The 288358-nt window shown below is 40.0% G+C and overlaps 4 protein-coding genes, 1 non-coding gene and 1 pseudogene across 10 annotated transcripts in view; 4 read left to right on the top strand and 2 right to left on the bottom strand.

The window, feature by feature from the left end:
* The window catches only part of ATRX (ATRX chromatin remodeler), a 281996-nt gene extending 269381 nt beyond the window's left edge, over positions 1 to 12615 (bottom strand). The window contains 1 exon segment of the mRNA XM_031660872.1: positions 12333 to 12615. Within this exon segment, the coding sequence (XP_031516732.1) occupies positions 12333 to 12352 (20 nt within the window). The 5' untranslated portion in view covers positions 12353 to 12615.
* Positions 12616 to 53105: 40490 nt separating this feature from the next.
* MAGT1 (magnesium transporter 1) lies at positions 53106 to 115649 on the bottom strand. Its single transcript, XM_003917909.5, has 10 exons — positions 115370 to 115649; positions 99604 to 99773; positions 94949 to 95066; positions 80688 to 80828; positions 80067 to 80207; positions 78833 to 78922; positions 77221 to 77284; positions 67501 to 67575; positions 57831 to 57921; positions 53106 to 55987 (listed from the first exon to the last, which is right to left on the bottom strand). The coding sequence occupies exons 1-10, from the start codon at positions 115565 to 115567 to the stop codon at positions 55972 to 55974; spliced, it is 1104 nt and encodes a 367-aa protein (XP_003917958.1). The 5' UTR covers positions 115568 to 115649; the 3' UTR covers positions 53106 to 55971.
* LOC116272175 lies at positions 63515 to 63617 on the top strand. The gene has a single exon (XR_004180905.1). It is a non-coding gene; the product is annotated as a U6 spliceosomal RNA (small nuclear RNA).
* Positions 115650 to 119675: 4026 nt separating the features above from the next.
* On the top strand, positions 119676 to 125604 carry LOC101013709 (cytochrome c oxidase subunit 7B, mitochondrial). Its single transcript, XM_009197838.1, has 3 exons — positions 119676 to 119832; positions 122894 to 123018; positions 125403 to 125604. Exons 1-3 carry the CDS (start codon positions 119793 to 119795, stop codon positions 125478 to 125480), a joined length of 243 nt encoding a protein of 80 aa, XP_009196102.1. The 5' UTR covers positions 119676 to 119792; the 3' UTR covers positions 125481 to 125604.
* Positions 125605 to 131287: 5683 nt separating this feature from the next.
* On the top strand, positions 131288 to 276581 carry ATP7A (ATPase copper transporting alpha). Of its 6 annotated transcripts, XM_031660422.1 has the most exons (24): positions 131288 to 131467; positions 156907 to 157059; positions 195931 to 196071; positions 213175 to 213664; positions 214175 to 214900; positions 223639 to 223845; positions 228888 to 229051; positions 235237 to 235398; positions 237272 to 237348; positions 237552 to 237777; positions 238958 to 239191; positions 240727 to 240818; positions 241825 to 241952; positions 245978 to 246132; positions 246669 to 246803; positions 255014 to 255208; positions 257187 to 257369; positions 259418 to 259634; positions 264620 to 264766; positions 266479 to 266621; positions 268473 to 268676; positions 269200 to 269317; positions 271667 to 271769; positions 272497 to 273097. In XM_031660422.1, exons 3-24 carry the CDS (start codon positions 195952 to 195954, stop codon positions 272771 to 272773), a joined length of 4503 nt encoding a protein of 1500 aa, XP_031516282.1. In that variant the 5' UTR covers positions 131288 to 131467; positions 156907 to 157059; positions 195931 to 195951; the 3' UTR covers positions 272774 to 273097. The 6 variants fall into 6 exon arrangements, with proteins under 6 accessions (XP_031516282.1, XP_031516281.1, XP_031516285.1 ...); XM_031660421.1 differs by lacking the exon at positions 156907 to 157059 and having other exon boundaries at positions 272497 to 276134; XM_031660425.1 differs by lacking the exons at positions 156907 to 157059; positions 238958 to 239191 and having other exon boundaries at positions 272497 to 276581.
* Positions 188170 to 189638, top strand: LOC103880778 (annotated as a pseudogene).
* Positions 276582 to 288358: the final 11777 nt, after the last annotated feature.

The raw sequence follows: 288358 nt of genomic DNA, 5'->3' as shown, positions 1-288358 counted from the left end.
CGGATCACGAGGTCAGGATATTGAGACCATCCTGACCAACACGGTGAAACCCCGTCTCTACTAAAAATACAAAAATTAGAGGCGGAGGCTGCAGTGAGCCAAGATCGCGCCTCTGCACACCAGACTGGGCGACAGAGCAAGACTCTGACTCAGGGCGACAGAGCAAGAACAATGCAAAATCATTCTAAAACACAGTAAAAGCAAAAGCATTATGCACCTCCTGATAAAATGTGCTGTGAAGGACAAAACATCACTTCATAGAATTCCTACCAAAATATATAATCACGGGGAAACATCAGACAAATTCAAATCAACTGACCTGTGTTCTTTTAAAAATGGAGAAGAGGCCAGGGGCGGTGGCTCACATCTGTAATCCCATCATTTTGGGAGGCTGAGGCGGGCAGATCACCTGAAGTCCGGAGTTCAAGACCAGCCTGACCAATATGGTGAAATCCCATCTCTACTAAAAGTAGAAAATTAGCAGCATGTGGTGGGGCATGTCTGTAGTCCCAGCTCCTGAGGCAGGAGAATTGCCTGAACCCAGGAGGTGGAGGTTGCAGTGAGCCAAGACTATGCCATTGCACTCCAGCCTGGGCAACAAGAGCGAAACTGTCTCAAAAAAAAAAAAAAAAAAAAAAAAGGAGAAAAAAATGGCAAGGTGAGGTGTTCCAGATGACAATGAAATACAATGAGTGTTCTAGAATTAGATGGTAGATCAGAAAACAAGAACTTTTTGTCTTTCATCATGAAGGATGTCATGAAGCAATTGGTAAAATGTGAATAAAGTCTGTAGATTAAAAATGGTATTGTATCAGCCAGGCGCGGTGGCTCACGCCTGTAATCCCAGCACTGTGGGAGGCCGAGGCAGGCAGATCATGAGGTCAGGAGATTGAGACCATCCTGGCTAACACGGTGAAAACCCGTCTCAACTGAAAATACAAAAAATTAGCCGGGCGTGGGAGCGGGCGCCTGTAGTCCCAGCTACTCGGGAGGCTGAGGCAGGAAAATGGTGTGAACCCAGGAGGCGGAGCTTGCAGTGAGCCGAGATCGTGCCATTGCACTCCAGCCTGGATGACAGTGTGAGACTCTGTCTCAAAAAAAAAAAAAATCGGTATTGTATCAATGCTAATCTCTCTTTTATTTTAAGAGATGGGGGTCTCACTCTGTCATTCACACTAGACTGCAGTGGCATGATCATAGTCCACGGCAGCCTGAAACTTCTGGGCTCAAGTGATCCTCCTGCCTCTAGCTTCCTGTATAGCTGGGACTCCACGCATGCTCCACACCGGGCTAATTTAGTGTGGTTTTTTTTGTTTGTTTTGGTTCCTTTTTTTTGTAGAGACAGGGTCTCACTATGTTGGAAAGACTGGTCTGGCCTCAAACAATCCTCCTGCCTCAGCCTCCCAAAGTGCCGGGATAACAGGTGTGGGAGGCCACACCCAGCCTTAATGCTAATTTCTAATTTTGCTGACTATACTGGGATCATTTAAGAGAATATTCCTAGTTTCGAGAAATACATATTAAAGTATTTAGGAGTAAAGGGACATCATGTCTGCAATTTACTCTGAAACAATTCAGAAAAATAATAATAGAGGATGATAAAGTAAACATGGGAAAATATTACCACTTGCTGCAGCTGGATGAAGCACATCTGAGAATCTCTGTGCTATTTTTACAAATTTTCTACAAGTCTGAAATTATGTTTTTTAACCTTTTATACAGTAAAAAAACGAAGGGATGATAATTCTTTATCTCCCTAAAGATAGATCGGATTCATCTCCTGAGGTTACAGTTACAAAAAAACAATCATGTGGCCAGGTGTGGTGGCTCATGCCTGTAATCCCAGCACTTTGGGAGGCCAAAGAGGGCAGATAGCTTGAGTACAGGAGTTCGATACCAGTCTGAGCAACATGGTAAAAACTCATCTCCACAAAAAATACGAAAATTAACTGGGCATGGTGGCATGCGCCTGTAGTCCCAGATATTCGGGAGGCTAAGGTGGGAGTATCACCTGCACCCAGGGAGGTGGAAGCTGCAGTGAGCCACGACCACACCAATGCACTCCAGCCTGAGTGACAGAGTAACAGCCTGTCTCAGAAAAAAACAAACATTAAAAACAACAATTTTTTTTTTTTTTTTTGAAATGGAGTCTCGTTCTGTCGCCCGGGCCAGAGTGCAGTGGTGAGATCTCGGCTCACTCCAACCTCTGCCTCCCGAGTTCAAGCAATTCTGCCTCAGCCTCCTGAGTAGGTGGGATTACAGGCATGCGCCACCACACCCGGCTAATTTTTGTATTTTTAGTAGAGACGAGGTTTCACCATGTTGGCCAGGCTGGTCTTGAATTCCTGACCTCAGGTGATCCACCTGCCTCGGCCTCCCAAAGTGCTGGGATTACAGGCGTGAAGCACCACGCCAAGCCAAAAACAATAATTCAATAAAATATTATACCCTATCAATGAGACACGGCTGAGAAAGCTGTTTTAAGTGAAATGTCTTTGACTTGTGGATGAATCTTAAAATATTCTTTTTAGTAACAGCAAAACTTTTTATGGGGCAAGGGCTAGGTTATTAGCCAAAATGTATATTAATAGATTTTTTAAAATACAATGTAAGCTTCATGGAGACAGGTCCCTTATCTGTCTTGTTCATCAACGCACTACTTATTACAGTTCCTGACTTATGGTAATAGCAATCAGTAATAACTAACATTTGAGTAATAATAAAGACATGAGTGCTTTATGCCCATTTAACCCACTCAATATTCACATCACCCCAGAAATGTTTGGTGAATGAATTAGTACTTTTTGCAGGATGATAATTACAGTCAGTTCCTCAATAATGTAACATATGGGTTCCTAAAAACCACCAAACTATGTAAAATTGTACAATTAACACCATAGAACTCATAGGAAAAATGAGGTTAGAAGCACAACGCTCAAAAACTTCATCAGTGACACTTTTTTTAAAACAAAGAAACCAAAGAAAAATGGTAGCACAGTTAGACACATGTTAAGTAATTAATAAATGCTCAAATATAACAACAAATATGGCACTTTACTTTGAAAAAGACCTGAAGTTTGCTTGTGAAGTGGGCATCAAAAGGGTTGCAGTTCATGAATTATTGTGAAGTGGTAGAAGGAAGGTTATCTGAAATCGGATTGAAAATTGTAACAACAGATGTAGATGGTTGTGGTTTATAATCCAACTGGTAAAATGAGATAGCTGGTAGATGTCTGAAGTGTGTGCATCTATATGCATGTATTTTTATGCAGCTCTTTTTAGAAGGGAGTAGTATCCTGCATTCATCTAGCAAAATAATCAGCAAACTCTTTCAATACAGGCTCAGATAGTAAACATTTTAGGCTTCATGGGCTATTAGGTCTCTGCTGCAGCTATTCAACTCTGCAACTACAGTGCAAAAGCAGCCACAGACAATGTAAATAAATGGACACAGGTGTATTCCAATAGAACTTTATTTACATGGCTCATACTTATAATCCCTGCACTTTGGGAGGCAAAGGCAGGCAGATCACCTGAGGTCAGGAGTTCAAGACCAGCCAGGCCAACGTAGTGAAATCCTGTCTCTACTAAAAAAAAAAAAAAAAAAATACAAAAATGAGCCAGGCATGGTGGCAAATGCCTGAAATTCCAGCTACTCACGAGGCTGAGGCACGAGAATCGCTTGAACCCGAGAGGCGGAGGTTGCAGTGAGCAGTCATCATGCCACCGCACTCCAGCCTGGGCGACAGAGCAAGACTCCGTCTCGACAAAACAAAACAAAGATCAAAAACAAAAAAGAACTTTATTTACAAAAAACAGTCCACTAGTTGGTAGGCCACAGTTTGCTGATCCCTGATCTTGCAGATAAAATCCCCCATAAGCAAATGCAAATTTTGTCATATGCTTCTAATTGTTCCCTGAAATATCAACGCTGTTAGAAAAAAATCCACATTTTCAAAACAAGCATTATAGCAAAACTAAATCTGGAATGCTATCAAGTATACCAAAAACTAACTAATAAAATTCAAATAAGCAAAATAACAAATCTAGTATTACTCAGAAATAATTTATTTTAGATTTTATAAGTCAAATGTTACCCACACAAAAGTCAACTGAGCACTTCAAATGAGCAAAATGAAGACAACTAAGGATGCATTTTGATCACAGTCATTCAAAATCTGTGCATTCTACACAATCTTATTTAAAAGTAGGTAATACTGGCCGGGTGCGGCGGCTCACGCCTGTAATCCCAGCACTTTGGGATGCTGAGGTGGGGGATCACGAGGTCTAAGAGTTTGAGACCAGCACAAGCCCAGTATGGTAGTACCAAATCTCTACTAAAAATACAAAACTAGCGAGGGCATGGTGGCTCCCACACCTATAGTCCCAGCTACTCGGGAGCTGAGGCAGAAGAATCGCTTGAACCCAGAGTAGGAGGTTGCAGGGAGCCAAGATGGTGCCACTGCACTCCAGCCGGGTGACAGAGGCGAAGACTCTGTCTCAAAAAAAAAAAAAGTAGGTAATACTTTTGACAATTCTGAACTAAAAGTATCAGGCCCATTCACAAAGGCACATGTACCTTTTACAAGATCATCAAGTCACAAAAGCTACCATACAAAATGCACAATAGTAGCTGAGCATAGTGGCACACATGCCTGTGGTCCCACCTACTCAGGAGGCTCAGGTGGGAGGATCACTTGAGCCCAGGAGTTCAAGGATGCAGTGAGCTATGAGCTGCCCGATCACCCCACTGCACTCCAGGCTGGGCGACAGAGGAAGTCCCTGTCTCTTAAAAAAAGTACAATCAGCAAGGCACGGTGGCTCACGCCTGTAATCCCAGCACTTTGGGAGGCTGAGGCAGACGGATCATGAGGTCAGGAGATCCAAGACCATCCTGGCCAGCAGTGAAACCCATCTCTACTAAAAATACAAAATTAGCTAGGCGTGGTGGCTGCATGCAGTCTTCTGAAGATGAGGCAGGAGAAAGCAGCTTGAATCCGGGAAGTGGAGGTTGTGGTGAGCGAGATCGGCGCCGCACACACTCAACCTGGGCTGACAGAGCAAGACTGCGTCTCAAAAAAAAAAGCCACAATGGTTGGAGCAGTATTTGCACAGAAATTAAGTTTAAAATTCTACGTTGACCTTCTTCCAAAAAGAAAATGCTAATATACACAACATTCCTTTGCTCAAGCTGCTATTCCTCACATCTGGAATTCTCCCAGTCTCCTTTGTCAAAACTGTACCTATACTCCAAGGATTAGATTCAAATACTATCTCTGTTTTTTTTTTTTTTTTTTGAGACAGAGTCTCACTCTGTTGCCCAGACTAAGTGCAGTGGCTCACTGCAAGTTCCGCCTCCTGGGTTCATGAAGTTCTCCTGCCTCAACCTCCCGAGCAGCTGGGACTACAGGGGCCCGCCACCACACCCGGCTATTTTTTTTTTTTTTTTTTTTTTTGTATTTTTAGTAGGCGGGGTTTCACCATGTTAGCCAGGATGATCTCAATCTCCTGACCTTGTGATCCACCCGCCTCAGCCTCCCAAAGTGCTGGGATTACAGGTGTGAGCCACCGCACCCAGCAGTTAATTTTTAAGAGTGTAAAGAGGTGCTGTGACTAAATGGTTTGAGAACTGCTTGTATAAAGGAATGAATACTGAACTGTGAGCCAAGCCTTGGTTTTTTAGTCATAGCTCTGTTGCTTAACTGACTGTATGACTGTGGACAAATCGTTTATCCGTTCCAGGCTGCTGCTTTGTCATTTGCAGAATGAACAAGACTAGATGGTCTGTAGCATTAATATTTTGAGGGACAAGGTCTCACTGTCACCCAGGCTGTAGTACAGTGACGCTGAACATGGCTCACTGTAGCCCTGACCTCCTGGCTCAAGCAATCCTCCTGCTTCAGCCTCCCATGTAGCTGGGACCACAGGTGTGTCACCATGCCTGCTAATTTTTTTTATTTTTTTGTAGAGACAGTGGTCTCACTTTGTTGCCCAGTCTGGTCTTGAACTCCTGGACTTAAGCGATCCTCCTGCCTTGGCCTCCCAAAGTGCTGGAATTATAGGTGTAAACCACCGTACCCTGCTTAAAGTTATTTTTTAAAATATTCTGCTTATAGGCCGGGCACAGTGGCTCACGCCTGTAATCTCAACACATTGGGAGGCCGAGGCTGGTGGATCACGAGGTCAGGAGTTCAAGACCAATCTGGCCAAGAAGGTGAAACCCCATCTCTACTAAAAACACACACACAAAAAAAAAAAATTAGCCAGGTGTGGTGGCCAGCACCTGTAATCCCAGCTACTAGGGAGGCGGAGGCAGAGAACTGCTTGAACCCAGGAGGCAGACGTTGCAGTGAGCTGAGATCGTGCGACTGCAGCCTGGGCGACAGGGTGAGAGTCTGTCTCAAAATAAAAAAAAACAACAAACAAACAAACAAAAAATTCTGCTTATATGAATATTTATCATTTTCTTATCTGCTTTTTGTAGGTTAGGGAGAAGGGTAGTGGTGAGATAAAGTTTCTTTATTCAATGTATTTATATCTTTTTGCCTTAAAACTTACATGGTTAGGTTACAGGTGCTTTGTTGCTGATACTTTCAGAGTATCATGTATACCTGGTTGTACAAACATTTATTGGAAAGGAAAAAACATTTTTGTTGAAAGTTTGGTAATTATTGTGGCTTAGGATATGTTCTATTTTGAAAGACTGCTATATCCAGTATATTTCTGCCCTTTTATGACTAAAGATGTATGTCTAAAAAGTGCTATGTTAGTTCTATCCGGTTGTTCTTTTTGCCCTGGGAAAAGTCTTTGAATTTTGCACTGTGGCTGCTATTTTCAGATCCTGTCTCTGAAACTTTGTCTCCCAGTTTTGGTTTGAAGTAGCCATTTCCAGTATCTGTAGTCCAGCACTCTTGTTAACTGTCCCATACAATATTTGTTAAGAAATTATTGTTCTGGCAGTAGTATTCACATGTATATATCCTGCACTCCATATTTTGGGGGAATGCTTTATTAGTTGATCAAATACTTAAGTATCAATTGGGGGCCAGGCATGGCACTGTGCTAGGGATATGCCAAAGGTAATAAAATTCCTGTCACCTTAAGGCATTCTTAGTCAAGTGAGGGAGACTGCTAAGTAAATGAGCAATTAGAAAGCAGTGCTAATATGGAAATATACTGATTGCACTAGGGATCAGAAATGAAAGAAAGCCTAATTTGGGGGATGTTTAGGAAGGTTTTGCAAAGGAGATGTTATCTGTATTGAGTCTTGAATGAGTTAGCAGTTAAGGGTTGGCTGTGAGAGGTGAGTCCAGACAGACCCATTAGTATGGTTAAAGATTAGTCTCATTTTCCATATATCAGAGGAAATAAGACGTGTACACAATTAGTTTTGGCACAAGATATAAAGTGATAAATGCTGCATGACGTAAAAAGTAAAAGCTGCTGTGTGAGTTCAAAGTAGAAAGACATTTCTGGTGGGAACCAAGGAAAGCTTTATAGAGAGATAGCATTTGAGCAGGGCACTGTGGCTCACACCTGTAATCCCAGCACTTTGGGAGGCCAAGGTGGGCGGATCACAAAGATCACGAAGTCAGGAGATCGAGACCATCCTGGTTAACACGGTGAAACTCCATCTCTACTAAAAAATACAAAAAATTAGCTGGGCATGGTGGCGGGCGCCTGTAGTCCCAGTTACTTGGGAGGCTGAGGCAGGAGAATGGCATGAACCTGGGAAGCAGAGCTTGCAATGAGCCGAGATCGTGCCACTGCACTTCAGCCTGGGCAACACAGCAAAACTCCCTCTCAAAAAAAAAAAAGAACCATTGTTACAAACATGTTACCTCCTTCAGAATACCTTTAGACTTTATCAATATCCATTATTGATAAATATTGATATTTACTCCCTTTTACTCCCATTTGAGCTTACTCCTATTTTATAGATAGAAGTTAAACATCTTGCATGTCAGCTTCCAAGCAGATCATAAGACAAGCATTAGGATAAAATTAGAGAGACTGCTTAGACATTCCTTCCACTGCCCTGTTATATTCAACATTTCTAAAGGAAGATCTATGCATCAATTTTCACTGGCTTCAACTATTTAAATAGTTTATGATATCCAAAAAAACATTCACTGTCTGGGGGAAAGCACTTCACGTAAATTCAAGAATTGCCTGTATCCTATCACCCAACCCATAAGTTTATTCAGACCCCAAAAGTGAAAAAGACACATACAGTTATTTATGAAACAATTATTTCACACACCTACATCAATATTTAAAAGAAATATTATTTTAAGTACTACATTTATCTTATCTCTAGAAATACAATATATAACTGACAGCTCATGGTCAACTACGCCAAGGGTTGCCAATAATAAAACCGAGCCTGATAAAAATTAAGGTCACAAATGTCTTTCTTTCCACCCCAACCCATTACATAACCAAGCAATTGATATTTAAATGCTTTTTTAAAACTCTTCATAAAATTTGCATCTCCTCCCCCTCCAAGGGCCTGGTTTCATGCTTTTCACATAGTGGAAATGCAAGTATTTCACAGATAACATTTTTCAACAATTAGGTTACAATGTAACTGCTCGTTAACTACCACCTTAACAGATACTTTCTAAGACATTCAAAATCTCTCAATTTAGATAACTTCTGCCTTTTTATATTTAAGACCAATAACAATATAGCTGTCAGCTTTTCAAGTAATCAATTGCCATAAGGATTAGAATGACAAATTTCACCAAATCTCCTAATACTGAAATCTTTATATGCAAATAAATTAAGGCCAAGTGCAGTCGTTCACACCTGTAATCCCAGCACTTTGGGAGGCGGAGGCGGGCAGATCACCTGAGGTCAGGAGTTTGAGACCAGCCTGGCCAACATGGTGAAATCCCGTCTCTACTAAAAATACAAAAATTGGCCAGGCGTGGTGTGGTGGCATGTGCCTGTAATCCCAGCTATTTGGGAGGCTGAGGCAGGAGAATCACTTGAACCCAGGAGGTAGAGGTTGCAGTGAGCCAAGATGGTGCCACTGCACTCCAGCCTGGGCAACAGAGTGAGACTCCATCTCAAAAAAAAAAAAGAAAGAAAGAAAATAAATTAAAGTTCATCAGTCATGAGGCCTCCATTCCAGGCCCTAGCTCCGGGATGACAATTCTAGACACATCCTGAGCCAGAAGGGAATCTGCTGCCTTGAAGGGAAGGACCCAGTCCTAGCAGCATACATCACCTGATAACTGAAGAGCCCTTGGGCCCTGAATGACCAGCAGAGAGCTGGGCACGGTGGCTCACACCTGTAATCCCAGCACTTTGGGAGGCCAAGACAGGTGGATCACTTGAGTCCAGGAGTTCAAGACCAGTCTGGCCAACATGGTGAAACTCCCTCTCTACTAAAAATACAAAAATTAGCTGGGCGTGGTGGCATACACCTGTTAATCCCAGTTACTTGGGAGGCTGAGGCATGAGAATCACTTGAATCTGGGAGGCAGAGGCTGCAGTAAACCAAGATCATGCCACTTCACTATAGCCGAGGCAACAAAGTGAGACTCTGTCTCAAAAAAATAAATTAAAAAATTAAAAAATAATCAGCAGTGATACCCAGGTACCCAAGTATTAATGGGCTTGGTGATTATAAAAGACCTTATCTTTTATAATGCCAGAATCAAGCCAATCTTATTTCAAACAATACAAACAACCAAAAACATCCTTTAAAAATAACAAAACCTTTAAAGACTGAGCCACTGATTAGTCAGTGTACGTTTTAGACAGGTCATTGGTTTATTTTCCTTCCTCTTGTCTTTTGGCCATTTTTCCACCACAGAATCCTAGAATATTACTTTTTTTTATAAACACAAGTAAAAATTAGAACTAGTCTTTGTTCCTGCTTTTTAAGTGCTTGACAAAAGATTTGATAAAGAGAAAATCTGGAACTACTGTGTAAAATAATATTAACAATAATGCTCATATTATTTCTGCCTCACATTAGAAAAGACTCAAGAGGGATTTGGTACTGTGGGTTCAACTCAAGCATTACCTGTCAGATTCTCCTTTAACCATGATTATGTCAGATTCTCCTTTAACCATGATTATGCTTTAGGAGATCGATGACACTTTAGCCTGAGACAGTTCTGAACACCTACTTGGAGCTCTTTCGCAGTAAATCATCAGGGAGTGTCATACTTTTTAATTAATTCCCTACATTCACATATGCAGTTCTTTACTAGAGGTTTTTCATGTAGCTTAAGACTCTCCTAGCATTAAATGTTTCAGTTATCTCACTACGTAGTATATCTCGGCATAAAAGATGTAACATTATAAACAGTTACAAAATCATAGACCTGCAACAAATGAGAGTAGGTAATATGAACTTCTTTCATTGTAACACTTGGGCTAAATTTAAATGGTTATAATCAGGTTAGACCTGGCAGCTGCAGGGGGCATTAATGCCTTGTGGTTAAGAACATAAGCTGTGAAGTCAAGATGGGGTTCAATTCCAGCTCCACCAATTACAAGCTGTATAACTTTGGTCAAGTTCTTGATCTCTCTCTGTCTCAGTTTCCTCCTCATCGGTAAAATGGGCAAAACCAAGTACTTACCCCATAGGTTTGAGAACTAATCAAGATTATAAAAAACGACAATAAGCACTCAACTTAGTTATGATTATTACTCTTACCATCAAGATTTACAAAAATTCAAGACTAGTAAGAAAAACTGACCCTCGTGTAAAATTATTCTATTCAGAAATTCTATATATGTAATTTGTTCATTGTAAAGAAACTGAGAAGATCCGACTTCAAACTATAGTTTCAAATGTAGACTTTGTGAAACTTAGTAAAATCCAGAGGTCATAATTTAACTGTAAGGTACACCATCCATGCATATGAACATGAGTGCCTGGTAATTATAGGCCAACAAGTTACACCGGGTACCACTTACATGCCTAATACCCCACACATAAAGATTTGTTGTAATTGAGCCAACTGACAAATTCAGAAACCTAGGCCACAATCGTGTATACAACTAGAGATCTGTAATCTAAGAACTGAAGCATATCTTTCCCCAAGGTAAAGAAAATATAATCTATCTACTGCTTGTTCCTGCAGAAAAACAGACATACGTATCACAGGCTCATTGCCCACTTCTACATTCTAGCTAAAGTGCTCTAAAAACATATGCCAATCTAAGAGTTACTCAAAGGCACATTTCGCCAACTTGAAATGCAACTCTGACCCATGCTCCTTGTAATTTTATTTTGCCACTGGACGCCAAGGATACATCTCCGAGTAAAAAAAAAAATTACTTAATTCACATCGTGGGATGAAAATTCAAATGTCAAACTGAAACGCCAGCCAGCCACCTGGGCAAAAGTGTATACATTTCATATTGACTACCCAAATTTTGAGACCCGTCAAGAGGCAAATCAGAAGCACACAGAAAAACAGCTTCAACCTAATAAACGTGCTTGATTGGTTAAGAGGAGGCCTGGCAGTTTCCCTTGCAATAAATCTTACTTCGCATCAGCCCACATTAACCTGCCCTTCATCCTTCATGGAATAAATAAGTAAATAAAGATAGGGCCTAATTACTCCTCGAAATCTGCCCAAAAAGAGGGGAAACATTTGAGGTCCCATTAAGGTTGGACTTCACAAAAAGTAGTACACTAGGGTCCTCTGGAAGCAAAACCCTGTGTTAAGTCTCCCCTCGCCTAGAAATAAACCCAAGGATAATACCCTTCAGGATACGGAGTAGAAAAGATACCTAAATACCTGGAACGGCACCACATCCCAATCAAAAAAAGGTTTGTCTCCTGAGGCTGCAGGAAAAAAATCCCGCAGGGCCCGGGTGCTTCCCGTCTCCAGCAACCTAAACGCCTCTAAGTCGTCCTGGGATCTCACATCCTCGCGCCCGCCCACCCCTCCCCCTCTTCTCACCCTCCCCCCGCTTCTTCCCCACGCAGTTTCTAGGCCCAAAGATTAGGAAAAATGACCGGGATACCAAAGACCGCCTCCGACTTCAAGGTCTCAATACCACAGGCATCAAAGAATAAACCAGAGGGCCACCAAGCGTCACCTATTTAGGAGATTGCAAGAAGCGCCCATACCCTAGGCCGCGCCCCACCTCCCCCACCCACGTCCCCTACCCCACCCCCACCCCGTCAGACCTTGCGCCGATACCCCAAACCCTTCTCACCTAAAGAGAAAACGATGCCTCTTTCGGCTAAGCAACACACAGGCCTAACCCACCAAGCGAACGCCTTCCCAAACACCCGACTCAGGCGGTGCCTGGGCCCAGACCGCTGGGGCCCATGAGACGGGATTGCGTTTTACCTCATGGGCTCAGCGGTCATGTTTTCGCTTGAACGCCTTGTCGGCTTCTGCGATTGCTGGGCGCCGATCTGCGCTCCCCCGCGCCCGGTTACGATAGAAATGCACTGGAGTCTTAGTCGTCACTGTAGCTGCTGCTGGAACCTCCCCACAGCTCAAAGGCCGCTACCACTGCCACCGCCGCAGGAGCCACGGAAACAAAGCGACACCGCTGCCGCCGCCATTTTGTTGGGCCGAGGCTCAGGCAGGAGAATTGGCGCGTCCTCCCTCTTTCTCTTTTCGTCATCCATTGGCTACCTCCTCGAAAGCACAGAGTTTTATTGGCTACGGAAATTCACCTTCTTTGGGGGCCTGTTGCTAAGGCGGTCGACGTCATTTGATCCCCTCCACCTTTTCGCAGGGGGTCCAATTTAGTCCCAATTGACCTGAAAGTGCTAGTGACATATTTTGACTTTATTTTGAAAATGCTCTCTTGGTCCAATCTCTTTTTTCTTAGACATATTAACGAAGCAATAACAGCAACTTACATTTATTGAGAGTTTACTATATGCTTGGCACTACACTAATCCTTTATCCAGGTTATCTCATTTAATCTTTACACTCTCTGAGGTAGACAAACCTACATTTTCCAGATGAGGAAACCGAGACACAAAGTCCCATAGTAGTGGAGCCGAGATTCACCAGACACTCTTAACCACTAATCTATATGGTCATCCTATGTAAGTATTTTCTTTCCTCTATGCTAGGCTATCATCAAGTTCTTTTCTTTCCTAGATGTTTTATACATAATATTTGGCACACCAACATGCTCGCAAATGTATATGTGTATAAGGTACTTATATATATATATGTATATGTGTGCAGATGACATAAGACCAACTTGAACGCCGCATAAAATTCTTTCCATATTGAATAAACTAAAGTGTCTCTTAGAATACACACACACACACGAGCCATTTCCCCAATTTGATGTAATGTTTAGCTCACAAACCAATCAATTTAGATCTGCTTCCTCCTCATTACAGAGGAAGCTTGGCTGGATGATCTCTAAATGCCTTTCCAGCTTTTATGATCTATAATTTGATTTTACATTGGTAATCTCTGCTAATCACAAACAAGTTTTCTAAAATCTAATCGCTTTGAAATTTATTTCCAAACTTATTCTGCCATGCGTGCTTTAGTTCATTCTATTTATTTTTCTTGAAATATGCAAGAGCTCCTGTCGGGGTTAGGTGATAGGGTTGCTGCTTTCTACTGAGATAGCAAGAGGTGAGCCTTTTTTGAATGAAACACTTTGAAAATCTGATAGACTCAGGCAACTTTTTTTTTTCCTGAGACAGGGTCTAGCTCCGTCACCCAGGCTGGAGTGCAGTGGCGTGACGCAGTTCACTGCAGCCTGGACCTCCTAGGCTCGAGCAATCCTCCCACCTCGCCTCTCAAGTAGCTGGGACAGCAGGCTCGCGCCATCAAGCCCAGCTAATTATGTATTTATGTATTGGTATACATGAGGTCTCTTTGTTGCCCAGGCTGGTCTCAAACACCTGCGCTCAAGCCATCCTCCAACCTCGACCTCCCAAAGTGCTGGAATTACAGGGGTGAGCCACCGCGCCTGGCCTCAGGCAACTTTTTAATCAACAGACACCTGTACACATTGCAATTATATCTTTCAAATTGAGTTCAATTGGCAATTGTAGAAACCAGACCTCTGTACCTGCTATACTGATTTTGTCTTGTACACATTAAATATCACTTCAACATACAATTTACAGGAGCCATTTTTTCTCTTCATGGTAAATGCAGTGAATTTGAATGATGTACTCCATCACAAGGCAGCACAGAAATATGCTTGCTGTCCAACTGACTTCATTATGAGAAAAATAGTAAATAGTCAACATGTTACCAGGTTCTTGGCGTTTTGAACAAAGAATTGGACAAAATGCACAAAGCAAGGAAAGAATGAAGCAACAAAAGCAGAGATACGTTGAAAATGAAAGTACACTCCACAAGAGTGCAGGAGCTGCCAGAACGCAGGGGCTCAAGACCCCCATCACAGAATTTTCCGGGATTTAAATACCCTCTAGAGGTTTCCCATTGGTTACTTGGTGTACACCCTATGTAAATGAAGTAGTGGCCCGCACTCGGAGGCTAAAGTGAAGTTACAAGGGTCACACCCTATGCAAGCATCTAATTGGTTGTGGAAAGCAACCAATCAGAAGCTAAAGTGAAGTTACAAAGTTACACTCCTCTACAAACATCTGCGTTCTGCAACCAATCAGAGATACTTTCAGTTTTCCATCTGCCAAGCAGAAAAGGAAGAAGATTTGCAAAGGAAGTAGTCTTTTTGTTACTTAGGTGTGGCAAGTTGGGGTTTTCCTTTTGATTTAGTTCTAGGAAGTCAACTTTAATCAGCCTTAGGTTCCCTTCCTCCACACCCTATTCTCCTGCCTCATATTATTTTTAAATGAATTGAAATTATTAAGGTAGAAACTAGCTGTTGCTGACGAGGCTTCTTAACACTAAACAGCTTTAAATGACAGATCTCACAAAAGAAACATTTTAATAATAAAACTATAATTACGATTTTTTTTTTTTTTTTTTGAGATGGAGTCTCGCTCTTGTCACCCAGGTTGCAGGCTGGAGTGCAGTGGCACGATCTCGGCTCACTGCAACCTCTACCTCCCAGGTTCAAGTGATTTTCCTGCCTCAGCCTCCCGAGTAGCTGGGATTACAGGCACCCGCCACCACGCCTGACTAATTTTCTTATTTTTAGTAGAGACGGGGTTTCACCATGTTGGCCAAGCTGGTCTTGAACTCCTGACCTCAGGTAATCCACCTGCCTCGGCGTCCTTTTGGACGCCGGGTTTACAGTCATGAGCCACCATGCCCGGCAATCACAAATTTTTTTAATTTTAATTTTGTTTTGAGACAGGGCCTCACTTGGTCTCCCAAGCTGGAGCGTAATGTTGTGATCATGGATCACTGCAGCCTTGACCTCCTAGGCTCAAGCAATCCTCCCACCTCAGCCTCCCAAGTAGCTACAACTGCAGGCCTAAGCCACCACACCCCAGCTAATCTTACCTTTTTGTTCTTATTTTTTTAGAGAATAGGTCTTAAATGTTGCCCAGGCTCATGTCTCAAAGTCCAGAGCTCAAACTATCCTCCCACCATAACTTCCCAGTGCTTGAATTACAGGCGTGAGCCACCATGCCCAGCAATAATCACATTTTAAAAATGAACAACATTTGTGAATATTGTTGTGAATAACAACTTGTGAATATGTTGTGAATAAGAACTCACTATATTTGTGAAGCATAAGAGAATTCCTGAGCTGGACATGGTGGCTCATGCCTGTAATCCTGTAACTTTGGAAGGCCAAGAAGGGAGGATGGGTTAAACTCAGTAGTTCGAGACCAAACTGGGAAAAATAGTGAGGCCTCCTCTCTAAAAAAAAATTTTTTTTTTATTTTATTTTATTTTTTTTACTTAAAAAAAAAGAAAAAGGGGCCAGGCGCAGTGGCTCATGCCTGTAATCCCAGCACTTTGGGAGGCCGAGGCAGGTGGACCACCTGAGGTCAGGAGTTCGAGACCAGCCTGGCCAACATGGCAAAACCCCATCTCTACTAAAAATATAAAAAATTAGCCAGGCGTGGTGGTGGGCATCTGTAATGCCAGCTACTGAGGAGGCTGAGGCAGGAGAATTGGTTGAATCCAGGAGGCGGAGGTTGCAGTGAACCGAGATTGCACCACTGCCCTCCAGCCTGGGCAACAAGAGTGAAACTCCATCTCTCCAAATAAAAAAAAAAAAAGAAAGAAAGAGAGAAAGAAAAAGAATTCCTTTGTTAGTAAAGGATGGCCAACAAAGTTTTACTGATATACATATTGGTGTATCGCTTTCAGTTATGATTATCAATGGGTTCCCATCAACTATTTTAGAAGAAGTTTACTGGTACACATCTTCACATTTTTCTTCAAATTGCCACAGAAAGCAACCTAGACCTTTCTCTGACTCTTGACCATAAATGTGTAACTTGTGAATGTGCTTATTTGTTTTGGAAGAAATAAAAGATAAAGTACCTGAAAGAGAGCAAACCAGCTGAGAAAATAGTTACTCTCGTAATTTTTAATAAACAGCTTTGGCTGGGCTTGGTGGCTCAAGCCTGTAATTCCAGCACTTTGGGAGGCCAAGGTGAGTGGGTCACTTGAGCTCAGGAGTTCGAGATCAACCTGGCCAACATAGTAAAATCCTGTCTCTACCAAAAATACAAAAAAAAAAAAAAAATTAGCTGGGCGTGGTGGTGCGTGCCTGTAATCCCAGCTACTTGGGAGGCTGAGGAGGGAGAATTGCTTGAGCCTAGAAGGCAGAGGTTGCAGTGACTTGAGATTATGCCACTGCACTCCAGCCTGGGCAACGGATTGAGACTCCATCGCAAAATAAATAAATAAATAAGCAAACAAACAAACAGCTTCAAAACCCCTATTTTATGTAATAATCATAATTCTTGAGCAATATTTATGAAATTTTAAAATACATATATTATTTAACCCAGCCATTTAACTTCTAGCAATTTATCCAACAGATACACTTCACAGGGGCAAAATGAGATGTCTACAAGATTATTCACTGCAGCATCATATATAACATCAAAACACCGGATAGCTGGGCACAGTGGTGTGTGTCTGTAGTTCCAACTACTCAGGAGGCTGAGGTAGGAGGATTACTTAAGCCCAGAAGTTCAAGGCCAGCCTGAGCAACATAGTGAGACCCTACCTCGGGGGGGAAAAAAAAAAAAAAAAAAAAAAAAAAACAGGCCAGCCAAGGGGGCTCACGCCTATATTCCCAGCACTTTGGGAGGCAGAGGTGGGAGGATTGCTTGAGCCCAGGAGTTCAAGACCATCCTGGGTAACATAGTAAGACACTGTCTCTATCAAAATAAATAAATATATATATAAATTAGAAACAACCCAGATGCTCCTCAACAGAAGACTGGTTAAATAAATTATGTTACATCCACATAGGAAATACCATATAGCTCCACAAGTTTTTTTCAAAAATCGGTTGCATTTCTATGTACTAACAATGACCAATCCAAAAAGCAAATTAAGGCCGGGCATAGTGGCCCACACCTGTAATCCCAGCACTTTGGGAGGCCGAGGCAGGTGGATCACCTGAGGTCAGGGGTTCAAGACCAGCCTGGCCAACATGGTGAAACCCCGTCTCTACTAATAATACAAAAATTAGCCAGGCATGGTGCCATGTGCTTGCAGTCCCAGCTACTTGGGAGGCTGAAGCAGGAGAATCGCTTGAACCCGGGAGGCAGAGGTTACAGTGAGCCAAGATTGCACCACTGCACTCCAGCCTGAGCGACAGAGCAAGACCCTGTCAAAAAAAAGAAAATTAAGAAAACAAAACAATCCCATTTACTATAGTATCAAATAAGATAAAATGTTTAAAATAAACTTAACCAAGGAGGTAAAAGACTCACACACTAAAAACTCCAAAACATAGCTAAAAGAAATCAAAGAAGATACAAATAAATAGAAGGATAGCCCATGCTGATGAATTAGAGGACTTAATGTTGTAAAAATGTCCATACTATTCAAAGGAATCTACAGATTAAATGCAATCCCTGTCAAAATCCCAGTGGCATTCTTTGCAGAGAAAAGCTCATCCTAAAATTTACATGGGATCTCAAAGAATACTGAAACGCTAAAACAATCTTTAAAAAAAAAAAAAAAACCCAGCAAAGCTGGGGGCCACAAATTTGCTGATTAGTAAACAAGATGGTGTGGTATTGGCTTAAAAATGATATATAAACCAATGAAACAGAATAATAAACCCTTGCACATATGGCCAAATAATTTGATTCTTTCTTTCTTTCTTTCTCTCTTTCTTTCTTTCTTTCTTTCTTTCTTTCTTTCTCTCTCTCTCTCTCTCTCTTTCTCTCGTTCCCTTTCTTTCTTTCTTTCTTTCCCTTTCTTCCTTTCTTCCTTTCTTCCTTCCTTTCTTTCTTTCTTTCTTTCTTTCTTTCTTTCTTTCTTTCTTTCTTTCTTTCTTTCTTTCTTTCTTTTTCTTGAGACAAGGTCTCTCTCCCTGTCTGTCACCCAGGCTGGAGTGCAGTGGCACAATCACGGCTCACTGCAGCCTCCACCTCCTGGGCTCAAGTGATCCTCCCACCTCAGCCTCTCAAGTAGCTGGGACCACAGGTGTGTGCCACCTCGCCCGGCTAATTACTGTATTTTTTGTAGAGATGGGTTTTCACCGTGTTGCCGAGGCTGTTCTCGAACTCCTGAGCTCATGTGATCAACCCACCTCAGTCTCTCAAAGTGCTGGAATTACAGGCATGAGCCACTGCACCTGCCCAGTGGTCAAATGATTTTCGACAAGGATTCCAAAACTACACAATGAGAAAGGACGGTTTCTTCAATAAATGGTGTTAGAAATACTAGATATCCACATGTAAAAGAAAGAAGTTGGACCCTTATCTGACACCGCATACAAAAATTAACTCAAAGCAGATTAAAAAACTAAACATAAGACATAAAACTATAAAACTCCTGGAAGAAAACATAGAAGAAAAGCTTCAGGACATTATATTTGGCAATTATTTATTGGATATGACACCAAAAGCACAAGCAACACAAGCATAAAAAGACAAGTGAGGCTGTATCAAACTTGAAAACTTATTCACATAAAAAGAAACTATCAACCGAGTGAAGAGACAACCTATGAAATGGGAGAAAATATTTGTAAGTCATATATCTGTTAAGGGGTTAATATCCAGAATATAAAAGGGACTTCTAAAAATAAAAACAAAAAAATTCAAAAACGTGCAAAGGACTTGAATGGACAATTCTCTAAAGAAAATGTAAATTGGCCATTAAGCATGTGAAAAGATGCTCAACATCACTAATCATAAAAGAAATGCAGCTGGGTGCGGTGGCTGCCGCCTATAATCCCAACACTTTGGGAGGCGAGGCGGGCGGATCACGAGGTCAGGGTGGCTAGCACGGTGAAAGCCCGTCTCTACTAAACACACAAAAAATTAGCCGGGCGTGGTGGTGGGCGCCTGTGGTCCCAGCTGCTCAAGAGGCTGAGGCAGGAGAATGGCATGAACCCGGTAGGCAGAGGTTGCAGTGAGCCGAGATCGCGCCACTGCACTCCAGCCTGGGTGACAGAACGAGACTCCGTCTAAAAAAAAAAAAAAAAAGAAAAGAAAAGAAAAGAAAAAAGAAAAAAAAGAAAGAAATGCAAATTAAAACCACAATCAGGCTAGGCGCGGTGGCTCACGCCTGTAATCCCAGCACTTTGGGAGGCCAAGGTGGGCGGATCACGAGGTCAGGAGATGGAGACCATCCTGGCTAACAGGGTGAAACCCCGTCTCTACTAAAAATTCGAAAAATTAGCTGGGCGTGGTAGCGGGCGCCTGTAGTCCCAGCTGCTCAGGAGGCTGAGGTAGGAGAATGGTGTGAACCCGGGGGAGGCGGAGCTTGCAGTGAGCCGAGATCGCACCACTGCACTCCGGCCTGGGCAACAGAGAGAGAGACTCCGTCTCAAAATAAAAAAACACAGTCAGATATCACTGCTCACCCTTTAGGATGGATGCTAACAAAAGAACAGAAAATAGCAAATGTCAGCAAAATGGAGGAGAAAGTAGAATCCGTAGTACTGGAAGGTAAAGGGTGTAAAATGGTCCAGCCATTATGGAAAAAAGCCATGGAGAATTCTTTAAAAGTTAAAAAGTAGGGCGGAGCGTGAGAAGCTCCAGCCTGTAATCCCAGCACCTTGGGAGCCGAGATGGGCGAATCAGGATGGATATCGAGACCATCCTGGCTAACATGGTGAAACCCGTCTCTACTAAAAATACAAAACAGCTGGGGTGGTGGCGGAGTGCCTGTAATCCCAGCTACTCGGGGAGCTGAGGCAGAAAATGCGTGAACCGGGGCCCGGAGCCCCGTGAGCGAGATCCGGCCATTGCACTCCAGCCTGGGCGACAGAAGACTCCGTCTCAAAAAAAAAAAAAAAAAAAGTTAAAAATGGAATTATAGGCCCGGTGCTGGTGGCTCCAAGCGTCAGCACTTTGGGAAGGCGAGGCGAGCGAGATCCGCGAGGTCAGGAGGCCGAGACCATCCTGTATGCGGTGAAACCCCATCTCTACTGGTAAACTAGCGGGCCGGTGGGCGGGTGCCTGTAGTCTTGTATACCGGAGGCACTGTGAGGCAGAAGAATGGCATGAACTTGAGGCTTGGCGAACTGCAGTGAGCTGAGATCCGGCCACTGCACTCCAACCTGGGTGACAGAGCAAGACTCCGTCTCAAAAAAAAAAAAAAAAAAAAAAAAAATGGAATTATCATGTGATTCAGTAATCCTATTTCTGGGTGTATATCCAAAACAATTCAAATTTGTATATTAGAAAGATATCTGCACAGCCATGTTCACTGTAGCATTATTATTTATTTATTTATTTTGAGACAGAATCTCACTTTGTCGCCCAGGATAGAGTGCAGTGGCATGATCTCAGCTCACTGCAACATCTGCCTCCCAGGTTCAAAGCTTATTCTCTAATCTCAACAACCCCTGAGGATTACGAAATACACCCGGCTAATTTTTGTATTTTTTAGTAGAGATGGAGTTTTGCCATGTTGGCCAGGCTGGTCTCGAACTCCTGACCTCAAGTGATCCGTCCGCCTCAGTCTCCCAAAGTGCTGGGATTACAGGCATGATCCACCACGCCTGACCCACCTGTACCATTATTTACCACAGCCAAGAGGTAGATTCAATCCAAATGTCCATTGAAAGATGAATGGATAAAGAAAACGTGGTGTATACATACATTGGAACTGTATGCAACCTTAAAAAAGAAGGAAATCTTTCTTCTTTTTTTTTTTTTTTTTAACACGGGTGATACCCTAAGGATACTACGTTAAGCAAGATAAACCAGTCACAAGAGGATAAATAGTGTATGATTCCACTTGAAGTATCTAAAGTAGTCAAAATCATAGAAACAAAAAGTAGAAAGGTGGTTAAGAAAGTTTGAGGGAGAGGATTTAGTGTTTAGTGGATACAGAGTTTCAGTTTTGCAACATAAAAAGATTCTACAGATCTGTTGTGCAACAATGTGAGAATACTTAACAGCACTAGGCTGTATACTTAAAAATAGATATAATGAGGCCAGGCATGGTGACTCACACCTGTAATCCCAGCACTTCCGGAGGCCCAGGCAGGCGGATCACTTGAAGCCAGGAGTTCGAGAACAGCCTGTACAACATGGTGAAACCCCATCTCTATTAAAAATACAAAAATAAGTGGGGAAAAGGGTGTTGGCAAACATCTCTAGTCCCAGCTAGTCGGGAGGCTGAGGCAGGAGAATCTCTTGAACCTGTGAGACAGAGGTTGCAGTGAGCTGAGATTGCACCACTGCACTGTAGCCTGGGTGATAGAGTGAGACCCTGTCTCAAAAAATAAAATAAAATAAAATAAAAATAAAGCTTTTCACCAGGCTTGGTGGCTCATACCTGCAATCCCAGCACTTTGGGAGGCTGAGGTGGGAGGATCATTTGAGGCCAGGAGTACGAGACAAGCCTGGCCAACATGACAAAACTCTGTCTGTACTAAAATATACAAAAATTAGCCAGGTGTGGTGGCACACACCTGTAGTCCCAGCATTCAGGAGGCTGAGGTGGAAGAATTGCTTGAATTCAGGAAGCGGAGGTTGCAATGAGCTGAGATGGCACCACTGCACTCCAACATGGGCAACAGAGCAAGACCATGTCTCAAAAAAAAAAAAGGAAAAGAAAAAGAAAAGGGTATAATGTACATTATTTGGGTGATGGACATTATAAAAACCCTGACTTCACCACTATACAATCTATGCATGTAACAAAATTGTACTTATACATCGTAAATTTATAGACAATTTTTTGAATGTTTAAGAAGTAAATTTAATGTTACATATTTTTTAACCACAATAAAAAAAATTTTTAAAGAAGCAGGTCTAGATGTACAGATATGGAATGATTTCCTAGTTATATTGTTAAATTAAAAAAGCAAGTTGCATAACACTGTGCATAGTATTTTAATATCTGTGTTAGATAAGAGATAGAGAGAGAAGATAAAAGGTAAAATAACTCTGAAAGAATGAAAATTAAATTTGATAATAGTAGTTGCCTAAAGAAGATAATCTGGTAGGTGGGGACGAGGGCAGGAGGGAAATTTTTCACTATATATTCTTTTTTACCTTTTATAGTTGATAACATCTTAGTGTATATCCTATTCAAAACATGAGTGTGATTTAAAAATTCAAATGTTATTGGTGAAAGAATAGACAAATAGATCAAAGGAATAGAATAGAGAGACCAGAAATAGACCCACAGGAATCTAGTCAACTGATTTCTGACAAAGAAACGAAAAAATAAAAAATAAAAAAAGACTCTAAACATAGACTTTACACTTTTCACAAAAATTAATTCAAAATGGATCATAGACCTAAATTTAAAACACAAAGCTATAAAATCCCTAGAAGACAGCACAGGAGAAAATCTAGATGACCTTGGGTTTGACAATGACTTCTTAGGTATAACACAAAAAGTATGATCCATAAGAGAAAAAAATTGATGTTGGATTTTATTCAAATGGAAAACTTGGGGCTGGATGCAGTGGCTCACGCCTGTAATCCCAGCACTTTGGGAGATCGAGATGAGCGGATCACGAGGTCAGGGGTTCGAGCCAGCCTGACCAACATGGTAAAACCCCATCTCTACTAAAAACAGAAAAATTAGCTGGGCATGGTGGCGGGCGCCTGTAATCCCAGCTACTCAGGAGGCTGAGGCAGGAGAATTGCTTGAACCCGGGTGGAGGAAGTTGCAGTGAGCCGAGATCAGGCCACTGCACTCCAGCCTGGGTGACAGAGTGAAAAACTTGGCCGGGCGCGGGACTCACGCCTGTAATCCCAGCACTTTGGGAGACCGAGATGAGCGGATCACTTGAGGTCGGGAGTTTGAGACCAGCCTGCCAAAAATGGTGAAATTCCATCTCTACTAAAAATACAAAAATTAGCCGGGCCTGGTAGCACGTACCTGTAATCCCACGTACTCCGGAAGCTAAGGCAGGAGAATAGCTTGAACCTGGGAGGCAGATGTTGTGGTGAGCCAAGATCGCGCCACTGCACTTCAGCCTGGGAGAAAGAGGGAGACTCATTCTCAAAAAAATAAAAAGGAATTGTGAATTAAAACAACAATATGATACCACTGCATACCTATTAGAATGGCTAAAATCCAAAACAGTGATAATACAAAATGCTGACAAGGATGTAGAGAACAGGAGCTCTCATTCATTGCTGCATGAAATGCAAAATAGTACAGCCACTTGGAAAAGACGTTTGGCCAATTCTTACAATGCTAAACGTACTCTCTTTTTTGTTTGTTTGTTTTGTTTTGTTTTTTTCTTTAGTAGAGACAGGCTTTCACCATGTTGGCCATGCTGGTCTTGAACTCCTGAGCTCAAGTGATCCACCTGCCTTGATCTCCCAAGTGCTGGGATTACATGCATGAGCCACTGCACCCAGCCACTAAACATACCCTTATCATTTATCCCACCATTGCATTCCTTGGTTACATGAGTTGAAATTTTTTACATCTACACAAAACCCTGAAGTGAATGTTTATAGTAGCTTTTTTTTTTTTTTTTTTTTGAGACGGAGTCTTGCTCTGTCGCCCAGGCTGGAGTGCAGTGGCCGGATCTCAGCTCACTGCAAGCTCTGCCTCCCGGGTTCACGCCATTCTCCGGCCTCAGCCTCCCGAGTAGCTGGGACTACAGGCGCCCGCCACCTCGCCCGGCTAGTTTTTTGTATTTCTTAATAGAGACGGGGTTTCACCGTGTTAGCCAGGATGGTCTCGATCTCCTGACCTCGTGATCCGCCCGTCTCGGCCTCCCAAAGTGCTGGGATTACAGGCTTGAGCCACCGCGCCCGGCCTATAGTAGCTTTATTAACAACTGCCAAAACTTGGAACCAACCAAGATGTCCTTCAATATATGAATGGATAAACTGTGGTACATCCATATAATGGAATATTATTTGGTAATAAAAATAAATGAGCTATCAAGTCATGAAAAGACATGGAGGAACCTTAGATGTATATTGCTAAGATAAGGAAGCCAACCTAGTTCCAGAACAGTGGCTCACACCTGTAATCCCAACGCTTTGGGAGTCCGAGGCAGAAGGGATTGCTTGAGCCCAGGAGTTCAAGACCACACCGGGCAACATGGAGAAACCCTGTCTCTACAAAAAAATACAAAAATTATCCAGGTGTGGTGGTGCATGCCTGTGGTCCCAGCCACTTGAGAGGCTGAGGTGAAAAAAAAAGGACAGTCTAAAAAGGCAACATACTGTATGATTCCAAATTGTATAACATTTTAGAAAAGCCAATACTATGGAACCAGTAAAATGATTAGTGATTTCCAGGGGTCGAGGGGACATGGCAAGGAGGGAAAGTGATAAATTGGTAGACCACAGGGAATTTTTGGGTGGTGAAACTATTCTGTTTGATACTAGAATGGTGAATATATGTCATTATACATTTTTCAAAACCCGTAGAATGTACTACAAAAACTCTTATGTACTGTGAACTCTTACGTAAACTGTGAACTTTAATCAACCCAAATGTCCATCAGTGACAGACTGGATTAAGAAAATGTGGCACATATACACCATGGAATACTATGCAGCCATAAAAAAGGATGAGTTTGTGTCCTTTATAGGGACATGGATGCAGCTGGAAACCATCATTCTTAGCAAACTATCACAAGAACAGAAAACCAAACACCGCATGTTCTCACTCATAGGTGGGAACTGAACAATGAGATCACTTGGACTCGGGAAGGGGAACATCACACACCAGGGCCTATCATGGGGAGGGGGGAGGGGGGAGGGATTGCATTGGGAGTTATACCTGATGTAAATGACGAGTTGATGGGTGCTGACAAGTTGATGGGTGCAGCACAGCAACATGGCACAAGTATACATATGTAACAAACCTGCACGTTATGCACATGTACCCTAGAACTTAAAGTATAATAATAATAATAATAAAATTGTGGGAAAATAAGAGAGTAGAAATATTCCTAATCACTAATATATTATTTATGAAAATTATTATCACTTTTGCTGAAGTGTCATTTCACTTATGGCATCACAAAATAAAGAAGTCAAAATCAAAAAAATATATATCAATTATAACAAATGAACCATACTAATGCAATTTTTTTGAGACAGTCTCACTCTGTTGCCCAGGCTGGAGTACAGTGATGCAAGCACAGCTTACTGAACTTTGTTCAAGCAATCCTCCTGCCTCAGCCTGCCTAGTAGCTGGGACAACAGACACTCACCACCACACCAGTGTTTTTTTTGTTTTTGTTGTTGTTGTTGTTGTTTAATAGAGAGGGCAAGCCGGTTGCAGTGGCTCACACCTGTAATCCTAGTACTTTGGGAAGCCGAGGCGGGCAGATCACTTGAGGTCAGGAGTTCCAGACCAGCCTTTCCAACACGGTGAAATCCCATCTCTACTAAAAATACAAAAAAATTTAGCAGGGCGTGGTGGTGAGCGCCTGTAATCTCAGCTACTCGGGAGACTGAGTTGGAAGAATCACTTGAACCCGGGAGGCGGGGGTTGCAGTAAACCGAGATCGCACCACTGCACTCCAGCCTGGGTGACAGAGCAAGACTCCATCTTAAATAAATAAATAAATAAATAAATAAATAAATAAATAAATAAATAAGGTGTCTCACTGTGTTGCCTACGCTAGTCTCAAACTCCTGGACTCAAGCAATCCTCTCATCTCAGCCTCCCAAAGTACAGGGATTACAGGTGTGAGCCACCATGCTTGACCACAATCTTTAACAGTAAATCAAACAAGCTTAATCTGATAGCTCCAAACCAGATGTTTCCTGTTCATAAACCAGTGAAAGTTCAATTAATAATGCAATAGTTCTTAAATATTCTAAACTTAAGGAAATCTTATATTTAAGGTGTTTACTCTCCAAATTGTGTAATCTTTCAGAGTTACTAAAAGGAAAATAAAAGATCAGGCATATTTGAAAATGAACCAGACAGAAATCCTAATTACAAATAGAGTGAAGCAAAAACCTCAATAGACATACTGAAGAAGAAAACAAGATAAGGAATTTTAAGAAGCTATCTATGACAAAATAAGACATTTTCTAGTTTGTGGGAACATCAAGAAAATTATGTATTTAAATTATAAATGTCATTAACATATACTAAGTTATTACAATAATGCTTCATTTTTCAGATTACCAAAATCAAGGTTATGTTCAGAAGAAGAAAGCAAGTCAGATGATGTGTTATAAGAGAAAAAAGGCCTGGAGGACACATCCAACAGTGTAAAGATATCTTCGGGTGATATGTCTGAGTAATTTTTTCCTGCATTGTACTTTCCATTTTTCCAGATTTCCTATAATGAGAATATATTATAAAGATGATGAGAGAAATGAAATAATTTTAATCATTGTAAGCAGTAACAGGGCTATTTTCTGCCAGCATATGTGAATCCAGATAGCAATTATATCCACATAAATCTTAGCTCAATATTATTTTAAAAGGTACTTTCCTAGATTTCAATACAATAGTTAGGCTTTCTGAGCTTTCTACCTCAAAATCTTAGTAGTAGGATTTTTAAAAAATATATACTTTAAGTTCTGGAGTACATGTGCGAAACCTGCAGGTTTGTTACATAGGTATACACTTGCCATGGTGGTTTGCTGCACCCATCAACCATTCATCTACATTAGGTATTTCTCCTAATGCTATCCCTCCCTTAGTCCTCCGCCCCCTGACAGGCCCCAGTGTGTGATGTTCTCCTCCCTGTGTCCGTGTGTTCTCATTGTTCAACTCCCACTTATGAGCGAGAACATGCGGTGTTTGGTTTTCTGTTCTTGTGTTAGTTTGCTGAAAATGATGGTTTCCAGCTTCATCCATATCCCTGCAAAGGATATGAACTCATCCTTTTTTATGGCTGCATAGTATTCCATGGTGTATATGTGCCACGTTTTCTTTATTCAGCCTATCATTAATGGGCATTTGGGTTGGTTCCAAGTCTTTGCTGTTGTGGATAGCGCCGCAATAAACATATGTGTGTGTGTGTCATTATAGTAGAATGATTTATAATCCTTTGGGTATATACCCTGTAATGAAATTGCTGCGTCAAATGGTATTTCTAATTCTAGATCCTTGAGGAATCTCCACACTGTCTTCCATAATGGTTGAACTAATTTACACTCCCACCAGCAGTGTAAAAGTGTTTCTATTTCTCCACATCCTCTCCAGCATCTGTTGTTTCCTGACTTCTTAATGATTGCCATTCTAACTGGCATGAGATGGTATCTCATTGTGGTTTTGATTTGCATTTCTCTAATGACCAGTGATGATGAGTTTTTTTTCATATGTTTGTTGGCCGCATAAATTTCTTCTTTTGAGGAGTGTCTGTTCATATCCTTCCACCACTTTTTGATAGGGTTGTTTTTTTCTTCTAAATTTGTTTAAGTTCTTTGTAGATATGGGATATCAGCCCTTTGTCAGATGGATAGGTTGCAAAATTTTCTCCCATTTTCTAGGTTGCCTGTTCACTCCCATGATAGTTTCTTTTGCTGTGCAGAAGCTCTTTAGTTTGATTAGATCCCATTTGTCAATTTTGGCTTCTGTTGCCATTGCTTTTTAGTCATGGAGTCTTTGCCTATGCCTATGTCCTGAATGGTATTGCCTAGGCTTTCTTCTAGGGTTTTTATGGTTTTAGGTCTTACATTTAAGTCTTTAATCCATCTTGAGTTAATTTTTGTATAAGGTGTAAAGAGGGGGTCCAGTTTCAGTTTTCTGCATATGGCTAACCAGTTTTCCCAACACCATTTATTAAATAGGGAATCCTTTCCCATTGCTTGCTTTTGTCAGGTTTGTCAAAGATCAGATGGTTGTAGATGTGTGGTGTTATTTCTGATAACCTCTGTTCTGTTCCATTGGTCTATATATGTGTTTTGGTACCAGTACCATGCTGTTTCGGTTACTGTAGCCTTGTAGTAGTTGTAGGATTTCTTTTTTTATTTTTTATTTTTTTGAGACGGAGTTTTGCTCTTATTGCCCAGGCTAGAGTGCAGTGGCGCAATCTCGGCTCACGGCAACCTCCGCCTTCTGGTTTTTAGCGATTCTCCTGCCTCAGCCTCCCAAGTCTCTGGGATTACAGGCACCCACTACCACACCCAGCTAATTTTTTTTTTTTGTATTTTTAGTAGAGATGGGGTTTCACCATGTTGGTCAGGCTGGTCTCAAACTGCTGACCTCGTGATCCACCCACCTCGGCCTCCCAAAGTGCTGGGATTACAGGCATGAGCCACCGCGCCCAGCAGTTGTGGAATTTTTATAAATGTCTTTTATCAGGTTGAGGAGATTCCCTTCTATTCCTACTTCCCTAAGTATTTTTTGTTTTTTTTTTTAATCATGAAACGTATTGGATTTTGTTCTGCATCTATTGAGATGATCGTGTAGTTTCTTTTCCTTCATTCTATTAACATGTTGCATCACATTGATTTCTTTTTGTATCACTTTTGCATTCCTGGGATAAATCCCACTTGGTTATGGTGTGTAGTCCTTTTTTTTTTTTTTTTTTGAGACAGAGTGTCGCTCTGTCGCCCAGGCTGGAGTGCAGTGGCACAATGTCAGCTCACTGCAACCTCCGCCTCCCAGGTTGAAGCAATTCTCCTGCCTCAGCCTTCCAAGTATCTGGGACTATAGGGACACGCCACCACACCTGGCTAATTTTTGTATTTTTTTTTTTTAGTAGAGACGGGGTTTCACCAAATTGGTCAGGCTGGTCTTGAACTCCTGACCTCAGGTGATCCACCCACCTTGGTCTCCCAAAGTGCTGGGATTACAGGTGTGAGCCACCGAGCCCGGCCTTGTAATCCTTTTAATATGCTATTGAATTTTGCTCTTCTTTTCTAGTTCCTTAAGCTGTAAAGTTGGGTCATTGTTTTGAAATCTTTTGTGTGTGTGTGTGTGTGACAGGGTCTTGCTCTGTCACTCAGGCTGGAGTGCAGTGGCATGATCTTGACTCACTGCAACCCCTGCCTCCCAGGTTAAAGCGATTCTCCTGCCTCAGCCTCCCAAGTACCTGGGACTACAGGCAATTGCCACCACGCCTGGCTAGTTTTTGTATTTTTAGTAGAGATGGAGGTTTCATCATGTTGGCCAGGCTGGTCTCGAACTCCTGACCTCAAGTGATCCACCCGTCTCAGCCTCCCAAAGTGCTGGGATTACACGCATTTTATTCCATTCTGATCAGAGAAGATACTTCACATGATTTCAATCTTTTCAAATTTATTAAGTCTTGTTTATGGTTTAACGTATGGTCTAACTTGGAGAATGTTCCATGGGCACCTGACAAAAATGTGAATTTTGCTCAGGTTGGTTGAAGTGTTCTGTATATATATTTGTCAGTATATATTTGTATATGTTTGTCAGTCTAGTTGACTCATAGTGTTGCATATATTTGTCAGTCTAGTTGGCTCATAGTGTGGTTCAAGCCTTCTATCACCTTATTTACCTTTCTGGTTGTATTCATTATCAAAAATGGGATATTGAAGCCTCCAATTATTATTGTAGAATGATCTAGCTCTCCCTTCTATTCTATCAATGTTTGATTTGCATATTTTGGGGCAATATTGGTAAGTGTGTCTATGTTTATAACTATTATATTCTCTTGATTAATTGTCATTTTTTCAATATATAGTATCCTTTGTCTCTTATAACAATTTTTGACTTCAAGTCTATTTTGTCTGATATTAGTATAGCTACCCCACTCTCTTTTGATTACTGTTTGCATGGAATTTTTTTTATTCTTTCATTTTCAATCTACTTGTGTCTTTCCATCAAAAGTGTCTCTTGTTGACAGCATATAGTTTGATTGGGGTTTTGCTTTTTAAATCTCTTTTATTATTCTCTGCCTTTTAATTGGGAAGTTTAATCCACTCACATTAAAAGTAATAACTGTTAAGGAATGGCTGACTTCTGCCGTTTTGCTATTTGTTTACTATATGTCTTTTATATTTTTTTGAGACACAGTTTCACTCTGTTGCCCAGGCTCGAACGCAGTGATATGATCTTGGCTCACTGCAAACGCAGCCTCCCAGGTTCAAGCAATTCTTCTGCCTCAGCCTCCTGAGTAGCTAGGATTACAGGCGCACACCACCATGCCCAGCTAATTTGTGTATTATTAGTAGAGGTGGGGTTTCACCGTGTTGGCCACGCTGGTCTTGAACTCCTGACCTCAAGTGATCTGTCCGCCTTGGCATCCTAAAGTGCTGGGATTACAGGCGTGAGCCACCGTGCCCAGCCTGTTTACTATGTGTCTTATGTGTACTTTGTTCTTCATTTCCTCTATTACTGCCCACTTTTGTGTTTAAGTAATTCTTTTGTAATGTGCCATTTTGATTTCCTTCTTATTTCCTTTTCTGCAAACATGCAATAAATGTCTTTCTGTATATTTTTAATTTTTTTCATGATTATCCTGGCAATTACCATAAATATGTTAAATTTGTAACAGTCTAGTTTGAATTGATAGCAATGTAACTTCAGTAGTATATACAAATTGTGATCCTATGCAGCTCTGTCCTTCCCCCTTTATATTGTCATTGTCATGATTTATGCCGTTATGCATTGGAAGCCCATGAATATAGATTTATGATTATTGTTTTATGTATGTCTATAAATTATATAAGAAATTAAAGAGTAGTTACGAAACAAAAATGTAATAATATTTGCTTTTTTTTTTTTTTTTTGAGACAGAGTTTTCCTCTTGTTGCCCAGACTAGAGTGCAATGGCGTGATCTCAGCTCACCACAATCTCTGCCTCCCGGATTCAAGTGATTCTTCTGCCTCAGCCTCCTGAGTAGCTGGGATTACAGGCATGTGCCACCACACCCGGCTAATTTTGTATTTTTAGTAGAGACGGGGTTTCTCCATGTTGGTCAGGCTATTCTACGAACTCCCAACCTCAGGTGATCCGCCCGTCTCGGCCTCCCAAAGTGTTGGGATTACAGGTGTGAGCCACCGCAACCGGCCAATATTTGCTTTTATATTTACCTAGGTAGTTACATTTACTAGTGTTCTTTATTTCTTCACATGGTTTCAAGCTACAATGTAGTGTACTTTTGTTTAGGCATGAAGGATTCACTTTAGCATTTCTTCTAGGGCAAGGCTACCTGAAACAAACTCAACTTTTGTTTATCTGGCAATGTCTTATTGTTTCCTTCATTTTTGAAGGATTGTTGTGCCAGATATGGAATTTTTGATTGACTTTTCCTTTCAGTACATGAAATATGTCATCCCACTGCTTTCTAATGTTCGTGATTTGTAACGAGAAATTGGCTGTTAATTTTACAGAGGATCCCTTGTAAATGATTAATCAATCACTTCTCTATTGCTACTTTCAAGATTCTCTCTCTGTCTTTCTCTCTGTTTCTCTGGCTTCCAACAGTTTGATTATAATGTGACTTGGTGTGGACCTCTTTGTGCTTATTTTACTTGGAGTTTGTTGAGCTTCTTAGATGTCTATAATCACATCTTTTATGACATTTGAGCCACTTTATTTATATATATTTTCTGCCTTTTCTTTTCTCTCCTGGGATTCTCATTACATGTGTATTCTATGCTTCATGGTTTCCCATAGGTCTCTTGGGTTCTGTTCACTTTTCTTCATTCTTTTTTATTTTGCTTCTCAGACTGAATAATTTCTTTCTTCTTTTTCATAGGTATAAACTTATTTGATACATGTGCAGTTGTGTTACATGCATAGGTTATGTAGTAGTGAAGCCAGGGCTTTTAGTGTATCCATCCTCTGAATAACATACATGGTTCCCATTAAGTAATTAAGTAGTTTCTCATCCTCCTCCTTCCTTCTACCCTTTCACTCTTCTGAGTCTCCATTTTATTTTTTCTTTTCTTTTTTTTTTCAGACAGAGTCTCATTCTGTCTCTCAGGCTGGAGTGCAGTGGCACGATCTCAGCTCACTGCAACTTCTGCCTCCTGGGTTCAAGCGATTCTCATGCCTCAGCCTCCCGAGTAGCTGGGATTACAGGCATGTGCCACCATGCCTGGCTAATTTTTGTACTTTTACTAGAGACATGGTTTCACCATGTTGGCCAGGCTGGTCTTGAACTCCTTACCTCAAGTGATCCACCCATCTTGGCCTCCCAAAGTGGTGGGATTACAGGCATGAGCCATTGTGCCCAGCCTCAGTCCCCATTTTCTCTTTTTCCACCTTATACATCCATGTGAACACATTTTTTTTAGGACCCACTTATGAGTGAGAACATGTGATAAACATGTTTCTGTGCCTGGATTGTCTGATGTAAGATAATGACATCCAGTTCCATTCATGTTGCTGTAAAGGACATGATTTCATTCTTCTTTTTTTTTTTGGAGACGGAGTGTCGCTCTGTCATCAGGTGGCTCACTGCAACCTCTACCTCCCGGGTTCAAGCGATTCTTCTGCCTCAGCCTCCTGAGTAGCTGGGACTACAGGTGCAAGCCACGCCTGGATAATTTTTTGTATTTTAGTAGAGAGGGGCTTTCACTGTGTTACTCAGGCTGGTCTCGAATTCCTGAGCTCAGATGATCCATCCGCTTCGGCCTTCCAAAGTGCTAGGATTACAGGCATGAGCCACCATGCCCAGTGATTTCATTTTTTTTATGGCTGAATAGTATTCTATTGTGTATATATGCCCTACATTTTCTTTATCCAATCATCTGTTGATGGACACTTAGGTTGATTCCATATCTTCGCTACTGTGAATAGTGCTGTGATAAACTATGATTGTGGGTATCTTTTTGATATACAGATTTATTTTCCTTCGGGTAGATACCCAATAGTGGAATTGCTGAATTGAATGGTAGTTCTTTATTTTATTTTATTTTTATTTTTTTGAGACAGAGTCTCGCTCTGTCACCCAGGCTGGAGTGCAGTGGTGCAATCTCAGCTCAGTGCAACTTCCACCTCCTTGGTTTAAGTGATTCTCATGCCTCAGCCTCCCAGGTAACTGGGATTACAGGCATGGGTCACCACGCCTGGCTAATTTTTTTTGTATTTTTAGTAGAGATGGGGTTTCGCCGCGTTGGCCAGGCTGGTCTCGAACTGGCCTCAAGTGATCCACCCTCCTCAGCCTCCCGATTTGCTAGGATTACAGGTGTGAGTCACTGCGCCTAACCTCGAATGGTAGTTCTATTTTTAGATTTTTTTTATTTTGAGACAAAGTCTCACTCTTTCACCCAGGCTGGAGTGCAATGGCGTGATTTCTGCTCACTGCAACCTTTGCCTCCCAGGCTTAAGCAATCTTCCTGCCTCAGCCTCCCAAGTAGCTGGGACTTTAGGTGTGTGCCACCATACCCAGCTAATTTTTGTATTTTTTATAGAGATGAGGTTTTGCCATGCTGCCCAGACTGGTCTCAAACTCCTGGCCTCAAGTGATCCACCAACTTTGACCTCCCAAAGTGCTGGAATTATAGGTGTGAGCCACCACACAGCCTATTTTTAGTTTTTTGAACAATCTCTGTACTGTTTTCCATATTGGCTGCATTAATTTACATTCCCACCAACAGTAAATAAGAGTTCCCTTTTCTCGGCCGGGCACAGGGGCTCATGCCTGTAATCCTAGCACTTTGGGAGGCTGAGGCGGGCAGATCCCTTGAGGTCAGGAGTTTGAGACCAGCCTGGCCAGCATGGTGAAAACCTGTCTCTATTAAAAATACAAAAATTAGCGGAGCATGGTGGTGGGCACCTGTAATCCCAGTTACTTAGGAGACTGAGGCACGAGAATCGCTTGAACCCAGGAGGCAGAGTTTGCAGTGAGCCGAGATCACGCCACTGCACTCCAGCCTGGGCGACAAAGTAAGACTCAGTCTCAATAAATAAATAAATAAATAAACTAATAAATAAATAGAGTTCCCTTTTCTCTGCATCCTCACCAACATCTGTTATTTTTTTCTTTTTAATAATAGTCATTCTGAATGAGGTAAAATGATACTTCATTGTAGTTTTGATTTGTGCTTCTAATAAATATTTTTACATATGCTCGTTGGTCATTAGCACATGCATTATTTATTTTGCCTGGCCTTTTTTTTTTTTTTTTTTGAGACAGAGTCTCATTCTGTCACCCAGGCTGATGTGCAGTGGCGCAATGATGGCTCACTGCAGCCTCAGCCTCAACCTCCTGGGCTCAAGCAATTCTCCCACTTCAGACTCTCAAGTAGCTGGGAATACAGGCACATGCCACCATGCCCAGCTAATTTTATGATTATTTGTAGAAATAGGGTCTCCCCACATTGCCCAGACTAGTCTCCAACTCCTGAGCTCAACCGACTATCCTGTCGTGGCCTCCCAAAGTCCTGGGATTACAGCCACAAGCTGTATGTCATCTTTTGAGGAATGTCGATTCATGTCCTTTGCCCACTTTTTTATGGAATTGTTTGGTTTTGTTGTTGTTGTTGAGCTGTTTGAGTTCCTTGTATATTCTGAATATTTGTCTTCCCTTGGATAAATAGTTTGTAAATACTTTCTCCCATTCAACAGGTTTTCTGTTCACTCTGTTATTTCTTTTGCTGCGCAAAACCTTTTTAGTTTAGTATAGCCCCATTTGTAAATTTTTGTTTTTGTTGCCTGTGCTTTTAAGGTCTTAGTCATGAATTCTTTGCCTAGACAAATGTTGAGGAGGGTTTTTCCTAGGCTGTGTGTCTTACATTTAAGTCTTTAATCTTTAATCTAAGGCTGGGCACAGTGTCTCATGCCCGTAATCCCAGAACTTTGGGAAGCTGAGACACAAGGATCACATGAGGCCAGGATTTTGAGACCAGCCTGGGCAACATAGTGAAGTAGCTAGGTATGGTGGCACACACCTGTAGTCCCAGCTATTCTGGAGGCTGAGGCAGGAGGATCCCTTGAGCCTAGGAGTTCAAAGTTGTAATGAGCTGTGATCTCGCCATGGCACTCCAGCCTGGTTGACAGAGCAAGACTCTGTCTCGGGAAAAAAAAAAGAAAAGAAAAAGTGAATACATTTTTAGTTGATTTTTGTGTGTGGTGAGAGATAAGAGATTAGACTGGATAATGTCAATTGACATATTCATGTTTGTTATTTCTTTTTATTTTTTATTTATTTTATTTTATTTTATTTATTTATTTTTTTTTTTGAGACGGAGTCTCGCTCTGTCGCCCAGGCTGGAGTGCAGTGGCCGGCTCTCAGCTCACTGCAAGCTCTGACTCCCAGGTTTACGCCATTCTCCTGTCTCAGCCTCCCGAGTAGCTGGGACTACAGGCGCCCGCCACCTCGCCCGGCTAGTTTTTTGTATTTTTTAGTAGAGACGGGGTTTCACCGTATTAGCCAGGATGGTCTCGATCTCCTGACCTCGTGATCCGCCCGTCTCGGCCTCCCAAAGTGCTGGGATTACAGGCTTGAGCCACCGCGCCCGGCTATTTTATTTTTTAATAGTTGCGTGAGAATAGGTAGTTTTTGGTTACATGGAGAAGTTCTTTAGTGGTGATTTCTGAGTTTGGAGCACTCATCACCTGAGCAGTGTACACTGTACCCAGTGTGTAGCCTTTTACCCCCATCCCTCTCCCATCCTTTCCCCTGAGTCCCCAAAGTCTGTTATATCAGTCTTATGCCTTTGCATCCTCCTAGCTTAGCTTCCACTTATAAGTGAGCACATACAATATTTGGTTTTCCATTCCTTAGTTACTTCCCTCAGAATAATGGTCTCCAACTCCATTCAGGTTGCTGTGAATGCCCTTCTGCCTCTTTTCCTTCCTTCCTTTCCTTCCTTCCTTCTTTCCTTCTTTCTTTCCTTCCTTTCTTTTCTTTTCTTTTCTTTTCTTTTCTTTTCTTTTCCTTTTCTTTTCTTTTCTTTTCCTTTTCTTTTCTTTCTTAGATGGAGTTTCCCTCTCGTCGCCCAGGCTGGAGTGCAATGGCGCGATCTCGGCTCACTGCAACCTCTGCCTCCCAGGTTCAAGCAATTCTTCTGCCTCAGCCTCCCAATTATCTGGGATTACAGGCATGTGCCACCACGTCCAGCTAATTTTTTTCTATTTTTAGTAGAGATGGGGTTTCTCCCTGTTGGTCAGGCTGGTCTCAAACTCCCGATCTCAGGTGATCCACCCGCCTCAGCCTCCCAAAGTACTGGGATTACAGGCGTGAGCCACCATGCCCTGTTCTTTCTTTTTCTTTCTTCTTTCCTGTTTTTCTGAGACGGGTCTCACTTTGTCCCCCTGGTTGGAGTACAGTGGCACCATCTCTGCTCACTGCAGTCTCGACCTCCCAGGCTCAAGCAATTCTCCCACCTCAGCCCCTCAAGTAGCTGGAATTACAGGCATGTGCCACCATGCCCAGCTAATTTTTGTATTTTTATTAGTGATGGGGTTTTGCCATGTTGCCCGGGCTGGTCTCAAACTCCTGAGCTCAAGCGTCTGCCCTCCTGACCTCCCAAAGTGTTGAGATTACAGATGTGAGCCACTGTGCCCAGCCAGAATGCCATTATTTCATTCCTTTTTATGGATAAGTAGTATTCCATGGTGTATATATATCACATCTCCTTTATCCACTCATTGGTCAATCTGTATTTAGTCTGGTTCCATGTTTTTGTAGTTGTGAATTGTGCTGCTATAAACGTGTGTGAAAGTGTCTTTTTCATATAATGACTTCTTTTCCTTTGGGTAGATAGCAGTAGTGGGATTGCTGGATCAAATGGTGATTCTACTTTTAGTTATTTAAGGAATCTCCATACTGTTTTCTGTACTGGTTGTACTAGTTTACATTCCCACCAGCAGTGTAAAAGTGTTCCCTTTTCACCACATCCTTGCCAACATCTATTGTTTTCTGGCTTTTTAATTATGGCCATTCTTGCAGGAGGAAGGTGGTATCTCATTGTGGCTTGAATTTGCATTTTCCTGATAATTAGTGATGTTGAGCATTTTTTCACGTTTGTTGGCCATTTGTATATCTTCTTTTGGGAATTCTCTATTCACATCCTTGGCCCACTTTTTGATGGGATTATTGGTTTTTTTCTTGCTGATTTGAGCTCCTTGCAGATTCTAGATATTGGCTCTTTGTGAATATTTTCTTCCACTCTGGGTTGTCTGTTTACTCTGCTGATTGTTTCTTTTGCTGTGCAGAAGCATTTTAGGTCCCATCTTTTTACTTTTGTTTTCGTCACATTTGCTTTTGAGTTCTTGGCCATGAACTCTTTGCCTAAGCCAATGTCTAGAAGAGTTTTTCTGATGTTATCTTCTAGAATTTTTATGGTTTCAGGTCTTAGAGTTAAGTCTTTGATCTATCTTGAGTTGATTTTTGCATAAGATGAGAGATAAGGATCTGGTTTAATTCTACATGTTGCTAGCCAATTATTCCAGCACCATTTGTTGAATAGGATGTCCTTTCCCCACTTTATGTTTTTGTCTGCTTTGTCAAAAATAAGTTGGCTATAAGCATTTGGCTTTATTTCTGGGCTCTCTATTCTGTTCCATTGGCCTATATGCCTTTTTTTTTTTTTTTTTTTTTTTGGTGGAGTCTTGCTCTGTTGCCCAGGCTGGAGTGCAATGGCGAGATCTTGGCCCACTGCAACTTCTGCCTCCTGGTTTCAAGCGATTCTCCTGCTTCAGCCTCCCAAGTAGCTGAGATTAGAGGCACCTGCCACCACGCCTGGCTAATTTTTGTATTTCAGTGGAGATGGGGTTTCACCATGTTGGTCAGGCTGGTCTGAAACTCCTGACCTCAAATGATCCGCCTGCCTCAGCCTCCCAAAGTGCTGGGATTACAGGCGTGAGCCACTGCACCTGGCCTACATGCCTATTTTTATATCATTACCATGCTGTTTTGGTAACTATAGCCTCGTAGTATGGTTTGAAGTCAGGAAATGTGATGCCCCCAGATTTGTTCTTTTTATTTGGTATTGCTTTGGCTATGTGGGCTCTTTTTTTAGTTCCATATGAATTTTAGGGTTTTTTTTTTTAAATTATGTGAAGAATGATGATGGAATTTTGATGGAAATTGCATTGAATAAGTAGATAGCTTTTGGCAATTATTTCAAGATATTGGTCATTTTCACTATATTTGTTTCACCCATTCGTGAGCATGGGATGTGTTTCCATTTGTTTGTGTCATCTTGTTTTGTCAGCAGTGTATTGTAGTTTTCCTTGTAGAAATCTTTCGCCTCCTTTGTTAAGTATATTCCTAAGTATTTTTATTTGGAGCTGTTGTCAAAGGGGTTGAGTTCTTGATATGATTCTCAGCTTGGTCATCATTGGTGTACAGCAGTGCTACTGATTTACATATATTGATTTTGTGTCCTGAAACCTTACAGAATTTATTTACCAGATCTAGGAGCTTTTTGGATGAGTCTTTACAGTTTTCTAGGTATATAATTGTATCACTGGCAAACAGCGAGTTTGACTTCCGCTTTATAGATTTGGATGCCCTTTATTTCTTTCTCTTGTCTGATTGCTCTGGCCAGGACTTCAATACTATGTTGAATAGAAGTGGCTAAAGTGGTCATCTTTGCCTTGTTCCAGTTCTCAGGGGGAATGCTTTAAACTTTTCCCTGTTCAGTATGATATTGGATGTAGGTTTGTCATAGATGGCTTTTACTACCTGGAGGTATGGCCCTTCTATGCCAGTTTTGCTGAGGCTTTTTATCATAAAGCAGTGCTGAATTTTATCAAATGCTTTTGCTGTATCTATCGACATGATCTTTTTTTTTTTTTTTTTTTTTTGAGACAGTCTCCCTCTGTCACCCAGGCTGGAGTGCAGTGGCGCGATCTCGGCTCACTGCAAGCTCTGCCTCCTGGGTTCACACTGTTTTCCTGCCTCAGTCTCCCGAGTAGCTGGGACTACAGGCACCCACCACCATGCCCGGCTAATTTTTTTGTATTTTTTTAGTAGAGACGGGGTTTCACTGTGTTAGCCAGGATGATCTCGATCTCCTGACCTTGTGATCTATCTGCCTCAGCCTCCCAAAGTGCTGGGATTAAAAGCGTGAGCCACCGTGCCTGGCCTAATTTTTGTATTTTTAGTAGAGACAGAGTTTCACCATGTTGGCCATGCTGGTTTCAAACTCTTGACTTCAGGTGATCCACCCGCCTCGGCCTCCCAAAGTGCTGGGATTACAGGTGTGAGCCACCGTGCCCAGTCTAAGTTGTTTTTTTTTGTTTGTTTGTTTGTTTTGAGACTGAGTCTTGCTCTGTCGCCCAGGCTGGACTGCAGTAGTGTGATCTTGGCTCACTGCAACCTCTGGCTCCTGGGTTCTCTTGCCTCAGCCTCCAAATTAGCTGGGATTGCAGGCATGTGACACCACACCTGGCTAAATTTTTTTTCTTTTTTCTTTTTTTGTATTTTTTTGTATTTGTAGTAGAGACGGGGTTTCACTGTGTTAGCCAGGCTGGTCTCAATCTCCTGACCTCGTGATCTGCCTGCCTCGGCCTTCCAAAGTGTAGCGATTACAAGTGTGAGCCACTGTGCCCGGCCGATGTATTATCTTTTTGATATGCTGTTGGATTCAATTAGCTAGTATTTTGTTGTGGTTTTTCGCATCTATTTTCATCAGGGATATTCTTCTGTAGTTTTCTTTTTTTGTTATGTCCTTTCCTGGTTTTGGTATTAGGGTGATACTGGCTTCATAGAATGAGTTATGGAAGATTCTCTCTTTCTCTCTCTTTTGAAATAGTTTCAGTAGGATTGGTAGCAATTATTTGAATGTCTGATAGAATTCAGCTGTGAATCCATCTGGTTCTGAACTTTTTTTGTTGGCATTTTTTTTTTTTTCTTTTGAGACAGAGTCTCGCTCTGTTGCCCAGGCTGGAATGCAGTGGCACGATCTTGGCTCACTGCAAGCTCCGCCTCCCGGGTTCACGCCATTCTTCTGCCTCAGCCTCCCGAGTAGCCGGGACTATAGGCACCTGCCACCACGCCTGGCTAATTTTTTGTATTTTTAGTACAGACGGGGTTTCACTCTGTTAGCCAGGATGGTCTCGATCTCCTGACCTCGTGATCTGCCTGTCGTGGCCTCCCAAAGTGCTGGGATTACAGGTGTAAGCCACCATGCCCGGCCATTGGTGGCAATTCTTAAATTACTGTTTCAATCTCACTACTTGTTATTGGTCTGCTCAGAGTTTCTACTTCTTCATGATTTAATCTAGGAAGCTTATATATTTCTAGGAATTTATCCATCTCCTCTAGATTTTCTAGTTTGTGAACAAAGAAGTACAAAAGATCATTCTTGTTTGCTATTTCTTTCTTCTGCCTTCTCAAATATGCTTTTGAAACCCTCTAAGGATTTTTTTTTATTATTGTATTTTTCAGCTCAAGAGTTTCTATGTGGTTGTTTTTTACATCCATCTCTCTATTGATATTCTGTATTTGGCGAGACATGGTTTACTGTGTTTTATTTAGTTTATTGGACATGGTTTTCTTTAGCTCTCTAAACATAGTTTAAATATATGATTTAATGTCTATTTCTAGTAAGTCCAATGTGTGGGCTTCCTGAGGCATAGTTTCTGTTCATCTTTTCCCCCATGAAGGGGCTAAACTTTCTTGTTTCTTTACATGTCTCATAATTTTTTTGTTGAAAACTGGAAAATTTGAATATTATAATGTGGCAACTCTGGAAATTAGATTCTCCTCATTCTTCAGGGTTCTTTGTTGCTGCTCATTGTGGGTTGTAGTTGTTGCTTAGTGACGTTTCTAAACTAGTTTTGGGAAGACTGTATTCTTTGTTATGTGTCATGGACACTGAAGTCTCTGCTCCACCAGCTTAGTGGTGAGCTAGTGATTTACCAAATATTTCCTTAAACATCTGGAGACAAAAAAATAATAAAATTAAAAAAAATAAAATTAAAAAAAAAACTACAAACATTTTGTAGATTAGCCCTGTGTTGGTGCACACCTTCAACACTTACCCGGTCAGTTCACAAACTTTTAGCCTTCACTTACTGCTTGCACTGAACATAAAGATCAGCTGGAGCTGAAAGCTTAGAGACCACTCAAGTCTTTTCTGAGCACGCGTCATCCTGCTGGGTGTATGAAGCTTGTTCCTCAAGGCTCCACAAAGTAAGTCTCTTCTCACCTTTTCCTCCCAGATATTTTTTTTTTTTTTTTTTGAGACGGAGTTTCGCTCTTGTCCCACAGGCTAGAGTGCAACGGCACGATCTCGGCTCACTGCAACCTCTGCCTCCCAGGTTCAAGAGATTCTCCTGCCTCAGCCTCCCAAGTAACTGGGATTACAGCCACACACCACCATGCCTGGCTAATTAATGTATTTTTAGTAGAGATGGGGGTTTCATCATGTTGGCTAGGCTGGTCTTGAACTCCTGACCTCAAGTGATCTGCCCACCTCGAACTTCCAAAGTGCTGGGATTACAGGGATGAGCCACCACGTCCGGCCTTCCTCCCAGACTTTTGACATGTCTATTTATTGACCCAAATGCAATGTTTTGACCCAAGCAGCAGCAGCTTATTTATTTGCCTGTCAATGTTTTCAAGGAATACCCTATGCATAGCTGCTTTTATGCCCTGAGAGTTCAGAGTTAGTCAAAACTAAGGCAATCCTCTTGTGTCATTCCTTCACTCTTATCCCCTCTGCAGACAAGTCAAACAGATAAACACAATTTTCTGAGAACAAGGTCTGCTCTGCCCTCTCTGGGACCAGGTACTCACACTGAGAACACAGACTGCCATCTTTCAGACTCCTGCCACACTAAAGTTGGTGGGGGTAAGGCTGAGGGAAAATACCACAAAGCTCTCCTATTGCACTTAAGTCATCATTTTCTTGATTCAGCATTTGTTTGAAACTTTGGCTATTTTCTAGAGACTGACAAAGTTGATTCTGACCATCTTTGCTCATTTTTTCATATTTCTATGCAAGAACAGGCCCTTGGAGCTTCTTACTCTGCAATTTTCTTTTTCTTTTTTCTTTTTGAGACAGGCTCTTGCTCTGCTGTCCAGAATGTACTGCAGTAGTACAATCATAGCTCACTGCAGTCTCGAACTCCTGGGCTCAAGTGATCCTCCCACCCTCAGACTCCTGAGTAGCTGGGACTACAGGCACATGCCACCATGCCCAGCTAATTTTTTAATTTTTATTTTGTGTAGAGACAGTGTCTTCCTATGTTGCCCAGGCTGGTCTCAAACTCATGGCCTCAAGTGATCCTTCTGCCTTGGCCTCCCAAATCACTGGGATTACAGTTGTGAGCCACTATGCCTGACTCAAAGAATATTTTTTGATTTAGAGATTATTTTATTTATTTATTATTTGTTTAGAGATTATTCATCATTTAGAGATTGCCATTTAACTTCAGTAAGAGTTCCATTTGCATGTGATATTTTTTAGTTTTGGAGAAAGGAAATAGTGGAAAAATTCATTCATCTCCAATCCTTTGGACTAAAATTCAGATAGTTTAAACTTTAGTCTCAACTTCATTTAATTTGGAACTGCATGATGTGGTGTCAGATTTGGGTTCAAATCCAGTTCTCTTGCTGTGTAACCTTGGGAAATTTACCCAGCATCTGAGTTGTTTCTTCATGTGTGCAGTGGAGACGGTAATACCAAGATGAAGATTTCGTGAGATGTCTAGCGTAGACAACTCTTTCTCAGAGTGGATGCAGTTAACAGTTGGATGCTGAATTTATAAGAGTATGGATTTCATAAAAAGAGCATAAATTTCATGATATGATCTATATTCCAGAAGATATAGGCTGGGCGCGGTGGCTCACGCCTGTAATCCCAGCACTTTGGGAAGCTAAGGTGGATCACTTGAGGTCAGGCGTTCGAGACCAACCTGGCAAACATGGTGAAACCCTGTCTCTATTAAAAATACGAAAATTAGCCAGGCGTGGTGGTGGGTGCCTGTAATCCCAGCTCCTTGGGAGGCTGAGGCACGAGAATCGCTTGAACCCAGGAGGCAGAAGTTGCAGTGAGCGGATATCGTGCCACTGCACTCCAGCCTGGGTGACAGAGTGAGACTCCGTCTCAAAAAAAATAAAACAAGAAAAGAAAAGAAAAGAAAAGAAAATGTACTGAACATGTACTATGCAGGCATGTTAGAAAGTGAGCATCCAAAGATGAGTAAGACAGTGCCCCTCTTCTCAAGTGGGAGATAGGACAATTACAAGATGGAGTAACGAAGATCAACATGTACTGAGGAACAGAGGGAGGGTATAGTACCCAAACTGGGAAGTCAGGAAAGCTTCCCAGAAGTTGTGTTTAAGCTATGTTTGAAGGGGGAGAAAGCATTTCATTGATTTTGTTTGAAAAACATTGAAAAAAACCCCTTCAAACCCTAAGTTCTGTAGCTGCATCTGTTACAGGAAAGGGGTCCCAATCCAGACCTCAAGAGAGGGTTCTTGGATTTTGTGCAAGAAAGAATTTAGGGCGAGTCTGCAGTGCAAAATAAAAGCAAGTTTGTTAAGAAAGTAAAGTGGTGAAAGTACAACTACTACATAGGCAGAGTAGGGAGCTCCTGAAAGTAAGAGGAGGAATGCGTCCACCCTAGGTACAATGCTTGTATATATAGGGAGATGTGCTCTGCTACAAGAGCTTGTGATAAAGGATTAATTTTCTTTTTATATATGTGTGTGTGTATATGTATATGTGTGTGTGTATATATATATGTGTGTAGGTATATATATATATATAGAGAGAGAGAGTTGGAGTCTTGCTCTGTTGCCTAGGCTGGAGTGCAGTGGCACGATCTTGGCTCACTGCAACTTCCGCCTCCCAGATCCAAGCGATTCTACTGTCTCACTCTCCTGAGTAGCTGGGATTACAGGCGCCCACCACCATGTCCAGCTAATTTTTGTATTTTTAGTAGAGACAGGATTTCGCCTTGTTGGCCAGGCTGGTCTTGAACTCCTGACCTCAGGTGATCCGCCCACCTAGGCCTCACAAAGTGCTGGGATTACAGGCATGAGCCACCGCGCCTGGCCTTAATTACTATATTTTGCAAGAATCAATATTATTATTATTATTATTTTTTTTTTTTGAGATGGAGTCTGGCTCTGTCGCCCAGGCTGGGGTGCAGTGGCCGGATCTCAGCTCACTGCAAGCTCCGCCTCCCGGGTTTACACGATTCTCCTGCCTCAGTCTCCCAAGTAGCTGGGACTACAGGCGCCCGCCACCTCGCCCGGCTAGTTTTTTGTATTTTTTAGTAGAGACGGGGTTTCACCGTGTTAGCCAGGATGGTCTCGATTTCCTGACCTCGTGATCCGCCCGTCTCGGCCTCCCAAAGTGCTGGGATTACAGGCTTGAGCCACCGCGCCCGGCCTAAGAATCAATATTATTATCTTTAAAGCAAAATTAGGAATTCCTTCGTTCTCCAGATATCGGGATATCTGGAAACTCCCAAGTCTGGGTGTGCTTAGTAAACATTATTAATTTGTTCCCTTAACCTTAAACATCTAGAAGCTAGGAATACCTTAATTTCTGGGAATGCAGCCCAGCAAACCCCAGCCTCATTTTCCTAGCCCTCATTCAAAATGGAGTCGCTCTGGTTCAAACACCTCTGACATATCTCCCCCCTCCCTTTACAAGAGGACCCTTAATCCTAAGGGTTGCAGAGGGACCAAGATCCATATTCTGTAACTTCTTCAGGCTGAATAGGGGCAATGATATTCCTGCTTAAATGTTAGGGTCTCTTGCACTTAGGGTAGAGTGAAGCTCAGTCAGAAAGTGTTGGTATGGTGAAGGTCATTCATAACTCCAAGTTCTGACAAAAGGTGATATCTGGAAGATTAATACGTGTCCAATTTAAGAAAGCATTGAGTGAGCTTATCTTGCATTCTTACACAAAGAGCACAACTGCAATATATTCCACAACAGCAAAGCAAAATAAGTAAAATCATTCCAAGTAAACTAAACAGGAAGGCTGTCCAAGAATTGGGCAGTTGTTGGAACCAAGCCAATATAGGGTCGACTGACATTACATCAATGGCAGATATGAGTGTCTAAAGCTTTCATAGCCTGGGTAATATTACATGAATAGTCTGGAACATACATACAACATTTGGTTTTGATCAAAGCACAAGGTCCCTCTTGGGCAGCTGTTAAAATGTCCACACACTCAATAGTTTGTTTGATTATGTAGAGAGGCTAAAGTCTGTGCCCACTCAGTAAATCAGTTACTTACTCCATGATTCCAACTTAAACCCAAAAGTAGAATGCCAATCCATATCTTTATGTTACCCATCCCTTTCATATCCTCTGAACAGTAGTCGGTGGTCACTGATTGGCTCACACGAATAAACAGGATCAGTCTCTTGTGTTCTGTCGGCCTGTGGGACTTCATAAGACACAGGTTTGGCCGGGTGCGGTGGCTCAAGCCTGTAATCCCAGCACTTTGGGAGGCCGAGACAGGTGGATCACAAGGTCAGGAGATCGAGACCATCCTGGCGAACACGGTGAAACCCCGTCTCAACTAAAAAATACAAAAAACTAGCCGGGCGTGGTGGCGGGCGCCTATAGTCCCAGCTACTTGGACTGAGGCTGAGGCAGGAGAATGGCGTGAACCCTGGAGGCGGAGCTTGCAGTGAGCTGAGACCCGGCCACTGCACTCCAGCCTGGGCGACAGAGCCAGACTCCGTCTCAAAAAAAAAAAAAAACTGAGACAGGTTTAATTCGAGATAGGTGAACCCAGCTGCTTATTCCCAGAAGTTTAACTGCAGTTGGGGTACTAAGGAGACTTTGATAGGGTCCCTTCCATTTTGGGGAAAGTTGATCTGCTGAGGATCCTTCCTTCCAAGTTTATAATAGGACCCAATCTCCCAACTGAGTTGTAACAAAATTCTCTTCCTTAGTGGGGGAAGGGAGTCTTTGATTTCCACATTCAAGGAGTGCCTTTTGCACTTGCCCTAAGTTGACCACACAATTCTGTTGCTTGAAAGTATCTATATCTATTAGGAAGTCAGTAGTTAAGAAAAGCCTTCCATACATTATTTCAAAAATGACTGAGTTGCAGATTTCCCTTAGGGGTCAGTCCAGCTTGTAATAAAGCTACAGGTAATAAAGACAGCCAGGTTTCTGATGTTTCTTGGAATAGTTTAGAAAGAGTCCTTTTTAGAGTTTGATTAACTCTTTCTACTTTCCCTAAGACTGTGGTCTCCACGCTGAGTGAAGGCGGTACTGAATTCCTAGGGCTGAAGATATGTTTTGGGTAACTGTCGCTGTGAAAGATGGGCCATTATTGCTCTGTAAACTCTTAGGCAGCCCAAATCTAGGAATTATTCCCTTTAGTAGGAGTTTAGAAATGCCTCTGACACATCTACTGGACACAAAGCCATGAGCAGGCACGATAAGCTGGAAGGTTTAGACCAAATGGATCATTTCTGAGCCTGGATATTGGATGGAGCCAACACATCTTAATGAGATTTTCCCAGCTGGATGTCATTATTTATGAAGCACTCATTGGAATATATTAATACAAATAATCACTGATGCTGTAAGCAAGGTTTAGTCAAATGTGCTTAAACTATCACCCAAAAGTGGCTGAAGACCATCTCTCAACTTTTCCAACATGAGTCATACTCTATTCAGCTGTATTCATATTTTAAGGACCCACATGAAAGAACAAATACAAGGTGGTGTCAGTGGAGATGTACCAATACAGGTTTGGGGCCCAGGCATTGGTATTAACAAATAATAATTGTAGTAAAATACACGTACAATTTATCATTCTAACTTTTTTGTTTTGTTTTGTTTTTTTGGTTTTTAGGAGATGGGGATCTTGCTATGCTGCCCAGACTGGAGTGCAGCAGCTATTCACAAACAGGATAATAGCACACTGCAGCCTTGAACTTCTGGGCTCAAACGATCCTCCTGCCTCAGCGGGACTAAGATGCACACCACTGTGCTCAGCTTAACCATTTAAAAATATATATTCAGTAGTGTTAAGTGCATTCACATTGTTGTGCAACCAATTTCCAGAACTCTTTCCATCTTGCAAAACTGAAACTCTACACCCATTAAACAACTCCCCAATCCCCCTTCTCCCCAGCCCCTGGCAACCACCTTTCTTCTTTCTGTCTCTATGAATTTGACTACTCTAGATACCTAATATAAGTGGAATCATACAGTATTTGTCTTTTTGTGACTGGCTTATTTCACTTAGCATCATGTCCTCAAGGTTCCTCCATGTTGTAGAATGAACTTTCTTCTTTAAGGTTGAATAATGTCCCACTGTAGGTATATACCACATTTTGTTTATCTATTCTTCTGTGGATGGACACTTGGGTTGCTTCCACCTTTCGGCTATTGTGAATAATGCTACTATGAACATGAGCATACAAGCATCTTTTCAAGTCCCTGCTTTCAATTCCTTTGAGTATATACCCTAAAGTGGAATTGGTGGACTCTATGGTAATTTGATTTTAAATTTTTTGAGGCAATTCTAGATTGTTTTCTATAGTGGCTACACCATTTTACATTTCCACCAAGAGTACACAAGGGTTACAATTTCTCTGTATCCTTGCCAACATTTTCTTTTCTGTTTTTTTGTTTTAGAGACAGGGTATCGCTCTGTTGCTCAGGCTGGAGTGCAGTGGCGTGATCATAGCTCACTGTAACCTCAAACTCCTGGGCCAAGCAATCCTCCTCCTGCCTCAGCCTCCTGAGTAGCTAGGACTACAGGTGACTGGTTTTTTGATAGTAGCCATCCTAATGGTATGAGGTGGTATCTCATTCTGGTTTTGATTTGCATTTCCCTTATTAGTGATAGGCAGTCATAATTAACTCCTTTATTATGCACAGGCCAAGTTGAGAACACAGTTTAAGGGATGTACAAACACAAAGTTCTGAACAGTAATCTCTAGGCGACAGTTCCTGCCTCCCTTCTAAATAAAAGTCTGTCTCTGTGATGACATTATTATTATTATACTTTAAGTTCTGGGGTACATGTGCAGAATGTGCAGGTTTGTTACATAGGTATACATGTGCCATGGTGGTTTGCTGCACCCATCAACTTGTCATCTATATTAGGTATTTCTCCTAATGCTATCCCTCCCCCAACCTCCCACTCCCGACAGGCCCCAGTGTGTGATGCTCCCCTCCCTGTGTCCATGTGTTCTCATTTTTCAACTCTCACTTAGGAGTGAGAAGATGCAGTGTTTGATTTTCTGTTCCTGTGTTAGTTTGCTGAGAATGATGGTTTCCAGCTTCATCCATGTCCCTGGAAAGAACATGAACTGATCCTTTTTTATGGCTGCATTGTATGCAATGGTGTATATGTGCCACATTTTCCTTATCCAGTCTATCACTGATGGGCATTTGGGTTCATTCCAAGTCTTTGCCATTTCTTTTCTTTCTGTTTTTTTTTTTTTTTTTGAGACGGAGTTTCGCTCTGTCGCCCAGGCTGGAGTGCAGTGGCACCATCTCGGCTCACTGCAAGCTCCGCCTCCTGGGTTCACGCCATTCTCCTGCCTCAGCCTCCTGAGTAGCTGGGACTGCAGGCGCCTGCCACCACGCCCGGCTAATTTTTTGTATTTTTAGTAGAGACAGGGTTTCACCCTGTTAGCCAGGATGGTCTCGATCTCCTGACCTCGTGATCCGCCTGTCTCAGCCTCTCAAAGTGCTGGGATTACAGGCGTGAGCCACTGTGCCCGGCCTTGCCATTTCTTTAAGAATGTTTAATATTGTCCCCACTCTCTTCTGGCTTGTAGGGTTTCTGCTGAGAGATCCGCTGTTAGTCTGATGGGCTTCCCTTTGTGGGTAACCCGACCTTTCTCCTGGCTGTCCTTAACATTTTTTTCTTCATTTCAACCTTGGTGAATCTGACAATTATGTGTCTTGAGGTTGCTCTTCTTGAGGAATATCTTTGTGGTGTTCTCTGTATTTCCTGAATTTGAATGTTGGTCTGTCTTGGTAGGTTGGGGAAGTTCTCCTGGATAATATCCTGAAGAGTGTTTTCCAACTTGGTTCCAGTCTCCCTGTCACTTTCAGGTACACCAATCAAATATAGATTTGGTCTTTTCACATAGTCCCATATTTCTTGGAGGCTTTGTTCGTTTCTTTTCACTCCTTTTTTCTCTAATCATGTCTTCTCGCTTTATGTCATTGAGTTGATCTTCCATCTCTGATATCCTTTCTTCTGCTTGATTGATTGGGCTATTGATACTTGTGTATGCTTCACAAAGTTCTTGTGCTGTGTTTTTCAGCTCCATCAGGTCATTTATGTTCTTCTCTAAGCTGGTTATTCCAGTTAGCAATTCGTCTTTTTTTCCAGGTTCTTAGCTTCCTTGCATTGGGTTAGAACACGCTCCTTTAGCTCGGAGGAGTTTGTTATTACCCACCTTCTGAAGCCTACTTCTGTCAATTCACCAAACTCATTCTCCATCCAGTTTTGTTCCCTTGCTGGCGAGGAGTTGTGATCCTTTGGAAGAGAAGAGGTTCTGGTTTTTGGAGTTTTCAGCCTTTTTGCGCTGGTTTCTCCCTATCTTCGTGGATTTATCTACCTTTGGTCTTTGATGTTGGTGATGTTAACACTATTCCTTTCTGTTTGTTAGTTTTCCTTCTAACAGTCAGGCCCCTCTGCTACAGGTCTGCTGGAGTTTGCTGGAGGTCCACTCCACACCCTGCTTGCCTGGGTATCACCAGTGGAGGCTCAGTTGGAAATGCAGGAATCACCTTCCTTCTGCGTTGATCTCGCTGGGAGCTGCAGACTGGAGCTGTTCCTATTTCGCCATCTTGCCAGCTACCTCCCTCTGTGATGATTGAGTGTCAACTTGATTGGATTGAAGGATGCAAAGTATTGTTCCCGGGTGTGTCTGTGAGGGTGTTGCCAACAATACCCTCCATTTGAGTCAGTGGACTGGGAGAGGCAGACCCACTCTCAATCTTGGTGGGCACCATTTAATCTGCTGCCAGCATGGCTAGAATAAAGCAGGCAGAAGAACGTGGAAGGACGTCACTTCCTGAGTCTTCTGGCCTTCATCTTTCTCCTGTGCTGGATGCTTCCTGCCCTGGAACATTGGACTTGGTTCTTCAGCTTTTAGACTCTTGGACTTTGGCCACATTGAAGGCTGCACTGTTGGCTTCCCAACTTTTGAGGTTTTGGGACATGGGCTGACTTCCTTGCTCCTCAGCTTGCAGATGGTCTATTGTGGGACTTCATCTTTTGATCGTGTGAGTCAATATTCCTTAATAAACTCCCCCTCCCCTTTTTTTTTGAGACGGAGTCTTGCTCTGCTGCCCAGGCTGGAGTGCAGTGGCTCGATCTCGGCTCACTGCAATCTCCGCCTCCCGGGTTCAAGTGATTCTCCTGCCTCAGCCTCCCGAGTAGCTGGGATTACAGGTGCATGCCACACCACCATGCCCGGCTAATTTTTGTATTTTTAGTAGAGACAGGGTTTCATGTTGGCCAGGCTGGTGTTAAACTCCTGGCCTCAAAGTGATCTACCCACCTGGGCCTCCCAAAGTGCTGGGATTATAGGTGTGAGCTACTGTGCCCAGCCTAAACTCCCCTTCATATACACATCTATCCTATTAGTTCTGTTCCTCTACAGAACCCTAATATACAGTGTCGCCACCTAAATTCTACATTCACAGATTAAAGGTAGATTAAACTCCTTCCTCTTTAGGAAGTCTGCTCAGCTCCTCTAGGGAAGTATCTCTCTCATTAGGACCCTTCTCCAAGCAATCTAGATGTCAGGAAGCAAACCTAGTGAGCACGAACTACAGCAGGGGTGTCCAATCTTTTGGTTTCCCTGGGCCACATTGGAAGAATTGTCTTGGGCCACCCATAAAGTACCCTAACACTAATGATAGCTGATGGGCTAAAAAATGATCAGAAAAAAACTCATAATGTTTTAATTAAGTTTATGAATTTGTGTTTGGCTGCATTCAAAGCCATCTTGGGTTGCATGCGGCCCATGGGCTGCGGGTTGGATAAGCTTGAACTACAGTATGGTTTCAAGGGAGTAATTTGCATCTACACTTGAAATGTAATCCATAGGGAATTTGCAGCTAAATAGGAAACCTGTAGGCACGACCCTGGAATAAACTTCAGTAAGTTGCTTCACTTTTCTATGGCAGGTTTCTTCAGCAGTCAAAATGAAGGGGCTGATTTAAATGGTACCTAAGGTCCTTTGGCTTTGACTTTCTGTTGTAACAGCATACTATTATAGTTGCTGACCTCATTCTTGCTCAGAATTGGGCTGAACCCATGTAAATCAAGACCTCGAGGCTGGGCACGGCGGCTCACGCCTGTAATCCCAGCACAAGACAGGTGGATCACCTGAGGTCAGGAGTTTGAGACCAGGCTTGTTAACGTGGTAAAACCCTGTCTATACTAAAAATACAAGAATTAGCCAGGCGTGGGGTGGCATTTGCCTGTAGTCTCAGCTACTCGGGAGGCTGAGACATGAGAATCGCTTGGACTCGGGAGGTGGAGGCTGCAGTGAGCCAAGATTGCCCCACTGCACTTCAGCCTGGGCGACAATGCAAGACTCCGTCTCAAAAAAAAAAAAAAAAAATTCTTATTAACATATTGGTTCCGATATGGTTTGGATCTTTGTCCCCACCCAAATCTCATGTTCAATTGTAATTCCCAATGTTGGAGGTGGGGCCTGGTGGGAAATGACTGGACGGGGGCAGGTTTCTCATGAATGGTTTAGTACCATCCCTTTGACACTGTCCTTGCGATAGTGAGTTATCGCGAGATCTGATCATTGAAAAGTGTGTGGCAATTCCCCCAGCCTTTTTGCTCCTGCTCTGGCCATGTAATGTGCTTGCTCCCCCTTTGCCTTCCACCATGATTGTAAGTTTCCTGAGGCCTCCCCAAAAGCTGAGCAGATGCCAGGATCATGCTTCCTGTACACCCTGCAGAACTGTGAGCCAATTAAATCCCTTTTCTTTATAAATTACCCAATCTCAAGTATTTCTTTATAGCAATGCAAGAACGGTCTAATAGAGTTCTAAGTGCATCCTTTCTAAAAAATATTTCAATGCATATTAAGCAATTTGTAGTTATAATGGCCTCCACCAGCATTTCCTAGCTTCTTCAGAAATCTGACTGCAGAACATCCTCCATTTCAACTGATTTTAGTTCAGCACCAAATCCAGATATAAAAATATTATCTACTCAAATTTAAGTACATCTTTAATATTTTGCATAATAGAACAATACAGCAGGAAAGACTACTAAGGTAATTTAGTCTAATACACTCTACTTAGTATAAAGAAATTTGTTCAGAGAGGTTCAGGTGACACCTATGGTCATATAGTTAGACAGAAACAGAGCAAGGGCTAAAAGTCAGATCTCTTTACTCCCTGTGCAGTGTTTCTACTCCACGTTTGCAAATGAGCTGCTGTCTAGTTTCATATAACTTGATAATCTGCCAGGGTAATTTTCAAATCAAGTTTTTATTACCAAAAGGAAATTACCTAGTCAAGGAATGTTCACTGTCTGGGACGAAAGGTAGATCAATTGTTGCAAACAGTCATTTATCTACTCATGTTGGTTGTTTTGACTCACCTAATGGGTAACATTAAGAATGAGGGACCATGTATGGATTCCTAGAAGAATATATCCCAATCCAGAAATACTTAAAGAAACTGTCCCATCAAACTGTCCTTAGGACAATATGAAATTTAAATGAATTTAACTATAACTTCAAAATGGAATATCCTAATTTTGCAATTCTAGTTTAGTGTTTAAAACTCACTCCTCTTTAGATGGTAATCAAAAACTCAGAATTTAGATTGTAAAAGTTTATTGATATGGTCAAAAAGCAAACAGCCAGACATTTGGTTATCTTTGCCACTACAATGTGTCTTTCTGAATTGTATCTTAAAAATGCATAACAAATGATATTTAAACCATTACTAGAAAAGTAAATGAAGAGTCTACTTAAGGCACTTCATATGAAAGCTAATTCAAAATTTTCACAAAAGTAACACTATTTTATAAGTGTAGTAAATTAGCTTTCCACACATTTTAGCCAGAATGCTCCCTTTCTCCTTACAGAAGAATGTGCTCTTAAAGGGAGAAAAAGCAAATACAAAAAGCTGTCATTCTGTCAATGTTCATGTCAAATTATCTGGAACTATACAGATTACATGGCAGTAGTATTCCTGTGGTGAATCTGTACAAATCAGGGCATCTTCATACAAGTCTCATAAGAACCATAGCATAGATTTGGCCTGAGACAAGTACAAGAATAGCAGGTAAGGAATTCAGAATCTCACAATTTACAGGTGAGTAATTAACAAAAAGTGGCTGCTCCATTCAAGAGTAAAAGGTCAACCATATCCCCTCATCCATGAAATCTAGTAATGAAAAACAAAAAAACCCACATAAAATATTTCTTCTAAGGCTACTATATCCATCTCTTTCTGCAAACCACATGGCAGGGTTATTAGAAGGTAAATAGCAGGTGGCAGTCATAGTATCTTTTTAATGTAATACTTGTAAGATTTCCTTAAAATTATTTTTTCACAATTACAATTATCCTATTTCCACAACAGTGGCATTTCAGGTTACTCTTCACAACTATGGGGAGGTTATAGTTAGATATAATGATAACCATGAAAACATTCTTCACAGAAATTTGGTTAGCACATATGGTTACTTCCACCGACAAAAAAAAAAAAAAGACAAAATAAAAAAAAAAATCCCTTCAAATTTGTACTTTGTTTCTCCACCTAAAGGAAGAGAATAAAGACAAAATAACAGCAAAACACAGAACAGCTTTCGAGAAATGCTTAATTTCTATATACAGGCAACACCTCAGTATTTTATGATTTTCCTTTCCCATTCTAAGGGAGTCCTTTTCTTTCTTTTTTTTTAAGATGGAGTTTCGCTCTATTGCCAGGCTGGAGTGCAGTGGTGTGATCTTGGCTCACTGCAACTTCCATCTCCTGAGTTCAAGTGATTCTCGTGCCTCAGCCTCCCGTGTAGCTGGGATTACAGGCGCCCACCACCACACCCAGCTAATTTTTGTACTTTTAGTAGAGATGGGGTTTCACCATGTTGGCCAGGATAGTCTCGAACTTCTGACCTCGTGATCCGCCTGCCTCAGCCTCTCAAAGTGCTGAGATTACAGGCGTAAGCCACCACACCTGGCCAGGGAGTCCTTTTCTAACTGAGCCTATTTTTCTCTTAAGTACAAATGGAATAAGTGACAAACTCTAATTTGCAGAAACATTTTAGACCATGTATAAGTCACACCGATTTTAGCACTAAGTTATATTTTTATCACAGATGGGTCACCTTAAAAGAAAACTAAGGAGATGGGATGAATCTGAAATCTTTCTAAATACAAGGTAGTTAACACCATACTCAAGCAGAAATCATAATCCTGTATTTAGAGATACTTTTTTTTTTTTTTTGAGACAGAATCTCACTCTGTCACTCAGGCTGGAGTGCAGTAGCATGATCTTGGCTCACTGCAATCTCCGCCTCCCAGGTTTAAGCAAGTCTCGTGCCTCAGCCTCCCAAGTAGCTAGGATTACAGGCATGAGCCACCAAGCCCAGCTAATTTTCATATTTTTAGTAGAGACGGGGTTTTGCCTTGTTGGCCAGGCTGGTCTCTAACTCTTGGCCTCAAGCAATCCACCTGCCTTGGCCTCCCAATAGATGTCCTTTTTCATGTTCACAGCTATCGAGAAGTATAGACATTGCTGGTGTGGTAGCTCACACATGTCATCCTCGCACTTTGGGAGACTGAGGTGGGCAGATCACTTGAGCCCAGGAGTTCAAAACCAGCCTGAACAACTTGGCGAAACCCTGTCTCTACTAAAAATCCAAAAATTAGCCTGACATGGTGGTGCACACCTGTAAATCCCAGCTACTTGGGAAGCTGAGGCAGGAGAATCGCTTAAACCTGGGAGGCAGAGTTTGCAGTCAGCCGAGCTCACGCCACTGCACTTCAACCTGTGTGACACAGCGAGACCCTGTCTCAAAAAAACAACAAAACAAAACAAAACAAAAAATCACAGCACTGTATTTCAGTAGGAAATAGGCAAGGAGGAGGAGAAATGACTGTCTTTTCGAGGGCTAGACGTGTGCTCTAAAGAATGGTGTTCCATTTTCAGAAGACCACATGGCACATATAATTTCTCTACCCAAAAGGAAAGATGCGTAAAGTATACACATCCACGCAAAGATGGAAGAGCTAAGAATGAATTCCTGATGTAGTTACCTGTAACAGGCATATGTGGGAACACCTGGTCAGGACTTACTTTCCCCATCTTTGGATAAGGCAATATAAAATCAGATGACCAAGTTAACTGAAGTAGTTTTGAGCTTTGTGCTAACTAAAACAAAGTAGTAGTTTTACAGTTTTTATAATATACTTAATTCTACTAAATTAAATGTTCCATAAAGTTCACTGGGAAGAGAAGGTTAAGAGGATAATCATTTTCAAATACCTAATGATTCTGACAGAGAATTGTTTGTTAAGGCACTACACATCTTCTTTGGTTAAATGATTAACTATTTAAATCACTTGAAAAAAAGAGGTAATACAAAATACACAAGTTGCATTCTTCTTTTCAAACACACACAGTTTTCATTTTTCAATTTCCAGTACTCCAGTGTCAACATATCTCTGGGACCTTTTTAACTCATCAGAAAGCTGAAACAAAAATATATACCAATCTATTAGTCTCTGAAAGAAAAGTAGGCTTTACTTTTAATCAATAAGCAGTATGTTGGTGTTAACAGATAAAAGAGCATTTTGGTACGTACGAGATAATCTTTGGATATCAATAACAAAAAGTGAGAAACACTGAGAGACCCATTAGTCTTATGACAAAACGAAATAGAACAACCCTCAAGCTAAACTATCTCCCGAAAAGAGACACTAACTAATAATTTTATTTTTTTTGTTTTTTTAGAGATGGGGTCTCACTATGTTGCCCAGTCTGGTCTGGGACTCCCAGGCTCAAGTGATCATCCTGCCTTAGCCTTCTGAGTAGCTGGGACTACAGGCACACAACACTGCTACTGAATCAACGCTGCTGATCAAATAATTAACAGAAGTCCCAGCAAAATTACCCTCACATCCCAATTAGTATTCTGTAGAGGATAAATTATTAGAATTATTATTTTTGAGATGGGGTCTCACTCTATTACTCAGACTGGAGTGCAGTGGCACTCTATTTCTTAAAAAAAGTAGAGGTGAGAAGTTTTTAAAAACATTTAAAAAAATCATTTCTTCTTTTTTTTTTTTTTTTTTTTTTTTTTTTTTTTGAGACTGAGTCTGGCTCTGTCGCCCAGGCTGGAGTGCGGTGGCCGGATCTCAGCTCGCTGCAAGCTCCGCCTCCCGGGTTTACGCCATTCTCCTGCCTCAGCCTCCCGAGTAGCTGGCACCACAGGCGCCCGCCACTTCGCCCGGCTAGTTTTTTGTATTTTTTAGTAGAGACGGGGTTTCACCGTGTTAGCCAGGATGGTCTCGATCTCCTGACCTCGTGATCCACCCGTCTCGGCCTCCCAAAGTGCTGGGATTACAGGCTTGAGCCACCGCGCCCGGCCCATTTCTTCTTCAAAAGGAAGTATAGTATACAGACAAGGAGCTATGTGAATAAATAATGGCATAAAATGTTCTAATCATTATGTATTATAGAGATATCTAGAATCAACTAGGTATGGCAAAATAAACCTAAAAGATGTTCCTGAGAAATCACATACTAATATTGTCCATTATACTATAATTAATTTTTATATGGAACATATCTGAATTACAGCTGTCTGGGCATGGTGGCTGGCTAATGCCTATAATCCCAGCCCTCTGGGAGGCTAAGCAGGAGAACCGCTTGAGGCCAGAAGTTCAAGACCAGCCTGGATAACATAGCAAGACCCTGTCTTTACAAAAAATAAAAATATTAGCTGGGTGTAGTCATGTGCAACTGTAGTCCTAGCCTCTTGGGAAGCTGAGGTGAAATGATGGCTTGAGCTCAGGAGTTCAAGGTTACAATGAGCTATGAACACACCATTACACTTCGGCCTGAGTGACAGAGTGAGACCTTGTCTCTGAAAATAAATGAATAGGCCGGGCTCAGTGGCTCGCACCTATAATCCCAGCACTTTGGAAGGATGAGGCAGGTGGATCACTTGAGGTCAGGAGTTCGAGACCTGATCAACATGGTGAAACCCTGTTGATACTAAAAATACAAAATTAGCCGGGTATGGTGGCACACGCCTGTAATCTCAGCTACTTGGTAGGCTGAGGCAGGAGAATCGCTTGAACCCGGGAAGCAGAGGTTGTAGTGAGTCGAGATTGCGCCATTGCACTCCAGTCTGGGCAACAAGAACAAAACTCCATCTCAAAAATAAATAAATAATAAATAAAAAAATAGATGAATAGAAGATAAAATAGTTTGGAAGCAAAGCAAAAATAACAATATTATAAAGCAATATCAACTCTAATCATTCCAAGTATTGGTAATCACTATATAAATAAAAAAGAAGAATCATACCTGTATGGGTAGCCATGATATTTAGATCTAAAAATAGAGAGCATCCAACTGAAGAATAATACAACGAGTCCAATACCAGCCACACACATTACTGCAGAAAAATAAAAGGAGAGTAAAATGAGCAGGTTGAATATAATAAATAACCAGGGCAGTCTACACTTTCAGAGAGTGAAAAGGAAGGGGTATACATTATTGATAAATCTAAACTTTTCAACAATTTTCATCGCCATTTCTTGATCTTCAGGAATCTGCCTTCCCCTTTAATTTGCTCCATTACAATGTAATAGAGTAACTCCTTCACATAATTATGCAATTCAAATGTATGGAATAATGAATTCCTTTAAAGCCATCACACTGAAGGGTTTACTGTTAGAAACACTGTCTTACTATTGACAAGAAAATCACCCATTTTGTTTTTTGGGTTTTTTTTTTTTTTTTTTTGAGACAGGGTCTTGCTCTGTTGCCCAGGCTGAAGTGCAGTGGCACAATCACAGCTCACTGCAGTCTCAACCTCCTGGGCTCAAGCACTCCTCCCACTATAGCCTCTCGAGTAGCTGGGACTACAGATGTGTGCCACCATGCCTGGCTAATTTTTTAATTTTTTTGAGAAAATGGTCTCACTACATTGCCCAGGCTGGTGTTGATTTCCTGGGCTCAAGTGATCTTCCTGCTTCAGCCTCCCAAAGAGCTGGGATTACAGGCATAAACCACTGTGCCTGGCTTACTTATTTATTGAACTTTAAAACCCCTAAAAGTGGCCTTGTAGTATTATTGATAAATATTAACTTAAACATCTGATGACTTCACTGTGATAGCCTCACTTGAAAGTACTTTATTCACGCACAGGTAACTACACAGCCTTATATTATGTAACTCAATCAACATGGATTTCTTATTTGAATAATGAGAAAAAAAAATCTGATCCCAAACCCTAGATTCATAGCTCTCTCCACTAATCCCACATGTCATGTTCTACATTAGCACAGCAGTTATTAAAGTGAACTACAAATACTAATCCCCAAATGCTCAAGTATGGATTGCCATGACGTGAGGCTCTTTGACTCCCTGGACTAAAAATGGCTAAGAAATATAGAGATAGGGAGGTAGGAAAGCATGTGTCCAACAGCAAAGGAAGCTCTAGGGCAGGGGTGTCCAATCTTTTGGCTTCCCAGGGCCGCACTGGAAGAAGAGCTGTCCTGGGCCACACACAAAATACACTAATACTAATGAAAACTGATGAGCTGCAAAAAAAAAAAAAAAAAAAAAAAAATCACAAAAAAAACCCACCTCATAATGTTTTAAGGAAGTTTACAAATTTGTGTTGGGCCGCATGTGGCCCACAGACTGGACGAGCTTGTTCTAGGGAAACTTACTTAGTGAATGATAAGAAAATCAACTTTCGGTCGGGTGCTGTGGCTCACGCCTGTAATTCCAGCACTTTGGGAGGCCGAGGCAGGTGGATCACGAGGTCAGGAGTTCAAGACCAGCCTGGCCAAGATGATGAAGCCCTGTCTCTACTAAAAACTATGAAAAAAATTAACCAGGCACGGTGGCAGGCACCTGTAATCCCAGCTACTTGGGAGGCTGATGCAGCAGAATCGCTTGAACCTGGGCGGCAAAGCTTGCAGTGAGCCAAGATCACGCCACTGCACTCCAGACGGGGCGAAAAAGTGAGACTCTGTCTCAAAAAAAAAAAAAAAAAGAAAAGAAAAGAAAATCAACTTTCAGTTTTGTTTTACTTATGGAACAATTCTTTTGCCTTTTCTAATTTTCACACAATATGACTAGGGGCTAATGTGTAAATGTTAAACAATATTTCTCTTTAATTCTTTTCCCATTTACAAAAAAGAAGTGCAGCTTGCTGCCAATGCTCATTTAATTTTACATAATCATGCTCTTTGAGGCCGAAGTAAATCTGATTTTCAATGTTAAAACAGAAAAACTGTTGTTGGAGTTATTACTAAACAGAACATCAGAATCATCTGAATCATCAGAATTGTCTATTTCAGAAAAATTGAATTCATCAAATGAATCTCTGGCCAACAACTGTTCGAGAATGGTGTAAACATTACACGTGGAATGCTACATTTTCTAGGATTTGACATTTTCAGTGATCAATAATTACTATATTTTATAAATGGAAATACGACTATAATAGAAATACAAATGGAATGATATCTAGTATATTACTCTATTTACAGCAATCTGTTTTCAGTAGTGGTAGTGGATCACTTGAACCCAGTGATATCTGACATATCAATTTTATTTCCAAAGTTGATATACTAGAGTGGATGTGAAAATAATAATTAAAGCAAGATATTTTGTGGCAGAGTTATCTCAGGGTAAACACTGCAGCCACAAGCACTGCTGGTGAGTATTCTCAGGGCAAATGGGAAAAGGGTTAACTTAACCAAAGAAGTGAAAGAACTCTATGATGAAAACTATAAAACACTACTGAAAGAAATTGAAGAGGACATCAAAAAATGGAAAGATGTTCCATGTTCATGGACTGGAAGAATCGATGTTGTTAAGATGTCCATACTATCCAAAGCAATCTACAGATTCAATGCAATCCCTATCAAAATACCAATGACAACTTCACAGAAATAGAAAAAATAAAATTTATATGAAATCACAAAAGACCAATAGTCAAAGCGATCCTAAGCAAAAAGAACAAAACTGGAGGAATCATATTACTTGATTTCAAATTATACTATAGAGTTACAGTAACCAAAACAGCATGGTACTGGCATAAAAACAGACATACAGACCAATGGGACAGGAGAGAGAACTCAGAAACAAACCCATACACCTACAGTGAACTCATTTTCGACAAAGGTGCCAAGAACATACACTGGGGAAAACACAGTCTCTTCAATAAAAGGTGCCAGGAGAACTGGATATCCATAGGCAGAACAAAACTAGACCCCTATCTCTTGCCATATAGAAAAATCAAGTCAAAATGGATTAAAGACTTAAATCTAAGACTGTAAACCATATATATATTTAATATATATTTATTTATATATTTAATATATATTTATTTATATATTAATACATATATATATTTAAAGACAGATTCTTGCTCTGTTGCTCAGGCTGGAGTGCAGTGGCATGATCTTGGCTCACTGCAACGTCCACTTCCTGGGTCAAGCGATCCTCCTGCCTCAGCCTCCCAAGTAGCTGGGACTACAGGCACACGCCACCACGCCCGGCTAATTTTTGTATTTTTAGTAGAGACAGGGTTTCACCATGTTGGCCAGGCTGGTCTCAAACTCCTGGCCTCAAGTGATCTGCCCGCCTTGGCCTCCCAAAGCGTTGGGATTACAGGCAATCTACACATTGTCTAGCCTAAGATTGCAAACTATTAATATGAAACAACTACAAGAAAATATTGGGGAAACTCTCCAGGACATTAGTCTGGGAAAAAATTCCTTGAATAACACCCCAGAAGCACAGGCAACCAAAGCAAAAATGGACAAATGAGATCACATCAAGTTTAAAAGCTGCTGCAGAGCAAAGGATACAATCAACAAAGTGAGGAGCCAATCCACAGAATGGGAGAAAATATTTGCACAGTACCCATCTGACAAGGGGTTAATAACCAGAATATAAAAGGAGCTCAAACAACTCTACAGGAAAAAAATCTAATAACCTGATAAAAAAAAAAAAAAACAGAAAATAATTCAATAGACGTTTCTCAAAAGAAGACATACAAATGGCAAATAGGCATAAAAAAGCTACTCAACATCACTGATCATCAGAGAAATGCAAATAAAAACTGCAATGAGATATCTATCATCTCACCCCAGCTAAAATGGCTTATATCCAAAAGACAAGCAATAATAAATGCTGGTGAGGATGTGGAAAAAAGGGAACCCTTGTACACCATTGGTGGGAATGTAAGTTAGTACAACCGCTAAGGAGAACAGTTTGGAGGTTCCTCAAAAAACTAAAAATTGAGCTACCATATGATCCAGCAATCCCACTACTTGGGTATATACCCATAGAAAAATAAATCAGTATACCAAAGAGATATCTGTACTCCCATATTTGTTGCAGCACTGTTCCCAATAGCCAACATTTTGAAGCAACCTAAGTGTCCATCAATAGATGAACGGATAAAGAAAACGTGGTACATATATAAAATGGAGTACTATTCAGTCATAAAAAAATAAGATCCTGTCACGTGCAATAACAGGGAACTGGAAATTATTATTATTACTGAGATGGAGTCTCGTTCTGTCACCCAGGCTGGAGTACAGTGGCACCAGCTCATCTTACTGCAACCTCTGCCTTCCAGGTTCAAACAATTCTCCTGCCTCAGCCTCCCAAGTAGCTGGGATTACAGGCATGCACCACTACGCCCAGCTAATCTTTGTATTTTAGTAGATACGGGGTTTTACCACGTTGGCCAGGGTAGTCTAGAACTTCTGACCTCAAATAATCTGCCCACCTTGGTCTCCCAAAGTGCTGGGATTACAGGAGTGAGCCACCATGCCCAGCCTTGGAAATCATTAAGTGAAATAATTCAGGTACAGAAAAAAAAAATTACATGTTCTCACTTATTTGTGGGATCAAAAAATCAAAACAATTGAACTCATGGACACAGAGAGTAGAAGGATGGCGACCAGAGGCTGGGAAGGGTAGTTGGGGAATGCCGGGGGAGGTACGAATGGCTAATGTGTACAAAAAAAATAGAATAAATAAGACCTACTATTTGATAGCACAACAGGATAACTACAGTCAATAAAAATTTAATTGTACATTTTGAAATAACTAAAAAAGTATAAGTGGATTGTTTATGACACAAAGGGTAAATACTTGAAGAATGGATACCGCAGTCTCCGTGATGTGACTATTACACATTGCATGACTATATCAAAACATCTCATGTACTCCATAAATATATACACCTAGTATGTACCCACAAAAATTAAAATATTTTTTCTGAGTATTAACACATGCTCAGTGTAGACAAGTTAGCCTTTTATTCTCTAAGAAAATGTACTCATAGACTGGGTGTGATAGCTCATGCCTGTAAATCACAGCATTTGGGGAGGCCAAGGCAGAAGGATTGCTTGAGCCCAGGAGTTCAAGACCAGCCTGGACAATGTAGCGAGGCCCCATTTCTACCAAAAATTACCCAGGTGTGGCGGTGCATGCCTGTAGTCCCACCAGTAGGGAGGCTGAGGTGGGAGGATCACCTGAGCCAGGGAGGTCAAAGCTGCAGTGAGTTATGATCTCTCCACAGCACTCCAGCATGGGCAACAGAGTGAGACCCTGTCTCAAATTTAAAAAAAAGAAAAAGAAAATGTGCACATACATATATATAGCATCACTCTGTATATATTTGTATCCTCCTCTTTTCATACATCTAAAAGTGCTTAGAGCAGTTCCCAGAACATGCTAAAGAAACATCTATTAATTTGTGATCATTTTGTTAGGTAAGAAATTTAGATCAAATTGTCACTATTTCAGTATATGTTGCCAAAGTGTTTAACAATTTAAGTTCATGTCAGCAGTGTACTTTGATGGCCTTTTCCCAAGAATAAACACTGAAACAGGCAATTTTTTAAAAGTCAGGCAGAGTCTACAGCCATAGCACCCTGAATGCGCCTGATCTCGTAAAAAGTCAGGCAGTGAAAGGATGTATACTGACTGGATTAAAAACTGATAAAGTCTTGCTTTGGCAGCATATATACTAAAACTGGAATCATACAGAGAAGATTAGCATGGCCCCTGTGCAAGGATGACATGCAAATTCGTGAAGTGTTCCATATTTAAAAAAAAAAATTTAAAAACGGATATTTTTCTAATATGTAAAAATTCATTAATTTATGCTTTTAGAGATTGAGTCTCGCTCTGCTGCCCAGACTGAAGTGCAGTGGTGTGATCATAGCTCACTGACCTCAAGCCATCCTCCTGTACCAGCCTCACAAGTAGCTGGGATACAAGTGTGTGGCACCACATCCAGCTAAAAAAAATTTATTTTAATTGAGCAAAACAAGTACTTCTCAAATTTGAAGTTCAGTATCTTCATCTTTTTTCTAGAAGTTAAAGTAAATATTAGACTTTATTTAGGTAGGGTAATTTTGATGACATTTAACATTTTTATTTTTATTTTTTTGAGATGAAGTCTCGCTCTGTCACCCAGGCTGGAGTGCAGTAGTGCTATCTTGGCTCACTGCAACTTCCACCTCCCGGGTTCAAGCGATTCTCATGCCTCAACCTCCCGAGTAGCTGGGATTACAGGCGCATGACACCATGCCTGGCTAATTTTTGCTTTTTTAGAGATGGGGTTTCGCCATGATGGCCAGGCTGGTCTCAAACTCCTGACCTCAGGTGATCCACCCGCCTCGGCCTCCCAAAGTGCTGGGATTTACAGGTGTGAGCCACCATGCCTGGTTGACATTTAACTTTTTAATCATAAAAGGAAAATCTTGACTTATACTTATTTCAAGAAAGTAAAACCAAATTACATTGTTAGCTTCTCTCTGTAACAGACAACAATGTGTGAATATTCTAATATATAAAAAGTTCATGCAGGCTGGGCATGGTGGTTCATGCCTGTAATCTTAGTACTTTGGGAGGCCAAAGTGGGAAAGGTTGCTTGAGCACAGGAGATACAGATCGGCCTGGGCAACAAAGTGAGACCCCATCTCTACAAAAAATAAAATGAAATTAAGTGGGAGTGGTAGCATGAGCCTGTGGTCATAGCTACCTGGGAAGCTGAGGCAGTAGGATTGTTTGAGCCCGGGAGTTCGACGCTACAGTGAGTCATTATTGCGGCACTGCACTGCAGCCTGGGCAACAGAGCAAGACTCCGTCTCGAAAATAAAAAAAAAAATTCCTTGCAAACCAAATAAAAGGGCTAAGACTCTAACAGATAAATGGAAAAGATAAAAGGACAATTTATAGAAGGAAAAACATAAACACAAATGACTAATAAACATTTAGGAAAATATTTGACCTTATAACAATAAAAGTAGTACAAAATAATATATTTCCACCTTATCTGATTAGCAAATCTATATGTATCTATAAAACAGATACATATTTATGAGATTAATGTTGATAAAATTACAATGAAACGGCCGGCACGGTGGCCCATGACTGTAATCCCAGCACTTTGGGAGACTGAGACGGGCGGATCACAAGGTCAGGAGATCGAGACCATCCTGGATAACACGGTGCAACTCTGTCTCTACTAAAAATACAAAAAATTAGCCGGGCATGGTAGCGGGCACCTGTAGTCCCAGCTACTTGTGGGAGGCTCAGGCAGGAGAATGGCATGAACCCGGGAGGCAGAGCTTGCAGTGAACCGAGATCGCACCACTGCACTCCAGCCTGGGCGACAAGTGTTTTGAGACTCTGTCTCAAAAAAAAAAAAAAAAACAATGAAACATTATTCTTCTTCTTTATTATTATTAATTTTTAAGATGAAGTTTCACTCTTGTAGCCCAGGCTGGAGTGCAATGGCGCGATTTCAGCTCACTGCAACCTCCGCCTCCCAGGTTCAAGTGATTCTCCTGCCTTGCCTCCCAAGTAACTGGGATTACAGGTATGCGCCACAATGCCTGGCTAATTTTTTTTTGTTGTTTGCTGTTTGAGATGGAGTCTTGCTTTGTCACCCAGGCTGGAGTGCAATGGTGCGATCTTGGCTCACTGCAACCTCCACCTCCTGGGTTCAAGCGATTCTCCTGCCTCAGCCTCCTAAGTAGCTGAGATTAACACGCACATGCCACCACGCCTGGCTAATTTTTGTATTTTTAGTAGAGACGGGGGTTTCACCAGGTTGGCCAGGCTGGTCTCGAACTCCTGACCTCATGATCCACCCGCCTTGGCCTCCCAAAGTGCTGGGATTACAGGCGTGAGCCACCGTGCCTGGCCAAATTTTTGTACTTTTAGTAGAGACGGGGTTTCACCATGGTTTTTGTTGTTTTTTTTTTGAGACAGAGTCGCTCTGTCGCCCAGGCTAGAGTGCAGTGGCAAGATCTCAGCTTACTGCAAGCTCCGCCTCCCGGGTTCACACCATTCTCCTGCCCCAGCTTCCCAAGTAGCTGGGACTACAGGTGCCTGCCATTACGCCCGGCTAATTTTTTTTTTTTGTATTTTTAGTAGAGATGGGGTTTCACCATGGTCTCGATCTCCTGACCTCGTGATCCACCAGCCTCAGCCTCTCAAAGTGCTGGGGTTACAGGCATGAGTCACCATGCCCGGCAAGGTTTCACCATGTTGATCAGGCTTGATGGCCTCAAACTCCTGACCTCAAGTGATCCACCCGCCTCGGCCTCCCAAAGTGCTGGGATTACAGGCATAAGCCACTGTGCCCGGCTGAAACAAACATTCTTAAATACCAGTAGTAGAAATCTAAATTATTTTAACTTGCCAAAGTAATCTCTAATGATTAAAACATCAAGAGAATTGAAAATAGACAGAGGATCACACAGTTATTCTTCTTCTAGGAATCTACCTGAAGGAAACAACGTAAAATAAGAATGATAGCTGGGCTTGGTGGCTCATGCCTGTAATCCCAGCACTTCGGGAGGCCGAGGCGAGTGGATCACCTGAGGTCGGGAGTTTGAGACCAGCGTGGCCAACATGGTGAAACACCATCTCTATGAAAACTACAAAAAACAAAAAACAAAAAAAACAAAAAAAGCACAAAACCAAAAAACAAAAAAACTAGCTGGGTGTGGTGGTTGGTGCCTGTAATCCCAGCTACTCAGGAGGCTGAGGCAGGAGAATCTCTTGAACCTGGGAGGCAGAGGATGCAGTGAGCCGAGATTGCACCACTGCACTCCAGCCTGGGTAATAAGAGCGAAATTCCATCTCAAAAAAAAATAAAAAATAAAAATAAAAGATGCTTAATGTATCATGATAGTTACGGAAGAATAATTATAATTGAAATTAGGAAAAAACTAAACATTGAAAAAAATTGGAATACTTAAATTACAATATAGAGTATAAGTCGGCCAGGCACGGCAGCTCACGCATGTAATTCCAACACTTTGGGAGGCTGAGGTGGGAAGATCACTTGAGTCCAGGGGTTTGAGGCCAGCCTGGGCAAAGTGGCAAAACCCCATCACTACAAAAAGTACAAAATATTAGCTGGGCATGGTAGCACGTGCCTGTAGTCCCAGCTATTACGGAAGTTGAGGTGTGAGGACAGCTTGAGCCTAGGGGCGGAGGTTACAGTGAGCTATGATTATGCCACTGCACTCCAGCCTGAGTGACAGAGTGGGACCCTGTCTTAAAGAAAACAAACAAAAACAGAGTATAAGTTTAAAATTACGTATATAGAAAAAGTTATTAGTTATTTAACTCCAGTTTAAAAGGGGGGTGTGAAGTGTCAAAATTTTATATATATAGTTTTTAAGATGTTTTTATAAGTGCAAAGAAATATATTTCAGTTTACAAATAATTAGTTTTTCAGTGGTGGAATAAATGCTTCATGCTTCTGTTTTTTTTTTTTTTTTACATTTTCTATAGAGCATATACTTTTATAATAGTAAAGGGGTTTAATAACAGACACGACATTTAAAGAAAAAATAGTAAAGGGGTAAAATAACCTACTTATCCTATAGGTAAAAGGAAAAGTGATTAAGAGATCACTCTTTTTCCATATTACAGGCAGCACTGTTACATTTTGAGTAAGGTGACTTACTCTTTCGCTTTCCAATATCCATGTCAGAGGTAGCAGCTTCACATAAAAGCACCATTCCTAAGGTAACTCCACCATCTTAGAAAAATTGTTTAAGGAGAAATTCGCACAGACATAAAAGACATCCCATTTTACCATTTCCAATTTCTCATGACGAAAATTAAAATTAATATATAAACCTTCAACTCTTCATTATAAAAAACCAAAACAAGGAATCTTGTATCTATACAGCATGACGACTATTTCCTCAGAAGATATAAAAACTTAAAATTGGAAGATCACTTCATTTGCACAAAGAAAAACTGATACTTTAAACAAATGTCCCACCATAACTTACAGATGAAATATGAGTTTTCCCAAAATTGTACTTTGAAATAACCTGTCTGGACATTCAGTTATTGCCCTGACCTCAAACACATTTAAAAATATTAAATATTGCCGGGCGCGGTGGCTCAAGCCTGTAATCCCAGCACTTTGGGAGGCCGGTACCGGGCGGATCACGCAGGTCAGGAGATCGGTGACCATCCTGGCTAACATGGTGAAACCTTCCCTACTAAAAATACAAAACTAGTCGGGGCAGATGGCTGCCTGTAGTCTCCAGGCTGGGAGGCTGAGGCAGGAGACGAGTGAAACTGAGGCAGAGTTGCAGTGAGCCGGAGACTGCCACTGCATTGCAGGCCCGGGCTTACAGAGTTTAGTCTCAATGCCCAAAAAAAAAAAAAAAAAAAAAAATTAAATAGCTTTTTTGAGACAGGGTCTGTCACCCAGGCTGGAGTGCAGTGATGCAATCTCAGCTCACTACAACCTCCACCTCCCGGGCTCAAGCCACCCTCCCACCTCAGCCTCCTGAGTAGCTGCAACTACAGGTGCTCACCACCACGCCCAGCTAAATTTTGTAATTTTTTTTTTTTTTTTTGGTAGAGGTAGGATTTTGCCACGTTGCACAGGCTGGTCTTGACCTCTTGACCTCAAGCAATCCACCTGCCTCGGCCTCCCAGAGTGCTAGGATTACATGTGCGAACCACCATGCCCAGCCCTAAATAGCCATTTTGAATATTTCACCCACCTCCCTAAAGAACACATTTGAAATATATATCATTTAGGGAGAACAGTAATACTTCTCATTTGAAAATTAATTTCTCAAAAATTTCTCCTGGCCTAGTTTAGCGGTTCACACCTGTAATCCTAACAGTTTTGGGAGGCCGAGGTGGGCGGACTGCTTAAGTCTGGGAGTTCGAAACCAGCCTAGGCAACATGGTGAGACCCTTCTCTACCAAAAAATATAAAAAATTGGCCAGGCATGGTGGCACACACCTGTAGTCCTCACTACTTGGGAGGCTGAGGTAGGAGGATTGCTTGAGCCTGGTAGGTTGAGGCTGCAGTTAGCTGTGATCATACCACTGCACTCTAGCCTGTGTGACAGAACTAGACCGTGTGTCAAAAAAAAAAATTCTCCATAGTTTCAATACTTTATTTTTAATTTTTTCCCCATGCCAAGATGCCAAGTGCATCAATAATTAGCCTTTAAAGCACAAATTACTACTAACCTATCTAATTTTATCCTATTCCAATAAAAAAGAAAAATCCCAGCCGTGCTCACGCCTGTACTCCCAGCACTTTGGGAGGCACAGGCAGGCGGACCTGAAGTCAGCAGTTCAAGACTAGCCTGGCCAATATGGCAAAAACCCGTTTCTACTAAAAATACAGAAATTAGCCAGGCGTGGTGGCAGGCGCCTGTAATCCCACCTACTCGGGAGGCTGAGGCAGCAGAATCACTTGAACCCAGGAGGCAGAGGTTGCAGTGAGCCGAGATGGCACCACTGTACTCCAGCCTGGGTAACAGGACGAGACTTTGTCTCAAAAAAAGAAAAAAGGAAAAATCCCACATGTGCCATGACCACACTTTTATGCACCTTAATAGGAGCTGCATAAATACAAAATAGAACTAACCACACAAATAGGTAACAGATGGCATGGTTGAATGTTAAAATAAGCAAATTTAAATTTTAAAGCAAATAGAATGTATTTTAGTAGAAAAGACTGACAGATCCACCCTGAAGTTTAGGGAATACTAACAGCAGTAAAACACTCCCAAATCAATTACGCATACGTACATATATGTCGTATGTTACCACATGTGGGTATCATTAAGCAGAAAGGGAAAAACATGTGTTTAGATGAGGCCTGAATTTATAATTGGCTCTATGTCTGAATTTATAATTGGCTCTAAAATTTGACTTTTCATCCCTTCATTACCATCTTGCATTCTTTTAAAAAATTTTTTATTTTATTTATTTATTTGAAACAGGGTCTCACTCTGTCACCCAGGCTGGAGTGCAGTGGCACAATAACAACTCGCTGCAACCTCCACCTCCCAGGCTCAAGAGATTCTCCTGCCTCAGCCTCCTGAGTAGCTAGGACTACAGGTGCATGCCACCATGCCAGGTTTGTTTTGTTGATTTTTTTTTTTTGTAGAGACGGGGTCTCACTATGTTGCCCAGGCCGGTCTCAAACTCCTGGGCTCAAGCAATTCTCCAGCCTCAGCCTCCCAAAGTGCTGGAATTACAGGCGTGAACCAATGTGCCTGTGCCCCATCTTGCGTTCTTTCTTCAATAGCCTCTTGTTAGGGATGATGCCCATTCATCATGTTTTCAGTTGTTCAGCCAAGTCTCTTCTCTAGCAATTTTTTCTGAGTTATTTATCTGCAAGTTTGTGTAAAGATTGATTCTTTCTTTCTTTCCTTTCTTTCTCTCTCTCTTTTTTTTTTTTTTTTTTTTTTTTTTTTTGGAGTTTTGCTCTGTCACTCAGGCTGGGGTGCAGTGGCACCATCTCGGCTCACTGCAACCTCTGCCTCCCGGGTTCAATAAATTCTCCTTCCTCCGCCTCCCGAGTAGCTGGGATTATAGGCGCATGCCACCACGCCTGGCTAATTTTTGTATTTTGAGTAGAGACTGGGTTTCGCCATGTTGGCCGGGCTGATCTCGAACTCCTGACCACAGGTGATCCACTCACCTCGGATTCTCAAAGTACTGGGGTTACAGGCATGAGCCACCATGCCCGGCCAAAGATTGATCATTTCTATAGGCTTTGATTACTGGGTACTCTCTGATTAATGATCGAGACTTGTTCCGGGGAAAGCTTGTCTTTGTATCATGGTTTATGTGCCTTTGCTTTGAATGAGCTTTCCATTGGTCTTTTGTGTACTCTTCTTAGCTGTCAACAGCTATGATGCACTTCAGTGTATACTGTTTTATTTCATTTATTGCATCTTTAAATTTTTACTAACACTGCCTACTATATGGCAGGCACTATAAAGTGTTAGAAATAAAAACTTGAACAAAATAAAGATCCTACCATGAAGAAGATTACACTCTAGTGAGGAATACAAACAATGAAATATATACATTACACAGTCCTGATTAAATGTTACTCCAGGAGAACTGAGCAGAAATAGAGACAGTATTCCATTAACATACAACAACTAGGCTATTAAAAGCTACTAGAAGGCCAGGTGTGGTGGCTCATGCTTGTAATTCTAGCAGTTTGGGAGGCCAAGGCGGGTGGATCACCTGAGGTCAGGAGTTCAAGACCAGCCTGGGCAACATGGATATGATATATCCATTATATAAATATTAAGAATATTGACTACTTTTCTTTTTCTTTGTATTTTCAGATTTCTTTGTAATTTTTATGTATTTTTATAAATATAAAGGCCATACAACATAGAAAATGCTTATATTAAGATAGCAAACTCCATGCAAAACATGTCTATAAGTATAAAACATGAACACCCTTACCATGAAACATTCATACAGAAATGAATGTAAGAGAATATGCAAAAGTAAACGTAGTTTATACCATTAAGGTTTCAGGTTAAAGGTGAACATTTTCCATACTGCTACTTTATTTTAAAAATTCAGGAGGCCAAGGTACGAGGATTGTTTGAGCCCAGGAGATTGAGACCAGGATGGATGATAGGGCGAGACTCCGTCTCTAGAAAAAATACAAAAATTAGCTAGGTGCAGTAGTGCACACCTATAGTCCCAGCTACTTGGGAGGCTGATGTGGGAGGACTGCTTGGTTCTGGGAGGTTGAGGTTACAGCAAGCTATGGTGACCCCACTGCACTCCAGCCTGGGCAACACAACCTCTTTAAATCTCTTAAAAAATAATAATAAAAAAAAAATCCAAATACATTTATTGTGGAATTCCATTTACTGTGTTTGGTTTCTTTCTTTCTTTCTTTCTTTTTTTTTTTTTTGTATTTTGAGACTAGGTCTGGCTCTATCAGCCAGGCTGGAGTGCAGTGGTGCGATCTCAGCTCACTGCAACCTCCACCTCCTGGACTTGAGCCACCCTCCTGCCTCAGCCTCCCAAGTAGTTGGGATTACAGGCATGCAGCACCACACTCAGTTAATTTATGTATTATTTTTTTTACTAGAGAAAGGGTTTCGCCATGTTGGCCAGGCTGCTCTTGAACTCCTGGCCTCAGGTGATCTGCCCAACTCGGCCTCCCAAAGTGCTGGGATTACAGGCATGAGCCACCACACCCAGTCCTGTAGGATTCCATTTATGTAAGTTAACAAAAATAGGTAAAATAAACCCATAGTGTTAGCAGTCAGGATAGCAGTTACTTCTGGGTGGGAAGGTGGCAATCAGGAGGAATGATGATGGAGAATGCTCTGAGATGTGGGTAAAATTTTATTTATTGATGTGAGTTCTGGTTACATAAGTGTGTTCATTCTGTGAAAATTCATCAAACTGGGCTGGGCACCGTGGCTCACGCCTGTAATCCTTGCACTTTGGGAGGCCGAGGCGGGCGGATCAGTAGAGCTCAGGAGTTCGAAACCAGCCTGGCCAACATGGTAAAACCCCGTCTCTACTAAAAATACCAAAAAAACTTAGCCAGGCGTGGTGGCAGGTGCCTGTAATTCTAGCTACTCCAGAGGCAGAGGCAGGAGAATCGCTTGAACCTGGGAAGTGCAGGTTGCAGTGAGCTGGGATCACACCATTGCACTCTAGCCTGGGCAACAGAGCAAGGCTCCATCTCAAAAACAAACAAAAAAAACCAAACAAACAAAAAAGGAAATTCATCAAACTGTAAACTTTTGTAAACTTTTCTGTATAATTGCAACACTTAAAATGTAATTTTAAAGGTTGCTTAGATCAGGCAACTGATTATACAGTCTGCTTTATTAATCATGCAATAAATTGTACAACGTTAAACTAATAATAAACATGTGAATATTTTCCAAAATCATAACTACTACTGAGAGGTGGCCTCAGTCTATTAATTCTTATCAACCTGGAAGCTGTAAACAATGTTACTGGTCTTGAGGTTTCATATTTACTTTAAAAGAAAGTGGGGGCCGGGTGCGGTGGCTCACGCCTGAAATGCCAGCACTTTGGGAGGCCGAGGCGGGTGGATCATCTGAGGTCAGGAGTTCAAGACCAGCCTGGCCAACCTGGTGAAACCCTGTCTCTACTAAAAATAAAGAAATTAGCTGGGTTTGGTGGTGCACGCCTGTAATCCCAGCTACTCAGGAGGCTGAGGCAGGAGGATCGCTTGAACCCAGGAGGTGGAGGTTGCAGTGAGCTGGGATCATGCCACTGCACTCCACCCTGGGCAACACAGTGTGACTCCGTCTGAAAACAAAAAACTAACTAAATAAATAAATAAAAAAGAAAGAGGGGTCAGGCGTGGTGGTACACGTCTGTAATCCCAGGTACTCGGGAGGCTGAGGCAGGAGGATTGCTTGAATCCAGGAGGTGGAGGTTGCAGTGAACCAAGATGGTGCCACTGCACTCCAGTCGGGGCAACAGAGCGAGACTCCACTCAAAAAAAAAGGGGGGTTGGGGAGTGGTTAAGCCTTCCCTAATATTCCTTACTTCTGACAAAATTATTCATTTTCTCACTATTTCTGGTACACAGCACTTAAGTCACTGTCTTACAATCTGTATATATGTCTGACCCTGAAAAAAGTTCACTTTTTGCATCCTAATAACCAAACACAAGACATTCTATATCCCAACAGGCTTGCAATCTGTTCCAAATGTATACGAAACCTTAGGCTAATGCTCAATCTTTAGGGAGAGGTAAAATGACAATTTTCTAATTTCTTAAACTTCTTATATATTTAAAAGTTTAAGACAAAGCTAAAAGACGAACAAAACCCAAATCAACTAATTAATATTTTACAATTTTAATTGCTCTTTTGCTCCATTATTCAATTTCAAAGTACTAGTGAGACGAATTGATTCAAGATCCGGAAAATTTCCAAGGTGTAATAATTTGTTAATCCATCAAACCAATAATTTGTTAGTCCATCAAACCAAACTTTTCTGTTCTTTTTTTTCCCTTTGAGACAGAGTCTCACTCTGTTGCCCAGGCTGGAGTGCAGTGGCAGTCTTGGCTTACTGCAACCTCCACCTCCTGGGTTCAAGCAATTCCCATGCCTCAGCCTCCTGAGTAGATGGAATTACAGGTGCATACCACCGTTCCTGGCTAATTTTTGTATTTCTTGTGGAGATGAGGTTTCGCCATGTTGGCCAGGCTGAATTCATCAAACTATAAATGAACATTTTCTTTCTTTTTTCTTTTGAGACAGTCTCACTCTGTCATCCAGGCTGGAGTGCAGTGGCACCATCTCGGCTCACTGCAACTTCCGCCTCCCAGGTTCAAGCAATTATCTGGCCTCAGCCTCCCCAGTAGCTGGGATTACAGGCGTGCACCACCATGCCCAGCTAATTTTTGTATTTTTAATAGAGACAGGGTTTCACCATGTTGGCCAGGCTGGTCTTGAACTCCTGATCTCAGGTGATCTGCCTGCCTCGGCCTCCCAAAGTGCTGGGATTACAGGTGTGAGGCAGCACGCCTGGCCGCCTGGCTAAGTTTTGTATTTTTGGTAGAGACGGGCTTTCACCATGTCGGCCAGGCTGGCCTCAAATTCCTGACCTCAAACGATCTGCCTGCCTCCACCTCCCAGAGTGCTGGGATTACAGGCATGAGCCACCAAGCCCAGTCCATAAACGAACATTTTCAAGTAAATTTCAGGATTAAAAAAACAAAGTTTGGGTAATATTTTTCTTTCAGTCTTTTTTTACCCCCTGAGGTGAAGTTTCACTCTTATTGCCCAGGCTGGAGAGCAATCACACAATCTCTGCTCACTTCAACCCCCGCCTCCCAGGTTCAAGAGATTCTCCTGCCTCAGCCTCCTGAGTAACTGGGATTACAGGCACCCGCCACCAGTGGGTTCAGCAATTTTTTTTTTTTTTTTTTTGAGACGGAGTCTTGCTCTGTCGCCCAGGCTGGAGTGCAGTGGCCAGATCTCAACTCACTGCAAGCTCCGCCTCCTGGGTTCCTGCCACTCTCCTGCCTCAGCCTCCCGAGTAGCTGGGACTACAGGCGCCGCCACCGCGCCCGGCTAATTTTTTGTATTTTTAGTAGAGATGGGGTTTCACCATGTTAGCCAGGATGGTCTCGATCTCCTGACCTTGTGATCCGCCTGCCTCGGCCTCCCAAAGTGCTGGGATTACAGGCGTGAGCCACCGCACTCGGCAAGCAAATTTTTTTTGTATTTTTAGTAGAGATGGGGTTTCATCATGTTGGCCAGGCTGGTCTCGAACTCCTGATCTCAGGTGATCTACCTGCCTTGGCCTCCCAAAGTGCTGGGATTACAGCATGAGCCACCGCGCCTGGTCTCAGTCTTCTTTCTTCTCATATGGACTAGGTATATATTGTTAATCTTTCAGCTCACCATTTCATGGTTGAATAGATTAACTCTCCTAGGTTTGGGCTGGATGTTAAGCAGTAAGTATATTTTCCATGGTGCATAAGAATATTTTCCCAAATATCCTTCAATTAAAATCAGTTAAAATCAAAAGCTTAATTTTTTTTTTTTTTTTTTTGAGACAGAGTCTAGCTCTGTTGCCCAGGCTGGAGTGCACTGGCCGGATCTCAGCTCACTGCAAGCTCCACCTGCCGGGTTTACGCCATTCTCCTGCCTCAGCCTCCACAGTAGCTGGGACTACAGGCGCCCGCCACCTCGCCCGGCTAGTTTTTTTTTTTTTTTTTTTGTATTTTTAGTAGAGACGGGGTTTCACTGCATTAGCCAGGATGGTCTGGATCTCCTGACCTCGTGATCCGCCCGTCTCGGCCTCCCAAAGTGCTGGGATTACAGGCTTGAGCCACCGCGCCCGGCCTCAAAAGCTTAATTTTTTTTTAGAATGTTTTCCTTAAAATCTCTTATCATCAACATAGTATAATAAAACTGGGAAAGACATACACAAACATTTACTAGAGACAGAATTTTCAGTGATTTTGAATTTTTTTCTTTATACTTATTTGTATTTTCTAAATTTTCTTTAATCTGTATTCCTTTTGCAATCAGAAAAAATATATATTTAATTTTCTTTTTTTTTTTCTTTTTATTAGAGACAGGGTCTCACTGTGTCATCCAGGCTGGAGTGCAGTGGTGTGATATCGGCTCACTGTTGCCTTGACCTCCTGGGCTCAAGTGATCCTCCCACCTCAGCCTCCCTGGTAGCTGGGACCATAGGCATGCATCACCATACTTGGCTAATTTTCTTGTGTGCATTGTTTTGTAGAGATGAGGTTTTGCCATGTTGCCCAGGCTGGTCTTAAACTCCAGGGCTCAAGCAATCTACCTATCACAGCCTCCCAAAGTGCTAGGATTACAGGTGTGAGCCACCATGCCCAGCTGATTCTAGTATATCAATGTCAGGACACCCTGGCTGAGAAGCACAATTTCAGGAACATTACATTTGTTCGCCTTGTTGATTTGTTCCAGTCAGTGCTTATGTATTCAGGTGGGTAAACTATGTTTAGCAATATTATGAAATTTAGATTCTTACTTATCTGACATTGCTTTTACCTGTCTTTGCAGCTTACAGAGGCATCCACTTTTAGATGTAAGAAAATAAAAATTAGCTCAGGCCAAGAAAGTAAAAATATTACCTGTCATTCAAGAGGATGGAACAACACACACATAAAGCAGCTGCAAAGTCCACAGGAAGAATTTTTCCCTAGCACACACTTCAGCTGTAAAATGTCAAAATATCCCCCATCTCTGAGTAACTACTGTTTTCTTACTGAGGAATATTGGTCTTTAAATAGACTTCTTGCAATTATGTGAGTAAAAATGAAATATTCTTGCTTGGCAGATCTAAGTCACTCAATTTACAAGTATAATTTCTAAGTAGCCTCAATTTACAACCAAGGTATAGAGCTTCAAAGAAGAAGTTTTTCAAGACAAAAATTCCACATTTATGTTAACTTTGTAGTTTCCAAGAAAACAGAACCCTGGGTCTGCTTCACAGTTCAGACCTGATGTTGACCCCTTTACACAGTCTTACACTGCTTTTAGCCTATCAAAACAATGCTTTGTTTAAATTTCACATAAACTCCACTATTCTCCCAAATCCTATTACAACTCTATCTTTTCTTTGTTAAGATGTTCCATGGTTCTTCTAATGTACAGTCGTCCTTGTATTAATAAGCCAATAAACCTGGCCCTATCAGACTACAGATTTGTTCCTAGTAGTCTTTAGTTTTTTGGGCTGGAGAGGATGACACAGTAATGATTTTCAAAGGATATCGTGACCTGCATTAAGAGAACAGCCCCAGCCGAATGCTGTAGAGAGAATACTAGACTGTGAGAAAACAGACAAAATACAGTAAGAAAGACTTATTGTAAAAGGATACTAAACAGAAGAACAATGTGTGTTTCAGCTACAAACTGGGCTTGACTGCTTCCATGGATATAATTCTAGGAGGGAAAACAGACAAAATGGAATCTTTAGGTATACGTTAAATGTTGGTATGCTAACCCTAAAACGGGATATTTTAAACTATGAAATTATTAATTCACCTGATAAACCATGTGACATACTCTGGGTCTCTGGCATTCATCAGTAAGTTTGGTTACTATAAAGCTATTTTTGTATTATCTCTTCTCTATTTGTCTTTTCATTGTACTAATACTATGTTTATTTTTGAGACAAGGTCTTGCTCTGCTGCCCAGGCTGGAGTGCAGTAGCATGATCATAGCTCATTGCAACCCCAAAGTCCTGGCTCCGGCGATCCTCCTGCCTCAGCATCCCAAGTAGATGGGACTATAAGTATGTACCACCATGCCTGCTCAGCTAATTTTTAAATTTTTATTAGAAATGAGATCTTACTATGTTGGCCAGGCTGGTCTCAAACTCCTGGGCTCAAGCAATCCTCCCACCTCAGCCTCCCAAATGCTTGGATATTGTACTTACATTTTCAACAATAGAATATGTCAGAAAACTAGTTGTTTTTCTCTTTTCTTTTTTGTTTTTCATAGAGATGGCATCTCACTATGCTGCCCAAGTTGGTCTTGAACTCCTGGCCTCAAGTGGTCCTCCTGCCTCAGTCTCCCAAAGTGCCAGGATTACAGGTATTAGTCACCACATCTGGCCTTGTTTTTTTTTTTTTTTTTTTTTTTAAAGGAGATGGATCTTGCTATGTTGTTCAGGCTGGGCTAGAACTCCTGGATTCAAGTCATCCTCCTGCCTCAGCCTCCCAAGTAGCTGGGACTACAAATGCAAAACACTGCACCTGGGTGGGAAAACTAGTATTTAAGTGTACAAGACCATGAGGTACAATAATGTAGGCTCCATGAAGACAGGGATCACGTTTTTCTTGTTTATCACTATATTTAATAACACTTAGCACAGTGCTTAGAAACAGAGGATGCTCAGGTACTTGATCAAATTTTCTATTTAGTTGAAGGCTGTCTTTCATTCTTAGCCAGCTTGGTTAGAAGGATTCACCAAATGGGAAAGGAATTTCCCACTTTTAAAAGCACTGTGGCCGGGTGCAGTGGCTCATGCCTGCAGGCCTATATTCCCAGCACTTTGGGAGGCTGAGGCAGGTGGATCACCTGAGGTTGGGAGTTTGAGACCAGCCTGACCAACATGGAGAAACCCTGTCTCTACTAAAAATACAAAATTAGCTGGGCGTGGTGGCGCATGCCTGTAATCCCAGCTACTCAGGAGGCTGAGGTAGGAGAATTACTTGAACCAGGGAGGTGGAGGGTGCAGTGAGCCGAGATTATGCCATTGCACTCCAGCCTGGGCAACAAGAGCGAAACTCCGTCTCAAAAAAAAAAAAAAAAAAAAAAAAAAAAGCACTGCATGGTCTTATCAGTGATGGAAGCTTGTTAACACAGAGAGACTGAAAAGTGAAGACTAAATCCAGCTCCTTCATATGCTGGCACTGTTCTCACAGTGTAATAATCATTGAGTTAACTTTGGTCTACAAAAGGAAAGAAATCCCAGACTTCCCTTACCACATGTCCTGTGTGGGGATTCTTATGGGCATATGGTGGTCCTCTTATATGGTTCCACATTTGACCAGATGTCATAGCAAGCACAAAACACTAGGAAACAAAAAATAATAAAATATTCATGGTCAAACTGTCCTTGTCTTGATTAGATAATAGGAATATGAAAATGTGCATCTGTTTAGATAAGACATAGAATTTTTTGCAGATAAATGATTTACTGATTAAGGCTTATATTTCATCCCAAGGATCACAATTCGGTAATACTTCAAAGGAAAACACCATATACATATATGTATTTTTTGAGATGCAGTCTCACTCTGTCGGCAGGCTGGAGTGTAGTGGCACGATCTCGGCTCACTGCAACCTCCACCTCCCAAGTTTAAGTGATTCTCCTGCCTCAGCTTCCCGAGTAGCTGGGACTACAGATGCACGCCACCACGCCCAGCTAATTTTTGTATTTTTAGTACAGAGGGTTTCACCATGTTGGCCAGGTTCATCTCGGTCTCTTGACCTTGTGATCCGCCCGCCTCAGCCTCCCAAAGTGCTGGGATTATAGGCGTGAGCCACCGTGACAGACCAGGAAAACACTATTTAAAAATTATAACTATGCAGACACAAGTTTCAAAATTGAACAGTGAAAAGGCGTTTTAGAGTAATATTTTCAGGCTGGACATGGTGGCTCATGCCTGTAACCCCAGCACTTTGGGAGGCCAAGGTGGGCAGAGCACCTGAGGCCAGGAGTTCAAGACTAGCCTGGCCAACAGGATGAAACCCCGCCTGTACTAAAAATGCAAAAAAATTAGCTGGGCGTGGTGGCACGCACCTGTAATCCCAGCTACTCGAGAGAGGCTGAGGCAGGAGAATCGCTTGGGCCCAGGAAGCAGAGGTTGCAGTGAGCCGAGATGGCACCACTGCACTCCAGCCTGGGCGACAGACCAAGACTCCGTCTCAGAAAAAAAAAGAATAATATTTCCAGAACAACTAGAGATTTTCATAGAGATGACAGTCTGTCATTTAGGTTGAATAAAAGGCAGGTATAATCAGTTCCTTGAAGTTCTGGCCATCCTAATGAGATAATGAATGAAACAAAATGATTTTAAGACAGAAAATAAAAATACATAAAACTATTTTCCTCAGGTAAGAAATAAAATGCTACTTCTCATATAAATAAAAGTTTATCTAAAAATACATTATTAGTTTTATTCAAATAATTTTTTGTCTTCTAAAATTCACTCACCAAAGCTGCAAAAGCCCATCCAGTTTTATTAAAGAGAAATTCCATATTGCTTCTTCGAAGATACACAAGTCCACCAATAACAGCCAAAAGCAATCCCAACATAAGGGGACCAGCATAATTTGGGGGTCTAATCACTCTAATCTAATGGAAAGGAGAGAAAAACATGTTAAAGTATAAAATTTTTTACTAGTTATATGGGTCAAAATAAAATCTGAAGTGAAAGCAATCAAAATTAGTGTGGTTACTTTCAGAAAAATGATTCTTTTTATTTTATCCCAATCAAAATAGTCTATAATGTAACCTAAAATAGGACAGAATAGGTACAATATTCTATTTAACCACAACATAACATCTTTTAGATTAAGAAGGATTCGCCAGGTGCAACTAGATAACCCACGGACTTAAGAAGATCGAAAGAGTGGTTTCCATGTTGAATAGGGTAACAGAGAGTGTTTTGCAATTTCACTCATTCATCAAGATGATTCTGTTCAATGCTACTTATGAAGGGACTGACAAACTAGTGCCACCTCAGTGATATGGGGACAAGACTAATTAGGGCCTCCCAGTAAGATTCAAAGGGGATAATGGCCAAGAAACAGTCTACAAAGTTGGGAAACTTACATTGACATCAGTTCTGTCGGCGATCCACCGGGCAATCTGCTCAGCTGAAAAACCCCGCACCTGTAACTCATATGTATCACCCCGTTTGGGTTTCCCTTTTGCCGGAAAGTTGATGAAAGTTGGAGCTGAATTCATGTTTAGCTGAATAAAAAGGAGCCCATGAAAATATACATTATCAGGAAAATAGTCTTAATTGCAGTTAACATCTTGAAATTTAGGCATTTTACAAAGACGAGGAGGCCTGGGTTTAGGTAGGTTAAGTGATTTGGTTCACCCAAGGAAAGCGGTAAGTGGTGGAGCAGGCTTTAAAAACAAAGCTGCCTGTGACCTTAAGCATTACCCACTACTCACCAAATATACATTCCTAGCTAAGAAACCTATATTTTACTCCACTAGAATGGAAACTTTGCCATACCACAGATATTTTAATCTGTTCAGAGATTATGCAAAATGAATACATTTATGAGCACTAAAATAATCTTATGTAGCTGAGTAAGCTCCAAATAGAGTGCATTCTCAATCTGGAGGAACCAAGATAATAAAATAATGCTCTAAAACGGCAGTGAAAAACAATACAAAATGGAGGCTACATGCAGAAATAGTCAATTCCAAAAAGGTTCATAAATGTTTACTGATGAGCATCACATTTCTCTATTCTCCATCATCACATCATGATATATTTGAGAAGACAACACTGTAAATACTAAGGTAAAGAAACCATAACCCTCTCAATCTGCATTATATCATTTTTTATTTTTTTGAGATGGAGTCTCACTCTGTTACCCAGGTTGGTGACAATCTTATAGAGATTGGCTTGCACAAACCAATATTTATTTATTTATGAGATGGAGTCTCACTCTGTTGCCCAAGCTGAAGTGCAGTGGCATGATCTTGGTTCATTGCAACCTGTGCCTCCCAGGTTCAAGCGATTCTCCTGCCTCAGCCTCCCAAGGAGCTGGGATTACAGGTGTGCACCACCACACCCAGCTAATTTTTGTATTTTTAGTAGAGACAGGGGTTCACCATGTTGGCCAGGCTGGTGTTGAACTCCTGACTGCAAATGATCCACCGGCCTCAGTCTCCCAAAGTGCTGGGTTTATAAGCATAAGCCACCGTGCCCGGCCTTACAATTATAATTTTAAAATCTCAGCTAATAAAATAATCCAACTCCCATGCTTTGATTTCTTTAGTTAAAATCCTTCTAACAGTAAGTTTTCAGACTTTCCCATAAGGTGAGAGCATGTACTGACTACTGCTTATCATTATTTTGGTCTCTTTGCCTGTATAATATGGTAAATTAATGAATTAATAGATAACTCCTTCCGTTACCAATGGCCATAGATTGATATGCCTCGGTCAGTAGGCACAAAATCCCTAGAGGTAAATAAATTCTGGTTATCCTGTTAAAATTCAATTTCTGTGATTGCAAAGCTAAGAACCAAATCTTACACAATGTTCAGTCTACCAAATGCTGCCCAAATTTTAGGTCAAACTCTTTCTTCAATATTTGTTTAGTTACACCACTTTTACATTTTTGAAAATGTGTATAAAAAAACAAAAACTGGCCGGGCACAGTGGCTCACGCTTATAATCCCAGCACTCTGGGAGGCTGAGGTGGGTGGATCATGAGGTCAGGAGTTCGAGACCAGCCTGACCAAGACAGTGAAACCCCGTCTGTACTAAAAATAAAAAAATTAGCTGGGCGTGGTGGTGGGCACCTGTAATCCCAGTTACTCGGGAGGCTGAAGCAGGAGAATTGCTTGAACCCGGGAGGCGGAAGTTGCAGTGAGCTGAGATTGTGTCACTGCACTCCAGCCTGGGCGACAGAGCTAGACTCTTGTCTCTAAATAAATAAATAAACAAATAAAAAATAAAAACTAAGTAACATATAAACACATTTATCTTGTAAAAACTATTTTTAAAAACATTATATGGTTATAAGGACCAATTCTAGTGCATTCTGGCAGCCACAGTTACCATTTCCAGATCTTTTTGAATTTATTAATATGTCAATAATCTGGTGTTTATACTACCAGAAAACATATAATATTGCTTTCTGTTTTAACATAAATGGTATCATATTAATGGCATTTTTCTAGTTGTTTTCCTTTTTACCAACTAAAAATAATGTTGCAGTGAACATCCTTGCACATATCTCCCTATACCCATGTGAAAGTGATTCCTAGCAATGGGATTGTTAGGTCATAGGATAGAAATATTTTTTAATTAAAATGGATATAGTGGCCAGGCAAGGTGGCTCACGCCTGCAATCCCAGCACTTTGGGAGGCCGAGGCAGGTGGATCACTTGAGGTCAGGAGTTTGAGACCAGTCTGGCCAACATGGTAAAACCCCATCTCTACTAAAAATACAAAAAATAGCTGGGCATGGTGGTGGGTGCCTGTAACCCTAGTTACTCAGGAGGCTGAGGCAAAAGAATCACTTGAACCTGGGAGGCAGAGGTTGCAGAGAGCCGTGATCGTGCCACTGCATTCCAGCCTGGGCGACAGAGTAAGATTCTGGCTTTAAAAAAAAAAAAAAAATGGATATAGCCAAATTGCCCTCCAAAGTGGCTGTGCCAAGATATACTTCTACCTAACAATGCAGTAATGTATCCATTTCCCTACATACTTGCCAAAAGTTGATCTGATGAATGAAGGCTGTACTTTATCATTATCATACTATTAATTTGTGCTTCCCTGCTTACTAATAAAATATCTTTACAACAACTTAGTTAATCCGAAAACATCTTTTTTTTCTTTTGTTTGAGAAGGAGTCTCACTCTGTTGTCCAGGCTGGAGTGCACTGGTGCAGTCTTAGCTCACCACAACCTCTGCTTCCTGGGTTCAAGCGATCTTCCTGCCTTACCCTCCCAAGTAGCTGGGATTACAGGCATGCACCATGATGCCCAGCTACTTTTTTTTTTTTTGTATTTTTAGTAGAGACAAGGTTTTGCCATGTTGGCCAAGGTGGTCTCGAACTCATGACCGCAAGTGATCTTCCTGCCTCAGCCTCCCAAAGTGCTGGGATTACAGGCATGAGTCACCATGCCCGACCTGAAAATATCTTGTAGCCCAATGACACAATCAACAGAGTAAAAAGAAAACCTGTGGAATGGGAGGAATTATCTGCAAATCATTTATCTAATAAGGAGTTAGTATTCAGAATAGTCTGGGCATTGTGGCTCATGCCTGTAATCCTAGCATTTGGGAGGCCAAGGCAGGTCTATCACTTGAGGCCAGGAGTTTGAGACCAGTCTGGCCAACATGGCGAAACCATGTCTCTACTAAAAATACAAAAAATAGCCAGGTGTGGTGGCGCATGCCTGTAATTCCAACTACTTGGGTGGCTGAGACACGAGAATTGCTTGAACCCGGGAGGCAGAGGTTGCAGGGAGCCAAGATTGTGCCACTGTGCTCCAGCCTGGGTGACAGAGTGAGACTCTGTCTCAAAAAACAAACAAACAAAAACAAAATAAAAACAACATCAAAATTTAGAATATATAAAGACCTCCTACAACTCAACAACAAAAAACAACTTGATTTAAAAAATGGGCAACACGGGTGGGCACAGTGGCTCATGCCTGTAATCCCAGCACTTTGGGAGGCCGAGGCGGGTGGATCACCTGAGGTCGGGAGTCTGTGACCAGCCTGACCAACATGGAGAAACCCCGTCTCTACTAAAAATACGAGAAAAGTAGCTGGGCACGGTGACACATGCCTGTAATCCCAGCAACTCGGGAGGCCGAGGCAGAAGAATCGCTTGAACCTGGGAGGTGGAGGTTATGGTGAGCCGAGATCGCACCATTGCACTCCAGCCTGGGCAACAAAAGTGAAACTCTGTCTCAAAGAAAAAAGAAAAGAAAAGAAAAGAAAAGCCACACACACACACAATGAGCAAAGAACTTGACGTCTCTCCAAAGAAGACATACAAATGGCCAACAAACACATGAAAAGATGTTCAATATTACTAATCATTATGGAAATAAAAACCACAACCACAATGAGATACCACCTCACACTCATTAAGATGGCTATTATCCAAAACAAATGAACAAAAAACCCCAGAAAAGAACAAGTGGTTGCCAGCATGTGGAGAAACTAGAACTCTTGTGCACCATTGGTGGAAAAGTAAAATGGTGTATCTGCTACGGAAAACAGCATGGAGGTTCCCCAAAAGAGTAAAAATAGAATTACCATATGATCTAGCAATTCTACTTGTAAGTATATAACCAAAAGAACTGAAAGCAGGGTCTTGAAGAGATTATTTGAACACTCATGTTCATAGCAGCATTATTCACAATAGCCAAAAACTGGAAGCAACCTAAGTATTCACTGACAGATGTATGGGTAGACAAAATAAGGTGTACACATACAATACAATATTATTCAGCTTTGAAAAGGAAGTTCTGACACATGCTATAACATGGATGAACATTGAGGATATAATGCTAAGTGAAATAAGCTAGTCACAAGTAGAAAAATACTATATAATTCCACTTATATTAGGTACCCAGTGCAGTCAAATTCAGAGACAGAAAGTAGAATGGTGGTTGTCAGGGACTGCGGGAGTGGGGAAATGAAGTTGTTTAATAGCTATAAAGTTTCAGTTTTGGAAGATGAAAGAATTCTGGAGATTGGCTGTACAACAATGCGAATGTACCTAACACTACTGACCTGTACATTAAAAAAATGGTAAACGCCGGGCGCGGTGGCTCAAGCCTGTAATCCCAACACTTTGGGAGGCCGAGACGGGCGGATCACGAGGTCAGGAGATCGAGACCATCCTGGCTAACATGATGAAACCCCGTCTCTACTAAAATATACAAAAAACTAGCCGGGCGCGGTGGCGGGCGCCTGTAGTCCCAGCTACTCGGGAGGCTGAGGCAGGAGAATGGCGTGAACCCGGGAGGCGGAGCTTGCAGTGAGCTGAGATCTGGCCACTGCACTCCAGCCTGGGCGGCAGAGCAAGACTCCGTCTCAAAAAAAAAAAAAAAAAAAAAAAGGTAAACATAATAAATTAATTATATATATTTTGCCACTACTAAAAATTACCAAAAAACCCCACCAAAACCCCTTGTAGACTTTGAAATTCCTTGGAGGTTAATGAGCCAAAATAAGATACAGTATTTTTAGTAGGTATCAGTTTTCACACATGCTTAGCTTTTGCATACTGTGGCATATGACACTATTACTTAGAGAAAGATCTGAATCTCTTCCACAGATGGACACACTACCATCCTTATACCTTTGGCTCTAAAATCTAGCTCTAAAATAGAGTAATGGAAATTAATATTAAAAACTATTCAAGGTACAAAACTGTAGGTAACAAAAACAAAAATAGACAAATGGGTCTATATTAAGCTAAAAAGCTTCTGCGAAGCAAAGGAAACAATCAACAAAGTGAAGAGACAATCTGTTCAATGGGTGAAAATATTTACAAACTATTCATTCAACAAAGAACTAATGTCCAGAATATACAAAAAATTCAAACAACTCTAAAAAGAAAACAACTCTAAAAAGAAAACTAAAATAGAAACAAAAAAAAATTCAAATCACTCAACAGTAAAAAAGCAAATAATCCCATTAAAAAGTGGGCAAAGGACATGAATAGCCATTTCTCAAAAGAAGACACACACGGCCAACAGGTATATGAAAAAATGCTCAACATCACTAATCATCAGGGAAACGCAAATCAAAACCACAGTGAGGTATCATCTTCTCCCAGTTAGGATGGCCACTATCATTATCATTATTATGATTAGAAAAGCTCCTTTTCTGCTCGCCTGTCTGTTGCCTCCTTGCAATGTGTTTTCCTACTTTCTCTAATAAATCTGCCTTTCTTTTTTTTTATTTTTTTTATTATTTATTTTTATTATTATTATACTTTAAGTTCTAGGGTACATGTGCATAAGGTGCAGGTTTGTTACATATGTATACTTGTGCCATGTTGGTGTGCTGCACCCATCAACTCATCAGCACCCATCAACTCGTCATTTACATCAGGTATAACTCCCAATGCAGTCTCTCCCCCCTCCCCCCTCCCCATGATAGGCCCCGGTGTGTGATGTTCCCCTTCCCAAGTCCAAGTGATAAGACTTGGAATCAACCCAAATGTCCATCAGTGACAGACTGGATTAAGAAAATGTGGCACATATGCACCATGGAATACTATGCAGCCATAAAAAAGGATGAGTTTGTGTCCTTTGTAGGGACATGGATGCAGCTGGAAACCATCATTCTTAGCAAACTATCACAAGAACAGAAAACCAAACACCGCATGTTCTCACTCATAGGTGGGAACTGAACAATCAAATCTGCCTTTCTTTACCTTAAACAAACAAACAAAAACAGATGCAAGGATATGGAGAAAAGGGAACTCATGGCCAGGCATGGTGGCTCATTCCTGTAATCCCAACACTTTGGGAGGCCGAGGCGGGTGGATCACCTGAGGTCAGGAGTTCAAGATCAGCCTGGTCAACATGGTGAAACCCCGTCTCCACTAAAAATACAAAAATTAGCTGGGTGTGGTGGTGTGCGCCTGTAATCCCAGCTGCTTGGGAAGCTGAGGCAGGAGAATCGCTTGAACCCAGGAGGCGGAGGTTGCAGTGAGCTGAGAACTGCACTCTGGCCTGGGCAACAGAGCGAGACTCCATCTCAAAAAAAAAAAAAAAAAAAAGGGAACTCATACACTGTTGGTGGGAAATTAAATTAGTATAGCCATTATGAAAAACAGTATGAAGATTTCCCAAGAAACTAAAAATTGAACCAGCATTTGATCCAGCAATGCCACTACTGGATATGTATCCAAAGGAAAGGAAATCAGTATATCAAAGGGATACTTGCACCCCCATGTTTACTGCAGCACAATAGCAAAGATATGGAATCAACCTAAGCATCCATCAACAGACGAACAGATCAAGAAAATGTGGTATTGGGCCAGGCTCAGTGGCTCACGCCTGTAATCCTAGCACTTTGGGAGGCCGTGGCAGGTGGATCAGTTGAGCTCAGGAGTTGGAGACCAGCCCGGCCAACATGATGAAACCCCATCTCTACTAAAAATACAAACCAATTAGCCAGGCAGGGTGGTGTACGCCTGTAATCCCAGCTATTCAACACACTGAGGCAGGAGAATCGCTTGAACCTGGGAGGTTGCAGTCAGCCAAGATCGTGCCACTGCACTCTAGCCTGGGCAACAGAGCAAGACTCCATCTCAAAGAAAAAGAAAATGTGGTGTATATACACAATGGAATTATGTGGAATACTCCACCATAAAAAAGAATGAAATCATGTTATTTGCAGAAATATGGAACTGGAGGTTATTTTGTGAAATTAGCCAGGCACAGAAAGACAAATATGGCATGTTCTCATATGTGGGAGCTAAAAAGTTGAACTCATGCAGGTACAGAGTAGAATGGCAGATACCAGAGGCTGGGAAGAGTGTATGTGTGTGTGTTGTGGTGGGGGGGTGTGGGGGGAGAGGGGTGCAGGAGTGGGCAATGAAGAGACGTTGGTTAATGGGTACAATCATACAGTTAGAAGGAGAAAGATCTAATGTTCGATAGAGTAGGGTGACTGTAATTAACAACAATGTATTATATTATAAAACAGCTATAAGAGAGGACTTGAAATGTTCCCAACATATAGAAATGATAAATTCTCAACGTGATGGATACTCCAACTATCCTGACTTGATCATTCTATGAATGTAACAAAATATCACATGTACCCCATAAATATGTACAAATATTATGTTATCAGTAAAAAAACTAAGGTCGAAAAAAATTGGGTTTTCTGTTTTTATAAATCACTAACAGAAAGTATGTTATCTTGCTAAAATAAATGAAATTAAAAATTGTAATTTCCAAAAATACTCGCAGCCTAAATAGTAGAGAATTAAAAAGCATTTTTTGTTTTTTTAGATAAAGTCTAGCTCTGTCACCCAGGCTGGAGTGCAGTGGTACGATCTTGGCTCACTACAACCTCCATCTCCTAGGTTAAAGCGATTCTCCTGTCTCAGCCTCCCAAGTAGCTGGGATTAAAGGTGCCCAACACCATGCCTGGCTAATCTTTGTATTTTTAGTAGAGACGGGATTTCACCATGCTGGCCAGGCTGGTGTCGAACTCCTGACCTCAAGTTATCCCCGCACCTTGGCCTCCCAAAGTGCTGGGATTACAGGTGTGAGCCACCACGGCCGGCCTCAATTTCTTAAACTCTAGAAATTGTTTCCTTTGGTCTAATAAATCCTAAATGCACTAACCTTTTAGGTTACAATACTTTTATAAATGCACTGATTTTGATTTATGGTAATGGCTATGTGAGACTGGAATATGAATAGCACAATGAATGATATACTGTAAAATGGAAACATTAAGCCATTTTTTTCAACATTTACTGAATACCTGTTATGTGCTTAGCACCAACAGCTATAGGATATGGCTCTACCATTAACTAAGTAGTAACTATATTCTAAGGGAGACTGTCAAACAACTACAGAGCTAACTCTACTGTAAGACAAAATGTGGATAAATGTATAACAGAAATTTAAGGCAAGTAGTATAACGATACAAGAAAAGGAGTGACTCATTTTTTATTTGGAGAAGTTGAGAAAGCTTACAGGGAGTATCTGAAACAAGGCTTAAAATGTAAGCAGAATTTTGAGAGTGGAGAGAAAGCAGACAGGGAAGAAAGGATGCTTCACGTTGTTGTAAACCAACAATCAACAGTGCTGACATACGAGAGTGAATCAGGCCAGGCGTGGTGTCTCATGCCTGTAATTCCAGCACTTTGGGAGGCCGAGGCAGGCAGATCACCCGAGGTCAGGGGTTCGAGACCAGCCTGGCCAACATGGTGAAACCCCCGTCTCTACTAAAAATAAAAAAATTAGCCAGGCATGGTGGCGTATGCCTGTAATCCCAGATAGTCCAGAGGCTGAGGCACAAGAATCTCTTGAACCCGGCGGCAGAGGTTGGCAGTGAGCCAAGACCGCACCACCGCACTCCAGCCTGGGTGACAGCAAGACTCCATCTCAACAACAACAAAAAAAAGAGTGCATCAAAGAATATGATTATGGGAAAGGTGTGACTGGAGTAGAGTACATGAAGTTAGGACTAAGGAATTCTGGCTTCAGTCTATACACTACTCCTTTCAAAAACGTGTTCCATGGAATCTAGCCAAATGCTCCATTAAGTGGTCCGATATGAGAAATTCTGTATATTAGAGCCCCCATTGGAAAGTATAACATGTATCAGCATCAGCATGTTAATGTCTCTGACCTCTCAAAAGCTGTGTTGGAAGACAATTCTTCACGAGTTTCTCATGTTTTGGCACATCTTGTGGACAAGGGCCCTAACTGACTTGGTCCTGGACAATCTTCTCAAGGATATTTGTATATCTTTGGAAGATAGTTGAAACAGTCTTTGCAAAATTATGACTGAGACAGGGAAAGAGATCTAACTTAACTGACTCCAACTTGGTTCTAACCTCCAGGCTGTCCTTGCTCATTCCTGGTCATAGGCTGAACTAACTTTAGGAGAAATTTATAGTTTATAGTTTAAACAAAGACGGTGACAGTCCTTTCCCAAAGCAGACCTCCTTCTTGCCTGAGAACTAGATTGCCTTTGCAGGACTAACATTAGCCACAAGATGAAAAATTATGGTTTAGGAGTCATGCAGCTAGAGGCTACAAGATTCTGACCCTCCCTAAACTGCTCCTAAGATCAGCGCTTGAGATATTTTGCAGACCCTGCACTTGATGGATCAGCTGACATCACCCAGATCAATAAACTGGCTCATCTGATCTTGTGGCCCCCACCCAGGAACTGACTCAGCACAATAAGACAGCTTTAACTCCCTATGATTTAATCTCTGAGCAATCAGCACTCCTGGCTCACTGGCTTCCCCCCACCCACCAAGCTATCCTTAAAAACCCTGCTCCCCGAATGCTCGGGGAGATTGATTTGAGTAATCATAAAACTCCAGTCCCCCGCAAAGCTGCCTGTGCATGAATTACTTTCTCTATTGCAATTCCTCTGTCTTGATGAATTGGCTCTGTCTAGGCAGCAGCAAAGTGAACCCCTTGGGCGGTTACACAGTCTCCCTCCATAGCAAAGGGGAGGCACACTTACTATCCATTACAGAAAATGTGGGTTCCCAGAGCTTGGTATTCCTCTCCCATAATGCAGCCCACTGGCCCTCTTTGTTGTTGTTTTTTTTAAGAGTTGAGGTCTGGCTCTGCTGCTCAGGCTAGAGTGCAGAGGCACAATCACAGCTCACTGCAGCCTCAAATTCCTGATCTCAAGCAATCCTCCTGACCCAGCCTTCCGAGTAGCTGACCACTGGCCCTCTTTGGATTGCCCTATGGGAAATGGGGCTTGGGGAACCTATGACGTTTTGGCTACTTGTTGTGAGTAGTAAAGTCCTTTAACTTGAGCCAGGCATGGTGGCACAAGCCTGTAATCCCAGCTACTCAGGAGGTTAAGGTGGGAGGATTACTTGAGCCCAGGAGTTCAAGACTAGCCTGGGCAACATAGCAAGACCCAATCTCAAAAACAAACAGCAGAAAGTCCTTTGCTGGACTCTGACTCAGGAGTGTCATATTTTCTGCCAGCATCCATGAAACTGTGGCAGGCTAAGTTGTTAGCTTGCAAGTAGGGTAAGAACTTAGACCCTTCCCAGTTTTTGAACCCTGAAGTAAAAAGGAAACTTAATTTTGTTTAAACTAGGGTTTCCCAAATTTACTTTTTTCCAAGAATTCTTATTAATACCACGTAGAAAAAACTCTAGGAAATGTTATAGCAGGCAATATGGAGAGAGCGCTAAATGGAAGGTAAGTAGACCAGTTAAAAGGCTACCGTATTAGCTTGAATGAGAGATGAATGTGGGCCTTGGAAAGTCAAGGGGGTATGGCTATGACACATGTTGTACAAGAAAATGAAGATGACAAAGAAGTGTCATTGGCTGGGTGCAGTGGCTCACGCCTGTAATCCCAGCACTTTGGGAGGCCGAGGCAGGCAGATCATGAGGTCAAGAGATCGAGACCATTCTGGCTAACACGGTGAAACCCCGTCTCTACTAAAAAAAAATACAAAAAATTAGCCGGGCTTGATGGTGGGCGCCTGCAGTCCCAGCTACTCAGGAGGCTGAGGCAGGAGAATGGTGTGAACTCAGGAGGCGGAGCTTGCAGTGAGCGGAGATCGAGTCACTGAACTCCAGCCTGGGCGACAGAGTGAGACTCAGTCTCAAAAACAAAAAAAAGAAGTGTCATTAATGATACAGAACATAAGATGAAGTTTGGGTGAAAGTGGAAGAGAAAGGAGTCTAATTTGGGACATAATAAATTTTTAGATTGGGAAGTCATTCATGTGAAGATATATAGCAAGGCGTTATATCCAGCTTTTTCCTTTTATGTTTTATACAATTGAGTAAAATGTGTTCAAATACATGAATTAGACACATTTATAAACAAAGACAAAATTGAATCTGTCCTTAAGTATTTATATGCAAGGGGAAAGAACTAGTAGAGAGGCTGAAGTTAAAAATAGGCCAGGGACGGTGGCTCACGCCTGTAATCCCAGCACTTTGGGAAGCCAAGGTGGGTGGATCACCTGAGGTCAGGAGTTCGAGACCAGCCTGGCCAACATGGCAAAATCCCATCTCTACTCAAAATACAAAAAATGGCCAGGAGCGGTGGCTCACGCCTGTAATCCCAGCACTTTGGGAGGCAGAGGCGGGTGGATCACGAGGTCAGGAGATCGAGACCATTCTGGCTCACATGGTGAAACCCCATCTCTACTAAAAATATAAAAAGTTAGCCGGGCGTGGTGGCGGGCGCCTGTAGTCCCAGCTACTCAGGAGGCTGAGGCAGGAGAATGGCGTGAACCTGGGAGGCGGAGCTTGCAGTGAGCCGAGATTGTGCCACTGCACTCCAGCCTGGGTGACAGAGTGAGACTCCGTCTCAGAAAAAAAAAAAAAAAAATTAGCAAGGCGTGGTGGCGGGCACCTGTAATTCCAGCTATTCAGGAGGCTGAGGCAGAAGAATCACCTGAATCCAGGAGGCAGAGGTTGCAGTGAGCTGAGATCGAGCCACTGCACTCTAGTCTGGGCAACAGAGTGAGACTCCATCTCAAAAAAACTAAAACTAAAAAGAAAAATAAAAAAACTAGCCAGGCGTGGTGGCAAGCACCTGTAATCCCAGCTACTTGGGAGGCTGAGGCAGGAAAATTGCTTGAACCCAAAAAGGCAGAGGCTGCCAGTGAGCCGAGATTGTGCCATTGCACTTCAGCCTGGGCAACAGAGCAAGACTCTGTCTCAAAAACAAAAAATAGTTGTGAGGGGTCATGATTGACAGAGCAGGTGGGTATGTGATCCAGGGCCCAGGAAACAGGTTCAGTTTCAAACAAGAAAAGATCTACTTTTCTACTAAGACTAGAGGTAAGGGGACAAAAAAATCAACTTATGATGGACCAGAAACTTAAATCTAAGACCTGAAACCACAAAAATTCTAGAAGATAACATTGTAAAAACTCTTTTTTTTGAGACTGAGTCTCACTGTATCGCCCAGGCTGGCTATCTCGGCTCACTGTAACCTCCGCCTCCTGGGTTCAAGCGATTCTCATGCCTCAGCATCCCGAGTAGCTGGGATTACGGGCACCCGCCACCACACCCGGCTAATTTTTGTATTTTAGTAGAGACGGGGTTTCACCATGTTGGCCAGGCTTGTATTGAACTCCTGACCTCGAGTGATCCGACCACCTCAGCCTCCCAAAGCGCTGGGATTACAGGCGTGACCCACCACGCCCAGCTGAAAAACTCTTCTAGACATTCGCTTAGGCAAAGAATTCATGGCTAAGACCCCAGAAGCAAATGCAGCAAAAACAAAAATGAATAAATGGGACCTAATTAAACTAAAAAGCTTCTGTACAGCAAAAGGAATAATCTGCAGAGTAAACCAACAACCCACAGAGTGGGAGAAAATATTTGCAAACTGTGCATCTGACAAAGGACTAATATCCAGAATCTACAAAGGACTCAAATCAGCAAGAGGAAAACATACAATCCCATCAAAAAGTGGGTAAAGGACAAAAATAGACATTTCTCAAAAGAAGATATACAAATGGCCAACATCTTATCAGGGAAATGCAAATCAAAAGTGAAATACTACTTTACACCTGCAAGAATGGACATAATTAAAGTCAAAAAACAATAGATGTTGGCGTTGATGTAGTGAAAAGGGAATACTTTTAACACTGTTGGTGGGAATGTAAACTAGTACAACCACTATGGAAAACAGTATAGAAATTCCTTAAAGAACTCAAAGTAGAACTACTATTTCACCCAGCAATCCCACTACTGGATATCTACCCAAAGGAAAAAAAGTCATTATATGAAAAAGACACATACACACGCATATTTATAGCAGCACAATTCACAATTGCAAAGATATGGAACCAACCTAAGTGTCCATCAACCAATGAGTGGATAAAGAAAATGTGGTATACATAAATCATGGAATACTACTCAGTCATAAGAAGGAATGAAATAATGTATTTTGCAGCAACTTGGATGGAGCAGGAGGTCATTATTCTAAGTGAAGTAACTTAGGAATGGAAAACCAAGTATCGTTATATTCTCACTTATGAGTAGGAACTAAACTATGAGGATGCAAAGGCATAAGATTGATATAATGGACATTGGGAACTTTGTGGGGAAAGAGTCAGAGAGGGATGAAGGATTAAAGACTACATATTTGGGTACACTGTACACTGCTTGGGGGATGGGTGTGCCAAAATCTCAGAAATCACCACTAAAGAACTTATCCATGTAACCAAAAACCACCTGTTGCCCCAAAACTATTGAAATAAAAATAAAAATTTTAAAAAAGAGGTAAGGGGATAAAGATATCTATAGTATAGATAGCTATACTAAAGACTTCAATATTACATAATGGTGGGACTCGTGCTGTGATTTAAAAAATTCCTTAATACATTATATACTTAAAATGGTTAAAGTGATAAAGTTTGTTTTATATATTTTACTACAATAAAAATATATGTTATCTAAATACTACCCAATTTCCATATTCTAGTAGGTTAGCATTGATAACTACATTTTATGGTTAGCTCAAGTTTAGCTTTTAGTTTGCTACTCTAGATCTTACATAAGAGCAATCCCATTTAATGTCTTATAGCCACCGAAAAAAATGTATTCCACTTTCACTATATTTTACCTATTTTTACATAGCAGAATAAACCAAAGATCTTACCATTTGAAATACATCAGAGCCTTCATCAAAATCCACCATGGCAAAAAATATCCTGTTGGTGAATGCACTGGAGTATCGCCAGGAGTTTGCCAGGATCTGAAATTCTTCATCAGCTTGCCTGGATGCAATGAGATTTGTGAAGACAACATATAAAACAATTTTTGAAAGCAATCTCGTTTATCACCAGTAAAACAGGTCCAAGCAAGCAATAGCAGTTTTTCCAAAGGGAGAAACAATAAAAAACACTGACAAGTAGGTCAGACTCTGCTGACAGGGTTAAGACAAACCTTGTTTTGGCATAAGAGAAGCCTTATCCAAAGTTAGGGATTTCATGAGAAGTAGTAATTACCTGACTCCGCCTCATACTTTGTGCCTGTCTCTTATCCCAAAACTCTTTCAACAATCACTGGAAATATATAGCTAATTGTCTCTACAGTAACTTTCAATACCCTAAATTACTTCTAACAGTTCAAAGACAAGACAGAAGTATATTCCCTAAAGAAAGCAGAAATACAACATTAATCCATTTTAAAAAATCTAAAGTGCAAAAGCTACTCAGTAAATAACACAATCAGATAAATTGTTAGGATGAAAGATAAGAAGAGTCTAGGAATTGAAATTAATTGAGGCCAGCTCACACCTGTAATCCCAGCACTTTGGGAGGCTGAGGTGGGTGGATCACCTGAGTTCAGGAGTTCAAGACAAGCCTGGTCAACATGGCAAAACCCTGTCTCTATTAAAAATACAAAAATTAGGCCAGGCGTGGTGGCTCATGCCTGTAATCCCACCATGTTAGGAGGCCGAGGCGGGCGGATCACAAGGTCAGAAGTTCGAGACCAGCCTGGCCAATATGGTGAAACCCCATCTCTACCAAAAATAAAAAAAATTAACAGAGTATGGCGGTGGGCACCTGTAGTCTCACCTATTCGGGAGGCTGAGGCAGGAGCGTCGCTTGAACCTGGGAGGTGGAGACTGCAGTGAGCCGAGATCACACCACTGCACTCCAGCCTGGGTGGCAGAGCGAGACCCCATCTCAAACGAAATTAAAAAAAAAAAAAAAGAAATGATTGAAACCTCAAGTCATCTTTGCATTTTTCCATATCTCCTATATGCTTTTAGTTCTCATGATCTGTCAATTCTTATTTGTGATAAAATTTTCACTCCATACCCTCTTGTCTATTTTTATTGCTATCATCTAAGGTCAGATCTTTGTTATCTAATAGTAGGATATTTAAAAATATTGACTCTGGTTTCTCCTTCTCCAATCCTTCCTTTTTTTTTTGAGACAGAGTCTCACTCTGTGGCCCAGGCTGGAGTGCAGTGGCGCCATCTTGGCTAACTGCAACCTCTGCCTCCCAGTCTCAAGCAATTCTCCTGCCTCAGCCTCCTAAGTAGCTGGGATTACAGCATCCACCACCACGCCCAGCTAATTTTTGGATTTTTAAGTAGAGACAGGGTTTCACCATGTTGGCCAGGCTGGTCTCGAACTCCTGACCTCAGGGGATCCGCTTGCCTCAGCCTCCCAAAGTGCTGGGATTACAGGTGTGAGTCACCATGCCCAGCCCTCCTCCAATCCTTACACTGCAACATACATCCATATTCCTAAATTACTACTTTCCTGAAACACTTCTCAGAAATCACTGTTGTTTTCTTATTACCTTCAGAATACATTCTTTAACCTCCTTTACTAGTTATTGAAGGTTCTTTATCACATAGCTTCAAACAATACATCTAGTTTTTATCTAGTCTTACTACTAATCAATATCAAACAGTAACCTTTAATCCCAATATTTTATTTACTCCTATCCCTGTACCCTTGTGTACATCATGCTTCTAACCAGAATATCCTGCCCGTATCAACATCTTATCCATTTGTCTAGCCCTAACACAAATCTTATTTCCTCCATTAGGCCAATCCAAATCACTCCTATTAACTTTCTTTCCTGAAATTTTACAGTATTTATTATATGTACAGTTGATCTGGTACTTAATCACAAATTGCCTTATATTGCCATCTAAATTTTCATATGTGTAACTCATTTCCTTAACCGGATGATAAGGGTAGGGTATCTAATTTTACAATTCTCATCCCAATAGCACCACAAATACAGTATTATTCATGTTGCTGTTGCTTAATTTTTATTTGTTGAATGAGTGTAGAAAATTTTGAGTTAATATTAAATTTGGTCTTATAGAAAGTAAGATGCCAGTAAAAGCTTAGGTTAGTAAGAATTCCATTAATTTGCATTTAAGAGAATTATGAAGGAGTTTGTGTTTGTTCCCTGCTATTTTTGTATACTCTTGATTCCTACTGAGTGAACTGATGGAACTAGAAATAATTCTATATTTCAAGTTTATTCAGTTATTACTTATGATTCCTTTTTCTTCTTTTATTTATTTTTAATTTATATTCAGCATATACTCCACAAAATAGGCACTATGGAACCAAATACCTTGACTATATACCCTAGCTCCCGAGAGAAAATCGTTAAAGAAAAGTTATCAAGGCTTGGGGTGGCAGAACACACCATTCTGAAACAAGCTGTCTATTCCTTTGCATGACTCTCAGACTGTCAGAATCTGGAGAACCTCCGAGTTTTTACTAAACCAATTATTCATACAGTAGCTTTGTCATTTTATTTAAAGTTAATTACCAAATCAGATACACTGATCTAAAAATATGAGTAAAAAGACACTAAAAAGCAAAAGGTATTTTATTTTTTAGTATCCACCATTTTGAATTGTTCATGGCGCTTTTATTTAAAAAGAAATAGCAATCTTTGCTCCTAAGATCATCAAGAAACAATAAAATAAAATCAAGAAACCACTGTTTGATGAAAACTTAAGCAAGACTAGTCTCCATCTCCAAGGTTTACAATCACTATAAAACAATTGGGAAATTAGAAACATCCCTAAATCATGGATCTTTGGGATTAAAAAAATAATTAATATACCCATCACCTTACCTATTTATTATTTTTTGGTGATGAGAATATTTAAAATGTTTTTAGCAATTTCAAAATCTACAATACATTAACTATGGTCACCATGCTGCGCAATAGATCACCAGAACTTACTCCTCTCATCTAACTAAAACTTGGTACACCTTCCCCACCATCCTCTCCCAAGCCTCTGAAAACCACAATTCTACTCTGCTTCTAGGAGTTCAACCTTTTCAGATTTCACATGAGATCCCGTGCATCTTTGTTTTTTTGTTTGCTTGTTTTTGAGACAGGGTCTTGGTCTGTCACCCAGGCTGGAGTGCAGTGGGATGATTACAGCTTTCTGCACTTTTGACCTCCCAGGGTCAAGTGATCCTCCCACCTCAGCCTCCAGAGTAGCTGGGACTACAGGCACATCACCACACCCAGCTAATTTTGTTTATTTTTATAGATACAAATTTTCACTATGTTGCCCAGTCTGGTCTCCAATGCCTGGGCCCAGGTGATCCTCCTGCCTCAGCCTCCCAAAGTGCTGAGATTACAGACTGAGCTACCACACCCAGCTGCATCTTAAAAAAAAAAAAAAATTACCAACCGGGTGTGGTGGCTCACGCCTGTAATCCCAGCACTTTGGGAGGCCAAAGTGGGTGGATCATGAGGTCAAAAGATCGAGTCCATCCTGGCCAAAGTGGTGAAACCCTGTCTCTACTAAAAATACAAAAATTAGCTTGACGTGGTGATGTGCACTTGCAGTCTCAGCTACTCGGGAGGCTGAGGCAGGAGAATTGCTTGAACCCGGGAGGTGGAGATTGAAGTGAGTCAAGATCATGCCACTGCACTCCAGCCTGGGTGACAGAGCAAGACTTTGTTTCCAAAAAAAAAAAAGAAAAGAAAAGAAAATTACCAGTTTTCTTGAATTCCAAACTTGGATGAAGCCACCATTATTACATTAGTAAGCATCTCAAGTATTGGCATTGGGTAGACCAGTTAAAATTCTGGAGCCTGCTTCTTCCAAAAATGGTAGGATATTTGCTTTACCTACCTTTTGGGATTTTGACAATACAAGAGTATGAAGTTGAAAGCACTTATAAATAATAATAAAATACTACATCAATGTTACTGGCATACAGTTACATAAGTTGATACTAATTTTTTTTTTTTGAGACAGAGTCTCGCTCTGTCGCCCAGGCTGGAGTGCAGTGGCGCGACCTTGGCTCACTGCAACCTCTGCCTCCCGGGTTCAAGCGATTATCCTGCCTCGGCCTCCCAAATATCTGGGACTGCAGGCAGGCACCACAATGCCTAGCTAATTTTTGTATTTTTTTTTTTTTTAGTAGAGACGGGGTTTCACCATGTTGGCTGGGCTGGTCTTGAACTCCTGACCTCAGAAGATCCACCTGCCTCGACCTCCCAAAGTGTTGGGATTACAGGCGTGAGCCCCCATACCCAGCCAAGTTGATACTAATTTATAAGATGACTGATCTTTAAGTTACTTTTATGATGGCTACCACAATTATTTATCCATGCTTCCCCCACTAATGTGGATAATCAAGAATTGACTATAAAAGAGCAGTAGTATTGCTACCATAGGCATCCTGAGTAAGGTATACACATTATTTAACTACCTACTGCACTGATTTGGCTCTTCTGGGATTGAGAAATGGTTAACGTTATATGAGTTATTTAATTTTAAAGTGTAGTTGAAGTTCATACTTGCAAACGACACACTGTCTATGAAGTTGGAGAGCAGTGAACATGACAATAACGGAGTAATTTCTCGGTGGGGCTTTCACAAGGCGACGGAACTTGTCTCCATTCATTCTTATTACAGGTCTTTTGTTAGTCCATTCCATCAGCTGACTAACCTTTTCAGATAACACCATCTAAAAAAGACAAAGTGAGCATGCTATTAATATACTCAACTTGGCATTTAAGTTCTTTTAATTAGGCAACTTACTTAAAACCAATACTAACAAGCTGAGGTATACAGAAAATGTGAGACCTAAAATCAAAATTTGGTAGTTGGGCTGGATAATTATTCTTAAAATACATTATTTCATAATATTTAGTCAGACATTATACTTTTGAAGTAATGAATTATGAATGAATGAATGAATGAATGAACGAATGAATGACACTGTCTCACTCTGTCATCCAGGCTGGAGTGCAGTAGTACAATCAGGGCTCACTGCAGCCTTGACCTCCTGGCCTCAAGGGATCGTCCCAACTCAGCCTTCCAAGTGCTTGGAATACACACATGTTCCACCATGCTCAGCTGATTTTTGTATTTTTTGTAGAGATGGGGGTGTCACTATGTTGCTCAGGCTAGTGTTGAACTCCTGGGCTCACATGATCCTCCCACCTCGGCCTCTCAAGTGTTGGCATTATAGTCATGAGCCACTGCACCCAGCCAGAATTATTTATTATTTACTAATAACATAAGACAAAAATAACAAAACCTAGGCCGGGCGCGGTGGCTCAAGCCTGTAATCCCAGCACTTTGGGAGGCCGAGACGGGCGGATCACGAGGTCAGGAGATCGAGACCATCCTGGCTAACACGGTGAAACCCCGTCTCTACTAAAAATACAAAAAACTAGCCGGGCGAGGTGGCGGGCGCCTGTAGTCCCAGCTACTCAGGAGGCTGAGGCAGGAGAATGGCGTGAACCCGGGAGACAGAGCTTGCAGTGAGCTGAGATCCGGCCACTGTACTCCAGCCTGGGTGACAAAGCGAGACTCCGTCTCATAAAAAAAAAAAAAAAAAAAAAATAAAAAAAAAAAAATAACAAAACCTTTCATTTGCCAAAAATTCCAAAGAATGTTGAGTTAAACCAATGGCCAGTTTTATATACAATTTTACTTCTCTCAAAAAAAAAAAATACAGTGAAAATCTTGAAAACGAAGAGTAAAGTGGGAGGAATCATTATTCAATTTTAAGGTTTACTATGTAGCCACAATAATCAGGACAGTGTGATACAGATGAAGGGATAGGATCACAGAACAACAGAACAAATAAACAACCCAGAAATAAAACCATACAAGTGTAGCCAAATGATTTTGCACAAAGGTGCAAAAACAACTCAGTGGAGGAAGAACAGCCTTTTCAACAAATGGTGCAGAAGCAATTGGTCATCCATAGCCAAAAATATGAACTTCACACCTTATATAAAAACTAACTAGGCTGGGCACAGTGACTCACGCCTGTAATCCCAGCACTTTGGGAGGCTGAGGCGGGTGGATAACCTGAGGTTGGGAATTCGAGACCAGCCTGACTAACATGGAGAAACTCCATCTCTACTAAAAATACAAAATTATCCAGGCGTGGTGGCACATGCCTGTAATCCCAGCTACTTGGGAGGCTGAGGCAGGAGAATCGCTCAAACCTGGGAGGCAGAGATTGCAGTGAGCCGAGATCATGCCATTGCACTCCAGCCTGGGCAACAAGAGCGAAACTTCATCTCAAAAAAAAGAAAAAAAAAAAAAAAGAAACTAACACAAAATAGATCATATATTTAACTGTAAAACTATAAAACTTTTACAAAAATAAATAGGAGAAAATATTCAGAAGCTAGGGGTACGCAAAGGGTTCTTAGGCCTGACAACAAAAGCAGGATCCAAAAAAAGAGAAAAAATTATATACTGGACCTCATCAAAATTCAGCCGGGTGTGGTGGCTCATGCCTGTAATCCCAGCACTTTGGGAGGCTGAGATTTGGGTGGATCACTTGAGGCTAGGAGTTCGAGACCAGCCTGGCCAACATGGCGAAACCCAGTCTCTACTAAAAATACAAAAATTAGCTGAGCATGGTAGCACACGCCTAAAACGCCAAAATCCCAGCTGCTCAGGAGACTGAGGCATGAGAATCGCTTGAGACTGGGAGGCAGAGGTTGCAGTGAGCCAAGATTACACCACTGCACTCCAGCTTGGGTGACACAGCTTATGATTCCCGTCTCAAAAAAAAAAAAAATTCAAAAAATCTTTTACTCTGGCCGGGCGCTGGTTCACACCTATGGCCCCAGCACTTTGGGAGCCTGAGTGTAGGTGGATTCACTGAGGTCAGGAGTTCTGAGAACAGCCTGGGCTAACATGGTGAAACTCCGCCCTAATAAAATATAAAAATTGCAGAGACACAACAAAAAAGAGAATTTTAGACCAATATCTCATGAACATCGATGCAAAATCCTCAATAAAATACTGGCAAACCGGATTCAGCAGCATGACGCCAAAAGCTTATCCACCATGATCAAGTGCTTCATCCGAGGATGCAAGGCTGGTTCGTCGCTCGCGATATCAATAAACATAATCCAGCATATAAACAGAACCAAAGACAAGAACCACATGATTATCTCAATAGAGAAAAGGCTTTGACAAAATTCAACAGCCCTTCATGCTAAAACTTCAATAAATCTCGCACTGATGGAACGCATCAAAATAATAAGAGCCATTTATGCATGTCCCACAGCCAATATCATGCCTGAATGGGCAAAACTGGAAAAATTCCCTTTGAAAAACTGGCATGACAGGATGCCTCTCTCACCACTCCTATTCAACATAGTGTTGGAAGTTCTGGCTAGGACAATCAGTAAGAGAAAGAAATCAAGGGTATTCAGTTAGAAAAAGAAGAACAAATTGTCCCTGTTTGCAGATGACATGATTGTATATTTAGAAAACCCCATTGTCTCAGCCCAAAATCTTGCTGCGTTTATGCTAAACTTCAGCAAAGTCTCAGGATACAAAATTAATGTGCAAAATCACAGCATTCTTATACACCGCACAGACAATCAGAGAGCCAATCAGGAATGAACTTCCATTCACAATTGCTTCAAAGAGAATAAAATACTCTAGGAATCCAACTGACAGGGATGTAGCGACCTCTTCAAGGAGAATCCAAACCACTGCTCAGTGAAATAAAAAGAGACACAAACAAATGGAAGAAACATACCATGCCTCATGGATGTAGCCAATCAATATCAGGAAATGGCCATACCGCCCTGCTGCACTTGAGAGAGAGTAGATTCAATGCCATCCCATCAGGTTACCAATGAGTTTCTTCACAGAATTGGAAAACTGCTTTAAAGTTCATATGGAACCAAAAGAGCCCGCGATTGCCGCGACAATCCTAAGTCAAAGAACAAAGCTGGAGGCATCACGCATCTGACTTCAAACTATACTACAAGGCTACAGGAACCAAAACAGCATGGTACTGGTACCAAAATGAGATATAGACTATCGAACAGAACAGAGTCCTCAGAAATAATACCACACATCTACGGCCATCTGATTCGACAACGAGAGAACAAGAAATGGGGAAAGGATTCTCTATTTAATAAATGGTGCTGGAAAATTGGCTAGTCATAAGTAGAAAGCTGAAACTGGATCCTTTCTTACTCCTTCTTTATACCTAAAAATTAATCTAAGATGGATTAGAGACTCCAAATGTTAGACCTAATACCATAAAACCCTAGAAGAAAAACCTAGGTGAAAAATGGCCCCAGGACACAGGCATGGGCAAAGACTTCATGTCTAAAACACCAAAAGCAGCTGCAGCAAAAGCCAAATTGACAAATGGGATCTCATTAAACTAAAGAGCTTCTGCACAGCAAAGAAACTACCACGAGCGGAACAGCAACCTACAGAATGGAGAAAAATTTTGCACCTACTCATCTGGACAAAGGGCTAATATCCAGAACCTACAAAGAACTCCGCCAAACAAATTTACAAGAAAACAAACAACCCCATCAAAAGTGGGTAAAGGATATGAACAGACATTTCTCAAAAGAAGAAGACATTCATACAGCCAACAGACACATGAAAAATGCTCATCATCACTGGCCATCAGAGAAATGCAAATCAAAACCACAATGAGATACCACCCTCACACCAGTTAGAATGGCTTATCACAAAAAGTCAGGAAACAACAGGTGCTGGAGAGGATGTGGAGAAATAGGAACACTTTTACACTGTTGGTGGGATTGTAAACCAGTTCAACCATTATGGAAAACAGTATGGCGATTCCTCAAGATCTAGAACTAGATGTACCATATGACCCAGCCATCCCATTACTGGGTATATACCTGCTGATTATAAATCATGCTGCTAGAAGACACATGTACATGTATGTTTACTGCGGCATCTATTCAAGGCCAGCAAAGACTTGGAATCAACTCCAGTCCATCAGCATGACTGATTAAGAAAATGTGGCACATATACACCATGGAATACTATGCAGCCATAAAAGGATGAGTTTGTGTTCTTTGTAGGGACATGGATGCAGCTGAAACCATCATTCTTAGCAAACTATCGCTAAATGAAACCACCACCGCAAAGACGTGCTTCTCAATTTTCATAGGTGGAAACCAACACGGAGATCACTTGACCGAAGGGAACATCACACACCAGGGCCTATCATGGGGAGGGGGAGGGGGAGGGACGTACTGAGTTATAATTGATGTAAATGACGGTGCTACTGCGCCGGACGAAGCGATGGCAGCACAGCAACATGGCACAAGCATACATATGTAACAAACCCGCACGCTATGCAATATGTACCTCAGAACTTAAAGCATAATAATAATAATAAATTAAAAAAATAAAACAAAAAGTCATCACCAAGCCCAAGAAAAAAAAAATATATATATATATAAAATTAGTCACACAGTGGCGATGCTTCGTAATCCCAGCTACTCGAGGCTGAGGCAGGAGAATCGCTTGAACCTGGGAGGCAGAGGTTGCAGTGAGCTGCTGGGGTTGCACCACTGGCGCCCAGGCCTGGCAACAGAGTAAGACTCTGTCTCAAAATAAAATAAAACAAAATATACTGACAATATCAAATGCTGGTGAGGATGTGGAGAAACTGGATCTCTCATACATCACTGGTGGGAATGTACTGTGGTACAGCCACTTTGGAAAACAGTTTGGTAGTCTTAAAAAATCAAGCAACTGGCTGGGTGCAGTGGCTCACACCTGTAATCCCAGCACTTTGGGAGGCCGAGGCAGATGGATCGCTTGAGGTCAGGAGTTCAAGACCAGCCTGGCTAGCACGTTGAAACCACATCTCCTACTAAAAAAAAAATACAGGTCGGGTGCGGTGGCTCACACCTGTAATCCCAGCACTGGAGGCTGGAGGCGGAGGATCACGAGGTCAGGAGATCGAGACCATCCTGGTTACAGTGAAACCCCGCTCTACTAAAAATAAAAAAAATTAGCTTGGCGTGGTGTGGTGTGCGCCTGTAGTCCCAGCTACTTGGGAGGCTGAGGCAGGAGAATGGTGTGAACCCGGGAGGCGGAGCTTGCAGTGAGCCGAGATCATGCCACTGCACTCCAGCCTGGGCAACAGAGCAAGACCTATCAAAAAAAAAAAAAAAAATTAGCTGGGCATGGTGGCACACGCCTGTAATCCCAGGTACTCAGGAGGCTGAGGCATGACAATCACTTGAATCCGGGAGACGGAAGTTGCAGTGACCCGAGATCATGTCATTGCATTCCAATCCGGGCAACAAGAGCAAAACCCCGTCGCAAAAAAAAAAAAAAAAAAATTAGCCAGGAATGGAGGTGCGCACCTGTAATCTCAGGTACTTGGGAGGCTGAGGCAGAGAACCCAGGAGGTAGAGGTTGCAGTGAGCTGAGATTGCGCCACTGCACTCCAGCCTGGGTGACAGAGTGAGACTCTGTCTCAAAAAAAAAAAAAAAAAAAAAAAAGCCAGGTGCAGTGGCTCATGCTTGTAATCCCAGCACTTTAGGAGGCCGAAGCGGGTGGATCATCTGAGGTCAGGAGTTCGAGACCAGCCTGGCCAACATGATAAAATCCCGTCTCTACTAAAAATACAAAAAATTAGCTGGGTATGGTGGCGGGTGCCTGTAATACCAGCTACTCAGGAGGCTGAGGCAGGAGAATCTCTTGAACCTGGGAAAGCGGAGGTTGCAGTGACCTAAGATCACACCACTGTACTCCAGCCTGGGCAACAAGAGTGAAACTCCATCTCAAAAAAAAAAAAAAATCAGGCAACTAAAGATACATTTACCATACAACCCATCAACCACATTATTTGGCATTTGTCCTATAGAAATGAAAATTTATGTCTACACACAAAAAAGACCTAGTTTGTTTGTTCCTTTTTAGCTAATCATCATGAGGCCATGGAAGAGAAGCATGGTTAGTTGACAGGATTTAAGTTTGAAATAAAATGCCATCATATTTATCATTCCTCTCATCTTCACCCTCAATGTTTTCTTTTTCTTTTTTCTTTTTCTCGAGACAGTCTTGCTCTGTTGCCCAGAGTGGAGTGCAGTGGCGCCGTCTCACCTCACTGCAACCTAGCCCTCCTGGGTTCACGCAATTCGCCTGCCTCAGCCTTCCGAGTAGCTGGGATTACAGGCACACGCTGCCACGCCTGGCTGATTTTTGAGTTCTTAGTAGAGACAGGGTTTCACCAAGTTGGCCAGGCTGGTCTCGAACTCTTGACTTCGTGATCTGTCCGCCTTGGCCTCTCAAAGTGCTGGGATTACAGGTGTGAATCACTGTGCCCAGCCCCACCCTCAATGTTTAATCCTTGCCTTGAGTAGTAAGAAGGCAAGAAGAGCTAACAAAGAAAACAAGAATCTCAATGTAGAGTTAATGCTAATTTATGATTTTGCTCATCTTTATAGAGATGTATCTAGAAAAAGCTGGGAAATCATGGAGTGGTTCATCATTCAGAAGCATTTGACCAGTTATATTTCCGATTACCTATATTCTAGCACTTACCATTTTAAGACACTTTGACATTTGATTCCTTTTCTAGACTATTAGCTACAATAGAACAGAGACCCACAACTCTTTACCATACAGTAGGCACTCAGTGTGTACTAAATTTCTAATTAATGAAATTTAACTAGGAATTGACTGACTTGCTTACATTAACATGTAAGAAAGAAATGATAATTGCACACATTAAACACTTACATAGAAATAAAACTTTTTTTCACTTTAGAAAGTAACATGGATTCTAAAAATGCATGATTTGCCTGTTTGTTTTTTTTTTTTCTGAGACAGAGTCTCACTCTGTCACGCCCAGGGTGAAGTGTGGCGGCATGATCTGGGCTCACTGCAACCTCTGACTCCCAGGTTCAAGTGATTCTTGTGCCTCAGCCTCCAAAGTAGCTGGGATTACAGGAACGCACTACCACTCCCGGCTAATTTTTGTATTTTTAGTAGGGACGGGGTTTGACCATGTTGGCCAGGCTGGTCTTGAACTCCTGGCCTCAAATGATCCACTCGCCTCGGCCTCCCAAAGCGCTGGGATTACAGGTGTGAGCCACCATGCCCAGCCTGATTTGCCTTTAAGCATATCTGAATTCATCTAATACTGACCACAACTTTATGTCACAAGTATATCTCTATGAATGATGGAAAAAGGCTGTATAAAAAATAATTTTGTAGGCTGGGTGCGGTGGCTCACGCCTGTAATCTCAGCACTTTCGGAGCCCAAGGCGGGCGGATCACGAAGTCAGGAGTTCAAGACCAGCCTGGTCAATATGGTGAAACCCCGTCTCTACTAAAAACACAAAAAATAAGCTGGGCGTGATGGTGGGTGCCTATAATCCCAGCTACTCGGGAGGCTGAGGCAGGAGAAGTGCTTGAATCCGGGAGGTGGAGGTTGCAGTGAGCCGAGATTGCACTACTGCACTCCAGTCTGGGTGACAGAGTGACACTCAGTCTCAAAAAAAAAAAAAAAAAAAAAAATTAGTTTTGTAGCAGATACGAAAAAATTCTGGTAAGGGCCACAAAATGAATATGCCACACATGGAAAACCGAACACACTCTAAACCCACAGAAAAATATATACACTCTTGAAAGATTGGTTATAACAGGTCAGGTGCAGTGGCTCACGCCTGTAATCCCAGCACTGAAGTGGGTTGATCACTTGACGTCAGGAGTTTGAGACCAGCCTGGCTAACATGGCAAAACCTTGTCTCTACTAAAAATATAAAAGTTAGGGTGGCACACGTTTATAGTCCCAGCTACTGGGAGGCTGAGGCACTAGAATCGCTTGAACCCAGGAGGGGGAGGTTGCAGTGAGCAAAGATGGCACCACTGTACTCCAGCCTGGGCGACAAAGTGAGACTCTTTCAAAAAAAAAAAAAAAAAAAAAAAGAAAGAAAGAAAGACTGGTTATAACAAATAATTAACAAGACTGTGGAACAATGAAACAAGTAGTTGGTAAAGGCTGTGGGAGAGAGTGAACCAGGAGGAAGATCGGGAATATTTGATTTAAATTAAGACTGCATAGATCAAATTTTTTCAGTTTTTCCAACAAAATGAATTGCTATTATTTGATACTGTTTTAATGATTATCACAGCACAGACAATATCGGTTCACATTTTAAAATATACAATCTATATTTAGAAGCAATCATTAATTTTGTCATATTTTCGAATTAAACTTGACAGTTACCAGCAAATACAAATATGATTTGGCTATTTTATTCAGAGTGACTACATAATCCGTATGGGGCTGAGAAAAACAAGTGTGAAGCAGTAACAGGTATTTACATAGTTTTACATCCTCCTATCTCTCTTTTTTTTTTTTTTTGAGACGGAGTCTCTGTGTCAGCCCCAGGCTGGAGTGCAGTGGCGTGATCTCAGCTCACTGCAAGCTCCGCCTCCCGGGTTCACGCCATTCTCCTGCCTCAGCCTCCCGAGTAGCTGGGACTACAGGCGCCTGCCACCACACCCGGCTAGTTTTTTGTATTTTTAGTAGAGATGGGGTTTCACCATGTTAGCCAGGATGGTCTCGATCTCCTGACCTCGTGATCCACCCACCTCCGCCTCCCAAAGTGCTGGGATTACAGGTTTGAGCCACCGCGCCCGGCCCACATCCTCCTATCTCTATTCAACCATATAGATATATAATCATGCCAACAAAAGAAATATATGTACTTTGAATTAGTTATAAATATGTGGAGTTTTCTTACACAAAAATTCTTGAATAAACTTTTTCAAGCAGGTCTACATAAAAAACTTATGGCCAGGCAAGGTGGCTCAAGCCTGTAATCCCAGCACTTTGGGAGGCTAGGGAGTGAGGACCGCTTGAGCCATGGAGTTCAAGACCAGCCTGGTCAACATAGCGAGACCTAGTTAGTACAAAATATTATAAAATTGGTCGGGTGTGGTGGCATGTGTCTGTAGTCCCAGATACTCAGGAGGCTGAGACAGGAGGATCACTTGAGCCCAGGAGTTCGAGGCTGCAGTGAGCTCCGATCACATGTCACTGAACTCTAGGGGGGACAACAGAGCAATACCCTGTCTCTAATATATATATATATATATATATAATAGAAGAATTATAATCCTTATTCACAATGACCTCTAATATATATATATGTATAAGCATATTTGAATTCATCTAATACTGACCACAACTTTGTCACATGTATATCTCTATGAATGAGATATATATATAAAATTTATGAGGTACATGAGATGTTTTGATACAAGCATGCAATATGTACTTATCACATCATGTAAAACGAGATATCCATCTCCTCAAGCATTTATCCTTTGTGTTACAAACAATCCAATTATACTCTTAATTTTTTAAATCTACAATTAAATTATCATTGACTATAGTCACTCCATTGTGCTATCAAACAGTAGGTCTTATTCATTCCGGTTTGTTTTTTTTTTTGTACTCATAAAGAATCCCCCCTCCCCCCACCACCCCCAGCTTCTGGTAGCTATCATTCTACACTCTATCTCCATGAGTTCAAGTGTTTTCATTTTTAGCTCCCACAAATAAGGGACAACATGCAATGTTTGTCTTTCCGTGCTCAGCTTATTTCACTTAGTATAATGACCTCCAGTTCCATCCATGTTGTTACAAATGATAGGATCTCATTCTTTTTTATGGCTGAATAGTACTCCCAAAACTTATTCGTGTCTTTGTTCTAACCATCAGGGTTTATTCATAAAAATTCTTCATATTTTCAGCTTTCTTAATCATCTACCAGTCCTCAGGTATTAGTATGAAGTAGAACGAAACAAATTCTTAGTTAAGGTATACATTTCCAACTCCCTCCTTAAATTAAGAGATCTGGAACAGATCTGGAAATATAACTGGCAGATAATTACTGAAGAAGACAGTGAACAGAGAAGCGAGCATTTTTAATCCTTAAATGCCATCTGCTCCATTATCAGTTCACCTACTTCCTGGATAGGGTTAAAATCTATGGTTGTCCCCTTTCCTTAGTTTTTTATTTTTTGGTGGTGTCTCCATTTATTTGTTCCGCAATTGCTACTAAGCCTATTTCTCTGTAATCAGATATTTTCTAGAGAACTGCGGGGTTTTTTGCACATGTGATACCTTCAAGTGTCAGTTCTCACAGCAAAGTTTTTCCAATGATAGCCTGCCTTGTTAAATATCCCAAAAAGATCAACTGGAAAACATTTACCACCCAGAGGAATCTCACTTTATTTTCTAACATTTACTTAACGTCTTTCTAACATTACCTAACGTCTTCTATATGCCAGGTACTGCATTAGGTACCTTACAGCCCTCATCTCATTTAATTTTCACAATAGCCAAAGAAATCAGCATTTTTTCCATTCTTCTGATGAGGAAAATGAGACTCAGAGTAACTTGTTAAACATCATTGGGGGTGGATTAAAGCATATCCTTTTTAAAACTACAGACTTTTTTGAAAAATTGGGGAGGGAGACTCATCTGCCATCCTAGCATTATGATGACCAGTTTTATTATGCTTCAGTATGCATTACGTGTTCATCACTTTCCACGTTTCATATTATTTGTTTATTATTATAGATTCCCAGAAGAAATATGAATAATTTTATCAAAGACCATGCTTTTTCATTTTTATCATGCTGCCTAAGATAACACCAGATGTGAGGACAAACAACTTCCCTTCCACAAAAAGGGGAAAGGATTCACCATAAAATAAAACCAGTCGCTGCAAAAACAAGCCTTTGTTGCCTGGCAGAAAACATAGGCTTTGGAACTAGACAGACCAGTGTGGGATCTCAGCTCAATTTCTTAGAGCTGTGCTTCTCTGAGCAAGCCCCCAACCTCCCTCTTACTTACTGTCAGCTCCCTTATCTATCTATCTACCTATCTATCTATCTACCTACCTACCTACCTACATGGGGTGGACAGAGACGAGCCTGGCTATATTGTTCAGGCTGGTCTCAAACTCTTGGCCTCAAGGGATCCTGCCACCTCAGCTTCCCAAAGTTCTGGGATTATAGGCATGAGCCACCATGCCTGGCCAGTCCCCTCATCTTTCAAGTCCCATCATCTTCCAAAGGGGGTTGCTTACTCTGCAATGTTAATGTGTGGATTATAGATAATGAGTATAAACTATGGTGCCTGGCATGTAGAATGCATTCGACAAATATCAGAGAATAAATGGCTGGGCTCAGCGGCTCACGTCTGTAATTCTGTCACTTTAGGAGGCCAAAGCAGGAGGGCTGCTGGAGGCCAGGAGTTTGAAACCAGCCTGGTCAACATAGTGAGATCCCGTCTCTACAAAACATTTTTTAAAATGTGAAAAGGAGAATAAGGCCATGTTCCAATGAAAGCATTGTTAAAGGTATGAATAATAAGCAGGGTAGCATTCCATTTAACAACAGACAACTATGAGGAACTTGAGTGATTTTTAATCATATTCATTTAGGGGAGGTATCTTTTAAAAATAACATATACACACACGCACACACGCACACACACTTTTTTTTTTTTTTTTTGAGACAGAGTCTCACTCTCTCATTCAAGCAATTCTCATGCCTCAGCCTCCTGAGTAGCGGGGACCACAGGCATGTGCCACCATGGCCGGCTATTTTTTTTTTTGTATTTTTAGTAGAGAGGGAGTTTCCCCAAGTTGGCCGGCCTGGTCTTGAACTCCTGACCTCAAGTGATCCACCCGCCTTGGCCTCCCAAAGTACTGGGATTACAGGCATGAGCCACTGCACCTGGCAAAAAAATAGATTTTAAGATCAGACAATATCCTATTATTTAAAGTCAAGTTTACTATAGTAGATAGACCTGGAATTTTTTTAAAATAGTGTTTTCAAAAATGGACAAAAAAAATGTTCTGCAACAGAACACCTATATTTTGAAACTGTGTCTAAGGAGTATCATAGCAATCTTTTTAAAAACAGCCTAAACCATTCTCAGAGAGGGAAGGAGGAAAAACTAAATCATCTTTAGCAGCCTATATAAATTACATGCTTACTGATGAGAAAATCCAATTTTATGTTGTGAAATCTAAGAAAACCTACAACTGAGAGAACGGATTCCTGGCTGAACACAGTGGCTCATGCCTGTAATCCCAGTGCTTTGGGAGGCCAAGGTGGGTGGATCACTTGAGCCCAGGAGTTCAAGACCAGCCTGGACAACACGGCAAAACCCCATCTCTACAAAAAATACAAAAAATAACTAGGCATGGTGGCACATGCCTGTAGTCCCAGCTGGGAAGGCTTAGGTGGGAGGATCACCTGAGCCCAGTGAGGTCATAAGGCTGTACTGAGCTATGATCATTCCACTACACTCCAGCCTTGGCAACAGAGTGAGACCCTGTCTGAAAAAAAAAAAAAAAATATATATATATAGACACACACATATATATATATATATTTATTTATTTATAAAAAGAAAGAACAGATTCCTGATTTTATATAAGTACACAGTTAATTCCATGTTTGTTGAGGACATTTTGACAATGCTGGATGTGAGGTAAAGAAAAATTAAGAAGTTTCAGCATTCAAGATGCTTACAGCGTTAGGGCAAAGACTGGCATATAAACAAGGACAATACAGGTCAGGCACGGAGGTTCACTCCTGTAATCTTAGCACTTTGGGAGGCCAAGGTGGGAGGATCACTTGGCCCCAGGAAGTAGAGGCTGCAATGAGTCATGATAGTGCCACTGCACAGCATGCAGCCTGTGTAAGAGGCCCTGTCTCAAAATACATACATACATACCTACAATAACTATATGATGTGCTGAATTCATCTCAGTTCACCTGGAGGCACCAAGAAAACTTTAGCCAAGGAAGAAAGAAGATACTGTTTGAGCTAAGACTTGAAGAGCAGGAATCTTCCGGTGAATGAAAGGGTGGGGTAAGAGAAAAGGAAGATATTCTCGCGTAAGTCCTGTACATGCATGAAAAGGGGGAATGTACTTCCAAGAGAATACAGAAGGATCAAGGAAGGTATGTCATCTATTGCCTTAACATCAAATTCACATAACATAAAATTCACCATATTGACCATTTTAAAGTATACAATTCAGTGCTGATTCCTTAAAAAAAAAAAAAAAAAAACAACCTATTTTCAGCTAGGCCATTCTGCTTCCAGTTCAGTGAGTCAATGAATAAATTTAATTTCACTGGTAGAAATGTTAAGTTTTAAAAAGCCTTCACTTTTTTTTTTTTTTTTTTGAGACGGAGTCTTGCTCAGTCGCCCACGCTGGAGTGCGGTGGCGCGGTCTTGGCTCACTGCAAGCTTCGCCTCCCGGGTTCACGCCATTCTCCTGCCTCAGCCTCCCGAGTAGCTGGGACTACAGGCGCCCGCCACTAGGCCCCGCTAGTGTGTGTTTTTTTTTTTTTTGTATTTTTAGTAGAGAGGGGGTTTCACCGTGTTAGCCAGGATGGTCTCAATCTCCTGACCTCGTGATCTGCCCGTCTCGGCCTCCCAAAGTGCTGGGATTACAGCATGAGCCACCGCGCCGGGCCAAGCCTTCACTTTTTAATTAAAAAGAACAAATGCACTAGGCACAGTGGCTCACACCTGTAATCCCAACACTTTGGGAGACCAAGGCGGAAGCAACACTTGAGCCCAGGAGTTCGAGACTAGCCTGGCAACACAGAGAGACTCCGTCTCTACGAAAAGATAAAAAAGTAGCCGGGGATATTGTGGCACATGCTGGTAGTCCCAGATATTCGGGAGGTGGAGGTGAGAGGATCATTAGAGCCCAGGAAGTCGAGGCTGCAGTGAGCCATGATCCCGCCACTGAACTTCGGCCTGGGTAACAGAGCAAGACCCTGTCTCAAAAAAAAAAAAAAAAAAAAAGAAAGAAAGAAAAGAAAAAGAAAAAAAAAATGTGGTCATTGTGGAAAATCAGGTAATACCAGCAATACCAGCATGTAAAGTAAAAAGTGAAAACGTTCCGCTCATAGACAGTCCCAACTGCCCAGAGATAGCCACTGTTAAGGTACTGTCATGTATCCTTACAGAGATTTCTCTATACATACACATATATTTATATATAGGGGATGCTGTTGTTTTCAGCATAAAAAATTTGTAAGACATAAAATTATGTATTGCTCTGCATCTTGTTTTCCACATAATAGCTTAGGATCCTCCCAAAGAAGGACATCAATTTCTAGTTTCAGTGTCTGAGCCTGCTCACTTCATGATATTTTTGACAATTGTATATTTTTATTGTACTCTTTGCCAATCTAATAAGCAACTCATTAAGTTTAATTTCCTAGCTTAGTTTTTCTTCTTATGTAATAGTTCGAATACTTAGAAACATAGAGAAGATAGCTTTCTTTCTTAATTCAGTTCAAGTAGAACAAGTATCTGAAGTGCTTAACTGGTATTTTTAAAGTATGTGTACAGTTCTTCTGTAACAGAGGAAGCACAGAATGTACGGGAAATAGCGTTAGAATGACTGAAGTAGGGTTTGAGTCCTTGTTCATTTTCTAAATTTAAGACTCTATTTTTCTCATCTATAAAATTAGAGGGTATAAATAATTGCTAGTAGTCTTAAAGTTCTAAGAGTATATGACTCCAAATCACGAACGTTTGAAAACACACTGTTAAAATTCCTCTACTTGAATTGCTTAATGGTGAGAATACTGTATCTCCTCCACTTCCCAAAGCCTATAAATTCCACAAGATCTTAGTTTTGCTCATTTATGTATACCAAGCGCCTAGAACATTGCCTAGCATGCTTACATTTGTGGAATGATTGAAAATGGTTAGGAGCTTTCAATCTGGTAAATTGTCTTGAAACAGTTATTTGGACAAAATAATAAACCTGGCATAATTTCACTCTTCGGTCTAACTCTCACACTCCTGAAATGAAAATGCTACAAAATAGAGAACTCTTATACATCATTCAGGGAGTTACCTCTGCCAACAGTAGAGAGTCTCAGATATTCTACTCCCGGGATCTAAGTCGAACTCCCCACCCCCAACACCTGACGGGGCCCACACTCAAAAGTGTCAAAACTCATAGCTATGCAGATTCACAAGCCTATAGAAGTCGGGCTGTCACCTACCCTACCCCACTCTCAAACTCTACATCCCCAGAAGACGAAGAGTTACAGTTCCTTCTCTCACGAATTCCACAACTCCGAAAACCGCGGAATTGAAGCCATCAGGCATAGAAGCGGCAGGGAAAGGGGGTTGGGATGAGGCGAACAGACCCTCTCAAGCCCCAGTCATTGGGAAAAGTCCATGTCGCTGGAAACCGCGTCCTCACCTCCTTCTTTCTTTGGGCAGAGGCCGAGGGAACGTCGTAAACGATGAGTAGCGCCACCGCCATGGTCACAGAGACACACCAAACACACCAACGCGCTGCCATGTTCGCTCCTCTCCCTTCTATAAGCGAAACTTTGCTCCGGCTAGGTCTGAGGGTGGGGCGTGAGAACAGGCAAATCGACCCCTTGCCTTTCCTCATTGGTCCAGCTCAGCCCTGCCGGGCGACCCCTCACATTACGTCACAGTGCCCTGGCGCTACACGCCAGCTAACAGACGGTTGATTTCTAACTGGCCCCGGCAGGCCAATAGAAAAAGGATAATCTGGAGGTTTTTCATTGGTCCGCTAAAGATAATGACCCGCCCCTTCCTCGATACGTATACATCTAGCGCGCTGCCGCTTTCCAAGCACGCATGCGCAGTTGTGAAATATTGCGGCGTTACTGAGTCCAAAATGGCTTGAAGTTGCTAGAACGGAATAGTTCACCTAAAGGCTCATTTAGAAGTCCTTGGAATTCGCTTCCTTCATGTAATATTTTAGAAAAATGGGACCTAGCCAAGCGAGGGATAAGAGCTATCTAGTCCGTCATCCTGCCTCCAAAGTACTTCAAAGTGAAAAAATAAAAGTAGGAAAGCAAAAATATACCTAATATCACTGAGGGAAATTTAAAAATGTAAATATGAACAAGAGCTTGTTGAATACCTATTGTGTCCTAGAAACTGTGCCAGGGGCGCTGAAAAAAGAGGACATCCAAGATTATTTTTAAAAGTTTTTATTTATGGCTTTTTTTGAGATGGAATTTCGCTCTTGTAGCCAAGGCTGGAGTGCAGTGGCACGATCTCGGCTCACTGCAACCTCCTCCTCCCGGGTTCAAGCGATTCTCCTGCCTCAGCCTCCCGAGTAGCTGGGATTACAGGCGCCCACCATCACGCCCGGCTAGTTTTTCGTATTTTAGTAGAGACGGGGTTTCGCCATGTTGGGGCAGGCTGGTCTCGAACTCCTGACCTCAGGTGATCTGCCCGCCTCGGCCTCCCAAAGTTCTGGGATTACAGGCGTGAGCTACCGCGCCGGCCGGCTGCATTTGTATTTTTATTTTTTTTTAAATCAGTTAAACTCCTTGACTTCACTATTTAAAGCACCAACAAGGACTTTAATTGCAGGGTACAGACAGCAAATTCCTTCCTTTTATTCATTATTTTGTTTGGGGGATGGGTGCAAAAGTAAGGTTGTAAAGAAGAAAAACACCAACAAGATAAAATCAATCTGCCTGCAATTTGGATTCATTTTGATGGTGTGGAAAATATTATATGACTATTATTTTAGGCGCTACTGGAAAAAAAAAACCAGAAAATTAATTTCAGTATGTTGGAGAGACAAGGAGATGGGATGGAAAGAAAAATAGCTGGTTCTTAAGTGAAGAGATGTGAAGTAGAGATGTGAAAAAAATTAAATTATTTATGGAAACTTATATTAAGAAAACGCAGGCCGGGTGCGGTGGCTCATGCCTGTAATCCCAGCATTTTGGGAGGCCGAGGTGGGTGGATCACCTGAGGTCGGGAGTTCGAGACCAGCCTGACCAACATGGCAAAACCCCTGTCTCTACTAAAAATATAAAAATTAGCCGGCCATGGTGGCGCAGGCCTGTAATCCCAGCTACATAGGAGGCTGAGGCAGAAGACTCACTTGAACCCCGGAGGCGGCGGTTGCAGTGAGCTGAAATCGTGTTATCACACTCCAGCCTGGGCAACAAGAGTGAAACTCCGTATATATACACACACAAAAAAAGAAAATGCAAAATAAAAGTACACTGAGACAAACTGTGTGATTCAATTTATATGACATATGACATTCTGGAAAAGGCAAACTCATTGGTACATAGAACAGATTAGTGACTGCCAGGGGCTAGGTTTAGGGAAAGGGGTTGATTACAAAGAGGTCAAACAAGGGTGTTTTTATGATGCTAGAACTATTCTGTCCTTAATTGTGGTGGTGGTGACATAATTGTATGCATTTGTCAAAACGCATAGAACTGTACACTAAAAAGTGAATTTTACTGTGTGTATGTTTTAAAAATAAAAATTTTAAAGTTTAAAAGGGATATCTTACCTATCATATTGTCAAAAATCCAAAAGCTTGACACTACATGCTATTAGCAAGGCTGTGGGGAGACAGGCACCCTTTATATTAATACATTGCTGGAGGGAAGGCAAAATGTTACATCTATAATTTGGCGATATCTAACATAACTACACATATATTTATGCTTTAATCCAGCAATCCCACTTCTAGTAACCTACCTTGGAGAGATACATCCAGCAATATGAAAATATGTGTGCACAAAGTTACTCATTTCAGCACTATTGAAACTGAAATATTCTTGAAACTACCTAAATGTTCCAACATAGGAGATTGATTGAATATACTATAGCACATATACACCACAGATTTTGCAGCTGTAAAAAAGGAATGAGGAAGACATGTAAAACGATAGTGGATTTTTATGCTACATTTATATAAAATAGAGAAATAAGAAAACATACAGGTATTTGCCTATTTTTGCAAAAGGAAACACATGAAAGATAAACCAGAAAGTAATGAAATTGGTTACCCATAGGAATTGGTGGAAATGGAATGCAACAGTTGGGAGGGAATGACACTTCTCTAAGTACACTAGTCTGTTTAGTTTTGACTTTTGGAATAATGTTAATATTTTCAATAGTCAAAATGTATTATCAAATCATTTAGTTTTACAAGATGAAAAAGTCTTAGAGAGATGGATAATGGTGATAGTTGCACAACAATGTGAATGCCATTAATGCCACTGAACTGTATGTATTTTGCTTTTTGTTTTGAGACAGGTCTCAGGCTAGAGTGCAGCGGTGCGATCTTGGCTCACCCTAACCTCCGCCTCCCTGGTTCAAGCAAGTCTCATGCCTCAGCCTCCCGAGTAGCTGGGATTACTAGCGTGTGCCACCACGCCCAGCTAATGTTTTTGTGTATTAGTAGAGAAGGGGTTTTGCCATGTAGTCTTTTCTTTTGCTTCTTTCTTTCTTTTTCTTTTCTTTTCTTTTTTTTTTTTTTTGAGACAGAATCTTGCTCTGTTGCCAGACTGGAGTGCAGTGATGCGATCTCAGCTCACTGCAACCTCCGACTTCCTGGTTCAAGCGATTCTGCCGCCTCAGCCTACAGAGTAGCTGGGATTACAAGCACACGCCACCACGCCCAGCTAATTGTTTGTATTTTTAGTAGAGATGGGGTTTCACCATGTTTGCCAGGATGGTCTCGACTCCTGACCTCGTGATCCACCCACCTCGGCCTCCCAAAGTGCTGGGATTACAGGCGTGAGCCACCGCGCCCGGCCTAACAGCTTTCTTTTCTTTTCTTTTTTTTTTTTTGAGACGGAGTCTCGCTCTGTCGCCCAGGCTGGAGTCCAGTGGCACAATCGCGGCTCACTGCAACCTCCGCCTCCTGGGTTCAAGCGATTATTCTGCCTCAGCCTCCTGAGTAGCTGGGACGACAGGCGCGCGCCACCACGCTTGGCTAATTTTTGTATTTTTAGTAGAGACGGGGGTTTCACCATCGTGGCCAGGCTGGTCTTGAACTCCTGACCTCGTGATCCGCCCACCTTGGCCTCTCAAAGTGCTGGGATTACAGGCGTGAGCCACCGCGCCCGGCCAATAGCTTTCTAAATTTGTTTTATCACATATTTATCTACATATTACAATAGTTTTTACTATTCTTGCAACTTTTCTCTAAACTTGAAGTTATTTGAAAACTAAAAGCTAAGCCAATTAGTATAGTAGTAATAGCAGACAAAAAAAAAATATGACAGAAGTAAAGGAAGTTTTGGAGGAACAGAAAGAAGAAAGAGCTAGTGTGGAGATACCAAACCGAAGCTTGTGGAACTTTAACACCATTTTGAACCTAGTTTCTTTTTTTTTTTTTTTTTTTTAAATTTATTTATTATTATTATACTTTAAGTTGTAGGGTACATGTGCATAACATGCAGGTTTGTTACATATGTATACTTGTGACATGTTAGTCTGCTGCACCCATCAACTCGTCATTTACATCAGGTATAGACCTAGTTTCTTAAATGATTCCGCCGAAGATCAGCGTCTCGGCTGCCCTCTATAGAGCTCTAAAAACCTAGCTTAGAGGAGTTCTTTCATTCTTCATTGACCACCACCCACCGTACGTCATTTTATAAAGCCGGAAACTACATTTCCCAAAAGGCCATTTTTTTCTTCGCGGTAAAAAGGCTTGCAATTACTATAGGTTTTACAGATCTCGCGAGATTGCACCAAATGTCATTAAGAATCCCGGCTGAAAGCCATTTTGTTTTTCAGCTCTCTTCAAGGGTACCTGAAGCGAATTTGCACCAAAGCAGCAGCTCCATTGTCGCAGTTCTAGCTTCACCTTCACGATGTTTCCCTTGGTCAAAAACGCACTAAATCGTCTCCAAGGTGAGCAAAAATTATGACAAATCATTTACAACAACCTTATATCAGTTTATCCTCGCAGCCTCGTATCCTTTCCCTCTACCAACATCTCGGCCTTCTAATCCTGAATGCTGTCTCCCATCTTGTCCCCAGTTATTGGGATGATGTCGTTAGCATTGGCTTTATCACCCAGTCTTTCTGTTTCGGTTTCCTGCTCTCTTTGTGTTATCGGAGTGATAGTCTAGCTCTGCTTTTTAATTCTTCAGTAACCTATGATTTCAGGGAAGGACACTCTTGGTAGACACCTCGTTCCTTAAGTGATGTCCTACATTTTAGCTTTGGGGATATGTTTACTCCTAACCCTGTATAGAAGAATATCTTCTCCAATTCCTATTACTGCAATAGACGGAAACTGTAAATCTAGCTCTTCACATGGTTTAATTGCAGGGAAACAACCTAAATGGTACCGATGCAGCTTTGAAGTTATTTGTGGATTAACAATGTTAGCTGGCCAGGCGCGGTGGCTCACGCTTGTAATCCCAGAACTTTGGGAGGCCGAGGCGGGCGGATCACCTGAGGTCAGGAGTTCGAGACCAGCCTGACCAACATGGTGAAGCCCTATTTCTACTAAAAATACAAAAATTAGCCCGGCGTGGTGGCGGGCGCCTGTCAATCCCAGCTATCTGGGAGGCTGAGGCAAGAGAATCACTTGAACCCGGGAGGCGGAGGTTGCAGTGAGCCAAGACTGCCACTGCACTCCAGCCTGGGCAACAAGAGCGGGACTCCGTCTCGGGGGGAAAAAAAAAAAAAAACAATGTTAGCTGTCCTGAAAGTAATCGTGTTCATTTTTTTTCTCATTAAAAGGTTGGGCAGGTACAGGGAGTTTTGAGACCAGCATTATGTAGTGAAAATGCAGTAGACTGAGGAGAACAAATTAATTTTCATACTTGATTTGGGCAGAAGGTGACCTTCAGTAACGTGGGCAGTTGTTACAAAATGAAGGTGACCCTGAATTACTATTTAGTTTGTTTAGCCATCTTTTGATTTTCACTTAACAGAATCATTGGAGGATATTACTAGATTGTCTTCTAAACACGTAAGCAACTTTGAAAATAACTACAAAATATTAGCTGGACTATTTTCATATTCCAAAAGTAGCATTTATTATCTCTTTTACTGTGGGCATATGATTTAGCCTTTCTCAACCTCAGTTTCCTTCTTTGTAAAATAAGTAATTTGTAAATAATGCCTAAATTATGAATTGTAAATAATACCTATTTCATGGGGTTGTTGAGGATTTTATGAGATCACCAATGTATGGTAATTAAACAGTTGTCACAGAGGAGAGGGCTAATGAAATCCACCAGAGTTACATGAGTGTGTTGAAGTTATGAGATGTTGCAGAATTTTTTGGTAGTCTTAATTTCTTTGCTTTTTGAGCAAATAGGGCCATCTTGTACCTCAGGAAATGTTTTTTATTTTTTTTCAGTGTGGAATTCACATGCCCACTTCTTATCTTTTCTGGAGCAGAATACATTATGAAATATTTGTAAATTTGCCTATCCCATTGTGACTAAAAGATGAAAAGGGAAAGCTATGTAAGACAATTAGAAGATCCAATAATGGTCAGATAACTATCTTGAAGTAACCCATTGCACCACGTAGAAATATTAATTGCTAGTGAATGGGCAACATTGCAATTTCTTTTTTTTTGGAGACAAAGTTTCGCTCTTGTTGCCCAGGCTGGAGTGCAGTGGCTCAATCTCGGCTCACTGCAATCTCAGCCTCCCAGGTTTAAGTAATTCTTCTGCCTCAGGCTCCCTAGCTTTTCATTTATATATAAGTACCTTTTGAGGCTCTTTAAAACAATAAGGACCTGCTACTTAAATTGGACAGGAAGGAAAAAAAAAAAAAAAACAGCTAGAAACAAGCTTTTTCCAGTCTGTTTCCGAAGCCCTCCTTTTTAGTTCCTCCAGGATCCATTTGGAAACTTTTTTGTTCTCTTTCTACTAGCATAATAGTAACAGCAAAGTTTATCATTCTGCTCAAAAACTAACTCCTTAGCTAATTCTGCTTCCTTGTACGATACCGATTTTTATCTGCATGTGTAATCCTCTAGACTGGAAGTTACTTGAGGACAGAATCTCTGTCTTACACTTTTTTATGTACCCCATTTCTCATTTTTATTTTTAGGGACAGAGAATTGCTCTGTTACTCAGGCTGGAGTGTAGTGGTGTGATCATAGCTCACTGCATCCTCTAACTCCTGGACTCAAGTCATCGTCCAGCTACAGCCTCCTGAGTGGCTGGGACTACAGGTGTACGTGCACCACCATGCCGGGCTAATTTTTAATTTTCAATTTTTTTGTAGAGACAGAGTCTCACTGTGTTTCCCACATGGTCTGAAACTCCTGGCCTCAAGCGATCCTCCTACCTTGGCCTCCAAAAGTACTGGGATTACTGGGCCACTGTGCCCGGCCCACTAATTTTTTAAAAATCAAGATTACTCTAGTTTTGGCGAGTATTTTTGTTACTGTAGTAATTTTACAATCATAAGCATTTAGTGTGCTTTAATTTGAAGTTCATTTGAGTTCATTCACCCTTGTATGTTGTAAGTTGTTGGGCTCTGTTAGTAAACTTTAATGAAAATTTAAGTCATAAGTATTCAAATTAATCAATGGGAGCCAAAATTTCAGGGGTTGTGTAAATACCACTTTGTAGAGAATGTTACTGACATCATTCGTTCTTTGCTTTTTTCCCAATACTATTATGAAAACTCTGAGGCATACAGAAAAGTTGAAAGAATTGTATGAACACCCATATACCCACCACAAAGATTCTACAGTTAACATTTTGCTATGTTTTATCACGTATCTGTCCATCTGTCAATTCATCTTCTTTTTGATGCATTTCAAAGTACACTGCTTTGCTTTGATTAATAGCTACAATGCGTTTTAACATTTTATTGAACTACATAATACTGTAAAATTAACTTCCTTGGCTTTCCTGATTGGCAGTATCAATCATATATGTTTTCTTTTCCTGACAATTGATAATATGCTTCTGTAATTTTTTTTTCCTGTAAGTTCGAAGCATTCAGCAAACAATGGCAAGGCAGAGCCACCAGAAACGTACACCTGATTTTCATGACAAATACGGTAATGCTGTATTAGCTGGTGGAGCCACTTTCTGTATTGCTACATGGACATATGTAAGTACTATTGATTAATAATTTCTATTTTAGATGTTTTTCATTCTCATTTAGTCTGTGCATTCAAAGTGTCTTAACATAGTAGTGTACATTTCTAGTTAGGAGGGACTTGAGAGATTCTGTAATCTAATTACCTACCCAGTACAGAGGTTTTTTTCCCGCAGCATTCATCCATCTTCTGTTCTTAACATTCCCGGTAATAAATTGCTTACTGGATCACAAGGCAGCCCTTTCCATATTATGTAGCTGTTTTTGTTTGTTTGTTTGTTTGTTTTTTTAGAAGGAGTCTCGCTCTGTCCCCCAGGCTGGAGTGCAGTGGTACGATCTTGGCTCACTGCAACCTCTGCCTCCCTGGTTCAAACAATTCTTCTGCCTCAGGCTCCCGAGTAGCTGGGACTACAGGCGCACGCCACCATACCTGGCTAATTTTGGTTTTGTTTTTTATTTTTATTTATTTTTTGAGACGGAGTCTCGCTCTGTTGCCTAGGCTGGAGTGCAATGGCATGATCTCGGGTCACTGCATCCTCTGCCTCCTGGGTTCAAGGGATTCTCCTGCCTCAGCCTCCCAACTAGTGGGATTACAGGCACCCTCCAGTATGCCCGGCTAATTTTTGTATTTTTAGTAGAGATGGGGTTTCACCATGTTAGTCAGGCTGGTCTCGAACTCCTGACCTCAGGTGATCCGCCCACCTTAGCTTCCCAAAGTGCTGGGATTACAGGTGTGAGCCACCGCGCCCAGCCTTGTGTGGCTGTTAAAAGGATCGTATGGTGAGTTAAAAATCTGCCTTTTTCCTATGCTAACCATCGTTCATTGCAACACAGAAATTCTGATCCACTTCCATATAACAGCCATCAGATAATAGAAAATTGCTATCATATCTCCTGAATTTTCTTTTTCAAATTAAACATCCTTAGTTTTATCAGTAATTTTTTTGTTCATGGTTTCTAGGATTTTTACTACCTTGGATCACCTTCGTGGACAACTCCGCTTAACAATTTTTCTTTTAAAATTTTGCGCTCAGAACTTAGCACAATATTCCTGACAGATGAGATGTAATATAACTTTTTATATTTTAGTTTCTTTACATCTTACATTTAACAATCTGTTTTCAGTCACTGTACTTACTGGCAAAAAGTAGGAGTCCTGAAGTCTTTTTTTTTTTTTTTGAGACAGAGTCTCGCTCTGTCACCCAGGCTGGAGTGTAGTGACGTGATCTTGGCTCGCTGCAAGTTCCGCCTCCTGGGTTCATGCCATTCTCCTGCCTCAGCCTCCCGAGTAGCTGGGACTACAGGCGCCCACCACCACGCCTGGCTAATTTTTTGTATTTTTAGTAGAGATGGGGTTTCACCGTGTTAGCCAGGATGGTCTCGATCTCCTGACCTCTTGATCTGCCTGCCTTGGCTTCCCAAAGTGCTGGGATTGTAAGTGTGAGCCACTGTGCACGGCCTGAAGTCTTAATAAATACATAAGTTGGTTTAAAAAGATACAAATTAACCCTTACCGTAATAATCTTTATTTAAATAAATAGGCCTTTTTAATTTTTGTTTTGATTTTCCTGAAATCAAATATTAAGATGTGTGCCTAGGCTGGGCATGGTAGCTCACGCCTGTAGTCCCAGCACTTTGGGAGGCCCTGGCAGGTAGATCACCTGAGGTCAGGAGTTTAGTACAAGCATGGTGAAACCCCGTTTCTACTAAAAATACAAAAAGTAGCCGGGCGTGGTGGTGGGCGCCTGTAATCCCAGCTACTTGGGAGGCTGAGGCAGGAGAATCACTTGAACTTGGAGGGGGTGGAGGTTGCAGTGAGTCGAGATCGTGCCACTGCATTCTAGCCTGGGTGACAAAGCGAGACTGTCTCAAAAAAAAAAAAAAGTATCCTTAATTAGAAGGATAAACAGATGTTGAACAAATGTTTGATCAGAGGAGCTGTTGGAGGTGAAATATTCCTTAGTGATACAGAGAATACAAAACACTCTTTAGCAGTTATTAGGTAGTCGTGGTTGAGGGAATCAATGTTTTGAGTGGGTAGTATAGAAATATGAAGTATAAATTTGAGTTAAATACAATTTAAAAATTCATTTCCTCAGTGATACTAGTCACATTCCAGGTGACCAGTAACCACGTGTAGCTAGGACTACTGTTTGGGACAGTGAAGATCTAGAACATTTCCTTCAGCTCAAGAAGTTCTATTGAACAACAGCACTGCACTAGAAAATTAGGACAGCCATCAGGTTTGGCCTATATGGAGGGTATTAGATCTACCCAGGTGAGTTTCTGTGTATTTTTAACCTATAGAGCAGAATATGTCATTTTCAAGAAATAGTCTCTAAGGGAGAGTATACTCTGTTTTAAGCATGTAACTGACAGCATTTTAATTCTTACAGGTAGCAACACAAATCGGAATAGAATGGAACCTGTCCCCTGTTGGCAGAGTTACCCCAAAGGAGTGGAGAAATCAGTAATCATCCCAGCTGGTGTAATAATGAATTGTTTAAAAAACAGCTCATAATTGATGCCAAATTATAGCACTGTGTACCCATTAAGATATGGCATTATTGAAGAAATAAAGTACATTTGAAACCTTCATTGTAGGTTTTGTTTCTTTGTAAATGAAACCAAGCTTGATCACTTTAGCCTTTATGTTAAAGTCAAATGCTGCGCAACTTCTTAAATAGGTTTTTGTTTTTTGAGACGAAGTCACACTCTGTCCCCCAGGCTGGAGTGCAGTGGCGCCATCTCGGCTCACTGCGACCTCTGCCTCCCGGGTTCAAGTGATTCTCCTGTCTTAGCCTCCTGAGTAGCCAGAACTACAGGTGCATGCCACCACACCCAGCTAATTTTTTTGTGTGTGTGTATATATATATATATATATGTATATTTTTGAGACGGAGTCTCACTCTGTTGCCCAGGCTGGAGTGCAATGGTGTGATCTCGGCTCCTGCAACCTCCACCTCCCGGGTTCAAGCGATTCTCCTGTCTCAGCCTCCTGAGTAGCTGAGATTACAGGCATGCACCACCAGGCCCAGCTAATTTTTGTATTTTTAGTAGAGATGGGGTTTCACCATGTTGGTCAGGCTGGTCTCGAACTCCTGACCTCGTGATCCACCCACCTCAGTCTCCCAAAGTGCTGGGATTACAGACTTGAGCCACCGTGCCTGGCAATTTTTGTATTTTTAGTAGAGACAAGGTTTCGCCATATTGGTCAGGCTGGTTTCGAACTCCTGAACTCAGGTGATCCGCCTGCCTCAGCCTCCCAAAGTGCTAGGATTACAGGTGTGAGCCACGGTACCCAGCCCTTAAATGGCTTTTATGAGGTAATGTAAAAGGAAAATTTGCCTTTGACCCGGAAGTCAACTTTATAGTAAGCTGAAATTATGTTTATAAATAACTGATCACAGAACTATTGTAGATCACCTTTGAGCCAAAAATTTGGCCCGGATTTTGGTTATGCCTACTACTATGTGACTCTCATTTGTATTTATACTTGGAATTGGCATTATTAACTCCTTTTCACTCCTGCCTAGAAAACTTAGAAGTGCCACCAGACCCAAGGGAGGAGTGGTCCTATAAAAGAAACTCCTAGCCTGTCTGAAGACTAGCTGCTAGCTCCTTGGCTGTTTTGGCATATTCAAATTTTTTTTTTTTTTTTGGAGACGGAGTCTTGCTCTGTCACCAGGTTGGAGTGCAGTGGCATGATCTCGGCTCACTGCAACCTCTGCCTCCTGGGTTCAAGTGATTCTCCTACCTCAGCCTCCTGAGTAGCTGGGATTACAGGCATGCGCCACCATGCCCAGCTAATTTTTGTATTTTTAGTAGAAACGGGGTTTCACCGTGTTGGCCAGGATGATCTCGATCTCTTGACCTCGTGATCCGCCTGCCTCGGCCTCCCTAAGTGCTGGGGCATATTCATCTTGATTATAGCTCTTGGTTTTTCATCATATTTATTATTAGGAATGTTTATGATATTAAAGAAAATCTTGTCAAATGCAATCTGTTCCCAGTTATCTACTATCAGTCACCTGTTGACTTGCTATAATTATTAACAATGTTTGGATTTGTGGATTATTATTTTAGTACATAACATTGGATTTTATGTATGTTACCTGAAGAAAAACAGTATCTGCAGCACATATTTCTTTGTTTTTCTTTTTTGAAATGGAGTCTCACTCTGTTGCCCAGGCTTGAGTGCACTGGCACGATCTCGACTCACTGCAACCTTTGCCTCCCGGACTCAAGCAATTCTCCTGCCTCAGCCTCCCTAGTAGCTGGGATTACAGGCGCCTGCCACCATGCCTGGCTAATTGTTTGTGTTTTTAGTAGAGACGAGGTTTCACCATGTTGGCCGGGATGGTCTTGAACTCCTGACCTCAGGCAATCCGCCCACCTCAGCCTCCCAAAGTGCTAGGCTTACAGGTGTGAGCCACCGTGCCCAGCTTACATATCATTACTTTCTTGGCTAAGAGCTGTAATCTGTGGTGTTTTTTTTGTTTGTTTGTTTGTTTTGTTTTGTAGTAGTAGTTTTCTTGATAGTGATCAAGTCAGCAGAAAGTAGAATTTCAGTCAAGTAACCTGTGTATATTAGCTAAATTATTTTTTGCTTATTACTTAGAGTGCTGGAAGTATGCTGTCATGGGATATGTCCTAGTTTCTCATCAAATGGGCCAAAGTCAGTGATTTTATTTGAAGAGGAAAAATTGAAAGTCATTATAAATTAAGTTGCGAGTTTAGTAACCATATTGTATCACTATTTGATAAATTTGAATGCTTTATGGTATTTCATATTTAGAATGTTCAAAATAGTACTGAAGTATTCAGATACATATAACCCTGAGAGATATTGAAGTAAAATAAACATGCATTTAAGGAAGTGTCAACCTTCAATTATATACCTTTTTGTCACTGAATTAACACTATTTCTTAAGACGTGGAGGCAGTTTCAGTATGGTTTGTACTAAGCTAAGTGATAGTTGTCATCTATATGACAATTTAGAATGTTTTCTGTGTCCATTTGCGACCAAAATTATATGTTGCTTTGTGTGATAAAACCTGGTGGTGGTAGTATCTTTGAACACACTTTTTGAACTTAGTTTTGTAGTATCTTGTCCTGATGAGCAATTCTAAAACTATTATGACCACTACTAGAAATGAAGCTGTGTGTGTGTGTGTGTGTGTCATCACAATATATACTGACCTTGGAGCTTTCCTAGTGCTCTCAGAGCCAAGAAAATATCCTTTCACACAAATTTTCTCAATGTACCTGTAACATCACTTTGAGTTTTAGTTACACCTAGAGTTGGAAAGTCATCAAATTAGTCTTCTGTCCTCAAGTATCTGTATGTCTGAAGAATTTAGGTAAGTTACTTACCTTTAAAGCATTGCCAATCCTTTATTTGGATGGCTATGAAATATTTTAACATGAGTGTGAATGTCATAAATCCCATTCTTTTTTTTGAGACAGAGTCTTGCTCTGTCGCCCAGGCTGGAGTGCAGTGGTGTGATCTTGGCTCACTGCAACCTCCGTCTCCTGGGTTCAAGGGTCTCCTCGGTTCAAGGAATTCTCCTGCCTCAGCCTCCCAAGTAGCTGGGATTACAGGTGCCCACCACCACACCTGGTTAATTTTTGTGTTTTTAGTAGAGACAGGGTTTTGTCATGTTGACCAGCTGGTCTCAAACTCCTGACCTCAGGCGATCCACCTGCCTCAGCCTCCCAAAGTGCTGGGATTACAGTCATGAGCCACGGCGCCCAATCTCATAAATCCCATTCTTAATTTCACTCTAGGACAGAATTATTTTAGCACCTGTGTTCTGTTATTTTAGATTCATTTAACTTACCTAGAAATAGGTACTGTGGTAGTTGTAGAGGTACAGATGTTGAGTTCCCATCCTGGCTTAACATCATTGGGGTTATTAATACACTTCATAAGCATTTTAGGGATACCTGCTATCTGATACCCCAGCAAACCTGATTATTTCTTGAAGACATTCCCTTCTATGCTTGTGCATTGGTAAGGAGGATTAGGGATGATGCATTTAAATACAGAGTTTTAGTCTGGGCCTGGTGGCTCATATCTGTAATCCCAGCACTTTGGGTGGCTGAGGTGGGAGGATCATTTGAGGCTAGGCGTTCGAGACCACGAAGGGAGACTCCCATCTCCACACACACGAAAACAAAAATTAGCCAGGTGTGGTAGTGTGTGCCCATAGTTCCAACTACTTGGGAGGCTGAGGTGCAAGGATCGCTTTAGTCCCAGAGTTTAAGGTTACAAGGACCTATGATCACATTTCTGCACTCCAGCCTGGGTGACAGCAAGACTCTCAAAACCAAACAAACAACAACAACGAAATATATACATAGCTCTCTAGGTTTTTATGTTAGAATGCCTAAGAATGTACATGGTTGGCAGAGGATCTTGCAGCTCATAGTGATAAACTTTAATATTTACATAAAAATACTAGATAGCTAGTAGATTCAATATTCTGCTTCTGATAAAGCTATATTTTTGGTTTTGCCTTTTAGTGAATTTCTTTTGGATGCTTAACACAATGTTAATATAGTTACAAACCAACTTGCTAATATTTGGAAACCCACTTAAAAGCTATCTTAATTTCCTATGATGTGATTTTTAAGATTTTAAATTTGGGGCTGAGTTTGTATGGTAATTAAGGCTGCACACATTGACAACTACAAAATAATGCCTGGGAAGATGAGTCCTGAGGCTAATTTTATATTTATGTGGATGAGTGTAGAGGGGGAGAATAGCCGGGCGCGGTGGCTCACGCCTGTAATCCCAGCACTTTGGGAGGCCGAGGCGGGCGGATCACTAGGTCAGCAGATCGAGACCATCCTGGCTAACATGGTGAAACCCTGTTTCTACTAAAAATACAAAAAATTAGCCGGGCGTGGCGGCGGACGCCTGTAGTCCCAGCTACTCGGGAGGCTGAGGCAGGAGAATGGTGTGAACCTGGGAGGCGGAGCTTGCAGTGAGCAGAGATCGTGCCATTGCATTCCAGCCTGGGCGACAGAGTGAGACTCCGTCTCAAGGAAAAAAAAGAAAAAAAAAAAAAGAGGGGGAGAATAATTCTGAAATACTTAATCACAGACCTAAAATATAGATCTATGGGTAATTTTAAATGTTGCCTGTCAAGGCTTAATAGGGACTTGACAACAGGTAGGATGGAAATTATTTCAACACTGAAATATGCTTACTTTGTGCCGGATGCTGTTCTAAGTCTTTTACATATATTTACTTGATATTTGTATTTTGTGTACTATTTTGATTTCTGCAACATTATTAGACTTCATACTCTTCTGTGGGAACTGGGTTCAAATGGTTCCAGATGAAAATACAAATAGCCCTGTGATTAGTTTTGTTCTACATCTTATGACAGGTACTTCATGAAAGGAAATATGAAAAGGCCACATCTTGCTTTGAAATAAGTGAGATGGAGCCTCTCCCTCTTTTTACTGTTAATGTTCATAGTTTCAAAAATCCTAGAATTTTGCTGCTTTTTAAAATGTCAAGTTGGAAAACAAATAAAATAATACCCTTTTCTCAAATGTTTTCTGTACCATTTATTGCATTGTTTACATTTTATGCATCTCATCTCTTTATGAACTCATGGTAATAGAGACTATTGCATCACTGGAATCTTCTAGGTGTTTAAAATGAGGGACGAGTGAATGAATAAATGGGAGAGTGGTTCAGAGCTTGGAATGGCACTATGAAGATGGTTAAGTGACGTCCTACCCCCTCAACACACATATAAAAATTATGAATTTATAAACGTTTTCCTCTTGGTGTCATTTTTCAATGGAGGAAAGAGGGCAAATTCATAGTTCTGGTATTTACATCTGGAATTAGGCTACACAGTCTACAGGAAGCAAGTTAACACAGTCTAACAGATGCACGTGAATTTCATGCTGGGCAAAGATGAACTATGTGGAAGATGACTTATAAGGAACTTTTATGTTACATCTTGGCCTGAGGTTAGGAAACTAAAGATGACAAAGGCACTGTTTTAGTATGGGTTTTCTGGTTTTGTTTTTGTCGTGGGGACGGGGTGGGGTAGCGGACTTGTACCCTAACAAAGACCCACCCGAGGCTGCGTGTCTGCCCGGGGGCAGCAGGGGGCGGGAGAAGCTTGGCTCTAGACCACGCGTTCCTTGTCACGTGACCTGTCGCTCTCTTTCCCGTGGCGGCCCTGCTTCCGGCAGGGGCATCACCCGGAAGTGGGGGTAGTCAAGGGAGGGAGGGATAAAGGCGGCTGGCCGCGGCGGCTGGGGGTGGGAAAAGAGAAGCAGAGGGAGGAGTTGCTGCTGCCGCCGCCGCAGCCACGGCTACTGTGACTTCTCCGATTGTGTGAGCTTTGTTGGAGCCTGCGTACGTGGATTTATCGCTGCCACGGTCTGCGTAGCTCCAGCGGTTTAACCATAGGATAGAGAAACCAGGTAAGTCCTACACTGGCTTCCCATCGTCCTTTCTCCTGCAGGGAGTCTTGTGTGCTGTCAGTTTGTACTACGAGTGTGGCGAGAAGGTCATGTTAGTCTGGGGCAGTCTCGAAAGTCTCACTTATTCACAATTCAGATATTACTACACTTATGTTTTACCTCCCCTAACAGGGGATAGAGGAGGGGAAATTAAATCCTGACCTGTGTCACTTTCTTGTACCCTCTTGGAGAGAGTGTCTTGATCATCTATGGCCTACGTTACCCAATTAATTGAGGGTACAAGAAAGTTTGTGTTTGGCATTGGAAGTCACATGGACTGGGGTCTTTGCTTAGTGACACCTCTTTATACTTTGGAAGCTAAGTTTACTAAAATGACCATAATTGATGAAATAATAATTGAAAAATAGATATTCGGCTTCTTGTCTTGCTCTGGGAGCGTAAGGTATACTGAGAGAACACTCTTGTTTCCACTTAGTTTTGTTCATTGTGCCCCCTTTCCAGTAAAGTTACTCTCCATTGTCCACCCCTGTGGCATCTTATCTTTGACACTTTTCTTCGTTGTAGACGTTGAGATTATCTGAAGCACAAACTCTTACTGGTTCACAATTCAGCGTTTTTCCAGGATCTGATCTTTATTTTAATCCGAGACTCTTCATCTACAATAGTATGGCTTTGTACTGAGAATATGTGTAGAACATTGAATTAGATGATACTGAGGTTATTAATTTTTTTTTTTTTTTTGCCGGGGGCGGGGGAAGGGGCGATGCACGAGAAATAAGAGTTCCTGGCCTCAAAAGCGTTTACATCCAATAGGCCGGGCGCAGTGGCCCACAGGCCTGTAATACCAACACTTTGGGAGGGTGGATCACTTGAGGTCAGGAGTTCGAGACCAGCCTGGCCATCATGGCGAAACCCTGTCTCTACTAAAAATACAAAAATTAGCTGGGCGTGGTGGCGGGCGCCTGTAATCCCAGCTACTCGGGAGACTGAGGCAGGAGGATCGCTTGAACCTGGAAGGCGGATGTTGCGGTGAGCCGAGATCTCTCCACTGCACTCCAGCCTGGGCTACCAGAGCGAAACTCTGTCTCCAAAAAAGAAGGAAAAAAAAAAAAAAAGAGTTTACATACAATTGAGTCCTAATTGAGTCAGTTGAAATCAGCTATGAAGACAACGGTTTCTAGCAGCCCCACTGACTGAATTACTACGTTGCTTATTGCATCCTTTTTAATGGTTATTTTTGAACTGGCATTTTATTATATTTAACATTTTCTTGTGTCTAAGGTCATGACATGAGAGAGTTTTTTTGTACTTGAGGGTCTCAATGTAGTAGGAAAGATATACGATTACCTAAACATTTAAAAAATCTCACGAACATTCTATAGTAGAAACAGGAAGTGTTATGAGAGTGCAGGGAAGGGAGCATGTGAACTGGGCTTTGAAAAATAGATAGGATTTGGCTTTGCAGGAATGGAGGAAAAGGAAGACATCTATCTGGACTGTTAGATAGAAGAAATAATGTGAGCAAAGCCGTGGGGGTCTGGAATGTTGCCCCACATCCAGTAACACACTGTATGTCAATGTCCCTACTTCTAACAGCCACATCTTCCAAGATGTCACTGATTAAAATTAGAAAAAAATATAGAATACAAAACTAGTCAGCTCACAGACATATCCAACTGCCCTTCAGCCAACAAAAAAAGCTTATATAGAGAAAAAATACACGGACATGACAAAAACAATGTTAATGTATGAGGCTTAATTCTGATGTAAACTCAAATCTAAAAGAGAAAAATGTAAAACTTGCTAGCTATACTTTAATTCTGATTGAGTGTTGTGCCTTAAATATAATTTGGAATCATTTTTTAAATTGTTGGGAATGAATAACATTTTCTGAAGTGAGCAGCTGTTCCAGGTTTTCCCCAAGGAGTCTCTGCTTTTCCTTTTTTCCTCTAAATTGATTTCTCTCTATTGGTCTTCTTAACTTGATAGGAACATTTCTTTTCGATCATAGCCTTAGAAAGATCGATTCCTGCCCTCAAGATAAGGTTAAACACTAATCCCTCCGAAGGATAGGTTAACATCTCTGTTCTCTAAAGCAGAAGATTGATTTTCTTTGAAAAATGCATGCAGAAGCAGTAAAATTTGCTTACAAAACAACAGAGAGAGAAAAAAAAGAGTGCAAAAATAACCCCAGCTAACACTCTACAACCTTCACTTCTGTGAGGGTGCTAAAGGAAATACATTTTTAAAAAATAAATTCCTGTTATAACTCCTTTTATCTATATATATTTAAAAGCTCTTGGCAAACTTTATTAATCAAGACTTTGGACATCTTGATGAGTGAAAATAATCTTCATTTGCCAGTTGGGAAAGTAAATTGCAAGGAGAGATTTTTGTGTGAACTCATACAAGCACTAGCATAGATGAGAATAGTATTTGGGAGTTTTGTCTCAAAATTCCTTCTATTCATCTTTGTTAAAGGGCAGTTCAGGTTTTACAGTGTTTTGTTTTTTAGACAACAATATTTCTTAGGATATAACTCAACATGGGGCCGGGGCAAGAGTGTTGGGGGACTGGGGGACAGACGAGTGATAGGCAATGGCTAGGCAGAGTATTTTAGTTCAGTCTACCATCCCAGCAATCATGTTTTTCCCTCTTAAATCTCAGTCTTCAGGTTGATTTAATGTGACATTACTTGCTTAACTTGCTGAGATAGTTTGGCAAGAAAAATATCAAAATTCCTTTAGAATGTGTTTCATTAAAGTAAAAGGGTCCTGTGTTTCTGGTTTCCTAAAATGTTCTTACTTTTTGCAGCACTGTTTGCAAATTGAAGTGATTTCCTAATCTTTGTGTTCCCAAATGTATAAGATATTGGTAGACTACATCAGTTTTCACAGATACCTCTTTCCTTGAAGGAAGTGAGGGTAAAATACCCCATTTTGAGCCAGTTATGTGTACTTTGTACCATATTTTTTGTCCGCATTTAGAATTATACAGCTATGTCACAAGGATGAAAAAAGAGTTTTGCTTATTTTTACTATTAAACTCTAGTGTAAAAGTCCAGTTTTTCAGACCTATGATCAGGAGTGCATTTTTAACAATTTACCAGTTGAAATAAATGGGTTATTTCACATTGTAGGGATATTGTTTTAGATTGAGCATTAACCTTATTTTATTTTATTTTTATTTTAAAAGATGTTATTGTTATTATTTATCTATGTATTTATTTATTTTTAGAGACAGGGCCTCGCTCTGTGGCCCAGGCTAGGGTGCAGTGGTACAATCATATCTCACTGCAGCCTTAATCTCCCGGGCTCAAATGATCCTCTGGCCTCTCAAGTAGCTGGAACCACAGGTGCGTGCCACCATGCCTAGCTACTTAATTAATTAATTATTATTATTATTTTTAAGAGATGGGGTCTTGCTCTGTCACCTAGGCTAGAGTACAGCGGCGCCCTCATAGCTCACTGCAGCCTCGATCTCCCAGGCTCAAGCGATCCTCCTACCTCAGCCTCCTGAGTAGCTGGGACTACAGGTGTGTGCCACCACTCCCAGCTAATTTTTAAATTTTGTGTAGAGACAGCATCATGCTGTGTTGTCCAGGCTGGTCTCAAACTCCTGGCCTCAAGCAATCCTCTTGCCTCAGCCTCCCAAAGTGTTGAGATTACAGGTGTGAGCCACAGAGCTTAGTTGAGATTACAGGTGTGAGCCAGACCCTTAGTTGACCTTGTTTGTAAAAAGGTAAGGTGTTTTCTCCATCTGACTTCAGACCAGCCTGAGAACAGAGCAGAACCTCCTACAGACACCCATTGCCCTGCTGCTGTACACTTCAACAGCTTGCACAAGGGAACTCACTTGGAGAAATTGTGTAGTTTTAAAATGTATTTTGTATAAAATAACTTGCTCTGCTATAAACCACCATTAAAAACCAGTGTTTTGATTTGGCACTTAAATATTTTTGGAGTGAAAATTATCACTAAAGTAACATATGACTCCAACAAAAAATATGGTTTTATTATGTTAAAGAGTACTGTATTGATTTGCCAAAGTTTTGTAACTTAATAAAGATATTAACTTCCTTGGATTTGTAGTTTGTGATTTAGTATGCTGTACTGTGGGCGGGTTATGTTAACTGAAAAAATAAAGTCATTACCTGGAAAAAAAAGTTAATGTGTTTTGTTTTGTGCCATTGTAATTGCTGCTGATCCTGCATGTGCAATTGATGTCTCAATAAAAGCAGATAGGGAGGGAAGAATATCTGAATTACTTCCCTTCCGTACTCCCACTTGAAAGTTTGCAGAGCGCTCACTGTATACTTCTTGGAATTGTGGAGAAAATGGTTTCTGCTTTGTTGAGTGTGCTACCTGAAGTGTGCTACCTGCCACTCAGGAGAGTAAAGCATTAAAAGAACTTCTATTAAGACCTGAGAAACTGTCAACAGAGATATAAGAACAGAGAGAAAAAAGTTAAAAGTGGGAAGCCCTCTAAAGAAAATTATCAGAACTATTTAGGATAAACTTGTAGCTGACCTACAGTGTCATGAGGATACTTAAGAGTTGATCCTTGAGCTAACAAAAACTTAAGGAGAGCTTAGTTGTTAAAGAATTCCAAGTGTAATATCCTTTGTTGTGGTAGGCATAAAAGAAGATATCTAACTTTTTTGATGATGATAAAATTGTTTGCTCTAAGACTTCTTATTAATTATAAATTTATTAAGTTAATATGTTTTAATTATTAATATAAATTATTAAATATATGTATTAATGATTAATAGATTGTATTATTAAAACAATATTATATTAAATTATTTGCATACAGCCAGTTTCTTTTTTCTGTTTTTTGAGACAGGGTCTTGCTCTGTTGCCCAGCCTGGAGTTCTACAGTGGCATGATCTCAGCTCACTGCAACCTCTGCCTCCTGGGCTCAGGTGATCCTCCTACGTTAGCTCTTGAGTAGCTGGGACTATGGCACGGGCCACCATGCTCTGCTAATTTTTTTTTTTTATTTTTAGTAGAGACTGTGTTTCACCATGTTACTTAGTCTGGTCTTGAATTCCTGAACTCAAGCAATCTGCCTGCCTCACCCTCCCAAAGTACTGAGATTACAGGAGTGAGCCACTGCTCCCAGCCTACTTTCTTTAAAAAATTTTACACCATTGGCCTGAAGGAAAAGCCAGCTTCATTTTGACCAATAAATGCTTTCTTCTATTTTGCTGTTAATTCTAAATGTTACTTTTTACTTCAGATTTTATCCACAATATCTTGTTATTAATTTCTAATCACACCTGTAAGTGCATTTTTATGTTCTTAGTAATCAGATTGGTGTCATATATCTTCACGTATTGTTCATCTAAAGCAAAGTGTTTATTTTGCACATCTGTTTCTGCCTAGGTGATAATAGGATTAATTTTGATCACAAAAATCTTTAAAACCTTCAGATAGTTTTAAAGCCTTAAGTTCTTTGAGTGATGATGGGAAAAAGGATATATATATATATGTATGTATATTTAAGACAGAGTCTTGCTCTGTTGCCCAAGCTGGAGTGCAATGGCACGATCTCGGCTCACTGCAACCTCCGCCTCCCAGGTTCAAGTGATTCTCCCTGCCTCAGCCTCCTGAGTAGCTGGGATTACAGGCACCTGCCACCACACCCGGCTAATTTTTGTGTTTTTAGTAGAGATGGGGTTTTGCCATGTTGGCCAGGCTGGTCTCGAATTCCTGACCTTAGGTGATCTGCCCACCTCTGCCTCCCAAAGTGCTGGGATTACAGGCATGAACCACCATGCCTGGCTGAAGGATAATTTATTTAGTACAGTACATTATTTGACCTTGAGTGCCAAGGTATGATTAGAATTGCTTAAGAGTTTGTCCACTGTGTTTATTGCAAAAATAACCCACAGATTCCTCTTTCTTTAGGGCAAGTAATAAGTCATGGGATCTTGACTCTTACTATTTTTTTTGGATGCAAATAAGTGAAGGTGACCAGAATTGTTCCTCTGTCTGGTGTGGAAAATAGATCTGGTACTTTATTGTTTGCATTTTGCTAAGAGTACACATACTCTTTCATAGGGCCAAATTTTATTCCCAGACCTAGCAAGTGGTTAAACTGGGATTTAAATCCAGTCAGTTTTGGCTTCAGAACCTGTGCTCTTACCTAACATAAAGGAACTGTGTTTTTAAAAGTACATAGACATTTGAGCAAAGTAGGCATATTCGAATTAAGTTCCTTGTTTGTCTTAAAATGGGAAATACTCATTTATCGTTTAATGTGCGAATGAGCAAATTGATTTTGTGATTAAATGATTAAGATATTGGTAGCTCATAATTTCCTTGGTAATTTAAAACTAATCTCAAAAGTAGGGAACCATAATTTTGTTTTTAGCTAATTATGTTATTTAAAGATATGCTGGGCCAGGCACTGTGGCTCACGCCTGTAATCCCAGTACTTTGAGAGGCCGAGGTGGGTGGATCACTTGAAGTCAGCAGTTCAAGACAAGCCTGGGCAACATGGTGAAACCTCATCTCTCCTACAAATACAAAAATTAACCAGACGTAGTGGTGTGTACCTGTAATCCTAGCTACTCGGGAAGCTGAGGCAGGAGGATCGATAAAGCCCAGGAGGCGGAGGTTGTAAGGTTGTAGTGAGCCGAGATTGCACCATTGCACTCTAGCCTGGGTGATGGGGAGTAAAACCATGTCTTAAAAAAAAAAATACTAAAACACCTAATGTTTATTTTTGTTTATTCCTTTATTTTCGAGATGGAGTCTGGCTCTGTCACCTAGGCTGGAGTGCAGTGGTGCCATCTCGGCTCACTGCAACCTCCGCCTCCTGGGTTCTAGCGATTCTCTTGTCTCAGTCTCCCAAGTATCGGGGACTACATGTGTACACCACCATGCCTGGTTAGTTTTTGTACTTTTGGTAGAGAAGGGGTTTTGCCATGTTGGTCAGGCTGGTATCAAACACCTGACTGACCTCAAGTGATCCACCCGCCTCGGCCTCCCAAAGTGCTGGGATTATAGGCTTGAGCTACCGCTCCCGGCCCTGCCATCACGCCCAGCCCAATACTTAATTTCTAAGTTACACCATAGAAAATTGGCTTGCGCGGTGGCTCATGCCTGTAATCCCAGCACTTTGGGAGGCCTAGGTGGGTAGATTGCTTGAACTCAGGAGTTCTAGACCAACCTGGGCAACAAGGTGAAACCCCATCTCTACAAAAATTGCAAAAAATAGCCAGGCGTGGTGGCGTGCGCCTGTAGTCCCGGCTACTGGGGAGGCTAAAGTAGGGGGATTGCTTGAGCCTGGGAGGTTGAGGCTGCAGTGAGCTGAGATCATGCCACTGCACTCCAGCCTGGGTGACAGAGTGAGACCCTGTCTCAAAAAAAAAAAAAAAGAGAGAGAGAGAAAGAAAATGGAAAACTCAGATTGAGAGGGTCCCCCGGTAGCCTATAGTACACCTACATATGCTAACATGGCATCTTAAAGCTCATTATGACAGCTGGCAGATCAAATCACTGTGATGTGCTCATCCTGTTTCCCTATCAAGGAAACTCATAACAATCTACTTCTGTAATTAGTGAGCCACAGACTCTAGGCCATCGAGATTTTCCACATTCCCTAATTGTCAGATGCTGAACCATACTTGTACTGAATAAGTTGTGATACAGTGTAAGCAAGGGAAAAGGCCTTATGTATGTCTAACCTACTCTGCAAATAGCTGCATTCTTACAGAGTTGTATGTAAATTGAAGTTTTACAAAGCATGTCAGCACTTCGATTAGTACATTTTTATTGTGTGCTTATTGCATATTCAGTGTTTGCTGTGAGCTATACAAATAAGTATAAGGCATATGTTCCAGTGTCTAGCAAGAGAAAGAAGTTTAATACCAAGCAGAGAGAAATTAGGTACTACTAAACTATGAAACTGATTCCAGGGTATTCGGAATTTAAAAAGAAAGTAGCTAGGAGTATTTGACATGATTTTTCATGAACGAGGTGGGACTTCATTTCTTACTCAACAGTGATTTATTGAGTATCCACCATGTTCAATGGTGGTATGATAGTGAACATAGCACATATGGTCCTGCTTTTGTGGAGTTTACAGTCTAGTGAAGTAATAGAACTTAAATATGTGCAAGAAAACATTCTAGGTGAGGGGACCAGTTCTAAACAAAGTCATAGAAATAAATGATAAGAGCATGGACTGCATGGCAGTCAGTGAAGGGACTTGCCTGATTGTAGTAGAGATTTTATGTTGGGGAGGAGCATTGCAAGTGACAGATGCAGACCATCTTTTGAATGCTTTGAAGAACTACTTAAGTCTGTCTAAAAGTCCTTTGGATACACTGTTCCGGAGAGAGTTTGGGGGCTTTGGGGTCATACTGCCTTGGTTTGATCTCATCTCCACTCTAATTTGTTTAAGTTTAGAATTTTATAGTAAGTTTTCTCAGTGACCCAACTCTACAGGCAATAAAATGATATTTACAGAGTGGCTGGGGTCAGTAACCCTTGTATCAGTTAAGCAATGTACACGTGAAGTGCCAGTAGGAAGTCCAAGGAAAGATTGGGAGAAATAAAAGGAGGTTAGTCAAGGAAAGAAAAATACATTCTGTGATGGTTGGTAGAATGTCATCAGAAATGTCTTCAAGCAAAACAGTACGTTTGCCTGTCTTTGTTTCTAGTTGCGTTTAACGGTACTGTGTTTTCCTTGTCTAAATATGAAGAAGAGAAACTAAACTGCAGCTATTTGACTTGGGCATCTGAGAGCTACCAATAGTTGGCTTAGGTTATGTTCTACATTTGAAGCATCTGGTCAATTTTAGATTGTCTTCTATACTTGAAGCATCTGGCTAGACCAGTTGTGTCCCAGTTTTGTATTTTACCTAAACTCAACTTGGTCAGAAGCTTATGTAGTAAGTATTGTTTGTAACCTGTGTTAGTACTCTCTTAACATGGCTTAAGGCGTGAATGGATTGCCAAATGAATACCTGTTATGACCTGTATTTTTTCTTGTTACCTTTGGATTTAATGTAAGTATAATAATGCTCCAAGAACATTTGACAGTATTGTTCAGGCACTGTTTTTTTTTTTGAGAGAGGATCTGGCTTTATTGCCTAGGCTGGAGTGCAGTGGCACGATCACAGCTCACTGCAGCCTCAAACTCCTGGGCTCAAGCGATCCTCCTACTTCAGCATTCCAAGTAGATAGGACCACAGGCATGTGCCACCATGCCTGGCTAGTTTTTAATTTTTTTTTTTTTTTTTTTTTTTGTAGAGACGTGATCTTACTTTGTTGCCCAGGCTGGTCTTGCACCCCTGGGTTCGAGTGATTCTCCTGTCTCAGCCTCCCCAGAGTGCTGGGAGTACACAGGCATGAGCCATCATGCATAGCTGCTTATTCAGGTGCCTTTAAGAAATTTTTTCCACCAGAAAAGTAGAAATGATCATACCAGACTACCTTTGTCTCCTCCCAATCTTTTATTATGGTGATGTCTAACCTTGTTATAAGGAGGAGCTTCTTTTAATCTCAGAGTCATGAGATCAGGGCAGATACTGACAGTGTAGTTCCTGAGAAGTAGTTGCTGGCTGTGCTGTTCTTCCTTTCACACTGGAAATCTTAGCTGAGACATGTAGCAGAGAGAAGACATTATGGGGAACCAGCATAGAGCTTTATAGGAGATGAGGTGTCTAGATCTACCAGTAGATCCCGATTTGCAGGTTTGAGACTCCTACCTTATTTCATCCGTAGCTGTTGCATTATACAAATCTAGTGGGCAGCAGCCACAGTCTGTAAAAATTATGACATGGACTTACGCAATGTGGCAGCCCTGGAAGCTACCCAAACCACTTCTATTTCTAGTCCTGTATTCCCTTCAATACCTCCTACATCCAGCAGCCATGATAGTCCCAACACGTTTATCATTTGAGTATCTTTGCTTCCCACTTTAAGGCTCCCCTTTAATCCAACAGATAAAATTTACATCTTTGTCTAAGGATTTCAAGGAGTTGCATAAATTTTCTTATTCTCTTTAAGTATACTCATCAAGAAAATAATACCTGCCTCGTCTAATTCATAGGGTGTTATCAGTATCAAGTGGAATAATGTATGCAAAAACACTTCATAAATTAAAGAATACTACACAAACATAATATTCTTTTTGAATGTATTATGTTGTGGAAAGAACACTGAATTTGAATCAGATGTCTGGCATCTCAGTTCTTTCTGCTGTTAATGAACTGTGACTTTGGACAAATTACTTTGTGCTTTGGGGACTTTGTTTCCTTACCTATAAAAGGAAACTAATAATGCCACTCTTATCTACCCAGAAACCTAAGAGCTACTTTTTCTTCACCTCCACATTCAGTCACCAAATTTGTTGTCTAGTTCTTAAAATTTCTTAAATTGGTCCTCCAGTGGTGGCTCAAGCCTGTAATGCAGCACTTTGGGGAGGCCGGGGCCAGCGGGTGGATCAGAGGTCAGGAGGTCGAGACCATCCTGGCTAACAGTGAAACCCGTCTCTACTAAGAAATACAAAAAAAACCAGGAAGGGGCCCAGGGTGGCGGGCGCCTGTGATCCCAGCTACTCGGAGGCTGAGGGCGGAGGGTAGGCAAGACCCGGAAGAAGTAGACTTGCAGTGAGCTGAGATCCGGCTGCACTCCAGCCTGGAAACAGAGGCGAGACTCGTCTCAAAAAAAAAAAAAAAAAAAAAAAAAAAATTGGTCCTCCTCTCTATCTCAGACCAGTTCTAATCACTTCCCTTTGGGCAGTAGCCTGTTAAAAGGCCCGTAGTAGAAATAGCCATAATATAATGGCTCACTAACCTGCAGGTGGGAGTCTCCCTCTGTCGCCCAGGATGGAGTGCAATGGTGGTGCATGATCTCTGCTCACTGCGGCCTCCACTCCCAGGCTGAGCAATTCTCCTGCCTCAGCTCCACAGGTAGCTGGGATTACAGGCACATACCACCACCAGCTAATTTTGTATTTTTTTTTGAGATGAGGTGCTCTATGCGCCCAGGCTAGAGTGCAGTGGCACCATCTTGGCTCACTGCAAGCTCCACCTCCCGAGTTCATGCCATTCTCCTGCCTTAGCCTCCCGAGTAGCTAGGACTACAGGTGCCCGCCACCATGCCCAGTTATTTTTTTGTATTTTTAGTAGAGACGGCGTTTCACCGTGTTAGCCAGGATGGTCTTCATCTCCTGACCTCGTGATCTGCCTGCCTCGGCCTCCCAAAGTGCTGGGATTACAGGCATGAGCCACTGCGCCTGGCCTAATTTATGTATTTTTAGTGGAGATGGGGTTCCACCATGTTGGCCAGGCTGGTTTCAAACTCCTGACCTCAAATGATCCACCCACCTTGGCCTCCCAAAGTTCTGGGATTACAGGCATGAGCCACTGTGCCTGGCCCTATTTTAACCATTTTTAAAGGTACAAGTCAGTGGCATTGAGTGCGTTCTTAATGTTGTACAATCATCACTGTTATGCATTTCTAGATTTTTTCATCATCCCAAACTGAAACTCTGTACCCATTAAATAATAGCTTCTCATTCTGCCTTCTCTCACCCCCTGATAACCTCATTCTCCTTTCTGTGTCTATGAATTTACCTATTCTAGGTACTTTTTGAAAAATAATTTCAATATTTATTTTTGATTCAGAGGGTACATGTGCAGGCTTATTACCTGGGTATATTGCATGATGCTGAGGTAGGGATACAATTGATACCGGCAACCAGGTACTGAGCAGAGTACACAATAGTTTTTCAACCCTTGCCCCACTCCCTCCCCACCGAGTAGTCCCCAGGATCTATTGCTGCCATCTTTATGTCTATGAGTACCCATTGTTAGCTACCACTTATAAGGGAGAACTTATGGTATTTGGTTTTCTGTTCTGCGTTAGTTTGCTTAGGATAATGGCCTCCAGCTGATTCCACGTTGCTTCAAAGGACATGATTTTGTTCTTTTTTTAATGGCCATAGTATTTCATGGTGTATATGTACAACATTTTCTTTATCCAATCCATCATCGATGGGCACCTAGGTTGATTCTATGTCTTTGCTATTGTAAATAGTGCTGCAATAAACATACAAGTGCATGTCTGTTTTTGGTAGGACAATTTATTTTCTTTTGGATATATACTCAGTAATGGGATTACTGGGTTGAACTGTAGTTCTGTTTTAAGTTCTTTGAGAAATCTCCAAACTGCTTTCCACCGTGGCTGAACTAATTTACATTCCCACCAACAGTATATAAGCATTTCTAGGTACTTTTAATAAACGGAATAATACAATATTTGCCCTTTTATGTCTGGCTTATTTTACCTAGCATAATGTCTCAAAGTTTCATCCACGTTGTAGTATGGGTGAGAATTTCATTCCTTTTTATGGCTGAATAATATTCCATTGTTGGGTAATAACATTTTAACTGGTCCTCCTAACTCCAGGCTTCGCTCTATCAAATTTGTCCTTCATGATCTGACCTTACTTACCTTTGCAATCTCCTTATTGTTACAGTTCATGCCATATGCCTCAGCCATACCAACGGTAGTCCTTAAATATGCCATGCTGTTTGACAACTCTGTAACTTTATTCATGGCTCTTTTATCTGAAATTTATTTCCATTCTTCTGGAGAACTCCTACTCAATCTTCAAGACCTGGTTTACCTAACAATAGTGGATGGGTTAAATTATGATATGTTCATATAGTGGACTTCTAGTCAGCCTTTTAAAATTATGGCATATATATTAGTGGTTAAAAGCACAGACTCTGGACCAGGCTTACTGGGATCAAATTTCAAATCTGTCACTTATTAACTATGTGACCTTGGGAAAATTCCTTACCCTCTCTGTATCTCAATTTTTTCATCTATAAAACAGGGATAGTAATTGTATCTATCCCATCAGGTTGCTGTAAACATTTAATTACTTAGAAGTATTAGCTAGGCCGGGCACAGTGCCTCATGCCTGTAATCCCAGCATTTTGGGAGCCCGAGGCGGATGCATCACTTGAGGTCAGGAGTTCAATACCGGCCTGGCCAACATAGTGAAACCCTGCCTCTACTAAGAAATATATAAAAATTAGCCAGGCTTGGTGGTGGGCACCTGTAATCCTAGCTACTTGGGAGACTGAGGCAGGAGAATCACTTGAATCCAGGAGGCGGAGGGTGTGGTGAGCTGAGATCATGCTACTGCACTCTAGCCTGGGCAACAGAGCTAGATTCTGCCTCAAAAAAATAAAAGTAAAAATATTAGCTATTATGTTTTCTTTTATTTATTTTTTAGTTTTTAAATTTTTTGTAGAGACGGGGTCTCGCTATGTTGCTCGGGCTGATCTTGAACTCCTGGCCTCAAGGAGTCCTCCTGCTTTGGCCTCTCAAAGTGCTGGGATTACAGGCGTGAGTCATTGTGCTCAGCCAAAAGTATTAGCTATTGTTATATATTAATATTTACTGTCATAGAAAAATGTTTATTATATAGTGTTAAATGAAAAGAAACATGCTGTAAACCAGAATAGTATATCATTTTTGTTAAAAATGTGTGTGTTGTTGGGTGTGGTGGCTCATGCCTGTAATCCCAACACTTTGGGAGGACCAGGCAGGAGGGTTACTTGAGGCCAGGAGTTTGAGACCAGCCTGGGCTATATTGGGAGAACTAAGCTCTACAAAAAATACAAAATTAGCTGGGCATGTGGTACATGCCTTGAGTCCCAGCTACTCAGGAGGCTGAGGTGAGAGGATTGCTTGAGCCTAGGAGGTCAAGGCTGCAGTGAGCTATTACTATGCCATTGCACTCCAGCCTGGGCAACAGAGTGAGACACTGTCTCAAAAAAATGTGTGTTTATATGTATACACACATATAATATTCTCCTAGGCTTACATACATCCCCCACCACACACACACACAACCCTCAACATGTTAGTCTTCGTTATTTCTCAGTGATAGACCAATTGGTTGTTTATTTTTTATATTTGCTCATCTATATTTTCTGTTTTTCTCCATTTGACATTTATTTCTTACATTGGAGAGGGTGAAAAAAGACACAATTAAAGCATCTATTCTGTGAAGGCTTCCCTGATTTCCCTTCCTTCATCCTTTAGGGCACCAGAATACCCTGCATTCCTGAACTCCTTAAAGCCTGTGTTATATTCATTTACCTTTTAATCCCCAACTGGGACTAGTGCAGAGCCTAAAAATTACATGCACTTAGCCATATTAGTAAGGTGAAAATGGAATTATGTGCAAGCACTTTACACATGTTATCTCATGTACATCACTCAGCAGTCCCATGAGTAAGAGTTATATGTATTTTTCAGATGAGGAAACTGAGCATCAGAAGAGACCAAACAATTTACTGAAGGTATACAACAGTAAGCAACAGAATTTGGATTCAAATCCAAGTCTGTTTGATGCCAAAGGTGGTCTTTTCAATGTATATTGAATGACTGAATGATCTAATGAATGTATCTGCTGTCTCAGATGACATAATTTATGAAAGACTTATTGATAAATAAATATGCTATATGGATGTAAAGATATGTTGTTATTTTCTGCTATATTTTCATCTGCACCCTAGATTCCGACAAGGCAAACCAGCTTTCCTTCTCCCCATGCACAATTTTTTCCCTCTATTAGTCTAAATTGGCAATTTTGGCTCTCCATTTGTCTTTTTATACTGCCCATGCTCTTTACACTCTTTAGGAACCTGACTCATAATTATGATATTAAGCTTTTCAGATTAATCTAGCCGCGTCCATCAGATTTACTGTTGTGTGTGCATGTTGAGGAAACTCATTGGAAAGTATCTGGCCAGATATAATTTGTTTCAGTGATGCCAAAGTATGGTAATTCCTAGTTTAATGTGTTTACCTTTTTCTTTTTTCTTTTTTTTTTTTTTTTGAGACAGAGCCTATTTTCCTTTTTTTCATGTGCTGATATGTCCACATTTAATTTCCTACATTCATACTCATACCGCTTTCAAAAGAAGGTGTTGTCAATGATAAAACATTAGACAGAAATAGTTTTTAGACATAGGATGTTAATTAATAAGTTCAGCCTATGGCTTATTTAGGTTTATGTTTTTGTGTGTATGTGTACATAGCCTTCATCATTTAAGTTTATGTTTTGTGTGTATGTGTGTGCAGCCTTCATCAAAAGAAAAAAGGGGGATAGTCAAGAGGCATTTTAATAATTTATTTCACAGCTACAACAGAATATACTAAACGAAAATTTAGAATTTGATTATAGCTTGACTCCCTACAATTTTTTCAGAATTAAAAATTTGAATCCCCTTTAAAGCCAACTAACTGAAGGGAAGCATCTACTTTGTGAAAATTGCCTATCTAAAATGGGGGGGAATAACCCCCCTTTAAGTACAGCACTTTTTTTATTCTACCAGAACCAGGTTTCTAAAGATTTCAACCTATTTTTATAATCTCAGTTTTTTGAGATGACAAAGTTCATTTTAGTGATTTCTAACTAAGAAAGCACAATCCACAGAACTGAAGAATGGATTCTGGAAAGGGAAACTTCCTGCAAATTATGATGAATTTATAGAAATAGTAAATATTTAAATTACATAAATAGTAAATATTATTGTTGGTAGTTATTTGTCTTGATTTCTGTTCAACAAGTGTGCATTTGAATTAGCACACAATTTATTTTATTCCTAGCAATTCAGTATATTTTTCATAGCCATCAATATTTGGGATTCTGCTTGCTTATGATTACAAATCACTTGAAACCTGCCAGTTGAAAACTCTCAAGGGTGTGAAATGATATGAGCCTTCTGTGAATTCATTCCCCTTTATCTGTATGAAATACCTGGCCAACCAGTTGTCTTTGACAATTTTAAAGTACTGTTTCCTTTCTTAAAAACTTCTTTCCAGAAGCTGGTCTCCCACACATTTCCAGTACATAATTTTTCATCCGTATCTGTCCTGACAGGGATTCAGCTTTGAATAGGAGAGAATGTAACCAGATTTTCACCCTTATTGGCCTAAGTCTTTATTTTTTGAGACAGAGTCTTGCTCTGTCACCTAGACTGGAGTGCAGTGGCATGATCTCGGCTCACTGCAACTTCCGCCTCCCGGGTTCAAGTGATTCTCCTGCCTCAGCCTCCCGAGTAGCTGGGACTACAGGCACGTGCCACCATGCCCAGCTGATTTTTGTATTTTGGGTGGAGACGGGGTTTCACCATGTTGGCCAGGCTGATCTCGAACTCCTGACCTCAGGTGATCCACCCGCCTCGGCCTCCCAAAGTGCTGGAATTACAGGCATGAGCCAACACGCCCAGCCAGCCTAAGTCTTTAAAACAGGACTTGAAAGAAATTGAAGGGTTGGATATGGGTGGGGATGTAGATCTAGACTATATTTCTGGAATGTTTGCTTCCTTCGTGCTGAAAATTGTTCTTTGGACCTTGGTATGAAAAGAGAAAATATATGAAAAACAAGAATGTTATGAAAAGTCTAAGTATTCTGAAAAATACATCAGTATACTACTTTGTAATCATACCATATAAATATTTCAGCTATAAAAATTATGACAAAATAAATTTTCTCCCAATATGTTAACTGCTTTAAAAAAAGTATTGGCAAGATTGATTATATTCTATTCTAAGAGGAAAGATAACTTTGCATAATCACCAAGATGGTTTACCAACATACACCACATATGCTGAGTATTACAGTCTTCACCAACATGAGTCAAATGCTAGCGTGAATAGGGTTGGTAGTACAAACCTACCTGGTACCTTTTTGGTTTTGCTGATTAAATGGTGCTAATGAAGCCAGGGTTATAGACTTCATCTCTGTGGGAGTCACTTGTCCTTTGAAGTCATTAGGTATGCCACTAACTCTACTCCACAGTTTTCCGAATGCAGTTTGTTCATTCAGAAAGGGAGGCTAGTACAGAGTAAAAATAGCTCAACAAAAAGCCATCATCAGTACCCATTGCCCTTATCCTCCTGATGGGGGGAGGAGGGTCTGTAATGTCCAGGCTTTCAAACTCACATATACATTTTTATTATTAATCAATGGAGGCTGCACTTAGAAATTTATTTCTTTGGACTTCTGCAATATTCTGCTTATAAAGTGTTTCTGTGGTTCCCTCTTTGCCTTTATCTCCAGACTCTTTTGTCTCAAAACTTTACGGTCTCAGAGAACTAAGAAAAGACATGGCTCACTATATGCATTTGCAGAAAGTAGTAAGGCTTTTGTTTTTTATCTCCATAAAGTGATCTCAACAAATTTCTCTAGAGTGACAAATCCACAGTTTCAGAATTGAAACTAAACAATTCTTTTGGGGTTTATTAGACTCCTCTATATTAAGTAGAGCAGTTTTAGGTGAGCCTCTGGGAATCTCATGAAACTGAGCTTCCAGTGTGGCTCATAGTCTTTTGTAATCTATACAAATCTATAGTATCTTTTATTGAGTATCATTAAAGAATGAGGTATTTTGCAGAAGTGAATTTCAAAATAACTGAAGTATACCCTTTACATTTTTGTCATTCAGAGATCTTAAAGGGGGATCTGATGCATGCATCCTACAAAGGTATCCTTGAAATATGTTAACTTTCCAAAATAAAAATACTTTTATTTCTGATTAGAACATTGATAAATGGTCAATGTAAAAACAAAATCCAGTCAATATTTATTTATTTATTTATTTGAGACAGAGTCTCGTTCTGTTGCCCAGGCAGTGGGGGCAATCTCAGCCCACTGCAACCTCTGCCTCCCAGGTTCAAATGATTCTCCTGCCTCAGCCTCTTGAGTAGCTGGGGCTACAGGTGTCCACCACCACACCTGGTTAATTTTTGTGTTTTTAGTAGAGACGGGGTTTCACCATGTTGGCCAGGCTGGTCTCAATTTCCTGACCTCAAGTCATCCACCCGCCTCGGCCTCCCAAAATGCTGGGATTTTAGGCGTGAGCCACCGCGCCCAGCCCCAGTCAATATTTAGATATCTCTCCTTTCTGAGATTTATTTTTTCTTACAGCATTTATCACTACTTGACTTTTGCGTTTTTGTTTTTTTTTTTTTTGTTTTTTGAGATAGAGTCTTGCTCTGTCACCCAGGCTAGAATGCAGTGGTGCAATCTCAGCTCACTACAACCTCCACCTCCCCGGTTCAAGTGATTTTCCTGCCTCAGCCCACCGAGTAGCTGGGATTACAGGTGCACACCACCATACCCGGCTAATTTTTGTGTTTTCAGTAGAGACAGGGTGTCACCATGTTGACCAGGCTGGTCTTGAACTCCTGACTTCAAGTGATCCTCCCGCCTCAGCCTCCCAAAGTTCTGGGATTACAGGCATGAGCCACTGTGCCTGGTTCACTACTTGATTTTATATATTCCTTTGTTTGCTTATCGTCCATCTTCCTCACGAGAATGTGAGCCCCATGAAAGAAGAGACAGTGCTCCTCTTCACTGCTGTATCACCAGCACGTAGCTTAGTACCTGAAACATAATGGGACTTCAATAAATATGTGCTGACTAAATGAAGAAAATAGAAATCACTCTTAATTCCACCATCCAGGGATTAGCCACTGTTAAGATTCTGGTATAATTTCTTTCTTCTTTTTTGGGGGGGATTTCTTTTTTTATTATTATTATTCTTTAAGTTCTAGGGTACATGTGCACAACGTGCAGGTTTATTACATATGTATACTTGTGCCATGTTGGTGTGCTGCACCCATCAACTCGTCAGCACCCATCAACTCATCATTTACCTCAGGTATAACTCCCAATGCCATCCCTCCCCCCACCCCTTCCCCATAATAGGTCCCGGTGTGTGATGTTCCCCTTCCCGAGTCCAAGTGATCTCATTGTTCAATTCCCACCTATGAGTGAGAACATGGGGTGTTTGGTTTTCTGTTCTTGCGATAGTTTGCTGAGAATGATGGTCTCCAGCTGCATCCATGTCCCTACAAAGGACACAAACTCATCCTTTTTATGGCTGCATAGTATTCCATGGTGTATATGTGCCACATTTTCTTAATCCAGTCTGTCACTGATGGACATTTGGGTTGATTCCAAGTCTTTGCTATTGTGAATATTGCTGCAATAAACATACGTGTGCATGTGTCTTTATAGCAGCATGATTTATAATCCTTTGGGTATATCCCCAGTAATGGGATGGCTGGGTCATATGGTATTTCTAGTTCTCGGTCCTTGAGGAATCGCCATACTGTTTTCCACAATGGTTGAACTAGTTTACAATCCATCTAGTTTACACCAGCAGTGTAAAGGTGTTCCTATTTCTCCACATCCTCTCCAGCACCTGTTGTTTCCTGACTTGGGCAAAGGATATGAACAGACATTTCTCAAAAGAAGACATTCATACAGCCAACAGACACATGAAAAATGCTCGTCATCACTGGCCATCAGAGAAATGCAAATCAAAACAACAATGAGATACCATCTCACACCAGTTAGAATGGCAATCATTTTTTTTCTTTTTTGAAGAGCAACCCTATTAACTGATCTGGTATGATTTCTAACAAAAGTATTTTTCTTTTACATACACATTCTCATGTGTATATATACATTTATACAACATTTTAATAAAAATAGGACTATCGTCAATTGTTTGTAGCCTTTTTTCACTTTACTCATCACAGACATGATGTCATTAAGCCAACAACTCTGTGTTTTTAATGGAGATATGATAATGTATTGGACCAATTCCATATTGATGTTTAGGTTGGTTCCAGTTTTTCAATCACATAAACAACCTTGTGATAAGCATCCTTAGCCATACATCTTAGTACAGTTGTCTGTACCTTTCCTCCCCTTTGAATATATTCTTAGAACTGGAATTTCTTGGTTAAAGGGTATGCATATTTTAAGACTTTTCTTTGAGACAGGGTCTCACTCTGTCAACCAGACTGGAGTGCAGAGGTGCAAACGCGGTTCACTGCAGCCTCAAGTGATCCTCCCACCTCAGCCTCATGAGTAGCTGGGACTACAGGTGTGCACCACCACACCCGGCTAATTTTAAAATTTCTTTGTAGAGACAGGGTCTTACTGTATTGCCCAGGCTGCCTATTTTAAGACTTTTGATAAATGTTGCCAACTTGTCTTTTGGAAACTCTGTCAGGATTGGTGTTAGTTTATACTACTCTCAGCAGTATATCATAGTTTGTTAACTCAAAACTATTTTGATATTAATGATTTTGGAAAAAAAAAAGACTTTCTAGAACACATTAAGTATTTTTAGTGCTTTATTGCTTTTCTAGGCAGAATATCTGTACCTGATTTAATTGTAACACACACACACACACACACACACTCACTCATATATATATGGCCTGACATGTGCTCGACCTGTTATTGCTCACTGTCCTTGAGTTGAGAGTAGTGTTCTTCCTTCTACCACTGCCTCAGGAAAGGGGCATAGAGGTCCTTTCCAGAGCTGAGAATGTCAGTAAGAGATATGTGTTCCTTGGCATCTTGACTTCCTAATTGGAATTTACTATATGTTTCCCCACATGAAACAGTGTTATAGCACTATTAATGTATAGCCCAGCTGCACTATTGTCTCAACTCCTAAAAGTGGGCCTTTGAACCTAGCCATCATGTATAAAGTTCTTCCTATGAGAAAACATGTTTCATCTTCAATATTGAGAAACAACTGTTCAAGAAACCCATTTTTAAATTGAAGGTACTCATTCAGTAAGTACATATTGAGGGCTTATTGTATGTGTGAAGATAAATGTGCTAGGCCCTCAATGGGTAATTCTTTTCTTGATGATGCAGTGTTAAGGTACCCCTGCTCCCTAGTCGTCGTTTTGGTCAGGTCAGGACAACTAGTTGCAATTGTAACCCAGGGAGAAAATATTACTGGAGTGTGTTTGCTAGGCAGGGGACCACTTACAAGGGTTTCTGTAGAACTTTGGAGGCCAGGATTAAAGGAATAGCTGCTCAGAAGAAGTAGAAGAGAAAAACATACAGGAAATGGTAAGGAAGTGGGAAAGTTGGAAAGATTAATGTGTTTCTTTTAGATTAAGAGGAGAAGAGGGTACTGTTTGTCTTCTCAAGATGAGTGAGGATGGACATTCAGGCTGACATTCGGCCATCAAAATGCCTTGTGTAGGAATATTAGTCTTTGCATATACCTTTACAAAGCTGACCTGTCATTGTTCTCTTTTTGCTTGAGGATGGTGCCATACTGCTGCTGCCGTATACCCAAAGAATTGCTTGAAACCATCCCCTTCATTACTTCAACTCTAATGACCATTACTTTTCATTAATTTAGGCTGTATTCTTTTCAGACAACATAAGGTAGGGGAAAAGAGCATACTTTTTGGAATCTCTGACGCCTGAGTTAGAGTCAGATTCTATCATTCATTAACTTATTTGTATTAGGCAAAGGGGCTCTCATTATCTCTTCGAACTTGAATCTTCTCTAGAAGGAGAAAAGTTTTATGTGATTACTAGGATTAAAGTGTTTAAAATGTCTGGAGTGTTGATAGGAACTAAATAAATTTTAATTTGTTTCTTTTTTTTTTTTTTTTTTGAGACAGGGTCTCATTATGTTGCCCAGGCTGGTCTTGAACTCCTGGACTACAAGCAATCCTCCTGCCTTGGCCTCCCAAATTTCTGTGATTACAGGCATGAGCCACTGTGCTCAGCTAAATCTTAATTTCTTTTATTCTCCTCTCCTCCACCTCATTTTCTACCCACTACCAGAATCATCTTCTATTTTAAAAATCTGTGTCTGAAAGAATACCATTATAAAATTAGTATATGAGGTTAAACATAGCCACCTGGCCATGTGTTTAGCTCTTGTCCTTCACAAAACTCCATTAATGTGACAGTGAAAAGATTTTAAAAAGGTTACACCTGCAAGGAAAAGAAAACAGGAGAGCTAAATCAGCAGAGAGATGAATTTAATATATTTTTGGAAGATAGGAAGCACATGAAGAGGGAGAACCTTCCTGCAGAGGATATTAATGAGAAGTGAGCTCTTTAATCTCACATTACCCATGATAGGCTCAGAATTTGAAGGTAAGTTGTTTTTACTGAAAGGTGAAGAAGAGACCCAGGGCTGAAAATAAGGGAAGTGTTTTAAAAACTGCACAGGAAGTGATTGGACCTCTTAGTTTTTCTCAGGAGACCAGGAGTATAGTCTCAGTATTAAGTGAATCTGAAAGACTCTGAGCTCCTGGACAGTGGGGCAGAGTGGAGGATACTAAAGCATTGGGTTGAGAACAGGGGAATTCAGTGGAAGTCTGCATACTGTGTGGTCAGCCCCTTCCCCACACCTTGCTCCCAAATATAACAGCAAATAGAGCTTGCTTTGCAGATGGGAGACTGGAGAATTCTTTTCTTGGAAAATGAATGATCCCAGAGAAAAGAATTCCAGATGGTAACATGATAGGGTTCTGCAATGAAAAAGCTAGCTAGCTGCCATTCACTCGATACTGAAATGCATAGTGGTTAAAGGCATGGGCTCTAGAGTTAGGCTTCCTGAATTTGAACTCAGACTTAACTACTTACCAGCTATATGACCTTGGGCAAGTTACTTAACCTATTTGTTCCTCAGTGTTCCCATCTTTAGGATGGGGAAAATTATGTTTACCTCAAGGTTGTTGTAAAGGTTAAATGAGTTAACAAAGCACTGTTGATGGTAAGCTCTAGTAAATATTAGCTGAGGAAGGAGGAAGTACCCAGGGGGACTTCCTTAGTTGTCAGAGGCAGCTCTGGACTTTAGATCATGCCCCATGGTGACCAGCAACCTTTTCTACTTAGGTAGTACATGGGGTCTGAAGCGGGGCTTTGACCCCACAGAAGACACCTTTCCTCAGTCCCTCTCTCTCATTCTTAACTCTGACTTTTAGGAACATTCTTAAGACTGTCTCCAACTGGAGCATTGAACTCTTACTGTTCATTTATTCAATAAATGTTTATTAGGTGCCTACTCTGTGCAAGTACTGCTCAAGCTGCTGGAATAACAGCAGTGAACCAGGTCTGTAATAATAGCTAACATTTACTGAATGCTTACTGTGTGCTTTACATGTGTTAAGTTGTTGAATTCTTGAAACAACCCTCTGAAACAGATGCTGTTATGATCTCTATTTTACAGATAAGGAAACTGAGGCACAGAGATTAAATAACTTGCCAAGGTCACACAGCTAGCAAGCAGCAGAGATAGGAATCAAATCCAGACAGTCTGGTTCTTGAGGCTGTTTAAAAAAAAAAAATTGTAGAAACAGGGGTCTTGCTGTGTTACCCAGGCTGGACTGGAACTTGAGTCTATGTTTTTAACCATTTTGCCTCCCTGTTCTCATGGAGCTTATGTTCTGGAAGTGGGAGACTGACAGTAAATAAGTAAACAAAGAAAATAGAGACCAAGTAGCAATAGGCAGTACCAATTGAGTATCCCTTATCAGAAATGCTTAGGACCGGAAGTGTTTCGGATTTCAGAATTTTTGGATTTTGGAATATTTGCATATATGTAATGAGATATCTTGGGGATAGGACTCAGGTTTAAACATGAAATTCATTTATGTTTCATCTATAACTTGTACACATAGCCTGAAGTTAATTTTATTATTTTAAATAATTTTGTGCATGAAACAAAGTGTGTACAATATACCATTAGAAAGCAAAGGTGTCACTATCTCAGCCACCCATGTGGACAATCTGTGATCAGCCTAACCATTGTTCCTGACTCTGAATTTATATGCTACTGGTAAGCAATCATTTTCTTGCACTTATTCACATACCTGTAAATTTTAATCAATTAAAAAACATGACATACCATTAATACAGTGAAAAACAAGGTATTCAGGGTAGTTAAGCAGCACAATAGCATCACCAGAATTCCTTTTTTAGCTGTTAAACCACAGCAACAAACAACAACAAGTTTTCAGTCTCTACTTATGATACTGTGTTTTGATTAAAAGATTACTGTATACTATATTTTATGTTTTTAGGTGAAAAGAAACATTAGAAATAGGTGAAGGACCAGAAAATGGGTCCTCTAGGGATGAGGAGGCATTCTGCTGCATGGCTTTTAAAAATGTCTCTTCTAGGCCAGGCGTGATGGCTCATGTCTGTAGTCCCAGCATTTTGGGGGGTCAAGGCAGGAGGATTGCTTGAGCTCAGGAGGTCGAGACCAGCCTGGGCAACATAGCAAGACCTCGTCTCTACTAAACATTTAACAAAAAATTAGCTGGGCGTGGTGGCACACACCTGTAGTCCCAGCTACTTGGGATGCTGAGGTGGGAGGATTGATAGAGCCCAGAAATTTGAGGCTGCAGTGAGCTATGATAACACCACTGTACTCCAGCCTGGGCAACAGAGCAAGAACCTGTCTCCAAAAAAACCCTAAAGTTTCCTCAAGAGTCTTCTGCCTCGTTAACAATGGTTTTTTCTTAGAAGTCTCTCTTTGATATTTTGGACAGATATGATTTCTTGTTCTGTTATGAATGCACGCAGGTACGTTGCAGCTGAAGGGAGCTGGGAGAGCCTTTTTTTTTTCCCCTTAGGGATGCTGAATAAACTGTTGTGTGCCTGCATTTTGATTGCAACCCATCACATGAGGTCAGGGGTGGAATTTCTCAACTCGTGGTATCATGTTGGCACTCTAAAAGTTTCAGATTTTGGAGCATTTAAGGTTTCGGATTTTCTTTTTATTTTATTTTATTTTATTTATTTTTTTTAAGTGATCTTTTTTTAAAATTTTATTTTATTTTATTTATTTATTATTATACTTTAAGTTCTAGGGTACATGTGCATAACGTGCAGGTTTGTTACATATGTATACTTGTGCCATTTTGGCATGCTGCACCCATCAACTCGTCATTTACATCAGATTTTCAAATTAGGAATGCTCAACCTATCTGATAACATATAAAACAAGGATCGTGATACAGAGGGACTGGCAGAGGGTAGCTTTAGTTGGGGTGGTCAATGTTTATGAGCACCAAGTGAGATAAGTTATAGTTCTTTTTTTTTTTTTTTTTTTTTTTAAATAGCCTTACTCTGTCGCACAGACTGGAGTGCAGTGGTGTGATCTCGCATCAGCCCCCAGAGTAACTGGGACTACAGGTGTGCACCACCACACCTGGTTTTTTTTTGTGTGTGTGTCTTTTGTAGAGATGGCATTTTACCATGTTGCCCAGGCTGGTCTTGAACTACTGCGCTTGAGCAATCCACCTGCGTTGGCCTCCCAAATGCAGGATTACAGGAGTGAGCCACCAGGCTTGGCTGAGTTCTTTAAGAATTAATTACTTAGAGTATTGCTGTCTCTGCAGATTTGCAAAATGCCCTTTTTATGATTTGATTTATAATGCTACCCCCACACATTTTAATATTACTAATAAAAAGCAGGAATAGTTCATGTGCACTGGTGTCTTAGTGTGTGTGAGGGACTATACTAAGCAATTTATATAGAATGTTTCATTTTATGCTCATAGCAATGCTATAATAATTCTTTTCTTTTTCAGTCATGGAAAACTAAAGCTTCAGGAGACAAGTGACAGGCCCAGGGCTTTAAATTTAGCAAGTGACAGAGCCAGGATTTGAACAGCGGTAGCCTGATTCCAGAACCACTGCTGTTAAATACTTAACCATTTTATCGATGAAGTGACTTGTGCAAGGTAATTCTTTTTATAAAAAATAGCCAACTTTTATAGAGATATAAAATATTCTAAGCATTACTGGGTCTTCACAGTAACAGTGAAGCTTACCTATATTTTGGAGGCTTCAAGATAGGACATAAACAACACATTTTGAGTAAAGAAGCTTCTAGGGTTGTATGATTTTATCACCCCAAATTAGCAATTTTGTTCATATGAACTAAGATGCATAAGATTCTTTAGCACAAAGCCAGAGCCAGGATTTGACACCAGGCCGTTTGACTTAAGATGTAGAGCCACTCCACTGCAGAGTAACTGATAACATGTAACTTATCTTTGTTCAACGTACTGTGGGAAACCAGTCTAGTGAAATTACATTTTAACAGTACCCAAGGAATGTTTGTTAAATAATTTTTAGTTTTCTAAACCTTCTAAATTTCTCACAACAAAAGCTGAGTGAAGGCAGTTTTATTTTACAGACTTGGAGATAGTGTAGAGCAGTGGCCCAGAGTGAGAGTTCTTGGGTCAGATTGTCTGGTGGCTTCTGCTAATTTTCACTTCTTGATTTAACTGATGCAAGTATTTTTTTTTTTTTTTTTTTTTTTTTTTTTTTGAGACGGAGTCTCGCTCTGTCACCCAGGCTGGAGTGCAGTGGCCGGATCTCAGCTCACTGCAAGCTCCGCCTCCCGGGTTTACGCCATTCTCCTGCCTCAGCCTCCCGAGTAGCTGGGACTACAGGCGCCCGCCACCTCGCCCGGCTAAGTTTTTGTATTTTTAGTAGAGACGAGGTTTCACTGTGTTAGCCAGGATGGTCTCGATCTCCTGACCTCGTGATCCGCCCGTCTCGGCCTCCCAAAGTGCTGGGATTACAGGCTTGAGCCACCGCGCCCGGCCTGATGCAAGTATTAATATAACTTTGAATAGGCAACCTTGCCCTCCAAGCCTTAGTTCCCTTAATTGTGAAAGAAGCTAATATAGTATCTTCCTCATAGGATAAGTATGAGGACTAAATGAGACAACCTGTCTACAAAGTGCTAGGCATGGTGCCTTTTGACCAGCCATCTCTTATCTTGGAAATGGACCCCTCATTCATCATTCATGAATCCAAAGTGAAGTTTTGGCTCCATTGCCTTGTTTATCAGTGCCTGAAATATTCTTCTGACAAATAGTGTGCATGAACTTAGAGTATAGACTTCCCTGACGTATTTTTATTGCTCAGTGCCAAGTTTAAAAAATTTATGGTAAAATACACATACCATAAAATTTACCATTTAAACCATGTTTAACTGTACCGGTTCTATGGCATTAAGTATAGCCACATTGTCGTGCAACCATCCCTACCATCCACCTCCACCTCCACCTTTCTTCATCTTCCCAAACTGAAACTCTGTACCCATTAAACAACACTAGTGGCAGTTTTTGCTTATTATTCTTTTTGACTGAGGCTGCTAGTTAGGAGAAATGTTACTCTGTTTGTACAAAGAAAGACTTTAAAAGAAATGTGATTAGAAATCTATATTATCCCAAAAGCATAATCCATAAATAAAAAATGGATATACTGGACTTAATTAAAATGAAAGCTTTTGCTCTGTAAAAGAAAATGAAAAGACAAGTCATAAACTAGGAGAAGATATTTTAAGTCAAATTTTTGTTTAAGAGATGCAGTCTGTGTTCTCCAGGCTGGACTTGAACTCCTGGCCTCAAGTCATCCTCCTACCTCAGCCTCCTGAATAGCTGGGACTACAGGTATGTGCCACTGTGCCCAGCTGCAAATCACATTTTTGACAAAGATTTGTATCCATAATAAACTTTTAAAACCCTCCAAATGTAACAATGAGGAAACAACCAAATAACAAAATGGGCAAGAGATGTGAATAGAGACTTCACCTAGAAGATATGAAAATAGCAAATAAAGGAAATGCAGATTAGGCAGATGAAAATTAAAACCAAAATGACAATTATAACAAATGTACCACTCTGGTATGTGATGTTGCTAACAAGGGAGGTTGTACGTATATGGTGGTAGGAGGTATTTGGTAAATCTCTGTACTTTCTGCTCAATTTTGTTGTGATCTTAAACATCATCTGTAAATAAAGTTAAAGTGAGATACCACTGTACACTTATTTTTAGAAGGTCTGGAAAAAACAAAAGTGGCAATCCTAATTGTTGACAGGTGTGCAGAACAACTGGAACTTTTATACGTTGCTGATGGGAATACAAAATGACACAGCCACTTCGGAAAACAGTTTGCCAGCAGTTTCTTATGAAATTAAACCTGTATCTCCAATATGACTCAGCAATCCTACTTCTAGATATCTCTCCAAGAGAAGTGAAAACCTGTGTTTACACAAAAACCTGTATATGAATGTTTATACTAGCCTTGTTCAGCATTAGTCAACAAAAATTGGAAACAACCCAGTTATTTCAACTGGTGAAAAAGATGAATAGATTGTTGTATATTTATACCATAGAATACACTCCTTGATTCATGCAATAACATAGATTAATCTTAAAATGCATTTTGCTATGTGAAAGAGACCAGATACAAAAGGCTATGTATCATTTCATTTATCCACTTATATGAATAATCATTCTGTTTATATGAAAATCTGAAAAAGCAAAACTATAGGGAGGAAAACAGTGGATGCCAAGGTTTGGGGGTAAGGGAAGTATTGCTTATAAAGTAAAGGCATGGCATGAGGGAATTTTGGACGTCATGGGATGGTTCTCTCTCTCTCTCACACACACACACACATACACACACATACACACACACACACACCCCCCCCCCCCCCGCTACCTCTCTCTCTCTCACCAACTGTCACCAAATTGATGGGCATGTTGTTAGTGTTAATATTTGGTCTGGTGTACTAATTATCACCCTCCCCCAAAATCTATATTATCAGCTTGGTAGCATATATAGTACGGTTTCATTAAAGAAAATAAATGATGATTTATTAACTAATACGTCATATGAAAAGTCATAGAAGCGTGTTTTTTAGTTTAAAAATATGGGTATGGGGATATACACACACACATTTATTTATCGTAAACTTCTTACTTCACGGGAAATTGCTGGTTATACCAGATAAACTTATTCCACTGCTTGAGCTTTCGGTAGACCATTGTGCAAGTTAATGATAAATTTCACGAGCATAACACCTACTTAAGTTTCTCAGACTCTGTTACAGAAAAGCATTTATCTTGCGGTTCAGGCAGCCTGGGATGGAAGGTAAATGCTTTCTTTTTATAAGTATCCTGAAATCTCAAGTGTAATAGGGAACACGATATTAACATACATTTTCAAAACGCCTCATTCAGTTCTAGTTCCTTTTTTTTCCTTACAAACTTAAATCTCTTCATAACCATCAGACGCCATACCACCCTTGTGAAACAGCCTGCTAGAACTAGACATGTCTCGGGATTCTTAGAGGACTGGGCTAACCAAAGTGGGATTTGAACTTGTTTGAGGAATAAACATGGGTAGTGAGCTGAACCTCTTAATTCCTAGAATTTATGGGTTTAACACTACAAGGGTTGTCACCCTGTTTATTCCTGTAAATAATTAAGACATGTTTATTGTAGAAAACTTCACAATGCACAGCAGAGATTATAAGAGTACTACCATAATTATTACTCCTAAGATAGCTGTTCATTTAGTCTTACAAATTTTGCTATGTAGGTATATACATGTGTGTCTGTCCATGTCTCCTTTTAAAAACAACCAAAAAACCCTCATTTTAATATTCAATATATTATTGATTGTCTTTGTATGTCAGAAAATTTGAATATAATAGTTGTGTATTCTACTGAATATTTGGAATATTATTTATTTTACCAATTCCCATTTTATTAGTCTTTTAACTTATATCCACTTGTTTTGGCTGGGCGTGGTGGCTCACACCTGTAATCCTAGCACTTTGGGAGGCCGAGACAAGTGGACCACTTGAGTCCAGGAGTTCGAGACCAGCCTGGCCAACATGGCAAAACCCCGTCTCTACTAAAAATACAGAGAATTAACCGGGTGTGGTGGTGTGCGCTTGTAATCCCAGCTACTCAGGAGGCTGAGGCACGTGAATTGCTTGAACTTGGGAGGCGGAAGTTGCAGTGAACTGAGATTGTACCACTGCACTCCAGCCTGGGTGACAGAGCAAGACACTGTCTCAAAAAAAAAAAAAAAAATTACATATATCCACTTATTTTTGCTCTGATGAATATTGCTATATTAGTATCTTTGAGTATCTCTCCATTATCCCTCCATTTATTCCTGAAAGCAGTATGGCCAGGTCAGAGAGTGGCACTTTTTTTTTTTTTTTTTTTTTGAGAGTCTCCCTCTGTGGCCCAGGCTGGAGTGCAGTGGCGCGATCTCGGCTCACTGCAAGCTCCGCCTCCCAGGTTCATGCCATTCTCCTGCCTCAGCCTCCTGAGTAGCTGGGACTATAGGTGCCCACCACCATGCCTGGTTAATTTTTTCTATTTTTTACTGGAGACGGGGTTTCACCGTGTCAGCCAGGATAGTCTCGATCTCCTGACCTCGTGATCCGCCCGCCTCAGTCTTCCAAAGTGCTGGGATTACAGGCGTGAGCCACTGTGCCCGGCCGGCACTTTTTTAAAACTTATTTTTTATTATCAAAGTAGTACATATGCTCATAGTAATGAGAAGACACAAGGTGCAAAAAGGTATAAGGTTAACAGTAAAATGCTCTGACTTAACAGTTCCCCTCTCAGAGGAACTGTAAAATAAACAGATATAAATTTACGTTAATTTATACATTCTGTAGAAAATTCATGTGTGTTAGATGATATATTTGTTTTCTTGAAACATCCACTCTAATTACAGAGTTTACTAAGGTTGAGTTAATATAGAGAGGTATTAGAGAGTTTAATAAGGTTGGCAGTTAAATATATCAAAATTATGCAGTTACACAATTATGTCACGTATACACCAACAATAATCATCTAGAAAATATAATGAAAAAATCTGTTATTCATATATATCTTCTTATTAAGTTTATTTCTTTAGTTTGTTTTTGTTTTTTTGGGGGGGACCCCAAAAATACTAAAGAATAAACTTAAGAAATGTGTAGTAAGATTCAATATTGTAAAAAGAGGTTAACTATTTAAGTTAGTCTATAAATTTAAGAGATTTTGATGGAGGGAGGATCTGACACAATGATGTTAAGGTTCATATGAAAGAGTAAATATTTGAAAACACACAGACAAATTCTGAAAAAGAAGGATGACAAGGGGGATGTGCCTTATTAGACAAAAAATGCATTAAAATGTACAACAGTTTTAAAAGTTAACATTGTACCTAATATGTTGTACACTTAAAAATGTGTTAAGAGGGTAACTCTCATGGTAAGTGTTTTTACTCCAATAAATAAAATTTTAAAGAATTTCTTCATTCCCCCCCCCCCAAAAGTACTGGCACCAAAATAGAATAACAGATCAAGGGAAGAAAACATCCCAAAAGAGACCCCTGAATAAAAATTTAGTGTACTGTATATTTAATAGTGGTAGCTTTTCAGGTAGATGAGGAAAGAGTGGTTTACTTAACAAATGGCATTGGGACAATCAGTTAATGATTCTGAAGAAAAAAAGTTAGTTTCTTATGTTATATACTTAAACTGAAATAAATTCTAGATGAGTTAAGGATTTAAATGTAAAGTACAAAAGGTACTAGAAGAGAATATAAATTGAGGTAAGAAAGGCCTTCCAAAGCCTGACACCAAAGGCATGGTACTTAAAAATTTAAAAACCCCACAAACAGATAAAAGATAAACAAGAAACTTAAAAAAGACTAACAATATATGACAGGTAAATGATGAATATCTTTAATATGCAAAGATCTCTTACCTATCTGTAACAAAAAAGGTAAACAAAAGAAAAATGCACAATGGAGGTAAACAGGCAATTCACAAATGAAGAATACAAATGGTCAAAAAAAATCTCACAAAGTTATTGGAGATAAAAAACAGATGATCATTTTTCACATAACAGATTGACAAAGCTTAAAAAGAATTTTCATAGTACCTGATAAAAGTGTGGCTAGACACTCTCCTATACTGCTAGTGTAAGTGTGAAATGATATCCTTCCAGAGGGTGATTTACAGTATGTATCACAAGCCTTAAGAAGTACTATTTATATTTAGAACATGTGGAAAAATAAATAAATAAGTACTATTTATATATGTCATTAGTGAGTGTATAAATTGATACAGTTTTTCTGGAGGGCAGTTTGGAACTATTTATCAAAGTTTAGAATGTACATGCCCTTTGTCCTAGCAATTACACTTCCAGGAATTTTATCTAAAAGATATGCTCATGAAGATGTATATACAAGGATATTCATTGAAGCAGGGTTTATAATAGCACAGAACTGAAAACAACCTAAATGTTAATCAAAAAGGAACTAATTAAATAAAATATAGCATATCCACACAATGGAATATTACAACCTTTTTATAAAATGGTAGGTCTATCTATTTTCTTTGGGGATAGTTCAGTTTTGTTTTTTATTGTGGAGGTCTGTATGTCCTTAAAAAATTTTTTTCTCTTTTTAATAATTAGAGATGAGGTCTCACTATGTTGCCCAGGCTGGTCTTGAACTCCTGGCCTCAAGTGATCCTTGGCCTCTCAAAGTGCTGTGATTACGGGCATGAGTCACTGCACCTTGCAGGAGGTCTATGTCTTGATACAAGATGTAAAAGATATGTTAAATGGAAAATGCAAGGTGCAAAATAGTACATATAGTATGATCCCATGTGTGTAAAGAAGAAAAAATAGGAAAGATGGGCATTACGGAGGCTTTAAAATGCACTGGGAATAATAAAGTTTTCATTTTTATCTTTAGAGTATAATTCGTGAGTGAATTCTTTTCAATTTTTTTCCCGGTTGACTTAAAAGCTCTGTTGATTGTGGATCTGAGAACTAACATCACATGCTATAAAATCCAAATAGAAAATATCTTTAAATTATTAGACAATGTAAAGCTTATGAGACTATAAGAATAAAATTACTGCATTCCTTTGCTTATTAATTAAGTATAGCACACTAACAGAATTTATTTCTATGGGAACAATGTTAACTCATAGGCCCCAAATGGAAATTATATGCCAGGGTAGAGATTCAGATCTTTGAGCCTTTTGGCAGATTTTTCTCAGAAAAAGAAAGACATTCTCGCAGGTTTACTATTTTTAGGAGATTGAGATGACCATGATGTCTCAGTTATCCAGGCAGTCTGACCTCTAAAGTTATTTTGCCCAATGCAGATTGATTGGTATTTGTTATTGAACTGAGTCTAAAAAAGAATATTTTCTCAACTCCAAGTCATCATATTATCTTCTAATATCAAAATCTTCATTTAACATACTAACTTCTGTAATTGCTCATCCATGGGGTTTTAATGTAACTTACCCATGTCTTGTTCCTAATTTGATAAATTTTCTATATTACTAGTTTTGGAGTAGAAGATTTAATTCAAATGTTACCAAATTCCTTTGTCCCAAATCTATCCCCAAAGTCAGAACAGAACATGCTGTTTTCCTCAACCAGTTTAGGAACTCCTTTTTTTGTGGGGGATGGGGTTGGGGGGACAGTGTCTCGCTCTGTTACCCAGGCTGAAGTGCAGTGGGGCGAGCATGGCTCACTGCAGCCTTGACCTGGTCCCAAGTGATCCTCCTTTCTCAGCCTCCTGTGTAGCTGGGACCACAGTCACGTGCCACCATGCCTGGCTAATTTTTAAAATTTTATTGTAGAGACGGGGGTCTCATTTTGTTGCCCAGGCTGGTCTTGAACACCTGTGCTCAAGCAGTTCTCTCACCTTGGCCTCCCAAAGTGTTGGGATTACAGGTATGAGCCACCGCATCCAGCCCTCTTTCTCTGAGAGTATTATTTTCTTTTCACAAATGGATTTTTCTAGGCTTTTGTTTTTTGTTTATTATTTATTTTTTGAGACACAGTCTTGCTCTGTCACCCAGGCTGGAGAGCAGCGGCATGATCTCGGCTCACTGCAAACACCGCCTCCCGGTTTCAAGCGATTCTCGATTCTCGTGCCTCAGTCTCCCGAGTAGCTGGGATTACAGGCAAGCACCCCCATACCCAGCAACTTTGTGTATTTTTAGTAGCAATGGGGTTTCACTATGGCCAGGCTGGTCTTGAACTCCTGACCTCAGGTGATCCACCTGCCTTGGGGCCTCCCAAAGTGCTGGGATTACAGGCATGAGTCACTGTGCCCTGCCTTCTAAGCTTTTAAACTAATTGTAGTGAGACTTGTTGGTGCTGCTTTTTAAAAATTATCCTTTTGTGATTGAAGAAAACTGTTTTTCTTTTTGATTCTCTTACAAATTTAAGATTAAATAATCTTACAAATTTGAAAATTAAAGAATCGCATTCTGCTAATTATTTTAGTGCCCAGCACTAAAAGAATTCCTTTTTTGGTATGTTTTCTATCAGCCTTCTCTTACTGTTGTTTTCTTCACTTCCTTAATTGCAGTTTCCTCTTTGTTATCTTTAACCTTTGCCCATTTCTGCTTTTAAACGGGAACTGTATATGACCTGCTTACTCTTGGGTTTGGGAAAAAGCTATCTACAAATGTCCAAGGCTATAGAAGACAATAAATGCATCCAAGTCAGGCAAAGAAAATGTTTGGCTAATTTCCGCATTTTCTTTGTTATTTTCCTGAATAGTAAAGTAATAAATGCAAAAAAAAAAAAGAAAAAGATATTTAAAAAATAAATAATACATGCTTGTTTTAATGAAACTAAAGTAATATAGAATTACATAAAGTAAAAAGAGAGTCACTCCCTCAAAGGGTAATCACTATTAATAGCTTGTATTCTTCTAGACCCTTTACTAGTCACAGATATGCTTCCATGTCAGTATATGCAGATTTAACTTGCTGTTCTTAACTGCTGTATAGTATTCTATAGTATGAATGCACCATAATTTATTTATCTATTTCCTAATTGATAGGCATTTAGAGAGTCTCCAAATTGTAACTATTTTAGATATGCTTACACCTATAACTTTATACATCTGTGTAAGTATTTTTGTAGCTAGATTCTTTTAAGTAAAATTGCTGAGTCAAGTTATGTACACGTCATATGTTGATAAGTATTGCAAAATTGCCTTTCAAAAAAGGCCATAGCAGGCTGGGCGCGGTGGCTCAAGCCTGTAATCCCAGCACTTTGGGAGGCCGAGACGGGCGGATCACGAGGTCAGGAGATCGAGACCATCCTGGCTAACACGGTGAAACCGCGTCTCTACTAAAAAATACGAAAAACTAGCCGGGCGAGGTGGTGGGCGCCTGTAGTCCCAGCTACTGGGAGGCTGAGGCAGGAGAATGGCGTAAACCTAGGAGGTGGAGCTTGCAGTGAGCCGAGATCCGGCCACTGCACTCCAGCCTGGGCGACAGAGCAAGACTCCGTCTCAAAAACAAAACAAAACAAAACAAAACAAAACAAAACAAAAAAGGCCATAGTGATTTACACTTCATTAACAGTAAGATAAAATATTTTTCTATACCCTTGACCATCCTTGATAGATAGATACGTAAGTCTTCTAAATTTTTGCCAACATCATAAGAAAAAAACACGATGTCATTGTTTTAGTTCGTATTTAAATTTCTCAAATTTGTGTTTTTAACTAGTTTAGTTGAACATCTTTTCACAGCTACATTATATGTCAAATAAAAAAGTTTGTAAATTAGATCGTATGCTATAAACCTTCAGCAAGAAAAAAGTGTACACAGAAGAAAGTGTGTAATTGTTTACCCCTCTTTTTCTGCATATGTTTGAAATAAAGTAACATAGTATATGAACTGATCATCTTTTCAGGTGCCTATAAAGAACTCCCAACTGGTAGACTTTAGCATCCGTTGGGATGATAGGCCAAGTGATATTTTTAATTTAAAATTTTTTTAGAGACAGGATCTCTATAGCTCAGGCTGGAGTGCAGTGACATGATCATAGCTCACGGTAACCTCGAACTCCTAGGCTCAGGTGATCCTTCTACAGCCTCTTGAGTAGTTGGGACTACAGGTGCACTACCATGCTCAGCTAATTATTTTTTAAAAGTTTATTTAAAGACGGGACCTTTCTATGTTGCCCAGGCTGATCTTGAACGCCAATCCTCAAGTGATCCTCCTGTGCCCGGTCCCAAGTGGCTCTTTTCTACCCTGCTATCTCACTTGTTATCTGGCTGAACAGGCTCAAGTCTGCCAGTGAGAGTGACTTAGTTTTGTGGACAGTTTTGTCATTCCTCAGTATGGTATGTATGTATGTGTGTGTGTATGTATGTATGTATTTATGACAGAGTCTCTTGTTGCCTAGGCTGGAGTGCAGTGGCACAATCTTGGTTCACTGCAACCTCCGCCTCCCAGATTCAAGCAAGTCTCTTGCCTCAGCCTCCCAAGTAGTTGGGATTACAGGCGCCTGCCACCACACCCAGCTAATTTTTGTATTTTTAATTGAAATAGGGTTTCACCATGTTGGCCAGGCTGGTCTTGAACTCCTGACTTCAGGTGATCTGCCTGCCTCAGCCTCCCAAAGTGCTGGGACTATAGGCATAAGCCACCACATCCGGCCCAGGATGTTATTTAATGTTTTGTTGAGACAAGATCTGACTCTGTCGCCCAGGCTGGAGTGCAGTGGTGCCATTTTGGCTCACTGCAACCACTGCCTGCCTGGCTCAGGTGATCCTCCCACCTCAGCCTCCTGAATAGCTGGGACCACAGTCATACACTACCACACCCGAGTAACTTTTTTATGTTTTTTTGTAGAGGCAGTGTTTCGCCATGTTGCCCCAGCTGGTCTCAAATTCCCGGACTCAAGCGATCCGCCCACTTTGGCCTCCCAAAGTGCTGGGTTTACAGGTGTGAGCCACCACGCCTGGCCTGGCAATTATCTTTGACTTTATAAATCTTTCTTATATTTTAGATAACTGATGTAGCTCACTATTTAACGTTTATCTGCCTTGATAACTCTTTATGTTGTGTTTATAGACCAGAGTCCCTGTAGACATATGTACTAATTGACCAGAATTACACAATAAAATTGCAGAGCTACATAGTAGCAGAATTGTAATTTGCCAGATTATTTTAATAGGTCAATACTGAAAGGATAATATTATTTGCTGACTTTTATTAAGACCTATATTAAGATTCTATAGTATTATATTTCTAAGGTTACAAGTTTTTTCTTTTTTTTTTTTTTGAGACGCAGTCTCGCTCTGTCACCCAGGCTGGAGTGCAGTGGCCGGATCTCAGCTCACTGCAAGCTTCTCCTCCCGGGTTCATGCCATTCTCCTGCCTCAGCCTCCTGAGTAGCTGGGACTACAGGAGCCTGCCACCTCGCCCGGCTAAGTTTTTTTTTTTTTTTTTTTTTTGTATTTTTAGTAGAGACGGGGTTTCACTGTGTTAGCCAGGATGGTCTCGATCTCCTGACCTCGTGATCCGCCCGTCTCGGCCTCCCAAAGTGCTGGGATTACAGGCTTGAGCCACCGCGCCTGGCCAAGTTTTTTCAAGAATAAAAATATATGTTTAATTATGAGGTTTACTGTTCATCCAAAGGTGTGATGTAAAATAAATTTACAGGTGTGATAAGATGGATTGAGTTACAATTTTTTAACCTCAGGATCTTTGATGGTTAGTTCCCAGCCCTAAGGTCATCTTATGTGTTCATATGCGGTAATGCTTTTTTCATTAGATTTTGCATTTCAATCACAGACATATTTGTCAAAAAAGATGAGGTAGGCTGGACACCATGACTCAACACCTGTAATCCCAGCACTTTGGGAGACCGAAGTGGGAGGATTGCTTGAGTCCAGGAATCTGATGCCAGCCTGGGCAACATAGTGAGACCCCATATCTACAAAAAAATTCAAAACTTAGCAAGGTGTGGTAGCACATATCTGCAATCCCAGCTACTCAGGAGGCTGAGGCAGGAGAATCGCTTGAACCCGAGAGGTGGAGGTTGCAGTGAGCCGAGATTGTGCCACTGCACTCCAGCCTGGGCGACAGGGCGAGACTCCGTCTCAAAAAAAAAAAAAATCCCATTTCCTTTTTTATATCCACTCTAAAAATAAGCATATGATGAGCCAAGAACATCCACTAATGACCAGTTGTTACATCCTTTTATCTTGATGCCTTTGAACTCATTCCAAGTTATTGTGCTAACCTATTAAGCTGATTGTTCATGAAATAGAAATCAAAGCCAAGTATTTCACATTTTAAGTATATATTACAACCAGTTCTTGCCAGAAAATCAGAAGAGAGGGGATATGATATAGTCAAGAAAAATTATAAGAATACATTATAAATGAAATAAATAACAAGGAAATGACTGACAATGAAATGTATCTTTCCATTTATTCATAGTTAATTTTGATTCTTCAATTCTTCATTGAAATTTCTGAAATAAAAAAAATAAGTGTTACCACTTCACATCCACTAGGATGGCTATTACTAAAAAAAAAAAAAAAAACCTCAGAAAATATCAAGTGTTGGCAAGAAACTGGAACTCTTGTGCATTGTTGATGAAATGTAAAATGGTTCAGTCATGGTGGAAAACAGTATGGTGGTTCCTAAAAATATTAAATATAGAATTACCACATGATCTAGCAACTCCACTTCCGGATGTATACCCAAAACAATAAACAATTTGAAGTAGGGATTTCAACAGATATTTGTATACCATTGTTCATTGCAGCATTGTTCATAGTAGCCCAAAGGGTAGCAGCCCAAATGTCCATCAACAGATGCATGAATAAACACAATGCAGTATGAATATATATATATATGATATAATAGAACATTAGCTTCAAAAAGGAATGAAATTCTGACACATGATACTACATGGGTGAACTTTGAATGTGTTATGCTAAATGAAATAAGCCAACCACAATAGGACAAATATTGTATGAGTTTACTTATGTGGAGTACCTAGGGTAGTTAAAATCATAGAGATATAAAGTAGTACCGTGGTTACCAGGGTCTGAGGGGGAGGGAGAATAGGGAGTTATTTTTTAATAGGTATGGAGTTTGAATTTGGGAAGATGAAAAAGTTCTGAAGATAGATGGTGGCGACGGTTGCACAACAATGTGTATATACTTAATTCCACTAAATTTTACATATAAAAATGGTTAAAATGGTAAATTTTATGTTATGTGTATTTTACCACAATTTTTTTTTTTTTTTGAGACAGAGTCTTGCTCTTATAGCCCAGGCTGGAGGGCAATGCCACAATCTCGGCTCACTGCAACCTCTGCCTCCCAGGTTCAAGTGATTCTCCTGCTTCAGCCTCCTGAGTAGCTGGGATTACAGGCGCCAATCACCACACCCGGCTAATTTTTGTATTTTTAGTAGAGACAGGGTTTCGCCATGTTGGCCAGGCTGGTCTTGAACTCCTGACCTCGTGATCTGCCTGCCTCGGCCTCCCAAAATGCTGGGATTACAGGCATGAGCTACCATGCCCGGCCAATTTTTTTTTTTTTTTTTTGAGACAGAGTTTTGCTCTTATTGCCCAAGCTGGAGTGCAATGGTACGAGCTCGGCTCACTGCAACCTCTCTCCTGTGTTCAAGTGATTCTCCTGCCTCAGCCTCCCAAGTAGCTGGGATTACAGGTATGCGCCACCATGCCTGGCTAATTTTTTGTATTTTTAGTAGAAACAGGGTTTTACCGTGTTAGCTAGGCTGATTTGGAACTCCTGACCTCAGGTGATCGCCCGCCTCAGCCTCCCTGAGTGCTGGGATTACAGGTGTGAGCCACTGTGCCCGGCCATTTTACCACAATTTAAAAAATGTTATTTATTTATTTAAGAATTTATTTATTAAGATGGAGTCTCACTCTGTCACCCAGGCTGGAGTGCAGTGGCACGATCTCGACTCACTGCAAGCTCCACCCCCCAGGTTCACGCCATTCTCCTGCCTTAGCCTCCTGAATAGCTGGGACTACAGGTGCCCACCACCATGCCCAGCTAATTTTTTTGTATTTTTAGTAGAGACAGGGTTTCACCAGGTTAGCCAGGATGGTCTCGATCTCCTGACCTTGTGATCCACCCGCCTCGGCCTCCCAAAATGCTGGGATAACAGGTGTGAGCCACTGTGCCTGGCTAAGAAATCTTTTTTAAAAAGTGTCTGCCTTTCTCAGAAAATAGTCATTTTGCTATAGCCCATACATATTTTGAGAGAAAAGACAAATGTATAAAACTATGTGTGAGGAAAATCATCTCTGACTTCTACTGAGTATTTTGAACTTTGTTTTTTTTTTGAGACGGAGTCTCGCTCTGTCGCCCAGGCTAGAGTGCAGTGGCCGGATCTCAGCTCACTGCAAGCTCCGCCTCCCGGGTTTACGCCATTCTCCTGCCTCAGCCTCCCAGCTACTTGGGAGGCCCACCACGGGACAGCCAGGATGGTCTCGATCTCCTGACCCACAACGATCCGCCCGTCTAAACCTCAAGTGCTGGGATTACAGGCAGGCACAGCGCCCGGCCTGAGTATTTTGAGCAAAGAATACAACCCAAGAATAGCAGCAAAACTTATTGGACATATCCATTTATAATAGGACATTGCAGCCATGACTTTATAGGGCAAACACTGGGGAAAATTCAATGATGGGAAGAACAAAGTGGAAGTCGGTAGTTTTTCTTCTTTGTTCTGTGATATGAATCCAGACTCTTTCCTCACACAAACACTGGGGAAAATTCAATGATGGGAAGAACAAAGTGGAAGTCGGTAGTTTTTCTTCTTTGTTCTGTGATATGGTCCAGACTCTTTCCTCACAGACAATGGAAACATGGTAGAAACTCTCTACCATGGTTGGTCAGTTGAAGAAGGGAATCATAAAAATTATGTAAATATAGCCTAGTCATTTTTTTTTAAAACCTAAAACATATGTTCATTTATTCTCCAATATTTATTTGTATTTATTTTATGCTTATTTTTATTTTTTTTGGAGATGGAGTCTTGCTTTGTTGCCCAGGCTGGAGTGCAGTGGCGTGATCTTGTCTCACTGCAACCTCTGCCTCCCGGGTTCAAGCAATTCTTCTGCCTTAGCGTCCCGAGTAGCTCGGACCACAGACGCACGCTGCCACGCCCAGCTAATTGTTTGTATTTTAATAGAGACAGGGTTTCACCGTGTTGCTCAGACTGGCCTCGAACTCCTGAACTCAGGCAGTCTGCCACCTTGGCCTCTCAAAGTGCTAGGATTACAGACGTGATCCACTGTGCCTGGCCTTATTCTCCAATATTTATATGTAGGGCCACAACCTTTTCTATGCGTATGGGTCCTTTGGAATTCTTCGTCTCCTTCCTTGTATAAACCACACACATACTGCTTAATTCTAGATTTCTAATTTCTAGTTTGGCTTTATTAAAATAGAGAACAAATTTAAGAGATGAGAATTCTTTTAGGTTTTTATTATTACCCCCCAATCTTTTAAAGTTGCTTCATGTACAGCTATTTTAGCAGTAACTTTGCTACTCACCTTATCGAACATTCCTAATGCATTCAACTTTGTTTTCATAGAGAGAACAACTCTCCTTCATGCTGTTATTTAATCAGTGTACGTAATATTTAATTAAATCACTTGGCCACGAGAAGTTCAGTGAACATAAACAGCTTGAGGGCAAACACAGCTGAATCACCAACAGTTCTACTGGTGGGAACAAGAAGTGTGCATCTAAGTGCTAAGCGTGCTGTGGGCATCTCAATATTTTAGTGATAGAAAAGAGACCATCAGTTAACCCATTGGAGGTTGGTTAAGATAACTTTTTGCAGAGTGTAAAATATGCTTTTTCTTAATGTATCCTAACATTTTTCTTGTCTGAAAATGGAGATCTACATCGTTGTTTTTAATGGCCACATGGTATTTATTATACATGCATTAGGCTGGGTTCTTACTTGAACACAACATAAAGCAGTTCTGGCTCGCTTAACCAGAAATGGAATTTATTGGTTAGGCTATTTGGATTGCTTATAGAGACAACAGAAGTCAATCAGAGTCAGCCAGGCTTGGAAAATAGGAAGGAACACAATGAGACTAAAACAGGCCAAGGACGTGCCCCAAGAAGTCTAGTGAGGACCTCTTCACTGGCATTGGCTTTCTCAGGACTTTTGCCAGTGCCACTGCTGGCATCTTGACTGTGTTCTTGCCTGTGCTGAGAATTATCTCTATCTGTCCTTGTGTATTCATGTCACTTTCTAATGATTCAAAATCCTGGGCAGAAGTGTCTGACTAGCCAAGTCTAGAATCATTTAGCAGCATCTCAGCTTCAAGGGGACAGGGAAAAGGAATATCTGTCTCCTCCCTTCTCCCTTCCTCCCACAACACACACACTTCGGCTTTAATAATGGGAGTCAGGATTGTACTGTTTATTTCCAAGACGCTTGCGGTGGGGGCATTTTCTTGACATGGGATGTGTGTTTGAATGCTGGGTAGCCAAAAATATGGCAACTGTTATACTGTGATGCACTAGAGTTTAATTAATATCCTATTGTAAAAAATTTAGATCGTTTCCAGTTTTGTTCTGTTTAAAGCCACATAGTAATGGACATGTGAGGAATCTACTAGGGGGAATAAGGTATCTTAGCTGTTTTAATTATTATTTTAATTGTAATTTTAACTGTTTTAATTTAGATTTTAAAAGTTATTAGTGAGGTGGAGTAACTTCATGTGTATTGGAATTTTGGTTTTCTTATTTTGTCAATTGTCTGTCATATATATTTTTTGAGATATAATTTAACATACCATAAATTCATTATTTAAAAAATGTCGTCCGGGTGCAGTGGCTCACGCCTGTAATCCCAGCATTTTGGGAGGCTGAGGCTGGTGGATCACGAGGTCGGGAGATCGAGACCATCCTGGACAACATGGTGAAACCCCGTCTCTACTAAAAATACAAAAATTAGCCTGGTGTGGAGGTGCACGCCTATAGTCCCAGCTACTTGGGAGGCTAAGCCAGGAGAATCACTTGAACCTGAGAGGCAGAGGTTGCAGTGAGCCAAGATCACGCCACTGCACTCCAGCCTGGTGACAGAGCGAGACTCTGTCTCAAAAAAGAAAAAAATTTAAAAAAAATTTTAAAAAGGTCAAAATCAGTGATTTCTAGTATGTTCACAAACTTGTGCAACTATCATCACTATCTAATTACAGAATATTGTTATTACTCCAAAAAGAAACTCCGTGCATATTTTTTTTCGATAGGTCCACTTTTATTCAATCTATTTCTTTAAAGCTAATATTAAGGTTTCAGGAAGTTACTCTGCAGGTGGTATTAGGGTATATGTAAGGCTTCTCTGATTAACCCTTTGGCTTTTATTAATTATACTTTTAAGTTCTAGGGTACATGTGCACAACGTGCAGGTTTGTTACATATGTATACATGTGCCATGTTGGTGTGCTGCACCCATTAACTCATCATTTACATTAGGTATATCTCCTAATGCTATCCCTCCCCACTCCCCTCACCCCACGACAGGCCCCAGTGTGTGATGTTCCCCTTCCTGTGTCCAAGTATTCTCATTGTTCAATTCCCACCTATGAGTGAGAACATGCAGTGTTTGGTTTTTTGTCCTTGTGATAGTTTGCTGAGAATGATGATTTCCAGCTTCATCCATGTCCTACAAAGGACATGAACTCATCCTTTTATGGCAGCATAGTATTCCATGGTGTATGTGTGCCACATTTTCTTCAATCAGTCTATCATTGATGGACATTTGGGTTGGTTCAAAGTCTGCTATTGTGAATAGTGCTGCAGTAAACATCGTGTCGTTATTGATAGTTTTATAGCAGTGTGATTTATAATCCTTTGGGTAGCCCATGCTCAGTAATGGGATGAACTGGGATGAGTAAGTGCAGATCCTTGAGGAATCGCCACACTGTCTTCCCACAATGCTTGAACTAGTTTACAGTCCCTGTAGTGTAAAAGTGTTCCTATTTCTCCCATCCTCTCCACAGCACCTGTTGTTTCCTGATTTTTTTTAATGATCACCATTCTAAGTGGGTGTGAGATGGTATCTCATTGTGGTTTTGATTTGCATTTCTCTGATGGCCAATGATAGGCATTTTTTCACAGTGTGATAGTGCATAAATGTCTTCTTTTGAAGTGTCTGTTCATCTTCTTCACCCACTTTTTTTGATGGGATTTGTTTTTTCTTGTAAGTTGTTTGGAGTTCTCTGTAGATTCTGGATATTAGCCCTTTGTCACATAGGTAGATTGCAAAATTTTCTCCCATTCTGTAGGTTGCCTGTTCATCTGATGGCAGTTTCTTTTTGCTGTGCAGAAGCTCTTTAGTTTAATTAGATCCCATTTGTCAATTTTGGCTTTTGTTGCCATTGCTTTTGGTGTTTTTAGACGTGCCCATGCCTGTGTCCTGAATGGCATTGCCCTAGGTTTTCTTCTGGGGTTTTATGGTTTTGGGTCCCCAACATTTAGTCTTTAATCCATGTTGAATTAATTTTTGTATAAGATGTAAGGAAGGGATCAGTTTCAGCTTTCTACTTATGGCTAGCCAGTTTTCTCAGCACCATTTTATTATAAATAGGGAATCCTTCCCCATTTCTTGTTTTTGTTAAGTTTGTCAAAAAGATCAGATGGTTTGTAGATGTGTGGTGTGTATTATTTCTGAGGCTCTGTTCTGTTCCATTGGTCTATATCTCTGTTTGGTACCAGTACCATGCTGTTTTGGTTACTGTAGTCTTGTATTATGGTTTGAAGTCAAAGTGTCTCTCATGTTCAATTATTCAGTGGATGTAGTTTCAATTCTGGGTGACCGGACGTAATCGTGTGTCGTATTCTGTAGTGTCTTTCTTCCATTTGTTTGTGTCCTCTTTTATTTCGTTGAGCAGTGTTTGTAATTATTCTTGAAGAGGTCCTTCACATCCTTTGTAAGTTGGATTCCTAGGTATTTTATTCTCTCTGAAACAATTGTGAATGGGAGTTCACTCATGATTTGCCTCTCTGTTTGTCTGTTATTGGTGTATATGAATGCTTGTGATTTTTGCACATTGATTTTGTATCCTGAGACTTTGCTGAAGTTGCTTATCAGCTTAAGGAGATTTTGGGCAGAGATGATGGGGTTTTCTAAATATACAATCATGTCATCTGCAAACAGGGACAATTTAACTTCCTCTTTTCCTAATTGAATACCCTTTATTTCTTTCTCCTGACTGATTGCCCTGGCCAGAACTTCCAACACTATGTTGAATAGGAGTGGTGAGAGAGGGCATCCCTGTCTTGTGCCAGTTTTCAAAGGGAATGCTTCCAATGTTTGCCCATTCAGTATGATATTGACTGTGGGCTTGTCATAAATAGCTCTTATTATTTTGAGAGACATCCCATCAATCCCTAATTTATTGAGAGTTTTTAGCATGAAGGGCTGTTGAATTTTGTCAAAGACCTTTTCTTCATCTATTGAGAGAATCATGTGGTTTTTGTCTTTGGTTCTGTTTATAAGCTGGATTATGTTTATTGATTTGCATATGTTGAACCAGCCTTGCATCCCAGGGATGAAGCCCACTTGATCATGGTGGATAAGCTTTTTGATGTGCTACTGGATCCGGTTTGCCAGTATTTTATTGAGTATTTTTGCATCGATGTTCATCAGGGATATTGATCTGAAATTCTCTTTTTTTGTTGTGTCTCTGCCAGGCTTTGGTATCAGGATGATGTTGGCCTCATCAAATGAGTTAGGGAGGATTCCCTCTTTTTCTATTGATTGGAATAGTTTCAGAAGGAATGGTACCAGCTCCTGCTTATACCTCTGGTAGAATTTGGCTGTGAATCCTTCTGGTCCTGGACTTTTTTTGGTTGGTAGGCTATTAATGATTGCCTCAATTTCAGAGCCTGCTATTGGTCTGTTCAGGAATTCAACTTCTTCCTGGTTTAGTCCTTGTGATAGTTTTCTGGTTTTGTGTGTGTGTCCAGGAATTTATTGATTTCTTCTAGATTTTCTAGTTTATTTGCGTAGATGTGTTTATAGTAGTCTCTGATGGTAGTTTGTATTTCTGTGGGATCAGTGGTGATATCCCCTTTATCATTTTTTATTGCATCCATTTGATTCTTCTGTCTTTATATGTTTTTGCAGTTTGTTTACATGGTGGTTTTGCCACACAAAATTTTAAAATTTCATTTAATTACATTTTAATCTCTTTTCCTTTACAGTTTCTGTTTTGGCTTGCTTAGAAATGCTTTCCCTACCCCATGTTTTGTTGTTGTTAGGTAATATTTATTTTCATATTTTCTAGTATTTTTTACTTTTTATTTTTACATCTTGTTCTTTAACTTGAAGTTAATTTAAAGATTATAAGATGGGTTCTAAAAATGTTCACAATTATTAAATGTTTAGCGTATTATCCCAGCACCACTTACTGATTTCCTCAGTGATTTGAATTGCTGCCCTTGTTATATACTGAATTCTTATATACACACATATGTACGTTTCTGGAACTTTCTGTTCTGTTGCAAGGATCTTTCTGTTCTGACATCAGCACAAGACCTTTTTTTTTTTTTTTTGAGATGGAGTGTCGCTCTGTTACCCAGGAGTGCGGTGTCGCAGTCTCGGCTCACTGTACCCTCTGCCTCCCAGGTTCAAGTGATTCTCCTGCCTCAGCCTTCCAAGTAGCTTGGACTACAGGCATGCACCACCATGCCCAGCTAATTTTTGTATTTTTTAGGTAGAGACGGGTTTCGCCATGTTGGCCAGGCTGGTCTCGAACTCCTGACCTCAGGCAATCCACCCACCTTGGCCTCCCAAAGTGCTGGGATTAAAGGCGTGAGCCTGGCCAATACTTTTTTTAAATAAACTATTTTTTAGTGTAATTTTAGGTCCACAGCAAAATTGAGCAGAAGGTACGGTATGTAGCCTTTTCAGATTGGCTTCTTTCACTTAGTAATGCACATTTAAGTTTCCTCCATTAATAGCTCATCTTTAATGTGTGTACTGAATAATATTTGATTGCCTTGCTGCACTACAGTTTATTTATCCATTCACCTACTAAAGGGTATCTTGGTGGCTTCCAAGTGTCAGCAATTTTGAATAAAGTTGCTATAAACATCTGTGTGTGGTTTTGGTGCAGACATAAGTTTTCAACTCTTTTGGGCAGATACCAAGCAGTGCAATTGCTGGATTGTATGGTAAATTATATTTAGTTCTGTAAGTAACTGCCCAACTGTCTTCCAAAGTGGCTGTACTATTTTGCATTTCCACTAGCATTAAATGAGCATTCCTAATGCTCCACATCCTCTTCAGCATTTGGTGTTGTCAGCATTCTGGATTTTGGCCATTCTACTAATAATAGATATGTAGCAGTGTCTCATCATTGTTTTAATTTTCATTTCCCTGATGACGTACGATGTGGGGCGTCTTTTCATATGCTTATATATTATCTGTATATCTTCTTTGGTGAATTGTCTTTTAAGGTCCTTAGCCCATAACATCAGGTTGTTTTCTTAGCACAAGACTTTTTAATAATTAAAACTTTTAAAGACTCTTTTAATGTCTGGTTGGGTAATTAGCATTTAGCATCATTATTTTTTAGTAATGACTTTTATAAAATTAATGGTATACTCGAAATGTTTGGCGAAACTGAGTTGTCCTTTTGAGCCTCACCAAACTTTTATTGTTTTCTTGTAGTTTACTTTTAACAAGTTATGACAGATATAAAATAAGCGTTTTTTCTTTTTCCTTTTTTTTTTTTTTTTTTTTTTGATAGTCTCGCTCTGTTGCCCAGGCTGGAGTGCAGTGGCCTGATCTCGGCGCACTGCAACGTCTGCCTACTAGGCTCAAGTGATCCTCCCACCTCAGCCTCCTGAGTAGCTGGGACTACAGGGGTGCAGCACCGTGCTCAGCTAATTTTTGTATTTTTTGTGGAGACACGGTTTCACTATGTTTCCCAGGCTGGTCTCGAACTCCTGGGCTCAAGCACTCCACCCACCTCAGCCTCCCAAAGTGCTTGGATTACAGGCATGAGCCACCATGTCTAGCCTGTCTTTTCAACTTATTCTACATAAGTGGTTAAATACTGACAGTTATTTTAGTTTTCATAGGCATTTAATGTTTTTGCATTTGTTAGTTTTGGCACTATTTTGCCTTAGAAGTAAAATCGTAAGATGGATGTTTCCCTATGAATAAAGCAATAACATTACAGGCAGTTCTTGATTTAGACATAGATTGTGTCTGACAAGTTGAATCAGGTGATTTAAAAATAAATTTTCTTTTCTTTTTAATATTTTTACATTTGGTGGTACGTGTGCTTGTTTGTTACATGGGTATTACATGTGTAATCAGGTGATTGTTTTGATGAGGGAGAAGAAGCATTCCAATCACCAAATAGCCTTCAGAGACTCTAAGATTCCTGCACCAAGACCATATTTAACACATAACATTGTTGAAAAGCAACTGACTCATTTGTAATTTCAAATAGTTGAATTCTACTTCCCCATTCCTTCCTGAGATAATGATAACTGCCTTGCAAGAAAAGTTCCGCACACACTAAAAACATGTTTCTACCTTTTGTCTGTTATTGACATGGCAGCACTTGCTTAGCCCCTGTTGGAAAGGGACGTAGATACTTGAGGCATATTTCTGACTTTTGGGGAACCTGTTTCTACCTGTGTTTATTGCAGGGTATCGGTATTTTTCAAGCATTCTCTCCACACAACTCTCACCTTTGGCTGGTTTTACTTCATGACTTTTGCAAACCTTGCCCTGTTAAGTTAATCCTTTTGAAGTTATTGTTATCTTTGGACTCCAGTCTGAATTGACTGTATGAACATAGATAAGTTTCAACTTTAGCTTCCTTAATTTTAAAAGATTATGATTCTATTTACATAGCAGGATTGTTGTGAGATGCATGCAGTGCTATAGAAATCTGAAGTATCTGTATTGTTATCATAGGACAGCTTATTTGTAGAGATGCTATGACTAGTCTAGGAGTCACAAAAATGGCCAGTGAAGTACATTGCCTTTTAATTTGAATGTTCTGTTCTTTTTCGACCTTATTAATGTGTTTAAGTATTGCTACCTTATCTTTTAGGAATGGTCAAATGAAAAAAACTGTTATTTATTTTATTTATTTTTCCCGAGATGGAGTCTCACTGTGTCGCCCAGGCTGGGATGCAGTCGCGTGATTTTGGCTCACTGCAACCTCTGCCTCCCGGGTTCAAGCAATTCTTCTGCCTCACTCTCCGAGTAGCTGGGATTACAGGCATGTGCCACCACGCCTGGCTAATTTTTGTATTTTTAGTAGAGACGGGGTTTCACCATATTGGCCAGGCTGGTCTCGAACTCCTGATGTCGTGATCTGCCCACTTTGGCCTCCCAAAGTGCTGGGATTACAGGCGTGAGCAACTGTGCCTGGCAAGAACTGTTATTTTTTAATATATACCTGCCTACTTCAGCTGTTTCATCTGGAATCTTAGTCCTCTGTTTATATAATACTGGTTGTTTGATGAAAGAAATTAGACACTCAGTATTTTGGAAACAGGTTAATAAGATTAATTTTCATTTTAAAGGTTTATACAATTTAAAAGAAAAGGATGCATTATATAAAATAATAGAGAAGCTAATGCTTTCCCCTTTTGTTTTCATTTTAGAGGTGGTAGTGATTTTAAATAAAAGTGAATGGGTAGGAAAAAAATTAATTGATCTGGAAATATTATATAGATACCTTGAAGACAACTAGTTGAATGTTATTTGCATAGCTAGAAATCATCTATTTATTAATAAAATAGGCATGTTTTTATAGCCTCGGTATAATAAAACAGGTTATTTGGGCTTTTTATATATGTGAATTTATCATTGGTCTTACTTATTGAATTATTTCAGTTTCAGTAACTTTTCTCTTAATTTCTGCATACTTCCTATTTTTTTTTCTTTTTCATTTCCCATTAAAATGAGAAAATGAGCTGGCTTTATGAGATGAAATAATTTAGGCCTACAATTAGTATAGGTAGTACTATAACATAGCTGTATATTCACTACCCAGCCTAAGAAGTTAAACATTGAATATATAGTTGCATTTCCCCTTTGTGCTCCTCTTAAGTCGCTCCTCTCCTCTCTCCCACCTCAGTCTATTGAATTTGGAGTTTATCATGTCTGTGCACATTTTTGTATTTTTACTATTTTATATTTTCACAACTATATATGTATGCATACAAAAACAATGTATAACATTGTTTTATGTTCTTAAACCTTTGTATCCTTTTTTTGGACATAACATCAACATTTTATTTTATTTTTTTATTCATAAACATTGTTTTATTTTGTCTTGCATATTTTAAAATGTATTACATGGTGTCAAACTATCACTTTGTCATTTGCGTTTTTCTTAGAACATTGTTTTCTTAGAACAATGTTTCTTAGAACATTATTCTTAGAACATTGTTTTCTTAGAACATGCATTTATGTATCAACATATATTGATACATAAAAATACTTCTAGTTCATTTGTTTTTAAAATTATTTTTATGGCACATTATAATTATTCATATTTATGGGGGACAATTTGATGTTTTGATACATCTACATGTTGTACAAAGATCAAATCAGGGTATTTAGTATATCTATCACCTTATACATTTATCAGTGCTTTGTGATGAGAACATTCAAAAGCCTCTCATCTAGCTATTTTGTAATGTATAATACCTTAATGTTAACCATCCTCAACCTACTGTGCAATAAAAACACCAGAACTTATTCCTTCTATCTAAATGTGACCTTGTACCCATTTACCAACCTCTTTCCATCCTTCCCTCCCCATCCTTCCCTCTGGTAACCACTGTTCTACTCTATGACATCAATCTTTTTTTTTTTTTTTTTAAATTCCACATGAGCAAGATCATGTGGTATTTGTCTTTTTGTGTTTGGCTTATTTCACTTAACATTATGTCTTCCAGGTCCATCCATGTTGTGACAGATGGCAGAATTTTATTCTTTTTTATGGCTGAATAATATTCCATGTATATATATACACCACATTTTGTTTATCCATTTATCCATTGTTGGACATGGATTGATTCCATATTTTGGCTATTGTAAATACTGCTGCAATAAACATGGAAGTGCAGATAATCTCTTCACCATAACAATTTCATTTCCTTTGAATAAATACCCAGTAGTAGGATTGCTGGATCATATCAAAAAATTTTCAATTTTTTGAGGAATCACCATACTGTTTCCCATAGTGGCCATACTAATTTACAATCCCACCAACTGTGTATAAGCGTTCCCTTTTCTCCGTATCGTCACCACCCCTCTTTTCTTTTGTTATTTTGATAGTAACCATTCTAACTGGAGTGAGTTGGTATCTCCTTGTGGTTTTCATTTGCATTTTCCTGGTGATCAGTGGTATGGATTGGATCTGTGTCCTGGCCAAATCTCATGTTAAAATGTAATCCCCAGTGTTGGAGGTGGAGCCCAGTGGGAAGGGTTTGGAACATGGGGGCATATCCCTCATGAATGGCTTTGCACTATCCCCTTGGTGATAAGTGAGTTCACATGGGTTGTTTAAAAGTGTGTGGCACCTCCCATTCTCTCTCTCTTGCTCCCACATCACCTTCCACCATGAACAAAAGCTCCTTGAGGCTTCACTGGAAGCTGAGCAGATGCTGACACCATGCTTGTACAGCCTGCAGAACTGTGTGTCAATTAAACCTCTTTTCTTTATCAATTACCCAGTCTCAGTTATTTCTTAGTTTTCTTTTCTTTTTTTTTTTTTTTAACGGACACAGGGTCTTGCTCTTTCACCTAGGCTGGAGTGCAGTGGCCCAGTCACAGCTCACCAGAGCCTTGACCTCTTGGGCTTACGTGATCCTCCCACCTCAACCCCCGGGTAGCTGGGAATACAGGTGTATGCCACTACACCTGGCTAACTTGTATTTTTTGTAGAGATGGAGTTTTGTCATGTTGCCCAGGCTTATCTCAAACTCCACGGCTCAGGCATTCTGCCTGCTTTGGCATTCCAAAGTAGTAGGATTACAGGTGTGAGCCACTGCCCCTGGCCAGGTATTTCTTTATAGCAATACAAGAGCCGCCTAACACAATTAGTGATGTTGAGTGTTTTTTCATGTGCTTATTGGGTATTTGTATGTCTTCTTTTGAGAAATGTCTATTAAGGTCTTTTAGTCATTTTTTAGTTGGGTTATTTTGCGTTAAGTTCTTTATATATTCTGGATATTAACCCCTTGATAAATGTATAGTTTGTAAATATTTTCTCCCATTCTGTAGATTGTCTCTTTACTTTGTTAATTGTTTCCTTTGCTGTGCAAAAGCTTTTCAGTTTTATGTAATCCCATTTGTCTACTTTTGATTTGTTGTCTGTGCTTTTGAGGTCCATTCATCCTTGCTAAGCCCAATGCTGTAAAGCATTTCCTCTATGTTTTCTTCTAGTAGTTTCATAGTTTCAGATTTTATATTTAAGCATTGAATCCATTTTGAGTAGATTTTTGTATGTGGTGAGAGGTAGGTGTCTAGTCTCATTCTTCTGCATGTGGCTGTTCAATTTTCTCAGCACCACTTATTGAAGAGAGCAGTGGTGTTTGATATGGTTTGAATGTTTGTCCTTTCCAAATCTCATGTTGAAATGTGATTCCCAATGTTGGAGGTGGGACTTGTGAGAGTCAATTGGATAATGGGGGAAAATCCTTCATGACTGGTTTGGTTGGCACCATCTCCTTGGTGATAAGCAAGATACTGTGTGCTTTTTTTTTTTTTTTTCCATTTCTTACAGGAAGGAGAAATCTGGTTGTTTAAAAGATTCTGGGACCTCCCCCTGGTCTCTCTTGCTCATTCTCTTGCCATGTGACATACTGGCATACCTTCGCCTTCTGCCATAATTGTAAGCTTCCTGAGGCCCTCACAAGAAGCAAATGCCAGCATCATGCTTCTGTATAGCCGGTACAACCATGAGCCCAAATAAATTTTCTTTTCTTTATAAATTGCCCAGTCTCAGGTATTTCCTTATAGTGATGCAAAAATGGACTAACAGTATTCTTAGTACCTTTTTTGAAAATCAGATGGCTGTAGGTGCATGAATTTATTTTTGGGCTCTATTCTGTTCCATTGTGTATGTGCCTGTTTTTATACCAGTACTATGCTGCTTTGATTACTATAGCCTTGCAACATATTTTCAAGTCAGCTAGTGTGATGCCTCCAGCCTTGTTCTTTTTGCTTCAGATCACTTTGGCTATTTGGGGACTTTTGTCATTCCATATGAATTTTAGGATAGTTTTTTCCTATGTGAAGACTGTCATTGATATTTTTATAGGGATTGCATTAAATCTGTAGATTACTTTGGGTAGTATGGCCATTTTAAAAATATTAATTCTTCCAATCCATGAACGTGGGATAGCTTTTCATTTGTTTGTGTCATCTTCAATTTCTTTCATTGACATTTTTTAGTGGTTTTTTTTTTTTTTTTTTTTTTGGAGACAGAGTCTCACTCTGTCACCCAGGCTGGAATGCAATGGCATGATCTCAGCTCACTGCAATCTCTGCCTCCAGGGTTCAAGTGATTCTCCTGCCTCAGCCTCCCAAATAGGTAGGATTACAGGCATGCACCATCATGCCCAGCTAATTTTGTATTTTTAGTAGAGATGGGGTTTCTCCATGTTGGCCAGGCTGGTCTCGAACTCCTGACCTCAGGTGATCTGCTCACCTCAGCCTCCCAAGATGCTGGGATTACAGGCGTGAGCCACTGCACCCAGCCAGTGTTTTATAGCTTTTAGTGTAGAGGTATTTCGCCTCTTTGGTTAAGTTTATTCCTAAGTATCTTTTTTTTTTTATAGCAATTGTAAATGGAATTTTTTTTTTCAGGTGGTTTGCTATTAGCATATAGAAACACTGCTGATTTTAATAAGTTAATTTTGTATCTGTGACTTTACCAAATTTATTTTTTTATTTGATTATTCTTTTCTTTTCTTTTCTTTTCTTTTTTTTTGAGACGGAGTCTCACTGTGTCACCCAGGCTGGAGTGCAGTGGCGCGATCTCGGCTCACTGCAAGCTCCGCCTCCCAGGTTCACGCCATTCTCCTGCCTCAGCCTCGTGAGTAGCTGGGACTACAGGCGCCCACCACCATGCCCGGCTGATTTTTTGTATTTTTAGTAGAGATGGGGTTTCACCGTGTCCTAGGATGGTCTCCATCTCCTGACCTCGTGATCCGCCCACCTCGGCCTCCCAAAGTACTGGAATTACAGGTGTGAGCCACCACGCCCGGCCCCAAATTTATTTTTTAGTTATGTCTTTCAGTAGATATTTTAGAGTTTTCTGTATATAAGATCATGCCGCCTGCAAACAGGGACAATTTGACTTTCTTCTGAAACTTTTTTTTCTAAACTATGTTTATGGGATTTATCCTTGTTGCTACTTGTAGTTCTGCTTCAAGCTTTCTCATTCTCAGTGCTATAGACATTTGGGGCCAGACAATTCTTTGTTGTGAGGGACTTTCTTGTCCATTACAGGATGATTGGCAGTATCCATGGCCTCTATGCACTAGATGCCGGTAGTACTCCCTTGCTGCACTCTGAGTTGTGACAACCAAAAGTGTCTCCAGGCATTTTGAAATGTCCTGTTGGTGGTGACATCACCCCTTTTCTCAGTGGGAATCACAACTCTAGTTCATTCATTTTAACTTCTATATCATGTTTCATTATAAATATACCACAACCAGTTTTTTCATTTCCTTGTTGGTGGACATCTAGATTACTTCCAAAGTTTTATCTATTAGCAACATTGTTGCAATGAGCATTTTTGTTCTTGTTTCCTTGTGCACATGTGTGAGACTCTATCTAGGGTACTATGCTTAGGAGAGAAAATGTTGAGTTTTAGTATATGCATATTTTCAACTGTACCAGCTATCACGAGGCAGTTTCCATAATTGTACTAATTTATACTCTAACCAGTAGAACAAGAGAGATCCCATTTCTCCATATCCTCACCAACACTTGGTATTGTCAGATTTTGAGATTTTTATCTACCTGATGGAGGTGCATTATATTCATTGTGGTGTTAATTTGAATTTCCTTGATTACCACAAGGATCACAAATTGTGCAGATAGAGTTGTATCCAAAAAAGAATTAAGGCTGGGCATGGTGGCTCATGCCTGTAATCCCAGCACTTTGGGAGGCCGAGGCGGGTGGACCACTTGAGGTCAGGAGTTCAAGATCAGCTTGGCCAACATGGTGAAACCCCATCTCTAGTAAAAATACAAAAATTACCCGGGCCTGGTGGCATGTGCTTTTAGTCCCAGCTACTCAGGAGGCTGAGGCAGGAGAATCACTTGAACCTGGGACGTGGAGGTTGCAGTGAGCTGAGACTGTGCCACTGCACTCCAGCCTGGGTGACAGAACAAGACTCTGTATCAAGAAACAAAAACAAAAACAACAGCAAAAAAAAAAAAAAAAATTAAATCTTACTGCATGATTATTGAGAATACAGGAGCCTTTCCCAAATTATAAGTGCTGATTATTTTAGGGGAATTTTAGAATGATGTTTGCGCTTCTGTGACCAGCTTTAAGAAGTGGTTTTGAACAATCAGACTTCATATGTGCCATGTTTTGTACTCAATTTCTGTAGTTTGTTTCCAAACCAGAGATGATCATCTAGTCATAATATTGTACTTCCTCTTAGAAAATGATATTACTAATGGTGATTACCATCTCTGCTTAGGGAATGGCTCAAAACATAGTAATAACTTGAAGTTATTTCCCTCAGTGTTGTTGGATGCTTTTGTTCTCAGAGTCACTCATCACTAATAGCTGGATGCCAATTTTGTCTCTTTGATACTGTGGTTTCCCAGAAGCCTGCATTTTTTTTTCCATACCATATGAAACTGTTTATGATCTTACTCTGTTTTCCGAGTCATTTTGCTGAATGCAATGGGATGTTACAAAAGATATTCCTGGTTTTGTACCTATGTTTAAGACATTTAAAATGAAGAAGATGGACATAAAATATATAACAAAGTCAATTAGAGTTGTGTGTATATGTAATAAAGTAGTGAGAGTGAGATGGAATTCCTCTGAGGTTTCACATGTAAAGTCCAATTTAAGTAGAGTTATGAAAAAATCAATGCAGGTGAATTACGAAAGCAGAAATAAATATGTATTCAGAGTTGATATGACTTAAATTAAGATGTAGTGGGAAAAGTGGCTTCATTAATATAATTTTTGTTTGTGCTCACACATTGTGGATTTCTCAATACTTACTTCCTGGGTGAATGATCCAGTGCCTTTCTGCCTGACTCATCTCTCTCAGTTCCTCAGTAAGCCTGAGAGTTAGTCCAGTGCTTTGGTCTGGGACATACCCCGTGATAAAACTGTATTTCAATCTTACATTCCTCAACAGGTAAACTAGCCTTCACCTACCAAAGGTATTGTCTTCTAAAAGTTTGTTGCCAATTCTGTTTGTTGAATCTGATGTTTTCCCATAAAACGATTTAGTCAACTCTGGTAATCTTGCTAGATCAACCCTCACAAGCCCCGTTTGACCCATAAGATACAGGAGCAAGTTTGAGTTCTGTGTTCTGGAGGTAGACAGTCAAAGCTATAAGAACAATAAGGAAGAGTTTCCTTTTTTAGGCTCAGGACTATCCTTAGATAAAATTTTGATAGGATCTATTTATTTTAGACATTCTTCTACTTCCATTTTTATACCCTTGTACTGCTTACCACTGACCCCCTCCCAGGTCCCTAATACCTTCATGCTTGCCTTAAGTACTCCATCTTGGACTCACCACCTGAACTCATCCTATTTGTCCTTTGCTCCCAAACCTGCCTTTCCTGTCCTATCTGGGCTTTTGTTCTCTTGTAGTAACTGACCTTACGTAGGTATTAAGAGAGATAATTCCAACTATCATCCCCCTGATTATCAAAAAAGAGTTTATATTTTTAAAAGAAGATACAATGGATGTTAAGAAAACTGACCTTCAAAAAGTCACTTCATGGGGGAAAAGAGATATGGAAGGAGCTATTCTAGATTAAATGAGGCAAAAGAGACATAAAACCAAATGCAGTGTGTGAACCTTGTGAGGGTCCTGAATAGTAAAACTGGACTTCTTCCTACTTGAAAACTTATACACAAAAGGCACTATCAAGAGAATGGAGGATTTGGGTACAAGCGGTTGAAAGATGGTTTGTATGCTCTGGGCGGATTCTGCCGTCCCAGTGAGGCTGGAAAATAGGGTCTGGAGGCAGGAACATAAGGCTGATTCACACTTCAACTATGACAGGAAATATCCTCCCATGGAGCATAGGCCAAGTAAATGACTTTGTAACTTTACTTCATCCTCTCCTTTTACATAGGGTGTACTCCAAGTAGAGGGTATTTAAACTCACAACAACTCTTTAAGAGGGCCTTTTGAGCCCCTGTGCTCAGGCCTGCTCCCATACTGTGGCATGTACTTTCATTTTCAATAAATCCCTTCATTCCTTCCTTGCTTTGTTTGTGCGTTTTGTCCAATTCTTTGTTTAAGACGCCAAGAACCTGGACACCCTCCACCGTTAACACCAGCCCTTCCCTGTGGCTGACCCTGAGGTGTTACGAGTTTCTTTACAACCCTGCTTCCTCTCTCTTCTCCCTCATTTTCAGACCCCTCTTCAGCATCTTCCCTGGGAATTGCTGTGAGTTTAGGCCGGCTCGTTTTGAGCAGGAGCAGCAGCTGAACAGTAGACCTGCTGGAGGAAGTGGGGCTGCAGATTGGAGACACAGCATTTTTGTTAACCAAACTTCTTGAAGCCCTATCTACAGTGTCAGCTCAAGTGGAAGAGCTTGCCATCAAATGTCCGGAAAATGCACGTTTCCTTAAAGCATGATGGGACCTCTTGAAAGAACGCTGTGATTCTTGGAAACCTGACAATTGATTTGGCATACTTAGCTGTTTGATAGTGACTGTGTAATAATTTATACTCCCTCATATGTGATCATTTCACATGTGCCACATATATAGGATAATATCTAGCAGTTCTCTATATCTTCAGAATGAAATTTTTCTTGGTTTTCTTGACCTTTGTAAAAGCAGAATACTGATTCTATTTTTGATGTTGATCAGTACTTGTTTATTCTTACACTTTCTGCCCTTCAAACTTTCATAGAATCCTTTACAAAATTTAATTTTATCAGTAGATGGTTAATATTAATTGTGCCACAGTGCTACCAGTAGCAAACTAAGTGAACCATTATTTGTTGTGCAGTAACATGCCGAGCATGGCAGAGTTAGAAGTTGAGCTTCATCTTATGGACCAAGGGAGGTAACTTTAAGGTTGCCAATGGTAGTTTCAGCTCCATTAGGCTAAGTTCTCTAGAGCAAATGATTGTCTTACTTACTTCGATATCCCCAGCACCTAAAACGGTGTCACACAGCATTCACTAAATGTTTATTGAAAAGAAGAGTTGACTAACATTAAAAAAGCTATTTTTTCTTCCTGTATTTAGTAGGAAGAGTATAGTTGTTTCTCTAAAAAATGTATGAATCAGGACTTTGTTGACTTGAAGGAAAATGTTATCTTTTTCACAGAGATTTTAACTTTGATGATAGCTTTTAAAAACGTGATAAATACATTTATCCTGCTATGATTATTTTTAAAAGTCTTTTTTTTTTTTTTTTTTTTTTTTTTTGAGACACGGTTTCATTCTGTCTCCCAGGCTGGAGTGCAGTGGTGCGATCTTGGCTCACTGCAATCTCCGCCTCCTGGGTTCAAATGATTCTCCTGCCTCAGCCTCCCCAGTAGCTGGGATTACAGGTGTGTGCCACCATACCTGGCTAATTTTTTGTATTTTTAGTAGAGACAAGGTTTCACCATGTTGACCAGGCTGGTCTCGAACTCCTGACCTCAAGTGATCCACCTGCCTCGGACTCCCAAAGTGCTGGGATTACAGGCATGAGCCACTGCGCCCAGCCTAAGAAGTCTTTATTTCAGAAAATGAAAGACTGTCTAGAAATAATGAATTTTTTTCCTATTTATTTCTATGGTTACTGCTTTTACACTTAATATTTTTTGTTTTTGTATTTTTATATGTTTGATTGCTGTCTTTAAAGTGCCTTATCAGATTTATGGCTCTGTACTATGACTTTTGGAGCTTTACAAGTTATTTACGTAATTCTAACTAAGTTACTTTGCTTCCAATACGTCAAATTTAAATAGCATGATTGTTTTTATATTATTTGACCTTAGTGACAATGTCCTATTTTGTTTGTTCTGTATCTTATGTCGCTTTTTGGTAGTTTGTATTATGTTTCAATGATCAAGCCATCTAATTCTGTACCATATATGACTTCTGGATATCTTTGATATGACATCTTAATTCTTTGTAGTTATGGTGATGCGTACAGAATGATATTCTGAAGCTCCGCAATGGTGCAATGAAAGGCTGCAGATGGAAGGGTAAAGAATAGTTTTGTTTAGCATATTAGGTCTGGTTCTGAACTTTCTTTTTTATACTTTAAGTTTTGGGGTACATGTACAGAACATGCAGTTTTGTTACATAGGTATACACGTGCCATGGTGGTTTGCTGCAGCCATCAACCCATCACCTACATTAGGTATTTCTCCCAATGTTATCCCTCGCCTAACCCCCACCCCCTGACAGTCCCCAGTGTGTGATGCTTCCCTCCCTATGTCCATGTGTTCTCATTGTTCAAATCCCACTTATGAGTGAGAACATGCAGTGTTTGGTTTTCCGTTCATGTGATAGTTTGCTGAGAATGATGGTTTCCAGCTTCATCCATGTCCCTGCAAAGGACATCAACTCATCCTTTTTTATGGCTATATAGTATTCCATGGTGTATATGTGCCACATTTTCTTTATCCAGTCTGTTATTGATGGACATTTGGGTTGGTTCCAAGTCTTTGCTATTGTGAATAGTGCCACAGTAAACATACATGTGCATATGTCTTTATAGTAGAATGATTTTTAATTCTTTGGGTATATATCCAGTAATGGGATTGCTTCTAGTTCTAGATCCTTGAGGAATCACCACACTGTCTTCCACAATGGTTGAACTAATTTACACTCCAACCAACAGTGTAAAAGTGCTGGACTTTTTTTTTTAAGTTAAAGATTGCACATAGGGTGTGATTTCTATACCAAAGATATGCTTATTTCAGTATTAGGAAAAATATTTTTCCTACATGTCCTGAAAATTGCAATTTTAAAAATGTACAAAATAAATTTTTGTTAAAAGCAAATTTTATTTCCAAAAAAAAAAAAAAAGAATGAAAGACAACCAACCGGATAGAAGAAACTATTTGAAAGTCTTATATCTGATAAGGGATTAATATCCAAGAATATAAAGAACTCTTACAACTCAACAACAGCAACAAAACAACCTTATTAAAAATTGGGTAGAGTGCTTGAATAGACGTTTCTTCAAATATATACAAATACCCAATAAGCACATGAAAAGATGCTTGTCATCATTAGTAATCAGAGAAATGTGAATCAAAACCACAATGAGATACTGCTTCACACCTGCTAGGATGGGTAGAATAAAAAAGATCATAGGTATTGGAGGTGGAACAATTGGGGCCCTCATATACTGCTGATGGGAGAATAAATGGTACAGTCCCTTTGGAAAACAGTGTGGCAGATCCTCAAACAATTAAACGTAGAGTTATATGACCCAGCAAGTCTACTGTTAGGTATTACCAAAGAGAAATGAAAACACAAAAGTTTGTACATGAATGTTTATAGCAGCATTATTCATAATAGCCAAAAGATGGAAACAACCCAAATGTTCATCAACTGACAAATAGATAAAATATGGTATATCTATGCAGTGGAATATTATTCAGCCGTAAAAAGGAATGATGTACTGATATGTACTGTAACATGAATGAACACTGAACATATGCTACATGAAAGGAGCCAGTCACGAAAGACCACATATTACATGATTCCATTCATATGAAATGTCCAGAAGAGGAAAATCTATACAAACAAAGTAGAATAGTGGTTGCCTAGGACAGAAGGCTGAGGAGGTGATGACTGATAGCCAAGGGGTATGTTTTGTTGTTGTTATTGTTGTTCTGAATTTCACATGTTCTGAAATTGCCTGTGGTGATGGTTGCACATGTCTGTGAATATACTAACAACTATTGAATTCTACGCTTTAAATGTGTGAATTATGTAATATGTGAACTACATCTCAAGAATGTTTTAAAACTGATGTTGGGAAAACAGGACATCTACATGTAAAACAATGTATGTTAGATCCTTACCATACACCATGTACAACAATTAACTCAAAATGGATTAAAGTCCTAAATATGAGAGCCAAAACTACAAAAACTCTTAGAAGAAAACATAGCAGTAAATGTTCATAACTTTGAATGTGGCGATGGTTTCTTAGATATGACACAAAAAACACAAAAGAAGAAAGATAAATTGGACTTCACAAATTAAAAGCTTTTGTGATTCAATGGACACCATCAAGAAAGTGAAAAGAATGGAATACTGATACATTTTACACATCAATGTACCTTGAAAACATTATGCTAAGTGAAAGCATCCAGACACACAAGGGCACATATTGAATGAATCCATTTATTCGAAATGACCGTACAGGCAAATTCATAGAGATAGGAAATAAATTAGTGTTTGCCAAGGGCTGTGAGTAGAGAGGAATGGAGAGTGTTGCTACTGGGCATGGGATTTCTTTTTGGAGTAATGAAAATGTTCTGCAACTACATAGTCATTAGGGTTGCACATCCTTGTGAATGTACTAAAAAGTACTGAATTGGGTATCTTAAAAGGCTGAATTTTTTTCATTTCTTCTAAAAAAAACCAGGATAGATGTGCAGAATGTGCAGGTTTGTTACATAGGTTTATGTGTGCTATGGTGGTTTGCTGCATCTATTGACCCATCCTTTAAGTTTCCTCCCCTCAACCCCCACCCAGCAACAGGCCCAGTGTGTGATGTTCCCTTCCCTGTGTCCATCCATGTGTTCTCATTGTTCAGCTCCCACTTATGAGTGAGAACACGCAGTGTTTGGTTTTCTGTTCCTGTGTTAGTCTGCTGAGGATGATGGTTTCCAGCTTCATTCATATGCCTGCAAAGGACATGATCTCATTCATTTTTATGGCTGCATAGTATTCCATGGTGTATATGTACCACGTTTTCTTTATCCAGTCTATCATTGATGGGCATTTGGTTTGGTTCCAAGTCTTTTCTATTGTAAATAGTGCTGCAATAAACATACGTGTGAACGTGTCTTTATAGTAGAATGATTTATATTCCTCTGGGTATATACCCAGTAATGGGATTGCTGGGTCAAATGGTATTTCTGGTTCTAGATCCTCGAGGAATCACCATACTGTCTTCCACAATAGTTGAACTAATTCAGATTCCCACTAACAGTGTAAAAGCATTCCTATTTCTCCACAGCCTCGCCAGCATCTATTGTTTCCTGACTTTTTAATAATTGCTGCTCTGGTGTGAGATGGTATCTCAATGTGGTTTTGATTTGCATTTCTCTGATGATCTGTGATGTTGAGCTTTGTTTCATATGTTTGTTTGCTGCATAAATGTCTTCTTTTGAGAAATGTCTATTCATATCCTTTGCCCACTTTTTGATGGTTTTTGTTTGTTTAAGTTCCTTGTAGATTCTGGATGTTAGACCTCTGTCAGATGGGTAGATTGCAAAATTTTTTCTCCCATTCTGTAGGTTAAAAGGCTGAATTTTAAAGCATGTGAATTATATCCCAATTTTAAAAAGAATGCTTATGTCTTAGTTCAGGCTTCTATAACATAATACCATAGACTGGGTGGTCTAATTGTTCAAAGCTCCACAGAAACTAGTTGGAGAAGTCACAAGAGTCCATTAATCATCTTGCTTTGTTAGTAGCAGTTGGCATGGTTCAGCATTTTCTGTTAAAGTTTCTCTGAGCTCACCAAAACTAAAATGATGTAGTAATACGTTTTATACCATTTGAAGTAAAAGGTACAAAAGGTTATACACTGAAAATTCTTTTTCCCACCCTTGTTCCCTAACCACTCATTTCCCCTCATCAGAGGAACCACTGTTTCCATGGTATATATTAGATTGATTTATGTGAAATTGCCAGTGTTTGACTATGATGATTTTAGGTGGTTCAGCCTAATATCAGTGAAAAAACAGTCCTATCTTAATGGAGTTTTTATTCTAGTGGGAAATGTATTACTTAATTATTGCATTGTAACAAATAACCCCAAAATTTAGTGGCTTAAAGCAACAAACATTTATTATCTGACTTCCTATGACTCAGTAATTTGGGAGCAGCTTAGATGGGTGGTTCTGGCTCAGGGTGTCTCATGAAGTTTTAGTCGATGTGGTGTCTAGGGATGCAGTAGTTTAAAGGCTTAACTTGGGTCTGAAGGAGCAGTTTCCAAGGTGGTTCACTTACCTGGATATTGGCAGGAGGCCTTAGATCTTTGCTGGTTTTTGACATGAGGCCTCAGTTCCTCGCCATATGAACCTCTCCATAAGGCTGCTTGTATGTCTTCATGCATGGTAGGTGGCTTCCCCCAGATTTCATGATTCAGGAGAGAGGACAACAAGGAAAACACAATGCTTTTTTCTCCTCTTGCAATGTTTTTTATGACCTAGTCTTGGAAGCTACACCTTGTCACTTCTACCTTAGTCTATTCATTAGAAACAAGTCATTAGGCTGGGTGTGGTGGCTCATGCCTGTAATCCCAGCACTTTGGGAGAGTGAGGCCGGTGGATCACTTGAGGTCAGGCATTTGAGACCAGCCTGGTCAACATGGTGAAACCTTGTCTCTACTTAAAATACAAAAAATTAACTGGATGTGGTGGCATGCGCCTGTAATCCCAGCTACTGGGGAGGCTGATGCAGGAGAATCACTTCAATCTGGGAGGCGGAAGTTGCAGTGAGCTATCGTGCCACAGCACTCCAGCCTGTGAGACAGAATGAGACCCTGTCTCAAAACAAAACAAAACAAGACAAGACAAAAAAAAAAAACAAAACAGAACAACAACAAAAACCAAAAAACAAGTCATTAAGTTCAGGCACACTGAAGGGGAAAGGATTAAATTCCACCTCTTGAAGGAAGCAGTAGCAAAGAATTTGTGGGCATATTTTAAAACCACCACAGGAAGGCAGACAATAAGCAATAAACAGAATAAAGCAGCAAATTATGGAGTATGTTAGCAGGTGGTAAGTTCTATGAAAGCAAAAGAAAAAGCAGAGGTAAGGGGAATCAGAGTGTGTTTGTGTGGAAGGGATGTAGGTTGCAGTTTTAAATAGGATGGTCAGCATAGTCCTCATTAAGGTTAGATTCGAACAAAGACTTGCAGACAAAGAAGTTAGCCAAGCAGTTATCTGGAAGAAGAAAGTCCCAAAGCAAGAGAATAGCTAAAACGAAGGCCTTGAGTGAGGAGTCATCCTTGCATGAGTAACAGCCAGGAGGCCATTATGACTGGCACAGAGAAGGGTTTGGTGAGTGGTAGAAGAGGAGGCCAGGTAAATTCGAGGGGGACAGGCATGGGAAATCATGTGGGATGTCGCTGGCTGTTGTAAGGATTTGGGGCATTTTTGGTTAGTTCTTAATTTCTACTTACAAATGTTAAATGAGATTATGTATAGGAAACTTTAGTAATCAGGAAAGCACTCTATGAAAGCTAGTTACTTGTATTACAGTATTGAAATTTTTATTTTTAGTTAGCATAGCCATAGAAACAACTTTCCTTTACTTCATCAAAGGTAATGAGAATTTTTTTTCTAAGCAAGAAGAATGCTTACCATATTTTATTACTAGCAGATTTTAATTTTTTAAACATGACACTTGAGCATATATAAAATATAGCATATTTTTAATTGGGGAGGTGGGGGAAAAGTTAAGGAAAGATTATTTGCATGGCTGAAATTAATGGGTTTATTGTTTCTAACAGGAATGTAAAGAGGAAATCAAAATGGATCGAAGTATGGGTGTGAATTCTGTTACCATTTCTGTTGAGGGTATGACTTGCAATTCCTGTGTTTGGACCATTGAGCAGCAGATTGGAAAAGTGAATGGCGTGCATCACATTAAGGTAAGTTACTCTTTGGAAACTGAAGTCAAATGCCATTGAAGAGAATTCTACTAGAAATTACTTCTAACACTGAGTTAGAAGCAGAGACACTGACACATTTGGCAATAAAAACTATTGTTTTTCTTATCTTGAAGCTAAATAAGTTTTCTTTGACCTATTAATTCCTCTTCTGAAGAAAAAAGATATATTTTCAATTTAAAAACATCTGAACATGGAATCTTGATATTGTGGTTGTATATTTACAGATTTATATTATAAGTATATGAGTATTTATATACTGCTTATTACTCTGAATCTCATACTGAACTAAAATATATGTTCTCAGGCAATGGGTTGAGGTTTTCTTTTTCTTTTATAACATGGTGATTATTTTGCAATTAAAAATTGAAGAGAAAATGTCTAGAGAATGACTAGTATACTTTGGTTTTTATTTTTAATTTTTTTTTTTTCCAGACAGGATCTTGCTCTGTCACCCAGGCTGGAGTGCAGTAGCAAAATCACAGCTCACTGCAGCCTAGATTTCCCAGGCTCAAGCAATCCTCCCATCTCAGCCTCCCAAGTACCTAGGACCACAGGCGTGCACCACCATGCCAGCTAATTTTTTTTTTTAAGGTGGAGTTTTGCTCTTCTTGCCCAGGCTGGAGTACAATGGCGCAATCTCAGCTCAGCACAACCTACGCCTCCCGGGTTCAAGCAATTCTCCTGCCTCAGCCTTCCGAGTAGCTGGGATTACAGGCATGTGCCACCACGCACAGCTAATTTTGTATTTTTAGTAGAGACAGGGTTTCTCCATGTTGGTCAGGCTGGTCTCGAACTCCCGACCTCAGGTCATTCACCCGCCTCAGCCTCTCAAACTGCTGGGATTACAGCGTAAGCCACTGCGCCCAGCTGCATGCCAGCTAATTTTTTAATTTATTTTTTGTAGCGATGGGGATCTCACTATGTTGCCCAGGCTGATCTCAAACTCCTGGACTCAAGTGATCCTCCCACCTGGGCCTCCCAGAGTGTGGGGATTACAGGTGTAAGCCACCATGCCCAGCCAAAATTATTAGTACACCTTGTATGATATGCCTAAGAAAGACTCTATTATTGGTTTTTCTGTTTGTTTTTTTCAGACGCTTGGACTTTAAGTTGAAGACGCTATTATTGTTTAACATTCCTTGAGCATCAACAACATTCTAGATACACTGTGGTTAAAGATGTAGTTCAGGTTATAAAAAAGCCTTCTGAATACTTCATGAAGTACCTATGGTTATCATAAGAAACTTCATGCATATATGGCAGGGATTGGAAAATGATGATCTGCAGGTCAAACCCAGTTTGCCAACTGCTTTCATATGGCTCATAAGCTAAGAATACCTTTTACATTTTTACATGGTTGGAAAAAAAAAAATATTTAGGAACTTTTGAAAAGCATGTGAAATTCAAATTTTTGTGTCTGTAAGTAAAGTTTTAGTGATGTAAGGTTTTATTGGAACACAGCCACACTCATTCATTTACGTATTGTGTACAGCCCTTTTTTTCACTACCACAGAGTTGAATAGTTGTGACAGAGCCCATATGTGGTGTCCTCATTGGTAAGTGATATACTGCCAAATGATTTACCACAGTAGAAATACCATTTTGTCTTCCCACCAGCAATGTTTGTGTTCCACTTTGAAAGTGTTCCATTTTCTCCACATTCTCTCCAACAATTTGTATTGTCAGTCTTTTAAATTATAGACATTCTAATGGGTATGTAATATTATGTCACTAATTCTCATTTCCTTAATGGCTAATGATGTTGAGCATCTTTTCGTGTGCTTATTAGGCATTTGTATACCTTCTTTGGTGAAATGTGTGTTAAACCCTTTGGCCAAATTTTTAGTTGGGTTTTCTTTGTTTTCTTGTTACTGAATTTTGATTATATATTCTGAATATAAGTCTTCTGTCAGATATGTGTTCTACAAATACATTTTTCCAGTCTGTGGCTTGTCTTTTCAGTCTCTTAAAAAGTGTCTTTTGCAGAGCAGAAGTTTTTATTTTTGACGAATTCCAGTTTATCCACCTTTTTTCCTTTTATGCCTTATGCTTTAGTATATCTAAGAAATCATGGCCTAACTCAAGGTCACAAAGATTTTTCTCCTATGTCTTTTTCTAAAGACTTTATAATTTTAGGTTTAACGTTTAGGTCTATGATCCATTTTGAATTAACTTGTATACATTGTTAGATACTGGTTGAAGTTAATTTTTTTTTCGGATATGAATATCCATTTTTCCCAGCATCATTTGTTAAAAAGTCTGTTCTCTCTCCATTGAATTGCCTGTGAACCTTTGTTGAAAATCAATTGACCATATATTTATTGGTTTATTTCTTTCTGCGCTATTCTGTTCCATTGATCTGTATGTCTGTCCTTTGGCCAATACCACACAGTTTTGGTTATTGTAGCTTTATAATAAGTATTAAAATAAGCATTAAAATCAGATACTGTGATTCCTTAACTCTTTCTTCTTTTTCAAAATTGTTTTGGTTAGTCTAGGCCCTTTTCCTTTCCATATAAATTTTAGAATCTTATATGGATTCTAAATCTTTTATAAATTTTAGAATCTTATATGGATTCTAAATCTTTTATAAATTTTAGAATCTTGTATGGATTCTAAAGTTTGTAAGTTTCTATAAAAATATCTGCTGGGATTTTCATTGAGATTGTGTTTATTCTACAGATCCATTTGGACAGAAGTAACATCTTAACAATATTGAGTTTTCCAATCCATGCACATAGTATATGTCTATTTATGTTGGTATTCCTTGATTTCTTTTATCAGCAATCTGTAGTTTTCAGCATGCAGTTTCTGTACATATTTTGTTAGATTTATTTTTAAGTACTTTATGTTTTTGAATGCTGTTATACATGGTACTGTTTTTAAAATTTTAAATTTAAGTTTAATTTCAGTTGTTCATTATGAGGTTTTTGTATGTTGACTTTGTATCCTGGAACCTAGCTAAACTGACTTATCAAACCTACTAGCTTTTTTGTAGATTTCTTGGGATTTTCTATGTAATTATGTCATCAAGGTATATAAATAGTTTTTCTTGTTGTTGTTTGTTTGCTTGTTTGTTTTAAGATAGAGTCTCACTCTGTGACCCAGGCTGGAGTACAGTGGCACAATGTTGGCTCACTGCAACCTCCACCTCCTGGGTTCAAGTGATTCTCATGCCTCAGCCACCCAAGTAGCTGGGACTACAGGCACATGCCACCACACCGGGCTAATTTTTGTATTTTTAGTAGAGTTGGGGTTTCGCCGTGTTGGCCAGGGTGGCCTTGAACTCCTGGCCTTGAGCGATCTGTCCACCTCGGCCTCTTAAAGTGCTGTGATTGCAGGTGTGAGCCACCGCGCCTGGTCACATAGTTTTATTTCTTCCTTTGTAGTCTGTATATCTTTTATTTTTTCCCTTGTATTATCAAACCTTCATTACAATTTTGATTAGGAGTGGTGAGAGTGAATGATGGTGGGGGGAAACATTCAGTCATTTACTGTTAGCATTGTGTTAGTTGTAGAGTTTTGTAGATGCTATTTGTCAGATTAATGAAGTTATTTCTATTACTAGTTTGCTGAGGGTTTTTTTAAACATCATGAATGGATGTTGAATTTTGTCAAGTGCTTTTTCTGTGTATAGAGATGATCATATGGTTTTTCTCCTTTAGTCTGTTAAGATGGTGAATTACACTGATTGATTTTCAAATGTTGAACCAGCCATACATTCCCAGGATAAGCCTCACTTGGTCAAAGAAGACTTACTTTTCATTAAAAATTTCAAACATACACAAAGGTGGAGAAACTATTAATAGTACAAGGATCTACCCTATACCCATCACCTAGAAAAATCCTTGCTATTTATTTGCATGCCATTCTTATCAGTTGAAGTTAATAATGTGTTTTGCGGATGGTCCTAAGAGTTGGTCTAGGCCTTCCTGCCTGTTGTATTCTGTTAAGGTAGATGTCTCTGACTAGTGGATTGGAACTTCGTAGTATATCTCCATACCAGTTGCCATTTCTAAGCCTTTCGGCCACCCCCTGCCACCACCCCTACCCGCCCCTTTCCCTTGTCACTCTTCGCAATTCTCAGCCCTAATTGTAGTATATATAATTTCAGTACTCTTTCCCATGCTTTATTTAGTTTTTGAACATATTTTTTTCCTATTTCTCTCCAACTTGTATCTCAGGATCCAAAGAATTAACAGTATCTCATGCCAAAAGCTTGAGGATTCCTACTGTATTGACAATAACATACAGAAGCTTTTGCTTAAATATTATGCTTACTTTTTTTTTTTTTTTTTTTTTTAAAGACAGAATCTCACTCTATCGCCCAGGCTGGAGTGCAGTGGCACCATCTCAGCTCACTGTAACCTCTGGCTCCTGGGTTCAAGCGATTCTTGTGCCTCAGCCTCCCAAGTAGCTGGGACTACAGGTGCACGTCACCATTCCTGGGTAATTTTTTGTATTTTTAGTAGAAATGGGGTTTCACCATGTTGGCCAGGCTGGCCTGGAACTCCTGACCTCAGGTGATCCTCCCGCCTCGACCTCCCACAGTGTTGGGATTACAGGCATGAGCCACCACACCCGGCCTGAATTACTTACTCTTAAACATGTTTATTTTTACTGCCAGGCCTTAATGAGTCAGTATTGGATGTGTCATTTTAGCTGAGTTGTATTCTCATTTGTGTAATATACTTATCATTTTAATGTTATTTTATCATTAAAACAACTTTATATTGGTGGTAATTCTATTTGCTGGAGGTTCTCTGTAATTTTGCTTTTATGCAATGTTCATTACAGTAATAGCGGGAAGTTAATGCCCCTTTGGAATTTGATCAGCTTGCATCAATACCAGAATGGTTTTCCTATGACTAGTTGAGATTCACATGCAATACATTTTTTTGACATACTACCAGGAGCAGATGTTTACATTATAATGAAAGCTTTGTCCAACTGGACATCAGATTTAGCACAAAATTCAAAATTAGGGACATGATGGATTCTTTCTAATTATCAGAAGCTCATTATATTTTTAAGGGCATGAATGATTACATTGGAACTACAATATTTTGTGTCTCCAGATCAGATACTTGTGACAGCTCTACTTTTTAACTATTCTTGATCTAAACATTAATTTTTACCATTTATTTTTCAGAGATTTCAAAATAGTCTTGGCTCTTTAGTGAAATACAGAATTTATACTTTATCTCTGCAGTATTCTTATCTAAAATTCTGATTTCTCATAAGATCTTGAGTAGATTGGTTTCAGTTTGCCTTGTTTTTATTACCCAAAATTGGCTGATTAGCCCATCATTACTCTCTATGAAGTCTGATACATTTCCTTAATTCAAGAGTCCTATGAAGTGCGGTGCTAATATGTGGACAATTCTTATCTTCCTAATCTGAAACTGTAGGTGATTTTTTCCATGTCTAAGTTTTATATTCATCTTGGCCAGAGAGTAAACTTTGGATCCACATTACTATTTGTGTGAGGGAAAATGCAGTATTTCTCATTTCTTGACTCTACACTCTGATTAGCTAAGACTATGTTGATAGCTGTGGCTAGAAAAGTTTTATTTGCATGGTATGTATTCCTTCTCCTAAGTTTTCTGTACTGTTGACATCCATGTGAATACTTAGATAGGAACTTTCCATTTTCACATGCTCCAAAGGTAGAGTTTTTTTGTTTTGTTTTGTTTTTTGTTTTGTATTCACCATCTACCGTGGCATAACTCCAGTCTTAGAGGCTCCCACATTGCTTCTTCCCAGCAACATCCCCGAACAGGGATACAGTTGCCTTTAATGATCTTTGGGGAAAGAGCCAAGTTGGAAAAGCTGAGAGATGACAGGTAATTATTTTATGTATTTATCTTCAAAATATTCAAATTTATATAAAAATATTTTCCCCTAATCATATCTATGCAAAAGTTAAAGGCATATTTTGCAGTTTGTTGATTAGGAAAGAGAATAGCAAAAGTAGCTCTGCAACCTCAGTGCTAACGCTTTAAAAATGAGTCGCTTAATTTCAATGAGTAATAAGTATGACACATGCGTTTGATTTATCCTCAAATGAAACTAATTAAACCTCCTCCACTTGATCTAAGGTGGGGCTGGTGTTGAGGGCCAGAACAGAAGCTGAACCTTACTAATTATATAGTAGTGTCTGCTAATTGCAGTAAAGCTGTTTTAACCATTTGGAAACTAGTTCATGTAATTTTTTGCCAAGTGACTTAGGTATTTATTGTCTACTGACAGCTAAAGTATTTTCCAAAACCCTCAACTCTCTGTCTAGTAAACTATTGTAGGTGAATATTTGTCTCTGCCAACATATCCATGCATAACTATAAAACTAGATTCTGCTTTGATATTTGCAAATACATTCTTGCTTCCCAAAACAGCCTGTTTGCATCACAGTCATATATAAGATGACTATTTCCACTGCATCTTCCCAAAGTTCACCACTGCTTAATAAGATCTGTTTAAGGTCAAACAAATGCAATTGAATTTTGATTACATTGAAAATGAAGAATAGCAGCAATATAATATGAAAGCACGTTGTGTTGTCAACAGTGATTTATACAAATCCCGGTGACAGATACTCAAGACTGCTTTCCAGGGCACATTCATAATTTCATTGCTAAAAATAAAAGAAAATACACTTATTCTGCCTTTTTCAACTCTGCCTCTCTTCTTTCAGTCAAAAGCCCTTATGTTAGTAACCTTTATTCTTTTTTTTTCTTTTTTTAAAAAATATTTTACTAAGTGTGAAGTCTTCGAGGGCCAGAGACAGATTTCCTGTGAAGTTAATGAAGCTTAAGTTTCAGAGCTCCTCATTTGCATTGACCTTCTAAGACTCTAGAAGGAGTATCAGCAGTGTGTTTACATGGTCATGTGTTTTTGTACAATTTGAAAAAGTAAAAAAAATTTAACCACAGCCCTTCAAGACCATTGTCCATTTCTACTTCGATGACTCTTCTGTTAGACCTCCCCTTTGTGTTAGCGTGATATTGGAGTGGCCATGAGCATTTTGGGGATGTGACTAAGGGGAGGTTGAGTTGGGGATATGTTTAGTTCGGGGTTAGTAGGCTATTTGACTATATAGGTGATTCTTTGTCACTTCTGTGTATAGTGGAGTTTTTGCAAGGAATTCTGATATAGGGATGGCTTCTTGGAATACCCCTACTACTCATGGTGCCAACTCACTAAGCATCATGACATGAAAGTGTGGGGCTCAGTGTAAAACTGGTAAATGAATGTTACCAGTTCAAAGAATATGTAAGATTAGTCACTTCACAAGTAAATTTGAAATGCCCTGAAATCTTACAGCTCATATATGAAAGAAACTCTTTTCTCAAATTTGACAGCAGCTCTAAAAATTTATCAATGCCTAGTTGTTATGTTGAAAGGAACATTTCTAAACTATCATTAATTTAAAAAAATTTTATCTAGAGAAAATATTTAACTTTTTATTTTCTTTATATACAAGTGATTTTATAAAGTCGAATGAAGCACTAAAGAATATACAGCCAAAAATATAGGAAAAGAAAGTATCAGAGAGGTATATCAGGCATTATTAATAAAAATGTTTTTGTTATGGATTTTTATGATATTTGTTAGCTTTAAAAACTTATAACTCGTGATTTAAATTTTTTTTTTTTTTTTTTTGAGACAGAGTCTTGCTCTGTCGTCTGAACTGGAATGCGATGGTGCGATCTCGGCTCACTGCAACCTTCGCCCTCCTGGGTTCAAGCAATTCTCCTGTCTCAGCCTCCTGAGTAGCTGGCATTACAGGCACGCGGCACCATGCCCGGCTAATTTTTGTATTTTTAGTAGAGACGGGGTTTCACCATGTTGGCCAGGCTAGTCTCAAACTCAGATGATCCGCCCCCCTCCGCCTTCCGGAGTGCTGGGATTACAGGTGTGAACCACTGCACCCGGCCATATAACTTATGATTTTTGTTATGCGCTTGGAATATTTTCTTTGGTACAAAATTTTGTTGTTTATGGTTTTGTATTCTTTTTTTTAAAGAAGGCCCTTCAAATTTAAGTTTCAGACACCACAAAGTGTGAATTCCTCTCTTTCTAGACATCATATAGAAAACTGTCTTTGCCCAAACATAATTTATAGTCAGAATGTAGTTCAACATGATCATACATAAATATTGATTACTTTTTAAAGAATGTTAAAGCTTAAAATTTCTGCAAATAATTAATGGGAACCAGGCTTAATACCTGGGTGACAGAATAATCTGTACAACAAACCTCTATGATACAAGTTTACCTATGTCACAAACCTGCACATGTACCCCTGAACTTAAAATAAAAGTTAAAAAAGAAATGTACACAAAAAATAATATTTCTGTATCATAACTTCTAGGATTATAATTAAGCCTGAGATGCAGTTCATTTAGAAACCAGATTTGGAGAGAAGAGTGTTTCAACTAAGTCAAGGAGCTCTTGGTAGTGTTTGGAATGAAGTAATATAATTGTGATATTAAATTGAGTAAGTTGTTTTATTGGAAAATGCAACAGCAGAACAGATTAGAGCTTTAATTAACAGAATTCAAAGAGAGTGAATAGTCAGGAAATCTCTAATTTTGGAATAAATAGAATATGACTGTTTGCCTTTGCAACTTTAGAATTTAAATACATTTTAGAAATTATGTCCTAAGTTATACAGTACATAAATGTAATCTTCTTGTTTGTCCTGCCAGTGTTAAGACTGTAGACTTTAAAGGGATTAACCTGAAGTTTAATTTAATCACCCCGGTAGTCTGTTCAAAGGAAAAGTAAAATAGGCAGATAATGTGAAGATCTTTCTCTGGGGTTGTTTGGCCTTTTTGAAAGTAGAAATGTAAAAACAAATTTAATAAGATATAAGTACTGAATGATTCCAAAGGTTAATGCTTTATTAACAAATTAGTTTGTCCCTGAAACTTACAATGCTAACTTTTTAAGTGCTTTTCCCCTTTGATTAGATAAAGGCTATAGTCCATTCACTTAATATAGACTATCCTTTAGAAAAATGACCACATCACGGATCACGAGGTCAGGAGTTCGAGACCAGCCTGACCAACATGTTGAAACCCCATCTCTACTTAAAATACAAAACTTTAGCCGGGCGTGGTGTCGTGCGCCTATAATCCCAGCTACTCAGGAGGCCAAGGCAGGGTAATCGCTGGAACCCTGGAGGCAGAGGTTGCAGTGAGCTGAGATCATGCCACTGCACTCCAGCCTGGGCAACAGAGCAAGACTCCAACTCAATAAATAAATAAATAAATAAAATAAAATAAAATGAAAATGACTACATAAATGCTAGCAGTTACTAAATTCCTCCTTTGGATCAATAAATACATTCGTTACTCCCCTTACAATTAATTGGTGTTTTTATTATTGAAAAAGTAACACATATACAGAGTAAAATTCCTCTCCCAAGGAAAACCAGTTGTCCTATGTATGTGTATCCTTCCAGAAAGACTATTAATATAAAAATTTTTTTTTTTTTAATTTTTTGAGATGGAGTCTCTCGCTCTTGTCGCCCAGGCTAGAGTGCAGTGGTGCGATCTCGGCTCACTGCAACCTCTGCCACCCAAGTTCAAGTGATTGTCCTGCCTCAGCCTCCTGAGTAGCTGGGATTACAGGTGCCTGCCACCATGCCTGGCTAATTTTTGTACTTTTAGTAGAGACGGGTTTTGTGCCATGTTGACCAGGCTGGTCTCGAACTCCTGACCTCAGGTGATCCGCCTGCCTCAGCCTCCCAAAGTGCTGGGATTACAGGCGTGAACCACCGTGCCTGGCCAAAACTGTTTACATGTACCTCAGTATATATACTTGATGTGTGTGTGTCCACTTTTTCTAAAAATGGAAGCATACTATGCACATCATTCTGCACCTTGCTTTTTTTTTTAAATTAGCAAATATATCTTAGATATTGTTCCACATCAATATATAGAGACCCATCTAATATTTTTTCTTTCTATGTGGGACTCTTTTTTTGGCTTCTTAGCTTTTTCTGTGGCAAATGACAGTGCATTGAATATTCTGTTTTTCAAACTGGTGCTCTGTCACCAATACTATATTAGGGTAACATAGGCATTTTTATTATTATACATTAGCAGGTAATAATCATTTATCTATGAAGATGTAGAATCAACTTCAAAGAGGATTAGGTTTCTGATTTAGTTGAACTCTATTCTGAGGATCAGGGGAAGGTCAAATCCAAGATAAAAAAATTAGCAGTGAAGGAATGGTGTAAAGAGGGACTTTCACTATTTCTTTTGTATATTTTTGTATTTATATTTTTATAGCAAACAATCATACATTTGTTGTATAATTTTTGAAGCAAAGTGAAAATACATTAGAAATGGCCAGGCATAGTGGTTCATGCTGTAATCCCAGTATTTTGGGAGGCCAAGGTGGGAGGATTGCTTGAGAACAGGAGTTTGAGAACAGCCTAGGCAGCATAGCAAGACCCTGTCTTTTAAAAAGAGAGAGAAAGAAAGCGAGAGAGAGAGAATGAGAATATATTAGAAATGAGAATTCTGACAAAGTACTCAGTTTAAAGATAGTTTAGTTCGTGAAAAGCAATGCTACAACGTAATAAAAACTAACAGAATCTGCATCTTTTTCATCTTAAAATATTTGATTTTTGAAGTTTTAGATTGATTTTGAACTATTATTTAGTTTTTAAGAATTGTCTTTTTCTAGTTTATAATCTGATTTAAAAGTTTTAAAGTGGTAACCTTTATTTAAGTTACTCAAATAGGATAAATGTTAATGGAGCTTGATGGCTTCCTCTTATGATATTTTAATTTTCAATATTCTATATTGAAATATCAAATAGAGTGTTGCCCTATTAATGTAAACACATTTTATTTTTCAACAAACCATAATGTAATTTGTATTGAGACTGTATGTATTATAAATGAGGATCGTTTTGTTTATTATAAATAGTTTTTAGTTGATTCAAAAGTATATTATGGGTGGTGAATCAAACATATTAGACATTCAGGATAATTGATTAATCATCTCACTTTTCTGATTTCAGTCTCCACATCTATAAAATAACAATCCTTTCAAGCTGTGAAAAATCTCTTATTACCTTTATGTTGAGTTGTTATATGAAAGTGTAAGAAAGTAAGCTTTAAACTATCTGAAGACTCCCACACTGAGCAGCATGCTAACCTGAATTTATTATGATCGTGTATAAATTGATTCCTGGGGGATTAAAAGGAATTTCAATGTGCTAAAACTTGAGCTAAGTTATTTTCCCATAGTGACTTTTAAAAATGTAGAAATATTAGAATGTTGTGATTGTCAGTTCTGTTAAAAACTCAAATATGTTTTAAAACCATTTCAAATTTAAACTAGCATGGGAGAATATGTGAAATGTGAGGGGAAAAAACAACTAAAATTTGGTTCAAACACTAGAAATATTGTATACTGTTCAGATTATTTATAAGCCATACATTGCTCAAACATAGACATAGAATTTTAGTTTTCCAAGGAAATTGTAGATTGTCTAGCCTAATCATTTATAGATGGAAAGAGTGTAGATTTTGGAGTTACATACACCTGCATTTGAACCCTAGCTCTTTCATTTTCTTGTTGGGTTCCTTGGGCAATTTATTCAATTTCCTGGCCTTCATATAGGAACCGGGATCACCTTTGTCTTATTCTGTTCAGGCTCCTATAAGAAAATACCATAAAGTGGGTGGCTTATAAACAACAGAAATGTGTTTCTCACAATTCTGGAAGCTGGGAAGTCCAAAATCAAGGTGCTGGCAAATTTGGTGTCTGGTGAGGATTGACTTCCTGGTTCATGTATGGCACACCTTCTCCCTGTGTCCTCACATGGTTGAAGGGACAGGGGAGCTCTCTCGGACCTCTTTTATTAGGGCACAAATCCCAGTCTTGAGGGCTCTGTCTTCATTATCTAATCACCTCCCAGAGGCCCCCCCACCAATATTATCACCTTGGGAATTCGGATTTCAACATATGAATTTTTGAGGGACACTTTCAGATTATAGCACCTTTCCTTATCAAATAAGAAAGAATACAGAAGAGAAAACATGTACTGATGACAACCTAAGAAGTGGTAGTAACATAGTTTTTTAGTTTTTATAGAAAGTTAGAACTGAAAAGATTATTTTATCTAGTCTCAGGAAACTGAAGCCCTCAGAGGTAGGGTGATTTGTTTAAGGTTCTAGCTTTCATATTGCCTAAGAATAGAAGATACAGTCTTTGTGGGTTTATGCAAATTATACAGAAATCATATGCAAATAAAGTATATTGTGCCTGAATTTCATGTTTGACATTTCAAGAGACACAGAACACCACAAAGATTAAAATAAAGGATCTTTGCAATCCCTGTGACAGCACTCTACACCACCATTAATACTATGAAGGCCACACAGTACGTTTGGTATATTTTACTTTTTTCTCTCCCACTACTGCCTTCATCAAAATAACAGAGAATAGTCCTCCATCGTCAGTCTTTCCTATAAGCTATATTTATAATTTGTAGGCTGTTACATTTATTTTCAGAGGAACTTTTTTTTTTGTTTCCTGAGACAGAGTTTTACTCTCTTGCCCAGGCTGGAGTGCAGTGGCGCGACCTCCGCCTCCGGGTTCAAGCGATTCTTGTGCCTCAGCCTCTTGAGTAGCTGGGATTACAGGCGCCCACCACCATGCCCAGATAATTTCTATATTTTTAGTAGAGATGGGGTTTCACCATGTTGGCCAGGCTGGTCTTGAACTCCTGGTCTCAAGTGATCCACCCACCTTGGCCTCCCAAAGTGCTGGGATTACAGGCATGAGTCACCACTCTGGCCCAGAGGAACGATTGATATAATGGAAAAATAGTTCCTCTGAAAATAAAAATAACAGCCTTGGTTCCTAAAAAAGATTATGAGAAAAAGACAAGCTGTTGAAATATTGGAGCAATGTGGGGAATGAGGAAGGTGGGATAGGGCAGGGAAGGGAGATTATTTTTGGAGCAGGGGTTGGGGTTAGAGGACGTATGAAAGGAGAGCAGCACAGACCCAGAATCAGACTGCCGCCAGCACTTTCCAGCTGTATGGAGTTTGCCTGGAAATGCTCACCATTGTATCTCTAGCAGCTAGCATACTGCCGGGCACATAATGAGCATTCAGTAAATATTTGTTGAATATGTACTAAATATTTGTTGAATACGTAAGTACCTTTTTTTTTTTTTTTTTTTTTTTTGAAACGAAGTCTTGCTTTGCCGCCAAGCCTGCAGTGCAGTGGCGCAATCTTGGCTCACTGCAACCTCCGCCTCCCGGGTTCAAGTGATTCTCCTGGCCCAGCCTCTCGAGTAGCTGGGATTACAGGCATGCGCCACCACGCCCAGCTAATTTTTGTATTTTTGGTAGAGACGGGTTTCCCTGCGTTGGCCAGGCTGGCCTCAAACTGTGATCTCAAGTGATCCACCCGCCTCAACCTCCCAAAGTGCTAGGATTACAGGTGTGAGCCACCGTGCCTGGCCTATAAGTACCATTTTGACTTCCTGCCCAAAGATTTAGCACCCAGAGCTGTACTGTGAATTTGTTTCCTTTGAGACCTTAGGTTTGAAAAGTCTCTTTGCTATCTAACATTCAGAGGAAAAGTTGAGTGCTGTTAACCCTGAAGACGGATACTTTTGTTTGTGCTGAGTGTGGTTGGTCAGTTTTTAAAACAGAAATAGAATTTACTAAAGGAAGTGTTTTCTCATCTGCAGCGTGCAAGTAGCATAGGGTACTCTGACTTCTCTTTTGTATAGAATTTTATGCATAGTTTTCTGATGCCTTTTATAAATAAAAGATAGGCTAAAGCAGTTAGAAAGTATAGCAAACCATCCAGTGACAAAGTGATTTTTTTTTTTTTTTTTTTTTTGAGACAGAGCCACACTCTGTCACCCAGGCTGGAGTGCAGTGGCACGATTTTGGCTCACTGCAGCCTTGACGTTCGGCCTCAGGCAATCCTCCCACCTCAGCCCCTTGAGTAGCTAGGACTACAGGAGTGTGCCACCATGCCTGGGTAATTTTTGTACTTTTTGTAGAGACAGGGTTCCACCATGTTGCCCAGACTGGTCTGGAATTCCTGAGCTCAAGCTATCTGCCCAACTACCTTGGCATCCCAAAGTGCTAGGATTACAGGCGTGTGCCACCTGGCCTGACGAAGTGATTTTTGCTTTTAAAATGAGAACAATTTCTGACTGGCTATGTTGGTAAATTGATATTTTTGGGGAGCGGGTGGGTACAGGGGAACCAGGTCTTGTTTAAGATGTGCCAGATACAACATATTTGAAGGGCAAGAATCCTTTACCTTGGTACTTTATCAGAAAAAGTATAGTAGTACCTAAAGCTATACCACCCAAGAATGGTCTGTGATGATGGAAATACTGTGTATCCGCCCTGTCTGGTAGGGCTAACCACATTGTCCAATGAGCACTTGAAATTTGGCTAGTGCAACCGAGGAACTGAATTTTTAATCTTATTTAATAATTTTTTTTTGTTTAAAAAATAATCATCTGGTAAAATAGACTTTTTTGGGTATATAGTTCTATGAATTTTTTGTTTTAGTTTTGTGAATGTTAACACATGTATAGATTTGTTTAACACCAACACAATCAGGACATAGTGCAGCCCTGTTACCCCTAAAAAACTCCCTCTTGCTACCATTTTCCCTACCTCTAACCCCTGGAAACCACTGTTCTGTTCTCCATCTTCCCCTTTAGTCAGAAAGTTTAAATTATTTACAGTCATTTTCTCAATCCTAAAATCACTTCAGAAGAGTGAAATTAAAGTTTAAAAGAGGCCCTCTAAAAACACAAGGACACAAAAGCCTTCATTTGATGGTGGCTACTGTTATATTGCATCTCTTTCAGTAGTATATATCTCAACTATACGTGGTTTGACTATTCTGCGTTTTTTTTTCATGGAAAATGTTATATAGTATAATCCAAAACCAAATATAAATTATTTCTCCACTTCTGTTTTGGATCATTTATGCTAGTGATTTCCTCCATCCCTAAGAACCAACTAGCCAAGTAGAATTATCAGAGTCTTAGAAACTTTCCATGCCATGGGTACATTTTACATTTTCACCCAAATACACAGTCATCAATTATCAAGCTAAAGGAAGAAATAAAAATATGTTCATTAAAATAAGTGAAAGATTTAACTAACTATTGTAGACAATTTTAAGAGATATTTTCTATGCTGAATTACTTATATCTTTGAGTTTTTATTTTATAGAGCAAGGCTTTTCACTAGAAATTAATAACACCCATATTTAACTGCTTTTTGAATATTAATATCCTACTGCCATCTCAAAAATCAATAGGTCCAGCACTGAATTTATCATCTCTCCTTTCCCTCCACTTTAACTTCTTAATTTCTTCCTGATTTCCTCCTCTCTTTCTGATATCAGTTAATGGCACCACCATCTATCTATCCACTGACCCAAACCAGATACCTTTAAGTCATTCAAGTTACCTCCTTTACCCTATACATCTTGTTAGGAGGCCCTATCCTCCTAAATATATCTTGGAGCTGCCTCTTTTCTCTTTGTCCCCAATATTCATGTCTTAATTCAGACCCTCTATTGCACTACTGTTGCAGTAGCCTCCTAGCTGATAGTCCTCCCTCCTGTATCACTCCACCCTATTCCACTGTCATCTTCCACATTGCCTCCACAATGATCGTTCTCTAAAATGAAAATCTAATCACATAATTCTCTGCTTAACTTTTCCATGGCTTTCTGTTACCTATAGGATAAATCACAACCATAATTGGCATATAGAACCCCATAATAGAGCAGTTGCTGAATTCTCAAGCCTCTTACCTTTCTCTACTTTTTTGTTTCCATTCGTCTGAAATTCCCTGCCTCATATATCCTTGCTGATTCCTGTTTGTCCTTTAACACTTAGGTATTATCTCTCCTAAGAAGACTTTTCTGACCCCTATTCCCAGGGATGAATGGGTATCCCTTTTCTGTATTCTCTGTCCTATTGTTCCTGTGACATGTTCAGCTTTGTATCCTGAGAATCCCAGTTCCTGACACACATAATAAGTGCTCAATAAATAGTAGTTGCTCAATGTTTAATTTTATAAATTCACTGCTGTTACAAAGAACTTTCCTATCTATTTACTCATATGATCCTTATAATAGCCCTGGAAGATAATAGGACATATTTTCTCATTGTTCAGATGGTAGAACTAATAAGTGTGGTTAGCTAATAAGTGGAGAATTGATGCTGGAATTTAAATGTTTTGACTCCCAACCGGGTATTTGTGTGTGTGTCTGTGTGTGTGTGTGTGTATGTATCTTCATCATGAATCTTTGTAAGATGTCAGCCAAAGAGATGCAGTCATGACAGTAGTTAAATTATATGCAGTAACTAAGCTTTAAGAATATAATAATTGTTTTATCATCTAATTGGGCAAAACAATAAAGATGTTCTTATTTTGAACAAAATTAATAGTATGCTCTAGTGACTTAGGGGGATATAGGAGTATATGCTATAAAATCCTATGAATACTGCCTTCACTCATAAACTGGCATGTTTATACTTTTTCTTGCCAACAAAGTTATCCTAATTGAACATTATTTTTATTTTTTAAAAATGATATATAATAGTTATACATATTTTTAGGAAATTGAACATTTTAAAAGATTAAACTTCATATTACCTTTTGTTTTTCTGGAGCTGATCCTGTTTCATGTATAACCTTTTCAGTTGGTAGAGTTTGAAGTGTTGGAGTAATTTATGAAAGGAGGTGGAAGGAAAGAGTAGTTTGTACTCTGTTGTGAAATTCTAGGGTGTGTTTGTCAGTATACATGTTTCAAATGCCTGATAGGTACCATAGTCACATACGTCTGCATATATAACTTTACCATTCTTGTAGGTACACAAGACATTTTATGTTTCTTTCTAACAAGAAGGGTAAAAATGAAAACTAATAGGGAAACTCCATTAGACTGAGTTGTCTCACTCTTCTTGAATGTGGTGTGATGATTGATATTTTAAATCCTATGTGATAGAATTTAATTAAACTGACTTTTGGAATTTCCTTCCAAAAGGTATCACTGGAAGAAAAAAATGCAACTATTATTTATGACCCTAAACTACAGACTCCAAAGACCCTACAGGAAGCTATTGATGACATGGGCTTTGATGCTGTTCTCCATAATCCTGACCCTCTCCCTGTTTTAACTGACACCTTGTTTCTGACTGTTACGGCTTCACTGGCTTTGCCATGGGACCATATCCAAAGCACATTGCTCAAGACCAAGGGTGTGACACACATTAAAATTTACCCTCAGCAAAGAGCTGTAGCAGTGACAATAATCCCTTCTATAGTGAATGCCAATCAGATAAAAGAGCTAGTTCCAGATCTCAGTTTAGATACTGGAACACTGGAGAAAAAGTCAGGAGCTTGTGAAGATCATAGTATGGCTCAAGCTGGTGAAGTCATGCTGAAGATGAAAGTGGAAGGGATGACCTGCCATTCATGTACTAGCACCATTGAAGGAAAGATTGGGAAACTGCAAGGTGTTCAGCGAATTAAAGGTAATGTGTCTGGTGTTGTTTGATTGTTTTGTAAGGCTTAGGTGTCTGTTTTGCTCTTTTAACTTTTTCCTTTCTTCTTAAGCATGAGTTTTGAATCCATGGGACTAGAGTGCTTGCTGTATCATTGAGGTACAGCATATTCCCAGGATTAATGTCAGGAAAGTAATGATTATAATTAAAGGTTACATAAACCTTGAACTGAAGAAAAGGCAGCTGGGTTGGCAATTCGTGGAATTCAGGGTTCTTAACACAACATGACTAGCGTACTCTTTACCTCTAATATATTTTACTCAGGCATGGAGAAACTTGGAGACCATAGCTACAGTGGTCCTATCTCTTACTTGTTTCTAGTCTATGCCAATAACATTTTCTGAAAAGAAAAAAAAAATTAAGAAAAGATGATGACAAGAATGAGAAAGAAACAATTATTTGTGGTTATTTAGAAAACAGGATGTTTTCTGAAGTAGCCCAGGAATAACTAAATTAATTATGTTTCTTTTTATTAACTAGTCTCCCTGGACAATCAAGAAGCTACCATTGTTTATCAACCTCATCTTATCTCAGTAGAAGAAATGAAAAAGCAGATTGAAGCTATGGGCTTTCCAGCATTTGTCAAAAAGCAGCCCAAGTACCTCAAATTGGGAGCTATTGATGTAGAACGTCTAAAGAACACACCAGTTAAATCCTCAGAAGGTTCACAGCAAAGGAGCCCATCATATACCAATAATTCAACAGCCACTTTCATCATTGATGGCATGCATTGTAAATCATGTGTGTCAAATATTGAAAGTACTTTATCTGCACTCCAATATGTAAGCAGCATAGTAGTTTCTCTAGAGAATAGGTCTGCCATTGTGAAGTATAATGCAAGCTCAGTCACTCCAGAATCCCTGAGAAAAGCAATAGAGGCTGTATCACCGGGGCAATATAGAGTTAGTATCGCAAGTGAAGTTGAGAGTACCTCAAACTCTCCCTCCAGCTCATCTCTTCAGAAGACTCATTTGAATGTAGTTAGCCAGCCTCTGACACAAGAAACTGTGATAAACATTGATGGCATGACTTGTAATTCCTGTGTGCAGTCTATTGAGGGTGTCATATCAAAAAAGCCAGGTGTAAAATCCATACGAGTCTCCCTTGCAAATAGCAATGGGACTGTTGAGTATGATCCTTTACTAACCTCTCCAGAAACCTTGAGAGGAGCAATAGAAGACATGGGATTTGATGCTACCTTGTCAGGTAATTATCATTTTTTCTTTGATTACCCTAATGTTCTTTTACTTCCATTTTGCGCTGCTTTAGGAATTTATCAATGAGAGATGATTCTTAGGCACTGTAATTCCACTTTTGCAAATAAGTCCTATGGAGGTAGCCAACAGTGTATACAAAGATGCATAAGGATGTTTGTATTATTGCTTATGATATTTAAAAACTGGAAACAATAAATAACTCATGGTACAACTATAAATAACTCATGATGACATGCTATGAAGTCATAAAACATTATGGCATTAAAGATAATTAATGCCACAGGAAGCTGTCTGAGATATTTTGTCAAATGAAAAAAAAAAGCTGAAAAGCTATATATATACTGTGATCAACATTTTATAAAGAAATGTATCTGAATTTATACCATGTATATATTGTTTATGTATATGAATAAGATTCCTGGTAGGACATGAACCAGAATTTTAACAGTGATTATCTTTGGGTGGTAGGATAAATGTGATTTTTGTTTCCATTGTGCTTTCCTGGGTTTATAAGTTGTTTTTACAATAAGAATGTATGTATGTAGCTATGTATTTATATAATGGGGAAAACCAGTGCTCTTTTAAAAACAAAGTAATTGAAATAAGTAATAGGATTTTAACTATAATTTTATATTTAGGCATTCAAATTAAACTGACTCCAGAGCCGTCACAAAGTTTTCGTATTTCTTGACAGCTCTTACCTTTGAATTGAAACAAAAACTGTGTATTCAATGGAATTTAATTATGTGAAATTGTTCTTTTGAACCAGAATTGAACCTGGCCTTGAATTAAACTGGAAAATGCCCAGATGAAATTTTTTGCTTGAAATAACAATTGAAAAGTTTTACCACCAATTTCTAGACAATATAATTAATCTTTGCTATCCTGATTAGAATGAAAGATATCAAATAGTAATATTCCCTTTTTAGACTCCCTGAAGCTGAGTAAAAGATTTTACTAAACACATGTCTAAATTGTTATGGTAGATTAATGTCAGTGAGAGAGGACTCAGAGGTATACCATTATTAATTTTTAGTTCTTAACTTTTGTATTGATGACAAATGGTAGAAATTATAGAATTCTCACTTTTTAAATTATACTTTAAGTTCTAGGGTACATGTGCAAGGTGTGCAGGTTTGTTGCATATGTATACATGTGCCATGTTGGTGTGCTGCACCCATTAACTCATCATTTACATTAGGTATATCTCCTAATGCTATCCCTCCCCGCTCCCCGCACCCCACGACAGGCCCCAGTGTGTGATGTTCCCCTTCCTGTGTCCAAGTGTTCTCATTGTTCAATTCCCACCTATGAGTGAGAATTCTCACTTTTAAAAATTGACACATAGTTCACGTACCATAAAATTTGCCCATTTAAGGTACACAACCCAGTGGTTGTTAGTATATTTACAGAGTTTTCCAGCCATCATCACTATATAATTTTAGAACTTTTTTATCACTCCCAAAAGAAATCACATGCCCATTAGCAGTCATTGCCCATTTCTTCTTCCCCTCCCCAAGCTCCTGATAACAACTGTTCTACTTTGTGTCTCTGAATTTGACTATTCTAGGTACCTCATTTAAGTGGAATCATACAACATTTGTCCTTTTGTGCCTGGATTCTTTTATTCAGCATAATGTTTTCAAGGTCCATCCATGTTGTAGTATGTATTAGAACATCATTCCTTTTTATTGCTGAATGTTATTCCATTGTATGGATATATCACATTTTTGTTTCTTCATTCACCAGTTGATGGGAATTTGGATTGTCTCCACTCTCTTGCCTATTATGTATAATACTGCTATGAACAATTTGAGTTCAAATTTTTGTATGAACATATGTTTTTATTTCTCCTGGGTATATACCTAGGAGTGGAATTGCTGGGTCCTATGGCAACTAAACTTTTTGAGGGACTGCCAGACTGTTTTTCAAAGTAGCTGTGCCATTTTACATTACCATCTGAAATTCTCAGAATCTGGCCAGGTACGGTGGCTCACACCTGTAATCCTAGCACTTTTGGAGGCTGAGGCAGGCAGACCACTTGAGCGCAGAAGTTCGAGACCAGCCTGTGTAACATGATGAAACCCCGTCCCTACAAAAAATACAAAAATCAGCTGGGCATGGTGACACACACCTATAGTCCCAGCTACTCAGGAGGCTAAGATGGGAGGATCGCTTAAGCCTGGAAGTCAAGGCTGCAGTGAGCCGTGATCATGTCACTGTACTCCAGCCTGGGTGACAGAACAAGACCCTGTCTTTAAAAAAAAAACAGATTTTAGATTAGAATCTAATCTTAAAAAATAGATTCTTTTTTTGTTTTTTGTTTTGTTTTGTTTTTGAGACGGAATCTTGTTCTGTCGTCCAGGCTAGAGTGCAATGGCATGATCTCGGCTCACTGCAACCTCCGCCTCCCAGGTTCAAACAATTCTCCTGCCTCAGCCTCCTGAGTAGCTGGGATTATAGGTGTCTGACACCATGCCTGGCTAATTTTTGTATATTTAGTGGAGATGGGGTTTCACCATCTTGGTCAGGCTGGTCTCGAACTCCTGACCTCGTGATCCACTGGCCTCTGCCTCCCAAAGTGTTGGAATTACAGGTGTGAGCCACCATGCCTGGCCTTTAGATTCTTTTGCTCTAAAAATGAGATACATAGTTCTCTATTAGAAAATTCATATAGAACACTAAAATGTTAAAGAGACTCTAGTACCAAAAGCCTGAACAAAGTATAGGAAATCCATAATTGCAAAAGGAAATAATTATGAAACCAGAAGAAAAATTTAAGTTGGAAATAAGTGCAGTTATATCAGGGAGTCATAAAAATAACTAAAATTAGTTTCAGCAAATTTTTGTTTTACCTATCACCACTTAATTTTTTTTTTTCCTTCTTTTTGAGACAGAGTCTTGCTCTGTCACCCAGGCTGAAGTGCAATGGCGCGATCTTGGCTCACTACAACCTCTGCGCCCCGGGTTCGAGTGATTCTCCTGCCTCAGTCTCCCAAGTAGCTGGGGTTACAGGTGCGCGACACCATGCCCAGCTGATTTTTTTGTATTTTTAGTAGAGACAGGGTTTCACCGTGTTGGTAAGTCTGGTCTCGAACTCCTGACCTCTGGTGATCTGCCTGCCTTGGCCTCCCAGAGTGCTGGGATTACAGGCGTGAGCCACCGTGTCTGGCCCACTTACATTTTTTAAAATTTTTGAAAATGACAGTGTTTGAAATTATATTGATTCACATTTCACTACTTCATAATGTTGGATTATTTCTCAGAGCTTCTATTAAATTAAAATACTTTGATATGCATAAGGTATTATGTTGTCAATAATGAACACCACATAAATTAGTTTATATCAGTATCACCAAAACAAGTTACTTACATTGTAATATTCCTATGCCTCTGACATATAGGAACCCAAATATAATCATCTTATATCACATGGTATAAAACTGAAATATTTTTCATGTTCACATATGGTATCTGTCATTACAGTAAGCAAGGGCATCATAAACTTTCAGATGGGACTCAAAAACAGAATTTTTTCTATTCAGTTGGGTTTATATTTTTGCGACTTACATTTTTACAAGTGTGGTTCACAGACCAGCAGCACCTGGGACCTTGTTAGAAATCAGACTCTGGCCCTACTGCAGACCCAGTAAATCAAATTCTCCATTTTAATTTTAATGAGCTTTCCAGGTAATCCATTTGCACATTAAAATTTGAGAACACTGATCTACATAATGTGATGCATTGACCTTTAAATCTCTAAGTTAAATCTATAATAACTTTGTTTACATAAACAAGTCCAGAAATTTGACTGAAGACAATAATAATATCAGTCATAACAACATTTCGATCAACGATGGACCACATAGACGATGGTGGTCCCATAAGATTATAATGGAGCATATATAGAAACCTCATATAAGGCATTTGATATTGGCATAGCAGATCAAGCAGGAGAAATGATATTCATTAATGGTGCTGGGACATTTGGTGTTCCATCTGAAAAAATATATATAAATACAAAGAGCATCTAGCTTTGTGTAAGTACACTCTGTGATGTTCACACAATGATGAAATTGCCTAAAGCATTTTTCAGAACATATTCCCATCATTTAAGTGACTCATGACTGTATAATATTAAATATTATAATTTAAAATAGCTTTTTTTTTTTTTTTAGGAGAAAAGGCATATAAATTTGTTTGATCATAGTTTTACATGACATGGGAGCCTTCAGAATGAAGACTCAAAGATACAGGAGAAACTGCCCATTTCTGTGCTTAGATTTAACACAATATGGATAGCTAAAATAGCTAGCATTTTATTATTATTATTATTATTGTTATTATTGGAGACAGTTGACACTCTGTTGCCCAGGCTGGAGTGCAATGGCGTGATCTCGGCTCACTGCAACCTCTGCCTCCCAGGTTCAAGCAATTCTCTTGCATCAACCTCCCGAGTTGCTGGGATTACAGGTGCATGCCACCATGCCCTATTTTTGTATTTTTAGTAGAGACGGGGTTTCGCCATGTTGGCCAGGCTGGTCTTGAGCTCCTGACCTCAGGTGATCCGCCTGCCTCGGCCTTCCAAAATGCTGGGATTACAGGTGTGAGCCACCACACCCAGCCAAAATAGCTAGCATTTTATGAGGGTTTATATAACAGATGTGAGCAGAGTAAAAGCAACTTTTTAATTACCTTAGATGATCAAACTAGTAAATGGAATTCAGGAGTATTTGAACATTCTCTGGCACCATGTATAGCATCTACCTACTCCTTAGGAACTATGACTGCAGCATGTTCACTAACTTTTTTTTTTTTTTTTTTTTTGAGACACAATCTTGCTCTGTTGCCCAGGCTAGAGTGCAGTGGCATGATCACGGCTCACTGCAGCCTTGACTTCAGGGCTTAAGCTATCTTCCCACCTAAGCCTCTTGAGTAGCTGGGACTATAGGCATGTACCACCACACCTGGCTAATTTTTTTGTATTTTTTGTAGAGATGGAGTCTCACTTTGTTGCCTAGGCTGTTCTCAAACTCCTGGGCTCAAGCAGTCCACCCACCTTGGCCTCCCAAAGTGCTGGGATTACAGGTTTGGGCCACCATGCCTGGCCTCAGTAACTTTTAGCAATGTCTTTTACCTCAACCTACTATTGTTAAGGGCCCCGGGAATCAATTATTCAACAAATGATTACCAGGAGCCAGTTATATGCCCTGCATCTGTTAGGGCTTATAACATACATACTAATGGCCATGATGGGTAGGTAAAAAACCTTGGCATAGTGAATGTCATCATAAAATAATTGATAGAGCTTAACTACAGTGACCCATATTATCGGGACAAAAGGTTGATATGAAATGATTGCATTCTGTGATTCTGCTAGAGATTAGAGTTTAAGATTTCACCGGAATTGTAACTACCCATTTTTTAAAGTGTAAGTGTCAGTGCTGATCCAGGTCTCACAGTCTACCTCTGCAACCCATTCTCATACAGAAGGATTGACACATTTTGCCTTTGTATCATACTAGTCCTAGGTGAGCTATAAATCTTAAAAGAGGTCCTGAGAGGCCAGACGCAGTGGCTCACACCTGTAATCTCACAACTTTGGGAGGCCGAGGCGGGTGGATCACCTGAGGTCAGGAGTTCAAGACCAGCCTGGCCAACATGGTGAAACCCCGTCTCTACTAAAAATGCAAAAATTAGCTGGGCGTGGTGGTGGGCGCCTGTAATCCCAGCTACTTGGGAGGGAGGCTGAGGCAGGAGAAACACTTGAACCTGGGAGGCGGAGGTTGCAGTAAGCCGAGATTGCGCCACCGCAATAGCTGGGGAAAAAAAGAAAAAAATTAAATCTCAAAAAAAAAAAAAAAAAAAAAAAAGAGAGAGATAGAAAAATGGGAGATGCCTTTTATCCTGACTATCTATATCATCATTTCCTTAAAGTAAAAAGGCATAATATATGAAGTAATCACTAACCAATTAAAGCAATCTAAATACTTGATTAAATTCCTTCCTTTTTGTGCCTTTTTATTTTTGTTTGTTTGTTTGTTTTGAGAAGGAGTCTTGCTCTGTCACGCAGGCTGGAGTGCAGTGGCACAATCTTGGCTCACTGCAACCTCTGCCTCCTGGGTTCAAGCGATTCTCCTGCCTCAGCCTCCCGAGTAGCTGAGATTACAGGCTCACGCCACCATGCTCGGCTAATTTTTGTGGTTTTTTTTTAGTAGAGACGGGGTTTCACCATGTTAGCCAGGCTGGTCTCGAACTCCTGACCTTGTGATCCACCCGCCTTGGCCTCCCGAAGTGCTGGGATTACAGGCGTGAGCCACCAGGCCCGGCTGTGACTTTTTATTTTTAACTAATTTCAAGCTTACAAAAAACTTCAAGAAGTAGTAGAGAATTCCTGTTTACCAATTTCATGCAGGTTCCACAGTTAATATTTTACATCGCTTATCATTCTCTCTTAATAGATAGATATACATTTATATATATACACACACATACATACATTTTTTTCTGAACTATTTGAGAGTAAGCTGCAGACATGATGTTTATAATTATTTTAAAGCCATTTTTAGATTATTTATTTATTCTTCACATTACACCAGAGGCTGAACTTCACATCAGTTTTGAGTATCAGATTGGAAATCCTTTCTTGAAATATTTGGAATAGTTTGTAATTGTTGCCTCAAGTGCGGGAAAATCAACTTTCCTTTGAATTTATTTAAAAGTTTAAGTAGTGTTGTTACAGCCTGTAGAAAAATTAATTAAAAGAAACCAGGCATTTTATTCATTGTGACCTTTTAACACCCTTGTTGTCTCTGTGGAGGATGGAGAAGCCTTTGCTTTTTTGCTTGCCACACTCACAGAGCTAAAGGATACAATTTTATGGATCTTTGTTTAGAGGTCATGCTAAGGTAGCTAAAAGAGACTACCTCTATGACTTATTTTAATATAACACTGTACTCCCAGAGTGTGAAAATTGCAGACGGTATTCCAGGTTACCTCTGGTACCTAAAATAATGAAATTGCTCTGGAACAACAGGTAAAGTGATGGGCAGAAGAAACTTTATTTTCATTGTCCAAGTTCATAATTAAATCTCAATAGTAATTATGAGAGAATGAAGGAACCTTCTGGTTGGATTAAAATAATGGTTTTATTCAAAACCAAAGCGATTTCTTTTTGGCTACTGAGCCTCCTTTTTGTTTTTCTTTGGTTTTTTAAAAAATGTAACAGCAGTACTATTTGGTAAATTTCACAGTCTATGTTCTAAATAATGTTCTCACAATCTGAATCAGTATCTTTCTAAAGTGATTCAATTAAGACCGGAGATGGGCTAATTAAGGAACACTGTACTGTTCAAAGTGTCCTTTGCTGGAATCATCCAAAATCCAAACCTCAGTGTCATGCGGTGTTCCCATGTGACAGACTTGTACACATACCCCCTGAATCTAAAATAAAAGTTGAAAAATTTTTTTTAAGTGTCCTTTGCTATACTCAGACCTAGGCTGGCAGCACTGCCATCACCTCAGAGCTTGGTGGAAATGGAGAATCTCAGACCCCACCTTAGATGTACTGAGCCAGAACCTGCATTTTAACAAGCTCCCCCAGGTGATTGTATATGCATTCAGATTTAAGAGGCGTTAATATACTTATTTGAGAAGTCTACATTCTTCTGTAGGGAAATGGTCAGGCTTTTGTTAAAGTTTCTTCCAAATATGCTCATCTTCAACATCCTGCAAACCAACTCTTCTGTGCAGGGGTTCCTTTGTGTCCTAGCTAAATAGACATGAGCTGGTGTTTTGTCTAAGGACAAGAATGAACAAATTAGATAGGCTAGTGGAAATTTGCTCTTTTCTTCCTTTCCTCTATGAGGGAGGAGAAAATCTTTGGCTTTTTTTTTTTTTTTTTCAGGTGCAGGGATGTGTTAGAATAATTTCTCCTTTCTTGGGAGGTAATTAATACTGCAGTGGATAAACTAAAACAAAATAGCAGAATTTCAGAGACTTCAGGGGAGCTTCTGGGATGATATGAGCTTCCACAGTCCATAAATATTCTCCGAATACTCCATTGTGCAAAATAGACTTTTTGCTGACTTATTCCTTGCCTCTTCTACCACTGTCCACAGACATTTAAAAATTTTTAAATATTATATATGTATGTTAAAAATTCAAAAAATATAGAAGTATAGATAGAGGAAATTTATTCATCTGTCTGTGGTTCTATTCCTGCCACTGTTAATAGTTTGGTATGTAACCCCTCAGCCTTTCTTATGCATGTTTTCATCTATGCATACACTAAAAATTTTTTTTAAATATCAGCACACTGCAGTGCTGTTTTTGCAAATTGCTTTTTGTTCCACTTAATATATTGTGAATTGCTTCGATGCCAGTATGCCGATCATCAACATGATGGTCAAATTTCATTATAAAAATAAGAACTATCCATTAACAAACTACTCTCTCTCTGTGATTGGGAGTAGAGATAATGGCTAGAAGAAAAAAAGTTTTGTTTATTCAGGTAACTCAGATTTTCCTGGGAATTGGGATGGGAAGTATTGACATAGGAAGTCACTGCAGAGAAGTGTAGAGATAACTTAATGCTAATGGATAGTAGGAACTTGCTGGTTTTAAAAGAATAGATTGTCAGTGCCTGGAGGTATGGATTGTGAGTGAGGCAATGATGCAGTTGAATGATCAATACTGCAAATGAAAAGAATCTTTCCCTTTCCACAGACACTAATGAGCCGTTGGTAGTAATAGCTCAGCCTTCATCGGAAATGCCACTTTTGACTTCAACTAATGAATTTTATACTAAAGGGATGATACCAGTTCAAGACAAGGAGGAAGCAAAGACTTCATCTAAGTGTTACATACAGGTCACTGGCATGACTTGTGCTTCCTGTGTAGCAAACATTGAACGGAATTTAAGACGGGAAGAAGGTGAGACACTCTTGAAGCTTGTTATTTTATGTGCTAGTTTGGGAACTCCATCTTTTTTGTTCTCTTACATGTTTTGTAACTATGTTTATGATTCTTGGTATAAGGCCTCATAAAAATTTTCATTTTCAGTAATGTGTGGGACAACCCTGATGTCCCGGAAGCCAGTTTTTGTTAGTGTTTTGTTCCCTTAGATAAAGTTCCTCTCTTGTTTACCTCATGATCACATTTGTATATCTATGAAATTCGTAAAAACAATGGCAGAAAGAAATACACGAGATTACTATATTTTATAGATCATGGTTGTGTTGGATTTAAAGGAACATAATTTTTTTTTTTTTTTTGAGACTGAGTCTTGCTCTGTCGCCCAGGCTGGAGTGGAGTGGCGCGATCTCAACTCACTGCAACCTCTGCCTCCTGGGTTTAAGTGATCCTTCTGCCTCAGCCTCCCGAGTAGATGGGACTACAGGCGCGTACCACCACGCCCGGCTAATTTTTGTATTTTCAGTAGAGACGGGGTTTCACCATGTTGACCAGGCTGATCTCAAACTCCTGACCTCAGGTGATCCACCCACCTCGGGCTCCCAAAGTGCTGGGATTACAGGCGTAAGCCACCACACCCGGCCCATAAATTTTCTTCTAAAGCTATGCCTAAAACTGACAACTAGAATATTTAAAAGTTTCATTATTACTATACCCAGACCAAGCACCAGGCCAAAAATAAGTTTGTTTAGAATTACATTGTTCTCTTTGCTTGTGGTAAAAATGTTCACAAGTTACTTAATATTGTATACAAGTGTTAATTTTAGGCTACAAATCTTAGAAAATGTATACCACAGTTTTTTAAATTCAGTCACATTCAGATGTTTTGGCTTATTAATTTGCACTCATATTTATAGACTTCCCAGTATAGCACAGTAGATTTGTTAACCATAAAGATATGTGATGATGGCCAGGCACACTGACTCGCACCTGTAATCCCAGCACTTTGGGAGGCCTAGGTGGGCAGATCGCCTGAGGTCAGGAATTCAAGACCAGCCTGGCCAACATGGTGAAACCCTATCTCTACTAAAAATGCAAAAATTAGCCAGGTGTAGTGCCGCATGCCTGGAGTCCCAGCTACTCGGGAGGCTGAGGCAGGAGAATCGCTTGAACCTGAGAGGCAGAGGTTGCAGTGAGCTGAGATTGTGCCAGCTACTGCACTCCAGCCTGTGCGACAGGTCAAGACTTCATCTCAAAATAAAAAAAAAAAAAAAAAAAAAAAAGAAAGAAAGAAAAAAAGATATGTGATGAGTTTTCATGAGATCAAAGTCATAGATTTGGTACTTTGGCTGCCCTAGCGCTAGGTGTCTTAATGATACATATGGTTAGTCACAGAGCTAAATAAAGAAGTGTGGAGGCCGGGCGCGGTGGCTCAAGCCTGTAATCCCAGCACTTTGGGAGGCCGAGACGGGCGGATCACGAGGTCAGGAGATCGAGACCATCCTGGCTAACACGGTGAAACCCCGTCTCTACTAAAAATACAAAAAACTAGCCGGGCGAGGTGGCAGGCGCCTGTAGTCCCAGCTACTCCGGAGGCTGAGGCAGGAGAATGGCGTAAACCCGGGAGGCGGAGCTTGCAGTGAGCAGAGATCTGGCCAATGCACTCCAGCCCGGGCTACAGAGCAAGACTCCGTCTCAAAAAAAAAAAAAAAAAAAAAAGAAGTGTGGACTAGTATAAGCTTATCCCCACTATTAAGAACATTACTTAAAATGTACATAGTAATCACCTCACCTCATATATTAATATTAAGGGCAGAACATTGTTATAACAAAATGTATGGTATACAGAGCCATCTTCAGTTCAATATTACCTTGTCTGCATTCTATGATTTCTGCTTCAGTTTAGCCTCCATTCTTTCTAACTGGGATGCACTCAAAGCTAAAGCTTCTATTATTCTTTTTTAGATTAATTTAAAAAGAAAAGGAGGGAGGTTGCCAAGCAAATGAAAGCAAAAAGAAGCATTCAAGGTTTCTATTTAATTTAAGAACCAACTATTTTGGGGCAATTCAGAAATAACCTTCTTCATGAGACAAGCAATGCCTATGCCAGTTACAATTTTTTTTTAAGTCTGTTAAGCTGATTCTTCTAATTACTTCCATATTATCCCTTTTACAACCTCTTAGCCCAGTTAGAAATAACTTTAGCCTAGGTGGAGTCACTACATTCACTTTTTTTTTTTGACTAAGTAGCATTGGTCTTCTCTCAATTTAGTCTGCATTATACATATATATATATATATATAAAAAATATGTTATATATAAATATATAAATGTATATTAATATAATATAGAAATATATGAAATATATATGTAATTTATATTTTGAGACAAGTCTCACTCTGTTGCCCAGGCTGGAGTACAATGGGACCATCTTGGCTTACTGCAACCTCTGCCTCCTGGGTTCAAGCGATTTTCCTGCCTTAGCCTCCCTAATAGCTGGGACTACAGGTGTGTGCCACCATGCCTGGCTAATTTTTGTATTTTTAGTAGAGACAGAGTTTTACTATGTTGGCCAGGCTGGTCTTGAACTCCTGACCTCGATCCACCCACCTGGGCCTCCTAAAGTGCTAGGATTACAGGCATGAGCCACTGTACCTGGCCCTGCATTATATTTTAAGAAATGAATAGAAAGAGTTCTTATGATCGTTTGAAGAGTTTTTTAAACTATCTGCAATTTACATAAGTATTGAACTTATGATTTCGGCATTTGAAAAATCAAATTTTCCCTTCTATTTCTGTTTGCCCATAGATTACATTCAGCTGAAGCAAAAAGATTTTTTCCTACTTTCTCTATACCTTTCCCATATTACTGACACTTCCCCATGAACTGATCACCTGAATTGTTTGATACCAGCAAAGCCCAAAATGTAAGCACTTTATATAGAAAAATTAGATTATATTAGGTATTTTGTTTTCTTTTTTTCACCGTGTATACGTTTATCTATTTTTTTAATTTTTAATTTTTGTGAGTATATAGTAGGTGTGTATATTTATAGGGTACATGAGATGTTTTGATACAAACATACAATGCATAATAATCACATCATGGAAAATGGGGTATCCATCCCTTCAAGCATTTATCCTTTGTGTTATAAACAATTCAGTTATACTCTGTTACTTTTAAATGTACAATTAAATTATGATTGACTATAGTCACACTGTTGTGCTATCAAATACTAGGTCCTATTCATTCTTTTTCTTTGTACCCATTAACCATCCCCACTTCCCCTTACACCCTCCACTATTCTGTTTACTTATTTAAAGCTATTAAATTAATATTTAATCATTTTTTCTTTTTTATCAAACCTCAGACTTGACCTATGGACTGTTGATCACCATTCCCTGCAGGTAGCCATCAAATGCCACAGATTCCTAGAAAGAGCTTTATTTTTGCTATGTAGAATTAATTTTCTTCCTGGCAATGACAGCATTAGCTGGCCTAGAAAAGTGGAATGGTTGTTTAAAAAAAGGTTTGCACTAGTGAACAGCATGACTGCCATAAAATGAACTCCTTTTTTTGGTTAGCAAGTTGCGTGGGACTTTTTTTCTAGGAATAAGAGCTTTTTAGATTACTGTGTGTCAGACACTAAAACCTGATAATTTAAATAAATGACTATTATTTGATAGTATTATAATGTGTATGTTGGTATATTTTTGGATTCTTTGCTACAATTATGATTTCATAAGTGCATGAACTCCTTTCTCTATTTTTTTTTTTTTGAGACAGGATCCTACTCCGTCACACATGGTGCATTGCAGTGGCATGAACACTGCTTACTGCAGCCTCGACCTCCCAGGCTCAAGTGATCTTCCCACCTCAGCTTCCTGAGTAGCTGAGACCACAGGCATGCACCACCATGCCCAGCTAATTTTTGTATTTTTTTGTAGAGACAGGATTTTGCCATATTGCACAGGCTGGTGTCAAACTCCTGGACTCAAGCGATCCGCCCTTCTCAGCCTCCCGAAGTTTTGGGATTGCAGGCATGAGCAGTCATGCCCAGCCGAGTCCCTTTCTCTAGTACTCTGTCTTATTAATTTCTAAAAATGCTTTATATGTACAAGATACAGTCTCAAGCAATTGCAATTCATAGGCCATATTTGGATCCAAGTCAAACAAAAAACTGTTAAACTAGTAAACAGTTATAAGACAATTGTAAAAATGTGAATACTGGCCGGGCGCGGTGGCTCAAGCCTGTAATTCCAGCACTTTGGGAGGCCGAGAGGGGCGGATCACGAGGTCAGGAGATCGAGACCATCCTGGCTAACACGGTGAAACCCCGTCTCTACTAAAAAAAAATACAAAAAGCTAGCTGGGTGAGGTGGCGGGCGCCTGTAGTCCTAGCTACTCGGGGGGCTGAGGCAGGAGAATGGCGTGAACCCGGGAGGCGGAGCTTGCAGTGAGCTGAGATCCGGCCACTGCATTCCAGCCTGGGTGATAGAGCGACACTTCGTCTCAAAAAAAAAAAAAAAAGTGAATACTGCCTGGATATTTGATGATATTGAATAATTGTTTTAGGTGTGAAAATGGTATTTTGGTTTTTTAAAAAGAGTCTGTATTTTTTAGAGGTACATATTTAAATATTTACACATGAAATGATGTGATGTCTGGGACTTGCTTCAGCATAATCTGGGTAGAGGGCAGTGAGTGGTGGGTGTAGGAATGTATATGAAATAAGGTTAGCCAAGTATTATGAAGCAAGGTGATAGGTACATCAAGTTTATTATGTTCTTATACACACACACACGCACACACACACACACACATAATTGAAAATTTCCATAATAAAAAGTTTAAGAAAAATGAGGCAATCTTTTGGAATAGTTCTAATTGCTTGGGGTCAAGACTGGTATAAAAGTTAAATAATAAATTTCTCCAGATTCACTTTAATCCTTTCATACTTAAGAGAAATCCTTTCATATTTGAGAATATTAAAAGGTAATTATAACATTACTCTTTTTAAAAAGAATGTTACCTGTATTGTTTTTCTTATCAATGCTCTTAGGAATATATTCTATACTTGTGGCCCTGATGGCTGGCAAGGCAGAAGTAAGGTATAATCCTACTGTTATACAACCCCCAATGATAGCAGAGTTCATCCGAGAGCTTGGATTTGGAGCCACTGTGATAGAAAATGCTGATGAAGGAGATGGTGTTTTGGAACTTCTTGTAAGTAAGAATTTTTGTGTGATTAATAAAATTTCCAGAAAAAAACTTGGTAAGGTTCAGAGAAGAGTTGTGAAGATAATTAAAGGTGGGGAAAATAAGATATGATTAAAATTAAGGAAACTGGAAAATGGAAGGATAAGGTATGATTTAATGGTACTCTTCAAGCATGGAATGTAAAAAGATAATTGTCATATCTCTATTAACCAAAAAAGAATTGGGTTTGAATGAATAAATGAAAATTAACTTTTAAAATACAGTATGATTCCTATCTAGTAGCATGTAATTGAATAAATTCCAGATGCATTAAAGACTCAAATTTTATAAAGTCTTAAAACCCGGTGTAAGGCATATTGATTTAAAGTGATCACTTTCTCCAACCCAGCAAATCAGCTGCTAGGATTCTTTCCTGTGGAAATATGATCATATATGGCTGGGCAGGGTGGCTCACACCTGTAATCCCAGCACTTTGGGAGGCTGAGGTGGGTGGATTACTTGAGGTCAGGAGTTCGAGACCAGCCCGGTCAACATGGTGAAACCCCATCTCTATGAAAAATACAAAAATTAGCCAGGTGTGATGGTGTGCTCCTGTAGTCCCAGCTACTCTGGAGGCTGAGGCATGAGAATCACTTAAACCCAGGCGGCGGAGGCTGCAGTGAGCTGAGATCACACCACTGCACTCCAGCTTGGGTGACAGAATGAGACTTTGTTTTTTTTAAAAAAAGGAATATGAATATTCATAAGATTATATTTATTATATAATTTTAAGAGCAAAAATTTAGAACCAATCTATATTAAATGTCCTTTAATAGGGAATGTTTAAATAAATTATGTATAGACATACTGTAGAATACAATACGTATGTTAAAAGAGTAAAATAAATCAATATTAACTGACAAGTAAAGATATCTAGGACAGGCCGGGCGCGGTGGCTCAAGCCTGTAATCCCAGCACTTTGGGAGGCCAAGGCGGGCGGATCACGAGGTCAGGAGATCGAGACCATCCTGGCTAACACGGTGAAACCCCGTCTCTACTAAAAAATACAAAAAACTAGCCGGGCGAGGTGGCGGGCACCTGTAGTCCCAGCTACTCCGGAGGCTGAGGCAGGAGAATGGCGTAAACCCGGGAGGCAGAGCTTGCAGTGAGCTGAGATCTGGCCACTGCACTCCAGCCTGGGCGACAGAGCGAGACTCCGTCTCAAAAAAAAAAAAAAAAAAAAAAAAAGATATCTAGGACATATTATTTACTTAAGCAAAACAAGTTGCAGTGTAATACTTGTGGCATAATCCCATTTAGTAAAAAATGCAAAACTACATGTATATGTACTTACGTATGTATATAAACACCTAGAGAAAGGACTAGTGTATACACATGATTAACAGTGTTTATCTCAGGAAGAGAGTGGGATTGAGGGAGAAGAGCAAAGAGAAACTTGCATCGTTTCAACACTGAAAATTTTACAGCTAGAATGTATTTATTTGTATAATTAAAAAAATTAACCTTGTACCAAAATAAGTTCCAGTTTAAGCAAAAATTTGAATGTAGGCTGGGTGTGGTGACTCACGCCTGTAATCTCAGCATTTTGGGAGGTTGAGGTGGGAGGATCACTTGAGCCCAGGAGTTCACGACCAGCCCAGGCAACAGGTAAAACCCCACCTCTACAAAAAGTAAAAATTTAGGCCAGTCGTGGTGGCTCATGCCTGTAATCCCAGCACTTTGGGAGGCCGAGGTGGGTAGATCACCTGAGGTCAGGAGTTCAAGACCAGCCTGACCAACATGGTGAAACCCCTCTCTACTAAAAATACAAAAATTAACTGGGTGTGGTGGCGCGCGCCTGTAATCTCAGCTATTCGGGAGGCTGAGGCGTGAGAATTGTTTGAACCTGGGAGGTGGAAGTTGCACTGAGCCAAGACTGTGCCACTGCACTCCAGCCTGGGCGACACAGTGGGATTCTATCTCAAAAAATTAAAAAATAAAAATAAGAATAAAAATTAAGTAAAACTTTAGCGAGATGTGGTGGCATGTACCTGTAGTCCCAGCTACTGGGGAAGCTGAGGTGGGAGGATTGCTTGAGCCTGGGAGGTTGAGGCTGCAGTGAGCTGTGTTCATGCCACTGCACTCCAGCCTAGGGGACGGAGCAAGACCTTGCCCACCTCCCAAAATTGAATGTAAATAATGAAATCATGAAATTACTAGAAGAAATATTTGGAGCATTTTTTTTCAATATTATGAAACTTTCAGACATACAGAAAAGTCAGAAGAATTGTACAGTAGATACCCTATATACACCAGCTGGATTCTACAATTAATATTTTACTGTATTTGCTTTATCATACATCAGTCCATCAATTCATCACTGAAATACTTTTAGACTCACAAGGAAGTACAAAAATAGTACAGAAAATTTCCATGTAGCCTTCATCTAGCTTTTCCCAATGATAACATCTAATTCATTTATACAACAATATTAGAGGCCGGGCGCAGTGGCTCATGCCTGTAATCCCAGCACTTTGGGAAGCCGAGGTGGGTGGATCACCTGAGGTCAGGAGTTCAAGACCAGCCTGGCCAACATGGTGAAATCCTGTCTCTACTAAAAATACAAAAAATTAGCCAGGCATGGTGGCATGCGCCTATAATCCCAGATACTCAGGAAGCTGAGGCAGGAGAATTGCTTGAACCTGGGAGGCGGAGGTTGCAGTGGGCCAAGATCATGCCATTGCACTCCAACCTGGGCAACAACAGTGAAACTCCTTCTTACCAAAGAAAAAAAAAAGAGAAAAAAACAATATTGGAGTAGGAAGCGTTTTTCTAAAATATGATACAAAACCGATAAAAGAAAAGATTAATAGATTGATGAATTCAGATACCTAAACATTTCTTCTTGGGAGGAAAACACTGAATGGAAAGTCAAAAGGCAATTAAAACAATTATAATTCATATCATAGATGAAGGTTAATTTTCTTCATATATGAAGAACTTTTATACATCAATAAGACAAACGTCATCAACCCAAAATTTCTTTTTGATGATAAGGGATGTGAACTGACAGTTCACAGAAAAGCAAAAACGATACCTCTTAAACATGAAAAGATGTTCAACTTCATTTGTAATGAGTAAAGCAAATTAAAATGGCACTGAAGTACCATTTTCACCTATTGGATTGGTAAAGTTAACAATTTTGTTAACACTGTGTTTTTGATCTCTCATGTATTGCTGGTGGAGTGTACATTGATACAAGCTGCCAATATCTGTCAAAGGTGAAATTGCACATAGCCTTTGCGATTTGGCAATATCTGTCAAAGGTGAAATTGGACACAGCCTTTGCCTCAGAGGTTCCACTTGTAGAAATTTATCCAACAGACATGTTTGCATATGTATGAAATGATATATATGCAAAGATGTTCATTATAGTATTGTTTACAATAGCAAAAGATAGGGAAAAACTAAATTTCAGTCATTAGGGACTAAATACATTATGATACATCCATATCATGGGATACTGAGTAGATATTAAAAAGAATGATAAAGAATGAGTAGGCTTTTATATGTTTTTAAGGATTGAAAAATAATAGCTTTTTTGAAATACCATAAAACTCACCTTTTTAAAGTGTACAACCCAGTGCATTTTAGTATATTCACAGACTGTGCAACTATCACCACTATCTGATTTCAAAACATTTTCATCCCCATTAAAATAAAACTCATTAGTAGTCATTCTTTAGTCCTAATCTCTTACCTGTACTGGTTCTGCTCTCTCTGCCCTAGGCAACCACTAATCTACTTTATATTTGTATAGATTTGCCTATTCTGGACATTTCATATAAATGGAATAATATAATATGTGGTCCTTTGTAACCGACTTCTTTTATTTACCATAGTGTATTCATGGTTGATCCGTGTTCTAGCATGTATCATTACTGCATTCCTTTGTATTACCAAATAATATTCTGGTGTATGAATATACTACATTTTGTTGATTTATTCATCAGTTTATGGACAATTGGGTTGTTTCCACTTTATGAATATTGCTGCTATTGTAAGTAATGCTGCTATGAACATTCATGTACAAGTTTTTGTGTGAACTTATGTTTTTAATTCCCTTGGGGATATACCTAGAAGTGGAATTACTAAGTCATCTAGTAACTCTATATTTAGCCTTTTAAGGGACTGCCAAACTTTTTCTAAAGCAGCTGTATCATTTCATATCCCCACCAACATTGTATTGACGTTCCAATTGTTCCATATACATGTCAACACTTGCTACTACCTTTTTATTATAGCCATCTCAGTGGAAGCGAACTGGTATCTCATTTTGGTTTTGATTTGCATTTCCCTGATGACTAATCATGTTGAGTATCTCTTCTTGTGCTTATTGGCCTTTCATAAATGTTCTTTGGAGAAACAATTCGAATTTTTGCCTTTTTTTTTGTTTGTTTGAGACGGAGCCTCGCTCTGTCGCCCAGGCTGGAGTGCAATGGCGCGATCTCGGCTCACTGCAAGCTCTGCCTCCCAGGTTCACACCATTCTCCTGCCTCAGCCTCCCGAGTAGCTGGGACTACAGACGCCCGCCGCCACGCCCGGCTAATTTTTTTGTATTTTTAGTAGAGACGGGGGTTTCACCATGCTGCCAGGATGGTCTCGATCTCCTGACCTTATGATCCACCCGCCTCAGCCTCCCAAAGTGCTGGGATTGCTGGCGTGAGCCACCGCGCCTGACCATTTTTGCCCATTTTTAATTGGATTGTTTGTCTTTTTATTACTGAGTTGTAAGAATATGTATTCTAGATACAAGTCCCTTATCTGATATATGATTTTCAAATATTTTCTCCCATTCTGGTATTGTCTCTTTACTTCCTTGGTGGTGTTGTTTAGAACACAGAAGTTTTCTGGGCACAGCGTAGGTGCATGTGCATATATTTATGAGGTATATGAGATGTTTTGATACACGCATGCAATGAGTAACAAACACATATAAAATGGGGTATCCATCCCCTCAAGCATTTATCCTTTGTGTTACAGATAATCCATTTATACTCTTTTAGTTATTTTTAAATGTATGATTAAGTTATTATTGACTATATTCATCCTGTTGTGCTATGAAATACTATGTCTTATTCATTCTATTTTTTTGTACTCCATCTTGTTTTCTTGAATAAATGCTTCCTAGATTGCTGCAAACTTTTGTTTGATTTCCAGATTTCTGGAAAAAGATGGTTCTTACAATTTCTGCCCGTTTTCTCATGGCTTTTACAGAGAGAATTTTAGAGGTCTTACTGCACCATTTGCACTGATATCCCTTCAGCAGATATTCTTGAATAAATCCTTCTTAATTTGTGGTATGCCCTTTGGTCAATTTCCAGAGTATTTCAATGGCTATTTTTTGATACTTTTGTCAGTTTTATCATTGCTTTTTGAGGAAAGGATTTGCTGAGCTCCTCACACAGTCATTCTAGAAGTCATGCCCATCCATCTTAGAATTTAATGCCCAGCTAAACTATAACCCCACTCAAGATATAGGGAAAAATACATTTTTTAGACATAAATAGTCAAAACACTTTTGCCATCCATTAACTTCACTAAAAGTTATACTAGTGGTTATATACTTCAGCAGGATGAAAAAAAAAATCCAGAGGGAAGCAAGACTTTGGATACAAGAAACAATAATAAATGTCAAATCCTCTATCACTGAGTAGTAGTGACAGGAATTGGGAGACTTTTAATGAGATCCTTTTCTATCTGGGACCATATATTTGTTGAATGTGGTATAAAAATGATATCCTAATGATCGTATCTAAAGCATACAAGTAGTGCAATTAAGATCTTGTGTGGCAATCCCATGAGTCCTTTTGTGAAAAGTGGTAACTCGGGCTGGGCACAGTGGATCACTTGTCAGGAGTTCGAGACCAGCCTGGCCAACATGGTGAAACCCCGTCTCTACAAAAAAGACAAAAGAATTAGCCGGGCATGGTAGAACATGCCTGTAACCCCAGCTACTTAAGAGGCTGAGGCAGGAGAATCACTTGAACCTGGGAGGCTGAGGTTGCAGTGAGCCGAGATTGCGCCGCTGTATTCCAGCCTGGGTGACAGAGCAAGAGCCTCTGTCTGGAAAAAAAAAAAAAAAAAAGATAACTCATGTTTAATGGTGGAAAAAGTATATTCCTGAATAATAAATGCTTTGTCTTTAACAGGTGAGAGGAATGACGTGTGCCTCCTGCGTACATAAAATAGAGTCGAATCTCACAAATCACAGAGGGATCCTGTACTGCTCCGTGGCCTTGGCAACCAACAAAGCACATATTAAATATGACCCAGAAATTATTGGTCCCAGAGATATTATCCATACAATTGAAGTAAGTGCCAAGAATTTATGTTTCTGTGTTCTTACCTATTTAATCAGCATTCCCATGAATCATTTCTGGTTTGCATCAGATAGAGGCAATGAAAAAAAAATCTAACTCCTTTGAATACTTCAAACAAGATCTGTCTCAAAATTTAATGTAAATGTGTCTGCTTTTTTTTTTTTTTTTGGTCTTTTTCAGGAAAAGTTAGGCAAAGGTACATTTACACTATTAATCAGGAGCAAACAAGTTAGAACCACAAAACACGCAAAATATTTAGAAAATGAAAATAAAGTATAATTTGTTATAAATAAGATTCATAGTAGTTACTAAGAAAGTGAAGAATCCTGCTTGATGGCTTTTTGTTTGTTAGGTCAAAACAAAAGACCTATTTTTAAGTTAAAGTAAGAAATTTAAAGACCAAACCCAGCTGGACATAGTGGCTCATGCCTATAATCTCAGCATTTTGGGAGGCCTAGACGGCAGAATCACTTGAGGCCAGGAGTTCAAGACCATCCTGGGCAACATAGTGAGACCCTGTCTCTGCAACAAAAATGAAAATAATTAGCCAGGTGTGGCGCCACGCACCCATAGTGTTAGTCACACGAGAAGCAGAGGTAGGAGGATTGCTTAAGCCCAGGAGTTCAAGGTTACCATGAGAGAGACCCTGTCTCTAAAACAAACAACACAACCCTTTCTTTGTGACAGATTCATCCTGTGTTCTTCAATAAATCTTAAGTGGTAATACATGTGAATGTATTTTAAAAGTTTCAGTATGCTATAGAATTGGTGTTCAAGTGATTTAAAGCATCTTAATGGTTCAATTAAGATCCTATTAGTATAGATGACATTACCATTACCATTTTTGTGAAACTAGTGTTACTGAGTACCTACTATGTGCCGGTTACCAAGACTGCAAAGCTTCAACCCTTAATTGCCACAGCAATGTGGTCATACTCATTATGGAGTTGAGGAAACCCAGATTAAGAGAAGTTAAGTTACTTATCAGAGTCACATAGCTAGTAACTGTCATAACTGGGATTTGAGCCTAATTACTCTGACTCCAAAGCTCATGCTTGTTCTATTCACTGTGCACTGCCAACAAATGTAAGATGGCAGCATTTCCCCTAGCAGTTGGAAATACAATGTGTATTACTATCTATGGTCAGATAAGTCTTGCTTAGGGGTAGTTTCCTTTTTATACTTTGTTTTATTGGGGAAAATGATTTTTGTTCATGTTCTTTTTCTGATAAAACAAGAATAAATACTGCATATGCAAGGCCTTGAATAATCTATTTAGTATGGTGCTAGCTTTTTTTTTTTTTTTTTTCCTGAGACAGAGTCTTACTCTGTTGCCCAGGCTGGAGTGCAGTAGCGCGATCTCAGCTCACTGCAACCTCTGCCTCCTGGGTTCAAGTGATTCTCCTGCCTCAGCTTCCCGAGTAGCTGGGATTACAGGCACCTGCCCCTACGCCCAGCTAATTTTTTGTATTTTTAGTAGAGACCGGTGCTCTCGAACTCCTGACATTGTGATTTGCCTGCCTCGGCCTCCCAAAGTGCTGGGATTACAGGCATGAGCCACCATGCCCAGCCTGGTGCTAGCTTTTATGGCCTATTAATGAGAACCTCTACTGAGGACAGTTGTACTTGAGTTAAACTGTTATATATAGGATAGGTATTAACTAGAATTAAGGAAATATTCACTTCTTTGATGAAAGTTTGGAAATAAAGGCAATCAAGAACAGGAAGCACATCTTCATCTTTGTATTCCCCAGAGTGACTTGCCCTCAGTAATGGAACTGTTCTTAATGACAATACCATGGCTTAGAATTTCTGTACCCAACGTATGTTCACTGAAATAATTTTTTCTCATGAATTTCCTTAGAGCTTAGGTTTTGAAGCTTCTTTGGTCAAGAAGGATCGGTCAGCAAGTCACCTAGACCATAAACGAGAAATAAGACAGTAAGTACTTTTAGAGTGTCAGTAAGAAACAAATTTTGACTCCTTATTACAAGTTTAACATCCTTTTTGCATGTCAGTTTTTATAATATCATCCTTATACTGGATGAAATGGTCACAATGTGTATCTCTCTATAGTATATAGAATCTTTACCTGTTAGCTATTTATGACCATTATTTTTCTTTTTTTATTTTTTCCATATAAGATGGAGGCGGTCTTTTGTTGTGAGTCTGTTTTTTTGTATTCCTGTAATGGGACTGATGATATATATGATGGTTATGGACCACCACTTTGCAACTCTTCACCATAGTCAAAACATGAGTAAAGAAGAAATGATCAACCTTCATTCTTCTATGTTCCTGGAGCGCCAGATTCTTCCAGGATTGTCCATTATGAATTTGCTGTCCTTTTTATTGTGTGTACCTGTACAGGCAAGTGAATTGTTAGCAAATATATTTGTTAATAATGAAAAATAAGCAAAATTTGGCAGGCAAGGTTTTATTTTCAACTACAAAACTGATGTTAGCCAGAAGTCTGATCATTTTATGCCATATGCTTTACAAAAATAATCTTCAACTGAGTAGTTATTTAAGTAGATAATAGACGCCATTTAACCCCTAAGAAAGAGGTCAAGTTTTTTGGATTTGGTATTTATATCTACTACTGTATATAACGTTATTTTATTTTTAAATTTTTATTTATCTATTTTTTTTTTTAGAGATGGGGTTTTGCTCTGTCACCCAGGCTGGAATACAGTGGTACAAGCACAGCTCACTGCAGTCTTGAACTCCTGGGCTCAGGCAGTCCTTCTGCCTCAGCCTTCTGAGTAGCTAGGACTTACAGGCACTAGCCACTGCACCCAGCTCAATGACTTTATTTTTGTTATTTCTTCCTGGCACTTCAGTTCATTACTTTCTGTATGTTTTAAACTCTTTTTTCGAGATAAACTTTTACTGAGGAATAGAATACTTCTATCAAATAAATATTTTCCTTTATCTGATCCTTATAAAAGGCAATAATGATTTTTTAAAACATCTTAGTTTCTCTGTTTTAATGAAATAAGCTTTCCAGTTATATTTACCAACAAAAACAGCCAACAGATTTCATAGCTTGTGATACACCACTTAGTTTGAGTTTTGGAAAGATGGGTGAGTTTTATACAAAAAAAAGTAACTCCTTTCCTAGTTCCTGTTTTTGCTGGCCTCAGAAAGAAAAATCTGCTTGGTGTGATGGCTCATGCCTGTAATCCCAGCTACTTGGGAGGCCGAGGCAGGAGGGTTGCTTGAGGCCAGGAGTTTGAGACCAGCCTGGGCAACATAGCAAGACCGTCTCTTAAAAAAAAAAAAAAAAATGGAAGAAACATCTGATTTTCCTTGTATTATGGAATATCCATTGGATCGTAGATGATAGCCCCCACAGGCTTATGCAGCAATTTGAATACCTCCCTCTGCATGTACATCTATTGAAATACAAACATGATTGTTTTGGCTTAATCTCCTTCTAGTGTTTATGGGTTAGCTGAAAGCCAAAGAAAATGACTATTGATACTTTAAGTTGTTGATACATATATGAATTTTTAAAAATTCATTGATTATCATTCCTATATTGCAGTTTTTCGGAGGCTGGTACTTCTACATTCAGGCTTATAAAGCACTGAAGCATAAGACAGCAAATATGGACGTACTGATTGTGCTGGCAACCACCATTGCATTTGCCTACTCTTTGGTTATTCTTCTAGTTGCAATGTATGAAAGAGCCAAAGTGAACCCTATTACTTTCTTTGACACACCCCCTATGCTGTTTGTGTTTATTGCACTAGGCCGATGGCTGGAACATATAGCAAAGGTAAAGTAAGAAAGGGTGACATTTGTTAAAATGTTGGGTGGATAAATGACCATAGTATTTTTTAGGCCAATCCTTGGAAATACATGTTTTTATGTAGTTAACCATTTACTGAAAGACGTATTTTCATTTTGGCAATATTTTAAGTTAAATATCCATTTAGAAGATTTACCAAATATGGAATTAATACTGTAGATTGTACAGTATGTCTGTTTATTTTAAGAGAGACAAATGAGAAATACTTATCACTTGTTTACTTACATCACATTATTAATTGAAAATTGACATGACCACATGGTTTAAAATAATGATAGAAAAAATTCACCCATATTCCCTTGCTATAATGTAAATCATTTTCTAATTCCATTCTACATACCTTTCTATTTAACAGAGTTGCAAATATAGTATTCATGCTACTTTGTACCCTTAACACTGTAAAGTTTTTCCCCATTTTTGCAGTCTAGATAATTATCTAATATTTCTGAGTAAGTCTGTCATGTCAGTTTGCTTTAATTTACTAAACCATTCAGGTATTTTTCACCATTAGATTGTTTCTAATTTTTTATTTTTAGATAATCCTGCATTGAACATATTCATGTCTAATAGTCATTTCCATTGAGCTAATATCTTGGAAGACATTACAGAGGATGTGATTACTGGGTTAAAGGGCAGAAATATTTCTCTGGTTCATGCTACAAGTTGTAACAGTTTTTGCCAGCAGGGGTACATCAGTGAAGTATTTTTACTACAACTTCACCAGCATTGCATCCCCCCCAAATTCTTGCTAAGTTAATAGACATTAAATGGTATTACAGGGTTACTTTAGTTTGTGTTTCTTCCAGTAATGGTGGGGATAAACATTTTTTCATCATCGGATGTTTATATTCCTTTTGAATGATTTGCCTGTATATGTCCTTTGCCTGTGTGTTTATTGGGTTCCTCATGTTTTTCTTATTAATTTATATAATTTCTTCATAAATTATCCCTAATAATACTTTTAAAAATATTTTGTGTACTTTTAGGCTGGGCGTGGTGGTTCATGCCTGTAATCCCAGCACTTTGGGAAGCCGAGGTGGGCAGATCACAATGTCAGGAGTTTGAGACCAGCCTGGCCAACATGGTGAACCCCATCTCTACTAAAAATACAAAAATTAGCCAGGCGTGTAATCTCAGCTACTCGGGAGGCTGAGGCAGGAGAATTGCTTGAACCCAGGAGGCAGAGATTGCAGTGAGCCGAGATCACGCTACTGTACTGCATCCTGGGTAACAGAGTGAGACTCTGTCTCAAAAAAATAAATAAATAAAAAATAAAATATTTTGTGTACTTTATCTTTTTGAAGTGAAACATTTTCTAGTGAAACATTTTGAAGTAAAACATTCAAACATTTTGAAGTGAAACATTTTCATATTAATTTTTGAACAAATTAATATTCCTAAAGCTGTCTTTTGGGTAAATGCTAAAGATTGTATTTTTATTTTAGTTAAGACTTGAACTTTTTCTTCCTTAGCATTTTCAATGTGTTTGTTTTAATTTATAGGGCAAAACATCAGAGGCTCTTGCAAAGCTAATTTCACTACAAGCTACAGAAGCAACCATTGTAACTCTTGATTCTGATAATATCCTTCTCAGGTATTTATCTTCCCTCTTCCCTCTTCTCTTTTTTTAACTTCTTAAGAAAAATTTCAGATATACACAGAAGTAGAAAAAGGACTATCATGAATTCACATAATCTGTCTCCCAGATATAAAAATTATCCACATTTTGCCATGCTTCATCTATCCATTTTATCTTTCTTTCTTGTTGCAGTAGTATTAAACCAAATGTCAGTCATATTGTTTTACTGCTAAATAGTCTGTATTATCTCTAAAAAGGATATATTCTGGTATAACTATACTACCATATTGTACCTAACAAAATGAACATTAATTCCTTAATGTCACCTAAGACCCAGTTCATATTCATGTTTCTCCTGTTGTCTCCAAAATGTTTTAAGTCTCTTTGCCTGAAATAGAATTCAAACAAGATCCATGCATCATCGCATTTGACTATCATATGACTTATGTTCTTTTAATCTAAAACAGTACCTCCCTTCTTTCTTTTCATTCTCCTTCCTTCCCTCCTGCCCCCAAAACAATTGACTTGTTGAAGAAATAGCCATCAGTTGTTCTGTAGAATATCCCACAATCTGAATTTATCTCTTTGCTTCCTTTTGGTTTCATTTAACTTGTTCTATAACTCCTGTGTTACTTGTAAATTGGAAGATAAAGCTAAAGACTTGATTAGATTTCAATCTTTTGTATTTCTCATTTTTATACTCATAAAATTGTTTAGGCAAAATTACATAATAAATAAAGTTTTAGTTAAATGAAACCTATTACATTATTTTTTAAAACTTCCATTTTTTAACAATGACTGTTCAAAAAAATATTTAGAGTGCCTACTTTGTGCTAGCTACTGTACTGTTCATTAACAGTAAGCAAGACTGACATACTAGTTCCTAGCTTAAATGTTGGTTCTAGCTTCCATTGGTAGTAATTATGGAGCCACAAGCTTGACGTGAACTAAAGAGCTTGCATGGAGAGGTCAGGGTAGGAAGCATATTATAATGGTGCTTTTTATGTTAACTTATATCCAGTGAAGAACAAGTGGATGTAGAACTTGTACAACGTGGAGATATCATTAAAGTAGTTCCAGGAGGCAAATTTCCAGTGGATGGTCGTGTTATTGAAGGACATTCTATGGTAGATGAGTCCCTCATCACAGGTATGTTCTTTCAAAGGATCATGACCAAAATGTTAAGAAGAATAGACATGAAAGATGAAGCACTTTTTGTCGAAGCTATGAATACATAAATTATGAACAAATAAAATAAGTTCTTTTAAGACTGTATTAAATCAGTTTCCTCAGATTTACTTTGTGGCTTTAGTTATGCTATTAGTCCATTTTCACATTGCTATGAAGAAATACCTGAAACTGGGTAATTTATAAAACAAAGAAGTTTAATTGACTCACAGTTCCACATGTCTGGGGAGGCCTCAGGAAACTTGTAATCATGGTGGAGGAAAAGGGGAAGCAAGGACCTTCTTCACAAGGCAGCAGGAGAGAGAAGTGCTAGCAGGGGAAATGCCAGATGCTTATAAAACCATAAGGTTTCATGAGAACTCACTATCATGAGAACAACATAGGGGAAACTGCCCCCATGATTCAATCACCTCCCCTCCTCGACATGTGGGGATTACAATTTGAGATGAGATTTGGGTGGAGACACAGAGCCAAACCATATCATGCCACCCTTGACCCCTCCCAAATGTCATGTCTTTTCACATTTCAAAACCAATCATGCCTTCCCAACAGTCCCCCAAAGTCTTATTTCAGCATTAACTCAAAAGTCCACAATCTAAACTCTCATCTGAGACAAGTCAAGTCCCTTCCACCTATGAGACTGTAAAATCAAAAACTATTTCCTTCCAAGATACAATGTGAGTACAGGCATTGGATAAATGCTCTCATTCCAAATGGGAGAAATTGGCCACAACAAAGGGGCTACAGGCCCCATGCAAGTCTAAAATCCATTGGGGCAGTCATTAAATCTTAATAAATCTTAAAGCTCCAAAATGATCTCCTTTGACTTCATGTCTCACATCCAGGTCATGCTGATGCAAGAAGAAGTAGGCTCCCAAAGTCTTGGTCAGATCTACCCCTGTGGCTTTGCAGGGTACAGCCCCCCAAAATGGCTGGTTTCACAGGCTGGTGTTGAGTGTCTGTGGCTTTTCCAGGTGCACAGTACAAGCTGTTGGTGAATCTCTACCATTCTGTGGTCTGGAGGATAGTGGCCCTCTTCTCACAGCTCCACTAGGCAGTGCCCCATTGGGGACTCTGTGTAGGGGCTCCAGACTCACATTTCCCTTCTGTACTGCCCTAGCAGAGGTTTTCCATGATGGCTCCTCCCCTGCAGCAGACTTCTGCCTGGACATCCAGGCATTTCCATACATCCTCTGAAATCTAGGCAGAGATTCCCAAACTTCAGTTCTTTACTTCTGTGCACCTGCAGGCCCAATGCCACATGGAAGCTGCCAAGGCTTGGGGCTTGCACCCTCTGAAGCAATGGCCTGAGTTTTACCTTGACTCCTTTTAGCCCTGACTGGAGCTGAAGCTGCTGGGATGCAGGATACCATGTCACTAAGGCTGCACAGAGCATCAGAGGCCCTGGTTCCCAGCCCACAAAATCATTTTTTCTCCTAGGCCTCAGGGCCTGTGATGGGAGGGGCTACTGCCAAGATCTCTGACATGTCCTGGAGATGTTTTTCCCATTGTCTTGGTGATTAACATTTGGCTCCTCATTACTTATGCAAATTTCTGCAGCCAGCTTGAATTTCTCCCCAGAAAATGGGTTTTTCTTTTCTATTGCATTGTCAGGCTGCAAATTTTCGAAGCCTTTATGCTCTGCTTCCCTTTTAAACGTAATTTCCAGTTTCAAACCATCTCTTTGTGAACACATAAAACTGAATGCTTTCAGAATAATGCAGGTCACATCTTGAATGCTTTGCTGCTGAAAAAATTTCTTCTGCCAGGTATCATAAATCATCTCTCTCAAGTTCACTATTCCACAGATCTCTAGGGTGGGGACAAAATGCCACCCATCTCTTTTCTAAAGCATAGCATGAGGGACCTTTACTCCAGTTTCCAATAAGTTCCTCATCTCCATCTGAGACCACCTCAGCCTGAACTTCATTGTTCACATGACTATCAGCATTTTGATCAAAACCATTCAACAAGTTTGGCTGGGTGCAGTGGCTCATGCCTGTAATCCCAGCACTTTTGGGAGGCCGAGGCTGGTGGATCACTTAAGGTCAGGAGTTTGAGACCAGCCTGACTAACATGGTGAAACCCCTTCTCTACTAAAAATATAAAATTAGCTGGGTTTGGTGGAGCGTGCCTGTAATCCCAGCTACTTGGGAGGATGGGGCAGAAGAATCACTTGAACTCAAGAAGCAGGGGTGGCAGTGAGCCGAGATTGCGCCATTGCACTCCAGCCTGGGCAAGAAGTGCGAAACTCTGTTACAGAAACAAAAAAACAAAACAAAAAAAGCCAAAACCATTCACCAAGTTTCTATGAAGTTCCAAACTTTCCCACATTTTCCTGTCTTTTTCTGAGCCCTCCAAACTGTTCCAGCCTCTGCCCATTACCCAGTTCCAAAGTCGCTTCCACATTTTCAAGTATCTTTATAGCAGTGCCCTACTCCCTGTGGTAACAACTTACTCCATTTACTACATTAGTCGGTTTTCACACTGCTCTAAAGAAATATCCAACACTGGGTAATTTATGAAGGAAGGGGGTTTAATTGATTCACAGTTCTGCATGACTGGGAAGGCCTCAGGAAACTTAAAATCTTGGCAGAAGGTGAAAGGGGCAATGACCTTCTTCATAAGGCAACAGAGAGAAGTGCCAGCAGGGGAAATGCCAGACACTTACAAAACCATCAGATCTCGTGAAAACTCACTCATCACAAGAATAGCATGGGGGAAATGGCACCCCATGACTCAATCACCTCCCTCCCTTGACATGTGGGGATTATAGGTCCCTCCCTCAACATGTGGGGATTACAATTAGAGATGAAATTTGGGTGGGGACACAGAGCCAAACCATATCAGCTATTGAAGGCTTTTATCACTGGAGATTATTAGCTACTAGAATGCATAACCAAAGGAAGTTGTCTCAGTTTCCTGTACACCTGATGGACTTTGGCAAATTTTCCTGGGCAAATACCTATTCTGTCTTTCTGCTGTAAAGACTGGTCTAATCTGAGCTATGATACGAGTCCAGGTTTTACACATCAGGGTCTACTCTAAGGGAATAAGCCTGGCATAGTTTTAGAAATCTTAGGTAAAATCTGAAGCAGAACCAAAATGATACCTTTCCCATCTCAACTCTCTGATAGTCCTAGAAGAAACTCAGTTTATGAACCATGTGGAAGTAATGTGGGACTGTGTGTTTCTTCCTTTATTTTATTTTGTTTATTTTGAGACAGGGTCTTACCCTGTCACCCAAGCTGGAGTACAGTGGCACAATCTCGACTCATGGTATCCTCTGCCTCCTGGGCTCAAACAATCCTCCCACCTCAGCCTCCCGTGTACCTGGGACTACAGGCGCATGCCACCATGCCTGGCTAACTTTTGTATTTTTTTTGTACAGATAGGGTTTTGCCATGTTGCCCAGGCTGGTCTTGAACTGCTGAGCTCAAGCCATCTGTCTGCCTCAGCCTCCCAAAGTGCTAGGATTACAGGCATGAGCCACTGTGCCCAACGAGACTGTGTGTTTCTCTATAGGGGTGCTATTGCCAGTTTGGATGGAGCAATTCTTAGTTCTGGGGGACTCTCTTACACACTGTAGTACAATTCAGTGTCCCTGACCCTGGCACTGGCACACTAAATCGAAGTAGTAGCACCCCTTTCCCCATCCCGTGCAGTCATTATTACAAACAAAAACTCCCTCCTACATTTCTAAATGTTCCCTGAGAACAGGTTAAGAACCGATGTTCTAGGACTAGGGTGAAACTCTAAAAGTATCTGCCAACAAGAGCTACCATACAGGTTTTTCCCGTTCAAGGTTTATATTCCTGGCTTTGGCCTAGGGAATTGATACAAGGGAAAGGGGAAAGCAACTTTTACCTAGGCATTTGTTCAGATTCTATTTTATATCTAGATATTTTTGGCAAGTAACAAATAATGATATGTTTCATGATAGTGATCATTTATGCTCCTTAAATGTATCTCTACCCTCCATACAGGGGAGGCAATGCCTGTGGCTAAGAAACCTGGCAGCACAGTGATTGCTGGTTCCATTAACCAGAATGGGTCGCTGCTTATCCGTGCAACTCATGTTGGAGCAGACACAACCCTTTCTCAAATTGTCAAACTTGTGGAAGAGGCACAAACATCAAAGGTAACTTAACTCCCTAGGAGAAACAAACTATTTTCTTTAAAGCCTTCTCAGTATAAATCACCTAGTTTTTACGTTTTCCGATAAAAATTTTAGTTGCATTAATATGGAGTTTGTTTGTTTTTGCTTTGAGACAGGGTCTCACTCTGTTGCCCAGGCTGGAGTGCAGTGGCACCATCATGGCTCACTGCACTTGACCTCCTAAATTCAAGCAATCCTTCTGCCTCAGCCTCCCGAGTAGCTGGGACTGTGTGTGGGCACATGCCCGCACACCCAGCTAATTTAAAAACAATTTTTTTATACAAACAGGGTCTCCCTAAGTTGCCCAGGATGGTCTCAAACTCCTGGACTCAAGCTATCATCCTGCCTTAGTCTCTCAAAGTGTTGGGATTACAGGTGTGAGCCACCACACCTGGCCATTAACATGAAGTTTGTTAAAATATTTCTATTTGTGCTAACTACTAAATATACTCTGCATTCAGTATCAAAAAAGACTTTGATATGCTTCTTCTTCTTATTGTTGTTATTTTTAATTCTAGGCTCCTATCCAGCAGTTTGCAGACAAACTCAGTGGCTATTTTGTTCCTTTTATTGTTTTTGTTTCCATTGCCACCCTCTTGGTATGGATTGTAATTGGATTTCTGAATTTTGAAATTGTGGAAACCTACTTTCCTGTAAGTGACTTGTAATAACTCTTTACTATATGCAGAACAATTTGTGAGTCTTTTGCATTAGTAATTCAGTGGAAATAACTTTAATAATTACCAGGACCTTTAAAGGTTTGGAGTGGGAGGGTGATAAGAATAATATTTGCATTTTTATAAATATAAAAAATTTCCTTTTGGAGAAAAATTTTTATTATGACTTGTGATTTTTCAAAAACAAATACCAAACTTTTACATGTTATGCTTAGTCTCATTTCTGACATGGTTTTGCTTTCACAAAGGACTATAGATATATTGAGGAAAACCTCAGGATTTCAGCTCCGTCATTTACTGTCAATGTGATCTTAGACTACTTAATTGCTCTCTGAGCTTCAGTTTCCTCAACTATAAAGTGAAGTTTTAGTAATACCCATTTTGTGTAACTTAAGATTGTTGTGAAGGTTAAATAAGATAATATATTAGAAATAATTTGTAATTTATTAAATGCTTTACAAATATAGGATATTATTAGTGTCTGCTCATCTAGTTCTCTGATGCTCTCTATGGTGTTGTAAAGTGGTAAAGTAGTAGAACTGGACTGTGCCTCAAATTAGATATATAAACTTTAAGTCATGTCACTTTTACTATCCTCAGTTCTCTTATCTGTAAAATAGGGAAAATAATACCTAAGATACAGGATTGGAATTAGTATAGGTGAAAGCATCTAACATATTGACAGATGCAGGTGACAGCCAAGGGTCCCCCAGTGAAACCCCTGAAGGTTGAAAACCTTTAAGCCTAAAACATCCTGAAGGTTGAAACACCAGACTGCTGGTCCCAGATGAAGCCTGCCCTACCCGCTAACGCCCCACTGATTCTTTCTAAATAATGTCCACCTATGCACTGGGAGGATGGGGTGGGGCCCCAGGAAGTTCACCCCGTTTGTATAGGGGAGGAGTCTGACCTGTCCTATTCCTGGGCGGTACCTGGGGTTCAGTTGGTGAGGTGGAGAGCCTGTTAACAGGACTCAATCTCATTTTGCTGAGTTGTTTTTCCTTTTTCCGTTTTGGCCAACAAATTCCCTTCCCCCTCACCCTTCAAAGTGTCTGCAAACCTAATCTTTCCTGGCCTTGTGACAAGCATCTGTTCTTTTTCTACAACAACATGTGTACATCTATGAAGTTTATGGAAGCATAAGCCTAGAAATCTATGAAAGCCCCTTCCAGCTGTGTTTCTATATCGATCTGTAACTCTTGGATAAATATTGAAGTATTTGAGAACTTAATAAGAACCTAACACTGTAAAACTATTACTGATAAGAGCTGCAGTGAGCCATGATTGCACTACTGTACTACAGCCTGGGCAACAGAGCGAGACTCCTACTCACAGTAAATAAAACCTTAGTTTGTTGTGTTTATTTTATTTTTTATTCAGGAGGTACATGTGCAGGTTTGTTTGTTTGTTTGTTTGTTTGTTTGTTTGTTTATTGAGACAGAGTCTTGCTCTGTCACCCAGGCTGGAGTGCAGTGGCACAATCTCGGCTCACTGCAACTTCCACCTCCCAGGTTCAAATGATTCTCATGCCTCAGCCTCCCAAGTAGCTGGGATTACAGGCTTATGCCACCATGCCCGGCTAATTTTTGTATTTTTAGTAGAGATGGGGTTTCGCCATGTTGGTCAGGGTGATCTCAAATTCCTGACCTCAGGTGATCCACTTGCCTCGGCCTCCCAGAGTGCTGGGATAACAGGCGTGATCCACCGTGCCTGGCCCATGGGTGTATTGTTTATTACATGAGTATATTGGGTGATGCTGGAGTTTAGGCTTATGGTGACCCCATATCCCAAATAGTGAACATAGTACTCAATAAGTAGTTTTTCATCCCTTGCCCCCCTCCCTTCTTCTCACCTTTTGGAGGCCCCACTGCTCATTGATTCCCATCTTTATGTCCATGTGTAACCATTGTTTAGCTTCCGCTTATAAGTGAGAACATGTAGTATTTGATTTTCTGTTCCTACATTAAGTCACTTAGGATAATGACCTCCAGCTTCACCCATGCTACGCAAAGGACATGATTTCATTCTTTTTTTATGGCTGCATAGTATTCCATGGTGTATATGTACCACATTTCCTTTATCCAGTCCATCAATGATGGGCACCTGGGTGACTCCAAGTCTTTGCTATTGTGAAGAGTGCTGTGATAAACACACACGTGCAGTTGTCTTTTTGATAAAACAATTTAAAATAAATAAAGGAAAATCCTTTGAGTAGATATCCAGTAGTGGGATTGCTGGGTTGAATGGTAGTTCTATTTTAAGTTCTTGGAGAAATCTCCAGACTGTTTTCCATAGAGGTTGAACTGATTTACATTCCCACCAACAGTATATAAGTATTCCCTTTTCTCTGCATCATTGCCAACGTCTTGTTATTTTTTGACTTTTTAATTATAGCCATTCTGACTGGTGTGAAGGGGTATTTCATTGTGGTTTTAATTTGCATTTTCCTGATGATTAGTGATGTTGAGTAGTTTTTCATGTGTTTTTTGATAACTTGTATGTCTTCTTTTGAGAAGTGTCTATTTATGCCCTTTGCCCACTTTTAAATAGGGTTGTTTTATCCTTATTGATTTGATTTGTTTAAGTTTCATATAGAGCCTAGATATTAGTCCTTTGTTGGATGCATACTTAGGAAATATTTTCTCCCATTCTGTACGTCTGTATGTTCTGTGCTTATTCTGTTGATTGTTTCTTTTGTTGTGTAGAAGCTCTTTAGTTTAATTAAATCTCCTTTATTAATTTTTGTTTTTGTTGCAATTGCTTTTCAGGTCTTAGTCATAAATTCTTTCCCTAGGATAATGTCCAGAAGAGTTTTTCCTAGGTTCTCTTGGGGTTTTTATAGTTTGAGTTTTTACATTTAAGTCTTCAATCTATCCTTAGTTAATTTTTATATATGGTGAGAGATATGAGTACAGTTTCATTCTTCTGCACATGGCTAGGTAGCTTTCCCAGCACCATATATTGAATAGGGTGTCCTTTGCCCATTGTTTGTTTTTGTCAACTTTGTTGAAGATCAGTTGGTTGTAGGTGTGTGGCTTTATTTCTGGGCTCTCTATTTTATTCAATTGATTTACGTGGCTATTTTCGTATCAATACCATGCTGTTTTGATTACTATAATCTTTTAGTATAATTTGAAGTTGGGTAATGTGATGCCTCTAGTTTTATTCTTTTTGCTTAGGATTGCTTCGGCTATTTAGGTTCTTTTTCCGTATGAAATTTAGGATTGCTTTTTAAATTCTGTGACACAAGACAGTAGTAGTTTTATAGGAATTGTGTTCAATCTATAGATTGCTTTGGACAGGATGGTAGTTAGGGTTAGGGTTAGACATGGAGAGAAGATCATCTCCTGCCAAACCCTTCCCCCACACCTACAGTGCTACAGATGCAGCAGTGGTATTTCCCACCAGGAGCCAGCTAACGCACACTTGGACAAAGCATATTTCATGCATTACATGGTGGCTCCAGCCCTACTACAAGTGAGTCACATGCTGCTTGGGCTTTATCCAAGGGCAAGGCTCAACTTCTTCTCCCGACAGAGTGGCACTGTCCCAGCAAGGAGAGACAGACAAATCACTGAGTTGCCTGTTTTGGTCTGGGGGAAAGACTAACCCAAACCCATTTTAGTGGTAGCTATCGGAGGGGCATACTCATGGGAACCAAAGGACAAAGTCCTTATGAAATGAAGGTCAGGAGCCCTACAACAAGGGCACAAAAGAGAAGCTGATCATGTTCTTGCCAGCACAGGATGAGGAATGGGAGTGCACCCTAATGTAATCTCTTCCCACCATCCCTGCATCAGGGCAGGTACTTTCCACCTGACACCAACCTACCTGCTGTCTTTTACTCTTGAGTGCCATCTACTGGTCTGTATCCTGAACTGCATCATAAAATTTAAAATCTGCTAACAGAAAGGCTTAATTCTAGCCCTTAAGATAAGTCCACAGGGACCTCTGCACCCTAAACCCTACAGGAGATTTTCAGCTCTAATGGCTAATACTTCACTACAAAAAGCAGCATCTGAGAAAGCTACAGCATAGAAGCTATCCACAACCAAGGAATCTGTACAGCACCTTGGCCCCCTAAAAGTACCAAAAACAAAGCTAAATAATCATACACAACATGCACCACAGTAAAGCACCCAAAGGAAAGAAAAGAAGGAAAGAAAAAGTCCCATGGAAATGATAGCAAATTCAAAAATAGGAAGCAAAAGTTCCCTTGGATGAGAAAGAATTAGTGCAAGAACTCCAGCAGTACAAAAAGTGTTTTCACAACACCAAAGGATTGTAATAGCTCTCTAGCAATGGCTCCTAAGCAGACTGAAATGTCTGGAATGACAGATAAGTAATTTAAAATATGGATTGCAAGGAAACCTCAATGAGATCCAAATGAAAGTTGAAATCCAGTATAAAGAAACCAGAAAAACGATTCAGGATATGCAAGATGAGGTAGCCATATTAAGAAAAAAAAAAGAAAAAAAATGGAACTGCTGGAACTGAAAAATTCACTAAAGGAATTTCAAATCCAGAGAACTCTTGCAAAACATTATAGAAGATGACCATCCCCAAGGCACACAGGCATTAGAATATTCAAAGTCAATGCAAAAGAAAAAAGTCTTAAAGGCAGCTACAGAAAAGGGCCAAATTACCTACAGAGAAAACCCATCAGGCTAACCACAGACTTCTCAGTGGAAATGTTACAAAGCTGGAAGTGATTGGGAGCCTATTTTTAGTTTCCCTAAAGAAAAAAAAAATTGGCAACCAGGAATTTCATATACTGCCAAATTAAGCTTCATACATGCAGTAGAAACAAAGTCTTCCCCCAGACAAGCAAACAGTAAGGAAATTCGTCACCACCAGACCAGAGCTATAAGAAAGGTTCAGAGGAGTTCTGAACATGGAAACAAAAGAATGATACTTGCCACCACAAAAACATGTATAAATACAAAGCTCACAGACCCTATAAAGCAATTACACAATTGAGACTACAAAGAAACTAGCAAACACCACCATGAGGAACAAAACCTCATATATCAATATTAAACTTGAATGTAAATGGCCTAAATACTCCACTTAAAAGAGATAGATAGAGTGGCAAATTGGAATAAAAAAGCAAGATCCATCCTTTTGCTGTCGTCAAGAGACCTATCTCACAGGTAATAACTCATAGGCTCAAGGTGAAGGGATGGAGAAAGATCCGTCATGCAAATGGAAAACAAAGAGCAGGGGTTGCTATTCTTGTGTTAGATAAAACAGAGTTTAAACCAACAATAGTTTTTAAAAAGGCAAAGAAGGGCACTACAAAATGATAAAGGTCTCAATTCAACAAGAAGATTTAACTATCTTAAATACATATGCACCCAACATTGGAGCATCTAGATTTATAAAACAAATACTGCTAGACCTACAAAAAGAGGTAGACTGCCATACAATAATAGTGGAGGACTTCAGTACCCCACTGACAGCACTAGAGAGATCATCAAGGACAAAAAGTAGCAAAGAAATTCTGCACTTAAATTGGATTCTCAACCAAGTGGACCTAATAGATATCTACAGAATACTCCACTCAATAATCACAGAATATACATTCTTCTTATATGAACATGGAACATTCCCTAACATTGACCATAGGCTTGGTCATAAAGCAAGTCTCAATAAATTAGAAAACAACTAGATCAGATCAGGCATCCTCCTACACTACAGTGGAATAAAATTAGAAATCAATACCGAGAGGAACTCTAAAAGCTGCACAAGTACAGGGAGACTAAACAACCAACTCCTGAATAAATTTTGGGTAAACAATGAAGTTAATGCATTTCTGCCGGGTGTGGTGGCTCATGCCTGTAATCCCAGCACTTTGGGAGGCCGAGGCAGGTGGATCACCTGAGGTCGGGAGTTCAAGACCAGCCTGGCCAACATGGTGAAACCCTGTCTCTACTAAAAATACAAAAATTAGCTGGGCATGGTGGCGCATGCCTGTAATCCCAGCTACTTGGGAGGCTGAGGCAGGAGAATCACTTGAACCCAGGAGGTGGAGGTTTCACTGAGCCTAGATTGCGCCGTTGCACTGCAGCCTGGGCAACAAGAACAAAACTCCGTCTCGGAAAAAAAAAAAAGAAATTATCTCTATTCCTGATGACATGATTCTATACCTAGAAAACCATAAAGATTTCTCCAAAAGACTCCCAGACCAGATAAACTACTTCAGTAAAGTTTCAGGATATAAAATCAACATACAAAAATTATTAACATTTCTATACACCAACAGTGTCCAACTTGAGAACCAAATCAAGAACTCAATCCCATTTACAATAGTCACACACAAAACATACCTAGGAATACATTTAACCAAGGAGGTGAAAGATCTCTACAAAGAGAAACATAAAAAACTGATGAAAGAAACTGAAGAGGGCACAAACAAATGGAAAAACATTCCATGCCCATGGATTGGAAGCATTAATATTATTAAAACTACCATACTGTGCAAAGCAATCTATAGATTCAACACAATTCCTATAAAACTAATGTCCTCTGTCACAGAATTAAAAAAGCAATCCTAAAATTAATATGGAAAAAGAACCTAAATAGCTGAAGCAATCCTAAGCAAAAATAATAAAACTAGAGGCATCACATTCCCTGACTTCAAATTATACTAAAAGGCTATAGTAATCAAAACAGCATGGTTCTGATACAAAAATAGACATGTAAATCAATTGAACAAAATAGAGAACCCAGAAATAAAGCCACACACCTACAACCAACTGATCTTCAACAAAGTTGACAAAAACAAACAATGGGGAAAGGACACCCTATTCAATATATGGTATTATTATATGGGATTACAGACATGAGCCACCATGTCCAGCCCATTACTGTAATATTAAAAAGTTTCTTTAAATTATTCATGTCTGTTTAGTACACACTGAACAAAAGGATTGTTGAAAAATTTTTTTGTTGTTTTTTTTCTTTTTCGAGACAGAGTCTCACTCTGTTGCCCCAGCAGTAATGCAGTGGTGCAATCATGGCTCATTGCAGCCTCAAACTTCTGAGCTTAAGCGATTCTCTTACCTTAGCCTCCTGAGTAGCTGCGACTACAGACATGCACCACCATCCCTGGCTAATGTTTTGTGTTTTTTTGGGTTTTTTTTGAGATCGAGTTTTGCTCTTGTGGCACAGGCTGGAGTGTAGTGGTATGATCTCGGCTCACTGCAACCTCTGCCTTCCAGGTTCAAGCAATTCTTGTGCCTCAGCCTCCCAAGTAGCTGGGATTACAGGCATGTGTCACCATGCCCAGCTAATTTTTGCATTTTTAATAGAGATGAGATTTCACCATGTTGGCCAGGCAGATCTTGAACTCCTGACCTCAGGTGATCCACCCGCCTTGGCCTCCCAAAGTGCTGGGATTACAGGCGTGAGCCACCGTGCCCGGCCATGCCTGACTAAAAAAAAATTTTTTTTGTAGAGATGAGGTCTTACCATGTTGCCCAGGGTGGTCTCAAACTCCTGGCCTCAAATGATCCTCCTGTCTTAGCCTCCAAAAGCACTGGGATTACAGATATGAGCCAGTGCATAGGCCGGCAAGTAGCTTGGAATGTGTTTCCTTCAGGAATTTTTCTCATGAGTTCAGGATGTCTTAGATTTCTTCTAAAACTACCAATTATATTGTTCCCACATGAGCGAACACTGAACGTCACTAAGAGTTTAATTAGTAGATATAGTTGGTTTACATTGTTATGTCCAAAAGGATTTTGTTGAAATATGACTAAGGTCCCTTTGCATGCCATGTGATTCTTTTTTCATTGTCTTTCAAGAATAGTGTGAAAGGCAGATTTATGGTTTTACTATACAGAGATTGAGACTTCTGTTTATTCAGTATCAAATTTTTTGAAAATTATGTTTCACATTTGCAGCTATTTCTGAAGATCTCTAATAAAAACATTCATTCTCAATATGGAGCCCTTATATTCAGTCCATAGTTTGTAATTCTAGAATCTCAGTATGTCCTAATTTCTTATGTTCATAAAAGAAAGAAAGTGTTTTCTTACCTGTAACTAAAAAATATATGTAGGTAGCTAGGTATGATATGTCACTTTTTAAATTGTGGTTTTATTTAAATAGTGTTAAGTTTTGTTTCTTTTGTTTTGTACAGCTCTAAATTAATAACGAAAATTTATACCTTTCTTCTAAAGGGCTACAATAGAAGTATCTCCCGAACAGAAACGATAATACGATTTGCTTTCCAAGCCTCTATCACAGTTCTGTGTATTGCATGTCCCTGTTCACTGGGACTGGCCACTCCAACTGCTGTGATGGTGGGTACAGGAGTAGGTGCTCAAAATGGCATACTAATAAAAGGTGGAGAGCCACTGGAGATGGCTCATAAGGTAAGACAGTCCCCAGAACTAAAACTTGTCCCACCAAACTATCAGTATCACCCCTGTTGAGAAACACATACTCCTAAATTATGTCTCTGTGGTCCATGAGCTGAGTTGCTTCTAGGACTATCCAGAGATTTGAGGCAGGAAAGGTGTTATTTTGGTTCTGCTCCAGATTGGCCTTAGTTGCCTAAGATCCCTAAAACTACTCCAGGCCTATTCTATTAGAGCAGACCCTAATATGGAAAACCTGGACTCCTATCCTAGCTCAGACTAGACTAGTCTTTATGGCAGAAAGACAGAATAGGTATTTGCCCAGGAAAATTTGCCAAACTCTAGCAGCCTTCTTATTTGTGTGTGACTTGTTTTCTTCACTGGGACCTTCAATTACAGTGCCATTTCTTTGCCTTTGCTGCCACCAGCCGACAGTTTGCAACTATCAATTTAGGAATATAATCCTATCTCTGATCTCATATTACGCTTTCCATAATCATCGCAAGGCTACATGACTTCAACTAAAACCATGTTTCTACCAGTATGTTCTTATTATGAGAATGTAAGCTATATACATAGGTATGTAGTAAACATAGAACATATCTTAGAACAAATCTGGAAACTCACCTAGCCAGAGAATACAGGCTAGTAATTTTTATAGACATTTTAAATTTTGATATAATTTCAAAATTAAAAGTTGCAAGACTAGCCTGGTGCAGTGGCTCATACCTGTAATCCCAGCACTTTGGGAGGCTGAGGCAGGCGGATCACGAGGTCAGGAGTTTGAGACCAGCCTGACCAACATGGTGAAACCCCGTCTCTACTAAAAATACAAAAATTAGCTGGGCGAGGTAGCATGCCTGTAATCCCAACTACTCAGGAGACTGAGGCAGGAGAATAGCTTGAACCCGGGAGGCGGGGGTTGCAGTGAGCCAAGATAGCTATTTTTTCCCCTGTCCAGAATCATACTTTGTTGGTTTATTTTTCTTTTCTTTTCTTTTCTTTCTTTCTCTTTCTTTCCTTCTTTCTTTCTTTCTTTCTTTCTTTCTTTCTTTCTTTCTTTCTTTCTTTCTTTCTTTCTTTCTTTCTTTCTTTTTCTTTCTTTCTTTCTGTCTTTCTTTCTTTCTCTTTTCTTTCTCTCTTTCTTTCTCTCCTTCTCTTTCTTTCTTTCTCTCTCTCTCTTTCCTTCCTTCCTTCCTTCTTTCCTTCCTTCCTTCTTTCCTTCCTTCCTTCCTTCCTTCCTTCCTTCCTTCCTTCTTCCTTCTTTCTTTCTTTCTCTTTCTTTCTTTCCTTTTTTTTTTTTCATGAGTCTCCTCTGTGGCCCGGGCTGGGTGCGGTGGTGTGATCTCCGGCGCGCAGAAGCTCCGCCACCAAGTTCCAGCGATTCTCCTGCCTCAATATCCCCGAGTAGCTGGGATTACAGGCATGCACCACCACGCCCAGCTAACTTTTTATGATTGGTAGAGATGGGGTTTCACCATGTTGGCCAGGCTAGTCTCGATCTCCTGACCTCAGGTGATCGATCCGTCCACCCCGGCCTCTGAAAGTGCTGGTATTATAGGCTTGAACCACTACACCTGGCCTTTTACCTTTATTCTTATAATTATTTCCCTACTGCCTAGATTTTCCCATCAGATCTATAATTCATTAGTATTGAAAGCCTTTCTTTTTTACCTTGAGGCACCAGAGGCGTCTCTTAATTACCTGTTAACAGTCAACCCTTAAAAATTAGCTCTGGTTGTTTAACATATATTCACAGTCATTCAGTATGAACAAACAGTTCAACATTGGCAGAGGAGAGCTATTATGTATAACTAAGAGTATTTCTTCTTTTATTTTCCCAAAGATCATCAGTTTTTTAAGTCAAATTAAGTCAAAGGTCAGTTTACTAAGAAACTAAATAGTCATCTGTTTGTCAAAACAGACCTTTTTCTTATTTCTGGAAAGGTGATGTGGAGGATCATCAAGTCATTGTATCTTAATTTTCTTACAGGTAAAGGTAGTGGTATTTGATAAGACTGGAACCATTACTCATGGAACCCCAGTAGTGAATCAAGTAAAGCTTCTAACGGAAAGTAACAGAATATCACACCATAAAATCTTGGCCATTGTGGGAACTGCTGAAAGTAACAGTGAACACCCTCTAGGAGCAGCCATAACCAAATACTGCAAACAGGTACATTTTTTCCTCTTGTTTATTAATCTAGTTATCTCCTGTAGGAATTCCCCGGATCAAATCCAGACTGGTGTTTGATTTGCATGTATGGTTGGTATGAGACTAAAAAGACTTGTATTTTCTCATTTAATTGTATGTAACTCATTTCTTCATACAGACAAGTATACAGATGAAAACAAATGAACTATAATCCTATCACACAGATAACTCCTGTTGACCAAAAAATTAAAATAGAAGTTGTACATATTTGTGGAAGGACAATTCAGATAGTTCAGAGAATTACATATTGAAAATTGTAAACCTCATTTCCTGCCCCCTTCCATAATTCCTTTCTCCAAAGTTTAACAACTATTAACCTATTAAGTCTTTTAAAATGACAGCTTTATTGAAATATAATTCATGTACTATAAAGTTCATATTTTTAAAGTGTATAATTCAATAATTTTAGTATAGTCATAAAGGTGTGCATCTGTTAACAGTTTTTAATGCATATAGCCACATATATGTATTTATCATATTTTAAACTTTATACAGAAAGGTCATACAATGATCAATCTTTGTTACCTTGCTTTTTTATTTTATTAAGTGAATTTTCCTATCAGGAAATGCAGATCTGCCTCATTGTTTTTAATGGCTATATTGTATTCTATTATGTGATTGTTTGTTTTTTTTGGCTTTTACAGTATACACTCAACATCCTTGTCAGTTTTTGCAAGTCTCTCTCTACATTAAATGCCTATCAATGCAATTGCTAAGTCAAAGGATGTATGCAGTTAAATTTTGATGAATCTTACCAATACCCATATGATGAGGATTACCAATACCCATGAGGGGTTATACCAATTTATACCTGCACCAAAAATTATGAGTGCTCATTTCCCCACATTCTTACCGACACTTTATTTTTATTTTCTCAATGTAATAGGTGAAAAACTATTTACTTGATGGTTTGCTTTGCATTTCCTTAATTATGAATAAGGTTGAGCATCTTTTTATATATTTATTGGCTATTTGAATTTCTTTTCCTCTAACCTGTTTGTATCTGTGACCTATTTTTCCACAGAATTGTTTGTCTTTTTCTTATTCATTTGCATGAGTTCTTTATGAATTGTCTCACACTAATTTTACACTTAAAATGTGGCAGTTTCGACCATTGGTGTTGCCATTCATTTATTTGTTCTTTCCCTTTTACCTATTACCTGATCTGGCTTCCTTACACCAAAATCAAACAGCAGAGAGGATGAAGCTATAAAGAGCTAGGAAACAATGAGGGCCCCCAGAACTTTTCGGCTTACTAAAGACGTAGACTAGAGAGCAGATGGAGAGCCCCTAGTAACTAAAGGCCCTATACTTTGTTACCCTTTGTTGCCCTGTGTTGAATAGAAAACCTGACTTGACTACAGAATTAAAATTTTAATTTGTAATTATCTACTGGAAAGAGCAGAGAATACTGATAAGCTTTCCATGTTTTCTATAAATTTTAGAGAGTGGGATTAAAACAAAGATTTATTTTTATTTTATTTTATTTTATTTTTTTTTTGAGGCAGAGTCTCTCTCTGTCACCCAGGCTGGAGTGCAATAGCGCAATCTCGGCTCATTGCAACTTCCACCTCCTGGGTTCAAGCGATTCTCCCACCTCAGCCTCCCTAGTAGCTGAGATTACAGGTGTGCACCACCACACCTGGCTAATTTTTTTTTGTACTTTTAGTAGAGACAGGGTTTCACCATGTTGGCCAGCCTGGTCCTAAACTCTTGACCTCAGGTAATCTGCCCACCTTGGCTTCCTAGCCGGCTTCTTCGGCTGGAATTACAGGTGTGAGCCACTGCGCCTGGCCAAAACAAAGATTTTTGAGGCACTTCTGTAACTTTGATTATTATGTTTGATGCTCTATTCCTTTGTCCTTATCAAAATCCACTGTCAAGTAGGCAATAAGTGACAATTTTATTACAAACATTTAGAATTAACTTGGTGTTATCTTTTATTGTGCTAATAAATGACCTTGCATTATCAGAACAGTAGAGGAAATCCTTTTGTTTCTGTTTGTTAGGAACTGGACACTGAAACCTTGGGTACCTGCATAGATTTCCAGGTTGTGCCAGGCTGTGGTATTAGCTGTAAAGTCACCAATATTGAAGGCTTGCTACATAAGAATAACTGGAATATAGAGGACAATAATATTAAAAATGCATCCCTGGTTCAAATTGATGCCAGTAATGAACAGTCATCAACTTCGTCTTCCATGATTATTGATGCCCAGATCTCAAGTAAGCTAATTTTCTTTGTAGTACCAATTATGGGGCAATTATGAACATGTGGCAAACTTTATAACCCTGAACTGTTATAGAAGAAACAAAAATTGGCATCATAATTTCATGTCCTCAAGTCAGTTTTACCCTATGCCTTCTGATCATTCAAATTAGTCAAGAACATTTCCCAGCTGTGGTCATTAACACCACCATAGGGTGATGAGGTCTAGCCTTAGCTGATTATCCATGATCATTCTTTTCTCACTACAACTGCTCCAAACCTTTTCTATCTTTCACAAGATCCTGTGACCCTCTCCTTTGTCCCCTCTGCAAATTATCTTATTTTTTTATATAGAAAATTATGGTTCTTAGTCATGTGTTCTTACATATTTTTGCCCAGAATCATTCCTTTTTTCAGGGAAAGCAGTATCCTTCATCTTGCCTAATGAATCCCTTCATCTAGATCCCACCCTCTCTTGATTCATCAGGGACCTCCCTCTTTCTGTTAGGTCTCCTTGCTTCTTCATTTTTCATCTCTTTCTGTTTTAGTTTCTTCTCCTAAACATATAAATATTTCTTCCATCAAAATCACTATATTCCCATCTAGATTTTGTCCTTTCCCATCTATATTCCCATATAGATTCTGTCTTTTTCTTTTATATCAAATTTCTAGAAAGCGTAATCTAGGTTTGTTGAATTCACTTACTCCACAGTCAGGCCTCAGTTCATTGCAGTCTGGCCTCTCCCCCATCCATACTACTGAATCCATTCTTTCTAAGTTAACTGATGACTGTTGACCTCAGCGCTCTCTCCAGTGGTCACTTTTCAGTCCTCATCCTGCACGACCTCATTAAGATATTTGACAATGTTGACCATCCCTTCCTTCCTAAGGGATGATTCCATGACCCTGCTTTGTTTAGATTCTCCTCTCACCTCCCTGGCTGTTCTTTTTTTTTCAAAAAGGGGTCTTGCTCTGTCACCCAGGCTGGAGTGCAGTGGTGCGATCTCAGCTCACTGCAACCTCTGCCTCCTGGATTCAAGCAGTTCTCCTGTCTCAGCCCCCAAGAAGCTGGGATTACAAGTGCATGCCGCCACGCCTGGCTAATTTTTTGTATTTTTGGTAGAGATGGGGTTTCACCATGTTAGCCAGGCTGGTCTCAAACTCCTGACCTCAAGTGATCCACCCACCTCAGCCTATCAAAGTGCTAGAATTACAGGTGTAAGCCACTGCACCCCTGGCTGTTCCTTTTAATTGTCCTTTGGTTCCTCATTTCTCTTGCTTTCAAATGTAGAGTATGTTGTCAGGGTTTTGTTCTTTGTCTTTTTCTCATTTTATAATACATACTCTCTCTGTACAACCTTATTCATGCTCATCACTTATTCTACCACCCACAGACTTCCACTATCACTCCAAAATCCATATCTTTAGCCAAGTCCTGTTTCCTTGGCTCCATGCTGATCTATCCATCTGCCCCCAAAACATGATCTACCCAACTAAGTGTTCCAATACCTCCCTCCCCATTCGTGCCTGAGTGATTTTACTAACATGCAAATCTAGTCATATCACTTTCTGATCAATACCTTTGATTACAGTGCTTTATAAGCTGTTTTTGAGCCATAGACCTTTGGAGGAATATGATGAAAGCTATGGGCCCACCCCTCAGAAAATTTTTGTTTCAAGAGATGCACATGTATCCTGAAACCCATCCATGGGTCTCTGTTAAGGATCCCAGCTTGAATGGTTCTCTCTCTCCTACTGGACAAAGTCCAGTCTCTCTGTACTTTGTTTAAGATCTGTTCCCCATGATATGTCTCCTGCCTCCCTGCATCACTCATCTTGTCTTTTTCCACTACCGCATATGTACTCCATGTTCCATCCCTACCTAACTACTTACAGTTCTTCCTTACGGTGTGTCATTTCCTGCTTATTAGATCATTTCATTTACCATTTTCTCTATGTAATGTTCTTGTTCACAAATGGAATCTACCTCGTGAACTTATGCTTATCTTTCAAGACCCAGTTTATGTCTCTCTCTTCAGTGACGCCTTCATTGACTGACATGTATTGGCAGAGGTATTTGCTCTTCTTCCTGAATCATAACTGTACTTAATCTCTGTTATTGTATTAGGACAGTGTATGATAATTATTTATTTACCTGCCTATTTCTACTAGTCTGTGACTTCTTTATTATTTGTCTATGAACTTCTAGTATCAAGCACACTGACAAATAGGAAATTCATTTGACAGCTTTTATTGAGCACCTACTGTGTGTCATGCACTGTTCAAGGTACTAAAGAATCAGCAGTAAACAAGATAAACTAAGTTCTTATTTCATGGAGCTTACATTCTTGGTGGAAGAACACAAGAGAGTGAGCAAATAAATAAGAAAATATAATAAGTCCAGTGGAGATAGTGCTATGGAGAAAAATTAAGTGAGGCAAGGGGTATAGGGGTGCTGGGAGTAGTGGGTTCTGCTTCATATAGGGTGATCAGGGTAGGCCTCACTGACAAGGTAGTGTTTGAACGAAGATCTGAGGGGATGAGAGAAAAAGCTATGTGGATTTCTGTGGCAAGAACATTCCAGGCAGGAGAAATAGTAAGTACCAAAGCCTGTAGTCAGGAATGTGCTTGACTTGTTTGAGGAATGGAAAGGAGAACAGTGTGACAAGTGCAGAGTAAATGGGTGGGCAAGGGGTATAAGACAAGGTCATAGAGGTGGTTTGGGACTAGATATGTAAGGACAAAACCAATCTGATGGTTTTGAGTAGAAGAAGGACAAAATCAATCTGACTTAACATTTTAAAAGTAAACCAGGTGCAGTGACTCATGCCTGTAATCCCGGCACTTTGGGAGGCTGAGGCGGGTGGATCACTTGAGGTCAGGAGTTCAAGACCAACCTGGCCAACATGGTGAAACCCCATGTCTACTAAAAATATAAAAAATAGTCGGGCGTGGTAGCAGGCACCTGTAATCCCAGCTACTCAGGAGGCTGAGGCAGGAGAGAATCTTGTGGGGATGGGGGGCAAGGGCAGAAGCAGGGAGATGAGTTGGTGGATGTTGTCATAATCGAGGTGAAACATAATGGTAGCTTGGACCAGTATAGTAGAGGTTGTAAGAAATGGTAGAATTCTAGATGTGTCTTAAAAGGAGAGCCACAGATTTTTCTCATGGGTTGGAGATATATGGTGTATGAGAGAAACGGGAGTCAGGAATTATGCCAAGGTTTGTGGCCTAAGCAGAAGGATGGAGTTATCATTTAAATAAGATGGGGGATCCCATAGGAGGGACAGTATTGGGAAAAAGATCAGGAGTTCAGTTTTGTACATGTTAAGTTTGAGTACCTATTAGAGATATCCCAAGTGGAGATATCATATAAATGGAAATACCAAGTAAGCAGTTGGCTGCAGAAGTTTGGAGTTCCAGGAAACAGACTGGATCAGAGAGATAGATTTGGGAGTCCTCTGCTTATAGGTCTGTGGTGTCTAGGAAAATAGCCGCTAACTACATGTGACTCTTTAAATTAGTTAATTTACATTTAATTTAATTTAAAATTCATCTTTCAGTCATACTAGCCCCATTTCAGTGCTCAGTAGCCACATCTCTGTGTTGGTGGCTATTGTATTAAACATAGCAGCTACAGAACATTTCTAATATCACAGAAAGTTATCTTGGACTGCAGTGGTATAGATGGTATTTAAAGCCATGAGACTGGATTAGAACCCCAAGGTGTGAGAGTAGATAAAGGGAAAGAAAGAGTTAAGTACTGAATCCTGCAGCACTATAAATTAAGAAGTTAGTGAGATGAGGAGGGATGGGCAAAGAAGGCCAAGAAGTGGCCAATGAGGAGGTAACCCCTAAGAATGTGGTATCCTAGAAGCCAAATGAAGAAAGTATTTCCAGGAGGGAGTGAACAGCTGTGTTAAATTCTGCTAATAGGACAAGTAAGATGAGGACTGAGAATTAAAGTAAAGATCACTGGCTGTAATAATTCACTGGAGTACTAGAGTCAAAAGCATAAAGCTTTTGACTACCCCAATAAATGGAGTAGGTTCACAAGAGAATGGGAAGATATTTATTGAAGACAGCCAATAGAGATACTTTTGGGAAGTTTTGCTGTGTACAGAAGCAGATAAATGTGGTAGCTACAGAGGTGGGTGAGATCAAGAAAGGTTTTATTTTTTTTTAAGTTAGGACAGTGTACAGCAGAAAAAAGTTGTGTAGGAGTGGACAGGGAGAATTGTTGGAGAGGTGTTCTAGAATAGGCAAAGGAGGCGGGTGTCTAGTGCACAAGTAGAAAGGTTGGCCTTAAATTAGGAGCAGAATCAGTTTATAATAACAGAAGGGAAGCTAGATACACAGACACAGGAGGCACAGGTAGTTGAGTGAATGTGGCAATGAGAGCTGTGGAAGTTCTTTTCTGATTGCTTCTATTTTCTTTCTGAAGTAGGAAGCAGAGTCATCATCTGGTATTAGGATGGGGCAGGAGAAGTTGGAGATTTGAAGGGAGATGAGAAGGTATGAAATAGCCATCTAGAAGAAATGGAGAATGAATGGACTAGGGAAATATAGTCAAGTTGCCAGATAGCACTAAGGGCCCACTTAAAGAAAATGAGATGTCAGCATGATTATACATGTTCATCTAGCCACATTCAGCTCCTGATGCACAGTATTTTTAAATTTGATTGAATCGTTGTGGAAGGTCGAAGGGAAAGCCTCACCAGAAAGTAATATTTGAACTGGCTCTTGAAGAATGTGATGGAGTTTCCTGTCTGGAGAGGAGGGATAAGTACATTTCAGATGAAGGCAGCAATGTGTGCAAAGGCCCAGAGGCATGGAAGAGCAGAGTATGTTCTCAGAAAATTTGAACATCACTGTTGGAGGCTATGTTCTAGGAACAATACAATGTAGTGACTGTGCAAGATTAGACAGGAAGAACTTGCTTCATGGGTTTTTATAAAGATTAATTGAACTTACTAAATGTTATTTCTCTGTCTACTTTCAGATGCTCTTAATGCTCAACAGTATAAAGTCCTCATTGGTAACCGGGAGTGGATGATTAGAAATGGTCTTGTCATTAGTAACAATGTAGATGATTTCATGACTGAACATGAGAAAAAAGGTCGGACTGCTGTATTAGTAGCAGTTGATGGTAAGGTTTTCCATAAGTATGCTATAACTCAATGTTATCATTTGTTATTTTATTAATTTATATATTTTCGAGAGACCTCTGAACTATGAGGGTTATTCAAAAGTGTCTTGAATGCAAAGTGAAAATGTCAACAACACATGATTATTACTGATTAATTTAAAATTATCTTGCATTTGCCTGCCTTTGTTACTTTCTTCCCTAGCCTATATTTTAAATAAAGGCTAATCAAGGATTTTTTAAAACCTAAAAATAACAACAGTAAAATAATAGCAAAGTAAAATAATATTCATAATCCCATCATCCTAACACAATGTCAGGTTTTTTGTTTGTTTGTTTCTTTGTTTTTTGTTTGTTTGTTTGTTTTTGAGACGGAGTTTCACTCTTGTTGCCCAAGCTGGAATGCAATAGTGCGATCTCGGCTCACTGCAACCTCCACCTCCTGGGTTCAAGCGATTCTCCTGCCTCAGCCTCCTGAGTAGCTGGGATTACAGGCGCGCGCCACCACGCCCTGCTAATTGTTTGTATTTTTAGTGGACATGGGGTTTCACCATGTTAGCCAGGCTGATCTTGAACTCCTGACCTCAGGCGATCCGCCCACCTTGGCCTCCCAGAGTGCTGGGATTATAGGCGTGAGCCACCACGCCCGGCACACAATGTCAGTTTTAATTTTGTATATTCCATTCCTAGTTGTCTTGAAATGTGTGTGTGTCTAACATGGCACATGTATACATATGTAACACACTTGCACGTTGTGCACATGTACCCTAGAACTTAAAGTATAATAATAATAACAAAATTTTTAAAAAAGAAAGAAATGTGCGTGTGTTTGCAGAATTACAGTGTTAGTACATATACCATTTTTTACTGGGTAGATTTTATTGTAAGTAAATTTTACCTCAGTAAAGTTAAAATCACTTGTGCACATATGATTTTATTATGCTTTATTTTACTTAATGCTTTCTAATGTTGCTATATAATTTTATTATAATACTGCATAATGTATCAATCTTACACGCTATAATCATTCCCCTCTTGTTGGAAATTTAGACTATTCCTTCACTATTGTAAATGATGCTACAATAAATATCTTTGAGGTTGTATGTGCTTTATTTTGTTCAATTATTTCTTAAGGTAAATTTCTATTTGTGAGATTAATTCCACTCAACGTTTACGTTTGCTAAGTATGAAGGCAGTATTTTACTATGGCCTTTTTAGGTCTGGGAAAAAGCATAGAATGCCATTTTACTTTTGTAAATAGAATAAAATAATAAAATTTATGATAATATTTTTCCCACTATAAAGTACCCATTTTGTCTCTCTCTGCCCACCCTTTACCTTAAAAAGAAAAAAGTATTAGTCTTCAGTTTCATTTGCCTTTAAATTAGATAAAGTGTTTGAGGCTATTGGCAAATACCTTTCTAAGGAACAAAAAGGGTCTTCTAATATCCAGTAAGGTCTCTCTTTATATTTTCCTATGATTACTTTATTAGTAACCCCTACCTCACTCTGAAATTTTCATAACCAAATGTGGAGACTTGTTACAGAGTTTGTAGTATAAATCTGTGTGGGCTCAGAGATATTTTAAGTTAAGCCATGCCCCCCTGAACAACTTTACTTAAGAAAATTCATTTCATTCTGAAATTTCAAGTCAGAATGTTATTCTGCTTTCACCATATTCCAAGTTCTCTTATTTTGTGCTGCCCCTATATTAGATGAGCTGTGTGGCTTGATAGCCATTGCAGACACAGTGAAGCCGGAAGCAGAACTGGCTGTCCATATTCTGAAATCTATGGGCTTAGAAGTAGTTCTGATGACTGGAGACAACAGTAAAACAGCTAGATCTATTGCTTCTCAGGTAATTGATAGGGGTATGTGATAACTTCTAATTATTGATATACATTTTATGTCTTGCCTTCAAATGCTAAGAAATTTACATTACCTACTATTGTCATTATCACTGAGTTGTCCTATCTAGTTCCTTCGAGAAAATTTACCATGCTTTGCTGGAAGGACTTTGGGCTTTGTGTGTTGCTGTTATAAGTAAAAAGGTATTTGCTTAGTTCATGGGATGCTTGCGTGACACTGTACATAAGTTTCTGTTGATGCGTCCTTTGAAATGTTGCTCATATTCTTTACCAGTGCTGCCAGCCTAAGCTGGGCTCTCCTGATCTCATGGCTGAAACACGGCAATAGCTCCACACACATCCTTCTCTAGTCCATCCTAAACACTACCAATGGAACTATTTTCCTAATGTGCCACTTTGACGTACCATTTTTCTGCTTCTGACTCCCACATTTGCCTTACCTCTAAAATTTTTCAATCTTTTTAACTTTGGAATGCCTTCTCCACTCTTCTAATAAATAATGCAAGTAATCTTTTAATCCATTCTTTTTTCTTTTTTTTTTCTTGAGACAGAGTTTCACTCTCGTTGCCCAGGCTGAAGTGCAATGGCATAATCTCGGCTCACCGCAACCTCTGCCTCCTGGGTTCAAGCGATTCTCTTCCCTCAGCCTCTCGAGTAGCTAGGATTACATGCATGCGCCACCACACCTGGCTAATTTTGTATTTTTAGTAGGGACAGTGTTTCTCCATGTTGGTCAAGCTGGTCGCGAACTTCCAACCTCAGGTGATCTGCCTTCTTGGCCTCCCAAAGTGCGGGGATTATAGGTGTGAGCCACCACACCCATCCTATTAACACCTTCTTATGTAAAAAATACAGAAGGATGTAAAGTAAAAATGTCCTCTTTTCCCCATGCTCCCCGTCCAGTCCTACTGCCCCCCCATACTGCCACTTTTTCATATGCATATATGTGCATCTACAGAGTACATATACAGTATAATTCTGGTCTTTTCAACATCAGTTAGATAATTTTGAACAGATTATTCAGTAGTTTGCTTTTTTTACATAACAATATACTTTGGAGCTTCATCCATATCTGAACATAAAAAGTTATTTTGGCTGAGTGCGTTGGTTCACACCTGTAATCCCAGCACTTTGGGAGGCTGAAGCCGGCAGATACATGAGGTCGGGAGTTTGAGAACAGCCTGGCCAACATGGTGGGACCTTGTCTCTACTAAAAATACAAAAATTAGGTGGGTGTGGTGGCACATGCCTGTAATCCCAGCTACTCAGGAGGCTGAGGCAGGAGAATTGCTTGAACTCAGGAGGCGGAGGTTGCAGTGAGCTGAGATCGCACCATTGCACTCCAGCCTGGGTGACAGAGCAAGACTCTCTCTCTCAAAAAAAAAAAAAAAAAAAAAAAGTTACTTTATTCTTTCTATACTGAATTCCATGGTATGAATGTATCATAATTTAATTAACCATTTCCCTAATGATGGACATTTGGGTGGTTTTGAAAATTTTCTTTTTGCAAACAAGGCAATAATGGACATCTTTGGACATGTATCTTTCTGTACATGTACAAATTTGTCCAAAATAGAGTTAGACGTGGAATTGCTAGACCAAATGATGCTCACATTTTGATAGATGCTGCCAGATGCCCTCCAAAAAGAGTTGCCATTTACGCACCAGCCACCGGTGTATAAAAGCTCATTTCTCCACATCCTTGCTATCACTAGATATTATCAGTCTTTTAAAATGTGGACATCTTGTGGGTGAAAACTGATGGCTTGTTATTGCTCAGTTATGTTTCAGGTACTCATTATTATTTTTTGAAATGAATTGAGTTTATTTTTATCACATAGGTTGGCATTACTAAGGTGTTTGCTGAAGTTCTACCTTCTCACAAGGTTGCTAAAGTGAAGCAACTTCAAGAGGAGGGGAAACGGGTAGCAATGGTGGGAGATGGAATCAATGACTCCCCAGCTCTGGCAATGGCTAATGTGGGAATTGCCATTGGCACAGGCACAGATGTAGCCATTGAAGCAGCTGATGTGGTTTTGATAAGGGTAAGTGCCATGGCTTGACCTTTGAGGAGTATGAGACTGCCCTTCATGGTCAATGATAGTGTCATAAAGTATATTGAGCACAACAATTCTGTCTTAAGTTCCATGCTATCGGCCATTAAGAGTTTGAGAATACAGAGTGGGATTATGGGAAGTCATGCTAATTTACCCCCTGACTTTCTCAACCCTGCTAATAAGCAAATGAGAATTATAAGTTTCTAAAGTGAAGAAGATTTAAGAGGATTTGGAATAAAATGATCTTCAACAAATAGTTGCTGAGATTATTTTAAGTAGATTTAATCCTTGTACCAGCATACACCCCTAAAAGTGTTTTCAGAACCCTGAGGAAAATTTTTGAAAAACACCTTCGGAAGCTGAGTCCAAGTTTTAGCATTATCTGGGATTTGCAGTTAATTCACATATTACCCTAAGGTAGATGTAATCTTCAATATATACAATATCAAATGTAAAAGTTACTGGTTAAGTTAGAGTCTCTTACTAATATCACAAATATTTCTGTTCCCAGAATGATCTTCTGGATGTAGTGGCAAGTATTGACTTATCAAGAAAGACAGTCAAGAGGATTCGGATAAATTTTGTCTTTGCTCTAATTTATAATCTGGTTGGAATTCCCATAGCTGCTGGTATGTGACTCTTAACTAGTATTGCTTTTTCCACTAAAGTCATTAGAGACCTAACATATTGGAAGCCTGTCTTCTTACTATTAGTTTTGAGCTTAGTTTTTGTTTCTAGCCTACTGGTATGGTGAGAGGTAATGTTAAAATCAATCATTTTAATTTTCAGTAATGTTTCTTATAGCTTAAGAATATATAAGCATTTATTTTTTTTTTCCTCCAAGTTTTTTTTTTTTTTTTTTTTTTTGAGACAGAATCTCACTCTGCTGCCCAGGCTGGAGTGCAGTGGTACAAAATCTCGGCTCACTGCAACCTCCACCTCCTGGGTTCAAGCAGTTCTCCTGCCTCAGCCTCCTGAGTAACTGGGACTATAGGTGCCCGCCACAACACCCTACTAATTTTTGTATTTTTAGTATAGACAGGGTTTCACTATGTTGGCCAGGCTGGTCTCGAACTCCTGACCTCAGGTAATCCACCTGCCTCGGCCTCCCAAAGTGTTGGGATTACAGGTGTGAGCCACCGCTCCCAGCCTTCAACTTTGTATTTTGAAAAATTTCAAACTTCATGCCTGTAATCCCAGCACTTTGGGAGGCCGAGGTGGGTGGATCACCTGAGGTTGGGAGTTCGAGACCAGCCTGACCAACATGGAGAAACCCCGTTTCTACTAAAAATACAAAATTAGCCAGGGGTGGTGGCACATGTGTGTAATTTCAGCTACTCGGAAGGCTGAGGCAGTAGAATCGCTCGAACCCAGGAGGCGGAGGTTGTGGTGAGCCAAGATTGTGCCATTGCACTTCAGCCTGGGCAACAAGAGCGAAACTCTGTCTCAAAAAAAAAAAAAAAAAAAAAAAAAAACCTACGAAAACATTGAAAAAAAATGGTACAATGAAAATCTGTATGCCTTTCGCCTAAACTCACCAACTGATAGCATTTTGTCACATTGCTTCATCTCTTTCTCCATATATTTGCACAGAGATATGTATTTGTTTGCTTATTAATTAATTTTTTTCTAAACAGATTTACCTTTAATCTGACTACCCAAACACAAACACTGTTAGCAAGATTAATTCATGGAGCAAATGATTTTTAAAGAATTATACAAGTATATTTTCCTCTAGTCTTTTTTTTATTCTGCATCAGTTTTTGTCTTGTTACATAGTGGTGATTGTAGCACACAGAGAATTTTCTGCTCTTCACTTAATATTCTATTATAGTCAGGTGGTATTTTTTTAGGTTGAGAGACCAGATGAGAGAGAGAGAGTGAACAAAGGAATATAACTGAGAAAAAATAATTTAGTTATTTAATAAGCGTCTGAGAATCTCCTAAACTTAGGGACCTAGTAGGAGTTAGTAATGATGACATAAAAGAAATAATTATCGTTTTCTTCTTGTTCTCTCTGGTTTGAGGGCCAAGGAAAGACATGAAATGACATGAGAACAATTACAAAACTGTTTATCAGCAAGGACACACAAATACTGAGAGAACAAAGAGCAAAAGAACAGTCTAAGTCCTGTAAGATTAATTCATGGAGCAAGTAATTTTTAAATAATTATACAAGTAATACATGATCACCATAGAAAAAGTAGAAAAATATAGAGAAGCACATTAAAAGTTAAAAGTATAAGTCTATTTCATCCTCATCATATGAGCAAACATTCTTATGTCTGTCAAAACCAAGTGTGGGTGAGTTTGTAGAACATGAACTCCCATATGCTATTGGTTGGATTATGAATCACTAAAACCACTTTGGAGAACAACTGAGGAGTATCCACATAAAGTTGAAGATGTGCCCATGTTATGACCCAGTAATTTCACCCCTAGGTATGTACCCCACGGAAACTCTCAGACATGGGCACGTGGAGACATGTACAAGAATGTTGGCCGGGCGCGGTGGCTCAAGCCTGTAATCCCAGCACTTTGGGAGGCCGAGGCGGGTGGATCACGAGGTCAGGAGATCGAGACCATCCTGGCTAACATGGTGAAACCCCGTCTCTACTAAAAATACAAAAAACTAGCCGGGCGTGGTGGCGGGCGCCTGTAGTCCCAGCTACTCGGAGGCTGAGGCAGGAGAATGGCGTGAACCTGGGAGGCGGAGCTTGCAGTGAGCCGAGATCGCGCCACTGCACTCCAGCCTGGGTGACACAGCGCGAGACTCTGTCTCAAAAAAAAAAAAAAAAAAAAGAATGTTAACTGCAACACTCTATTAGTGAAAAAATGGCAACAACAAAAATCTCCACCACCAAGGGGATAAATGCTGAAGAAATATCAAATAAAGAAATGATTTGTGTATATGTTAGAAACACATTGATAATCTGTTTAGTATTATCTACTCTAACTAATCTGTACTTGTTTCTTAGGAGTTTTTATGCCCATTGGTTTGGTTTTGCAGCCCTGGATGGGATCTGCGGCAATGGCTGCTTCATCTGTTTCTGTAGTACTTTCTTCTCTCTTCCTTAAACTGTAAGTATGATAGCTTGCTCACATTTGTATTTTGTATTCCTTTTATCATCTAGTCATTCTTGGTAGGTTTTATTCTTGTATTGATCAATGATAAGCCCAAACCATTCTTAATGAGAATTATTATTAGCGGCCAGGCGTGGTGGCTCGCACCTGTAATCCCAGCACTTTGGGAGGCCGAGGTGGGCAGATCACCTGAGGTCAGTAATTTGAGACCAGCCTGGCCAATATGGTGAAACCCCGTCTGTACTAAAAATACAAAAATTAGCTGGGCGTGGTGTGGTGGTGGACGCCTGTAATCCCAGCTACTCAGGAGGCTGAGGCAGGAGAATCACTTGAACCTGAGAGGTGGAGGTGGAGATTGCAGTGAGCTGAGATTGTGCCACTGCACTCCAGCATAGGCAACAGAGCGAGATTCTGTCTCAAAAAATATATATATTATTATTAGGTAACAGTAATAATTAGCTATGTAATTGTTACCTCGTGTACTTTATGCATAGCAACCACAAGCACTGAGTGGGATAAAATATAGTACACTAACTCTGATAAGTAGGATTTCTGATGATGTGACTCCACACAGTTCATTTCAACTATTTTCCTACCAGTGATCACTTGTATACATTTCATACCAAAACCAAGTGTGGATGAGCAAATTTTTCTTTTGCGCATGTAGCAAGCGTCTCATTTACTTTTGGTTATTTCAAACTAATGTAATTTTGCATGTGTCCAGTTACAGGAAACCAACTTACGAGAATTATGAACTGCCTGCCCGGAGCCAGATAGGACAGAAGAGTCCTTCAGAAATCAGCGTTCATGTTGGAATAGATGATACTTCAAGGAATTCTCCTAAACTGGGTTTGCTGGACCGGATTGTTAATTATAGCAGAGCCTCTATAAACTCACTACTGTCTGATAAACGCTCCCTAAACAGCGTTGTTACCAGTGAACCTGACAAGCACTCACTCCTGGTGGGAGACTTCAGGGAAGATGATGACACTGCATTATAAAAGGCCATGGAGAGTGCTGCCAGTTTAACTTGTCATGCACTGACACAGCATTCATGATGTTACCTTCACTTTTCAAAATATTGTAGAAGGATTTTATGTTGGTCTCATGCTCTTATATTAGGGATTCTATTTGAGTTGCGTTTATCTATTGGCAAAAATATCTTTTTCAAGGTATCAGCTCTGAACCTAGCTTTATTTAAACTTGAATTTCCAGTATATTTTTGTTTTCACTAACAACAGATAAGGTAGAGCAGTGAGGTTTACAAGCCCTACAATTAGAGATTGCTGAACTGCTGCTAAAGTAATATATTTTTTTTATTTGACCAAAAAAAAAAAAAAATAGCCCAAGAAGAAGATAATGAAAAATTTGAAGGTTTGAGAGCATGAAGATATTCATGCTTTTGAATTCAAGATACTGAAGATACTCTCAAGCCTGTATCCCTGCCCCGTTGGGGAGCAATGACTTTCAAAGCACTGTGTATAAAACATCTAGTTTTAGAAGGGAAACAGGTAAAGCTGTTTAAAAATAGATGTGCCTTATTTATTGCAGGCTTTCTTTCCCCCATTCTCCCTGCGTCCTTGTCCTTGCAGTTGCTTTTTTAGATGCTCCAGTATGTCTTCTTTTGTTATTTTCTTTCGAGCTAACCAAGTTTAGGTGGTTTTTCATTGATTAAAAATAACTGACAACTGTTCTAATATTTTGCTCCTTTTTAAATGTTGTGGCTCAAAAGACCTTAAAGGTCTGTAGGGTTCCCTGCTTCCCATCTTTCCACTGTTGTAAAAAGTATATCAAATTATTCCTTCAAGTTTCCTAGCTCTGTGCTCAGTTTCAGTTCACTCCTGCCGAGTTGGGCTCTAAGTTGTTCTTCATGTAGTCTGTTGATCTCAGTCCGGAAACTTAACATTATGAGCCTCTTCTGCTCAAAAAATTTTCAAAGATTAACACTATTATACATATACAGGTCATATAGAATTACCTGGATTCACTAAATTTGTTTCTTGTTGTTGTTTTTGTTGAGACAGAGTCTCGTTCTGTAGCCCAGGCTGGAGTGCAGTGGCACCATCTTGGCTTACTGCAACCTCTGCCTACCGGATTCAAGGAATTATCCCTGCCTTGGCCTCCCAAGTAGCTGGAATTACAGGCGCCTACTACCACACCCGGCTAATTTTCGTATTTTTTAGTAGACGGGGTTTCGCCACGTTGGCTAGGCTGGTCTTAAACTCCTGACCTCAGGTGATCTGCCCACCTTGGCCTCCCAAAGTGCTGGGATTACAGGCGTGAGCCACCATGCCCAGCCTAAATTTGTATTTTTTGAATTGAGTATAATCACTTTGCTAGTATATATAATTTAATAGATTTTATTTATCTTTTAGTGTTTCAGATAACCTCTCAAACATACTTTAAAATAATGCTATTACACAAAGGTACATTTGCCAAAAATACAGTAAAATCATAATACAGAAACTAAAATTTCCCTAGGTTATGATGCTTTTTAGCTAAATATATACTTTTCTCCAGTTTAAAACATTTGAACTTGCCTAGTTGGTGTGGTTGACAAATTTAGGAGCTTGTTCCCATTGCCAAATGAATTTAGAAATTCCCTTGTGAGTGCCTGGTAGCTAATACACTGGTCAGAGATCTAGTACTTGTAAGACTATTTAAATTTCTTTGTTAGTTGCAAGATGAATTTCATATGCAGAATATGTCAATGAAGAGGACTCATAAGTAAATTCCTAACATTTTGTTCCCATTACCATAAGCAAAGCTGCTGCTAACCCAACATCTGGCACATAGGTTTTGTACTCCATAAATGTTGGTTCTTTTCTCCCCTTGAGGTCAGTAATAAATACAAAAAATCATTTTTCTAGAGCAGACTCTTAAAATCAGGTGGGGGTAGGGGATGGAGTTCTTCCTTTCCTACCCCTTTTCTCTTTTATCCTTTCATATATACACATTCAAAGTTTACAATCTTATTCCATGCTGTCTTTCAGATTTAGAAAAGATCTAATTTCTGTCTCAGCTGTCTAAAAGAGAGAACTGAAGCTTTTGATGAAGGTGCTATTAATCTAGAAAGACAAACCCATTTCACTGAAATATCAATGAGTTTGTATATCTAGGCCCTTTTTTTAGACCAATGCCTATGCCATCCTCCATGCTTTCAGTTTGAGTTTTATTATTTATTATTTTAATTCAAGTGACCCATCTTATAACTCAACTTGTTTCTTCTAGAAGACACAGCTGATAGGCAAATGTTGAAAAAAGAAGCATCCCTCCTTCTCCCTCCCACCCACCTCAAGCAGTTGAACACAGCCAGTTACTCTTCCATTATTATGTGTACCTTTGAGTCATCCTCTTGGTCTTGTATTCATATTGTGGGACAGTGGGAATAGCAGCTTATAGTATTGAAATAATCAAATAGATAATCTCAGCCCTTACAACAAGAATAGAAAACATGCTATTTAGAAAGGGTCCTGCTTTAAGTAATATGTAGCCACATTTAAATTCTCTACCATAAGTCTTTTTTGCAATCTTTGACTTTCATTAGCTTCAAAGAGAAGCTGTATTTACAGGAGAAAGAGCTGATTATGGAGGGAATAAAAAATATTGCTTTCAGTTAGTAGCTAACTTTAAGTCAGGAGTTACTAATGAGAAATTTTATAAATGTGTGCTTGTGTATATTCACATACATATATATATACACACACATATATATGCACATACACATACATATTACCATACTGAGGGGAAATGGATTTATATTTGAATTTGATATTTGAAGTTCTCTATTTGTATTTCATTTATCATTCTTCTGTGTTCACTCAGCAACCATGCCCTTAGTCTGAAGATAACAAGGATACTTTAATATCCAGTGCTGGTTCAGACTCACCTATGGGGCACCTTAAACTTAAATATCCAAAGATGCCTTTTGAATTTCAAAGATTAAAACACAACTAGAGTAGTAGCATTGTAGTCTCAAGATGTATGGTGTGTCATTTGTGAAAATAGCAATGTTATTTTTCCTAGTTTAGTATCAACATTTTAGAAGGTCAAATTTGATGTCTTGTGAACAAGTAATTTTATATTGTGCTTTACTTTTTAAAAAGTATTCTTTATTCATATGTATAGAATGCTTAAAATAGCACTGTAGACAAGATGTTTCCAAAACTTTAAGTGCACATATCTTTTGTGTATACAGCTTAAAATCAAAAATGTATGTTAAGAGAATTTTTTCTATTACTTATGGATCATGCTTTAAAATGATTTTTCTTGATATTTATTTTACTCCATTTTGTTTTTTTCTCTGGGTGAGGCATCTGGTTACTGGTTATTTTAAAAAGAATAAAGACATTCCTGGAATCACTCTTTTTGGGTTTTTGTTTGTTTTGTTTCTTTTCTACATTTTTAAGTATTATTTTACAAAATAGAAAAAATACAGATTCTTGCCAAATTATTACCTGTTTTTACACTAACTTTCTGCAGTCCCTCCATCTGGTATGAGTAACCAGATAGAGCACAAAGCACGAGTTCTTGTTCTTCAGTTAAAAGAGCTTCTTTCACAGTGTTGATAACAAATGCCTTTTGTAGCCAAAACCAGGCGTCTCAACCTTATGTTTTTAGTTAAAGAAATGTTTAGCTAAACGTTGTTAAACATTGATTGTTTGGTGCCCAAAACAGCAGTGGACGATGTTGTGCAATATCCATCTACTGTAGTTAAGATATTCAGTAGTTTGTTTTTCATAAGCATGTAATTGATCATATTTCTGCCAAGGATGTGCCTTCAACTTTATAATTATAGTGTTATAAAATTTTTTTGTCTGTCTCTTTTGTTAAATCATCCAACCCCCTCTATCAGCAGTTCTGAACTACCTTTGTTATGTTTTTAGATTTTTTTTCAACTGTTCATCTATGATGGGAGTGGATTATAGGCATCACTACACTTTTGGTAAGGATGGGAAGAATGAAATCTATTTTCCTTCGGACTCCGCTACACCTGCCATATCATTCAGTGAGGATGAGAAATAAAGGAAGGAATATTATTGTCCTCCTTTCCTTTGTAGCCTCTAATACATTCTTAATAGAATGTCTACTCCAAATGAGCTAAACAGAGAAAAGAGATTTTCTCACCATTGGGGAGCCCTATACAGAGTTTTTGAAGTTTGAAGTTCCCACCCAAGATACATTCCCATACCCAAACACTCCTCTTTGAGTTAAGGAAAGCATTGTAAACTTACTTGTGAGGAAAAACTAATTTTCATTTCCCCCAGAATCCTTGGGGTTACTCAGGGTGAGGAGATAAGATGGGAAATGGCAATATAAGAGTAAAATCCCCAAGGCATCCACTCAGCTTGCCAGCCTCTCTTTCTTATTGGTATCCTGACCTCAGAGAAGGATGTGCAATGATGGCTCCGTCCCAGGTGAGCCTTCAAAACCTTCCAGATCAACAAAACAAAACAAAAACCTTTCTGTTTGAGAATTCTTGCTAGGTTAAAGCATCAAAGTCCCTGCTCAAATTAAAAAGAAATAGAGCTGCCTCTTTCACAAATTTGACTAGGGCCAGCCAGCCCTACTCGTTTAACAGCTTCACCTTCCTAGGTGCGACCCCTGGTTGTACAAATGACATGAGATATAAAAGGCAAGGCTTTTGAAGATGAGGTTTAAGTGAAGTTGCTAGTATAAAGAGGGTCTTGTGCAGTTTAAGAAATTTGAAAACATCTGTACGGTCAGTCACCCTCTGGAAAGTTTGAAATCGATTGAGTAGTCTTTGGCATACTGTAACTATTGGCCTCAATGACCCCAAGCTTTTCATTGTCATCATCTTCTCTGCCCACTAAGGCCTGCCTGTAAACTGAAGTGCTGCCAATACTTCAAAATTATTTGCTTCACCTCACCCAATCAAAACTCCAATTTCTTTTTTAAAAAATCTTAATTGGGCCGGGCATGGTGGCTCATGCCTGTAATCCCAGCACTTTGGGAGGCTGAGGCAGGCGGATCATGAGGTCAGGAGATCGAGACCATCCTGGCTAACACGGTGAAACCCTGTCTCTACTAAAAATACAAAAAATTAGCCAGGCATGGTGGCGGGTGCCTGTAGTCCCAGCTACTTGGGAGGCTGAGGCAGGAGAATGGCGTGAACCTGGGAGGTGGAGCATGCAGTCAGCCGAGATCACACCACTGCACTCCAGCCTGGGCAACAGAGCAAGACTCTGTCTCAAAAAAAAAAAAAATCTTAATTGTGTGTATTATGGGATACAATTCAGTGTTTTGATACATGTATACATTGCATAATGATCAAATCAGGGCAGTTAGCATATCCATCACCTCATGCATTTATTATTTCTTTGTGGTGAAAGCATTCAAAAGTCTCTCTTCTAGCTATTTTGTAATATACAATTACCTTACTGTTAACCATAGTCACCCTACTGTGCAATAGAACACCAGAACTTATTCCTCCTTTCTAATTGTAACTTTGTACCTGTTGACCAACCTCTCTCCATCATCCCCTCTCTTCGCCCCTACCCAGCCTCTGGTAACCACTGTTTTACTCTCTGCTTCTATGAGATCAACTTTTTTTTAGATTCTGCAAATGAGTGAGATCATGTAGTATTTGTCTTCCTATGTCTGGCTTATTTCACTTAATGACATCCTCCAGGATTATCCGTCTTGTCTCAAATGACAGGATGTCATTCTTTTTATTGCTGAATAGTATTCCATTGTGTAGATATACCACATTTTCTTCAACCATTCATCTGTTATCGGGCATTTAGGTTGATTTCAAGTCTTGGCTGTTGTGAATAGTGCTGCAGTAAACATGGAAGTGCAGATATCTGTGATGTACTGATTTTGTTTCCTTTGGAAATACACCCACTAGTGGGGCTTCTGGATCATATGGTAGTCCTATTTTTAATTTTTTCAGGGACATCCGTACTGTTTTCTGTAGTGGCTGTATTATATTCCCACCAGCAATGCGTAAGCATTTCCCTTTTTTGCCACATCCTTACCACCACTTGTTTTTTTAATAATAGCCATTCTAAATTAACAATGAAGAGACAACCTACATAATGGGAGAAAGTATTTGCAAACTATACATCTAATAAGGGGTTAATATTCAGATTATATAAGGAATATATAAAGAAATTCAAAAAACCCTATTAAAAATGGGCAAAAGATGTTAACAGACATTTCTCAAAAAGAAAACATACAAATGGCCAACAGGTATATGAAAAAATGCTCAACATCACTAATCATCAGGAAAATACAAATCAAAATCACAATGAGATACCATCTCATTCCAGTTAGGATGACTATTATCAAAACTCCAATTTATTCATTGAAGTTAATAATCACCGAGTATAGGAGAAAAACTGAGATTAACTCAATACATCCTAAAGTGCCATTGACCTTTGGATCTTGCCAGAGGTATTTGCAATAATTTGAAAAGAGTGCTTTTGAACCCAAATGACTTCATGATTACTGACATGAAAAACATCAGGCCATATGGAAGAAGTTATTTGAAGGCAAGTATAACCCATTATCAGCAGCAAGTATAACCCATTATCAGCACTCCTACACTCTTCTTGCTTTTTACAGCCATTGCCTTCCACTTTTGAATCCACAGTTTCTTTAAAACCACCACATCCCCATGGATGGAAAGAGCGCTGATTTTGGAATCCATCACACCTATTTGCAAGATACCAACTCTGCTACTTACCAGCTGGGTAACTGACTATGTTAGTTTCTTATTGCTATTGTAACAAATTACAGCAAATGTAGTGTGTTAAAACCAACTTATTATCTTACAGTTTTGAAGGTTAAAAGTCTGAAATGGGCTGAGATGGGAGGATTGCTTGTGGCCAGGAGTTCAAGACCAGCCTGGAAAACATAGTGAGACTCTCTCTATAAAAATTTTTTAAAATTAGCTGCATGTGATAGTGCATACTGTATTCCTAGCAACTCAGGAGGCTGAGGTGGGAGAATCACTTGAGCCCAGAAGTTCAAGACTGCAGTAAACTATGATTGCACCACTACACCACTGCACTTCAGCCTGGGTGGCAGAGCAAGACACTATCTCTGAAAAAGAAAAGGAAAAAAATAAAGTATATTAGTCCATTGTTGCATTGCTATAAAGAACTGCCTGAGACTGGGTAATCTGTAAAGAAAAGAGGTTTAATTGACTCACAGTTCTGCAGGCTATACAGGAAGCATGACTGGGGAGGCCTCAGGAAACTTACAATCATGACGGAAGGCAAAGAGGAAGCAGGCACATCTTACACGGCATAAGCAGGTGAAAGAGAGTGAAAGGGGAGGTGCTACACACTTTTAAACAACCAGATCTCATGAGAACACACTATCATGAAAACAGCAAGGAGGAAGTCTGTCCCCATGATCCAATCACCTCCTCCAACATTGGAGATTACAATTCATACATGAGATTTGGGTGGGGACACAAATCCAAACCATATCATTCCACCCTTGCCCCCTCCCAAATCTCATGTTCTTCTCAGGTTGCAAAATACAATCATCCCTTCTCCACAGTCTCCCAAAATCTGAATTCATTTCAACATTAACTCAAAAGTCTACAGTCCAAAGTCTCATCTGAGACGAGTCAAGTACCTTCCACCTATGAGCCTGTAAAATCAAAACCAAGTTAGTTACTTCCAAGATACAGCGGGGGTACAGGCATTGGGTAAATACATCTGTTCCAAAAGGGAGAAATTGGCCAAAACAAAGAGGCTACAAGCCCCATGCAAATCCAAAACTCAGCAGGCCAGTCATTAAATCTTAAAGCTCCAAAATAATCTCCTTTGAGTCTATGTCTCACATCCAGGCAACACTGATGCAAGTGGGATCCCAAGGCCTTGGGCATCTCTGCCCCTGTGGCTCTTTAGGGAACAGTCCACAAAGCTGCTTTCACAGGCTGGCATTGAATGCCTGCAGCTTTTCAAGGTACACAGTGCAAGCTATCAGAGAATCTACTGGGGTCTGAGGATGGTGACCTTCTTCTCATGGTTCCACTAGGCAGTGCCCCAATGGGGACTTTATGTGGGGGCTGCAACCCCACATTTCCCGTTTGCACTGCCCTAGTAGAGGTTCTCCATGAGAGTTCCACCCCCGCAGCAGACTTCTGCCTGGACATCCAGGCATTTCCATACATCCTCTGAAATCTAGGCAGAGGCTGCCAAGCCTCAACTCTTTCCCACTATGCATCTGCAAGCCTAACACCACATAGAAGTGACCAAGGCTTGAGGCTTGTACCCTCTGAAGCAACAGCCTGAGCTGCACCTTGGCACCTTTTAGCTATGGCTGGAGCTAGAATGACCACAATGCAGGGTGCCATGTCCTGAGGCTGCACAGTGCAACGAGGTCCTGGGCCTGGCTCACAAGACCATTTTTCCCCTCCTAGGCATCCAGGTCTGTGAGGGGAGGGCCTGCTGCAAAGGTCTCTGAAATGTTTTCAAGGCATTTTCCCCATTGTCTTGGATATTGACATTCAGCTTCTCCTTACTTATGCAAATTTCTGCAGCTGGCTTGAATTCCTCCCCAGAAAATGGGTTTTTCTTTTCTACCACATGGTCAGGCTGCAAATTTTCCAAACTTTTATGCTCTGCTTTCTTTTTAAATATGTTCCAATTTCAGATTATCTCTTTGGTCATGCATATGACCATATGCTGTTAGAAGGAGCCAGGCCAAATTAATATGGTTTGGCTGTGTCCCCACCCAAATCTCATCTTGAATTATAATCCCGTCAAAATCCCCACATGTCATGGGAGGGACCAGGTGGGAGGTAACTGAATCATGGGGTGGTTCCCCCATGCTGTTCTCATGATAGTGAGTGAGTTCTCATGAGATCTGATGGTTTTATAAATGTTTGGCATTTTCTCTGCTGGCACTCATTCCTTTTCCTGCTGCCTTGTGAAGAGGTGCCTCCCATCATGATTGTAAGTTTCCTGAGGCCTCCCTAGCCATGTGAAACTGAATCAATTAAACCTCTTTTCTTTATAAATTACTCAGTCTCAGGTATTTATTCATAGCAGCATGAGGATGGACTAATACACGCATCTTGAACATTTTGCTGCTTAGAAATTTCTTCTGCCAGACACCCTAAATCATCGCTTTCAAGGTCAAAGTTCCACAGATTCCTAGAACGGGACACAATGTCACCAGTCTCTTTGCTAAAGCGTAGCAGAAGTGACCTTTGTTCCAGTTCCCAATAAGTTCCTCTTCTCTATCTGAGACCAACTCAGCCTGAACTTCATTGTCCATATCACTGTCAGCAGTTTGGTCACAACAATTTAACAAGTCTCTAGGAAGTTCCAAACTTTCCCTCATCATTCTGTCTTCTTCTGAGCCCTCCAAACTGTTCCAACCTCTGCCCATTACCCAGCTCCAAAGCCACTTCCACATTTTCAGGTATCTATAGCAAGGCCCCACTCCTGGGTACCAATTTTTTGTATTAGTCCATTCTCACATTGCTATAAAGAACTACCTGAGACTGGGTAATTTGTAAAGAAGAGAGGTTTAGGCCAGGTGCGGTGGCTCAAGCCTGTAATCCCAGCACTTTGGGAGGCCGAGGCGGGTGGATCACGAGGTCAGGAGATCGAGACCATCCTGGCTAACATGGTGAAACCCCGTCTCTACTAAAAATACAAAAAACTAGCCGGGCGTGGTGGCGGGCGCCTGTAGTCCCAGCTACTCGGAGGCTGAGGCAGGAGAATGGACTAAACCAAAAAGGCGGAGCTTGCAGTGAGCCGAGATTGCGCCACTGCACTCCAGCCTGGGTGACACAGCGCGAGACCCCGTCTCAAAAAAAAAAAAAAAAAAAAAAAGAAGAGAGGTTTAATTGACTCACGGTTCCACAGGCTGTACAGGAAGCATGGTTGGGGAAGCCTCAGGAAACTTACAATTATGGTGGAAGGTGAAGAGAAAGCAAGCATGTCTTACATGGTGGGAGCATGAGAAAGAGAGTAAAGAGGGAGGCGCTACACATTTTTAAACAACCACATCTCATTAGAACTCACTTTCACGAGAATGGCAAAGGGGAGGTCCATTCCTATGATCCAATCACCTCTCACCAGGTTCCTCCTCCAACACTGGGAATTACAATTTGGACGTGAGATTTGGGTGGGGACACAAATCCAAAGCATATCAGAAAGCAAAAGAGCCTTACTTCTGATATGGAGAAAATTTGAATATTTTAGTTGTCTGGATAAAAGATCAAACTAGCCACAACAACCCCTTAAGCCAAAGCCTAATCCACAGCAAGACCCTAACTCACTTCAGTTCCATAAAGGCTGAGAGAGGTAAGGAATCTGCAGAAAAAAAAATTGAAAGCTATCCAAGGTTGATTCATGAAGTTTGAGGAAATAAGTCATCTCTATAACATAAAAGTGCAAGGTGAGGCAGCAAGTGCTGATGAAGAAGCTGCAGTAAGTTATCCAGAAGATGATGAAAGTGAATACACTAAACAACAGGTTTTCAATGTACACAAAACGGCCTTCTATTGGAAGAAGATGCCATCTAGGACTTTCATAGCTAGAGAGGAGAAATCAATCCCTGGCTTTAAAGCTTTAAAGAGAGAGTCTTACTCAATTGTTGGGTGATAAAATGTAGCTGGTGACTTTAAACTGAAGCCAATGCTCGTTTACCATTCTGAAATCCTAGGGTTCTTAAGAATTATGCTAAATCTACTCTGTGCTCTATCAATAGAATTACAAAGCCTGGATGACAGCACATCTGTTTATAGCATGGTTTACTGAATATTTTAAGCCCACTGTTCAGAGCTGCTGCTCAGAAAAATAGATTCCTTTCAAAATATTATTGTTTCTTGACAATGCATGTAGCCACGTAAGAGCTCTGACAGAGAAGTACAAGGAGATTAATGGATTGGTGTGAGATGCAATATACAACAGAAAGTATTTGGTTCTACTAGCTTTCACACATGTAAACAACACCATAAAACAGTTCTATCACCCCAAAAAACTCCCTGATGTTATCCCTCTGTCACACCCTTCCTTTATATGTAACCTCTGGTAATCACTGGTCTGTTTTCTGGCCTTATAGTTTTATCATTTCAAGAATGTCCTATAAATAGAATTATACAGTGTGTGTAATGTTTTGAGGCTAACTTATTTAACTCAGCATAATGCTCTTTAAATTTGTTATGCCTATTTAATGCTCCATTAAATTTGTTATGCCTATTAATGGCTCTTTCCTTTTTACTGCTGAGTGTTAATTCATTGAATAGATTTCCACCATTTGTTTAGCCATTTGCTCATTGAAGGACATTTGGGTCGTTTCCAGTTTTTGGCAATTATGATTAGAACTCCTATAAACATTGGGGAACAGGTTTTTTTCTGAAGATAAGTTTTCATTTTTCTAGGGATGTGGTTCTTCACTGGGGACTATTTTGCCCCCACCAAGGGATGTTTGACAATATCTGGAGACTTGGGGTAGGGGAAGTGCTACTGGCATCTAGTGGATAGAGGCTAGAGATGCTGCTAAACATTCTACAATGCACGGGTCTGTGTATTAGTCTGTTCTTACAGTGCTATAAAGAAATATCTGAGTAATTTATCTGGTAATTTATCAAGGAAAGAGGTTTTAGTGTTTTTTTTTGTTTGTTTGTTTTGTTTTGTTTTTGTTTTTTTTTGAGACAGAGTCTCACTCTGTCAACCAGGCTGGAGCACAGTGGCATTGGCTCACTGCAAGCTCCACCTCCCAGGTTCATGCCATTCTCCTGCCTCAGCCTCCCGAGTAGCTGGGACTACAGGCACCCACCACCACGCCTGGCTAATGTTTTGTATTTTTAGTAGAGACAGGGTTTCACCGTGTTAGCCAGGATGGTCTCGATCTCCTGACCTCGTGATCCACCCGCCTCGGCCTCCCGAAGTGCTTGGATTACAATCCAAAGTGCTTGGATTACAGGCGTGAGCCACTGCGCCTGACGGAAAGAGGTTTAATTGACTCACAGTTCAGCAGGACTGGGGAGGCCTCAGGAAACTTACAATCGTGGTAGAAGGCGAAGGGGAAGCAGGTACATCTTACATGGCAGAAGGCAAAGGGGAAGCAAGACACCTTCTTCACAAGGTGAAGGAAAGTAGGTAGGAAGGAAAAGGACCACAGGAGGAACTACCTAGCACTTATAAAACCATCAGATCTTGTGAGAACTCACTATCATGAGAACAGCATAGGGGTGTGAACCCTGAAAATTTGAGACAGGTCTCAGTTAATTTAGAAAATTTATTTTGCCAAGGTTGAGGACGCACCTGTGACACAGCCTCAGGAAGTCCCGATGACATGTGCCCAAGGTGGTCAGGGAACAGCTTGGTTTTATACATTTAGGGAGAAAAGAGACATCAATCAATTTACGTAAGAAGTACATTGGTTCTGTCTGGAAAGGCGGGACAACTTGAAGCAAAGGCAGGAGGACTGGAAGAGGGGAGGGAGCTTCCAGGTGACAGGTAGGTGATACACAAATGGTTACATTCTTTTGAGTTTCTGATGAGCCTTTCCAAAGGAGGCAAATCAGAGATATACATCTATCTCAGTGAGCAGAGGAATGACTTCGAATAGAATGGGAGGCAGGTTTCCCCTAAGCATTTTCTAGCTTGAGTTTTCCTTAGTGATCCTGGGGGCCCAAGATATTTTTCTTTCACAGGGGAAACCGCCCCATGATTCAGTTACCTCCAGCTGGTCTCTCCCTTGCCACGCAGGGATTATAGGGACTATGGGGACTGCAATTCAAGATAAGATTTTGGGTGGGGACACAGCCAAACCTTATCAGTCTGCCTCCCACAACAATGAATTAGCTGGCCTGAGATGTCAGCGGTGCCAAGACTGAGAAACCCTAGGTAAATACCAAGGAGTACAATTGCTAGATCACATGGAAAGCATATGTTTATAAGAAACAGCCAAATTGTTTTTCAGGGTGGCTGTACCATTTTACATTTCCACCAGTGCTATAGAAGAGTTCTAGTTGCTTCACATCTTTACCAGCAGACTAAGACGTTTTAAATAGATGTGTAGCAGTATCTTATTTGTGCCACTTTTTAAGAGTAAGGAAACATTCCCAGAAGCCCAAGAATAATCTACCTGGTGTCTTATTGGTCAGAATCACATCACATACCTATTCCTAAACCAATCACGAGCAAGGAGAATGGAATTATTATTCACCATCTAGAGGACATGCTGTCTGGGTCTTCCTATCTACTTTCTTTATGCCTTCCCTTTATTTTCTCATGAAATAAAATAAAAAAGTACTACCTACAAGAAATCCCATACCTTGACCCTGTTCTTGAAAGACCACGCAGTGACACCTTCATTGTCAGTGGATTCAATAGGGGAGAAGTAAAGAAGAGGCCATTTCCCGCACCCATTTCTGTTTCCAGGAAGAGTTATTGCAGTACCATAAACAAATCAATCCTCAATCTGCCATTTTCCCTTCTTCTTCCTCCCTCCAGGTATTTCTCCAGTAGGGCAGACTGGGAAATTAGATGGCCTCATCTCAGACCCAGGAGAGGGCGGAGGGAGTTGTGTACTGATTTAAGAAAAGCATCTGACAAAAATAGAATTCCTTTTATTGTTTTAGGGAGATAAAAACAGTGCATACAAATAAATGTTTCTTCTTTGTGGCATCAGACTTCATTGGTTTGTAGGCTGTGCTTGGTTGGAAGAATGTGCAATTCTGAGAGTGTCCAGTTCAGCATTCTGGTATATTCACCTACAAAAAACAGCACTTACTAGCACTTCAAGTTATTTCATAAATTACTTACAAAATGAGCTAAAGTATGGCTTTCACTTTACCTTTCTTGGTAACTTAATTGGGAGAACTAAGCACAAATGGTTTCTGGAAGGAAATTCATAAAGAAGCCGTCTCTGAGTAGCGAAGAAGGAGAGGATATCTCACTGGTAAGCTTCTAAAGACCTTTTTATGAAGGAAAATCTGATAGGAAATAGTATTTCCAGAAAAATTAATGAAAAGACAGTTTTAGGAGTGGTATCACTTAGTGTGACTGTTTTTTTTTTTTTTTTTTTTTTTAATTTTTGTGGTTTTCTAAATTGTCTCAGCCAAAACAAGTAATTTTTTTTTTTAAGGCCCAGGCCTCAAAGCATATCCAGAGTGTTCAGAAAAGCTGGCAGTGCCATGAGCAAGAGAGATCCAGGATCCCAAAGTGAAGAAGGCAGTAGCCTAACCCACCAGCAGACAGTACATTGGATCAACAGAAGCCACAATGGAGCTTGGACGAACGGGGCTTGCCGTAACAGCTCTGCTCCTCACTGGCTGGGTGGCCTTGAGGCACTTAATCATTCCATGCCTCAATTTCTTCATCTAAAAACTGAGACAATGATAATATTTACCACATAGATTTGCTTGTTACCTGGGTAAATGCATATAAAGCACTTATTACAATGTCTGGCACATGATATATGTGCTATAATTTTCACTATTAACTATTATAATTATTAGAAAACAAGAGAGGATACATAGTATCAGCAAGAGTGTTAAAAAGCTAAAAGAGAGTCCCCCTCCAACCCCTAATGAGGACACTGCCACAAATCTCATGAATCCTGGTAGAGAATGTCTCCTTATCTACAAAAAAAAAAGACCTTGTCTGGGGGTAGCTCACCTCCTCTCCATTATGAAGTTATTGCAGAATATATGATTCCATCTTTATATCTTTCTTTGAACTACATCTTTACTAAAACCTTGTGGTTCTAGTGCTTAAAAGTGGGCCGGGCACAGTGGCTCACACCTGTTATCCCAGCACTTTGGGAGGCTGAGACGGGTGGATCATCTGAGGTTAGGAGTTCGAGACCAGCCTGGCCTACATGGTGAAACCCCATCTCTACAAAAAATACAAAAATTAGCTGGGCATGGTGGTGAGCGCCTATAATCCCAGCTACTTGGGAGGCTGAGGCAGGAGAATCACTTGAACCCGTGAGGCAGAGGTTGCAGTGAGCCGAGATGGCGCTGTTGCACTCCAGCCTGGGTAACAAGAGCAAAACTCTCAAAAACAAAAACAAAAACAAAACAAAGCAAACAAACAAAAAACCAGGCCGGGTGCAGTGGCTCACGCCTGTAATCTCAGCACTTTGGGAAGCCAAGACGAGCAGATCACCTGAGGTCAGGAGTTCAAGACCAGCCTGGTCAACATGGTAAAACTCTGTCTCTACTTAAAAATAAATAAATAATAGCTGGGTATGGTGGTCGGTACCTGTAATGCCAGCTACTTGGGAGGCTGAGGCAGGAGAATCACTTGAACCCGGGGAGGCAGGGGTTGCAGTGAGCCAAGATTGTGCCACTGCACTCCAGCCTGGGAGACAGAGTGAGACTTTGTCTAAAAAAAAAAAACAAAAAAATATGAGGAGCACTGGGCTATCAAAGGGAGGTGCATCCCCAAGTTTCTGGAGTGTGACATGCCTGGTAGAAGGCAATTTTGGTCCCTGATACACTAGAGATATGTGAAGGTTAAACTACCAAGACCTGGCTAGAAATTTCTCAGTTCTGCCAAGGGCTGGCCCCGAAACTGGGTTTTTGTGTGTTTCTTCTTCCCTCTGTCTAGTAGTTGTCTCAAATCAGTTGTTGA

Source organism: Papio anubis, chromosome X (genome assembly GCF_008728515.1).
Source record: "Papio anubis isolate 15944 chromosome X, Panubis1.0, whole genome shotgun sequence".
Taxonomy (NCBI): domain Eukaryota; kingdom Metazoa; phylum Chordata; class Mammalia; order Primates; family Cercopithecidae; genus Papio; species Papio anubis.
Note: the sequence above shows the minus strand (reverse complement) of the source record. Positions and strands in the feature narration are given on the sequence as shown.

Bases quoted from the DNA above. Each gene is read 5' to 3' on its own strand.
- LOC101013709 (XM_009197838.1), top strand. From the start codon at position 119,793: ATGTTTCCCTTGGTCAAAAACGCACTAAATCGTCTCCAAG. The intron at 119,833-122,893 runs GTGAGCAAAAAT...TTTTCCTGTAAG, and splicing joins CGCACTAAATCGTCTCCAAG to TTCGAAGCATTCAGCAAACA. The intron at 123,019-125,402 runs GTAAGTACTATT...TAATTCTTACAG, and splicing joins GTATTGCTACATGGACATAT to GTAGCAACACAAATCGGAAT.
- MAGT1 (XM_003917909.5), bottom strand. From the start codon at position 115,567: ATGAGGAAAGGCAAGGGGTCGATTTGCCTGTTCTCACGCCCCACCCTC. The intron at 95,067-99,603 runs GTATGAACTTCA...CATTGCATCCAG, and splicing joins AGACAGTGTGTCGTTTGCAA to GCAAGCTGATGAAGAATTTC. The intron at 80,829-94,948 runs GTAAGATCTTTG...CTTTTTATTCAG, and splicing joins GCTCTGATGTATTTCAAATG to CTAAACATGAATTCAGCTCC.
- ATP7A (XM_031660421.1), top strand. From the start codon at position 195,952: ATGGATCGAAGTATGGGTGTGAATTCTGTTACCATTTCTGTTGAGGGT. The intron at 255,209-257,186 runs GTAAGACAGTCC...ATTTTCTTACAG, and splicing joins CACTGGAGATGGCTCATAAG to GTAAAGGTAGTGGTATTTGA. The intron at 268,677-269,199 runs GTAAGTGCCATG...TTCTGTTCCCAG, and splicing joins CTGATGTGGTTTTGATAAGG to AATGATCTTCTGGATGTAGT.